This window comes from Polypterus senegalus, chromosome 4, assembly GCF_016835505.1.
Source record: "Polypterus senegalus isolate Bchr_013 chromosome 4, ASM1683550v1, whole genome shotgun sequence".
NCBI lineage: Eukaryota > Metazoa > Chordata > Cladistia > Polypteriformes > Polypteridae > Polypterus > Polypterus senegalus.
Window position 1 is genome coordinate 203676112 of NC_053157.1, and position 288358 is coordinate 203964469.

At 38.7% G+C, this 288358-nt stretch overlaps 2 protein-coding genes and 1 long non-coding RNA gene across 7 annotated transcripts; 1 reads left to right on the top strand and 2 right to left on the bottom strand.

Moving 5' to 3' along the window:
- Nucleotides 1–46851: 46851 nt before the first annotated feature.
- Nucleotides 46852–60311, bottom strand: nat8 (N-acetyltransferase 8). 3 transcript variants are annotated; one of them, XM_039751876.1, is made up of 3 exons: nt 60244–60311; nt 50532–50602; nt 46852–49249 (listed from the first exon to the last, which is right to left on the bottom strand). In XM_039751876.1, exons 1-3 carry the CDS (start codon nt 60257–60259, stop codon nt 48578–48580), a joined length of 759 nt encoding a protein of 252 aa, XP_039607810.1. In that variant the 5' UTR covers nt 60260–60311; the 3' UTR covers nt 46852–48577. The 3 variants fall into 3 exon arrangements, with proteins under 3 accessions (XP_039607810.1, XP_039607811.1, XP_039607812.1); XM_039751877.1 differs by lacking the exon at nt 60244–60311 and adding an exon at nt 56528–56616; XM_039751878.1 differs by lacking the exon at nt 60244–60311 and adding an exon at nt 51863–51955.
- Nucleotides 60312–66015: 5704 nt separating this feature from the next.
- On the bottom strand, nt 66016–193507 carry LOC120527925 (probable carboxypeptidase X1). The gene is made up of 13 exons (XM_039751879.1): nt 193118–193507; nt 136050–136159; nt 135307–135446; nt 134876–134960; nt 129289–129439; nt 119370–119458; nt 111557–111680; nt 88089–88285; nt 84270–84449; nt 81840–82134; nt 71615–71754; nt 68606–68708; nt 66016–68362 (listed from the first exon to the last, which is right to left on the bottom strand). The coding sequence occupies exons 1-13, from the start codon at nt 193449–193451 to the stop codon at nt 68082–68084; spliced, it is 2229 nt and encodes a 742-aa protein (XP_039607813.1). The 5' UTR covers nt 193452–193507; the 3' UTR covers nt 66016–68081.
- On the top strand, nt 170331–220411 carry LOC120527926. Of its 3 annotated transcripts, XR_005633436.1 has the most exons (4): nt 170331–170603; nt 171774–171832; nt 213697–214944; nt 220373–220411. It is a non-coding gene; the product is annotated as an uncharacterized LOC120527926 (long non-coding RNA). The 3 variants fall into 3 exon arrangements; XR_005633438.1 differs by lacking the exons at nt 213697–214944; nt 220373–220411 and adding an exon at nt 176492–177429; XR_005633437.1 differs by lacking the exons at nt 213697–214944; nt 220373–220411 and adding an exon at nt 171954–172419.
- Nucleotides 220412–288358: the final 67947 nt, after the last annotated feature.

The following is a 288358-nucleotide window of genomic DNA, read 5'->3' on the forward strand; positions in this document are numbered from 1 at the left end:
TCCAGATAATTAAAAACTGCATATGTTTGTGAGGGTTGAAAGAGGTGGTTCTTTGCAGGGTGCCACAGAAAGAAGCTTCTCCGTCTTAAAATGCTTTCTACATTGGTTCCAGATTCTAAGTGAGTGGAGCACAATTGGGTTATTAGTGTATTGCCGATAGCGTGTGTTTATTGGAGCACAGAGCAAGGAATACAAAGAAGTACTGCAGGATTTTACTTCTATTGCGGTCCATGCCTGTGTATGTTCTTCTATTTGTGTCCAGGTTCTTATCGACTGTATATTTGCGCCCAGTAATAAAACTGGAAGTTAGGTAGAGCCATGCCACCTTCTGCCTTTTGTCTTTGTAGGGTCGCTCTTTTGATGCGTGGATGTTTAGAATTCCAAATAAATGAGGTTATTGTTGAATCTAATTGCTTAAAGAACGATTTATTAATGTATATTGGTATGTTTTGAAATAAAAAGGAGCTTAGGAAGAATATTCATCTTAACAGTGTTAATTCTTCCAGCTAGTGTGAGATGAAGGGTTGACCATCTATGCAAGTCTTGTTTAATTTTTTCCATGCAGGCACGAAATTTTGTTGATAAAGAGCTTTATGTTTACTTGTGATGTTTACGAGGTATTTAAACTGTTCTGCAATGATAAAAGGAAGGGTGTCTAATCTAATATTATATGCTTGCGAATTCACGGAAAGAGTACACTTTTATTCAGATTAATTCTGAGACCAGAGAGCTTTTGAAATTCTGTGAGTGCTGCTAAGACTGCAGGCACAGAATTTTCTGGATCCGATATATACAGTACCATGTCATCTGCATATAATGAGATTTTCTGTTCCAGTCCTTCTCTGCTAATCCCCTTTATCTGATCAGTATTTCGACAATGTATTGCCAGTGGTTCAATGGCAATTGCAAACAGCAGTGGTGACAAAGGGCATCCTTGTCTTGTGCCACGTTCTAGTTTAAAGTAGTCTGAGCAAATGTTATTGATGCAAACTGAAGCTTCTGGGTTAGTATACAGTAATTTAATCCATGCACAAATGTTCGGGCCAAACCCAAACTTCTCCAAAATAGTAAAAAGGTATTTCCATTCAATCATGTCGAATGCTTTTTCTGCATCCAATGATAATAATATTTCTGGGGTGTTTGATTTAGTTGGTGAGTATATTACATTAAACAGGCGTCGAAGATTTGAAGATAAGTGCCGGCCCCTAATAAATCCAGTTTGGTCTTGTGATATTACTGAGGGGAGCACTTTCTCCATCCTTCTAGCTATGATTTTAGAGAGTATTTTAACGTCGTTATTCAGAAGTGAAATTGGTCTGTATGATGCACATTGTAATAAGTCCTTATTTTGTTTTGGAAAGACAGTGATTAGTGCTTGGCGAAAGGTTTGTGGAAGAGATTGGTTATCTCTGGCTTCTGTAAATGTTGCTAATAAGAGGGGAGCAGTATTTTTTTCAATGACAGCTGCAGCAATCCTTTGACTTGTGTAGTGTGGTAAAAAAAAATTAATATATTTTTTTTGTTATTGCAAGACTTGTAGACCTGTCTACCTTTAAAGTCAGCTAAAGTCCTGTTAAGTTCAAAGTTGCTTTGTTTAGTCATGTTTACACAAGAAAACATGACATTTGCCTTATCAGTTGCATCAAATAACATGAAATGAAACAAAACAAATAGAGACAAGACAGGTTAAGGTAAGGCAGTGTGATAGTGAGTGCATATTTACACAAAATGGTTACAGGATACATATTAAGCCTTAATCATTTTCTCTGATATTCCTTATTAAAAAGTCAGATAGATAGATAGATAGATAGATAGATAGATAGATAGATAGATAGATAGATAGATAGATAGATAGATAGATAGATAGATACTTTATTATTCCCAAGGGGAAATTCACATAATCCAGCATTTTAGACATATGGCACTAGGAAGAAATGAATTTCTTGAGCGACTTGTCTGGGTATTCAAAGCGACTATCTCTTTCCAGATTTACTGAAGTTAAGTTCTACATGTAATGGACATCTGTTATCAGTTGAGATTGTTTCCATTTTCTTTACCATTGTCCTCTGACACCCACTTGTTAGATCATCTACATCAGTCCTAATAACTTTAGCTGAATGCTTAGTAATCAGCTGGAGCTTTTTTAAATTTTGTTTGTCACATTTACTAAACCAGGCAATGAAATGGAATGTGATAACAGACTGAATCATACTGCATTAAAAGGACAGCATGAGGTCCTTGTGTACTTTAAATAGTTTACGAAGGAAAAATAAATGTTGATTGCATTTAGAGAATATTTGTTTTTTGTATATGCATTCCAGTTAAGATTGTTGTCTAAGTTAGTTCCTAAGTATTTATATTCATTCACAGTCTCTACCTCCTCCCCCAAAACAACAATGGGTGAACATACAGATTTCTTTCTCTTAAAATCAAATATCATTTCTTTAGTCTTTTTTACATTCGGACTGAGAAAATTTACCATACAGTCCACTTGATTCATATAGTGGGTTGCATCCTCCCCAGATATGTGTCCTATGAGCATAGTGTCATCTGCATATTTGATAATGGAGCAGTGGTCATTGTTCATGTTACTTGTGTACAGAGTAAATAGTAGTGGTGATAAGACCCACCCCTGTAGGATTCCTGTGCTTTGAAAAAGAGTCCTGTACCTTGGCTGTCTTTGAATGATTTAAAAGAAAGTCCTGAATTTATAATGTGATAAATGGGTTTATCTTCATACTATTTAGTTTTCCATTCAGTATGTGAGGCTGTATGTATTGAAAGCTGAAGAAAAATCCAAAAATTGTCCTCTGACATTTGAACCAGGCTGATCAAGAAAAGTATAGATTTGATGTAAGATAACAAGCAGAGCATCTTCAACACTTATTTTTGCAAAGTAAGCAAATTGTTATCTTGAAAAGACTTTGTCATTAAAATGTTTTTACCAAATGTTCAAAGCATTTCATTGGAATAGAGGTAAGTGCCACTGGTCTGTAGTCATTCAGACAGCTTGAGCTGAAAACTTTACAAACAGGAGTAATGATCGATTGTTTCCACAGCTTAGGTACAATTGCACAGGTCAGAGACCAGTTAAAAAGCACATGGAAAAACTGAAGAGAGCTGCTTAAAGCAGGACTTTAAGAGCCGACATGATATGCCGTCTGGCCCCACTGCTCTGTTTGTTTTTAGAGTACTGCAAGGCTTTCTCTACTTCAGATAAATTGAACTCTATCACAAAATGATTCTTGGTGGTTTTTTAAAGCATTTTCTTTACCTCTGCATTTTGGGTGCTGAAATCACTTGCTTCAAATCGGTAAAAAAAAATAAATTCTTCTGCTAAAAACTTGTGGTCTTTGTCAACTGGAAAGTTCACACTCTTTTTAGAACCCAATCCTGTGATTGTTGTAGGCCTTTCCAAACCTGCTATGGATTGTTATCATTAAACCACCTCTTAATTTTATCCCCCATACATCTTTTTTTTTGTTTAGTTAACCTATTAATCCTTTTAATGTAAAATTTGTTTTTCTTCTATCTTATTTTATTGATGATTATGTTGTTTTTCCACTAGTAATGCTTCACTGTAGTGATCCATGGCTTACTATTGGGATTGTGGTCAGGCGGTGGAAGGACAGACTGGAAACAGTCAAATGTTGGGACACCAAACGTGGTCGTCCCTTTTAATCGTCATGAAACAAAACAAACAAAATAAAGAAAAGTAATGAAAACAGCACCAATGCGCTATCCCGATCAGGGATTTATTTCTTCTAAGGAATCTTTCGAGAGTCACGTGCTCCACCATGTGGCTTGTTCTGGTCTTCCAGTAAAAGACGCCTTTCTCTTTGCCGGCGCTCCTTTATAGTGCAACTTGGGATGGGGTAGGTATCAAAATGGGAAATTTGGTTAAGCCAGTGAAAGTCGTTGCAAAAGTGCTAACTCCCTTCCGGCTTCGGAATTAAGATGATTGGGCTGGACCAGGGACTGTGACTGGCCTCTGTCACGCCCAGCTCCAGCATCCGACCTATTTCTAGCTCTACCTCTGCCCTCTTGGCCTCCGGGAGTCGATAGGAACGCTTTCGCATGACCACTCCTGGCTCCGTGATGCTATCATGGGTTATAAGCGAAGTGCGGCCCAGCCGAGTTTTGAATACAAACCTCCACTGAGCTTATTATCTCGGCTATCTTGCGCCTGTGTTTGGGAGTGAGCTTATCTCCATAGTTCAGCTGTTCAGCGTTCGTAAATAAGGAAAGAGTGGAAGCAGCTGCTGGTAACTCCTGTGAGTTACGTTCTATCCAAAGCTTTAGTAGGTTGGCGTGGTATATCCATTCCTTTGGACACCAATTGGGTTGATAGACTAGATAATCTAATACCAATCCTTTTCGTTCGTGAACTTCAAGTTGGCCCTGCCAGTGGGAAAGGAGCTTGGAATGGCTTGTAGGGATAAGCACCATGAAGCGGTCAACAGGGCAGAACTCTTGGAGGCGGGAGCTCCGGTTGTACAGCCGGGCCTGCGCACGCTGTGTCCCTTCTAAATGCTACCGGACAGCTGGTCTTAGCTGCTCAAAACGGTCCCTAAGCTCGGCAACATGCTCTATCACATTACGGGAAGGCGATTGTGCCTCCTCTTCCCAGCCCTCCCGAATGAGATCTAGCAATTCCTGGGGTTGTCTCCCGTACAGGAGCTCAAAGGGTGAAAACCCCTTTGAAGCCTGAGGGACCTCTTGGAAGATAAAGAGGACTAGAGGGAGGAGCTGGTCCCAGTCTTTCCTGTCCATCCAGACCACCTTTGTCAGCATCTGTTTGAGCGTTTGATTAAAATGCTTGACTAATCCATCTGTTTGGGGGTGGTACACAGATGTTTTGTAGCTTGGTTACTAACTTGAAGGTCTGTGACATGAATGGCATCCCCTGATCCATGAGGATTTGTTTGGGGATGCCTACTCGTGAAAAGACCCCAATAAGCTCCCGGGCTATCATCATGGATGTAGCCACCCTCAGGGGTATGGCCTCTGGAAATTGGGTGGTGTAATAAACCATGACCAAAATATACTTAGATGAGCGCTCAAGGGGTCCCACAATGTCTAGGTCTATTCTCTCGAACTGGACCAATTATGGGCCTTCCTAGGAATGTGCTTGAGCTGACATTTGGGGCAGGACCTGCAAAAACGTCACACCTCCTCGAGCATGCCCAGCCAGTAAAATCGTGCTATTACATGCTCAAGGGTTTTTTCAGGGCCTAAATGTCCCGTTAAAAAAAAGAAAGTGAGCGTTGGGAAGAGCGGGGAACCAGGAGTTGCCTGGATATTCCATCAGGATTTTCGACCCTCCGATATAGCAGATCATTCTCCATGAGAAAATGAAGCATGGGTAACTTGATTTGGTAGGTTAGGCAATTCTTGAGGGCGGTGCTTTGCTGAGACGGTAGAGTCAAGAGACGCAGGGGGCGGGTTTCCCTCGGCCTCCTGCACCTCCTCTGCTGGCTCCAGATCCACAGGATCTTACTGAGTAGCCTTCCCCTTACCTGTTCTCTTGCATGTCTAGGACTCCTCATCGGATGAGCGCCTATCGTTTGTACCCTGGGTCGAGGATATCATGGCATACAGAGGTTTTGGGAGCACCACCACGCATTTTCGAACAAGATGTCCACGAACTAGAAGCCAACAAATCGCGGTGGAATATTCCTTATTCTAACTGTGGATACAGGTGAGGCTGGTCCTTTTGCTATCATATTTTCCCAAACGGACATAACAGGCAGCAACATTGGTTCCCGTAACATAGAGTGCTCAGACTAGGTGCCGATTCAGTCTGGTTGGGCCTGTGAAGGGAGAAGTGAGAGGGTTAAACACGACCATAAAACCTGCCTGCTGCAGTCCAAACACAGTACTACCAGTCATCTCTCTTGGGGCAAGTGTCTTCCATATGCACCGGTATGCCGCAGTGGTAGCAATGTAGTGGAAGGGGAGACGTTTCCCTCTTTCTAGATGGGTTCTCAGGGTCCTGCGCTGGATTCTCGCTGCAGTTATTTTGACTGGAGCGGACACAGTGCCAATCATCTGGGCGTTCAGTTTGACTGGCAGATTGGTGGCATTCAATGATTTCTACGAGGGTTTCCATATCAGCCCAGGGCAGTCTTCACATCGGCCTCATCAGGTTTTCAGCAAGGGCATGTACGAGGAAGTAGGCCGTGACTACCTCTACTATGTGCTCCGGTGTATTCTTCATTCCTCATTTCAGGTAAAGGATGGTCATTGCATATATTTGTCCTCAATGTGTGCAGGAAACACTATGAAAACCCGAAGGAAATATTTCAGAGCTAAACAGACTTTATGAATTGCCTGAAAAACTGCACTTTTAGATAGATTTTCCACATCGCCTACAGTATATAAAAACGTGCCGCTTGCAAAAAACCATACAATGCAATGCATACTGTCTGTGTGGTTGTGAGAGCCCAACTTTGCCTAGTTTGACTTCGAATACACTGTATAAGGTGCTAATAAATCTTTAAAGTACAATACTCCCCCTTGGTTAAAGCGGTATGTTTCGAAAAGAATTTCCTCCGGGAGCAATAAAGGATCTTGCAAAACACTCTCTATATGAAATTCTCTTCTTATAATTTGCGCACCAATATCAATTGGTTGCTCATTCATGAATGGTGAAGCCATGACTGAATGAATTTCATGCACAGAAACTGATTAAGTATGTGAGCTAATCCTTGTTTACACAGAACAAACCTGTTCCGAGCAGGTTTGAGGATTTGGATGTGCTGCTATGGGAACACATCCAGCAAGTGTTTCGAAAAACCGACAGATCCAGGATCATGCCAAATTGTCAACAATTACATCCGGCTAAATGAGTAGACGTACGAAAAATACCCCCCTGGCCTGTAGTATCTTGCAAACATTACAGGTTTTCTCCCAGGATGCTTTTATTTCAGCACCTTCTATATGTCTGTTGCATTTTCTGACAAACCAGCACTTAAGTAGGCTCCATCGACCATTATTGTCTATACCTTCTCAAATTGGCATTTCTGTCTTATCCCAACCAGTAGGAGAATGCAAACATAACTTTCACCTCCTTGAGGGTGTTTGGAGGTACCTTTGCTGCACCACTTCACATTTTTAATTAATCATTTTTCAGATGTTTAAATGGCCAGTCATTATTCAGCTCTATTTTTGGAATAGGTTTAAGTACTGTCAACTCATCGTCTTGTTTGGATTTTATTGTGTAAAACATATTGACAGTGGGTATGTGCCAGTATTTATTTAACTTATTTTGTGAGTTTATTTTTATAAATGGGTTACACAATATTGGTAACAGATTGACAATAATTACTTTGCTCTTCCTACAGCACTTGGTTTAAAGACTTATCTGGCACTCTTAGATAATTCTGAGCAATTTTTTTAAATTTATGACTCGTTTTAGAAAATAAAAAGATCAAACTTTAAACTTGTTTCAATGCCAAATTTTTAAAGGGGATTTTTGATTTGTCTGATTCAAAATTTTTACAGATTTCCAAAAACATATTATATACAGTAACAAATTGGAAAGGAATGAATGCATAGCAATATGATATTGTAAGTACTGAGCTGTTCAATTTGTAAAGCAAAAGGTGGTAGGAGGTTCTCAAGTGAAACATTATGACTCTAAGTCAATCTGACCAGCTAGGTATATACAATTGGAAACATTTGTGATGCATCATGGGATAGATTTTAGATTGAAAAGGTTTTATACAAATTACCATTTTGCAGCAGTATGACTACAGTATATGAATATTGAATGTATATGAATACTGGTGTAATAAAAATTATTTTACTCTAAATGTAAAAAAGACCAAAGAAATGATATTTGATTTTAAGAGACGTAGGGAGGACGTAGAAATAGTGAATGAATATAAATACTTAAGAACTAACTTAGATGACAATCGTAACTGAAATGTAAAAAACTGGAAATAATCTCAACTGATGAAAGACATCCATTACATGTAGAACTTAACTTCATTAAATCAGGGAGGATAATCACATTGAAAATCCACACAAATCGCTTCAGAAATTCCTTTTTTCCTAGTGCAATGTGATTTTTTAATATGGAATATTGGAGAAAATGATTATAGTTTGATATGTGTTCTGCAACGATTTGTGTAAATATCACTATCAAACAGCATTATGTTAATCTGTCTTGTCTCTATTTGTTTTGTTTTATTTCTGTCTGTCTTGTTATTAGATGCAACTGAGAAGGTAAATTTCATGTTTTCTTGTGTAAACATGACTAAAGAAAGAAAAATTGAACCTTAAATGATAAACTGGAATGTAAGACTTGAGAAAAATCAGAGGACTAGTGATTTTCCATCCATGCATCCATCCTCTTCCGATTATCCGAGATTGGGTCGCGGGGGCAGCAGCTTGAGCAGAAATACCCAGACTTCCCTCTCCCCGGTCACTTCTTCTAGCTCTTCTGGGGGAATCCCAAGGCTTTCCCAGGCCAGCCGAGAGACATAGTCCCTCCAGCGTGTCCTGGGTCTTCCCTGAGGCCTCCTCCCAGTTAGACGTGCTGGAATACCTCACCAGGGAGGCGTCCAGGAGGCATTCTGATCAGATGCTCAAGCCACTTCATCTGATCTCGATGCGGAGGAGCAGCGGCTCTACTCTGAGCCCCTCCCGGATGACTGAGCTTCTCACCCTATCTTTAAGGGAAAGACAAGACACCCTGTAGAGGAAACTCATTTCAGTGGCTTGTATTCGTGATCTTGTTCTTTCGGTCACTACCCATAGCTCATGACCATAGGTGAGGGTAGGAACATAGATTGACTGGTAAATTGAGAGCTTTGCCTTGCGGCTCAGCTACTTTGTCACCACGACAGAACGTTGCACTGCGGATGCCGCACCGATCTGCCTGTCAATCTCACGCTCCATTCTTCCGTCACTCGCGAACAAGACCCCAAGATACTTGAACTCCTCCACTTGGGTCAGGATCTCGCTCCCAACCCTGAGAGGGCACTCCACCCTTTTCCGGCTGAGGACCATGGTCTTGGCTTTGGAGATGTTGATTCCCATCCCATCTGCTTCACACTCAGCTTCGAACCAATCCAGAGAGAGCTGAAGATCATGGACTGATGAAGCAAACAGGACAACATCATCTGCAAAAAGCAGTGACACAATCCTGAGTCCACCAAACCAGACCCCTCAGCACCCTGGCTGCGCCAAGAAATTCTGTCCATAAAAGTTATGAACAGAATCGGTGACAAAGGGCAGCCCTGGTCGAGTCCAACTCACATTGGAAACAGGTTCGACTTACTGCCGGCAATGTGGACCAAGCTCTGACACCTGTCGTACAGGGACTGAACAGCCCTTATCAGAGGGTCCGATACCCCATACTCTTGGAGTACCCCCCACAGGATTCCCAAGGGACACAGTCAAATGCCTTTTCCAAGTCCACAAAACACATGTAGACTGGTTAGGCAAACTCCCATGCACCCTCCAGGACCCTGCTAAGGGTGTAGACCTGGTCCACTGTTCTGCGACCAGGACGAAAACAACATTGTTCCTCCTGAATCCGAGGTTTGACTATCCGAGGGACCCTCCTCTCCAGGATCCCCAAATAGACTTTTCCAGGGAGGCTGAGGAGTGTGGTTCCTCTGTAGTTGGAACACACCCTCCGGTCCCCCTTCTTAAAGAGGGGGACCACCACTCCAGTCCGCCAATCCAGAGGCACTGTCCCTGATGTCCATGCGATGTTGCAGAGGCGTGTCAACCAAGACAGTCCTACAACATCCAGAGCCTTGAGGAACTCCGGGTGTATCTCATCCAACCCCGGGGCCCTGCCACCAAGGAGTTTTTTGACCACCTTGGTGACCTCAGTCCCAGAGATGGAAGAGCCCACCTCCGAGTCCCCAGGCTCTGCTTCCTCATTGGAAGGCATGTTAGTTGGATTTAGGAGGTCTTCAAAGTACTCCCCCCACCGACCCACAATGTCCCGAGTCAAGGTCAGCAGTGCACCATCCCTACTATATATAGTGTTGACACTGCACTGCTTCCCCCTCCTGAGATGCCAGATGGTGGACCAGAATCTCCTTGAAGCCGTCTGAAAGTCGTTCTCCATGGCCTCCCCAAACTCCTCCCATGCCCGAGTTTTTGCTTCAGCAACCACCGAAGCCGCATTCTGCTTGGCCTTCTGGTACCTATCAGCTGCCTCCAGATTCCCACAGGACAAAAGGGTCCCATAGGACTCCTTCTTCAGCTTAATGGCATCCCTCACCGCCGGTGTCCACCAACGGGTTCAGGGATTGCCACCACAACAGGCACCGACCACCTTACGGCCACAGGTCCGGTCAGCTGCCTCAACGATAGAGGCGCGGAACATGGCCCATTCGGACTCAATGTCCCCCACCTCCCTCGGGATGTGGTCGAAGTTCTGCTGGAGATGGGAGTTAAAGCTACATCTGACAGGGTACTCTGCCAGACGTTCCCAGCAGACCCTCACAACACGTTTGGGCCTACAAGGCCTGACCGGCATCCTCCCCCACCATCGAAGCCTACTCACCACCAGGTGGTGATCAGTTGACAGCTCTGCCCCTCTCTTCACCCGAGTGTCCAAGACATCTGGCCGCAGGTCCGATGACATGACCACAAAGTCGATCATCGAGCTGAGGCCTAGGGTGTGTCGTGTTTGGACGAGGGAAAATGCCGTCCAAAGTTTTCATTCATCATAGAAGGTGTGCTGAACCGCTCTTTGTCTCATCCCTCACCTAGGACCAGTTTGCCTTGAGTGGCCCTACCAGGGGCATAAAGCCCCGGACAACAGAGCTCCTAGGATCATTGGGACACGCAAACCCCTCCACCACGATAAGTTATGGTGGTAGTTCAAGGAGGGGACTCATGATTGTATGAATATACACTCCCGAGTGTATGGCCATGGATTGGGCAGTCTATTAGCAGAGGCAGAATAAGGTTTGGATTGCACTTATGTTATTGATGTGTTATAGGACAGACAGAAGTCCATGTTATTGGAAAATTATGAAGGTGGATGTGCGGACATTATGGTGGGAGTTTTGGCAGAATAGAAAACTAGGTAAGTTGGCAGAGGATTCGGCAATTTAGAGACAGGTATAGAATAAAATTTGGGGGCAGGTGCATCTGCTCCTTTCCACATCTGTAGGGAAAGTTATGTGAAGAATAAGAGGAATGTGGATGTCACGGTCTTCAGTTTGGAGCACAGTAGAAATGGGAAAGCTGACATTAGATTGGGCAGCATGGTGGAAAGGGTAGAATACATTTTTGGATTTGTCCTATTGGTCTGGTACTGGACAGGCCAAGATATGCATTGACACTATGATGAGGACCACAACAGCATCTGGAATGACCAGATAGATATATAGTGCCTTTCATATCTATCTAATAGATAAGTGCTGCTTTTGTTTGTCCCCCTTGAAAACTGCACCCCTGCACAAATTTATTTCACCAGCTGCCATTGTATTTGGCTGGAGGTTTAAATAGAGACCTAGATGATTCGTCATTGTAGTTTAAGTGGTAATATTATACAGCGAATGAATAAGTAAAGCCTGCTAACACAGTCCAATTCCTACTTGTTTTCTGAAATACTTCCCTTAGTAGTGTATTTTTCGGAGACAGTCTTGTAAACAGGCATTACTGTAAGTAATCGCCTGGAACACCAAAAATTCAAAAGCCAGTTCTGAGTAAAAGGAGTCTATGAGGAAATGTGCCACTGCCTGGAGGAATAGGACAGGTTTGTGAGAGAAACATATAGCAAGTGAGAATTGATTTTGAGCTGGGCAGTTGAATGACCCTCCTGTTGGAAAATCAAAACTTTAAGACCAGCATAGGTCCAGAAAGGCATCAGGGTTTTAATTTCCTTTTAATTTGTGCTCTCTCTTTTGCATATCTCAGTCTTGTATGCACATTCAAATAAACACAACCTTTATATACTATTGGCCACATTGATGTTATTCTGGACGTGCAAGGCCACTTTCACAATAACCATTTTTTATCTCATTCAGTGTTTTGAACTTTTAAAAAGCATTATATAAACACTATCTATCTATCTATCTATCTATCTATCTATCTATCTATCTATCTATCTATCTATCTATCTATCTAGTCCATCCCTCTGTCATGTAATCCACTTGATCCAGCTTAAGGCTAAAGTGACAATCACAAAAAAAACTTGTTGAAACATTAAAAATAAATCTGTATTGAATAAGTTATCTCTAGCATTAAAACAGTAGAAGTTTTCAAAGTAATCGTACAGGTGTCACATGTTCTTGAGAAAGAAAATATCAGGGACTAATATGCACTGTGTGCAAAATTATTAGGCAAGTTGTATTTTTGAGGATTAATTTTAACATGGAACAAACACAGTGCTATCAGTCAATCCAAAATGTTAATAAACCTGAAACCTGAATGTTTCACAACGGAAATGTGAGTGTGAACATCATCAGGGGAATACATATGTGCGCACAATTATTAGGCAACTATTAGTGTGCAGATTTATTATGCAACTAAAGGAAAATGAAAATTTTCCCATCTCACTTGTTTATTTTCATCTGTTATAGTGAGAATAATAAACAAACACCTCAAAATTTACAAATAAACATCTCTGACATTTCAAAAATAATAAATCAATCAATCAATAACCAATATAGCCACCCTTCTTTCCAATAACAGTCATAAGCCTTTCCATTCATGGAGTCTGTCAGTTTCTTGATCTGTTGACGATCCGCTTTTTGTGGAGCAGTGACTACAGCCTCCCAGACACTCTTCAGAGAGGTGTATTGTTTTTCTCCCCCGTAAATCTAGCGTTTAAAAAGTGCCCACAAGTTCTCGATAGGGTTTAGGTCAGATGAGGAAGGGGGGCCATGTCATTATTCCTTCATCTTTAAGGCCTTTACTGGCTGGCCACGCAGTGGAGAACTTCGATGCAAGTGATGGAGCATTGGCCTGCATAAAAATCACGGTCTTTTTCCTGTATCACTATTTGAAGAAAGTGTCTTCGAAAAACTGGCAGTAGGTTTGGGAGTTGATTTTGAGTTCATCTTCAATGCAAAAAGGTCCAACTAGCTCATCTTTAAAAATACCAGCTCATACCAGTACCCCACTTCCACTTTGGAGTAGAGCTCTATGCACATTACTGATCCACAGGTCCATTCATCTGGTCCATCAAGAGTCACTCTCATCTCATCGGTCCATAAAACCTTAGAAAAAAATCTGTCTTCAGATATTTCTTGGCCCAGTTTTGACGTTTCAACTTATGTTTCTTGTTCAGTGGTGGTTGGGTTTCAGCCCTCCTTACCTTGGCCATGTCTTTGAGCACTGAACACCTTGTACTTCTGGGCACTCCAGGTAGGTTGCAGCTCTGAAATATGAAAGTACTGGAGGATAATGGGTTCCTGGTAGCTTCACGTTTGATTCTTCTCAAATCTTTGGCAGCTAATTTGCGTCTTTTGTTCTCAGCACGTTTCTTGCGACCCTGTTGACTATTTGCAACAAAATGTTTGATGGTTCTGTGATCACACACCAATATCTTAGCAATTCCAAAAGTGCTGCATCCCTCTGAAAGACTTTTTACAATTTTTGACTTTTCAGAGTCAGTTAAATCTCTTTTTTGGCCCATTTTGCCTGAGGAAAACTAGCTGCCTAATAATTCTGCACACCTTGATATAGGGTGTTGATCTCCTTAGGCCACACCCTCCCTCATTACACAAATACACATCACCTGACGTGCTTAAATCCAATAAGCATTCAAGTTAATACAGCTTGGAGTTGGAATATACACATTAAAAATGATGATATGGTCAAAATACTCACTTGCCTAATAATTGTGCACACAGTGTGTTTGCTCTGACTCATAAACATCTGCAGTATAAGTAACCTAGAGTTTCCCTAGTTTGGAATCTTGAAGACGGAGTGTTCCGTGTGCTTTGTGGAAGTAACCCCAAGGAAAACAGGAACAGTTCAAGCAATCAGTCTTTATTCAGTCACAGATGAGTATAAGGATTCATGCTTTGCAAAGCAGAGGAGCAAACTTTTCTGGTTTCAGTTGGTTTTTTATATTCCTGTTACTCACTCTTACTTACGAAACAGTATTTAAGCATTTCCCCAAATTGGCCAATCGTTTCTTTTTTGTATATGATTTCAAGAGAGGCCCCAAAGATTGATAGGTCATCTTTCCTATGTCTAACTAATGATTTCCTTTAAAGGAAGTTAAAAAATTTCAGCTGACTTCACCTTATCTTATGACAGATGCCTGTATGAATAACCTGCCATTAAATAAAACAGCTTTTAACCCTTAGTAGCTTGCAAGCAGTTATATTTTCTTTCACAGCTTTTATTGTTACTGCCACACTGACCAAGCCCTGGTACTGTATGTTCTGATTTTTTTTCATTATTTGATTTTTAGAATCCTTCAGCAGTTTTGAGAACTTGTTTTCACTTGCCTGAAGGTGCTTGCGTGTCATAAAGTAATACAAATTTCAAAATACAACAGCTTCCAGAACTGTAACTCAAAATGAAAACAGGAACCATAGCTGCCCTGTCTACATTGATACATAATTATCTTTTAAGGAATATGCAATCCAAAAATAATGTTTCTTTAAATGTTCTCCAATATTTTTTGTTGTGAAGAAAAAAAGTTCATGAAAAATATCTCACTTTACTTATGTCACATAATCAACATCAATTCATCCAAATGTGCAAAATGTGCAAACTGCATGCATCTTTTGCTAAAACATTGTTACATAATTCCTCTGATAAAACAAAGGTAGCCAAAAGTCTTTTCACACAGGGCCGCACTTTTGAACTGAAGGCCTCCCTTGTTATGAACTGATGCTGATATTACTTTAATACTGTTACTCTTCTTTGTGACCTTCTGCATTGCCAAGCTACCTCTGCCCAAAAGAAGTGACATTAGACATTAGAGACTGGGAGCTTTATGGTTCAACAATAAAAGGAGCTAATCTGCTCTTTTATTTTTCAGTTGGTCTAAGCAATCAGAGTTAAGACTTTGTCAAATGTTTTTCACACCTGGATTTGGGGATCCTCTGCCATTCCTCCTTGCAGATCCTCTCCAGTTCTGTCAGGTTGGATGGTAAACGTTGGTGGACAGCCATTTTTAGGTCTCTCCAGAGATGCTCAATTGGGTTTAAGTCAGGGCTCTGGCTGGGCCATTCAAGAACAGTCACAGAGTTGTTGTGAAGCCACTCCTTCATTATTTTAGCTGTGTGCTTAGGGTCATTGTCTTGTTGGAAGGTAAACCTTCGGCCCAGTCTGAGGTCCTTAGCACTCCGGAGAAGGTTTCTGTCCAGTATATCCCTGTACTTGGCCGCATTCATCTTTCCCTCGATTGCAATCAGTCGTCCTGTCGCTGCAGCTGAAAAACACCCCCACAGCATGATGCTGCCACCGCCATGCTTCACTGTGCGGACTGTATTGGCCAAGTGATGAGCAGTGCCTGGTTGTCTCCACACACTGAGGAGAGGCAAGACACATGTCGCCCGCATGGAGTTTGCTAAAAGACACCTGAAGGACTCTGAGATGGTGAGAAATAAGATTCTCTGGTCTGATGAGACCAAGATAGAACTTTTTGGCCTTAATTCTAAGCGGTATGTGTGGAGACAACCAGGCACTGCTCATCACTAATGAGCATTAATGAGGAAAAAAATTAATTTAAATGATTTTAGCAAATGGCTGCAATATAACAAAGAGTGAAAAATTGAAGGGGGTCTGAATACTTTCCGTACCCACTGTATATATATATATATATATATATACTGTATATATATATATATATATATATATATATATCTAAAGTATACCTATATGTATATATCTCTCTCTCTCGCTCTCTCTCTCTCTATATATATATCTATGTATGTATATATGTATATATCTATCTGTCTATCTATCTACAGAGATATAGATAGATAGATAGATAGATAGATAGATAGATAGATAGATAGATAGATAGATAGATAGATAGATTCGGTGTATAATTTACTGTTAACTCATTTGTAATTGTAGTTATGTGCCAAAGCACAGAGCTTGTGTAGTTTAGGAAGCACTGTTTCTATGAAGTCCCACTGGGAGAACTCAATTCCCCTTCTTTGTCTTATGAATGATTAAAACTATGAATTAGTTTAAATCTGTTTTTCTTTCCTGGCATCAGTTGCAGTTCCATTGTTCTTTTCTTGTAATACATAGTAACTACCTGGTTGGGGACCTGAAAACCAAAAAGAATACAAAACAAACAAACAAAAAATACCAGTAAAGTGCTAAATACACAATAAAACCATAATGCTACAAACTCACTGTATAACCAGAGAACCAGTAAAAAATGCCTTAACTGTTCATTTCTGCACTAAGAGTGTGCCTTTCTTTGTAGGACTGTTGCCCATACAAAACTGAAGGAAAATATAATACATAATTTACAGTTCTGTTTTTGGGGTGATATAAATGATTAAGAAAAAAGAAAAATTCTGTTTTATGAATATGTAGCTGCATTCAGAATGTTTCCAGATTTAACTTTAACCATTTATACATGTGTGCAAAGATTTTGTGGAGATATTCCTCTAAGCAAATAAGATATTGTAAAGAATATTATTGTATATCTAAATTATGATCAGAGTTATGTATTTTCAAGATAAACTGATTCTATCTAATAAGACATTGTCTAGCTGTGGTTAAACTGAAGGCACCCTGGGAAACTAGAGGGGCAAATGTGGTAGATTAATCTAAATTGCACTCAGATATAGGAATAGTCTGTGAATGAGTTCTGGGATAGGTGGAAAGTGATTATTAAGTAAATACTGGGTTAAAGGTAGAAGAAAATGAGAAACTTTTTTGTGGATTTTATGTGAATGTATTACTTCCAAAAATGAATCTGTTGATAAATAAACATGTGTATGATTGGCCAAGTGCAAATGAACATTGAAATAAAACATAATTGTTGAAACCTGTTATACTTAAGTGAAGGATAAGAAAATGAAAGCAAAAGAAAAGCTCCTCAACGTATTCAGGTAATGAATTCCACAGGCAAGATGCAGGAGATGCAAAGGCCCTGTCCCCCTTAGTTTTACACTTAGTACGAGGGACAACAAGAGACAACTGACCCGTAGATCTATGCTCTCTGGATGGCTGGTGTAAAAGTCATCATTCACACAAATGGACAGCAGCCTACCCATGTAATGATTTAAAAACTAGCAACAAATTTTTAAAATCAACTCTGAAACTAAAAGGCAGCCAGTGTAAAGAGGCTAAAATTGGAGAAACAGATTAAAATTTTCTTGCCTGAACCAAAAAATGAGCAGCAGCATTCTGAATCAACTGCAACATGCATACCAAGGATTTGCTAAAGCCATACTAAAATGACTTGCAGTAATCAAGCTGATAAAAAATAAAAGCATGAGTAACTTTCTCAATATCCACAGGAGATAAAGAAGGCTTAACCTTGGCTAAAAGAAGGAGCTGGAAAAAACAACTCTTGACCACAGAAATAATCTGTTTCTCAAAAGAGAGGTTACTGTCAAAAGTAACCCCAAGATTTCGAACTTGAGGTTTGCAAAAATCCATGAAAGAGCCAAGAAGTTTAAAACCAATTTGAGCTTTGGCTGCAGGACCAGCTATCGGCACTTATATTTTATTTTGATTAAAATCGATAAAATTGTCAGCCATCCAGAATCTTAGTACTACAAGACAATTGTGCAGCTGATACATTGTAGAGTTATACACAGGAATACAAACCTGTGTGTCCTCAGCATAACAGTGAAAGGTAAAAATAGCTCCTATAGGATGAAGATATATAGGAAATAAAATAGAGGATACCACATTTAACAGGAGACATGGACGAAAAAGAGGAATTGAAAGTCACTGAAAGTTTCTACCAGTAAGATATGACCTGAACCAGTTAAGATCAGCCCCTTTAGGCCCCACCAGATGCTCAAGCCACAAAAGCAGGCTCTCATGGTCAATAATGTCAAAAGCTGCAGAACGTTCTAGGAGTTACCTTCAACTGAACTGTTTAAAACTAGACTGAAGACGCATTTCTATTCCCTTGCTTTCTGTGATTTTTAGAGATACTGATGGTTCCATACTTTTAGTCATTTGTTTCAGTTTCCTTCTGATTATATTGTGCTTTATGGTATTTTATTCTATTTATTTTATTTATGTTTATTGTATGTTTTATTGTAAAGCACTTTGGCTACAGCATTACTGATGTTGTCTTAAATTAACTTTAAAATTAAATTGACATTGACAAGAAAAGCTGCAGCAGGAACAGACACAATTTTTCGGAGGAATCCTAGAAACGTGAGAGGAGAGGTTAGGAGCATACATACCACATGCCGAACCACCTGGATTGGGACCCGAGTGCAACTGGTGACACATCAGCACCACACTGGAACAGTGTGAGGTTTTTTTTATGGTGGCTGGAGTGCCATGTTTATCATTGCCAGTTTGTCTATGTTTAGCACTAAACCATTGCTACTGGCATTTGCATGGAGAACAGCTTAAAGGCTTAGGTGGTGGTAATTCTCTGCCGAGACAGGATATAGCACTCACTGCACTCACTGTGCAGAAAGGAAGATTGACACCATTCCCTCTGCAACACTACTTATTGGGTTCCGTGCATCTGGACAGGCCTCTTCCTCCTAGAGTGTGTGAAATTGAGGAGCTGCCATCTTGGACAGTGTACCAAGTAGGGACGACTCATTTTTGCACTAGAACACGTTTTTTTTTCCATTCCATTGTTAAAATCATACGGGGTTGGCTGCAAGTCACCCCAAAACTTTGACATTGTTTTGTTTATTCTTTACAGTAGCACAGTCAGCAGGATTCTTATGGGCAGAAAGAATGACTGAAATTCAGGACATAGAAGCAATCATCCAGACTATGGCTGCTGTGATCCATGCATTAAATGTCCAGGAGCAAGAGCAACAGACCCAACTCGCCGAAGCAGAAGTACGTGGACAAGCTCATGCTGCTCTCCAGTGGGACATCCAGATGGGACCATCCCAGGTTTTACTGCCACTCCATCCTGATGCCAACATTGAGGTGTACCTGTTGGTATTCGAAAGAACTGCCACACTGCATCACTGGGAGCATTCAGAATGGGTGCACATACTTGTGTCGTTCTTGTGGGGATTGTATAAAATGGGAAGCCTAGTCAGTAAGTGCCACTACAGCAAGAAATAAAAAGCCTGAGAACAAATTTGTTACAGCTGATGACATCTGCAATTCAGAAAGTCCTAGTGTGGTATCTCTAAGACAGTGTTTCCCAAACTTGGTCCTGGAGCCCACTGTGGCTGCAGATTTTTGTTCCAACCAGATTCCTAATCGGTGACAACACCTGATAACACTGAGCTCATTTAATTAGCTGCTATTTTGTTTCCTTTTATTCGACATTCAGAAAAGCACAGCAGCATAATTTTTACATTTATAAGACATTTAGAAATATTTCTGCTTTTGCCATAGATTTAAATTCTTAACTCTCTTTTGTTGGTTTCATTATATTTTGACCTTTCTCTGTGCAGTTTTCCCCCCTTCATTGTATCTTATTAATGACAATTAAAACGAGCATAGCAGACACCCATGCAAACAACACTGAATAATCAAAGGCTGCAACTGCTTTAGCGTCAGACCCACTAATTAGTAAATAATGGATTAATTAAACAATTAGAACACCTGGAAAAGTAGAATGAAAATCAAGATGAAAATACTGTTAAAAAGAAAAAAAATACATTATTCCTATATAACTGCTTGTTACATTTTTTTTTTTTTAGCAAATGTAGTTTTCTACTTTCTATATTGTTCCCTAAACACAGAACTTGGGAAATAACACATCACTTAATTAGCCCAGGAGTCCAATTAAAAACAGAAGCTGGTTGGAACAAAAACCTGCAGCCACAGGGGGTCCCCAGGACCAAGTTTGGGAAACACTGCTCTAAGAGAAGCCACAGCTGGATGGGTAACATGGTCCTTTGAAAGGCTATTTTCCACTCTTGGAATCCCAAAATACTTGAAAGTAGATAACAGAATCCATTTCAAGAAAAAAAAAAAGTTTGTCAGAACTTTGCAGTCATGAAGGACTATTAACTACTGTATGCACCTTAAACAGATGCATCAGAAGAAAGACCAACTGGACTAGTAAAAATATTGGATAGCTAAGACTGCGAAGAACAAACATTGTACAGTCAAACTCACTGAGTTAGTGGCTACTGTTAATGATTGACTGAGAAAAATGGGGCATAGCCCAGCAGAAATATGTAATAAACCCTGCATGTCTTTGGAGGATGGAAGAATATTTGATGAACCACAACAATGCCCTCTTAATGGAGGCGAAATTGTCCAGCTGACCAATAACACCAAAGATGGAGACAAGGTGATGTAACCTAAATATGACGTAAATAGATTAAGGAGATAAAATAATAGAGTGCAAATGAAAGAAAATGGCATCCAGGGGGTATCAAGACTTAAGAACTTTAGACAATAATGAAACATACCGCAAATTGCACTTAATGGCAGATGAACTAGGAGATAGCCATACAGCACATCATAAGATTAGGAGCTCTTGATTTAAACAGGGATGTAGGAAACCCATATATAAACATTTTGTGCTACGAAATCATTCCCTTTGTAAAGCAACTAGATATGGCAGAAGTACTAAAATGTATGTATGAATAGAATAGTCAAAAGCAGGAACATAAAAACCGTTATCCATACATTATTCAACCTGCTATATCCTTAGGGTCACGGGGGTCTGCTGGAGCCAATCCCAGCCAACACAGGGTGCAAGGCAGGAAACAAACCCCTGGCAGGGTGCCAGCCCACCGCAGGGCACACCCAAACACCAAGCACCCACTAGGGACAATTTAGGATTGCCAATCCACCTAACCTGCATGTTTTTGGATTGTGGATTAGTACACTATATAAAGTATTATGTATTATTGAAGTTCATATTGTATTATGTGCGGATCTACTACTTTTAGCCCCTGTAAAGCAGTTACAAAATAAACTATTTGGAAGTGGCATTGGGAAAAATATCATGTGCTTGGCTTAATTCCAAGTAAGGATGAAACATCCCCCAGACCCTGTTCATTAAGTAAACAATGGTGTAAATGCAAGGGTGATGAGAAAGATTAATGGATCTTTGTTGGTCACAGAATACAGCCATAGTTAGTAGAAGGAAAAGTGTGTTACTTGTTATTAAGTAAAAACTATCCTAAAGAATGCCCAACCTATTTGATGCACAGATATTTTAATAAATCAGGAGTATAGCACACAAGGTACGCAATTCTTAAAAGGCTCATAAGGCACGGTTTAAAACCAAGTGCCCTCTACACCTTACACATGGCAAGGCTGATCACTAACTGAGAATAATGTTTAGTCAGAGCAGATAGAAATAGCTAGAATGTACCAATTCAATTGTATTTATGGGGGTTATAGCAACCACTATCACTAGCACTATCATTTAGTAAAACATTTATGAATATTGTGTAACTAGGAAATGACTCTTATAAGGAGAAAAAGAAAATAGTTCACATTCATGAGAGAAATACCTATGATCAGATCAAACAAATTAAATGGGTACCAAATATAATCAGACTTCCGCAGCTTTCTCTTTATGGGTCTTTTCAAAGCACTTATGCTGTATTTACCAGGAACCCAGCCACAGGGGATGCACAAACCAGTGTGTTTCTTCATGCCGGTCACAAGCCCGGATAAATGGGGAGGGTTACGTCAGGAAGGGCATCTGGTGTAAAATTTTGCCAAATCAATATGCGGACAACAATACAAATTTCCATACCGGATCGGTCGAGCCCCGGGTTAACAACGACCGCCAACAGCACAGTTAGCCAATAGGGTGCTGGCGGAAATTGGGCTACTGTTGGCCGAAGGAGAAGAAGAAGGGGGAGACGTGTCTGGAGGCAGGAGGAAAGGAGGAAAGTAAAGAAAGTGGAACTAAGGGTAGGAACTTTGAATGTTGGCAATATGACTGGTAAGGGGAGAGAGTTTGCAAATATGATGGAGAGAAGGAAGGTTGATATATTGCGCATGCAAGAGACTAAATGGAAGGGGAGTAAGGCCAGGTGTATTGGAGGTGGATACAAATTGTTCTATCATGGTGTGGATGGGAGGAAAAATGGGGCTGGAGTTATTCTGAAGGAACAGAATGTCAAAAGTGTTTCGAAGGTGAAAAGAGTGTCAGGCAGAGTAATGATTATGATGCTGGAAATTGGGAGGTGTGATGATGAATGTTGTTAGTGCATATGCACCGCAAGTTGGGTGTGCAATGGGTGAGAAAGAAGATTTTTGGAGTTAGTTGGATGAAATGATGAACAGTGTACCCAATGGACAGAAAGTGGTGATTGGAGCGGATTTCAATGGGCATGTTGGTGAAGGGAACAGTGGAGACAAGGAGGTGATGGGTAGGTATGGTGTCAAGAAATGGAATGAAGAAGGTCAGAGGATAGTGGATTTTGTAAAAAGGATGGACATGGCTGTGGTGAATACATATTTTAAGAAGACGGAGGAACATAGGGTTACGTACAAGAGAGGAGGAAGATACACACAGGTAGATTACATCCTATGCCGAAGAGTTGATCTGAAGGAGAGTGGCAGTGGAGTTTTTATCCAGATTGTTTAATGGAATCTTGGAAAGTAAGAGAATGCCTGAGGAGTGGAGAAGAAGTGTACTGGTGCCGATATTTAAGAATAAGGGGGATGTGCAGGACTGCAGTAAGTACAGGGGAATAAAATTGATGAGCCACAGCATGAAGTTATGGGAAAGAGTAGTGGAAGCTAGGTTAAGAAGTGAGGTGATGATTAGTGAGCAACAGTATGGTTTCATGCCAAGAAAGAGCACCACAGATGCAATTTTGTTGTTGATGGAGAAGTTTAGGGAAGGCCAGAAGGAGTTGCATTGCGTCTTTGTGGACCTGGAGAAAGCATATGAGAGGGTGCCTCGAGAGGAGTTGTGTTATTGTATGAGGAAGTCAGGAATGGCAGACAAGTACGTAACAGTTGTACAGGATATGTATGAGGGAAGTGTGACAGTGGTGAGGTCTGTGGTAGGAGCGACGGATGCATTCAACGTGGAAGTGCGATTACATCAGGGATAGCTTTGATCTCTTTCTTGTTTGCAATGGTGATGGACAGGTTGACAGACGAAATTAGACAGGAGTCCCCATTGACTATGATGTTTGCTGATTACATTGTGATCTGTTGTGATAGTAGGGAGCAGGTTGAGGAGACCCTGGAGAGGTGGAGATATGCTCTAGAGAGGAGAGGAATGAAGGTCAGTAGGAACAAGACTGAATACATGTGTAAATGAGAGGGAGGTCAGTGGAATGGTGAGGATGCAGGCAGTAGAATTGGTGAAGGTGGATGAGTTTAAATACTTGGGATCAACAGTACAGAGTAATGAGGATTGTGGAAGAGAGGTGAAGAAGAGAGTGCTGGCAGGGTGGAATGGGTGGAGAAGAGTGTCAGGAGTAATTTGTGACAGACGGGTATCAGCAAGAGTGAAAGGGAAGGTCTACAGGACGGTAGTGAGACCAGCTATGTTATATGGGTTGAAGACGGTGGCACTGACTAGAAAACAGGGGACAGAGCTGGAGGTGCCAGAGATGCTAAGATTTGCATTGGGTGTGACGAGGATGGATAGGATTAGAAGGGAGTAAATTAGAGGGTTAGCTCAAGTTGGACGGTTGGGAGACAAAGTCAGAGAGGCGAGATTGCATTGGTTTGGACATGTGCAGAGGAGAGATGCTGAGTATATTGGGAGAAGGATGCTAAAGACAGAGCTGCCAGCGAAGAGGAAAAGAGGAAGGCCTAAGGACATGCAGGTGATGGGTGTAACAGAATAAGATGCAGAGGACAGAAAGATATGGAAGAAGATGATCCACTGTGGCAACCCCTAATGGGAGCAGCCAAAAGAAGAAGAAGATTGCTGTATTTACCAGGAGTTAGGAGTAGTTACTAAATAGATAGTCTTTTTTTAAATGTGTCTTAAATTGAAAGAATATAGGAGGCAAAAAGAAAGGCAACACATTTTGTGAGTAAATCAGTATTATGGTGGAATGGCTTAAACCAACAGGAACATGGTTCAGAGTGGTTTTAATATTAAAAACAATTACTACAATAATATATTTTTAAAGTTGCTCTCAGACCTCGCTGTTTAAAGATTTGTCAATCAGCTCACCCGCAAACAGGATTCTTTTAGCAATACTAACCATACTAATGGAAACCAAGAGCCAAAATTGGAAAGGAGAAGTTAAGAAAGAAAGAGAATAAAAGACCTGGGGCCTCATTTATAATGGTGTGTTACAATTCACACTAAAACACAATGTATGAACAAAACTGGAAATGTACATACGCACAAAACAATTCAGATGCATAAAACTGCGTGTAAGCAAGGTTACATGCACTTCCCTTTTATAAATCCCAATCAAAGTGAATTTCAATGCACATACAGCCCCACCCTGACTCCTCAATGAATTTCACATATTTGAATATGCAAATCAATATAAACAGCCCCTTCTGTTCAGTGTTTTGTTAAAAGACAGTGGCAAAAGCATGTGGAATAAAGAAGAATTTCTGTGAATGCAAAGTGAAAGCAAGGAAAAACATTGTTGGCTTAAGCAGTGGTATATGGTATAAGCAACAAATTAAAATTGATGGAGTGATACAACATGGCAGAGACAAGTCACACAGTGCCCGAAATAAAATAAAGAAGTGGTAAGATATCAAAGTCGACATGAAAAGGCGAGTCACAGCCTACCGTCTGTTTATTTTGTTTCAGACAATATTACAAATGCTGACCTCCATGTCGAGGACGCAACATCTTTGGGTGCTGGCTGCACACACACCTTTTCCTTGGACGCTGTTCCGGAATCACAAAAGCAATAATGGATGGTTTAAGAGATGTGGCTAATGAACTAAGGAATAAGGGCTGTACTATGTGATATTGACCACAAATTAAATGAATTGGTATAAAAATAAATACTGCATTCGTGGTGTTTTTATATTCAAGCGTTCCCCAACGTTTTACATTTTAAAGATCTCACATACTTTTCCTATTTTTTTTTGCACCATCACAACATCATCAGAATATATGGCAGCGTATTTGAGCCACGAAGACAGCTCTTGGAAATCGAAATCAACTTAGAAGCCAGTCATCATCTATATATATATATAATTCACTAAGGCAAGATAACCATGGAAAGCACGCCGGAAGGGTCGTGGAATCACTAAGCCGCCGACAAGTGAGACGCCCATGGCGCACGCAGGAAGGAGTCACGCCCACCAACTCTAAGACCATTGGATACGACGGCAACTTGCAGAACCACGGCCACCAACTCGGACGCGACAACACAGGAAAAACGGCGTCATTTATGTTCGTCTGTTGTAGAGTCCACATGCAGCTCTGAGCCACGTTGACTGTTCATAGAGGCATGTTTCTCGCGGAAGTGAATCGCTATATGCAGCGTGTAAAACAGTTTGTGAGGGGTATCCCATGGGACAATCTTTTAAAATTGAGGTTAAAACACAATGAAGGAAGCAGTCTTTAAAAACCAATAAGCCCTGTGCCTCTGTTTCATTACCGTCTCACCTGATTCACCAATGCAGGCCCTGCAACAGTCGAGACGCTCTCTCAGCAGCTGACCTTCTCTGTGCCTGATCGGTTCACACAGAGGCACCACACAACGCGGCAGGACTATCTAAGAGGGGTCATGTTTGTCTCGGATGTAAATCGCTGTATGCGGCGTGTAAAAAAGTTTGTTGCGGATGTGAATCGTTGTATGCAGCGTGTAAAACAGTTTCCGAAGGGTTTCCCATGGTCTTAGACTCGGTGGCCGGGTCTCTGTCAGTTGCTCTTGCGACCGGGCACATGACCAGGCAGTGTGTATGCTTCGAGTGCGAGGGTGGACGCGACAGGACCATCTAAGAAAAATCATGTCACGGCTGTGAATCACTGTATGCAGTGTGTAAAACAGTTTGTTTGTCGCAGATGTGAATCGCTGTATGCGGCGTGTAGAGCAGTTTGCGAGGGGTATCCCATAGTCTTACAGTTGGTGGGCGGGTCTCTGTTAGTTACTCTTGCGAGCGGACACATGACCAGGCAGTGTGTGTGTTTTGAGAGCGTGGGTGGACGCGACAGCACCATCTAAGAAGATTCATATTTGTCGCGGATGTAAATCGCTGTAAGCAGCGTGTAAAACGCTGTATTGTATGTTGCCCTCTCCAGAGTTACATCTTTTCATTCACCTACAGTTGTATACACAATGAAGTAACCAGTCTTTAAAAAAGTTTCGGTTACGACGCACGACCGTGTGCACCATAGCAAACTGTTTTACATGCTACATACAGCAATTCATATCCATGACAAACATGCGTCTTCTTAGATGCTCCTGCTCTTTGTACACACCGCCCTCCCACCTCGCTACCACCGTGGTCGGGTGTCTTGGTTGATTATATATAGAAAGGCAGCCAAAACCACACAGAGCAATGAAAAGTCTATGTGAGTCACAGCTGCATCTGGACTGTGCACAGACGACAACGACTCGAGTGACGAGTTGGAGGTGGGCACATGAGCAGGCAGTGCATACTGGACGAGAAATCAGCAGACTAGCATGACGGAGGCAGCGGAGTGGACGTCCTTCTCCTCTCCTCCCGTTCCACTCTCCGCGCCTGAGCACCGCACAGACGATTGTGTTTTGGTTCGTTCCGTGCATTGTTACAATGTTGCTTTTCTTGCTGATTTATTGCATTTTCGATTTTTCAAATGTTAATTTTCTCCCTGTGCTTAAAAATCATTAAAAAAACGGCCTGATTATGCGGCATATGGTACGCCGCGGGTTGGCTAGTTATCTATAAATACACACTCTCTTTTAATACTTCCATTTCCGATGTCTTCTAACAATGCTAAAGCAACTATGGTAGCTGGAATAGTTTGGCCAATCTGTGCACCTTTATATTGTTACAAATTAATTACAATCAAGTGAATTAAATTTATGAACAATATGCAACTAATTTTGGTATATTTGATAAATCCAGTATCATGGATTAAAATCTTAAAAAGAAAGGAACACCGCACAGAAACAGTAGTACTGCTTAGATGCTGGGTGCCGACTGTTTGCAAAACCAAGCAGAAACTTACGTATGCACAGTGAAGCTGCTGTGAAAATGTACGTGGCTTCAGGCCAAGTTTAGTTTTTATACATCTCAAAGTGGGTGTGGAAACAGGCGTACACAACATTTCTTTGCGTACACACCATTTATAAACGAGGCCCCTGGAGCTTAATAGCGCAAGCATTATAAAGGTTAAAAGTCTTAAAAGTACACAAGAGCAGTTAGAATAAAGATTAATTGGCCTGAGACCTTCTGACTGAACAAGGTAAACAGACATTTATGAAATTATTTAAGATATCAACTGAGAGTAAAGAAACCCATGACAAGAATTGCTTTCTTCAGGGCAAGTACAGTAGTTGAAGTAGGGCGTTGAGTAGGTTTAAGGATTTTCTTTTCATTGGTTTGGTTAGTTAAAGTTTTACATTTGGTGGTAAAAAAATAAAAATGAAAAGCAAAACAATTATGTGTTAGGAATTGTAATCTGTGTTGTATAAAATCTACACCTTATCGTTTTATAATGAAGCAAGGGAAAAGTTGTGTTTAACAAAGGATAAAAAAAAATCACACTAAAAGCTATAAAACATTGACACCATATAGAAGTGGGAAAAGATTGAGAGGAAGAAGAAGAAGAAACCTGGGTGAGAATAAAGGTCTAAAATAGGACAAAATATACTTCGAAAGGATTTGTCTCTAACAATGTAAGTGGAAAGTTTAACATACAAATGACCCATTGGAGCATTTGGGGCTGTAGAAAACTTTGGAATTTTGGTGGAAAATGATATTAAAATTACACTTACCATGAAACAGAAGAATTTACCAAAGGAGAAGAATACTGTTTAGTGCAGATTATAGAATATGCCAAATGGTATCCCGAGTGTTCCAGCCCATGGAGAACACAGCAAGAAAAGACACAATTTTAGCCCACCAAAAAAAGCTCAGGCTAAGAACCAGATTGGGTCAGAAATGTGCTGGAGGAACCCAGATATCAAAACACTGAAACTGCAAGACATAACTGTTCACCTGGAAAATTTGAAAAATAAGTAATGTGCGGAACACGAGCATAAGGCTATTAGTTAAAACCAGCTCCTCTGTCAAGTATTGTGTAATAAATTAAACTTTTGAACCATGCAGTTACCAATTGAAACAGTTTAGTTAATCATAATAGGTTGGCACGGTGGCCCAGTGGTAGCACTGCTGCATTGCAGCAAGGAGACCAGGGTCCACAGTGTTATGGAGTTTGCATTCCTCCAGTTTCCTCTCACAATCTAAAGGCACAAAGGCTGGTGTTGTTGAATTGGCCCCAGTAAGTGTAATTAGGGCTGATGCCCTCTCCAGGGGCCTCATGTATAATGTCGTACGTAGAACTCACAGTATAACATGGCGTAAGCACAAAAGTGGGAATGTATGTACACACAGGAAAATCCAGATGCAGGAATCTGTGCGTACGCAAACTTCCACGTTCTTCCTCTACATAAATCCTGATCAGTGTGAAAAGTAACGCTCGTGCACGCGCCTTCTGTCTCGCCCCAACTCCTCCCAGAATTACACCTCTTTGAGTATGCAAATCAATATAAATAGCCCTTAAGCGCAGCCTTCTGTGAAAAGGCAAAGGGAAAAGCACGGGGAAAATATAAGAATTACAGCGAATACCAAGTGGAGGCAAGGAAAAACATACTATTTGTTGATTTAAACAGTGACATAAACAAGAAAAGGAAGTTGATTGAGTGACGTTGTCGGAGAAACTTGAAAGCTCAAGTTCACAAAGTGGCACAGTGCCCGAAATAAAAAAGAAGCTGTCAGATATCAAATTTGTCGTGAACAGCCGAGTCGTAGCCCATCATCTGAGTTTCATATGAAAGCTTATTAGGGTACAGGGAAAAAAAAATAGGCACACAGTGGGGAAAAAGCAAAAAATGTCAACTTTAATCTCGAAATTTCCACTTTGATCATGTAGTTTATTTTGTCATTAAAGTAGAACATCATAAACTTCATCTTAAAATCGTTTAATTTACTAGTTTCTCAAATCCCATCGTAACTAAAGTAGCACATTAAATGCTTTGTTTTGTATTTGATCTTCTATGTGCTTTATGCGTGTGAATCACTACGTGCATAGCAACTTTATCTTCCTCCAACAAGACACAGAATCCATTACATTCGTAATATGACAGCTCTCTGAATAATTAAAATACTGAGATGTGTACTTGATATCATTTTCATGATGATAGGAGTTAAAGCATGTTATTAAACATGGGGACATGGTGGTGTAATGATTGTTTTTGTTTTATTTAAGTGCACATCACATGTAAAGTACGTATTGTGACAGAATAGGGGGTGCCAGCATGCCCTAAAACCTGGACACAGCTAACACGAATACAATCACAGATTAAAAATAGAAATTTCTATTATCATAATACCTCACAAAGGTTGTACACACACAATAGCAAGCAAGTTCTTCTTTCCTTCTCCTTCCACGTCCCTCTAGTGAGTATTGTCTTCACTCCTCCCAAATGGAGGAGGATGGATGGTTTCCTTTTATGTCAGACTCAGTACTGTACTTTCCAGTGCCAGGGCATAGCTCGATGGAAGCACTTTGGTGTCGAATGGATGCCCTAAGAAACAGGGATCATGAATCCCCGAAGCATCCCCTGATAGCACCCATGGTACCGTGCAGGGCTGACTCACAGCACTACAAATCTCATCATATCCTGTGGGTATCCACATGGCTACTGAGGTCCTGGAATGCTGCCATCTAGCGGATTGGGGATAAACATATCCCAAAATAGGAGCCTTCTCCCAATGCTCTTCTGTTTTATCCTCCTGTCTGGGTAAAGGTCCCATACCCATCCCGGATGGGATGACAGTCCATCACGGTCTTTCCATTCTGGCTTCTCTTGGGGACACAGTGAATAGCGCTGTTACCTTACAATAAGAAAGTTTAAGTTTGAATATTTCTGTGTACAGTTTGCATATTCTCCCCGTGTCTGCGTGGGTTTTCCAGGTGCTGGATTGGCTCTGGGGTGTGTTTGTGTACTCATTTTGTGATGCAATGGCCTCCAGTCTAGGTATTGTTCCATACTGAGAAATGCTGTGCCAAAAGGGATATTGTATCAAAAAATGTAAGAGAAAATTATAAACCAACAAAAAAGTAGACTCTTCTTTTTCTACAGAACACTCTGAAACAAATGCAAGGAAAATTTTCAGATATTAATGAAAAAGCTTGCATGAACAACTAGCCGTAACAAGAAGTTATGGGTAAAGAAATCAATGTTGTTAAGCATACATAAATTTTATATATTGCATTAGAATATTTTCTTAGTTTAAAGAACTGTAATGGTTAACTGAAAAAGTCGCAGAACCTCCATTCTAAATATGCAATAGTGTGATGCACTAACCATTCTGAATACAAATAGATTTTCAATTATAAAGCATTTAATGCATGCATTGATATATTGATTTCTTTATCCATCCACTCATTTTATTATAATTAATTTGCACATTTTAACTATGAAATAGAATAGAATGTTAACATTTGCATGACTGCACATATGATGGAAAGTTTTAGTTTTATGATAATTTGATGTTCTAATGAAACATTCTGAGCAATTAGTTAAAAGGCTAAAGCCCAAGATAGAAATGTATGTGTTAATTAATTAGTAAAAAAATAATAGCTTAAAGAAACTGTTTCAACTTTCAGATGATATGTTAAAAGATGTTAATAGATATATTTCAAAATAATTTATTCTGATCTAAATAACCTTTGAAATAATTTAAGGGACTTTATGTAGTAAAAGATAATACAATATTTTGTATGAACTACCTTTTCCATTTAGGCACAGTGAAATATCTGTCACTTTTGTAAAAGATTTAAAAGCTGAGACTGAAATGCAAATAAAAAGGTGTACATACCTGAACAATACTATGCAATTAGAAAAATGGATAAAAGGGAATGCGGAGCCTAACTGTTCTAAAACTGATTAGACAGCAGATTAGTTCCATGAACTTTACCTGTTCTGCTCACTGAAATATATTTTCTGGAGGTGCTACATTGCCTTCCATTAACTCCTAGCTCCCTGGCCAGCATTCACTGTCCATTTCTCATCTTCAAAGGGTGCACTGAACATAAAGACAAACATATTTGTAATTTAGAATAATGGACTAGAATTTTCTTCATTTCCACAGCAGCCACCATAGAACACGACTCTTTAACTAACAACCTCCACATGTCTGCCTTCTCTTTTCTTCTGATCTTTACTTTCAACCTTGGATATATTTGTTATCTCTAGGCGAGCTATAACATTTGGCTCTTATCAACTGTTACATTAATGGGGCTGGTCTCAGGGTTTTCCCTGCCCAATACACTCTGGCTCCCCATTCAGTCTAATAAGATACAGCAACTGCGGTGGGTTGGCACCCTGCCCAGGATTGGTTCCTGCCTTGTGCCCTGTGATGGCTGGGATTGGCTCCAGCAGACCCCCGTGGCCCTGTGTTCGGATTCAGCGGGCTGGAAAATGGATGGATGGAAGATACAGCAAAATTGACACAGGTGTGAAAAAGGGGGGTGGTTGATTTAATTGTGCCTTTGTGTTCTAGCAAGTGAATTTTAGGTTGCAAGATTACTTTTACTGCAGCAAAGGTTATGTGCCAATTGTCTGAATATTTTGAGACCAACTGAATGCCTCTTCCCTTGGTATATATTCAGAATGACTTTATTTTACATTTTGCTTATTTACTTGTTGTGATGGATATTGTACTAAAGTCTGAGCGCACGGTCACAGGTTATGCCTGTTGGATGTAAGTTATGCTTTGCTGTTTATTTTACTAGAAATAATTTTCTGCAAGTAATGATAAAGCTCGTAACGTTGTTTTACTAACAAGTTCAGACAACCCTTTATGTCAAAGTGTGTTCAGTTTAACGTTCAAAACTGTATAAGTACATTCAGAAATGTTGCTTCTTTATTAATATATAAGAGCTTCAAGAAAATAGACTTGGTAATAGTTGCTTAAGTAGTGATTTGTCTGAGTCTATACAGTGCTAACGTATTTGGTAAGTTTTATTTAGTGCCTTTTGTCAACGACAGCACGTCATAGCGTTCTGTTTATTTCTGCTGCCATCTACTGACCTTTTTGGGCATTACCTGTTTAGCATTCTCTGAGCCTTTATTTTGTGAGTTATTTTATGTTATTGTATTTGTTCTGTTTCAGAAACCACGCATAAATATTTGTCTGCAAGTAAACATTTAGTTCTACAAAGCCATTGCAACTATTCCTTTCTTTGCAACGTTCAGCAGTTAATTGAGATCTTTCTACCTTAATTCAGGTCTGCCTCATCCTTCTTATCGGGGATTAGGATTTGGTGCCACAGACACACACCAGTTTGACACATGCACTGTTTAACAGATATGCTTTTCAATTGAGTGGAGTCCACAATAACAGCTAAATTGATACAACTATAGAGGATAAGTTTTTATATAAGGATCTGTTTTGAACACAAGAAATAAAATACAAAATTAAAGTAAACTTGTACATTACTCTTACCACCTGCACAATTCACTTTGACTATTAAAAACCAATTGGCCAAGATACTTTCCAAAACTGGATTAAAACGGCCATCTGCTTTACTGCTGGTGTCATTGTTAATAACGGGATATCCCCAGTGAAACAGGCCTAATACCTCCTGAAATATTAAGGGCAGAACCAGTACATTGGTTGGCGTCTTCTCCTCCTTTATTGGATCCCTAAGAAACTTACAGATGGAGGTATTGCAGCATTGACTAAATATTGAGCAAAACTCTTAAGTCTTTATACCTGCAGGTTAAAGCTGCTCCTCCTAACCCATCAGAGATAACAGCACTTCAGTTTAAACCGGGAGATTGAACCGTAATAAAAGTATGCAAACAAAGAAAGGTTTAGACTCCATGGAGAAATAAGTCATACCAGAAGGGGGGGGATCAAGCCATGGATCAGACCATCGACTGATTGACTACCGAACCTCCATTTGTTGCAATGTATTCAAGTTCCAGTTAAAGGGATCATGGGTTTCTAATGCATACAAGTCAACTAAAAGTTTAGAGTGTTTTGTGCTAGTAACAAAGTACAGTAGAATCTCTGGTTATGAATGTTTCCGAACACGTACAAATCGGGTTACGATCAAAAAGTTTGCCAAACGTTTGCATCTGTTCATGACCACACACTCTGGTGGTGAACGAAAACACTGGCGGCCAGTTTCCCTACGCACGTTCATAAGAGCCAATGATTTCCTATTCTCCGTTTTCCATTTTCTTTTGTTTACATATACAGGGCCTAACAAAGCAGCTGATGCTGCAAAAGGAGTTGCAATGTTAACCAAGCAGAGGCCTCAAGTGCTGGAAGTGGTGGAAAAACTGTTGCTTGTGTGGTTGAAAGAGAAGCACCTTGCAAGGGATAGCGTAAGTAAGGCGATCATATGTGAGAAAGCCAGGAAGATTCATGGCGATTTACTGAAAAAAAAAGTGGCGAAGGTGAGGAATTTAAAGTCAGTAGAGGATGGTTTGAAAAGTTTCGCAAGAGAAGTGGCATTTAATTTTTTTTCCCAAGTGCTTAAAACTCATAAAAAAAGTGTTTACAGCGAGTGGTTCATAAGGGTCTAGCGTGAACTCTTACAATGTTAGTTTTCTCAGTGTTATTCAATGTTTCTACATTTAGTTTACTATTACACTGTGCATTCTATGGTATAATTAACTATTTTTGTGCTTAAAAAAATATACGAGTTGGTCTCGTCCGATGCGAGAGATGGACGTTTGAAGTGGAGCTCCGCTAGCAGTGGTATTATTTTTCATATTATTTGCTTATTATCCTGAGATATCCTGTATTTACTCAACCCGAGAGGGACTGCTACAGTATATGTAAGCACGTATAAACATGGCCAACAAGAAGGGGGGTTCGAAAGAATCGAAAACTAAAGCTGCATCCAAGCTGCGATCAGCAAGCCCCAGTTCTAGATACGGCCTTTCACAGACAGACATGGATCAGATGGGCGAATGCACAGACTCCTCGGGACCACGGTCCACTACTTCATCGCCGTCTGAGAGCTAAAAGGGGAGCGAAGGTGCGATCGTGAGTGCAGATCTGGATAGCTCGCCGATTGGAGAAGATCACATGAAACTGGAAAGGGCCTTGAAGTCCGCGGCTTCAATTACACAATTACACGAGTCTGGAGCAGTGGGGACACCGGCTACAGCAAAGTCTGCTGCTTCATCTACGGTACAAGAAAGCACAATTGAACTATCTGAACTGAAGGTGTTGCTCGCTGAGTTCACGCAAGATATAAAGAAAAGCCAGAAGGCTAATGAGAAAGCAAGGGCAAAGGCACATGAGAGACTGAAACAGGAATTGAAACAGGAGATGAAACAGGCCAATGAAGGGCTGCAACAGGAATTCCAACAGGCAAATGAGGCTGCAAATTCCAACAGGCAAATGAAAGGCTGCGTCAAGAGGTGCAACTTGAGCTTTGACAGGTGCTGGGTAAAATTGAAGAGCGCATTCAGGAAAACTCAGTTAAACTGAGCACGCTTACTGATCAATGGGAGCACTTAAAGGAGACATTCACGAATCGGATTGAAATGGCCGAACATTTAGCTGCCAGTGCCGAGGAAAGAGCAGTAAATGCCAGTTCCGAATGCAAAAAACTCGGAGAAAAACTTGGAGACAGACTGGCTGCTTTAGAAGATGGGAGTAGAAGGTATAATGTCAGAATTGAAGGTCTACCGGAGAATCGAGAAAGTTTAAACCCTGTGAAATTCGCAGCTGAACTTTTTTCTAAAAATAATCGGGGACGACTTTAAAGCAGAATCTGAGATAGCAGCGGCTTACCGCGTACGCGGATCAAACACCGTCAGACCCCAACCAAGATCTTTTATAGTTCATTTTGAAAGATTATCATTTAAGCTAGAGGTGATGGTACTCCTCAGAAACGAGGAAGATATTATATATGAAAATAACCACATTCTTATCTTCCCTGACTTCTCTCCAGCAACAGCTACTAAACGCGCAGCCTTCTATAATATTAAACAGCGGCTATGGTAAGCCAGTGTCAAATACAGCCTCTTGTATCTGGCAAAACTGAAAGTGGAATGGCAGGGTCAATTCTATGTCTTCGCTAGCAAGGAAGCAGCAGAAAAGGAATTAAGAAAGCTGATCCCGGGACTATTCTGATACATAATAGTGAGTCATGGTGGTTAATGATAAAGCAAAGATTAATAAACTTTTGTCTGATCTATTCGTTTTAAAATACGGGTTTTTATCAGCATATATTCTAATATATTCTCATTATTACTTAGTATTACTAGGGCACTATCTGTTTAGGTTTTATTGTGCTCAATTATTCTTTTTTTTCCTCTTATTCTTTTCTAATTATTTCATCTCTACCCTAAACGAGACTGTTCAATATCATACCCTTGGTTTACTGTTATTGCTATTACTGCATTAAGACTTGTTATGCTTCTTCTGGACACATTTTTAACACCATCCCCGGGTTTATTATCTGGGTGTATCATCTTAATGCACTAAAATTGCTGAAGACTATATATATATTTTAAGTGCAAAACTTTTTTGCAAAACTTTTTTTTTTTTTTTTAGAGATACTGTATCTCTATCTTTTAACCCTAAAGTGCCGCTGCATTGGAGCTTGTTTTGCTTTGGACGTACTCTGTCTCTGGGTATGTCAGAGGACTGGGACTGTGTGAAGTGGGTTTTAGCCTCACTTGGGGAGGCAAAAAGGGAGGGTGGGGGGTTAAGTGGGCGGGGAGAGAAAGAGAGCAGGCCTGATCTATACCTAATCTATCCTCTCAGTCTTTATAATTATAATAAGACTATAAAATGACATCAAAAACTCTAAATGCTAAAATAGTATTTTTACAGGAAACCCACTTAATAAGCAATTAAGTTCCGGCTGCAAAAAGACTGCACGGGCCAAATGTTCCATTCTAGCTTTACGAAGAAAACTAGAGGTGTGGGAATTCTCATACATAGAACAGTACCATTTGTAGCATCAGATGTAGTATTGGATCCTGAAGGGAGATATGTAATGGTCATGGGAGACTTATCTAACTGTAAAATGATTTTGATAAATGTTTATGCACCTAATGTTGATGATAAGGAATTTATACAAAATTTATTTGCATCCATTCCCAATCTGAACACTCATAAAGTTATAATGGCTGGGGACTTTAATTGTGTTCTAAATCCACTTTTAGATAGGACTTCCTCCACAGGAGGAACGGCATCTAACACTGCAAAATAATTACAAAGTTTATAACTGATCACAACTTATCAGATCCCTGGAGGTTTTTAAACCCAAATTCAAGAACATATTCTTTCTACTCACCAGTACATCATTGCTACTCAAGGATTGATTACTTCTTTATAGACAATAACTTCTTGCCTAAGATTAAATCTTGCAAATACGATGCTATTGTTATTTCTGACCATGCACCTATGATCTTGGAGCTAAATTACTAAGCCCCATACACTCACCCGCAGATGGCGCTCAACCCGCTTCTATTAGCTGACGAGAATTGTACTGAATTTATATCCAAACAAATCAAATTCTTTCTAGAGACAAATACATCCTGCGAGATCTCTGCAGGAATACTCTGGGAAACTCTTAAGGCCTTCTTAGGAGGACAGATTATCTCATATCTTTCCCACAGAAATAAATCCGAGCCAAGAAAGTAGCAGAGATAAAAAGCGAAATTACTAAAATAGATGAAGAACATGCCAGACTACCAAGCGAGACTCTACATAGGAGGAGGCAGGCTCTACATTCAGAATTAAACCTCTTGACAACTAAAGAAACTGAACAACTAATTTACAAATCCAGACATCATTATTATGAACATGGAGAAAGCTAATAAGCTTTTAGCTCAACAAATTCACAAGCAAGAAGTGCATGCGCAATCTCGGTAATCACTAACACTAACGGAGATAAAATCATGAACACAAAAATATAATGCACACTTTCAGAGACTACTATAAATCCCTATATACTACTGAGTTTAAAGAAGACAATACACAATCTAATGCATTTCTGGATACATTACAGATACCACAAATAGACGCTTTTAGTGTGGAGGAACTTGATAAACCTCTGGCATTATGAGAATTACTAGATGCTATAAAGTCACTCCAAGGTGGAAAGCAGCAGGCTCTGATGGCTACCCTGCAGAATTTTATAAGAAATTCTCCGCTCAGCTAGCTCCCCTCCTATTAGCAACATTTACAGAAGCCAGAGATAACCAATCTCTTCCACAAACCTTTCGCCAAGCACTAATCACTGTCTTTCCAAAACAAAATAAGGACTTATTACAATGTGCATCATACAGACCAATTTCACTTCTGAATAACACGTTAAAATACTCTCTAAAATCATAGCTAGAAGGATGGAGAAAGTGCTCCCTCGTAATATCACAAGACCAAACTGGATTTATTAGGGGCCGCACTTATCTTCAAATCTTCGACCTGTTTAATGTAATATACTCACCAACTAAATCAAACACCCCAGAAATATTATTATCATTGGATGCAGAAAAAGCATTCACATGATTGAATGGAAATACCTTTTTACTTTTAGAGTTTGGGTTTGGCCCAACATTTGTGCATGGATTAAATTACTGTATACTAACCCAGAAGCTTCAGTTTGCATCAATAACATTTGCTCAGACTACTTTAAACTAGAACGTGGCACTAGACAAGGATGCCCTTGTCACCGCTGCTGTTTGCATTGCCATTGAACCACTGGCAATACATTGTCGAAATACTGATCAGATAAAGGGGATTAGCAGAGAAGGACTGGAACAGAAAATCTCATTATATGCAGATGACATGGTACTGTATATATCGGACCCAGAAAATTCTGTGCCTGCAGTCTTAGCAGCACTCACAGAATTTCAAAAGCTCTCTGGTCTCAGAATTAATCTGAATAAAAGTGTACTCTTTCCAGTGAATTCTCAAGCATATAATATTAGATTAGATACCCTACCTTTTATCATTGCAGAACAGTTTAAATACCTAGGGTAAACATCACAAGTAAACATAAAGCTCTTTATCAACAAAATTTCGCGTCTGCATGGAAAAAATTAAACAAGACTTGCATAGATGGTCAACCCTTCATCTCACACTAGCTGGAAGAATTAACACTGTTAAGATGAATATTCTTCCTAAGCTCCTTTTTTTTATTTCAAAATATCCCAATATACATTAATAAATCATTTTTAGGCAATTAGATTCAACAATAACCTCATTTATTTGGAATTCAAAACATCCACGCATCAAAAGAGCGACCCTACAAAGACAAAAGGCGGCATGGCTCTACCTAACTTCCAGTTTTATTACTGGGCAGCAAATATACAGGCGATAAGAACCTGGACACAAATAGAAGAACATACACAGGCTTGGACGCAATAGAAGTAAAATCCTGCAGTACTTCTTTGTATTCCTTGCTCTGTGCTCCAATAAACACACGTTATCGGCAATACACTAATAACCCAATTGTGCTCCACTCACTTAGAATCTGGAACCAATGTAGAAAGCATTTTAAGACGGAGAAGCTTCTATCTGTGGCACTCCTGCAAGAGAACCACCTCTTTCAACCTTCACAAACATATGCAGTTTTAATATCTGGAAAAATTTGGAATTAACTTGCTTAGAGATCTTTATATAGACAACGTCTTTGCATCCTATGAACAATGAACAATTACATTCCAAATTTAACATTCCAGCTACACATTTCTTTCACTATCTTCAAATCAGGAACTTTGTTAAACAGAACCTTCCAGATTTTCCTCATCTTGCACCCTCATCCATGCTGGAAAAATATTGCTCAATCTCAAGGACTTAGACTCCATCTCTACAATATATAAAATCATTTTACAATCCCTCCCTTTCAAAGATCCAAGAGGACACTGGGAAAAGATCTCTCAATTAATATATCAGAAAAGGAGTGGAAAGTAGCAATGCAGAGAATTCACTCGAGCTCCATATGCGCAAAGCATACAATTATACAACTCAAAATTATATATCGAGCACATCTGTCTCGACTAAAACTCTCAAAATGTTTCCAGGGCATGATCCAACCTGCAAACGTTGCAACCAAGTCCCAGCCTCACTAGGTCACATGTTCTGGGCCTGCACCAAATTAACATTATTCTGGACAAAATTTTTAATTACCTTCAGACAGCCTTGGACTCACAATCCCTCCTAACCCATTAACAGCTGTGTTTGGGGTTCTTCCAGAGGGGCTTAAAGTGGAGAAAGACAAACAAATTGTGATTGCATTCACTACACCTTTGGCAAGCAGACTTATTCTGATAAACTGGAAGAACCCAAACTCTCCTCTTTTAAGTCAGTGGGAAACTGATGTGTTATATTATTTGAAATTGGAAAAATCAAATACTCAGTTAGAGGATCTGTACAGACTTTTTTCAAAACATGGCAGGATCTAATCAGTAATATTTTAAAATAAGTTCATAAAGCACAGAGAATTTATTAATTTAGGTATGTTTACAAGCCTTAAATTTAACGCGTTTGGCTTGCTCTCTCTCTCAGGGTGGGGATCGATCTGTTCTTAACTTAATTTTTTTTTTTGTAAAACTTGATTGCTTTGTATGGATTGTAATAAAATGAATAAAAAATAAAAAAAATATATATATATTTACATACAGTTCGTACTGCCTGGAACGGATTAATTGTATTTGCATACAATCTTATGGGGAAATTACGTTCAGGTCGTGACCAAATCAGGTCGCGTCCAAAGTTTTGGAACAAATTACGATTGTGACCAGAGGTACCACTGTAAATAATCTCTGTGGGTTCCAAATTGTAGAAGGCATCCATCTACATCAGGTCTCAAATTTTACATATTAATATCCTTGGAGTAACGAGGGTAGACAGGATTAAGAATGAGTATATTAGAGGGACAACATGGGTATGACAGTTTGGTGACAAAGTGAGAGAGGCAAGATTGGGGATGTGCAGAGGAGAGATGAGAGGTACATCTGGAGAAGAATGTTGAGAATGAAACTGCCAGCTAAGAGGAAAAGAGAAAGGCTAAAGAGGAGGTTTATGGATGTGGAGAGGGAGGACGTGAAGGCAGTTGGTGACCGAAAATAATGCAAAATACAGGGATGGATGGAGAGAGATGATCCACTGTGATGACCCCTAAATGGGGGCAGCCAAAAGAAGAAGCTTTGAGTTTTTGGACTCCAAGACCGGACTATCCATCCATCCATCCATCCTCTTCCGCTTATCCGAGGTCGGGTCGTGGGGGTAGCAGCTTAAACAGAAAAGCCCAGACTTCCCTCTCCCCGGCAACTTCTTCCAGCTCTTCCGGGAGAATCCCAAGGCGTTCCCAGGCCAGCCGGGAGACATAGTCCCTCCAGCGTGTTCTGGGTCTTCCTCGGGGCCTCCTCCCGGTTGGACGTGCCCGGAACACCTCACCAGGGAGGCGTCCAGGAGGCATCCTGATCAGATGCCCGAGCCACCTCATCTGACTCCTCTCGATGCGGAGGAGCAGCGGCTCTACTCTGAGCCCCTACCGGATGACAGAGCTCCTCACCCTATCTTTAAGGGAAAGCCCAGACACCCTGCGAAGGAAACTCATTTCAGCCGCTTGTATTCGCGATCTCATTCTTTCGGTCACGACCCATAGCTCATGACCATAGGTGAGGGTAGGAACGTAGATCGACTGGTAAATGGAGAGCTTTGCCTTACGGCTCAGCTGTTTTTTCACCACGACAGACCGATGCAGAGCCCGCATCACTGCGGATGCCGCACCGATCCGCCTGTCAATCTCACGATCCATTCTATCCTCACTCGTGAACAAGACCCCGAGATACTTAAACTCCTCCACTTGGGGCAGGATCTCGCCCCCAACCCTGAGAGGGCACTCCACCCTTTTCCGGCTGAGGACCATGGTCTCGATTTGGAGGTGCTGATTCTCATCCCAGCCGCTTCACACTCAGCTGCGAACCGCTCCAGAGAGAGCTGAAGATCACGGCCTGATGAAGCAAACAGGACAACATCATCTGCAAAAAGTAGTTACCCAATCCTGAGTCCACCAAACCGGACCCCTTCAACACCCTGGCTGCACCTAGAAATTCTGTCCATAAAAGTTATGAACAGAATCGGTGACAAAGGGCAGCCCTGGCGGAGTCCAACTCTCACTGGAAACGGGCCACGCAGAACCTGTCTTTATAGTGCAAATGCAAACTTCTTGTTTCTCCTAACGAACAAAAAACCACAAGTGACCAACTGATGAACTTAAAGGATGTGGTAAATGCTGATCCAAGCAAACTGTTGTAAGATGTAATGGTTTGAAATTCTTGTGCAACCAAAGTCATATGACAAAGGCCCTATAAAAGATTTGGGATACCGACCCCTCGAGGCAGATGAAGCTTCTCTGTGCTTCTCTGTCATCTTACCCTTGCCTGGTGTGTATTAATAAAAGATTTTTTACTAACTTTAATTAATATCCCTCTGTCTTCAGTCACAAAAAACGATAACATAGAAAACGTGCCCACACTGGCAATGCGGACCAAGCTCTGACACCGGTTGTACAGGGACCGAACAGCTCTTATCAGGGGTCCGGTAACCCATACTCCCGGAGCACCCCCCACAGGATTCCCCGAGGGACACGGTCGAACGCCTTTTTCAAGTCCATAAAGCACATGTAGACGGGTTGGGCAAACTCCCATGCACCCTCCAGGATCCTGCTAAGGGTGTAGAGCTGGTCCACTGTTCCGCGACCAGGACGAAAACCACACTGTTCCTCCTGAATCCGAGGTTCGACTATCCGACGGACCCTCCTCTCCAGAACCCCCGAATAGACTTTTCCAGGGAGGCTGAGGAGTGTGATCCCTCTATAGTTGAAACACACCCTCCGGTCCCCCTTTTTAAAGGGGGATCACCACCCGGTCTGCCAATCCAGAGGCACTGTTCCCGATGTCCATGCGATGTTGCAGAGACGTGTCAACCAAGACAGTCCTACAACATTCAGAGCCTTAAGGAACTCTGGGTGTATCTCATCCACCACCGGGGCCCTGCCACCCAAGGAGTTTTTGACCACCTCGGTGACTTCAGTCCTAGAGATGGGAGAGCCCACCTCAGAGTCCCCAGGCTCTGCTTCCTCATTGGAAGGCATGTTAGTGGGATTGAGGAGGTCTTCGAAGTACTCCCCCCACCGACCCACAACGTCCCGAGTCGAGGTCAGCAGCGCACCATCCCCACCATATACGGTGTTGACACTGCACTGCTTCCCCTTCCTGAGACGCCGGACGGTGGACCAGAATCTCCTCGAAGCCGTCCGAAAGTCGTTCTCCATGGCCTCTTCAAACTCCTCCCATGCCCGAAGTTTTGCCTCAGCAACAACCGAAGCCGCATTCCGCTTGGCCTGCCGGTACCTATCAGCTGCCTCCAGAGACCCACAGGACAAAAAGGTCCTATAGGACTCCTTCAGCTTGATGGCATCCCTCACCGCCGGTGTCCACCAACCGTACTATTATATCATATTAAAATCCCCCACTAATATCTATTTTTTTGTAGTATTGTGTTTCAAAGGGAATTTGAACTGTAGGGTGATGGGTGATATAGGAGGAAAAAATAATTAATTGCAAGCACAACAGGAAATTGAACTCATGCGCAACATGTATTTATTGAATATTTTTAACAGTTGTTTTTATTAATAGAAATAATGCATGATTATTCTCAGTGTAAATTTTTTATTCAAATTGTACAAAAATGGGAATCATTAATAGTAAATAGTTTAGAAAATGTGATTAGCATATAGTTTAGCACCTAATGTAAACACAACATGTAAGAATAAAGATTTTTAAAATGATTAATTCTGAGGCCTATTGACACTTGATGTGAAAGAACAATAGTTAGGTTTTCTGGTTGTAAGTAATCTGGTCTGTACCCACTACCCACCTCCTACACACTTAATCAGAATCTAACACATGACAGCTACTATTGTATATTTAATACTACATTAGCTCTTACAACATTACCCGATAAAATCTGTCCAATTAAAGCATTATTGGTTATTGATTTTTTTTAAATAATAGAATATACTGTATAGTATAGGGTTTAACATTAGGGGAAATTTGTTAAATGAGAGGAATGATAGTACTGTACACTTAAGGGATGGAATACAACAAGTGTTTAAAGAATAGGGAAGCTCAGGACAAAATGTTTAAATATATTAGTATAGATCCCTGCTAGTGGCTGAAGATTTTTAACATCAGCAAGAAGATTTGGTATAGCTCTCACAATTCAAATGTATCCCTGAAAAGGGCCAGTAACTTGCACTAATGAGAGCAGTGATGACATCTTTCGAAGGAAGAACTGACACCTACTGCCAGCACGTATACTGCCTGTCTTCTATAGAAAGCAAGGTAGGAACCTAGTATAGAGCACAGGAGGATACAAATCAGGGCAACTTTTTGTATATGCGCATGACGATGTGATTTTTTAATTGTTTAATGAATGACTCTATCTCTAGTCATTGGACATGTCATTGGCAACATAAACTGGTAACTTCTGGAGTTTTCCAAGTAAATATTTGTGCTGTCTGTGCCACTATCAACAGTTCTATTAAATTATTAGATTGCAGACAAAATACAAGGCCATGTACATTTTTGTAAACTAATTTAGCTAATAATTATTGTATAAGAAAAAATTACATTGATCAAGTAGTTCCTGACAATGTTTAATCATCATATTCAGATGTTAAGTTATGGGACACATTTCTGATATTTTTAGAAGGGAAAAACATAATTTATACTACTATCAGACACATGATTTATACAATTAGAAACAGACCTGTTTAAAGTATAAAAACTAGTGGTCACTAGGTGACTCTGCTTAGATTTAGAGCCTATATCCATCATCTGCAGGAAGGCCATTAACTGACCACACAAATCAACTGGGGGCTGAATTGTATATGAATTCTGTTGGTCTAAAGGATGGCTGTTTATGATTGGTTTTGAATTGGAGGCCATTCTGTATTACGATGCCCCATTGGTTTATGTTTTGTTGTAAGAATGGCCTAAGGTTGGTTACCCCTTCTTAAACTCTTTCTGCCTCTCTTTCTCACCAACTGGCCATGAAGAGAACACCACGATTAAACCAACTTTATGTTGGCAGCTACTGTATACTGAGACAGACATGTGGCCTGTTTCAATATTCCATTCAAAGACCATGTGGTAGCAAAGCAAGCTAGACTGAAAATAGGCCGAGAGCCGCCTATGAACACAAAATGCACTGCTACTTAGGCTGTAAGGGAATCGTGTCAATATCCACATAGAATTCTGCTTATTTCATATTTTTAGGCATTTTTATCAATAATAAATAATTAAATATGTAACTTAACTCCTGCCTGGTTCTTTACTCTTTCTAACTGATGTAGATGTAGAAGGAATGGAAGTGCTAATGCACCTGATCACACAGTGGTAGGTGTATGGGATTTTAGTCATTTTATTAAGGTCTACACAATAAAGTAGTAGCTTTTTTATTGTCATTTCAACCATATACAGTTAGTACAGTACACAGTGAAATGAAACAATGTACCTCTGGGACCACATTGCTACATGGAACAAAGGACTACAGAAAAAACTACGCATTTTAACCTAAAGTGCATGTGTGCAAGCATGTGCAAACATTGTAGGACCGACAGACAGCGGTACAAACAAAGACAGTGCAGCACTGACTAGTACACAATTATGATACGTACTAGTATAGAAGTTAGCAGGTTGTGCCAAAATGTGACAATTTCTTAATAGAAAAAACAGATGTAAACATGACACTGGACGTAGAAGGAAAGTAACAGTATGACAATAAATATAAAGACATGATCTAGTGGGAATGTGTGTATGTGTTATCAGTTTAGTGCCCGAGTGTTTAGGATTCTTATGGCTTGAAGGAAGAAACTATTACACATTGTGCTAGTGATGTCCTAAATGCTTCGGTACCTTTTTCCAGACAGGAGGAGAGTGAATAGTTTATATGAGGGGTGTGTCACAGCTTCCACAATGCTGGTGGCTTTGCAGATGCAGCCTGTAGTTTAAATGTCCATGATGGAGGGAAGAGAGATTCTGATGATCTTCTCAGCTGTCCTTACAATACTCTGCAGGGTTTTGTTATCCATGACTGTGCAATTCCCAAACCAGACAGTAATGCAGCTGCACAGGATGTTTTCAATAGTCCCTTTGTAGAAAGTGGTGAACATGGGTGATGGGAGATGGGCTTTCCTCAGGCAACACAGGACGTTAAGATGCAGCTGGGCTTTTTTGGCTATTGAATTGGTGTTGAGGGACCAGGTGAGGTTCTCGGCCAGATGAACATCAACAAATTTGATGTTCTTGATGATCTCCACACTTGACTATCGATATATAGAGGAGAGTGGTCGCTTGTAGATCTTCCAAGGTGAACAACCATCTCCTTTGTTTTGTCTATGATCAGAGACAGTTTGTTTGCTTTGCACCAGTCTGTTAACCTCTGCACCTCATCTCGGTATGCTGATTCATCATTCTTGCTGATGAGGCCCACCACAGTCATGTTGCCAGCAAACTTGATGATGTGGTTCAAACTCTGCATTGCTGCACAGTCATGAATCAGTAAAATGAATAGCAGTGGACTAAGTCTAGGATCCAATTACATTAGAAGGTGTGCTGGCCCAGCAGGCTTAGCTTTCCAATCAGGTGCTGAGGAATGAATGTGTTGAATGCTAAACTAAAGTCTATAAACAACATAAAGAGTATAAAAGGGGAAAATACGGTCACAATAGGACCTTACATGATAAAACATAGCTGCACGGTCTATGTGGAATTTGCATGTTCTCAACATGCCCATGTGTGTTCCGGGTTCTTCAGTTTAGGTTGTCTGGAAGCTTTAAAATGTGAGTGACCATGAATATGTGATTGTCCCCTGCAACTGACTAAGGCCCTGTCTACTGTTGGCTTCCAAATGTAGCCAAGACAAGTTACAAGCTCTCTATCTACCTGATCCAGATTAAGCTAGTTCAGAAAATGTACGGAAAAAAGAATGATTCTTTGCATGTCATTGGAGTTCTTAAAAATAAATATTGAATTTCATGCCAATATTCTATATTGGGTGTTCACTTTTTCATTTCAACAAACTTCTGCTCTTAAAGTATTTAATTAGAATTACAGTATCTAGAATTAGAAAACATGTCAGCTAGAATCATACTAGAACAACAAGCTACTAACATGCAAGTATGATAATTAAAGACCCATCTTTGTTTTGACAGATTAACGCTGTAAAAGGTGTAGTTTCTCCCTCACTTTAAGGAACCAGAGCCTAGGTTCATCTGCCTCCCATTACTTTCAGAATTTAAATTAAGTCTATTACTGTATTTTTAAAAAGTTTCAATTTGATACAGCTACTGCTGAGGCTGATCATGCTGCTCTTTATTAACTGCATTAATCAATTTGATTGACTGTGACTAAAAGTTTTTCCCATTTTCTTTTTTTAGTCTCCCAACATGTCACTCATTATTACTTTCATTTTCCTCAAATCATCCTAAACCAAGAGCAGATGTGCCTTTGTGTGAGCTGTGATGTTTTCAATATCTTTTCTTTATATATCAATACCATATCTTTTCTGTGTTCTGCCGTAACTGTTGATATCTACCTGTACCTTGATGACTGAAAATTGTAAACTAGAATTTACTTATTGCTTTACCATTGCCATTTATTAGCTTTTGTTTGCATGCATTAAGAGCATAGGCTGAATACATTGGAAAAGGGAAGAAAACAAAGAAACTGCAGAAGTTTTGTGTATATTTCAATTTGCTATCATATTCTTGTTACAATTAATTTTAGCATTTTTGCAATGGCCCATATTAGACTAGGAAATGAATACCTCTGATGTTGAGTATAATATAAATGATATGTTAACCTGTAGTTTACGAAACTAATAAACTCTGTACAAGTTTTAATGGATGCAATCATACAAAAATATAAACACAGAGGAAACACATTCTCTGCATATTGTTTGAGCGTACAGATAGCAAACACTCTAGGGATTTGTTTTTTTTTTTTTTGAGAGCTACATCAACTGAATCAAATCCTCACTGCTTTCATCAGACTTATTTATGAGAATATTGTAAATTGGAAGTTAACATAAAGCAGCTCATAGAACCAAAAGATATCTTAGGAATTTACTAGTACATTGCTGGGTGGACAGTATTGATGCACAAATTAAGTGTCAAGTATTCTAGGAAACCAGACCTTCCCATTTCCCAATTCAATAATTTACATAACTCCCATCAATTTCTTGGTTTTGCTTAAAATGAAATAAAGCCATAAAGATACAAGTAAGTTTACAGTAGCTGTAAAGTTTTCAAATGCAACCTCAGAATTAAGGCTGATTTGTCTGGAAAGTTTAGCTGTCTAAAAATTGAATAGATTATGAGCTACTCTCAAAGTCAAGCCAAAGAGCAAAATGTTAGTTTTCAGTTATTATCATTTATCTGACATCAGATACCTTTTTTGTAACTTTAACTGGGGCTAATTCCTGAATATTACTGACCCTGGAAACCAAGGGCTATTATGGTAAGACTCTGTAACATGAAGGTGAGGCCAAATCTGGAAGACTACATGCATTTCTAGTAACCATGGTAAGGTATTAGAAGCTGTACTATAGATTACTATTATGTATTCCAGGACTATTCTTCAAAATGGTCTAAGGCATCAAGAAAGATGATCCAGCTATTTTTTTTTTCGAATAGTAAATCAGGTACTCAAGGATGCTGGTGAAAAGTAAGGGGAAGTGCGTGCAAGACGATAGTCAGGAAGCACATTAACACAACACTTCTTCACAAAAAAGTTTGTGGGAATCTATAAAAAAATGTAAATTCACACAACTAAAGTGGAAACCTTTAACATCTTAAAAATATCTTTAAAAATAGTAGTAAATATGTGTAAATCCTAGTAAATTCTGAAGACAGGTGGCCCAGGAATGTCCTGCATTCTACAAAATAGGTCTTTCCTTTCCACATTGAGACTGATATGCATAATTTTATTGCTCACAACAAAAAGGTCAAAACATGATCTGTGCACATCACAAGCAGTAACTGGTTGTCAGATGCATAGACAGAGCAAGAACTATGGTTTTCTAATACATCATTAAAATGTAAGCATTACTTTTCTGAGGAAAAGATTTAAAAATTTCAATTCACAATAAAAAAATCATTATGGGAACACATTTTGAATTTAGTCTGTTCTATAATATGTCACATTACATTAGCATTGTTATCATGCTTGAAGCAGGAATTAAAAATGTAAATCACCTTATGCAAAGAACAATTCTGACAATTCCAAAGTAGCTATGGATAATTCAGGAAGAGTTTAACAAACAATCATTAAATTATGAAAAAATATGGAAATGTAAAGTCTTAATCATGTGCAAGAACGTCATACCTGTAAACAATTACAGTAAAATTGCACAATTTTGCAATACGCTCAGGAACAACAAATTCTCTACTTTTTTTAAAACCAAAGTACTCATAAAGTTTCTGTGCATCATACTGGACAACTGATGTCTTCAGTATGACAGTAGGGTATCCATTTTCACGAGCAAACTGTAACACCGTCCTACAGAGGGCTTTTGCAATTCCACAACCTCTATAATTCTTTTTCACAGACATGCGCTTTAACTCCAAAGTACCTGGCTCCTCTTTAGAGGGAATCGTTGACACAGTGGCAACCACATTCCCATCACATTCTGCTATCCAGAAACTTGAATCTTTACCTTGCATATAGGATTTGTTAATGTCAAGTAAATCTTCATTTAGACTTCTTTCAATATATGATCTGAACATGATGTTCAGCACTTGACGTGCTGCAGCCAGTAGAAAGGTTACAGCCATGACAGGAAGAAGAAAGGACTTGGAGCTCAGAAGAAATGCACAAAATATACACATTAGTGACAGCTGTATGACAGGCTGTTTCAAACAATGTGTAAAGCAGGCAGGAATATGTTCACTCATTCCAATTGCAAATATATCTCGCACTGCATCATAGTCTTTATCTTCATATTTTCGTATATGGTAGTTGGCCATGATGGGCTAAGGAAAAAAAAAAGAGAAAAATAATAATATGTCCTCGTATATATGTATCAGAATTTTGATGACTGGGTGATGGAGCATTAATTTTCACAAGAAGCGAATTTTCCAATTCTAAATCCATTCACTATCTAACCCTTTTCTTTTCAAATACAAATCTACATTATGACTATACCTAATTTATTTACTGGGGTGACAGGTCAGTCACACGTCAAAAAATTGCATCCTGCATTCACAAACCTTTTAGCCATACCACCCCAGTCTCACAGGATAATAATGAAACACTTTAGCACATAAAAGTCTGGTTTAGTGAGTGGTTATATCTCTTCTGTTGACTGCAGTAAAAGTTTTTCATGTTTAGCTCAGATGGGTAAATCAGTTATGTTTTTGGTCTGTGACATAAGTACTTGCATTGCAGAAACTTTCCCCAAGATTTCAGTTTTAACCCAAATCTGAAACAACATTTGAAACTGTTGGTCTCTGGTTTGACCACTGATGTTGGTGGGCAAGAAGAAAACTAGCATGAATACCTGCTTTGAATAAACAACTTTACACATTTTCCAATATGTTTTACCAACTCAATTTAACTCAGCAGTAGTGGGACTATATCATATTGTATTAGACTTGGAGAAGAAAGAAAACTCAGAAGAACAGGCACTGGCTCAACTAATCCAAAAAATACTTCAATTCAGTATCTTTAGCCAGTCAAGCAAGACACATTTATTTAAACATAACAAAAATATTATATAACTCTTAGAAATCAGTTATGAATACCTAAAAAGTTGTTAATATATAATCTTTAAATTAGTATAATAAGTCTGAAAGCAAACTGCATAAAAATATAAAAAGGTGAGGTTCTAAAATGACACATCCTACTAATTACATTTGGAATTACAAATAAACATTTCAGATGAATATACTTTAACATAAAAATAAGTATTGAAATAGGTGAATTAAGGATTGTGCATAAAAATATAATCAAGCATATAAAAATGACTGCATGATCCCTGCACTTTAAATAGTTAAATTATGAACATACCAAATAATTAATCAACACAAATTGCTTTCAAGTAAATGTAGCAACAATGTTACACATAGCTATGAAATCAAAAAATACATTCAATATGATTAAATGCCAATGGTATTTCACAGGTTTAAAGACACACAGTTAAAAAATCACAGGTTAAAAGGCATACTGGTCAGTTATTAATTCTATAACCTGGTATATTTGAAGGAATGTGCACAAAGATATCATTGTATATTACAGGGAGGGCACTTTGCTTACCTGTGAATGTGGACTTCCTCTCCAAGCAGGAATGTGAAAAAGTCTTTTGTATACTTTTAGGTAAATTTCTCCTGTCATGATAATAGAAAGAAATTAAGAAATTGGGTTAATAAACAAAGTTAAATTAGTTATTATTACACTGCGAATAGTAGCAGTAATAGTAATTTCAGGGGACATTTTTCTAATCTTAGTTACAGGAGCCTACCTCTGTGGTTTGAACCACAATGTTTTACATTTGCTTAAGACAACATGCAAAAGTTATTAATGCTTAAGCTGTGGACTAAGACAAGACACCTCGGCAGTGACAAGATGGTTGCCCATCTCCTTTTCCTGGCAGGTTTCTTGAAGAAGGGAAAACTTTACCCACATCACAACTGTAGTGATGCAGCCTCACTGAAGTATTTATAGTGCTGATGACATGACACAATCAGGTTGAATGTACACAGTTAGGCATAATCCCTTTTAAAACTTCCTGGAATGCTTTCAGACAGTATGATGAATTGTCTGTAACCACCGCTAAAGTGTCATTAAGATTCAGCTGGTTGTTTTGAACAGACTGAAGTGCTGCCTGTGAAAAGGTGGAAAAGTTGCAGCTCTCCATAAAGATAACATCTGCCAAAAAGTACTTGTAATTGTAATTATGTAAATTATTTGTAATGATTCTTAAATCTTAAACGTTTACAGACTGAAAACATGCATCACTGCATCTGTAGCTTCATCTATTGCATATCTGAAAATAATTAATTACAAAGCAAAAGCGAACTAATCTGGAAGAAGCTAAATCCGGGAATTAAACAGAAAAAAAGACATGCTTATAAAGGCTTGTTGCATCTGAGGTTTTAGATTTGACGTGGTCATTGCAAGTATCTTTTCATCTTCAGTCTATGGTATGCTGTCAAAACTTGCAGAAAAGTTGAAATCCAGATTCGTAAAAGCCACCGAGATATTGTTGTGCCCTCAATTTTCCAGTTAGGCTCGCATTTCTTAGTTTTTTCGACGTAGTTAGGGTACCTGATACTGCTCGCTTCGACACTTCTGTCTCATGCAGCTACCTAATTCGCATGCCTTTAACACTAGAATTCCTGAAGCCTACGAAAAAATTCGTAATCCCAGCCCACCTTAAATCCGTTCACACCTCTCCATCAGCGTCTTTTGTTTTGTATATGTGTCAATTAGCTCAAGCAGCAAGCAGCCTGCTATCCCATCCCCACCACCACCAGAGCTCATCTCGGGCAAAAAGCTCTCCCAGCTCAAGCCAAGGCTCCTTATCTGCGTGTGTGGTGCCTGGAGTTGTATAGGGTAAATAATATATCGTTATTTGGAATACATACATTTCATGTGTGTTCCCTGTCAACAATGATCTGTGAAAATTGTAGGATGAAGTGCGAGTCAGGAATTGTTGAACACATAACTAAAAAAGAAACATTTTTCATATTTTAGTAATAATGGACAAAATGCAGACATGAAGTGTATAATGTGTGAAGACTGAAGTCCAAATATTAAATAAACACTTTCACAAAAGGAACAAGTATAGCAAAACAAGTGCGCTTTTATTCAAGAACTAGACATTAAGCCTGTTACAATAATGGGCGCTAGAACAGTAGTACATAAACATTAGTAGGAACAGTCTATATTAAATGGCAAGGGACCTTGACCTCATTCTGTTTCTTGTCAAAAATATTTTTGCAAGAAGCTTAAAGTAAAATAATAATAAAAATAAAATAGAAACACATATGATAATACAGTAAGTATAATTAATATTGCCTTAGTGTAAAACTTTGCAACAATCTGTAATACACAATATCTGAAGAAGATATTTAGGAAAATCTTCTATTGTTTTTACCTCATGAAATTTTTCTATAAAATTTAATTATAGACAACCTTTCTTGTAAATATTCTGTCTGAGTTTGGCAAGATTTTGCCTTGTTCAGGACCATCTACAACCTTGACAACAACATCTGAAAAACTTCTAACTCTTGATAATGCAACATATAAATGACCGTGGCTGAATACTGGTTCTGGCAAGTAAATGCCAACTTTTTCTAAGGTTTGCCCCTAAGCTTTATTAATTGTCATGGCAAAGGCTAATGTAACTGGAAATGGTCGCCTTCCTAATTTTCTCCTGCAGCAATACTAGTTTGTATTTTCGTAAAATGCCTGTAATTTTCTCTGACAGTAATACTGGCTTTGATGTCCGGAATATGCCTTTAATTTTCTGTCACAACAGTGGGCAATCAGAAGAGTCTCACCAGCAACTGATGTAATGTGTGGCGTGCAGCTGATAATTGTGCCTGTGGCGTCTACTCAGCAAGTAATTTAATGTGTGGCATGCAGCAGCTGATGTAGCCTGTGGCGTCTCCCCAGCAAGTAGTGTTCACCTCCACAGCAAGTATATGAATCTGTACTGGCGTGCAGCTGATTACTCTATGTCTTGTCTTCCCAGCAACGGATTATATGTGCGCGGCCGCAACCACCCAATCAGCACTCTCCCCAGCAATGATGTCCTTTATTTGCTTATCATGCGCGGCCGCGGCTAGGCCATTCACTGTAAACATCCACAGTGCCGTGCGCATGCGCAGTGCATGGTGTGGCCCCGCACATGCGCACTTCACCAGAAGACACACACAAACGGACACCCCTGACCCCTGGACGCACACAGGGGTTTTATTAAAGAGGATATAACCATAGAAAAAGAAATTGGTTTAATGTACAATGCTGACACGACAGCTTTGGTGGTGCTGCGGTAAGATACGACAGCTTTGGTGGTGCAGCAGTAAGAGCTGTTGACTGATAATCAAAAGGTCGCCGGTTCAATTCCAAATGTACCTGTTTTGAGTAGTGCGCTGCTCTTATTCTTACTATTATACAATAAAAGCATACATTTGATTTGAGTCTGTAACAGCCGGTGTAAATTTATGGTACTTGTAAAAGTTTTTTTTTTTTTCCATTCAGTTTTATTCTTTCCCCAATCTGACACTGCTGTTTTCAAATAAATATGTGCTATAACAGAGGTGAACTCAGATGATGAGGGAGAACAGAAGCCCTCCCAACAAGAAAAATCTATTCGCACATAAGAACAACGCAGCTGTACCAGGCGTAAAGGTGAAAGATGGCATTGTTTGGATACAGCAAGAGGCTGGGTGTCATCCTGCCAGTCAGTCTGCCCCACACATGTCCTTCAAAGAAAAAAAAGCAGAGCTCGCCAAGGCATTGTGCGAAGTCCTGTTTGTGATTATGTTTTGTGATGGCCTTTATATGAAAAGCATTTATATGTTACTTACAGTACATAAAAGCCAGATCAAATGTTACTTACCTTGATTTATTTACTTATCTTCCTACAGTGTAAAGTCATAAGTAGACTGCAGAGCTTCCTGGGTCATTGATCCAAAATTCTTTTTTGCTTCATTTTGTAATTGAATGTACAGTAATTATGTGTTTTAAACGATTAACTTGAAAACACCTGTGTTACTGGAATTCAAAAGTTTGGAATTACCCAGACTTTTTTGTGTTTTTGATAGAATTTGATACTTTCATATCATGGTACCATTTGATTTAATTAAATTTAAATATTCTGTGTGATTCCAAACTTTTAAAATTTAGTAAATTTATGAAAAAAGTTTTAAAAGAAACGTTTTTCTGAAAAAGTTATTATTACCTAATAATCCATGCACGGTAATATACACAGCAGAAGTAAATGCTTTTGTTCACATTTCTTCACAAACATATGAAGAGCGTAAGAGTATTTTAGAGACAGGAAATGAGACACATTATAATAAAAGTTTAATATCAGATAATAAATGAAGACTAGTGTCTAACAGCCCTCTTTCTATTCAATTGCACTTGCACACTCTGTCAACCTCTCTCCCCATCACAAAAGATCTGAACATTTGAAAATGTGATGTTGAACAAAGCTACTCAATAGAAAACTCTGAAACCAAATTTCCAGACGGTCTGTCTGTGCTGTCTATGCAATGTAAAAATTCTGATATCTCACAGTCCCTAAGTATAGGCTTTCAGAAAATGTAATAACTATTCAGTATTCTGGCATTCATGGTTTTCTGTCTCTTTATGCTCAGATCTGGTTTGCAAGTTATTTCTAAAATGATCATTTACATTGGCAGAGACTTGAATGTCTTGCTTAAAAAGGGAAAATCATTCTCTTCTTTGTAACATATTTTCAAAGCAACTTAATATGTTCAAACTTTTCTAGCTTTCCTTCTAAGTTTTTATAACAGTACAGTCTATAATTACTGCACTTATTTCTATGAATTAATCTTCACTAGGTAAAAAATATGAATAATGCACTATACAAGAATAAACCTCCAGTTGTTAAAAAAAACATGGAATGTTTTAGTATCTAGACTGGCATTACCCAGTGCAGTAGCACAGTGTTTAGTGCTGCTGCTTTACAGATCCAGCATCCGGGGTTTAAATCCACGACCAGGGTGCTGCCCTTGTTAAATCTGAATATTCTTCATGTGTCTGCATGAGGTTTTTCTCCCAGATCTCTAAAGACACATGGGTTAGGTTAACTGGGGATTCTAAATTGACCCAGTGTGGTTGTGTTCGTCCGTGGAAACTGTGTTGGACTCATGTTCTGCCTAGGGCTATTTCCTGCCTTACACACAAAGCTGCCAGAACAGGCTTAAACCAAGGTGAGCCTGAATTTAATTAAACAAGTTTGCAACTGTTCTATTTTGTAGACAGGTCTGTCTTTGGCAAGGATGTCTACAAAGGAAGAAAAGCATCTTGAAAGCATAACTGAGACATCTCGTTCAAATACTAAAAAAAAAAAAAAAAATCATGGGACTATAAAAACGGCAAAATGAAAAATATAGAATTTTGGTGTTTCCCAAAACGGCTGCTTTCCTGATTATTCAAGGTATATTGTCTATAAAATAATTGAAAGGGTCTTCACTATATCAGTATATTCTGTAAAAGTTATTAAAATAAAATAAAAGCAAAAACTTGTACTTCATGAAAAAGAAAAAAAGATATAATTTAATACATTTCATTTGTTTTTCCAACTGGCGCAAAGTCAGGTGAAGTAACTCCTGCCAGTAGCAGGATTTGAAAACAACAACCTGAGGGTACGAAGTCTAAAGCCTTAACCGCTAGCTACACGCCACTGTGTTTTACCTTTAAATCACATCGACTGCTGGTGGTGGTTAGCCGTGGCCCTCCATACATTGTGCAAAAAAAAAAATATACATATATAAATAAAATAAAAAAAAAATAAAGGGAGTGCTTACAAAAAGGAATTACTCCAAGGCACTATCACTAATTAGTGCGCTAAATCATTTCGAACAAGGCAAAGTTTTGGAACACACATTCATGTTTAAAGCATAGACAACCAATATCATTTAGGAATGCTTTTTAAAGAATTGTCCATTTAACAATCAGATAAAACAACAAGATTATTACTTAAAAATCATGTAAAACTTCAAATCTGACTCGGAGATGTATTCCTTTGTCCGCAAGGTCAAACCTGTCTCTACTATTAATTCGAATCTTGACAGATGAGCTGTCAATTAACTTTTAACCATTGAACTATGATTATATATTACTGTATTTATATGGTGCAGTAGCTGCGTACATCAAAGCGTTCTCGATGCTTGCTTTAAACTGTATAAGGCGACAGCTGGTACGAAAGTCTGTAACCCATAAATACTGTCAATCTATTATAAAACCTTTATAAGCAAATTTCAATGTACTGTATTGCACAAATAGCAGGTCAGAATAACGCGAATCTCACAATTCGTGCTCTACAGCCGAGTAAAAGAAAAGCGGTGATTTATATATTGGCTAAACGTTGCGCTTTTTTTGCTGTTATTTATAACCCGCTAAACACTAGAAATACCTAACATTTGCAATTTTATTCTTATTTAAAATTATAGTAAGAAAAAAACAACCTTATTTGGTAGTCCCTCGAAAGCCTTTTTTAAAAAACTATTCATAAAAACACAGTTTCGGAATATATAAAATGAACAACTTACTTGTCCCCTAACATCCAGCACTAACATCATGTCAGCGAACCAGAAAAAAAACATTTGCCCTGTGATTGTTTTAATATCGCGAGAAATCGCTTCGCAAATTCAAAAAATCTTTATTGGTACGGCACAGCAGTAGAGAAATACAGTGTACAATGCGCCGGGAAATGAAGATGTAGTACTTTACTGCTTTCATATTTAAAATATGGATACGTGTGTAATACACTTGTTAGCGGCAGCGTATATCAGCGATGACTATGTTCTTTTGTTTCTGAAAGTCGAATCCTATGGGAATTATTACAGTTGTCGATGACGTTAGTTAGCCGTTCAAGATCATCGCAAAATCCGTAAATATTACCGCGTTCCATATTTTAATAAATAGCTATATTCATTGCGTTCTGGGTCTGCTTATTTTAAAAAAATACTATATGTAAATACACGTGTCTGGCACATTTCTAATTTAAAAGCGAAGTTATACTGTTTTGATTCGCCTTCTGAAATCCTTTATTATAACAATACCGCAGTAAATAAAACAGTGAGACTCTACACACCTCCTTGATAAGGCAAGTGCCGTAGGGGAGACTGTCAGAAACCCAAAACTGTATCGAGGAGGATCTTGATTATGATAAATCATTCCGATAAAATAGCATTTACAAGAAAAACTGTCTGTTGTGTTACGGCCACAAATAGGATAGTTTCACATTAAATGAACGAATGGATCCGGATAGCAAGGTAGGGTCAGTGTATCAAACATCATTCCAGTAGCTTTAGTCTCACCAGAGGTGTTGTCACACAAATCCAAGATAAAGGATTTGAATTTAAACTCTTAATATTTATTGTGAGCAACCTGGAAGGCACGTGGGAGTGTTATGCTAGCTAAAAAAACATCTTCATGAGGTTCATCTACAAGCCATCAATGGATTTCTGACTTTGATTGAGGTGTACATGCCAAGTAACCCCACAAAACTTAGCACCAAAGTATAGGCAGCTCCTGATGCTCAGTCTCACTGTACATCATTATGCATGAAGAAAAACTGGAAGATGGAGTGCTTCTGAAAAAAAAAGTCAGACAATGTGATTGTCACCCCTAAAATGTTCTTCACAATCTATTGGTAAGGAACTACTAAAAAGAAAAATATAAATATGGTGGGGACAGTAACAAAGCAAAAGACAGAACTTCTCAGTCACATTTTGAAAGTAAATAAAAAAATAATACCCTTTGACATATTTAACACTGTTGTGTCCTACTGCAAAAAAAATTTACTCAGAAAATGTTCAGAACTCTTACCTCTATGCACACTTTGTGGCGTAGGTTTACTTTTAAATGGATAAATGGCATTTTTCACCATCAATCTGATTTTTAAATAACAAAGTGAAAATATGTTTGCAGGAAAGTCTGCAAATTTATTAAAAAGCAAAAACTGAAATCTAATTTACGTATGTATTCAAATTGTGGTGAGATGCATCTGGTTTGCGTCAATCAACCCTGAGATTCTTGTATGACTTGATGGGAATCCACGTGTGGCAAAATAAATTAATTTCACGCAGTTCAGAAAGGCACACATGTTCCCATGTATATACAGTAAGGTCCCACAAATCACACTACATATCAGAAGAAAAAACAAACAGTAAGTCCAAGGAATACTGTAGACCTCCATGATCAAATTATTATGAGGCATTAATCAGTGCAAGACTGTAAAACTATTTCTAAAGCTTCAAGTAGTCTCAGGAGCACAGTAGCCTCAATAACTGACTTTTCCTAGACTTGGCCCACTGGCCAAACTGAGTAACTGAGGAAGAAGGGCATCCATCAGGGAGGTGACCAGGAGCCCAATGTCACTCTAACAGAGCTTCAGGTGCTGACCTTTTGATGGGCAGTGGCTCAAAAGGGGAGAAGGGACACCTTATATAACAGAATGTGTTGCTTTTTAATTTTGGACAAAATAGCCACTTATTGCTGTTTTTTTATTTCACGGGAAGTTTGTGTGGAATGTAAGGAGCATTGTAATAATACAAAACGTGGTAAAAATGTTTGTATATGATAATCTGACAAGCATTATACCGCTTTTAAGTTATAAGCATGTTTTTGCTTTAAAATTGCAAAGGTTTTGGAAATGTTGTTTTAGTTTATTAATTTCAGGCAATGGCAAAGAGCTATATAAAACAGGTGGTTCACATCACACAAGTTTAGAATGTAAATAATGTAAAAAACCAAACATGTTACCAAAAGCTTTGACCATTGCAGCCAGCCCAAAGTTATGTCAAATGAGGAGTTATAGCCTCTTAAAGTAATAAGATTAAACTCTTCACAGCATCATGCTGTTAACAAGATATTTATCTTAAAGATCCTTCTCAGTAAAGGGTGCTTCTGTTAAAATAATAAAAAAAAAAATGTATCTATTGTATTGTGTCTCTTCAGTAGAGCCTACTCTGTAAAATCCCATCCTGGACTGCATGGCAGTTTATTGAATATTTAGAGATTGCCACACACCTCAAGAGGAGTTTGAAAGCCAGCCTTTTTAAAATGGGCACCATGAAGATTATACAGTAGACTGCATTTGTCACAATGGCCTCTAGTTCTGCCATCACACTTTTTAAATACTTTTAGCAAGTCTATGCCAATTTTTGTAATTAAGCTTGCCCTCTTGCCAGATTTAGTTTGACATTTAACTTTCTGGCAGACCACAGCACCAAAGAGTACACTAGTAACTAGGAATGGTTTGTATGACCAAGAATCTAGATCACAGTATGACTAAAAAAAATTATAATACAATAAACACACACTTTTATTAAATAACAGTGTAAGGTATTCATATGTAAATGTAATCCTAAAACTTGCAGGATTGGTTAGACGTAGACTAACACACTCTTTACAGACACTACAAGCCCTTACATGCTGTTTAGGAATTACCTTTAATACACCAATACTGTCAAAAAGTGCTCACAAGTCTTCAAAATCCATAGCAGAATTCCATCCTGTTTACAGAATTAACTGCATATTCTCCACTACCACATTTCATGATTGAACACGATCTACAATCTGTCACACATAAAAGGAGGCTGAAACTGCTAGCCTTCAGGTAGTCCATGACCCAGAATACTGTGGTGTCATCTCATTTCCCTTATTCACAAATAGGGAGAGAGTGGACTGTGTTTAAGGCCCTGAGTGTTATTTTTTAGCTCACTCTCTGAATATTGGGCTAAGATAGTGGTCTGTGTGGTACAGCCATAAACCTTCCACGTGCTTCACTGTTTGAATCACACATTTCATCGAGAAAATGTGGGAAATGCAACGCAAGTGTAATTTGTCTTTTACTTCTGTTTGAGTCATTGGAACAGATTTGTATTTAAAATTAAAGCCACTCACCGAATAAATTGTTCTCTTTACCTGGCCTGCTACAGTCATTTAAATGTATTAACTGTTTAGTTCTACAGAGCAGAGGTATTTCGTTTTAGCCATTTAGTAATTCCCTATTTTGTGAGCCCTTGAGTATGTTTCTTTCCCTTTTGATTGCACAGAATTATTCAAAAGTATGCAAGTAATTTGTACATTTTGTATTAAAAAAAAAACACCACATAGATTAGTTAGAGTATTGGATTAAAAATGCTTGATCCTTAGACTTCAATAACCACATTCAGATCTACAGGAAAGGTTTATTAAACAGCTCTCACCCCACCCACCTGTGCTTTGGTCAAGCACATGTGTAGGATTCAATGATTACCTTCAAGCTCCACCATTGAGGTTTGCCCAGGGCATACTGTACAGTCAAGACAACAGGACCACTGTGGCACTACACATTCTTGCTGGGTTCATCCATCTTGAAGACCTAGGCTCTGCTGGTCAGTTGGCATGGTTGTATAATGCAACTACATTATACTACACCAACGATAGTCTTAACAAATAATATATTTTAAAATAAAATAATTAAAGATATTATCCGAAATTGGGGTTTAATTGAGTTTAGTTGGATTTTGCTACATTTCGGACTGTTTCCGGAATGCAGCAGCTAGCGAGCTGATTGGAGACCGTAAGAGCCAATCAGAATTTTTGAAACCAAGTCTGTGATTGGTTGGTTTTGTGGCACACTTATAACGTGTACAGAGAGTTGAGCTTGCAGCAGAGAATGTTGTGAGCTAGCAACAACACATTGAGCAAGCGCAAATGAAAAACTGAGCAGAGAGGGGTGCTATTGTGTGTGTGTATATGGATAAGTGCAAACACTGAAATACATTTTTTGCACGCAGCAATGAATTTTGTTCACTCAAATTCAGCTTTGTACGCCAAAATAAATTTCTCCTCAAATGCAACACTTGCACTTGCAATATCTTTTTACGTGCGCTCAGAATAGTGGCACTGAAATAACGCCATACTGCTGGACCCTAATACAAAAGGAACAGGTTTAGTTGCACTCAGTTCCCATTCCAGGTGGTTCATTGTGTGGTGGGTGCAGCAACGTGTGGTATCAGCGCATGCTCCTAACCTCTTAGTTCAGATTTAACCACTTCAAATCCTATATGCCAAAGTGGACACCCTAAGGAACATTTTTTTTTAGTTTAAGACCAAAGGATCCTTCTAAATTTGTCTAAAATGGCATCTGGTCCAGATTTGAACTTTAGAGAACAGGCCATCCAATCCAATATGCAGGTCAGCCATTATTATACAGTACATCATAAAGAAATCCACATTTGCCTTTGGTTCAGCAATCCCCAAACCAGACTACTCACTTCTCCAAATACGTGGGTCTGTTGCAGAAGGATAGCAGGCAGCAACACTGAAAGAAGATATAGATCTGGAAAAAACTAGTGAAAGCCACATCTGGAATGAAAAAATGATGGTAAGGAAGCTTGGCAAGCTGGAAGCCTCAAATAAAAGCAGAGAGAGAGAGAGTGGGGGATTATTTATAGGGATTAAGGAAGAGTATTGTTGCATGCCTTTGATTTGAAAGAGTAGTTGCTAGGACAGAGCTCCTACTTGCCAAGTAAACCAACCTTCTCCGCCAAGGCCTGCTGAGCAATGGGATCAACAACAGCAAGCATCCTAAACACAAATCTCTTGTAGTGGCTTGGATAGGCCAGGCCAGTCCAGGCCAAATGTGCTGTTCAGAAGCCAAGCCAGTCAAGTTGTTGTCCTCCATGTATACCACTTAAGCAAAGCAGACACCTCATTAGCTAATTACAACCTATTTCACATAACCACAGACGCAGACACCTTCCCAGTCTCCAGAAGATTCCACTGGGGTTTGCTAGAAGCAGAAGGACCAGGTGTGGCCCAACAGTCACCCAGAAGGACAACAAGGTTTGGGGAAGTCCTGTTCACAATGTGCACTGTCACAGGATCCTTCAGAGCTTTTATCACTGTGTAGTCAGCCTCAAGATAGTAGAAGCCATAAAGAGAATCTGCTAAAATCTCAATAATTCTAGCCTCCTGTCATTACATTAAAAGTGGGGCTACAGTATACACCTCGGCCTCCACTTGCACTTCCTGGCGTCTTGAACAGGTGGACATCCTAAGGTATTGGGGTGGAAGGAGTAATGTTTTATATAGAGCACAAAAGGGACCAGATTGGTGGGCATGGTTTAAGGGGTCTTACTTGTATGTGCTACCTCATGTAATAGAGCCACCAGGGCCATTCCTCACAGCCCCAGCTGCAGTCATCAAGTTCTCATAAGACACTTTTGGCATCTTGTCAGTCATAGAAGCGTGTAAAGGTTGTTTTTTTTTTCTTTTTTTTTGCATAAACTGAAATGAACAATGATAGGAACAGTGGCAAAAAGAACCGAAGGAGGATTTCCATGGTACAAATAGGTACTAACTATAGGGGAAACAAATAGAAAGTGCTTTCAAGTTTGAATTCAGCACACTTTTTCACAATAAGACTAATCTACAGTAGAACAAACTATCAAGTCGCATTGTTAAAGAGAGATCCCGGCCACCTCTTAAAAAGTGTCAAGAAGAGATAATGAGACAGCTTAGTCATTGGCTAGCAAAATGAGTTTGATAAGCCAAATTGTCTTTACATTTCATACTGAAAAGGCCTCCAGTTCCATTGCCATACTGATTTCAGAAACAATATTAAATGAGCAAGGGACAAACACTCACTATGTGTACATTATGTGTTCAGTAATTCATGGATGTTCTAATGCTATCTTATTTGTGCTTGTTTTAAATATTGAGAGAACATCAAATAAAAAAGATTTAATTTCTTTCATTATTTTATCTTTTACTCTTGAATTATTGTGAAATGTAACTCAATTCAACACGTAAAATGTTTTTTGAACACTGAGACATAAAAAATTTTAAAATTTGACCAGTTTAGGCCAGGGTCAATTGTCAATAAATTTTATAAATGTTTTGAGCCTTATTAGATAAGCAACTATTACTAAATGCAACATCCATCCATCCATCCAACCCACTATATCCTAACACAGGGTCACGGGGGTCTGCTGGAGCCAGTCCAGCCAACACAGGCCACAAGGCAGGAACAAATTTCTGGGCAGGTTGCCAGCCCACCGCAGGGCACACGCACACACCCACACACCAAGCACACACTAGGGGCAATTTTGGATCGCCAAAGCACCTAACCTGCATGTCTTTGGACTGTGGGACGAAAACGGAGTGCCCCGAGGAAACCCACGCAGACACAGGGAGAACATGCAAACTCCACGCAGGTAGGACCCCGGAAGCAAATCCAGGCCTCCTTACTGCGAGGCAGCAGCGCTACCACTGCGCCACTGTGCCGTTAACATATAACTTTTTAAAAATCTTCTTTAAAAGACACCTTTTATACATGTTAAGCAAAATTATAAATCTACCGTATGATTAATTATAGTAAATCGTGTACATAGATAGTGAATCATATGAAAAAATTAGAGATGTACAGTTAGTTGCAATAGTTTAATGAATGCAACATTAAATAGGTAAGATATAAAGTGGAATAGCTTTTAATATTCACAATAATACTTTATTGTGTTTAATTAGAAGAATCAACATAATTGCCTGTAAAGACTAATGAACTAGGAAGATCAACTGGATCAGGACAATTCTTGTAAAGAAAATTTGGGAGTGCAAAATAACCATTTTTCTATTATTCTTCAAGACTCTCTAACAGGTGGTGGAACAAATATAACCTTATTAGACATATGGACTTTTAGAAATGCATTTCTGCCTCCAGCTTGCTGGCCTCTCTCTCTTGCATTTGAAACCTATAGCCACTTTACAGCTTTCCTTTTTTTCTTTCTGGAAGCACCTTGCCAGCCAGGTAGTCTGTTTCAACTGTGAAATGTGTTTTAATGTTTAGAATGCAGGATACTTATTTAAAACTAGTTGTGCTACCCCAAGTGACCGGCATTAACATTTGCAGTGCACCATACAATGTATATATCTCTGTTATATGCCATTTGGTAAGGGATCCATCAGAGCAGCGTTAATGTTTGTGATGCACCATCTATTGAAACAACAACTTCCTTTTATTACTAAAATTGTTTGTGATGCGCCATCTTTTGGAATGACAGCAACATAGCAACCTGACAGAGACACAGACAGATGCACAGACACTTATCCTTTATTAAGATGAAAAAAAAGATTTTCAGCTTCTTCATGTAATTAGTATATTTAATTTGTATGATTATGTGATGTAATTAAAAAGGTTGCTGAAGTATGAGAGTGTGATTCAAAAACAAGTTATTTCTAACATCAATTACTGTAATACGACAACTCTTTCAATATTCAAAGAAAGGAGAATGAGTCTGTATCTGTTTATAAGCTCACCTTTGGTGGCAGGAGTAAATATTATCCCAGTTACCTGGGGAACCCCTGTTTCCCATTTGTTTATTTATTTTCTGACCTTGTACACATATTTTCCTGCACATGGTGGTACAAATTCTCCTGTCAACACTGGGTCCAAGGTAGAGGTAAACTGGGGATGGGACACCAGTTTATTGTGAGACTATACCTTCCATTCATCTTTTTTCAGCCATCCCCTTACATTAGAATAAGGAATTAGAATTTATCACAGGGTGCATTTACTCACACATCCACAAACAGCCATAACAGACTGGATTAAGATCAGGTCAGGTCAGGCTGGGGAACATGCACTGCTACAGTGCGTTGCTGTACCCACCACGTGACAAGACAGCTCAGGATCCCAGTTAGCAAGCCCTCCAGGCAGATATGTGGTCCAGTTCCACCCTCCAAAAATGTCCATTATTTTCTGCCACAGCCAGGTGTTATGTGGAAGTCCCCTTGTCCTGGTCCAGCCACTTGGGTCCTCAACAAGGAGGATCCTGCAAGCCTTATCACCCTCAGAGAATCATGACACATGATCGTAGTGCGATAACTGACACTCCCTCACAATGCAGGTAATGTGCCTCATTCGGGACTCTGTGAACAACCGCTCATTTGACACAAAGTCAAACTAGTGGTACCCAAGGATTCTGAGAGATACGAGGAAACCAGAGATCCCATAAAATGCAAACAGAAGGACCTGGACCACAGTACCGAGTACCATACCGTAATCCCTTCTCCTGTTTAAAATCTGTTTGCCACTTACTAGTTGAGCAACAGAAAGTTTAGACCTGTAAAAACTGACTTTTACAAAACTAATAATTCACAGTTGCACTCAATTACAGTTTGTTGACTGACTGGAAAATTGTAGTATAAACCTGCAAGCGGAAAAACAACTTCCACAAAATAGACACAATTCTTTCTAAACGTCTTTCTGAAACAGTAATATAAATAATAAACCAAAACAAAGTCAAGTGCATAAATAAGTAATACATACTCTAATTAAGATTATCCTTATAAAATGGCATAAAAATCTTAGACTATTCAGGGGATATGTTGTGACGTCCAATGGTAAAGATGACTTCTATGCACTGTAGTGGCATAATCCGGGTGGTGAAGAAGGTGTTCTACAGGTTTAAGAGGGTTTTGTGCAGAGAGTGTGAGGCTTTGTTCATGATAGCCAGCAGCTTATCCAAACTCCATCTCTCTGCTTCTGCCTCCACAGGACAGTTCCTTGAGGAGACCCTGTAGTGCTGACCATCTATAACCCCATAAATTGTGGTCTGCCTGTAAAGCACTTAGAAATCCAATAAATTTGCCTTCATTAACCTTAGCTTATCTCTAAGGGGTAGAAAATGTGTAGTGTTAAAAGGCGCTATATGAGTCCAAACACATTACCATCACATTAGATGCCTGCCTGTATAACAGTGTTTCTCCTGATTGTCAGTCTGCTAGGACTCCAGTGCTGTTTTCATATGGCATCTGAGGTAGCTGAGTACTGGCCTTCCCAGGGTTGTCATATTTTAATAATATTAATATTTTCATGTTTACAGAATACAGTGAAATAATTACCTGCATGTCCAAAACACATGCAGCATGTCTCCACTCTGAGATATAATAATACTATAAATAATTAGATTAGATAAACTTTATTAATCCTATGCGGAAATTCAAAGTGAAAGTTCTGTATGCACAGAAGGAAACACTGAAGTACAATAAAATGATTTTATTAGTATTTCCATTTAACATTTAAAACCCTTGACTTGCAAGAGTCTATGAATGCCAGCATTTTTATATCACTTGAAACATTGTGAATGCTTACATAGTTAATATATTGTATAACCAACCAACAATAAAAAAAAAACATTTATTCAATTTGAAACTAGTGACTGCAAAGGTCTACATATCAAAGCCTTGTTATAGAGGTGTGCATGTTTCACTTACTACATAATGTAACACATATGCTTTGTGTAATGGCAACATTCATATTTTCTTTCATAAAACTGATTTCATTTTTGCAGTTCAAATATATAAATACAAAAATGACTATTCTACTGCCCTTTAAAAGACCATCAATAAAGGGAACATTAAATAGTCATTTTAAGACCAGAAAATGTATTGTGTTGTCTGATTCTTCCTTAGCCTGGAAGCCAGTGATCGGGATGAAGTTCTCTAATATCATTGTCTTCACATTGCCAGTATGGCATTTAAAAGGGTCCACGGCATGAAGGGAAAAAATCTAGTGAATTGGAGGGAGACGTTGCAGTTTGCTTTTACAACACATATAATGAGACTTCAAAACATTCTGAATTACCGGGGGATTTTCCTTGAGCTCTTTATCTTTTTTGTGTCCTTTTAAAATGTGTATCAATATATCTCATATATATATAGGCATATTTTAAAGAAACTAACCTCAAGCACATTAGTGTTCAGTGAAAGTCAAATTATATATGTGTATTATATATTTAAACTTTGCTTTAGATTATGCCAAAGTTAAATTAGGTATATAAAATAAATTTAGTCTGCTTCTGAATTAAGTCTGTGGCTGGGCTGCCTGAATAAAATTCCAGACATCCGGATCAGGAAACAGGATTGCACAGAAAATTGATGGATCAATAGTATAGACAGAATATTACATTTTGTATGAATTTAACAGATTAAGCTTTTTCCATGCTGACAAATTAAAAAACTACTTATCTGTTTCCTACCTTTGTCTTAATTTAAGGCAGAAGTCAACCAAAATGACACCTTTCATTGTCTAACTAAAAAGATTACAATATGCAAGCTTTCGAGGCACCTCAGGCCCCTTCCTCAGGCAAGATGTATATATTACATCTTCCTTACAGAATTCACATTATTTCCACATCACTTTCACTTTAACAGACAAAGGAATTAAATGTTATAGTTTTTTAAAAGGCATGGTAGAATTTTTCTGTATTTGTTAATTGAAAGTAAAGTAAACTTTATCTACTGCTATGAGCTGGTGAGAAAGTCAAAGAGTCTAATGATTGGTGTATTCTCTGTTTTAATACACTGTATGTTAAGCATTTCTGTAAATTGTTCTACAGTACTACTTTAGAGTGACATTCACATTTTAAAAGTCCTGCATTAAGACTATCATATACACTGGTGTTCTTTACAGCCCAACTCATCACCTGGCACCCTTGTCCTGTAATGCTTGTTTCTCAAACACTCCCCAGACTGATAATTACTTGATTATGTTGACCTCCATTGTAAGTCACGTTGGACAAAAGTGTCCGCTAAACAAATAAATCTCATCTTTACTCTTGGCTCAGCTTTCAGTTTACCATTTTTTGTTGTTATAGCTTCATGCTGGGATGAAGACTTTTAAAAACATTGTGTCAGTGCTCATTATTAAAAAGCCACCTATTCATTTTTTAATGAACCCGCTTAGACCAGGTCTTTCCTATCACAGCAGCACTGGGTGCAAAGCAGAAAGAAATTCTGATTAGAGATCTAGCCTTTGAAAGATGCTACATAAACCAAAAACTAATTAAGAGTGAAACAGTTGAGGAATTTTAGCTTAATTTGAGTGGAAAGTGTACTTCATTTTTAAGTCTGTTCATAAAATGATTTGATCAGAATTTTACATATCTCAACTTGACATTTAACTTTGGAACTTATTTTGGTTTTTGGGATATCAGTCTACAATGAAGTAGGTAGATTTTAATTATCAGATTATAAACCCCTCTCTCATAACCACTTTACCTAGGCTGTATTATAGTGTTACACATCTACTGTCTCATCTTGGTTGGTCTATTGCCTGCGGCTGCGGTTGTAGGCTTTGGTGCTGGCACGTAATTTGCGCATGCGGAGCTGACGCAACCTCAGCATCAAATCCCTGGGAATTTTGCCTCCCTTTGCCAAAATCTCACGCAGCCTCTGCTTGGGTCTCTTAGTGAGAATGAAGTTGCAAATGGAGGCATGAGGGTCATAGTCAACTCGGCACATCTTAGATGATGGAAAGTATCCTTCTGCTTTAACAGTGATCTCATATTCTCCAGGATTCAAGAGTCGCCAGTAATCTCCATCAACAGCTGAGGACAGAGAAAAATTAGAGATGAAACTAATTAGCTCCACATGTCAGCATTCCAAATAAAGAAATCCGGAATGAGAGATGTGTATATGATAATTGGGATTTGTTTTCAAGCTATTTTATGAAGGTAACTCTGTACATGATACAGGTATTGCAGCAACTATTTTGTTGTAATGGCACAAGTCATTACTATTTAAAAGACAACACAAAAGAATCCCACCTAAAAGTCAGAGCCCTTGCTTACCTGTTCTAATATCATGATTAATGCCATCAACAGCTATAATGGCATCGGGAATTCCTTCATCTGTATCCTTGTCTTGTACCACTCCTTTTATACCTCTATGGATCTGAGAAACAGAATAAGACAAAAAGAAAAAAAATTCAAATCAACCGTATAGCGAAACATGGTTATTCTTCAGGCAAACAAAGGCACTCAATGCATATGTACAGCATATACTCAGTAAGTATATGTGAAGCGGTCGTGCTGTGAAAGTAACACAATAAATTCATCCATCTATTCATTATCATTGCTCGTGTCTAATTCATGAACAAAAAGGGCTAAAGCTGTCTTTAGATTGGATGCTAGCGCTGATGCCAGATACTGCACGTGCAAACACAGCCACACAAACGTATGTTTGGGGCAATACAAAGTAAATTATCAGTACAAATACTTTATACATAATCTGTTTAATCCAGTTCAGGGTCATGCAGAAGTCATCTAATTTCCCAGGCTGCACACCAGTGCATAATGAAGGAACCAGCTCTGCCTTGAGCACAAGTAAAAGACAAATATCTGCCTATGAATTTGTTTCATTGTACCATCAATGTACAAATAAAAACAAAAATCACAAAACTAGAATTAGAACCTTTAGTGAGCGTTGGGGACAAAACTAGGAATTCAAAATTAGAGCACAAATTACAAAAGCTGAAATCAAAAACAAACCGTTGCCAAAGCTGTTGATTCCTGTTTAGCTTCAGCTAAAGTGCTGCTGGGCCAGTATCCTAGATACCTAATGAAGTGGCCCCCACCTCCTTAGGTTTCAAATACAAGAGGCAAGGCAGATAAAATAAAAACAATATATATTTAACATTAAACAAAATAGAAAAACTAACAAATAATATCATATTAATAAATTTCAAATCACACAAATACAAAGCAAAAAAACAAAAACCGAATTAACATAAAATAAAAAGAATATTTAAATAATAAAAAATTATTAAATAACCAAAATGTGACTATGAGCCAGAGTAACAACTTTGGGTGTCTCCTAATACAGTCATATTGAACATTAATAATAATCCTCCTATTAAGTGATTTGCCTTTTTTAATGTTTTATTTATAGTGGCAAGACAAATGATGTGATCCCTTTGGATTTAACTGGTTTCCTGAATTAATTGGTCATAAACTTTGATTTGATCTTCATCTAAGTCATAACTATAGACAAAAACAATATGCTTAAGCTACTAACACACAATTATAATTCTTCTTGTCTTTATTGAACATACCCATCAAACATTCACAGTGTGCTGTAGAAAAAGTATGCAAACCTTTGTATTTAATAACTGGTCACAAATGCTTCCTGTAGCTGCGGTTCAGACCTGCACAATGTTCAGGAGGAATTTTAAACCTCCCTTCAATAGAGCACTGCTTCTGCTCTGCCATATTGATAGGATGTCTGGTATGAACGACTCACTGGAGGAGTCTGTGCTCTGACTTGGTCACTCTAAAATACAGATTTTTATTTGAGGCCATCCTTTAGTAGATTTGCTTTTGATGTTTATGGTCACTGTCCTGCTGTATCACCTAACTTCTAATATCTTCAGCTAGCAGACCCACCCTGATGTTATCCTGTAGGATGTCCTCGATAAACTGGGGAGTTCTTTTACCCTCGATGATGCTCCAGAATCAGCAAAGCAGACCCAAATCATGATGCTCTCCTCATCATAGCTCACCATTGGTATGATGTTTTTATGCTGGTATACAGTGCCCTTTCAACACTTTATGAACTGCTGCATATTCTTCTTGAACAATTCAATCTTAGTCCCATCAGTCCACAAAACATTTTCCTAATGCCGATATAGAGTGTCAAAATTGCCAAATATCAGGGATGCAGTGATGGTTTTTTGGAGAGCAGTGGCTTCCTCTTTGGCATCCTGCTTTGGACATCACACCTGTTTAATGTTTTGTGTATGGTTGACTCATGAATAAAGATAATAACTTGTTCCAACAATTCCTTCAAGCTTTTAGGTGTTACTCTAGGGTTCTTTTTTAACCTCACTGAGCATTCTCCATTGTGCCTTTTGAGCCATCGCGGCTGCACACCCACTTCCATACACAGTATATCTAAATGTCAACTGATGAATCTATTCTTTTTTTTTAGCCCATTCCAGCAATTCTTGAATCACAGATCTTTTGAAATCTGCTTTTTGCAAGGCAGATGCTTCTCTTGAATAGCAAATTCTAAATATTTAAGTCTTTAAAGACGTATCTTTAAACCTCACCTCCAATCTTGTTTCATTTTGTGGACTCCCAACTCTAATTATCTTTTGTTAAAGTCATCAGCCTAGAAGTCCAAAATTTTTTTTTGTTTGAATGATATATTCAATATGTACAGGACTAATACAATAATTTGTGTGTTTGTTCATTATTGTAACTTAGATAAAGATCAGACCATATTTTAAGACATATTTTTACATAAATGTACTGGTAGTTACTTCCAAATATTTCACATTCTCACATACTTTTTTCTTGCCACTTTTATATGTAGCACCTTTCACTTGCACAATGTTCTTTACAACTAAAAATTGTACACTGTTATAAATATATTTTTTACAGTTGGAGCGCAATCAAGTTAAGTGATTATTTCAGTGAGTCAAAGGTGAAGATTGAGCCAGCAACTTTCTAAAGCTCTAGCCACTAGGCTACATTACCCATAAAATGAATTGCTTCAATGAGATTAAACAATAAATGGGTGAAAATGGCTTATTCATAAACTCAGAAATACCAATTTGTTTTAATTGCTGAAGATATGACAGACAGGAATGTTTTTCTATCAGGTGCAAATCTGAAATACTTTGCATAAAAAAAGTATTTTAACTGTTTTGTGTATCAAAATAAAACACGATTCATGCATTTAAAATGACTAAACATGATATTTTTGTGCCTTGTTTCATTTATTGACAAACCCCAAAGTGATTGTCGAAGATAAAACCTGAAATTTTATCACAGAAATACTGTTTATCAGATACTAACCTGCTCCATGTAAACAAGTAAGGATTCCTTATTATTCTCCCACTCAACTGGTAACTCAATCTCATGCGGATACTTGTCACATGACAGCTCAACCGTCACCTCGAAGCAGTTGGTGTGCAGATAACTGAAATCATTCATACCTGACGAATTAAATTGATTTATAGTAATTAATAATTTTAGAATAAATTTATTTAGTTAAAGAGCATACACTGTTATTTGTTTTGTCTCTTCATATAACACAGTTAAAACTGTTTGAAAACCCTTCCAAGTGAATTAAAATGTGAGAGTGATTTGAACTTACATGCTGGATTTTTCACACACTACCAGACTCTCTTTGATTTCTGAACTTACTTATCAGCAATATCTCATAAAATGGAGAAAAAACAGACTTTACTGCATTTTTTGGCTTCAGCAGATTCCAAATGATGCATTGTGTCACACACGTGTGCATGGGAAGCAGCTGAAGGGCTTAGACAATACTGTTTATACATCTGCCCAGGGGGGGGCGGGGTACGCTGACGCTCTTTCTGAGTTCTCTGCAGGTCTTACCGGAAATCCCACCAGGGGCCGCCATTTCCAGGAAGGACACACCACCTCCGGTTCCGGCCCCAAGAATAAGGTCACTTCCGGTTCCGGCCCCAAGGGTGATGTCACAACCAGCTCCGGCCCAGAGGACGACATCATTTCCGCCCTCTGAGCTATAAAGCTCACTGCCTTTGCTCAGGCAGGCAGTTCTGTCTTGGACTCTGTTGTGTAAACAACTGTTTTGAAATGTCTCGAATTCTATTGCAGCCAGGAAACCGCATTAAACGGGTGGCTGCCCCAAACCTTTCACGCCTCTGGTCTCCGGTTATTACAGTGGCATAGTCGGCAGGATGGTGTCCCCGAAGAACCCGGGACACGGACCTTCAAGGAACCAGGTGGGTGAGTACCGGGGCCGAGTTTCGGGGCAGGGAGTGCGCGGAGGGTCAGGAAGGGCGCGTGCAGGCTCTGCTCCACGAGCATAACCGGGGCTACCAACCCATCTCGTGGAGAAGGTAGAGGGGACCCACAGGCGTGGGCTGGCTTCGGGGGAAAACACACGAGTGGCTCAGTATTCTCTTCTGGGTAGGAAAGCCGAGCCACCCATCGGGACCAAGGTCCCTGTTAGCGATGGGCTGTCCCCAGGCCGGCAGGTAAAGAATATAATAGACTGGGAGTTTAACCCAACGAAAGGCCTGTCAGAGCAGGCTATGGATCTCTGGCAACAGGTGGGTGAGTGGCTACGCCCATTTGATTTGACCCCTTGCAAATAGTGCAGCAAGTGGCCTGTTTTTGCTGCTACAGCAATACCCCAGGAATTTGCCCAGCCGGCCTGGGGAGAATTCCATTCCTGGACGAGCTGCTACAGCTCCTGCAACCCCAGAGGCGGCTGTGAAACCGGGAGGGCAGACCAGCCGCTCTGTGGACTACCGGGAGTTATGTCCTACAAAACAGTCCCTTCCACGCAATCCAGAGCCTGTTCCGAAGTCGCCGGGCCGTCTGGCTTGCGACCTGTCGGGAACAAGGCGGACCGTAGGGGACAATGGCGGGTTGTTTGTGTGCCCTTAGCAATCCCTGGCGGATAAACATACGGGAGAGCTTATTATTAATGGACATATGGTAACAGCGCTGTTTGATTCCGGCAGTAACGTGTCTGTCGTTGCTCGCCGTTTTGTTCTACCGCAACAATGGATTAAAAAAAAGACCAGTCTAAAATGTATACACGGAGATATCCGCTCATACAATACCGCCCGGTGTTACGTATGTCTCGGAGGAACCCTTCGCGCTTACGTGGCGGTACACCGGATCCTCCGTTTCCCGTAATCCTCGGGCGGGACTGGTCTGACAGTAACCGCGGTAGTTTAGAAAGCATTCCCCGAAAAGCTTTTGGCCTCGTTATAGATGATAAAGACTCATCTCAAGCTGCTTCCACACCGTGTAATCAGCCGACAGGGAGTGGGGCGGTAGGCCAAGAGAGTGACGAAGATACTCCCGGACCGTCGCGGGCTACTACGTCATCCACTAGCGCCCCGGCAGCGAGGGAGGATTCTCCGCCCCTTGAGGTCAGACCGGACCCGCTCTCTGAGTTGCACTTTCAGTTTAGAGCGACTCCGGCTTCTTTCAAGAGAGAACAGTGGAATGACGACTCTCTGAAGCACATAAAGAATGCAGTGGTTCTCGTTAGCGCCAACGCGCATTTGCCCATGCCACAGGGACCTCACTTTGTCATGGATAATGAATTATTGTATCGGGTTGCTGAACATGAGGGAAGGTCCGGAAGTTGTTGCTAGTCCCGCGGACCTACCGGCGGCAGGTTTGCGAGTTAGCCCACTCTCACCTTCTTGGAGGCCATCTCGGCTCCGATAAAACATTAGAGCGCATTAAGCTCCGTTTTTTTTGGCCGGGGATTAATGAGGAGGTTCGCGCTTTTGCATTTCCTGCCGGAGTGTCAACTGCGGCAAATTCCTAGGAAGGACCGTGCTCCTCTGATTCCCCTTCCCCTTATTGACGTTCTCTTTGACAGGATTGGGGTGGATATAGTAGGACCCTGGAGCCCTCAGCCGAGGATATAAATATATACTCGTCCTCGTGGATTATGCAACCCGATTCCCTGAAGCCGTTCCATTGCGCGGCTACCACTAAAAATATTGCACGGGAACTAGTAGGAGTCTTTTCACGCGTGGGCATTCCTAGAGAAGTCCTGACGGACCAAGGAACGCCTTTCACCTCGGAAGCGTTCAAGGAGACTGCCAAGTTACTGAAAATAAAGCATTTAAAAACCTCGGTGTATCATCCTCAAACCGATGGGCTAGTGGAGAGATTCAATCAAACTCTCAAGCAAATGCTACGTAAGGTAGTCAGCAAGGATGGGAGGAATTGGGACCAACTCCTCCCCTTGTCCTCTTTGCCTACGGAAGTCCTCAAGCCTCTACGGGTTCTCTCCCTTTGAATTACTATACGGAAGACAGCCCCGGGGCTTATTAGATATTTTAAAAGAGGGCTGGGAAGGGGAGGCACAGCCCTCCACTAACATTTTGGAGTATATCGCCCAGTTCGCGATAGATTTGATGTAATAAGACCTATACTAAAAGTCATATCGAGGAGGCACAATCAGCACAGGCCGCCTGTATGACCGTGGCACGACTCTCCGGGAGTTCCAACCGGGGGATCGCGTCATGGTATTGGTTCCTACTTCACACTCTAAACTGCTCGCACATTGGCTAGGCCCCTACGAAATTAAGGAGAGGAAGGGATTGGTCGACTATTTGGTGAAACAGCCCAATCGCCGACCAGCTGAGCGAATATATCATGTAAACCTGCTGAAACCGTGGAAGGAGAGGGATCCCGATCCCTCCTCCGGACAGCCCTGCTCTCTCTTTCGAAGTAAGTGCCCTTAATTTCGTGAACAGCTATCTCCCAGACAGAGACAGGAGCTCAAGCAGCTATCCGCCGGTCCCAGAGGTGGTAAGTGAACAACCAGGTCGGACCTCTCTGATTGCGCGACATAGTGACTGACCGGGGTGATCGTCCGTGGCGACCCTACAGACTCCCGGAGGCAAAGAAAGTAGAAGTGGAACTGGAAATCAAGCGAATGCTGGCACTAGGAGTGATCGAGGAAAGTAGTAGTCCCTGGTCCAGCCCCATCGTCTTGATTGCTAAGCCTGACGGCAGTTGGAGGTTTTGCAATGACTTCCGTCGGCTCAACCAAGTTTCCGATTTGATGCTTATCCCATGCCTCGCGTGGGCGACCTCCTCGAGACTGGGACCAGCCAAATTCTTGACTACACTTGACATGACAAAGGGGTACTGGCAGGTTCCTTTAACGGAGTCCGAAGGAAAAACGCGTTTAGCACTCCTAGCGGACACTGGCAGTATCGTGTCCTTCCATTGGGTTACACGGGCCTGCGACTTTTCAGCGTCTGGTGGACAAAGTGCTCCGGCCCCATAACTCGTTCTGTGCTGCCTATCTGGATGGCGTTGTCATCTATTCCAGCACCTGGAAGGAGCACATACAGCAGGTCACAGCAGTATTACGGACATTGGGAGAGGCGGGCTCGCATCAACCCCAAGAAATGTTACTTGGGTTGAGAGAAGCCAAATATTTGGGCTACCTAGTGGGCCGGGGTACTGTGAGGCCACAGTGTTCCAAGTTGCAAGCCATAATGGCCTGGCCCGTCCAAAACCAAGCGGCAAGTCCAATCCTTTCTCGGTTTGGCGGGTACTACCGCCGGTTTGTGCCTCGTTCTCCGAGAGCGGCGCCTTGACCGACTTGACAAAGAAAAGAGCTCCTAATACGGTGGTATGGTCTGATAAAGCGGGGCTGCATTCAGTGACTTAAAAGGGCTCTGACTTCAGCACCTATCTTAATCTCCCCTAACTTCTCTCTCCTTTTGTCCTCCAGACGGACGCCGGACACAGGCTTGGGAGCCGTGTTGAGCCAAAGCGTCGGCGGTGTTGAACACCCGTTATGTACCTGAGCGGAAACTGTTGGACCGGGAGACCAGGTACGCGGCGGTGGAGAAGGAGGCTTTGGCGATCAAATGGGCGGTGACGCAGCTGCGGTACTACCTCTTGGGTCGCGTGTTCACTCTGGTGACGGATCATGCGCCTTTAAAGTGGATGGCCCTTCACAGGGAGTCGAATCCGCGGGTCACGAGGTGGTTTCTTGACCTGCAGCAGTACAAATATACGCTCGTTCATCGACAGGGGTCCCTTCATGCCAACGCCGATGCCCTCTCCCAGGCCCACGACCTCTCGGTGCAGGTCGCCCGACCCGACGGGTCTGGGCTGAGGGGAGTCTTGTCACACACGCGTGTGCATGGGAAGCAGCTGAAGGGCTTAGACAATACTGTTTATACATCTGCCCAGGGGCGGGTGCGCTGACGCTCTTTCTGAGTTCTCTGCAGGTCTTACCCGGGAAATCCCACCAGGAGCCGCCATTTCCAGGAAGGACACACCACCTCCGGTTCCGGCCCCAAGAATAAGGTCACTTCCGGTTCCGGCCCCAAGGGTGATGTCACTTCCAGCTCCGGCCCAGAGGACGACATCATTTCCGCCCTCTGAGCTATAAAGCTCACTGCCTTTGCTCAGGCAGGCAGTTCTGTCTTGGACTCTGTTGTGTAAACAACTGTTTTGAAATGTCTCGAATTCTATTGCAGCCAGGAAACCGCATTAAACGGGTGGCTGCCCCAAACCTTTTCACGCCTCTGGTCTCCGGTTATTACAATTGACATCCAGCTTGATACAGAATATAGAGTCATTCATAGAGAGGTCATTTTGTGGTAAGCAGGGTGCTGTGATAGCTTTCTTAGTGATTATTGGGACCTAATGAAAAAAATTAGTTTTTTTAGTCTTTTTTAGTTTGTGTCTAGCTTCCAAACTATCTGACAATTGTGACTAATTCACAAATACCATGTGGTATTGAAAAGGCCTGACCATTTACCCAAGCAGTATTGTGGTGAAATCTACCAATGGCAATAGACTCCAAAGAGGGACTCTTTTTTGCCATCTGCATACCTACTTTGACCTTGAACAAGTATGTGTTTTTGGGTCTTTAAAAGAAATACGTGATAATTAAGGTAAAAAATGTTAGATTTAACATTTTAATCATTCCTGCTTTCTTTTTTGTCTTTTGTTTTTTTGTTTGTTTTTTTTTTCAAAATATAAAATTAGATTATATTTATTGTAAGATAATAATCTGTATGGAATAACTGAGCGGCACGTAGGCGCAGTGGGAAGCACTGCTGCCTAGCAGTTAGGAGACCCGGGTACGCTTCCCAGGTCCTCCCTGTGTGGAGTTTGCATGTTCTCCCCGTGTCTGCGTGGGTTTCCTCCAGGTTCTCCAGTTTCCTCCCACAGTCCAAAGATATGCAAGTTAGGTGCATTGGCGATCTTAAATTGTCCCTAGAGTGTGCTTGGTGTGTGTGTGTGTGTGTGCGCCCTGTGGTGGGCTGGCGCCATGCCCAGGGTTTGTTTCCTGCCTTGCGCCCTGTGTTGGCTGGGATCGGCTCCAGCAGACCCCTGTGACCCTGTAGTTAGGATATAGCGGGTTGGATGATGGATGGATGGAATAACTGTATTTTTCAACAGTTCTTTACTCCTATTATTAATATTAAAACATATCCACTCTTTTCTTAGAGTATGTTGGAAGATGTTTATTTTAATAGTGTATTCTGTCTTTGAGAGGAGTCAGATGAGGTGGCTCGGGCATCTGATCAGGATGCCTCCTGGACGCCTCCCTGGTGAGGTGTTCCGGGCACGTCCAACCAGGAGGAGGCCCCGGGGAAGACCCAGGACACGCTGGAGGGACTATGTCTCGGCTGGCCTGGGAATGCCTTGGTATTCTCCCGGTAGAGCTGGAAGAAGTGGCCGGGGAGAGGGAAGTCTGGGCCTCTCTGCTTAAGCTGCTGCCCCCGCGACCCGACCTCGGTTAAGCGGAAAAGGATGGATGGATGGATGGATTCTGTCTTTGAGTTTTGCCTTTACACTGTATTATAATATCGTTAGCTTTGTAAATCACCTTTTGATTTTTCCTGCTGTTCATGCTGTTATCTCTCTATTATGTTACAAAATGTTTTCCATCGTTTCCGCATTATTCAGCCTTGACCACTCCCCTCTTCACCACTCGCCCAATCATCACTCTTACTGAGCACATCTTCTCCCCATACCACCCCATGGCACACTCAGTGCTGCTAACTCACCCTTCAATGCAGTCGGTTATAACGGCAAGGCAGAAAAACAAATGATCTATTCAAGAACGTCAACTTTTAGATCACAAATGAAAAACAGATGCAAGAGCTGATAATGAACATCGAAAAAAAGAAAATAAACAAAAAAGAGCTGCATATAATTAAAATCAAGAACAAAGAAAATTATCTAAAAAACGAAAATGAGAAAAATACCCCAAACAATATGTGTACAGAAATGCAAAAAGGCAATGTTTATAGAATGTAAGTTAGAGGATAAAATAATTCATAATGTTGTTTTTGATGAGGTGTTAATGTAATTTAATTTTAATTTACATTTTATTATGTTTTATTACATTTTACTTTTTCACTTTTACTTTTTACTATGTTTTATTGCTCATTGGTATTTAAAATAGACAGTTTGTAGTGACTGATTTTCTATCTATAATAACTAATGATCAAACCATAACTGGGTACGCACATGGGTGATACTTCACAAAAAAAACATTTCTGCCTGGCTTTTCCAAGTATTTATAATATTTACAATCAGGATGAGTATAAAATATGCTCAGAACTGGTATGGTTAAAATTAAATGACTTACGTTGGCTGTAGTTTGAACGTTTTCACCCAGGTAGCCTTTTCTCACTATTACACATCTTCCTAGTACAGCTACAAATATTAATGGAGGGCCACAGTTGTAGAGATGTAAAGATGTCTGTACTGTTCTTTTGGAATAAGGCCAGAATATTTATTATGGAATTTAGAGTGACACTTTTAAGTATACTTATTTTAAGAGAAAAATCAGATTTCAATAGTCCATCGGGAAGTCATTTAATGGGGTGCAGTGTAAATGTGGTCTATGTAAAGGGTGTACCCCACATGATAGATGGGGTAGATTCTGCTTCCGTCAGACAATGTCCAGATACAGGATGTTTTTTCCTGTTTATTCCCTTAATTGTTCGTGTTTTCCCTTTTTTATCCCTAAATTATTGTTTTGATTTAATAAATCTTTATAGTTTTCACAGCACTGCGCTCTTTTTGTAAAGAACTTAGAAATAAAAGGTGCTCTATAAAATAATATTAATAAACCATCAATTATAATATTACAATCAGCATTAAAGGGTCTCAGTTAGAAAATGATATGGTTGGAAGTGCCATGTAGTATTATTCTGTTTTAACCTGGTTCCAAGTTTGCACATGTTGCCTTTGGAATAGGCTAGACAGCCCAACAACTCATCCCCTGGAAAAGCAGAAGATAATGATTTTTTTTCAGCTCATCAGTCAGTATTTTAAAGGGTAAGGTAATATTCCAGTCCTTCTACAATATAATGAGCAGAGTTACTGTGGTGCCATCTACTGGACTTAGCAAAAAAGGATGTACAACACAAAAGTCCCGTATTTTACTTTCCTTTACTTAGCTCCCCAAAGGGGTTTAGTTCTATATTCTCTCCTTTTGGTATGGACTGCATTGGGACCTTCCCTTGTTTCATAAACCTGTCATATCTATATGTTTTCTAAGTCTGCTTTTACAGTTACAGAGTTGAAGGTTTCTTCAGTCTAACCAGGGCAGGATGCCAGTGTATCAAAGAGCTCATCCATCCCCATCCCTACACTCAATCATACTGCAATAACTATGTAATAAATGTAGTTGATGCAGGAAACTTAACAAATTAAAAAAAAATTCTGTTGTCAATCAAAAGAGCTTGGTTTAAATGATCTATTCACTCTTTGTTAAACTTCATATGTTCTTATGTTTGGTCGTCACCACTGACTTAAGCACTTGACTTTACATGAAGGTACTAAAGATTTGACAAATATTATACTATGCACTTGAATTGGAACCTTAATTTGGATAAATTTGAAAACACCATGGGAGGTCTGAAAATCAAACATACACCTTATGAGAAGGATTTAAGAGTCGTAGTGGACTCATCACTCTTAACTGTCAGACAGTGATCAGAAGCCATTAAGAAGGCAACCAGAATGTTAGGTTATATAGTACCATGATGTGTGGAGTACAAGTCCAAGGAGATTCTGCTCAAGCTTTATAATGCACTGGTGAGGCCTCATCTGGAGTACTGTGTGAAGTTTTGGTCTCCAGGCTACAAAAATGACATAGCAGCGCTAGAAAAGGTCCATTGATGAGTGACTAGGCTCATTCCAGGGCTACAGGGGATGAATTAAGATGAATGATTAAAAGAGCTAGGCCTTTTCAGTTTAAGCAAAAGAAGATTAAGAGGATACATGAATGATGTGTTTAAAATGTGAAGGGAATTAGTACAGTGGATCAAGACTGTTATTTTAAAATGAGTTCATCAAGAACACAGGGACACAGTTGGAAACAGCAGCCTTTACAGGGTAAATTCCGCACAAATATTAGGAAGATTTTCTTAACACAGAGAACAACAGACACATAAGCTACCAAGTAGTGTGGTAGACAGTAGGACTGTAGAGAATTTCAAAACTAGATGTGATGTTATTTTGAAAGAATTAAGTGGATAAGACTGGCAAGCTTTGTTGGGCTAAATGGCCTGTTATCATCTAGATTGTTCTAATGTTGTAAAAATGTGTCAAATAAATAAACACGTATTTGTAACGTGATAAATTGTGAGACAACACTGTAATGAGCAACTATTAATTTAAATAAATCACAATATGTATGTCGATAAAGAAGAGCAAACATAAAAAAAAAACAAGCTAGAGTGTTAAACTCTAGCAGTGGTAATTTTTCACTGTTTCTCCCACTCTTTTTATTAATTTGATAATCAAGTTGTGTTCAATCTCTAGGTTCAACATTCATTTCATAGGAATATATTAAATGTCTTCGAAGGATGGTTTAGCACAATATTTGCAGAAATGCCTAGCTGCATCAAAAGAAAATGTTACAAAATTGTGAGTGTATGAACAGAAATGAAAAAAATGAATAGCTGCCGGTTGGGGTACATCAGTACTTTTCCTGCACCTGCTTTTTCCATTATTTGGACATATCTCTTATGCACTGGGGTGTAGTGATGAATTTGGTTGTTAAAAAAAGGGTCTGCAAATCATTGACTCTCTGGATCGGGACAAAGGCCCATCTGTGAAGATCCTCTTGTGGTAGTGCAGATGGTGTGTAATATCAGCAAATGTGGAAGGTCAAGTGCATTTTGATGCAATGCAGTTGTCATTATAAATTTTCTAGACATCAGATTCAATATGAGGCTTTTGGCTGTTCCTGGCTGCTCAGAAGACAAGGAGGGTACTAGCTGCTTAAACTGTAGACCTTTCACATTTTGAATTCCATACTGTTGAGTTTTTAAATACATCCTTTTGAATTGTAAATGGACTGGGGGAATTAGCAGTTCTTTGGTGCATAAAAGCCACAACAGTTGGGTTGCCTTGATTCCATATAAATGTTCTTCACCTTTTATTCATTACTGTTGTCCTGAATAGTGTAAAATTCTTTTTGTGTATATTAAACAATATCAATTAGCACAGCTAATATTTTGGAAAAAAAGGTTAAAAAGGTAATACTTACTTCCTGGTACAGTGTGCCAGTTGGCTCCATTGATTATGTTGTTCTCTCTCATGAAGTCTTCATTGTGGCAGGGCCTACGATCGGGGTCTAACATGACTCGATTTGTTGTTGCGTACACTGTTGCCAGCCAACGGAAGAAGCTGTCATCTGGTGTGGGTGTCAGCTCTTTTGGAGCCCAGTCCCTAGTCATATCGTATGGGTAGGTGACCACTAACTCCCCACCATGCAAGTTGGCACTAAGGACAAATGGGATTTCTTGCATCCAGTTTATCACTGCTCGTGTCTCTAATGCAACCTGATGAATAGGAAAAGAACATTTAGCTTGAAGTTACAGGAGGTGATCCCTCTGGAATTTGGAGTGTTCCTTAACACTCTTGCTACAGAAACAAATAACAGGCTTGCAGTAAGATGTTTTCTTTGTCTTACTTACTTGACCTCACTTGCAGTATTGTGAGATCAACCACCAGAAGGGAGGATCTGGACATGGACACAACGGGATCCTAGTCCAGCACAATTTCAGTTAAATTACTAGGATTAATACATGGAACGAGCTGAAAATTCACCACAAGTACTGTATATAATACAAATAATAATACCTGTTGGAAAGAGACTTTTGCCTTTGCCTACATGGTTAGTTTGGTGCTTAAGCTAAGTAATATTTTTTAAGGATTTATTCTTTGTCTTGCCTTTATAAGGAGCTGTTATTATACTGTAGATACTCTAGTTTGTTATTCCTGTATTAAAATCAAAGCACAGTATACAGTAAGGAAAGTTTAAAGAATTCACACTTAATGAATGCAGTCATTGTCCAACCCACTATATCCTAACACAGGGTCACGGGGGTCTGCTGGAGCCAATCCCAGCTAGCACTGGGCGCAAGGCAATCCAGAAAAATTCCTAATTAATCAATAAACATGCAAATCTTCTTATCTGATTATTTTACTTTCACTAAAGAAGCTCATGTTATCTTTGATGCTGAAGGAGCTGTTTGTAAATGGCTTCATTATTATCTTCAGTGACTGCCACCAGTGCTGTCCAAAGGGTTTCCATTCAATATCAGGAAAAACCTACTCATGATATCATTGTGACACTGATTTCCTTACCTCGTACCTTTCTTGTTTAACCTTGCTGAAATGCATCATGAATACTGAAATGCATGGGCATATGAGGATCCCCCACCGAACTTTGTTGAAGTGTGCACTACCAGTATTAGGTAAGAGGAGGTGCCCATGCTAACTGCATTACCTCTTTCTTCCTCTGCAGCGCTGACAAAACCACCCAAAAAGAGCATCTGAGCCCCACCCAGTAGCTCCACTCCTGCCCTGCACTATAAATATCAACATCAATGGAAGGAATGGTGTCATACTAGGAGCAGTGTCCCCACATGTTGGATATCCCCAAACCTGATCTGCTCAACAGGGCAATATCATTAGAGAATCCAAATAGGTTAGTGATGCAGTGTTGATGCCTCTTTTCTGTTTTTACCATACAAGTACTATTTTCAGTTCCCTTTTCTCGACTCTAACATTAAACAATGTGGCCCAGTAGGTCCCCCAACTTTTTCTGAGAACTCCTCCGCTCTTTTGTACCTTCACAGTTCATAATTATTTTCTTTATTATTTAGGAAAAAGTCACATAAAATCAACAAAAACAAAATGTGGATAACCTGTCATAGACTGTACCTATTTACTTTTAGAGAGATAATTTAAAAAAATGCGGTTCACGCATTCACAACCATATATTGACCGTTTAAGGCCATATCACATTACGTGAGTTTGTAGACATAATTTACATAATATTAGCAAGATGGGTGCTCATCATATTCAGCAACTTAGTATCCAACATGTCCCAGACAAAATCAAACCCTTAGTTGTAAGGGTTAAGAGGTTACAATAAATGGGCGCTTAGCAAGAAGTACAATACATACTGTATAATGTAGTGATGAGGAATAAAGAATGTGGATGTTTTGCATCTCACAAACAGAAGAGAGGCTCAGCTTTCTGATGTCCTGTATTCTATGTATCACTAATGAATGGAAAAAAGAAAAAAATAAATACATAAAGGGAAGATATTGCAGCTGAAATTCCCGTACCTGCAAACACTTCACGTGGGTACCAGAAAAAGAGTTGAGCTCATGATACTCTAGAATTGTAAAACTCTGAACGAAAGTTTCCCGACAGTCAGGTAATCTGACATTTCCTGTGACGGGATCAACAACGGCATTTGTCAAGTATGACATCTCCTCTGACTAGAAGTCGTGTAATGTGGCATTGGCTTTAAGCACATCAGAAATATTCCTTCACACTTTTCTGTCCAGGGCTCAACTTTTCAGAGGTTTTAGGGTGCTAAAATATTGAATAACATTTCCAAATCCTTGTCCTTAACTTTCTTTAATTTTTCCATTAAAACTTAAGGGCAGTAGCACCTTACCAGAGCATCCTCAGAGGTATAATATTCAGGAATGGGGATGTAGTGGTTAGGAACCTTTTTTTCATCCCCCTCTCTCTCCTGTGCATCCCACATAACAGAATTCAGATCAGCAAAATTGTGGTTCATGTCAATTCCTTCATAACTGTAGCGCCCAAGCGCCCAACCAGAGAGTTCAGATCCCTATGTAGAAAATAACAACAGACAGAGCTGTGGGTGAACATACAAATAGGAAGACAGATAAAAACATATACTTATCTGGATGAGACAACAAGGTGATTTTATATGAAAATATAATGTGAAGTCCTCAATGTCTCAACGTGAAATAAAGTTCTGCAGACTCTGACAACAATAACTTAAACTCAATACATTTAGCTGCTGTTGTCTAGTAAAACTAAGTCCAAGAAAGAACTCCACTGTCAGACACAATAATCAGCAGTGTAATCATTTTTGTTGTCATTTCCTGGTCAATGCTGATGATGGTAAAAACTTCACATTAGCAATTTGTGCACATATTAAGGCTTTCATTAAATCTTAAAAGCATCTTTGCCAAGTGTCCATATTAAAGATTTCTGAATCACTGTGGTTTAATTTTAAAGCCAGTTTTACTGAAATAAGCAGATTTAGAAAATTGAATGCATGTATGTTTCCATTTAACATTTTTTAGTATTTTGCAAATATTCTTGTTTTATATTGCTCACACATGCCTTATTTCAAAACAACGCTGTTTAATGATTAAATATTTTACTTTATATAATACAATTCTTAATGTTTTCCAAGTAAATGTATTTGCAATCAAAACCTTTAAAGTTCTCATATGGTAAAAGTACATTAAGTATTTCATAAAATGTATGCTTATAATGATGATAATCACAGAAATCTCTTGCCAAGAATAACTGCATTCTCACTCAGGGCACGCAGGGTGAGGCGACAAGGCATGCCTTAGGAGTATTTTAGTAAGGGTGACATTTTCACATAACTTTTTCTTTTTTTTAACATTACAAAATAATAATACAAAACTTTAAGAATTAAATACAAATCCAGTGACTTTCAGATATATACTATATGAAAAATTTAAAGAAATATTTTCATTTTTAAAGTTTCAAATTTTACATAATGCAGTTTGCTATATATACCTCAACACGCTGTGAGCGTTCAAGAATCAAAATGGCAAATGCACATTTTGAAGCCACATGTTGGTCCATTGCCATTCATTTTCCTGATTTTTTTACATATCACCAGAAACTCTATTGATCAATTCTGGAGCAATAATAGAGTAAAGTCATGATGGTAAAAATGATTTGAGAAGCTCATACCGCCTGTGTTTGACTCTGTATGTTGCTACAGCATACTTAAGCTACAATCAGACTGCACTTGAATGTGTTCCAATTCCATTTCTTGGATCACATGTAATTTTTTCTTTGACTATTCAAATATGTTTTGCAAGTGATTCAAATGTGATATGAATCTACAAAATGAATAAAAATGTATTAATCAGATAGGTAAAACCTAATAAACAAATATGAGCTACATGCTTACTTCTAATTGCTTACAGTACAGGATGTGTTTGAGCATTTGAAGCAAGACATTGCAGAAAACATGTGGCAACTGCAAGTGTTCCTTCTTACTTTTTCTTTTTCATTTCACATTTCTTTAAAAAGATCAAATCTGTGTCACATGAGTGAAAAATATATTGTCTTTGAACAATAGCATAAAAAATCTCTCTCAGAGTGGCTGTCAATTTAACCCACCAACCTACAAAGTAGCTTACAATGATGGTGACAGTACAGTTATAATTCTAGCATGCAGCCCCTTAAACAATAATTATAAAGATTACAATTAGACCCTTGTACTAAACTGGCCAGCATATCATAAACACAATATTCAATGAAATAGACATATAATGATTATTTTTAAACATTTAGTCCTCTCTGAAGTTCTCTCTGTGCCACATGCCAAACTAGGTAATACTGAGGATATTAGGATATGAGGATATTAGAAGGCCTAACACATGGCTCAAATCTTGTGTAGGACAGAACATTAAATAGGTTTATGGAGCATTGGGACAAATGGAACTTATTCTACTGTGACGAGTTACATTTGAACCAGGAGGGCACCAATGTGTTTGGAAGGCATATGAGTAGGTTAGTTGAGGATTGTTTAAACTTCAGGGAGTTTAAGACAGGCCAGGTATACTCATCACTATCAACTTCCAGACAGTGTCCAGAAGTCATTAAGAAGGCTAACAGAATGTCAGGTTATATAGCTCAATGTGCAGAGTACAAGTCAAAGGAGGTTGTGCTTAAGCTTTAAAACACACTGGTGAGGCCTCATTTGGAGTACTGTGTATAGTTTTCATCTCTAGGCTATAAAAAGGAAAAATGACAAAGAAGAGAGACTAGGCTTATTCCAGGACTGCAGGGGATGAGTTATGAGGAAAGACTAAAAGAGCCGAGCCTCTTCAGTTCAAGGAAAAGGAGACTGAGAGGTGACATGATTGAAGTGTTTAAAATTATGAAGGGAATTAGTACAGTAGATCGAGACTATTACATTAAAATGAGTTCAACAATAACATGAGGACACAGAATCTTGTTAAGGGTGAATTTCTCACAAACATTATGAAAAGTTTTTCTTCACACAGAGAACCATAGACACATGGAATAAGTCACCAAATAGTGTAAAAGACACTAGGTCTTTAGGAACTATCAAAACTAGGCTTGATGTTATTTTGGAGAAGTGGGCAGTACTGGAAAGTGTTGTTGGGCTGAATGGCCTGTCCTCAAGGAAATTTTTCTAATGTTATAATGTTTACCCATGATTCCTGTTTACTATATCGCCATTAATGGATGCAAAGAATTTATTATCACTATCCAATTAATGCACAGCATCAGTTTTCCAGTGAAACTATGAAGAACCTTTTTCACGTGCCAAGAGCAAGTCATTGATGGTGGTGAGCAACAGAGTAGGACAGTTGTGGAGTTTTATCAGACGTTTTAATGTAAACTCATCTGAGCTATATCTGTGCTCATAGTTTGATCTAAATCTGTCTCTAACTATGGATTCAAAGTCTACAGTTGCAGTCCTTTGGCCATGTTTATCAATGATTTTTTCTTCGCCACATCTGCATCTTCTATGCTATGCCAGTTTAAGAATTATTATTATTGGATTATTATCTATGTTGTAGCCTAGAGTTTTCTGCACCTCCCGCAGTGTTTAAGATGCGCCCATATATATCGCATTGTATATATACTAAAATTGTATATTATACAATATATACTAAGATTGCATTATTTTGTAAAATTTTGTTAATTTCTAGAATCTGTTTAAGGCGTTAGTCACACTGTCTTATAAATGTACAGTATCTCATATTTACGCCATGCATTAAAAATCGCAGCGCCTTTTAGCTTGCAAGACAAAATTTCAAACATAAGAGTTAATTTAGAGATGTGTGCAGGAGGAGAGATACAGTTGGGTATCATTTCACATTCACTTTCCATTTATACATTTGCATTGTTTAAAACGCATATTGTGTGTTTTATTGTTTTAAAGTTTTTTTTTTTACTAAAGTAATATGTATATATTGTCTGGTATTCTGAGAATGTACTATATTGTTAAGGCTCTATAGCAACATGTATTGTATGTAAATGAAATATATCATCTCATGCCTAATAAGGATACGTGCTGGGTGGGTTTATGATACGGCCACTTAAAATGCTTCTTGCCTCAGACTGCATTATTTAACATGATGGCATCTCTAAATAACACAAATATCTAACTAGATAAACAGTTAGAACATAATCCCCAAAATAAGGCTCACTTTACTTTTTTGTATGCCTGTTCATATCCATCAGGGTTCATGGATGGCAAGAGGTGAATTCGTGTTTCTTCCACCAGCCTGACGATACGGGGGTTTCCATTTTTGTATTCCCGGCACATGTACTGCATTAGGTTCAACAGGAGCTCCCGGCCAACTACCTCATTACCATGCATTCCAGCTACATACCGAAACTCCGGCTCTCCTGGATTAAAAACAGGACATGAAAAGCAAGAAGATTAATAAAGAAGGATGAATAATTTGTTAAAACAAGAAAACTGCAGTGTAGATCCAGTTTCTGCTGTAAATATTTAAGTCCAAATTTCTAAAATTTGTACAAATTTGTAGAACTGACCCTTCAGCTATTTCTGAATTTTCAATGGTGGTTCAACTAACTCTTTAGATTTTTTTTTTTATTTTATTAATTTTATTACAATCCATACATAGCAATCAAGTTTTTACAAAAAAAAAGAATTATGTTAAGAACAGATCGATCCCCACCTCTGAGAGAGAGAGCAAGCCAAACGGTGTAAAATTTAAGGCTTGTAAAAATACCTAAATTAATAAATTCTCTGTGCTTTATAAACTTATTTTAAAATATTACTGATTAGATCCTGCCATGTTTTGAAAAAAGTCTGTACCGATCCTCTAACTGAGTATTTGATTTTTTCCAATTTCAAATAATATAACACATCGGTTTCCCACTGACTTAAAAGAGGAGAGTTTGGGTTCTTCCAGTTTATCAGAATAAGTCTGCGTGCCAAGAGTGTAGTGAATGCAATCACAATTTGTTTGTCTCTTTGACTCTTTAGATTTTAACAGAAAAGGAGAGAATGTGATAGGAAAGCTGGATTATTCAACAAAAACTACACATTTCACCAGTTTGTAGGCAATGTTCTTCATTCCCTAAATCATTAAACACTGTACTGTGTAATTTTCTAAAACAGATGTGGAAATGCATGGGTAATATAATTTTAAAAAGCATTGTGGGCAACTACCTGAAAACCAAAGTAGTACGCAATATACAGTGTTTGCTGCCTGAAACTAACAAACCACTTTACCTTCAAATCTAATCTTTTAAGTGAAAAAAATCAGTTAGCTGCTCATCACATTGCATGTTCCTTTTACATATTCGTTAGGCATGCAAACTGTTTTGAATTTTGTGTTTCAGTAACATTACAGCTTGTTTCTTTGGATGTTAAGTGTTTGTGGATTAAGAAGGATAATCACTGACATTTAAAGTTACACACTGTATAATGTTCACAGCATAAGAGCCCAAATGTCTGCATGTTTACTCCAACTGAATCCACACAAACCTGAATTACTATTCACTAGAACTCTCGACCACTTATGAAACTTTCCCATCTTCCTCTGTGACGCATGCTTTGAATCTCACGTTTATGCTGTAATTAAAACTTTATTCATCTATAGAACATCAAGAGTTTGAGACTTGGACTCTAGAAGTAATGTCTTGAAAGAGTTTTGCATGCTTTAATCATTTATTTATGTGGTCTACTGAGTTTCCCTATTTCACGATTTTCCTACATAAAGATTCAACAGGTCACAACAGGTTCAGAATGCTGCTGCAATGGTCTTCACTCATAATAAACCGATGTGACCACATTAACCCTCAGCTAGATTTGCCATACTGCCTTAATGACCATTACTATATGATCTTTAGTACTCTATTACTGACTTAAAAATGTGGTACTTGATTAACCCCAGAAAACATGCCAGTTATGCACCAATTAGACAATTGAGATCAGGTCATGCTGGCCTTCTTACTGTCCTAAAACTCTGTTTCCTAAGTCAGTCAAGTCTATTTCAGGGTCACTGTTTGTTTTGACATACAAATCCAGACTGAAGGCACGACTGTCCCCACTGACTTTTAAATTGTTAATTTAAACTAAATTTACGGACTTATTTGTTTTGATTTCCTTGTATGTTTAGTTTACTTGGGTTATTACCGACATCTGGTGTAGGTTTCATGTCAATAGCCCCATTAGAAATATATTTACTGAGAAAAATGTTGATGCATTCAGTGTTAATTTTCCCTGCTTTTATTGGTGCACCACAAAGTATCCACAATTTAATGCTCTCAAAACCAAAATAGAGGTCAACCCATCTATGGATAACAAATACATTTCAAATCACTGATATGACATGTTCTTGATCCTCCACCAGCTTTAATAAACACTTTCAAGAGATAATCTATTTTTTTGCCCATAAAAATATTTTATAAAGTAAAAAAGTTGCAAAATGACAGAAGTCATTCATTTAAGTCTATCCAACCAATTTCCGAACCTGCTTGTTTCATTTTTGTGTTGTTCAGCCAGGAATCTAACCTGGTAGCCGTTGGGTAAAGACATGAATCAATTTACTGTGGGGCACATTTACTGTACACATCACTCATGGTGGGACAAATTGAAGGTCTGTGTTTAGGAAATGGGAGAAAACTATGTACCCCCCCAAAAAAAGTACACAGACTGAAGAGAATGAGTAAATTCTGCTCTGATGATAATTAGTTCAGAGTCCAAATTCATGAAATTGGAAATGTGAAGAAGGTGAACTAACCATATTGCTACCATGTTTCTCTTATTTAAGTTATTCATTTACTGTATATAGAGGTTAATTGGCAGAGAATGACTTTTTTAGTCTGCACAAGCAATATTTATTTACCTTGTTCTCTCCAAATACTGGTGTGCCTCTTCCCTGTTTAATATTTGCCTACTTCCATATTACTCCGTACTGTATGTTCTCTGTCTAATCAGAATTTAATTTTGCTTTTATAAACTTCTCAAATAACTTGTGTGTTTTCCTTTAGCACTTCCCTGTTGCTCTGTATACATTTAATGTTGCTGTCAATCTTTTTCAATGCCAAGTGGGCTGGTAGTAATTATTTTAGGAAAAACTAAAGTGATACTGTATGTCACTGTTCACTCTGCATGGAGACAGCACACTAGTGTTCAAATATGTTTTTGTTTCTTTGAAAGCCTTCAACTATGTAAACCCATTGCCAAGATCAAGTTTGACATTGGCGGCCACAGTTTATCAAGCAGCAAAGCAATGCTACCCAAAACAAAGTGTTGCCAGCTCTTATGCTGTTCATCAAGGGGGCAAAGTCACAGCCTACACTGGATAATATTAAGCATTTTATCTCAAGGATCACAGCAGATAGCAATATGACTATCTGGTATCATAGAGAGAACAGAATGAAGAATAAACAAGCAGAAAACAAATAAAATGATAAAATGAGGGGTGTCAAAACTATGGCGTTATTTCAGTGCCACTATTCTGAGCACACGTAAAAAATATTGGCGCGTAAAAAGATTGCAAGTGCAAGTGTTGCATTTTGAAGAGAAATTTATTTTGAGCGTACAAAAGCTGAATTTGAGTGAACAAAATTCATTGCTGCGTGCAAAAATGTATTTCAGTGTTTGCGCTTATCCATATACACACACACAATAGCACCCCCTCTCGCTCAGTTTTTTTCATTTGCGCTTGCTCGCAATGTGTTGCTTGCGCTCACAACATTCTCTGCTGCGAGCGCTCAACTCTCTGTACACCGTTATAAGTGTGCCACAAAACCAACCAATCACAGACTTGGTTTCAAAAATTCTGATTGGCTCTTACGGTCTCCAATCAGCTCGCTAGCTGCTGCATTCCGGACACCGGAAACACTGTCCACTCAGCCTCGCTTCTTGCAGATAGAGGGAGTTTTGATTTACTCAGCAGCCAAAGAAGAGATGGCAGAATCAAATAATGGCTCCAATAATACTACACCACAGTATGCAACTACATTATACTACACCAACGATAGTCTTAACAAATAATATATTTTAAAATAAAATAATTAAAGATATTATCCGCAAATTGGGGTTTAATTGAGTTTAGCTGGATTTAGCTACATTTGGACTGTTTCCGGAATGCAGCAGCTAGCAAGCTGATTGGAGACCGTAAGAGCCAATCAGAATTTTTGAAACCAAGTCTGTGATTGGTTGGTTTTGTGGCACACTTATAACGGTGTACAGAGAGTTGAGCGCTTGCAGCAGAGAATGTTGTGAGCGCAGCAACACATTAGCGAGCAAGCGCAAATGAAAAACTGAGCGAGAGGGGTGCTATTGTGTGTGTATATGGATAAGTGCAAACACTGAAATACATTTTTTGCACGCAGCAATGAATTTTGTTCACTCAAATTCAGCTTTTGTACGCTCAAAATAAATTTCTCCTCAAAATGCAACACTTGCACTTGCAATATTTTTTTATGTTGCTGTTAACTTTTTTTTTTAATTTAACCACTAAAATCACCTGCTTGACATGCAAAGAGTATTCACAGAATTGGTGTGTTGGCTGGTAGAGCATCCCCTATATCTTCTTATATAATACGCTACCGTGGCTGTTCGTTTGTCTGTCCAGGATTTTAAATCATCTGTAGCTTGCAAACTGTCTGACCTACTGACCTGACATTTGGTACACATATATTAGGTGACGTCTACTATCCGGAGTGAGGATTGACCTCCAAAGTTATTCCTCTTTTTATTTTTAGATTATTTCATTGTAGAATGAACTCTCAGCAGTGTACAGCAGGGTGGCCGTGTGGCGCATGCATATGGGTGTTGTTCTCATCCCTACCACCTTCGCCATCACTTCCCCTACCTCTTCATAATCTTAAATCATTCTTGAGGCAGATTGAAGACTTAATGCCAACTTAAGTGAAAAATTAAGGAAAACGTCCTAAGTAGTTGAAGCACAAACACTGACTTAATCAGTTTTAGTGTGAAAAGATGTCAACAAAAGAAGAGAAGATGTGGCCCTCTAGGGTGGAGAAAAGAAGAGCTGCTCAGGAAGCAGCAAGCGCATCAACCTCTGAGCAAACAAATGCTAAACACACAGAGAAAGAGTAGGAAAACTAGGAATGCTCAAATAAGGAGTATTCGTGCAGTGCGCCGATACTGGTATTTAATATATACTGTGTATACACACACACACACTATGTACAGTGCTCTCACTAATGTTTTGGACAAAGACATATTTTTCTTTGATTTGCCCCTCTACTCCACAGTTTAAAAATACAAATCAACCAATTGACATGTGAATAAAGTGCACGTTGTAGGATTTCATTTAAGGGTATTTGCATAAACTCTGGTCACACCATGCAAAAACTGCAACACCTTTTCTACATGGTCCTCCTATTTCAGGCTACCATAATGTTTGGGACTCAGCAATGGTTGCTATATTAAGGCATTCATATTTAATACTTTTTTTGCACCTCCATTTCATGCAATGACTGATTTAAGTCTGTGATTCATAGATATCACCACGTATTGAGTATCAACTCTGGTGAGGCTCCGCCAAGCTTCAAATGCAGCCATCTCTTCAGCTCCTGCTTGTTTTGGGTATTTGTCTCCTTAGGTTTTCTCTTCAGAATGTGAAAGGCTTGCTCAATTGAGATTTAAACCGGGTGACTGAATTGACCATTCCAGAATTTTCCATTTGAAAAACTCCAAGGTTCCCTTATCAGTATGTCTGAGATCATTATATTGTTATAGGATGAAACACCATCCAGTGATTTTGGAGGCATTTACTGGAACCTGAGCAGATAAGATGTTTCTATACACCTCAGAATTTTTTTATGTCAATGTCTTCCCACAGTTACATCCACAATGGAATGTGCCTGTACCTGTGGCAGCCATACAAGCTGAGGCCATAACACCCCTACCTTCATGTTTAACAGATGAGATGGCAGGCTTTGAATTTTGGATAGTTCCTTTTAGTCTTCACACTTGTTCTTTCCATCGCTTTGATACAAGTTCATCTTTGTCTCATCTGTCCACAAGACCTTTTCCAGAATTCTGCAGGCACTTTAAAGTACTTTTTTACAAAATGTAACCTGGCCATCCTGTGGCTAACTAGCAGTTTGCATCATGCAGTGTGGCCTCTGTATTTCTGTTCATGAAGTCTCTGACACATACACATCTGCTTCCTGTGAATAAGATGAGATGAAACAGGCGTTTGGGGATTTTTCTTTTCCATAGTGAGGATTCTTCTGTCATCAGCAGTGGAGGTATTTCTTGGCCTACCAGTCCCTTTTCTATTACTGAAACATTTGCATTCAAGCATTCCTTCTTCTTAATGATATTCCAGGCAGTTGATTTAGGTAATCCTAAGGTTTTACCAATGTCTCTAATGGTTTTATTCTTGTTTTTTAACCTTATAATGACTTATTTGACTTTCATTGGCACTCTTCTTGTCTTCATGTTGAACAATGACAAGTACAGACTACAATGGATAGAAGCAAACCTAGGTATCTTATTTCCTTGAAATGGTGGGACATGTATGACAAATATAGTCATCTCTATATATATATTGTGAGCATGGAGGCTGAATGCACCCCTAGAGGATACAGACACTTCTCTAAAAACCCCTCTTAAAAACACTGATAGACTATCTTCACATTGCTCACTTACTTGCTGGTCTTACTTGCGACTTCTCTATCACGTGATATCCTTCTCATGCGACTACCTACACGGGAAGTTGGAGAATTAGTGACGTTGGAAAGTTCAATATGGCTGTTGACAGTGGCGTCATACCACCGAAATAAGTATGTACATTGGTTTCGGTTAGCGCAAGGAAGCCGCCTACCAAATTTCGTGAAGATGAGGCCATGAATAAGAAGGTTCAATATGGCGGACGTTGTTGACCGGTATGACCGTTACGCATAGAATTTCGTATTGAAACCTGCTTAACTTTTGTAAGTAAGCTGTAAGGAATGGGCCTGCCAAATTTCAGCCTTCTACCTACACGGGAAGTTGGAGAATTAGTGATGTTTGGAAAATTCAATATGACGGCTGACAGTGGCGTCATACTACCGAAATAAGTAAGTACATCGGTTTTGGTTAGCACAGGGAAGCCACCTACAAAATTTCGTGATGATGGGGTCAACCTTCTACCTACACGGGAAGTTTGAAAATTGGTGACGTTGGAAAGTTCAATATGGTGGCCGACAGTGGCGTCATACCATCGAAATAAGTAAGTACATCGGTTTCGGTTAGCACAGGGAAGCCACCTACCAAATTTCGTGAAGATGGGGCCATAAATAATAAAGTTCAACATGGCGGATGTTGTCAACCGTTATCGACCGTTATGACCGTTACGTGTAGAATTTCAAAATGAAACCTGCTTAACTTTTGTAAGTAAGCTGTAAGGAATAAGCCTGCCAAATTTCAGCTTTCTACCTACATGGGAAGTTGGAGAATTAGTGATGAGTCAGTGAGTCAGTCAGTCAGTCAGTGAGGGCTTTGCCTTTTATTATTATAGACTAGCAGAATACCCGCGCTTCGCAGCGGAGAAGTAGTGTGTTAAAGAAGTTATGAAAAAGAAAAGCAAACATTTTAAAAATAACGTAAGATGATTGTTAATGTAATTGTTTTGTCATTGATATGAGTGTTGTTGTCATATCTATCTATTTATATATATATCTGTATATAGTATATATATATATATATTGTCACACACGTGCGCATGGGAGGTAGCTAAAGGGCTTGAGTGAAGGCAGTTCGGAGGCATGCCGGGGTGTGGCAGAGTGCACTGACTCTTTTCTTCCTTGCCTGTAGACCATCCCCGGGGGATTTCACCTGGATCTCCTGACATCACTTCCGGGACTGAGCCAATGGAAGTCGGCCACACCAGCTCCAGTCCCTCTGATGTCACCTCTGGCTACGAACCAATGGTGGAAGACCACGTGCCAGATCCATACGACCTCACTTCCTTTCTCCCCCTTTAAAACCTGCCCCTTTTCCTTTGTTTCCTCAGTCTTGTACTGGACTCAGTTGAATGCACTTCAGTGCTTATTATTTTGTGAAAACGACCTTTTGCAGCCAGGATACTATATTATACGGGTGGCTGCCCCAACTCTTTATCTGTCCATGTCTCGTTCTTGTGACAATATATAGCAAAATACCTGCGATTGGCAGCGGAGAAGTAAAAAGAAAAGGAAACATTTTAATAATAACGTAACATGATTGACAATGTAATTGTTTTGTCATTGTCATGAGTGTTGCTGGCATATATATATATATATATATATATACACACAGACACATAAATAAACATATATATACATATAAACATATATATATAAATATATATATATATATATACACATCTATACACATATATATATACAGTTATATATATATACATATACACACATACATATATATACATATACATATATATACACATACTGTATATATACACACACACATATATACATACTGTATATACAACATATACATATCTACATATATACTGTATATACACATATATATACAAATCTACATATATATATCTATATATATATATTAGGTGGGACTCGATTAAAAAATTAATCCAATTAATTAGAGGCTGTGTAAGAATTAATCTTGATTAATCGTATGTAATCGACATGTAAATTTGCCCCAAATCGCAAATGTTTTTTTTTAATTTAAAACGGTTTTAGTAGGCTTACAGAATGACATGGACATGAATATTGTAAACTGAAGCTGTTTTAATTTCTGAAAAAAAGCTTTTAAACTGCATTTGAATTCAAAACAGAAACAAAAATATCATCCCTGGTTAAAATTGGGCAGACTTAAAAATAAAGTGGTAGTTTAAGTACTTTAAGTACATTTTCAGAATAGTATTGTCTTTAAATAATAATAACCAAAATTTCAACATAAAGTGCAGTTTTCTTCTTAAAAAATAAGTCAGAAACATAAAAGGTAATTTGACCAGCTTACTCTTTAAACTCTGAGTAACATTAGCCAAAATTATTTTGTACATTAGGCTAAAACAGTGTGATCATTGAACATTTTGTAATTAGATGTATTTAGAATTACTAATGGTCACGGAAGTCCAATGATCCCCAGTAAGAGCCACAAAGTCCGCTTTCTGTAATGCATCTAATTTTGCTTGCTTTTCAGTGTGCACAAAACCATGCTTTTATCAAGGCTTCGCTCGAAATGATCAGTCGTAGGAACGCGCTTTATTCCGACTCTAACATTTTTGTAGCTGTGATGTGTGCATCAGTGTAATGGATGTACCAGGAAATCATGCATTGACAAAAGTTCCGCTTGCTTGGAATTGAAAGTGTGATTAAATGCGTTATTTTTAACGCGCTATGGAGTACATGCATCAAGCTTCTCAGCTGTGCTTGTGCTAAGAAAGGGAAAATTTTAAAAATCACGTAACATGATTCTGCGTTAACCTAATATTTTTTCATACGTCCCAAACCAAGGAGATGCTAAGGTAAAATGAATCGGTAGCGCTGCATACATAGTCAGTACACCCCTCTCGAATCGAACCTCGGCGTTAGAGGCTTAAGACTCTACAATTAGCCACAGCGTGTGGCTTGTCTATGCTAAAGTATGTATTGTAGATCGGGTATATATATACATTTATATATATACCCGTGTACGCATGGAGAAGTAGAAGTTATGAAAAGAAAAGGGAACATTTTAAAAATAACGTAACATGATTGTCAATATACAGTAATTGTTTTGTGAGTGTTATTGAATGTTGCTGTCATCAAGGATTTGATTATCATTATTTCTTTCAATCAGGCTCGTATTTGTAGGATGTGTTCAAGTTACATTCCGTGTTTGTCAATCGCTTGTAAAGATAAGAGGTTTCATTCATCGATTAGTTCCTTACTGCATCAATAAACAGCTCGTCTTCCTTTTTATCTGTGATGTGACAAACTGCATGCACGGGTTTTTTTTACACTGTCTTCCTTTAGCAGGACATTCACTTTTTCCACCGTGTGCTTTGTTTCCGCAGTAGCTGCACTTATGAATATGATTGTATGTATAAGACGCTTCATATTTTTTTGCTGCCTTCTCAATTGTGTAATTCGGTTTTTGTTCAGCACTCTTTGGAACTGTTGCTTTTTGTCTGTGCACTGCGTCAGTTCACGTGAGCCGCTTGGTGTTCTTGCATCGAAGGTTCCCAGCTGTACTGGTGCCATCTCGTGTAATGTCAGCAAAGACCCGGCACTTAAAAGTTTCTCTCGCAGTTTCAATGAGTTTGTGCCAAACACCACCCTGACCATCTCATCTTCCTCTGCATAAGCACAGTCCTTCACCCGTGAACATTTACCGGCAGTGTTTGTATTGGATTGCGCTGATGTACGGCCTTATATGGGCAGGCACTAAATTACAAACGCTAGTGGCAGCCTGTCTATGAACTTAATTTAATATAAACTTACGGTTCACGCTGTGCTTTGTTTCCACAGTAGCTGTACTTATGAATATGCTTGTATGCATCATTTGCTTCATAATGTTTTTCTGCCTTCTCAATTGTGAAATGGCGTTTTGTGCTCATCGCTGTTTGGAGTTCTTCCTTGTTCTCTACGTACTTATGTAGGAGGCGTGATGATGTCACACGAAACTCCGCCCCCCACGGCCATCTCCAACTCAAGACTCCATTACATTATATGGGGAAAAATAGCTTCCAGTTATGACCCTTATGCATAGAATTTCGAAATGAAACCTGCCCAACTTTTGTAAGTAAGCTGTAAGGAATAAGCCTGCCAAATTTCAGCCTTCTACCTACACGGGAAGTTGGAGAATTAGTGATGAGTCAGTGAGTCAGTCAGTCAGTGAGTGAGTGAGTGAGTGAGGGCTTTGCCTTTTATTAGTATAGATTAGGGGTGGGACTCGATTAAAAAAATTAATCTAATTAATTAGAGGCTGTGTAATTAATTAATCTTGATTAATTGTATGTAATCGCACAAGAAAATATGCCCCAAATCGCAAATGTTTTTTTTTAATTTAAAAGGGTTTTAATGGGCGACAGAATCAAATAATAGACATGGACATGAATATTGTAAACTCAAGCTCTTTTAATTTCTGAAAAAAAAAATGCATTTAAACTGCATTTCAATTCAAAACAGAAACAAAACTATCATCCCTGGATAAAATTGGGTAGACTTAAAAATAAAGTGGTATTTTAAGTACTTTAAGTACATGTTCAGAATGGTATTGTCTTTAAATAATAACAAAAATTTCAACATAAAGTGCAGTTTTTCTTCCTAAAAAAATAAGGCAGAAACATAAAAGGTAATTCGACCAGCTTCACCTTTAAACTCTGAGTAACCTTAGCCAAAATTATTTTGTACATTAGGCTAAAACAGTGTGATCATTGAACATTTTGTAATTAGATGTAATTAGAATTACTAATGGTCACGAAGTCCAATGATCCCAGTAAGAGCCACAAAGTCTGCTCTCTGTAATGCATCTAATTTTGCTTGCTTTTCAGTGTCATAAAGCTGTTGAATTTTACTTGAAATAGTCTTTCGGCATGGCAGTTGTAAAGTTGGATCTCCTGACGCTAACTGTAGCACATTTTCTAACCCCCTATCTTCCACCATGGTCTACAGTCCAAAGCAATCCATTTTGCGAGAGAATTTGTAAGTTTGACCGATGTTAACTTACTAATTTTGGTCCTGAAGCCAGTCATCTCATCAGGTTTGAGCTGCCGACACCTTTTGCTGGTACTTCGAACTCGTACTGGTAGTGCTAACAGCATACACAGTTTCTGTGCTCGCTGTAACATGTTTTGCATTTTGATGGTACCGTAAGGTTGAAGTGCCTCGGTGGTATGCAAACTCATTTTGCACAGTTTGCACAAAACCACACTTTTATCAAGGTTTCCTTTGGGCAGTCTTTTGAAATGAAATTTGCCTCCGATCAGTCCTAGCAACGCGCTTTCTTCCGACTCTTACATTTTTGTAGCTCTGATGTGTGCATCAATGTAATCGATGTACCAGGAAATCATGCATTGACAAAAGTTCCCCTTTGCTTGGAATGCAAAGTGTGATTAAATGCGTTATTTGTTTAACGCGTTATGGAGTACATGCATCGAAGCCTCTCAGCTGTGCTTGTGCTATGAAAAGGAAACATTTTAAAAATAACATAACATGATTGTCAATGTAATAGTTTTGTGACCGTTATGAGTGTTGCTGTCATCAAGGATATGATTATCATATTTCTTTCCATCAGGTTCGTATTTGTACAGTTTGCACAAAACCACACTTTTATCAAGGCTTCTGTCGGGTAGTCTTTTGAAATGAAATTTGCCTCCGATCAGTCCTAGCAACGCGCTTTCTTCCGACTTACATTTTTGTAGCTCTGATGTGTGCATCAATGTAATTGATGTACCAGGAAATCATGCATTGACAAATGTTCCCCTTTGCTTGGAATGCAAAGTGTGATTAAATGCGTTATTTTTTAACGCGGAGTACATGCATCGAAACTTCTCAGCTGTGCTTGTGCTAAGAAAAGGAAACATTTTAAAAATAACGTAACATGATTATCAATGTAATAGTTTTGTGACCGTTATGAGTGTTGCTGTCATCAAGGATTTGATTATCATTATTTCTTTCAATCAGGTTCGTATTTGGAGGATGTGTTGTGTTCAAGTTATATTCCGTGTTTGTCAACCGTTGTAAAGATAACAGGTTTCAGTCATCGAAGTGTTCACTACCCAAATTGGTACTCGTGAATGTAAGATGTTCAACAGGCATTCCTGTTATTAAGCGGTAGCATGTGTATGAACTTAATTTAATCTTTTTCAGTCCTGCAAAGTCAGTTGACGTGAGCCGCTCGGAGTACATGCATCGAAGCTTCTCAGCTGTGCTTGTGCGATCTTGCGATGTCAACGGCTTTATTTAATGTTCTTTCTTGCTACAGCACTTAGTCATATCTATCTATTTATATATATATCTGTATATAGTATATATATATATATATTGTCACACACGTGCGCATGGGAGGTAGCTAAAGGGCTTGAGTGAAGGCAGTTCGGAGGCATGCCGGGGTGTGGCAGAGTGCACTGACTCTTTTTCTTCCTTGCCTGTAGACCATCCCGGGATTTCACCTGGATCTCCTGACATCACTTCCGGGACTGAGCCAATGGAAGTCGGCCACACCAGCTCCAGTCCCTCTGATGTCACCTCTGGCTACGAACCAATGGTGGAAGACCACGTGCCAGATCCATACGACCTCACTTCCTTTCTCCCCCTTTAAAACCTGCCCCTTTTCCTTTGTTTCCTCAGTCTTGTACTGGACTCAGTTGAATGCACTTCAGTGCTTATTATTTTGTGAAAACGACCTTTTGCAGCCAGGATACTATATTATACGGGTGGCTGCCCCAACTCTTTATCTGTCCATGTCTCGTTCTTGTGCCAATATATAGCAAAATACCTGCGATTGGCAGCGGAGAAGTAAAAAGAAAAGGAAACATTTTAATAATAACGTAACATGATTGACAATGTAATTGTTTTGTCATTGTCATGAGTGTTGCTGGCATATATATATATATATATATATATATACACACAGACACATAAATAAACATATATATACATATAAACATATATATATAAATATATATATATATATATACACATCTATACACATATATATATACAGTTATATATATATACATATACACACATACATATATATATATACACATATATATACAAATCTACATATATATATCTATATATATATATTAGGGGTGGGACTCGATTAAAAAATTAATCCAATTAATTAGAGGCTGTGTAAGAATTAATCTTGATTAATCGTATGTAATCGCACATGTAAATTTGCCCCAAATCGCAAATGTTTTTTTTTTTAATTTAAAACGGTTTTAGTAGGCGACAGAATGTCATGGACATGAATATTGTAAACTGAAGCTGTTTTAATTTCTGAAAAAAAGCTTTTAAACTGCATTTGAATTCAAAACAGAAACAAAAATATCATCCCTGGTTAAAATTGGGCAGACTTAAAAATAAAGTGGTAGTTTAAGTACTTTAAGTACATTTTCAGAATAGTATTGTCTTTAAATAATAATAACCAAAATTTCAACATAAAGTGCAGTTTTTCTTCTTAAAAAATAAGTCAGAAACATAAAAGGTAATTTGACCAGCTTACTCTTTAAACTCTGAGTAACATTAGCCAAAATTATTTTGTACATTAGGCTAAAACAGTGTGATCATTGAACATTTTGTAATTAGATGTATTTAGAATTACTAATGGTCACGGAAGTCCAATGATCCCCAGTAAGAGCCACAAAGTCCGCTTTCTGTAATGCATCTAATTTTGCTTGCTTTTCAGTGTGCACAAAACCATGCTTTTATCAAGGCTTCTGGGTAGTCGAAATGATCAGTCGTAGGAACGCGCTTTATTCCGACTCTAACATTTTTGTAGCTGTGATGTGTGCATCAGTGTAATGGATGTACCAGGAAATCATGCATTGACAAAAGTTCCGTTTGCTTGGAATTGAAAGTGTGATTAAATGCGTTATTTTTTAACGCGTTATGGAGTACATGCATCGAAGCTTCTCAGCTGTGCTTGTGCTAAGAAAGGGAAAATTTTAAAAATAACGTAACATGATTCTCGTTAACCTAATATTTTTCATACGTCCCAAACCAAGGAGATGCTAAGGTAAAATGAATCGGTAGCGCGTACATAGTCAGTACACCCTCTCGGGAATCGAACCTCGGCGTTAGAGGCTTAAGACTCTACAATTAGCCACAGCGTGTGGCTTGTCTATGCTAAAGTATGTATTGTAGATCGGGTATATATATACATTTATATATATACCCGTGTACGCAGTGGAGAAGTAGAAGTTATGAAAAGAAAAGGGAACATTTTAAAAATAACGTAACATGATTGTCAATATACAGTAATTGTTTTGTGAGTGTTATTGAATGTTGCTGTCATCAAGGATTTGATTATCATTATTTCTTTCAATCAGGCTCGTATTTGTAGGATGTGTTCAAGTTACATTCCGTGTTTGTCAATCGTTGTAAAGATAAGAGGTTTCATTCATCGATTAGTTCCTTACTGCATCAATAAACAGCTCGTCTTCCTTTTTATCTGTGATGTGACAAACTGCATGCACGGGTTTTTTTTACACTGTCTTCCTTTAGCAGGACATTCACTTTTTCCACCGTGTGCTTTGTTTCCGCAGTAGCTGCACTTATGAATATGATTGTATGTATAAGACGCTTCATATTTTTTTGCTGCCTTCTCAATTGTGTAATTCGGTTTTTGTTCAGTACTCTTTGGAACTGTTGCTTTTGTCTGTGCACTGCGCCAGTTCACGGAGCCGCTTGGTGTTCTTGCATCGAAGGTTCCCAGCTGTACTGGTGCCATCTCGTAATGTCAGCTAAGACCCGCACTTAAAAGTTTCTCTCGCAGTTTCAATGAGTTTGTGCCAAACACCACCCTGACCATCTCATCTTCCTCTGCATAAGCACAGTCCTTCACCCGTGAACATTTACCGGCAGTGTTTGTATTGGATTGCCGCTGATGGACGGCCTTATATGGGCAGGCACTAAATTACAAACGCTAGTGGCAGCCTGTCTATGAACTTAATTTAATATAAACTTACGGTTCACGCTGTGCTTTGTTTCCACAGTAGCTGTACTTATGAATATGCTTGTATGCATCATTTGCTTCATAATGTTTTTCTGCCTTCTCAATTGTGAAATGGCGTTTTGTGCTCATCGCTGTTTGGAGCTCTTCCTTGTTCTCTACGTACTTATGTAGGAGGCGTGATGATGTCACACGAACTCCCCCCACGCCATCTCCAACTCAAGACTCCATTACATTATATGGGGAAAAATAGCTTCCAGTTATGACCCTTATGCATAGAATTTCGAAATGAAACCTGCCCAACTTTTGTAAGTAAGCTGTAAGGAATAAGCCTGCCAAATTTCAGCCTTCTACCTACACGGGAAGTTGGAGAATTAGTGATGAGTCAGTGAGTCAGTCAGTCAGTGAGTGAGTGAGTGAGTGAGGGCTTTGCCTTTTATTAGTATAGATTAGGGGTGGGACTCGATTAAAAAAATTAATCTAATTAATTAGAGGCTGTGTAATTAATTAATCTTGATTAATTGTATGTAATCGCACAAGAAAATATGCCCCAAATCGCAAATGTTTTTTTTTAATTTAAAAGGGTTTTAATGGGCGACAGAATCAAATAATAGACATGGACATGAATATTGTAAACTCAAGCTCTTTTAATTTCTGAAAAAAAAAATGCATTTAAACTGCATTTCAATTCAAAACAGAAACAAAACTATCATCCCTGGATAAAATTGGGTAGACTTAAAAATAAAGTGGTATTTTAAGTACTTTAAGTACATGTTCAGAATGGTATTGTCTTTAAATAATAACAAAAATTTCAACATAAAGTGCAGTTTTTCTTCCTAAAAAAATAAGGCAGAAACATAAAAGGTAATTCGACCAGCTTCACCTTTAAACTCTGAGTAACCTTAGCCAAAATTATTTTGTACATTAGGCTAAAACAGTGTGATCATTGAACATTTTGTAATTAGATGTAATTAGAATTACTAATGGTCACGGAAGTCCAATGATCCCCAGTAAGAGCCACAAAGTCTGCTCTCTGTAATGCATCTAATTTTGCTTGCTTTTCAGTGTCATAAAGCTGTTGAATTTTACTTGAAATAGTCTTTCGGCATGGCAGTTGTAAAGTTGGATCTCCTGACGCTAACTGTAGCACATTTTCTAACCCCCTATCTTCCACCATGGTCTACAGTCCAAAGCAATCCATTTTGCGAGAGAATTTGTAAGTTTGACCGATGTTAACTTACTAATTTTGGTCCTGAAGCCAGTCATCTCATCAGGTTTGAGCTGCCGACACCTTTTGCTGGTACTCGAACTCGTACTGGTAGTGCTAACAGCATACACAGTTTCTGTGCTCGCTGTAACATGTTTTGCATTTTGATGGTACCGTAAGGTTGAAGTGCCTCGGTGGTATGCAAACTCATTTTTGCACAGTTTGCACAAAACCACACTTTTATCAAGGTTTCCTTTGGGCAGTCTTTTGAAATGAAATTTGCCTCCGATCAGTCCTAGCAACGCGCTTTCTTCCGACTCTTACATTTTTGTAGCTCTGATGTGTGCATCAATGTAATCGATGTACCAGGAAATCATGCATTGACAAAAGTTCCCCTTTGCTTGGAATGCAAAGTGTGATTAAATGCGTTATTTGTTTAACGCGTTATGGAGTACATGCATCGAAGCCTCTCAGCTGTGCTTGTGCTATGAAAAGGAAACATTTTAAAAATAACATAACATGATTGTCAATGTAATAGTTTTGTGACCGTTATGAGTGTTGCTGTCATCAAGGATATGATTATCATATTTCTTTCCATCAGGTTCGTATTTGTACAGTTTGCACAAAACCACACTTTTATCAAGGCTTCTGTCGGGTAGTCTTTTGAAATGAAATTTGCCTCCGATCAGTCCTAGCAACGCGCTTTCTTCCGACTTACATTTTTGTAGCTCTGATGTGTGCATCAATGTAATTGATGTACCAGGAAATCATGCATTGACAAATGTTCCCCTTTGCTTGGAATGCAAAGTGTGATTAAATGCGTTATTTTTTTTAACGCGGAGTACATGCATCGAAACTTCTCAGCTGTGCTTGTGCTAAGAAAAGGAAACATTTTAAAAATAACGTAACATGATTATCAATGTAATAGTTTTGTGACCGTTATGAGTGTTGCTGTCATCAAGGATTTGATTATCATTATTTCTTTCAATCAGGTTCGTATTTGGAGGATGTGTTGTGTTCAAGTTATATTCCGTGTTTGTCAACCGTTGTAAAGATAACAGGTTTCAGTCATCGAAGTGTTCACTACCCAAATTGGTACTCGTGAATGTAAGATGTTCAACAGGCATTCCTGTTATTAAGCGGTAGCATGTGTATGAACTTAATTTAATCTTTTTCAGTCCTGCAAAGTCAGTTGACGTGAGCCGCTCGGAGTACATGCATCGAAGCTTCTCAGCTGTGCTTGTGCGATCTTGCGATGTCAACGGCTTTATTTAATGTTCTTTCTTGCTACAGCACTTTTAACTCCATTACAAAGTGATACAAAGTCTCGTTTATACCTCGTGTCTTCTCATTAAACTTGTATCTCGCGAATACCATATTCGTCGTAGGCATGACAAACGGCAGCGGAAGTGTGTCTATAAACTTAATTTAAACTTACGGTTCACACCATGCTTTGCTTCCGCAGTAGCTGCACTTATGAATATGCTTGTATGCATCACTCGCTTCATAATCTTTTGCTAGCCTTCTCAATTGTGAAATGGTGTTTTTTGTTCAGCGCTCTTTGGAGCTCTTCCTTGTTTTCTACGCATCATGCTCACAGTCATTTCACGTGATTACCTGGGAGGCGTGATGATGTCACACGCAACTCCGCCCCCCCCATGGCCATCGAGCTTAAGTTCATTACACTATATGGGGAAAAATAGGTTCCAGTTATGACCATTATGCGTAGAAATTCGAAATGGAACCTGCCCAACTTTTGTAAGTAAGCTGTAAGGAATGAGCCTGCCAAATTTCAGCCTTCTACCTACACGAGAAGTTGGAGAATTAGTGATGAGTGAGTGAGTGAGTGAGTCAGTGAGGGCTTTGCCTTTTATTAGTATAAATATTGTGACAGATAGGAGGTGCTGTTGTCCCTTTGAACCCTCAAACCAGACGCCAGATATCAGATAAAAGTCCAATAATTATTTTTATTCGGACAATAATGTGCACAAATGGGCTCCCTCTGGCGGCCTGGGGGTATTGGCTGGAACGAATGCCCGGCCATAGTCCCCAGTATATATAAATATATATATATATATATATATATATATATATATATATATATATATATATATATATTTATAGATAGATAGATAGATATTCTTGTAACCTTCTAACTGCAGTCAGTGGCTGGCATATGATAGCTTTTTGTTCATTATTTAAATATTGTTTGGCTGTTATTTTGGTTCTACTTATTAATTCAAGTAAATGGGTAACCCCTGTGGCATCCTGACACTTCATCTGGACACTTGCATTCATCACAGTCAACTATATATAGTATATGTAAATTAATATTTTCTTTCAATTTAACTGATTGAACCTAGGGTGGTGCAGTGGTAGCACTGCTGCCTTGCAGTTAGGAGACCCCGTTCACTTCCTGGGTCCTCCCTGCATGGCGTTTGCATGTTCTCCCTGTGCCTGCGTGGGTTTCCTCCGGGCGTTTCGGTTTCCTCCCACAGTCCAAATACATGCAGGTTAGGTGGATTGCCGTTTCTAAATTGGCCCTAGTGGGTGTGTTTGTGTATGTCCTGCAGTGGGTTGGTACCCAGCCTGGGATTGTGCCCTGTGTTGGCTGGGATTGGCTCCAGCAGATCTCCGTGTTTGAATTCAGCGGGTTGGAAAATGGATGGATGATTGAACCTAAACAGGAAAATTCATTTATTGAATATAGTTACATTTTAGCCTGAGAGAAACTGATTATTGCATTTGGTACTGTACGTCCACACACACACTTCTTATCAGTTCTCTCTGATCCAGACCATGAACAAAAATTAAAAGCTTAACTTTTATGTTTCTTTGTACTGGAGCAAAGCACATTCAGAAAGGAATGGATTGATAGCATGGAAGTAATGGTGAATTTTATATGTGGTCAGTTATGGTTTACCTAAGGATAAAACTACTGCTTTCCTGGGGTGAAGGATGTACAACATATTGTACTTCAGGGATTTGTTTGATTTTGATTGCCCACTGTGACTTTAAAAGGTTACTTAAGCATGTCTTGCAAATTTGCATGCAATTCCTAGCTATGCAAAGAGCTTCTGAACATCTGCCAGAATTTCCAAGTATTCCAGCCAAACTCAAGCACTGACTCTGCCAATAAAAATATATCATTATTAAAGGGGCTAGTGGACAGAAATACTGATTTAACCTGTTCTGTGAAGGCAAAGAAAAAAGTAATTGATGAGATTCAGTAAAGTCACATTACACCAGCAGAATACTTCAATTTAAAGCATCTTACTGAAAAAACAAATACAAAGCAGGACATGTGCAAACCATGCCAAATATAAATTATTTGTGGTCATTGTTAAAATGTAGAAGTTAGCAATTTTTATAAGAAGAGAGATAGAATAACCGATGTTTTCTGAAAAACATTGTTTTACTATGGTTTGGAAATCCAATAGCGTTTATTTGGAAATATCAGGTCCCAAACAAAAGGTAAAGTGTACTTTCAGATTATTTAAATTAAAACAGATTAGTTGGATAAAAAATGGTCAGTAGGGCAGGGGAACTGTTGGCAGCAATTGGCACTGTAATAAACCCATTTCAGCCATTACACATACTTTGACAGATATACATTGTAACAAAAGGCGCTATATCGGCACCTGACCCGACACAGATGGACATGGAGGCACGTATAAAATGAAAACCTTTTTTATTTTCTCTTCAGCCATGGGGCACGTCTTCCCCATGCCCCACTGCCCAACACAGTCCCAAAGCACAACAAAGACCCACAACATAGTTCTCTCTTCTTCTACCACCACTCCTCCTCCCGACTCTGGCCCCTAAGTGGTGGTGGCTGGACTCTTTTATAGTCCACCTTGGAAGTGCTCCAGGTGCTTGTCCACCTGGTCCCAATTGCACTTCCGGGTGGGGCTGAAGATTTGTCCAGCTGGGCTGTGGAATCCAGGCAGCTAAACCTAGCGGCTGCCCCAGCTCCCAACCAGGTTGTGGAGGACTCCATCTCCCATGGAGCCCTGCAGGAGGTTTGGAAATCACCGTCGGCCAGGGAGGCTGCCAACAAGCTTCCTGGGGGGACGTATTAAGCTGTCCATGTCCCCCGAACATATGCAGGAGGGGCATCCCGGCCGGGAATGGGCCCCGGCCGTCCGTCACAACATGCATACATTTCTGATGTCCCAGTAGTGCTAGTCCATTGTATTTTGTCACATGCATGTGCCAGTACTTAGGATTATTTTTCTAGTTATTATTTAATAATTTTGGTGTGTTTTAATATACAAATATTAATTTCATTTTTAAAATTTCACTTTGCCATTTTCATTTCTTGTTTTTCTTACAGGCAATATTCTAATGTTTTATTTTATGATTGTCTCAATCCAAGTTTTTCCTCAAAAATAGGACCCAATGCTGCTAATGAGGCCTAGAAACCAAAATCAGTTTGTGTTTGAAGTTGAGAAGACGGCTTTTGCCTACAAGAAAATTAAAAGGGCCAAAGCTTCTAAATTCAAAAAACTAAGAAACAGGAGAGGGAACCATTAAAAGCCTCTGGCTCACAAGGACAAAAACAAATATCCTTTATATTTAAAGACTAATTTGCAGATATTGTAAAAAAAACATGAACACAATAAATGGAAGCAAAAAGGTATGTCAAAAGGCAAATGAATAAAACAAATGAACACTGAGTCTGAAAATCAGTGAGATAGTTCAAGACTAGAACAAAGGAGTCAGAAATCAGATAAAATCAAAAAAGCATTTGTAATAGTGAAATAAGTGACAATGCAAACATAAAGGCAAACAATAATGCTGCAGTGGCATGCAAATCTCATGAGTATGACTTTGGACAGTCACACAACTGTGATATCAGAGGGCCCTGGCCCCTTTGGTTCTACTTTAAGTGCACAAGATATAAAACATAAAGAATGTATTAAATACAATATAATCAATAAACAAACAATATTCACTAATAAATAAAATACCAGTAGAAAGAAAGAATTAATTATAAAATTACACATACTTTGACAGATATGCATGCAAAGACACGGTCTATTTCATAACATATGTCATGAATGCGTGTTGTGGCTGGAAATGTGGATTAACATACTCGCAGGATGTATCACACTGTGGCGATACATACTGCAGGGCTTCCAAATCTTTGGGTTCAAAAACTTAAATTTAAATACTTTTTTTCTTTACAATTTTGACTTTGGACCACTTGGAAGATCTTGTTATTTCTGTTGTTAAACATTAAAGTGGGTCGGCCTAAAGACCCCTTTTCTTCTGATCACTGCTAAAACTTTTCATTGAGCCATTGTCGCTTGCCTTTTTCCATCCAGAAAAACACATCCATCGTAGATTAACTTTGAGGGACATAGGAAAAGACATTACTATGAATTTCTATTTTTACATGTGTGGAAACACATGTTGACAATATGACTAGTAAGGAGAGAGAGTTAGCAGATATAATGGAGAGAAGGAAGGTTGATATATTGTGCGTGCAAGAGACTAAATGGAAGGGGAGTAAGGCCAGTTGGATCGGAGGTGGATTCAAATTGTTCTATCATGGTGTGGATAGGAGGAGAAATGGAGTAGGAGTTATTCCGAAGGAACAGTACGTTAAGAGTGTTTTGGAAGGGAAAAGAGTGTCAGACAGAGTGATGATTATGAAGTTGGAAATTGGAGGTGTGATGATGAATGTTGTTAGTACATATGCCACAAGTTGGGTGTGCGATGGATGAGAAAGAAGATTTTTGGAATGAATTGGATAAAGTGATGAGCAATGTACCCAAGGGACAGAAAGTGGTGATTGGAGTGAATTTCAATGGACATGTTGGTGAGGGGAACAGTGGAGACGAGGAGGTGATGGGTAGGTATGGTGTCAAGGAGAGGAAGGAAGAAGGTCAGAAGATAGTGGATTTTGCCAAAAGGATCCATGGCTGTGGTGAATACCTATTTTAAGAAGAGGGAGGAACATAGGGTGACGTAGAAGAGTGGAGGAAGATGCACACAGGTAGATTACATCCTATGCAGAAGAGTCAATCTGAAGGAGATTGAAGACTGAAAAGTGGTGGCAGGGGAAAGTGTAGTTAAGCAGCATTTGATGGTGGCCTGTAGGATGACGTTGGAGATCAAGAAGAGGAAGAGTGAGGGCAGAGCTAAGGATTAAATGGTGGAAGTTGAAAAGTAAAAAGTGGCAAACACCCAGGCATCTATAGATAAATAGATTGAAGTTTATTTGTTCATGGGGGAAATTTGGCTTTTTACAGAAGCTCATTAAATAAACACATAGTGTGGCATAGGTGCTATATAGGCGTCGATCCGACACAGACTGACAAGTGACAGGATTGATGTTGACCCTGTCTACTTATGCATTATCCAAGATTTAGTTAAAACTTTGCGCAATTGTGAATAAGTTTGAATGTGTTATTCCAGGTGCATTTGACTTCTCTTTCTGGCTTGACAAGTTTAAATTCTGATTAGTGTTTTGGGCATGACGAAATATGTGGGATAGTCTTTAGGTTACAAATTTGGCATGTTATTTTGACTATGTGTAATTCTTCTAGTCCTTGCCATTTCTCTGAGTTGGTGAGGGACAACACAGTCTTACGAGTGTTGTTTATAAGATGGTTTTTAGCAACGGTTTGCACCTCAGCTTACTTCATAGATTTTTCAAAACAAAAAAAGTTTATTAAAAGCAAAGGAAACAAACAAACAAAAAATAAACAAACATACTAGAGAGCCTACCTTAAGTCCAAAAGATAGTTTTACTTTTTTCAGAAAAAGTGAAGTGGCTAACCTTCTTTCTTTATACAAGTGAGTCATGAAAATCTAAATAATTAAAACTTACCTAATTCATGTTTTCCAGGATTGTCAGAAATCTCCATGACATACATTTTAAGTCCCAAATAGCTTTTGCCAATGCTGTAAATGCGAGTAATATTGGGACATTCTTCATGTACAGCCTTCATCAGCTAGAGGGCAAATGAAATCACAATAAATTAGTGCAGAGTCATAATGCTCAAACTACAGTCCACCTCTGGTACAAGGTGATGCCTACTGAAGCAAATTGCTTCTTTGTGGTTGTGTCCAAACATTTTAACTTAATTTAAAAACAGATTAACAGTGTATTTTTTGGAATGAATATGCATTTTTGTTATTCAGGATTATGCTTGTTTATTCTTAAATTCTCAACATAATCAATCATGTGGCTCTTAGAGGTCATACTCAGTTCACTAAGGCATGAAGCTTTAAGATAATATGTATTAATGTTACTAAAACACTCTTGTCTCCAACTAAAGTTCATACTATAAAGCAGTTCTCAAAAATTCTCAAAGGCATTGATAAATTAGATCCAGTTAAATGGCAAATTGCATACTCGAGGACACTAGTGGAAATTAAGGGGAAGGGGAAGAACTTGTTTATGCAAAGAATTGTGGGAGCATGCAACTTCTGAGACATGTAGTTTTAGCAAAAAAACCTGAAACTTTTAAGAAGTGTCAGGATGCGATAATGAGACATCTTAGCTATTAATTAACAAAAAAGTGTGATATGAACTGAATGGTCTCCTCTCATTTGTTAAATTTCATATGTTCTTATGTTCTATATTCTGTTGTTAAGAGCCACAACAGAAACAGAGCCGCATATTTCCCACTAATTTCTTTAACAGATTCAGCAACTATGTTCTTTCTTTTTTTTCCTTTTTGGGTAATTATGGGAAAAATTTTTTGTCAGGTGAATTTCATACTTACATACAGAAACTGTTGTTTATTGGTTTATATTGTGGTTTCAGTGAGTTTATTTTTAAGTATATAAGAGTTAGGATCCTTTGTCTTATTTTCTCATTAATAAGTTTGATTTTGAAAGAAATTACTGCTTCTTCTAACAGAGAGTAATCAACATCATTTTATGTCAACTGATCTCATGTTCCAGTTTATTCTAAGAATTGTAATAAACATAGCATTTCCATTTTCTAGAAACAGTCCCTATAAAATCTTGGGGAAGCTGAATAATACCTCACAGCATGCATTTGGTTTCCATCAGACAGTATATCTTCGATAGGAACTGTTTGTAAGTCATCATAATTAGCCACCCAAACCACCTCAAAAGTGTTCCTTTCAGTCCAGAGCAGCAAACACTGTAATTCCAGATTTATCAGAATAACAAAACTTCTCATCCTCATTCCTCATCGGCTCTAAAATACTGTCATGGACACTTCTTTTAACTAATTGTTTGCAAAATCTCATTATTTAGGTTACTTCTTTAATATATACACCATAAGTAAAAATAAAATGAAAACTGACTAGTAAATCAAAAGCTTTGATGAGGGTGTAGCTCCCAATACACCATTAATGTTATGGCCAATACAGCAGTCATAGTCCTCAAGGAAGCTGCAGTTTCACCACTGCAAAAGACATAATGTAGAGAAAACCACAGTTTTGTCTGTTTAAAAGATTTTAAATCTTTCTTGTAATTAAAGAAAGATTTTTTTTTGTTATGACATGAATAAGTTATAGTATTAATATCATATCCAAGTCCCTGTACAATAAAGAACAGGATGGGGCAGTAAACAATGTCTTTACCAAGAGTTTAAAGTTTCTGATGTGGCAAATTCTGTTTTTACATTCTTAAGTCTTCTTTCAAATTTAAATTAGTATTTTTGTTTAAACAAAATACAGGAAATTCCAGAAGGACCGCAGCTGGAGGCTGCCCTTGCTATTCTTCTCTGCCAAAAATGCAATCCTATGCTGATGGAAAACATAAAACTGTGCCCTAATTGTAATTGTAATAATTGTATCTATCTATATCTACTGGTATCAGTCTGTTATTTATTATATTACTTTGCATAGGATGTCATATTTTCATAATAATATCTTTATATTTTACCAGTATATATATATATATATATATATATATATATATATAGGCACAAACTCGACACAGAGTCATACAAAGGTTTGGGGCAGCCACCCGTATAATTGGTTTCCTGGCAGCAAAGTTGCTTAAATGGATACAACACTGATGTGCACAAAACCGAGTCCAAAACAGAACTGAGTGAACAGAGAAAAGGTGGAGGCTTTTAAAGGGGAAGACAGGAAATGAAGTCAAAGGGGTTGGGCTCATGAAGGTCTTCAGCCATTGGTTCAAGCCCAGACGTGACATCACAGGGGCTCGGTCCCGGAAGTGACTTCAAGATGACCAGGTGGAATCTCTCGTGAATGGTCTGCAGGAAAGGGAGAAAAAGAGTCAGTGCACTCTGCCACATCCTAGTATGTCTTGGAACTGCCCTTACTCAAGCCCTTTAGCTGCCTCTCTCTCCTATATATATATATATATATATATATATATATATATATATATATATATATATATATATATATATATATATATATATATATATATATATATATATATATATTTAAAGCAGGCACAACTTTAAAGAAATAGCTAAATAACTTGTTGGGTTAAATAAGCTGAAATATTAAGAAGTTCCTATGTGACTGATATAATCAGGACATAAAAGGTTCTCATTTAATGTTTTTAAAATTATAAAATATATATTATTATTATTATTATATTTAAAAACATAAATTAATTTTGATTCTCTATAAAGCTAATGCAAAAAATCTTCATAACATATTTTTAAATGTGAGGAATACAAAATACTCGATAAGCATTCTGTTCAATGCAGCCTAACATATTTGTTACTGACCATTTATCTAATATAGTCCTAATCCCCCATTTTCCCTCATGTAGCCTCCTTAATGTAATGTTTATTCAGAAAATTTTGTCAAAAATGTTACATTTTTTTCAACAAGAAAAAATGTTATTACGTGTAACATAAATGTAAATATAAAAACATCAACATAAATACAGTAGAAAAGATACAGTATGTCTATTGGTGCCACGGCCCACCTACCAAGTTGTTTGCCTGCCTATGGTAAAGTCATCCCTGATGGAGGATCACAGGAATCATGGGAAAGAGGGGTCCTTTCATCGGAGCAACGTTTCAGCCGTGGCATGGCCAAATGGGGAGGCAGATTGATGGATGAGGTCTCCAGGACTCTAAAAATATTCAAACCTAATTTATGTCATATCATCTACTGTTAAATTCTGCTCCGTACTTCTATAATTTTTATTTTTATGCTGTATTAAGGATTTGTTCTGTTCTGTGTATTGTATTGACCCCCTTCTTTTGCCACTCACTTCACGCCCATCCTACCTGGAAAGGGGTCTCTCTTTGAACTGCCTTTCCAGAGGTTTCTTCCATTTTTCCCTACAAGGTTTTTTTGGGAGTTTTTCCTTGTCTTCTCAGAGAGTCAAGGCTGGGAGGCTGTCAAAAGGCAGGGCCTGTTAAAGCCCATTGCGGCACTTCCTGTGTGATTTTGGGCTATACAAAAATAAACTGTATTGTATTGTATAGTGTCCACTGCTGTACTGTTGCAGATTTAGTACACATTCTTTGTGTGACATGTTTTCACACAGTCATCAATGCATAGCCTAATGTTGCAATTGGGACAGTAGAGATGTTTCTTTTTGCACTTTTCTGGTATTTTTTTTTTTTTGTTGCTTGTGCAAGAGAGGGTTGACAATGCCTGATCTTCACAATCGGAGGAGGCTAAGGTCTTTCTTGTCTTTCACTTAGTCGCAATCATTTTGCCATTTGGCCATGCGCCTCCTTGCAAAATGGTGAACCTTCAGGTGAGTGAATTTACTGGGCATACAGTGCTATATGCATCAGTTTCTCTATCTTTGTCAATGTCTGATGACCAATCCACTTTGTTGTCACTGTCTCTTGATTCAACTATTAGTTCATTTTCAGTTAGTTCTAAAACTGGCTTTACAGTTTCTCATTTACACACTCCATTGTGTTTTGGATGAAGGTTACACCCCACTTATGAATACTGATGGCAAAATGCATAGAAATATTCATAATTTGTTGCATTTTTGTGTTATTTTATCCCAGGGCCGCAGAGAAAAAATCTGGGCCCTGGTGCAAAGAAGGTGTGTGGGCCCTCGTGTCTCAGAACGTGGCGACTACATGACATACTTGTTTGCCAGCTGATGACTTTTTTCTCACTCCGCCTGGAACCCCCTCCTCTTTGTCACTTCGCACCAAGCAGGGAATACCCTTGTAGATGACGTGACTTCTCTCCCAGGGCGGCCTTCATGATTTTCTCTTACGTCGTAAACTGCTGACCGCTGCTAAGTATCCTGTGACCTACGTGCCTTTTTAATTTTGAAACTAAACAGACTTGCAAAATTTTAAAAAATACAATAAAAATGAAATAAATTAAATAAATAAATGTTCAAAATATAATAAAAATTATGGGACGCCTTGGGTTTCATGGGCCCCCTTGAGCTTCATAGGCCCCGGAGCGACGTTCTGGCTGCACCCCCCCTCTCCTCAGGCCTGTTTTATCAACTAGATGACAGCAGAATATCGTCCCAAGTGTTGCTCAGGCTTAACATTGTATAAAGGATTATTTCTTATCATCCCAGTCTGACTTGGGCTAACTGCAATTACATAGAATTCCAAGCCTAAGTCAGGCTTTGGGTTAACAACAAGGATATTACATTTGTTGGCACATAGATTCGACATGGTGCTGAAAGTGTGACACAGGAGACACAATCATCACTCAGATGTGTCACAACAATTGTAGCCAATGGCTGGCAGTGGTTTCTCTCTATGAGTAGCTTGCTCCACATAAACCCAACATACTTGATTGAGATCAGGTGTCTATAAAGGTCACTGCATTAAGTTAAACTTACTTTTATATGCCTCAAACAAATATATAACATTCCTGCCTTGCTAAAAATAGAATAGTACTTACAGGTCATTATACTACTTCAAAGAAGGGAAGCATCTGAGTAGCAACAATGTTAATATGTTGGTATACTTAAAAAAAAACATTGTTTTGTCATTGCCATTGAAACTAACCATACACCACTACACTGGTGTGCAGGAATTTATGGATATTTTAGAAATTTCCTGCTAGTCTAATCAATGTCAGTAAGTAAGAACTGGAGCTTATCTCATATTTTCCAGCACTTCACTATCCTGTTCTTGTTTTTCATTGAACTAAAAGGCTGGCATATTTCCACTTATTCAGTATTACTGTTTTACTTAGTTGTTGTTCTTTATTTTGCCTTATACAATTTCTTGTATTAGGAATTAGTTAGTTTTCGCATACCCCATGGGGTCAGAGCACAGGGTCAGCCATTGTACAGCACCCCTGGAGCAAATACAGGTTAAGGGTCTTGCTCAAGGGCACAGCAGAGTAGGATCTCTTTTGACAGTGACAAGGATTTGAACCAGCAACCTTCGGGATACCAGCACAGATCCTTAGCCTCAGAGCCACCACTCCACCCAAGTTGTCTGACCTCAAATGGGGCTTAAGGCCTAAACACTCAAAAAGCCCATAAATACCAGCAGAGCCCATAAAGAGGTAAGAAACTATCAAAACCCTGACCTAGAGAACAGAAGTAGTTATTAATATACCATTTTCAAAGCCTGCTTAACCCAGAGCAGGGTCGTGGGGGACTGGACCGTAATCCAGCAAGCATAAGGTTTAAGGCAAGAACAATCACTGGACAGGGGGCCAGTCCATTGCAGACTAAACACACTCAGACATACACACACACACACTAGGGACAATTTAGCATTGCCAATCCACCGAACCTGCATGTTTTTGAACTGTGGGAGGAAACTGGAGTATCTGGAGGAAACCCAACCAGACAAGGGGAGAACATGTAAACTCTCTGCGGGAATGACCCATGACATGAACTCTTGTCTCCTTACTGCAATGCAGCGGAGTTACCACTGTACCACCATGAAGCAAAGAAGTAGTTATTTAATTACATTTATTAATTACATAAAAATAAAAAACAAACCAAAAATATCCAAATTTAAAAAAAATCAAAATGAAAGAAAAATTTCAAAAACAACATTGCTAAATAATACTCCAAATACTAAGTAAACAAGAAGTAAAAAATAACCCAAGAGAAACTCATTGTAAAAAAGCAAATTCAAAAAATAGCCAAAAGTCAAACACTAGGAAATCCAAATAAAAATGGTTGAAAGACCAAAGCCAATTTATAAAGGGAGCTGAACAATATAACCAAGGAGTTATCTAAAGCTGTAGTAAAAAACTGAGGCAAATGGTGGTTTAAAACAAAGCATCTCAGGTAACACCTGAAAGGCCTATGAGTAACAGAAAATTTTTGACAATAGATCCACTGTTGATTGAATGTTTTTTTTTTTTTTGTTTTATGGAACAGTTTTGATTCTCTCATGATATTTTATGTCAAAAAACCCCAGCAAGCATATTTTACCTGACATGCTCATGCTGGCGTGCTGCCTTCAAACAGGGGTGTAGCACAGAACTCTGAGCCCAATACATCAGCAGTTTCTGTGGGCCCCTTCCTCTAGATCCATGTCTATCATACATTCTTTTCATTGCAGGCTTTGAGGGCCCTTCCACCCAGTGGGCCCTTGGTAATTATTAGCCTTTATCCTCCCACTGCGATGCCCATGCCTTCAACCTATGGGAACCTTTTAATCTGCTATTAGTATCATTATGTGCACCTGATACTACTGAGCAACCAATTATGTACAAAAGACAGGTTTAGCTAATAAAACGGCTCATTCTTAAACTTCTGCCGGCACATATTTTAGTGTAGATTTTCTTCAGCAGCATCTAGTGTTTATACTGTATCTGTTTTGATATTACTGGTCTTTATCTATTTAGTTACTTTACTATCTGTCTGATACAGTGGATCTCAGGTTAAGTTAAGTAAGGCAGCTGAAGCCATTTAGCTAGGGCTAGTTAGATTGCAACCCTGTATGTTGTTTTAATTGACGGAGGTGTGAATGCTAATAAGTCCTAAGGTTTAAACGTCAGGCTAAGTACTGGAAGAACGGGAAACAAGAGGAGCAGTGAGTGTTAGGAGAGTACAGATGGAGGAGGTTGGAGTATGATTATGAGTAGGAGTAGGAGTAGGAGTACAAGGAACGAAGCTGGTGTCCTGGAGTGGATAAGCCAAGGTTACAATGAAGATCCAAATCTGTTGATTTGTTTCTGAGGAGCTGTGAAGATTAGATGGCAGGAGAGAAAGGGTTTGACTGGGAAGGGAAGTGATATGGAGGCAATGCAGTGAAGGAGCTGTGTGTAGAAGTTGCCCAAACTCCCATGAAGGACAAGGCTGACTGAAGCACAGTAATAGTGCTAGGTGTGAGAATGTTGTAGAGTGTGCTTGTCTGGTAAGGTGCTTTTGGATGCACTGTTATTTAAATGAAAGACCTCCTGGGACTGACTCCCCATAATACTGTTCTTGTGCTTTTACCTAACAGAAATGTATTTATTTATGATTTTAAAATGTCTTTATTAGTTATTGCACTGCATTCTTACACATTAATAAAAGGTCCACTGTTTGGACACTATAAGCAGCTAGTCCTTGTCTCTTCACTTGACCCTGGTTCATCTTGGTTCATGAACAACAAGATGCTCCAAAAGTGGATGGTGCTCACTGCCTGTGAGCATGACAGTAATTGTTCCTGCACTTTAAATTAAATGAGCTCTAAAGCAATGATAATTTGGCCACAAGCAATTAGCTTAATGAAAAATAATTGATTGTCTTGTTAAACTAAACAAACAACTCACCTTTCTCATTTCACTATAGTTGTGGTGTCTGAAGTCCAGGTTATCTATGCTTCCCTGGTCTGTTTCCCACATGTAGATGTTGTTTGGATCTAGTGATAGAGAAATAATCACAAATTAAAGGTCACACAGAAACAAGCAGCAGATGTAAACCTTATAATGGCTAGATAGGTTGGGAGCATGCGCTGATTATACCCACCACAAGGCAAACCACCCGGATTGAGACCTGAGTGTAACCCTGCACCGAGTGACACCTTAGCACCACACTCAACAGACATACTTTAAAAACACAGCAATATGCACAATGAGCACTTGATGTCACCTACAAGAAATGATTCAGTTATCAGTTTGTTGAGTATCATTTTGTATCTAGTAACGAAAGACACTGTAAACATCATATATAGTAGAAACCTCAAATTGAATTATGTGGTCCAGTCCATCGCCATTTGGTATAGGAGAAGTTATACACTAGTTGTGGCTGCTTAGGTGTCTTACCTTAGACCTGTTCCTAAATATTACTACAGCAAAAAAGGTAGCACCCATAAAAAAAAAAAATAATTTTGCAAAACTTTATTCAAAGTGAAACTCGACTGCTTTGCTCCTTATTCACTGATTAGGACAATGAAGGTTGTACGAGTAGGAGCTACAAGACAGCACTCTAGCATGGTGCTTACATTGCAAACATGGTATATGGCAAACCCAACAATGAAGTAATTCCATGGCATGTATATGAATGACCCTATGCTGGGGCATAAAGCAATCCCTAATTCACAGATTTGATGAAGTCAGTAGGTGAGTCAAAGGGAAGCACGTACATGGATTATAGAAGAAAATCCTGAGAGTTTGAGAGATAGGAGGTGTCTCTAAGGATCATTTCATTAGTTATCAAGTGGCACAACCACCTGTACTGAAGTGAGTAAAGGGTCTGTGATGGTGAGCATTATTTTTCAAAATAAAAACAATGAGACAGTGCAGATCCTATGAGTATAGGTGTGTAAGAGAAAAGCCACATGGCAGTGAAGAATTTTGAGGGAATTTTCTAATTGCATTTAACATGCTCAAAAGTGGTTAATGCACCTACAGTATCCTGCATCAGGGCTCCATGGGTCACATGACGCAGCTTACTCACAGAGGATATAAGGGGTCTGAGTGAGAGGTCAGAGGAGGAAAAGGATGAAATAAAGAAAATTAACTGATGAGGTAAGAGCATAGAGAGAAAGAGAGTGAGAGAGAGCTTGTGATTTGAGATGGCAGTGAAGCGGTCAGTAAAATGCCCCTTCGATGTGTATTCAGAGGGAGCAGCCCTGGATGGTGCAGTACCTCTCCCAGACGTTGGATAGCCACCCCCCTGGGTTGGAGTAGTGCCTCAGTCTCTCACAGGGCTTCATGTTCTCCACAGCCCTGTTGGGGTCTGGGGTAACTTCCAGGGGGGACGGCAAAGGTCCCTGAGCCCAGCTGGACTAATCTTCAGCCCTTGGGTGGGCCATAAAAGGAGCCAGCAACCACCACTCAACAGGTGGAAGGAGGACAAAGCTTGGGAAGGAGTGGTGGTTAAAGAGAGGAGTGTTTTGCTTGTATTTTGTGCTTGGGACTGTGTTGTGTATGTGAGTATGGAGAAGGCATAGCCCACAGACAAAGAAAAATAAAGTCTTTTATTTTATATGTGCCTCCCGTGTCCAGTTTGTGCCGGGTCGGGTGCAATATAGCGCCTTTTCTTACTGTGAATTATTATTTTGTGCAACCCGCTTGTACTTATTCTAGTGAATAATAACTATTTTGTTTATTTTATCTTAGTTGGTGTTATTCTGAGTTCATAGATTCTATGAGAGATCTCACTACTATTCCCACTGATTATTTAACAGAATGCGCGTCTTTATGTGAAAACAGCAGTGTCAGATTTGTAGGGTAAGATCGTGAACATGACTGAGAGAATGAAACTGCCCTAAAAAGAAGTCTGACTGCATTCTTGTACCAATGCTTGTGAACTAAAGTGTCTGCGTGCACTTTTCGTGGCATTACATGTGTATTTTTTGAGCATGCCCATGTCGCTCAAACACAGGAAGCTCTGCAATGTACTTGTGACTTTCTTTTTTCTTCGGTTATAGTCTTGAATAAACGTGCACTTGTTTTGTTATACTTGTACATCAACATTTATATGTTACTCAGATAAAAGCCAGATTGAATGTTATTTATTTGGATTTATTTACTTACTTTCTACAGAGTGCAGAGCTATAGCATGTCTTTATGTTAAAACAGCAGTGTCAGATGGGGGATGGGGCTGTAAGGTAGGATCGTGAACATGACTGAGAGAATGAAACTGAATAAAAAAAAAAAAAAACAAAGCTAACCTTTACAAGTACCATACATTTACACCGGCTGTTACAAACTGAAATCAAATGTATGTTTTTATTCTAAAACAGTAAGAATAAAAGCACCTCACTTCTCAAAATTGACTCATTCGGGATCAAACCCATGAAGTTTTGATTACCAGTGAACAGTTGATACTGTTGTGCCACCGAAGTAGTTGTAGTAAATGCATGTCAATGTTGCACCTTAACGTGTGTTGTTTTTCTGCAGTTTTATTTTTGAATAAAAGTACACTTGTTCTGTTATATTTGTACCTTTTGTGAAAGTGTTTCTTTGATATTTGGACTTCAGGCTTCACACATTATAAACTTCATGTCTACATTTTGTCAATTATTACTAAAACATTAAAAACTTTTCTTTTTTAACGATGTGTTTACTGTACATAGATCGTTGTATGCACGGAACACACATGAAATGCATGTGTTCCAAATAACGATATACTATTTATAAAATGTGTGATTTTGCTTGACTTCTCACTCTATACAATTCCAAGCAACTGACACGCAGGTAAGCAGACTTGAGCTGAGATGATGTGATAGCAGACTGCTTGCTGCTTATCAATACATTTAAAGGACAAAAGACGCTGATGGAGAGTTGTGAAGCGATTTAAGGTGGGACGGATCTATGAGTTTTTTCTTAGGCTCTGGTAATTCTAGTGTTAAAGCATGTTTGTTTGTTGTTTAGGCGCAGCTTTCTTTATTAAATTAGGCACCCAGGCACTTCTCACCATAAATTATAATTTCAGCTTTTCCCCACCTGGAGGGCACTGAAGGTGAATCAGGATCAGAACAAGGAATATGTAAGTACTACAGTGTGACCTATCAACAAAGAAACATCACCATGAAAGATGTGAAGATAGTGGAATGATCAGCACATTTGCCTTGCAAGGAGATCTTGTTTGATATCATCCATTACATTACACATATTCTTTAAATGAAACTTATTTTTTAAATATGAAACATATTTTAAACAAGTATTACTTGATTTTGAATTTGTTTGTCATTTTCATTCAGTTTTGGGCCAAATATCGGCCTAACATACATGTCTTTTGGATGTGTGAGGAAAACTAGTATACTCATAGCAAACTTACACAGACATCAGGTGCTTTACAAACTTTTTTTCAGAAACCAGGAACTTTTATAGAAATTCCCACCACAGGAACTTGGGTGGGGCTCGGTAGATGAATTGTTCTGCTTGGTTGATCACTGGTGCCATCTTACAAATTTGCTATTGGATTGGACTTTGAAGAGTTATCGCTTAAGATGGAGCAGCGCACTTCGCACTACATCACTGTTCATAGCTGCCTGCCTGGTGCACCATACCACATTACCACATTGAAGCAGCATTTTCCCTGTGAAGTAGAAATTGCTTCAAAACTATAAGGTTGGGGGCGGTCCCCCTTGAACTCGAGAGTGCGTCAATGCAGTTACAGGGGAGGGAGGTAGTCCCCTGTGAACTCCCAACTGTGCACTACGCACAGAATCACTCTTCTTTCAAGTCACATATTTTGCATACAGTTCCTGTTGTGTAGTAGGAATACAAAACACAAAAGTGGCCAGGGACCCCAAGTGACTCATGGCCTACATCTTAAAGGAACTCAGTGGTTTCTGAAAGCGAACTTCCTGTGGTGGGAAAACGCCCACAGACAGAATATCCAAATAGCACACAGACAACATCTAGATGCAGGATTCATACCCAGGATGCTATAGCCATAAGGCAGCAGCACTAACCACATAATATTGTCCATTTTGAGCATGCTTCTTCCTTTGATAAAACTCCATCTTACCTTAGGCAAAACGGTATCTGTCCTCTGAATCCCTCTCTTCCCTCTTCCCACCTCCAATAAAATACCATCATTTTTCAGCCATTCAACAAAATGCCAGTTTCCCTCCTGCATGCACTATCTGTCCAAACATGTCTCCTCTCCCCTACCTCAGACACAAAATGTGAAAACTGCAAGCACCTGGGGCCTCATGTATAAATGGTGTGTACGCACAGAAATGTTGCGTAAGAACTTTTCCACGTTCAAATCGCGATGTATAAAACCTACATTTGGCGTAAAGCCACGCACTTTTCCGCAGTACCTCATGCCTTGTCGTACGCAAGTTCTCCGCTCGGTTTTGCAGACTGGCGGCACCCAGCGTCAAAGCAATGCTACTGTTCCTGTGTGGTTACTCTTTATTTTCCTGACGTGGCTTTATAAATTCACTGAAACTAACCGCATATTGTTTATTATTGTAACGCATCTGATTGTAATTAACTTGTAACAATATAATGGTCCAGGGAATAGCCATAGTATTCCAAATACCATAACTGCTTTAGCGTTGTTACTCTCACTGCACCTTCTTCTTTCTGCTGCTCCCGTTAGGAGTTGCCATAGCGGATCATCTTTTTCCATATTACTCTCACTGCAGCACTCGGAGTATTTATATCACTGTTTCTGAGTGTGAATCACAGCAGCAGCTGTTCGGAAAGAGAATTATCGGTATACAGCATCAGGCACACGCTACCTCAGCCACGGCAAAATGTTTTAAAGCCTTTCCTGTACGGACCTCGCGGTTCAGAAACAGTTTCATCCCAAGAACTATAAACGCACTCAATTATTGCTCCTTGTTGAACTGTTTGTACTTGTAAGTACAATTACCTCACTGTAAACTTGTACTACAGTTATAATATTGCACAACCTGAGCCACTTTATAAAGTGCGTATTTACATATGATGACAATATCATTTTTAAGATGAAATGCAGCAAAATATGTTTATTATATTATACAGGTAAAACTTTAACTTCATTTAAATAATCTATATTCTTCACTGGGACTGGCGTGAAGGATAGAATAATTAAACATGTACTACGAAGATATTTCAATGTTCCTTAAACTTTTTAAAGAATCAGCGCTCTAAGTTTACAGATGGCTTAACATCTATTACAGAGCTGATTGTGTGGCAATCGGTTACTTGGAGAAAGAAAAGCAAGAAATGTAAGGGCGGCCACGCCAATACATTTTGAATGTAAAACAGAAAGAGAAAATAACGACACAGCTAAAAATGCAGCGGCAAATTTCGACAAAAGTTAAACGCTTGTGTCATGAGCACGAGACGGCTAGTGTCTGTAACAGACGTGGCCATCCGCCGTGCATAAGCTACCTCACTGACATTGGTGGCGAAGGAGCCACCGATTCTTTTTCTGCCCAGTGCCACCACAAACCTAGAGCCGCCCCTGAGTACTGCTGCAATAAATAATTTCATCGATGGTCGTGCACAATCGCTGCGCTGTAAAACCCATGTTTAATAACGTGCTTTAACTCTTAATGATATCACGTATACATCTCAGTATTTTAGTTATTCAGAGAGCTGTAATATCACTAATGTAATGGACTCTGTGTCCAGTCGGAGGAAGAGAGCCAGTTTAAGAAGCAAGTAGTGATTCACACACATAGATCACATAGAAGATCAAATACAAAACAAAGCATTTAACGTGCTACTTTAATTACGATGTGATTTGAGAAACTGGTTACGTAAATGATTTTAAGATGACGTTTATGATGTTCTACTTTAATGACAAAATAAACTACATGATTAAAGTGGAAATTTCGAGATTGAAGTTGACATTTCGTGCCTTTTTTCCTCACTGTGCCTTTTTTTTCTCTGTACCCTAAAAAGCTTTCATATGACACTCAGACGGTAGGCTATGACTCGCCTTTTCACAGCGACTGATATCTGAGCTTTCAAGTTTCTCCAACACGCTATGTCACTCGATCAACTTCCTTTTGTTTATTATACCACGGTTTATTTGAACAAATAGTATGTTTATCCTTTGCCTCCACTTGGTATTCGCTGAAATCGTTATATTTTCCCCCGTGCTTTTCCCATTGTCTTTTCACAGAAGGCTGAGCTTAAGGGTGATTTATATTGATTTGCATATTCAAAGAGGCGTAATTCGGGGAGGAGTTGGGGCGTTACATAAAGCGCTTGCACAAGCGTTAGTTTTCATGCTGATCGGGATTTATATAGCGGAAGAACGTGGAAGTTGGAGTACGCACAGATTCCTGCATCTGGATTTTTCTGTGCGTAAGCACATTTCGGCTTTTGTGCTTACGCCATGTTATAGTGTGAGTTCTACGCACGGCATTATACATGAGGCCCCAGATCTTTTTCACTACCATCCAATGTTTAGGATGTAGATCTGCCAGTCTTTATTACATCCTTTTACATTTATATGGGCAGGGATATTTGTGACAGTCAGTTTTGTTCATTCCCTGTATTCTTTTTGTTTGAAAGACCTGTATGCTGTATCATATAATGTATGTATAATATCATGTTTACAGTATATTAAGATATCTGCATTCAGTGTGTATTTACTTAGTGATGTATTAAAAGTTGTACAGAATACATTTTCTTTATTGAAATATATATATTGGCTCCCAAATAACTCTTTGCACTCCACTAAAAGCATACAAATCAAAATGTGAAGGGTGCCGGAAAATGAACTTAAAAAATACATTTTTGTTGTTATATATCACCCAATGCCCTTTACTAGGTTTGAGAGAAAGTATTTTAGCAGCTGGAAGAGCAGCTTTTAACAGGCTATGTGGGAAAGCAGCTGTCTCAAAGTGCTTTTTAGGTTGAGTGGGGTTAGACATTTGTCACAGACCTTACAAGGATCTGAGAAACATGACAAAGATTTTTAGAAAGAAAACGTAAAGATAGGTGCACCATGCAGCTGCTAGTACTTGTCTTGGCCTCAGTGATGCTAAAGCCTTTGACAGTGAGCTACAGAAAATGCAGGAGATTGCTCATATTTTTTGTTGCAGGAAAACATGGGTTCATCATTGAATGATATGATTCTGCCTTCTGTGCTCATATCTAACTAGATCTCTAGCTAGGATCTGTGACAAAGCCAAGGACTGAAGTGGACCACCGCACCACTACCCTTTGATATCATACACATCCATCCATCCATTATCCAACCTGCTATATCCTAACTACAGGGTCACAGTGGTCTGCTGGATCCAATCCCAGCCAACACTGGGTGCAAGGCACACACACACACACACACACACACTAGGGACAATTTAGGATCGCCAATTCACCTAACCTGCATGTCTTTGGACTATGGGAGGAAACCGGAGCACCTGGAGGAAACCCATGCAGCCACGGGGAGAACATGCAAACTCCTTGCAGGGAGGACCCGGGAAGCGAACCCAGGTTTCCTAACTGCGAGGCAGCAGCACTACCACTGCGCCACCATGCCATCATATCATACACAAATAAGAGTGCACTCAAAACTGTAAAGGGATAGTATATACCTTATATAAGCATGCTCAGAACACCAAGGGATCCCCAAGGGATTGTGTATGCATGTGTGATAACATTCATACATTTAAAATATGCTTATTCAAACTGGTAGTACTCTCTATATCTAATTTAACTGCATGTTCCAGAGTACCAGAGTAAGGTTCCAATGTTCAGACAAAATTGGAAAACTATTGGGACCCTCTGAACATGGAATACTGTAGGTGGGGCGCTCTAACCCAAAACACGGAGCAGTCAATCCAGATGTAGTAAACATTAAAGTGAGAGTTCATAACCAGAATCTGTACTCTCACTCATTAGTGACAAATCAAAAATCAAAGTTAATAATTCAAAGTAAATTTCTTAAACTGGAAGTGGCAATACAGAAAACAAAGCACATGATACACAAAGTGTTTTGATTCAATTTCAGGTAACCCAAGAATGCATGAAACTGAGCTTTAAAAGAGTCACATCAGTGACCTCATGCACTGCACTCTTGTGGTCGGTAACAATAGCAACTGTAAGATGCTCACTTCACAAAATGGTGATGTCCTTAATGAAAACAACATGCCTAAAAAATGTATTATTATATAAATGTCTACATTTGAAATACAATTTTAATGTGTAAAAATGGCTTCTGTATCTGTAAAAGTCTCATAACTAAGGGAAAAGTAAAAATAAAAAAGCATAACAATGTCAAAAAAACAATTAAATGATGTACCTTGAAGTTGTCAGCCTTTTAAAAAACAGGGCTCAGTAAGAGAAAGCAAAGGAGAAAGTGCTTTTTGATGGTATTAAGAGGTTGGAAAAACATATGAATGTGAGGCAACACAGTCAATTTAGGAGGGCACAGTAGAGCCGAATGGTTTATTTTATGTTAATTATTTTGATACTTGATGTTGTCCCTCTCCTTACACTTAGGTTGGTTTTGAAGAAAACAGAATCCTGCAGTTTGTCTTTGTGTTAAGACAGCATTGTTCTGGGCTGAGGGGATGGAAGTACATCTACTACTGTGCTCTCTCTCTCTCTCTCCGCAATATTAATAAACCTTCAAATGCAAACATTTTTGATGCATCTGATTGGATGGTCCTAATCCATATTGTTTAACCTTTACAGAAAGTATGTGGGTCATTAGCAGAGTTTGGAAATCGAGGTGCTAAGGCGATCTACCTATGCCTGCAGCACTCTTTGTCTCTTTTCCTGAGTTCTGCAGAAATGTATTGCTAGTTCCATTAAATTGTCCTTTCCCAGTTAACCTCATACTAGATCAAATTTGACTACATTTTTTAAAAACTAAAATTAACACATAGAATTTATTTGCATTCTTCTAGACTAACCTTAAATCTTGTCAAATATGTGACATCTAATTTGCAGTTGCAATCATTGTTTCTTACCCAGAAAACACTGAAAAGACATCTGCCAAGACATTTGCAGGATTGTCACAAAATGTGTGGCTGGTATTCCACATATTAGTAGCCTTAGAAAGAACCTGTCTCATTAGTACAAAAATAGGTGTCATTTGACCTCTCTGACAGCTGTATAATGTAACATTGAATTAGGAAACAAGTTTTTCACCAACTGAGCCTATTAGAGCCTTGATGTATGAAATTTGGGCTGTGTCACCCAACACAAGCAGAAAAGCCTGTAGATTACTTAGTATGGGCTTAGTTTAGAATGGGAATTTAATTTAAAACCTATACAGTAGATTGGTTGCACCTTTTTAAATGATCTCGTACCTTAACTGGAATTTAATGGGGTATTACTCTTTCCCAAATATCTGTTAATAACTGTATCTTGACTTCAAGAAAATAAAACACCATAAAGGAAAAACATAAATCAAAGATACGAATAAAAAGCTATGGTCTGATATAAGCAACAGCTTCTTATTAATTGCATAACCAGAAACCATCATCTTCTAACCAGGCTCAACATGAAGTAACAGCTGCAAATGTGTTTTCAAAAATCCTGAACTAAATTAGAAAACCAGAGGTCACATGCTAACTGAGGGTAACCAGGCAACATAACACAATGGGGGATCAGACTATAACATCTTAAATGTATAATCATCTTGTAAACACGTAGAAGAACCTAATGGCTTGGAATATCAATTTGTCACATTATCTGTCACAAGAGCACTACACTAACTGAAATTTGAATTAAAATTGTAAGAGGACAAGATTATCAGTGCGCCTCTATCAAGGTCACTTAATTTAACTTTAGCCTCAAATGTACCAAGAACAAGAATGAACTCCTACAGTACCTGGCACCGGGCATCCCAGGATTTCAGCACGCAGGCAGACTGTCCCATTCTCATACCAGCTCTGAGGATTGATGCGGATGTAGCGAGCCACCATTGGTTCCGGAATTATACCAAGGACAGGAGTTTCTGTATCTTCATTACCTTGAAAGATCTACAAATAGAAAATGAAAATTTGCAAAATTTTTGGAGTCATTCTATAGATTCCAGCATAGTGCATATTAAAATGGATGTATCATATTTTCTCATTGCCTATGACAACCTTGGCCTTGAACTGAATTAAATATTTGATTTTTTGTAATTTTTGGAGCTTAAAGATCATGTTATAATAGGTAAAATACAACCCATTTAAAAACACAATCATCATTTCCTAAAGAGTGTTAAAATACATTATACTGTATACAGTTGTGCTTTAAAGTTTCTGAACCCTTTAGAATTTTCTGTAATTCTGCATAAATATGACCTAAAACATCATCAAATTTTCACTCAAGTCCTAAAAGTAAATAAAGAGAAACCAGTTAAACAAATGAGACAAAAATATTATACTTGGTCATGTATTTATTAAGGAAAATAATCAATATTACATATTTGTGAGTGGCAAAAGTATGTGAACCTTTGCTTTCAGTATCGGGTGTGACCCTCCTTTGCAGCAATAACTGCAACTAAACGTTTCCGGTAACTTTTGATCATTCCTGCACACCGGCTTGGAGGAATTTTAGCCCATTCCTCCATAAAGAATAGCTTCAACTCTGGGATGTTGGTGGGTTTCCTCACATTATGTCCTTTATGTAGCCTGGAGACCAAAACTGCATACAGTAATCCAGACGAGGCCTCACCAGTGCATTATAAAGCTTGATGGCATCACTCAGAGTTGCTGGCAGTTTTGGATAACTGCTCACTTCAGGTCCTTCCACAACATTTCGATTGGATTAAGGTCAGGACTTTGACTTGGCCATTCTAAAACATTAACTTTATTCTTCTTTAACCATTCTTTGGTAGAACGACTTGTGTACTTTGGGTCATTGTCTTGCTGCATGACCCATCTTCTCTTGAGATTCAGTTCATGGACAGATGTCCTGACATTTTCCTTTAGAATTCTCTGATATAATTCAGAATTCATTGTTCCATCAATGAAGGCAAGTCGTCCTGGCCCAGATGCAGCAAAACAGGCCCAAACCATGATACTACCACCACCATGTTTCACAGATGGAATAAGGTTCTTATGCTGGAATGCAGTGTTTTCCTTTCTCCAAACATAACGCTTTTCATTTAAACCACAAATTTCTATTTTGGTCTCATCCGCCCACAAAACATTCTTCCAATAGCCTTCTGGTTTGTCCACGTGATCTTTAGCAAACTGCAGACGAGCAGCAATGTTTTTTTTTTGGAAAGCCTTGCAACCCTGCCATGCACACCATTGTTGTTCCGTGTTCTCCTGATGGTGGACTCATGAACATGAACATTAGCCAATGTGAGAGAGGCCTTCAGTTGCTTAGAAGTTACCCTGGGGTCCTTTGTGACCTCGCCGACTATTACACACCTTGCTCTAGAAGTGATCTTCGTTGGTCGACCACTCCTGGGGAGGGTAACAATGGTCTTGAATTTCCTCCATTTGTACGCAATCTGTCTGACTGTGGATTGGTGGAGTCTAAACTCTTTACAGATGGTTTTGTAACCTTTTTCAGCCTGATGAGCATCAACAACTCTTTTTCTGAGGTCCTCAGAAATCTCCTTTGTTCGTGCCATGATACACTTCCACAAACATGTGTTGTGAAGAGCAGACTTTGATAGATCCTGTTCTTTAAATAACACAGGGTGTCCACTCACACCTGATTGTCATCCCACTGATTGAAAACACCTGACTCTAGTTTCACCTTCAAACTAACTGCTAATCCTAGAGGTTCACATACTTTTGCCACTCACACATGTAATTTTCGATCATTTTTCTCAATAAATAAATGACCAAGTGTAATATTTTTGTCTCATTTGTTTAACTGGTTTTTCTTTATCTACTTTTAGGACTTGAGTGAAAATCTGATGATGTTTTAGGTCATATTTAGGCAGAAATATAGAAAATTCTAAAGGGTTCACAAACTTTCAAGCACAACTGTATAATCAACACTTAAAGATCCATAAAGCCTCAACCAACCAACCAACCCTGCAGAGCTTTGTCAATAAAAGGCCCAATCTAAAATAGTCCTTCACATGTAGTAAAACATCAAAAGGAAAACAGAAGGGAGACAGAGTCCCAGTAGGTTTATTTTAGAACATTAATACATCCTTGCTTCTTATGAAAGTATTGCGCTGTTCCTCACCAAGAAAAATAGATTTGTTTTTCATTTTGTTAAGTACAATACATCACTATTTTTTTATTTTATTTTGTTAAGTACAATACATCACTATCACTATTAAGTTGTGGAAGGTGGGTTAAAATTCTTCTCATTAAGTAAGTAAAGTCAGCTTGTTTGTAATGAAGTGTAAGAAATAACAGTAAATTTGTTGTTACATAATCTTGCCCTATCTGCTGTTACTCCAATCACTGCAGTTAGACAATTAGGAATAACTAGGTTTAGCACTGCACGACAGATGGGTAAATAGCCCCCACCCCCCCAAATGGTGTTAATTTAGGACAATCCCATAAGATGCGACATAGTGAGATTAGTACTTTAGAACATTAGAACAGTCTAGACAAGAACAGGCCTCCTAGCCACTTAACTCTTCTAAAAAAACATCAAGTTGACTTTTGTAAGTCTCTGAAATCTTACTGTCTACCATGCTAATTGGTTCCTTATTGCAAGTGTCTATGGTTCACTGTGTAAATAAAAACTTCTTAATGTTAGTGCAAAATTTACCCTTAACAAGTTTCCAACTGTGTCCCCGTGTTCTTGATGAACTCATATTAAATTAACAGTTTCAATTCACTGCACTAATTCCCTTCATTTTTTTAAACACTTCAATCATGTAAATTATTATTAAACTGTAAAGGCTAAGCTCTTTTAATCTTTCCTCATAACTCATCCCCTGTAGCCCTAGAAACAGCCTAGTCGCTCTTCTCTGGACCTTTTCTAGCACTACTATGTCCTTTATGTAGCCTAGAGACCAAAACTGCATACAGTAATCCAGACGAGGCCTCACCAGTGCATTATAAAGCTTGATGGCATCACTCAGAGTTGCTGGCAGTTTTGGATAACTGTAATCTTGGAACTTGTGAACGATGCACAGTCTTAAACTAAATGACACCATGTATATTATGAATCACTGAGTTTCATTTCTTGTCTGAGGCATTGATTGAGAGGTCCCTTTCCCATCATTGCCTAAGATAATCTAGAAGTGCACTGCAGAAAACATGTTGATATACTCATGGGTGTCAATGTGTCATAAACATTGAGTAGGCATAAAATCATAGGCTACAACACAAATAGCAATCCAACAATGACAATAACTATAGTAATATTATTATTAATAATAATAATCCTTAAAATTGAGTAGCAAGAGACACAGATAATAAAATAAAGTTAAGCAATCGACTTGGCAACTCTAGGCTTTGAATGCAGTGCTAAAGGGTGCTAAAGGGTGATTTAATTATGTTTAGTATAAACATTTTGCAAATGGGAAACATTAAAATTTGCATTAAAACTCAATGCAAATGACCTAATTGATTACATCCATCACTCTCTGAAAAAACAATATACATTAACTGGATTTTGATATTGTGTTCTTTGCATATGTGGGTACAAAATAAACAGGAATTATTGCTAATTGTTCACAGATAATTATTACACTTCAGTTTCGCAGAATTTTATAATTATGTTAAGCTAGTCAGTTTATTTATATGGTTATTGTTTACAGTGCTGCCTATGATTGTGCCATCACCATCACCAAAAATTACCTATTAGGCTAGAGAGTTAAATGTAGAGTTACCTTTGCACATATTTGTTTACACTGTACCTGAAGCTGTATTTTTTCCCCCACATTTCACATAGTTTTGATGTTTTTAGAGAAATGTGAAATACATAAAAAAAATTCAAAAACATAGACTTATCGGTTAAAGTGTTTGAGATACTCTGTAAGCGTCACCTGATAATACAGCCCAAGTACTACGTTTTTTCTGAAATGCGGAGCCACAAGCATCAAACAGCTATTGCTATAAGTAATTGAAAGTCCCCCTTCACAATCTGAACTTGTCAAGTCACTGTTTGGCATCAAACTGCTTCATATTACATACATGATGTAGTTGATCAAAGAGTGCATACATTTTGTCAATATAGGAATCTTTGAAGGCCCACACAGTTAATGACTTAAATAAAGTAAATGTTAAAAAGAACAAGAATATATAATTATCGTGCAGATGAGCCACAGAGAATACCTAAATAAATAAACAAAATAAACATTACAAGTTGTGTTTTTACTAGGAATTAATAATATCATGGATAATATTCACCTTTTAAAACTAAATAAATATAATAACTAGAGATGTATAGAAAATGAATCAAGAGTAAATCAACTAAATCCAAAAATAACAAAAAATGCTCCCCAATTTCTGTTTTAATGTTATTACACAATGTGTTGCCTACTGTTTTTCAAAGTGTTTTGCTTTTCTGAGGTTGCTGAAATATAAGAGTATGGCATAAAGGGTATGAAGACCTACTGCTGACAATAAATGGTAACTTGACACAGCATGTACTCAAGTAAAACAAGCTGAATGATATATTGACTGCAGAGACATATTTCTTTTTTATACAAGTAATGTTATGTTGCCTTGTTCACACATTTTTAAATGCAGCCTGAGTTGCGGTAGGTCTTGTTTTTTACCTTCCTAGTTTTCAGCCCCCACTTTTCAAATATCAAATTTCCTTTAAATTTGTATAATTCTTTAAAGTTTATTTATAACCTAAGTGTTTGCTGAAGATTCGTTAAAGGACATTCTGCCATATTATAAAATGCTTTAGTGTAACAAATTAGTGGTGGCATCCCTGAAACCCAGACATTAAGAATAGCAGAAGGAAATACAAAAGTTTAAGGTTGTAAGATTAACAAAAGGATTTCTTAAGAAATGCAGAATGTAAAGCCTTTCATTCTGATGTTTACCAGAAAATTTTATTATATAAGCATTTTCTATTACATTATATTACCTCTTCGCCTTTCATCTCATTTTCTTAACTGCTTTTCCTGGTGAAGGTTATGGTGATATTCTATTCTATTCTTTTCTATTCTATTTTATTATATTAGTGACAGAGTTTAGCTGTGCTGTCTCGTGAATTCAGTGTTCTGTGCTCAATTTACACTAACTGTCTCTGTGTTGTTTGCACATTCACCCCATCTCTGCGTGCCTTTTTCTTCACATACTGCCATTTCTTTCTCATATTACTAAAGACATAGAAATTAGATTCATTGCATATTCAAAATTGGTCCTGTGTGTGTGACAGGGCCCTGCAATGGACTGGCGACCCATCAAGAGCTGTTTTGTGTCATGTGCCTAGTGATGCTGGGATGATGCGCTTTTCAAATTAAATAAAACACTTTTAAGAATATTGCATTATTATGTTATATTACTTTAGATTTAATAATAATTTAGAAATTAAATACTTACTGCTTCTTCTGTGCCATTCATGCTAGTAATCCATTTGTAGGTATCATTGCTGAACTGAATTTTGTAGGATGTTACCCAGTCCCAGCTACAGAAAATAAGACACAGATCATTCAGTTATTGTATATATGCAGCAGTAGTCCTTTTAAAATCATGATGGATTGTTATTTCATAAATCTGTTACCATTTTCATGATAATTTTCTTTATGGAGCCTGTTACAGATCTAAATAAACAGTCTTTCTGGAAAATTCACGTGGATGGGTCATTTGGGAGCCAAAAATGGTTCCCTCATGGCATTGCTCTGAAGAACCACTCTAACACCTTTATTTTTAAGACTGTACAGTACTTCCGCCCAGTTTTCATGAACAGCAGCAATCATTCTCTCCACATCCCAACCTCCTACTAGGTGTGATCACTTGTCAACCCCTCTAACCTCCAGATGGAGCTTCTTCCTTGTAGAATGACTCCTGTGAACCTGGTGGGTCTTCTGGCATCCACCTGTAGCCACTGATATTGATCTTTGTGCATGGCACACCAAGCACCATCATAAATGTCTCCATCTTCAATTCCTGACTGTATAAAAACAGGAAAAGTTATCAGAATTCTGATGCCTTTAATCCTGGAATGGTGGCTAAGTTAAGATAAACGGTTTGAAACATCAGCCTTCACCATTTAACAGTACATTTTTACATAACTAATTTAAAATTTTGTTAGTCTAATATAATAGCTAAACTTACTGCATATACTGCAGAGATTTAGCCTGATGACAAAAATCACACTAACTTCTAATCTTAATGTGCATTATACATTGTTCATCTTGAACCTGCTACACCCTTAGATTTAAGAGTCGATTCAAACTGTGAACACCAACTATTGTCCAAATCGTGAATATTCAATGGGACAAATTATATGTAGAATTAAAATGCTTTTGTGATTCTTTAGCTGAGCAGACAATGGTGTGTGTTTTTCCTCTCTTCCCAAAGTCTGCAAAACAAGAAGTTGTTGGTTTAACTAAAACTAGCACAAAACTGACAGTTAATCCTTATTTCACAATGACCATTTCATAAAACATCTTTTATTCCCATTGAGTGTTTATTCAGATTTTCATGTGTAGATCTGGTTCTGCTTTTATACATCATTTTGTAAAATAATTCTAGTTTTAATGTATATTTTTACCTGTATGTTAAGTCTCCCTCGGTGGGCTCCAAGTCCAAAACGCTCACTAGAGGAGGCTTGCATCTGGTTGTCTTTTACTCTCAAGGACTCCAGACCAAGAGGTGGACATTCTGAAATACAGAATGTGTGGTGATACAGATGTGTCATATGGAAATGGATTGATGAATTACACTCTCTGTTCTATATAAAAAACTGTCTCCTACATAAGCAAATGCTTGCTTTCTCAAGATATACAGTACTAGCAAAATACCCGCGCTTTGCAGCGGCGAAGTACTGCCTTAAAATTTTTATTAAGAAGAAAATTAAACCTTTTTAAACTGAGAGAAAATATACCAATAATTATTTGTTAAGGATCTCTTTGTATACCACATTGTGAGTTCGGCCCTCCGGTTGTAATATGACCAAGCTGTGTGCGCTGAGCTTACTCTTAAGCGTGCAACTTACAGTTGGCCATGTGAACAGTAATCTTGTTTCAAATCTCACAGCTTGGATTGCTGCTGTCATAATTGGTTTGAGTTTCATGGTTTGTTTCAATTACGACAGTATTTGTAGGACTTGTGTTGAAGAGACATTCGGCATCTGTCAAGCGTTGTAAGTATACAACCCGTTTCATTGATAACTTCACATCCAGCTTTTGAGAGTTTAAAGATTCATAAACATCAAAGTGTCCACTACTGAAATTGTCACCTGTCAATCTAAGATGTTTAAGAGGCATTGGCGGTTGTCGAAAGGTGTAAAATATTTGGCCATTTCGGTACACTTGAAAGCGACAACCGAACAATTCAGCGGCAGCCATCAACTCACATGCAGAACCATAGGTGAAGGGCTTAAGCATTTCACTCTTATAGTGCTCCTGTGTAGTATAATTATCTTCTGTACCATCATCAGTCCACACCTTGAACCTGTCCCAGTCATCAATACATAAGACACAATGTTCCTCCGGATATCAAGAGTGAGCCTAATATGGCCTGTGCAATATATAACAAAGAGAATGGAAAAGGCAGGTGCCATCTCCGGGCATGGAAGCCACTCGGTAAGTGACAGTTCTTTGATCGATGGTGATCACCTCGATAGACATGTTAATGCGGGTACGGCTGAAATGATAAAGGAAATGGGTACCTGAACAATGTAAAGTAAGTCTAAAATACCTACACAATAACTATAATTGTAATAAATGAACAATAAAACAGCAGAGAAGCCGTGGATTAAATAAAAAGGATGCAGTTATCAGCAGGGAGACGTGAATCCCGTGGCGAAGCAAAGAAGGGAATGTAGAGACTGGAGCGACGGACGGCCTCATATAGGCAGGCAGCCAACAATGTGGGAGGCGTTGGGATGGGGGACCCAACGCCGCCTCACATGGTGACCGAGCTGCAGGCTATGGACATATATATGTACGTAAGTAGGATTCAGTTACCGTTGGGAACCCGCGTACCAAATTTCTTGAAGATGGGCCCATAAGTAACAAAGACCGTTGAAAAGTTCAATATGGCGGCCAACAGTGGCATCATACCACCGAAATAAGTACCAAATTTCAGCCTTCTACTTACACGGGAAGTTGGAGAATTAGTGACGTTGAAAAGTTCAATATGGCGGCTGACAGTGGCGTCATACCAACGAAATAAGTACGTACATTGGTTTCGGTTAGCGCAGGGAAGCCACCTACCAAATTTCGTGAAGATGGGGCCATGAATAAGAAAGTTCAACATGGCGGACGTTGTTGACCGTTATGACCGTTACGCGTAGAATTTCGAAATGAACCCTGCTTAACTTTTGTAGGTAAGCTGTAAGGAATGAGCCTGCCAAATTTCAGCCTTCTACCTACACTGGAAGTTGGAGAATTAGTGACGTTTGGAAAATTCAATATGGCGGGCGACAGTGGCGTCATACCATCGAAATAAGTACGTACATTGGTTTTGGTTAGCGCAGGGAAGCCACCTACCAAATTTCGTGAAGATGGGGTCAGCCTTCTACCTACACGGGAAGTTGGAAAATTAGTGACGTTGGAAAGTTTAATATGGCGGGTGACAGTGGCGTCATACCATCGAAATAAGTACGTACATCGGTTTTGGCTAGCGCAGGGAAGCCGCCTACCATATTTCGTGAAGATGGGGCCATAAGTAAGAAAGTTCAACATGGCGGACGTTGTCGACCATTATTGACCGTTATGACCAACTTTTGTAAGTAAGCTGTAAGGAATGAGCCTGCCAAATTGCAGCTTTCTACGTACGCGGGAAGTTGGAGAATTAGTGATGAGTCAGTCAGTCAGTGAGGGCTTTGCTTTTTATTAGTATAGTTCAAGCTTAAAGTAAACACAATAAGGTAACAATAAAGAATATATTTGTCTGCATTTTATTTAGACAGAAAATTTGCTCATTTTTAAACCATGCAGGTTTTATGCTGCTAGGATAGGCTTCTGTTTCCCACAAAACTAACACCTAAATTAATCCAGTGTAGGAAATACATGGATAGCTGGGCAGCTTTTGATACCCCTTTAACACTTAACAGTGTACCAATTGCTCATTGTGGTGACAGTTGTTATTAATATTGGAATTGGGAGACTAAAGTCATAACCAGGAGAACAGAAATCTAATAAAGTAAGCCAAGTATGTAAGACAAAACAATCATAGTGAAAGACAGAAGCAAGAAGAACAAATGCCAGAGTGGCATATGTGACTAGACAAAAATGATTGCAAATCATAGCCAGGAACAGAAAACTTTTAGAAAGAAAACTATGAAAAAGGGTTTTGTATCAGCAACGTAGATAAGAAAGTAATTTCTAAGACGATCATTTATCCCATGACTTCCAGGGAGGTGTCCTAGCAATATGTGAAACGGTCATATTTATGCAGTACTAGCTCCATTCCATAAGACTAGGAAAGAAATCTTGGTGTTCATCCCCATATATTGACATATTGCTGTTAAGTGTCCCAAGTAAGCTGCCCAGCAGAATTTTAGAAAATAAACTCCAACAAAACTTGGAAGAAGCTCAGATGGGTTTCAGACCAGACTAAAGTATCTAATTTGAAATGAAATATTTTTTATTATACAAATATATGGAAGGGCGAAGGGCAAATGAATTTGATAAAGATGTACATGAATGTTTCATAGACATAAAGAAAGCATTCGACTAAGTTCTGAGAGAGTAAATTTGAAACATGCTGAAGAAGACAGAAGTCTAAATAGTATCTATGAAAAAATAAAAAGCTTCTATAAAAACTACCAAAGTTGAGCTAGGACTTCTAATTTGACTTGTTCAAAATTTATAAAAACAATAGATTTAAGATAGGGAGATATTTTGTTACTCATCATAATAATGGATGCCTAAATGACTGATCCAAAAAGAAATGAAAAAAACAGGCAGATGTGGATGGTCAATATAAATGTTTTACTATGGACCAATGACCTGGTCTTCATAGAAATAGCTAGTGAAAAGTCGGACCTAAATTTAAAGTTGTGAGAGCTTACTAAAAGAAAGATGGAATTACATTTAGAGACCGTAAACATGGTCATATCAAGAACACAGATCATTCACTAGACTATTGCTGAAGGGGAGATCTTATAATAAATGTGGAACTAGAAATACCTTGGGTAAATATTAGGGGAGATGACAAGTTGAGTCATGAAATAAAACTCAAGCATGGCAGCTCCAGGTAAAATTTTCTATGCAATTATTTTAAAGTTTCCCAAGAGAACAAAATCTCAGAAAACACAAAGCCAAGAGCAGACTGCAAGCAGAAGAAATGAGTTACCTTCAGAGAGTGGCTGGGAAAATCAAACCTCAACTTGGTCACCTTGAGCAGCAGTGGATAGAAGCAGAATGTTATCCTAGGCAAGTCCTGGAAGCAAGACTTGAAGGCTTAAGCCATAGGCAAAGATGATGGACTACTTGGAAAGTGGGAAGATCCTGCTAGACTGTGAAGTTATGTGAACCCAAACAATAACCAGGGTTAGTGACAAAATCACTGGGGAAATGCATTTGCAAACCCTCCATACCATCTGGTAGATGAATTCTGGAATAAGTAAATAAGCATGTCAGTCTTTCCCTAATAAATGAAATTCAGAGATCTTTTTTAAGTGCACAGCCATTTTTAATACCAGCAACATGATGTCATTCACCTTGTCATGTCATATATTCAAATTAGTGTTTTTGCCATAAACTAATGAGGTTGACCGGAAGACAGACAATAGATTGGAGCCATAGTGGCATTACACAAATAATGTGAAAATATTATATATTGACAACAGAAATAAAAAAAAATTTGCAAAAAAATATAGTAAAATTATCTGAACCATCATCACCACCAAACATTTCTAGTGTTCACTATTAGTGCATTGGTTGCTATTCTGAAATACAGTGTTACTTAATGCATACATTTCAGATTACTTATTTGAAAATATATACTGTATGGCTAACAATAAGCAAAACAGCATAGTTTCATTTTAAATAGTTTCACAAATTTTCCACAAAATTTCATTTATGAAATATGAAACCCACTAAAATGTGTTTTGTAGGGATTTTAAAGTGGGTTTGGGTGTAAAGCAAGAAACATTGCTCCCTAAGTGTTATTCTGCAGCCCAGCGCCCCATCATCCTCTGTTTCTATGTGGCTCCGTGTGCTACTGCTGCTTACTCCTCACACTGCTCATTTTGCATCAGAGGTAACATCATCTCTGCTCACTTTCCCCAATGCTGTAAGCTGATCCAAATCTGGTTCCTTTCGAAGACTTTCCAGCAGCCATACACCACAGCCAATAGATGTTAACACAGATGAAGCATTCCAAATTGCATGCTGGTCAGTCTCTATCTGCACCCTCCTTTCCACACTTTGCAACAGATTATTTCATGGTATATTTCACCATGCTTTTGCACATGGAGAAGAAGGCTGCAGATCAGATGAAAAATATGCGAGGTAATGATGAGAAACTGTAATGGCATGGTGTGAGCGACAGTGCGAATGCAATTCTACAGACATCATGCCATTAAGGAGATGAAATACCTCACTGTGAAAAAAAAATACAGTCTGTAATGGCTAAAATAAAATCCCCAAGATTCATTATACTCTGATTTGTCTGGAATCACTTGTATTTGTGTATTTCTGTTAATGTAAAAGAAAGTATGGTTTATAGCTGAAACCACATAAAACAATTAGGAAAGCTGAAAATAAATGGAATATGCAATATTTCTTAAAAAAATGATTTGGTTGCTATTTACAAATTATTTCTGAAATCAATTATCAACTTAAATAAAATTGTAAGCTGTTTGTCTGTTTGTTCCTCTGTCAATCACACAAAACAATTTTGCATGTGTGTTGCAGTTGGTCCAGCTTAAAATATACGCTATATGGCATATCGGGAAGAGGAGGCAACCCAAAAACGAAACTCCACCCAAACGTGGCAAATACAGTTAATACCAAGCAACAAGAGTGTGCTGGAGCTGATGGGGGAACAGCATCATCTATGCACACCAGCATTTCTCCTGGCCAAAGTGGATTCAAAGAAATGGGGTATAGCATTTTCTTCCCAACTAATTTAGATAACAGGTATTTTGCTTTGCGGGACTACAATTTTCATCTAAGAGTACAGTATGTCTTTTAGTCTTATTATGGGTTGTATTTAGCCATGTTAAGTTACCCAAAGACAGTTTCTCTCCATTTATTTATATCTGGGAAATGATGGGCTATTTTTTTAATAATTCACATTTCAAAATACAGTAGTAGTAATCCTTGCATACAAAAATTGAATAACGTTTGTTTTGTATAAATGAGGTATTCTTATGTATGTTTGATTATTCAAAATATTTGATTAACCGATTAACTTGAACCAAATTAGTTTGGATAATGAAGGTTCTGCTATAATGAAAATTGGTTCAATCATGTTCCTAGTCCAAAACCTGTTTAAGAAGATTCCTTTTACTCATTAGTACTCAGTCACTGAGTTGCTTTTGAGTAATTTTGTATCCTTCCTGAGTGTGATATTTCAGCCTTGTTTATATACCTTAATAAAATCATAACAAGAAAAATGTAAAATGTACACAATATTCTGCACTTGGACCTTCCTGGTAAATAGATTCAAGAAGCACATCCTAACCATCATCTGTTAGCCTACAGGTTTACATTAATACATATGTCCGGTACTTGAAAGGGGCTAAAATGTCTCAGCACTGAATTCATTTCACAATCATTTAGGTTGATCTTGAAAAAAAGCAGAACACAAACATAGCGATTAAACAATGCATGTGGTCCAGACTCAAGAACAAGCTGAGCAAGATGCATATTGCGCAGATTTGTTTTTATTGCCAGCTGTTACCTAAGAGGTTTTGTGACTCGACATCCTCTCCTCTTTTCTAGTAAAGAGGTGCAGGCACTGACGGCATCTGCTAATCGTCCTTCCTTCATACACCCTGAGATGATCTCTTACCTGAAGAAAATAATTCTCTCTGTCTCAGTCTTTCATTGTTGCCTTTATAAGGTCCACTTCAAGGGAACCTGAATTGAAATATTTTTATTAGTATAGCAACAGTACATTTTCTATAATCTCTTCCAAGGCAAGCAAGGGCAGCAGCCTCAGAGGTGCACAAAACAGGGTGGTCCAGATCTAATTATGCAGATCCAGATTGTCTGGATGACTTTGATTGAAGCGGGAACGATTCTAGTTTGGCGCGAAGATGATTCTTCATGTCGTCAGTTTGCACACTTTTCAATGGTCCAGGATTTTTCGGGTGATTTTCTATGTAATAAAAATAATAAGTTATAGCATAATGAAAATTGCATAATTAGATCTAGACCATGCTATAGATATGGGGGGGCTTTTAGCAAGTCAGTGCAGCTATCATAAATGACAATGTGGTCGATGCAAAATGTAAAAATCTTGTTTACTGTGTAAAACACTCAAAGGATGGGCAAAGGGAAAACACATAAAATACAATGTGAACATTGCAGAAAACAAAAACAAACAGGAAAACCTAATGCTAAGTCATCTTAGAAGCCATTAGCCTCTGTCTAATCAAAAAATAAAAAGGATAAATGAAGCCCAAAGGCAGGACTAAGAAACAATGTGATCTGAATTGACCCAGGTGGAAAAAAATCTTGTTAGAAAAGGACAAATACAATGAATAGACCAGGACACAAGAGAGTAAAAGGACAGGGCCAGAAGGAGAGTCAAATAGCTAGAAGGTGTTCATATCAACGTAATAAAAAATTCAAAGCCAAAATAAAGGATACAATATGATGTCGCAAAACAAAAATGGTGCCAGAACATCAAAATCCATACTAGACAGAGGATATGTAATTTAAACAAAAATGTGAGTAGTTGTTTGTTTTTTTATTTATATTCAAAACTTGGACTTTTGAAATAGCAGTGCACAATATTAAATAAAATAAAATTGCAAGCCGATATTATATGCCGCAGGACTGGCAATCACAAGACCAGCAAAGAAGCCCCACATAGCCACAGGCAAGTGAAACCACAGCCAGATAATGTCATAATAATAAAAATACATAATAATTAAAACTAGCATTAATATCATAACAATATGACAAAATTCATTTTGCACACTAATAAACTTAGGGCTGTGCTCATCTCCAAAGTACCCCACAAGGCTTTCTCTTCCTTTCCTCCCTTAATCTTGCCCTCTCATTGGTCCACCATTGAGGTTTTGCCTCCACTTACTTCTCCACCCTAAACTCAAAGCACTTCCAGCTTGAGACAAGTTTGAACTCCAATTTGGGGTCACTTTCAGGATTATCAACTGGTCTGTAATGTTTTAGGCCCACAAAGTTCTAGTGCGCTTTGATTTCTCCTGAGCCTTCTGTAGCCAATCATCTAGGCAATTTCTTATTTCAAAGGAGTATGTTGTCCCACTACTTCTATTTTGGGATGCTGCGCTGCAATCTAATGAACTTACAGGGTAATGATTGGACTTCAACCAGTCTTTCCAAACCTTAGAAAGGCAACATGGTTCTTTAGGCCTTCCTAAATAGCAACCCCTTGCCCTTTGGGAAACACCACAGAGTTTGTTTCTATTGGCCAGGAGAGAATCTGACCATCTACTACCTACATGGATTGTACAGAATTCCCAACAGTCAGGGAACTCTGACAGGTTCCAGTATTAGGCAGACAGACATGTAGTCCTGAGGTAAATGGTAATGATAAATGGCAGTTCAGCATAGCTCTTGCAGGCCATTACCATATGCTTGTCAAGAATTGTAAATTCCAACATAAAAATTAACGAAAGACCGGAGGCAGTCTGGTCAAAACACCCAGGGATAAGCACTGGTGATCACAGCATACTGTTGAGATTCATTTTATCTGAGCTCAATAATCTGAATCATGGGTTCTCTATTCCAGATGCAAGACTGATTTGGAAGAGCAGCAGCATCACTCTGGGTAAGACCTACACATTCTCGTAGCCTGCGGATTATAGCAGAAGGGTTCATAGGACAACTGTGAACTTTTTATCTTATTTTAGCTTATTTGTAGTAAATATATATTTACTAGCTGAAATACCCAGCATTGCCCGGGAGGAAAATAAAGTATTTTTTTTAATTGTTTGAGAAAAATATAAAAAAAACCCACAACTTTAAAAATAAAAATAAATTAACAAACAATGAAGACTCACTAATGTGCTTGTCTTGTGGTCTTGTATGTATGTTATCATCCAGTTCACACTCGGAACTGGCCAACTCTATTTAATTTCAAAAGCAGCAGGGGCACGGTGGTGCTCAAACATAAAGAATGCTGTCAGTCACCTCCAGGTCATTCCAAGTGTCAACTGGATGATAACATGAATACAAGAGCGCAAGATCACCCCCCGCCCTACCCAGAAGGGGGTGGGTTAGGGTTGATTTCACCCTGCAATATTTTGAGTCGACCAATAAGAAACGTGTACCAAGTTTGATGAAAATCACTTCAGCCATTCAGAAGTGTTGCTGGAACATACATCCACACACACATACTGTACATTGACTTTTATATATATAGATAGCTGTACCCTGTGGCTGCGCCCACATAGTAATGAAACAGGACAAACTTTAAAAATCAATAGACATTGGCACTATATCTGATTGTGTTCAGCTCTGACAGGAGAGCGTTCCCAGCGTGGCGAGAAAAGCACATGGCCGTGATATCTCCCCGCAGCTACCCTCTAAAACACATGGAGCTCTGATCTCTCTCTCTCAAAAACATCAAACGTTACTCCTTAACAATCTGTAGATGATATTGTCTGTTGAACAAATAGATGTAGTTAGCTAAGTGGAGGTAAGGTGCACTCCAAAACGTGGCGAGATGTAGACCAACTCGAACAGAGGCTGGCGAGTGAATGAGGAAGGCCCTGCCCTCGGGCTCTTGGCCCACAGCCACTCTCTTGGATTTCCATAAATATATCAGTACTGCAAGTGAACTATGGTACTTAGCACGATGAGAGAAGTCACAAAATCAACAAGAAAGTTCAAGCAAACTATAGAAAACAACCAGATCTAAATCCGTTAAGTAATTCTCTTGTGAAAAGCAGACAGACATACAGACTGAATGTGTTTGGACCACAACATTTTTTAAACCGTTTCTTAGTGAGCACCTATTGGCCAAGAGTAACCTACTGCACATTCCATATTTCAAGTCCCAAGTCCTCATGGTTTGGGAGATTTTGTGATGAGTGAGTCAGTGGTATTTGGCTTTTATATATATAGATTATAATAATAAATGCAAAAAAGTCACGACTAGATGTAAAATGTGATGAAAATAGAAAGCAGTGATTTGCAAAAGCTTTGTTACCCATATTGAATTGGAAACAGAACAAAGACAAGATAGTTAAAATTTAAACTAATCAACTATATTTGTTTCGCTAAATATACACTCATTCTAAATGTGATGTCTGCAACTCATTGTAAAAAAGATGGGACAGGTGGGTGTTTACCACTGTTTCACATCACCTTTCCTTTTAATAACATTCAATAATAATTTGAGAAGTGAAAACTCTTAATTATTGTAATAATAATTGACAGGGGGAATTTTTTTGCCATTATGCTTGATATAGGACTTAAACTGCTCAACAGTCTGTGGCCTCCATGGTGTATTTTGCACTTAATAATGGGAGACATGTCTGGAATGCAGGTATGCCAGTCTATCCCCTGCACTCTCCGACTGCAAAGCCACACTGTTGTAGCACTTGTGTTGTCTTGCTGAAACAAACAAGAATGTCCCTGAAAATTACGTTGTCTAGATGGCAGCGTATATGACGCTCTATAATGTTTATGCAGCCTTTAGCATTAGTTGTGCAAATTTTCCATGCCATGGCCACTAACATACTCTCATTTCATTACAGAAGCTGGTTTTTGAACTGTACATTGGTAATAATCAGGATGGTCCTTTTCCTCTTTGTCCTGGAGAACAACACAGTGTCAATTTTCTCCAAACACAAGTTGATAGGTGGACTCATCAGACTACAGCACACATTTTCACTTTGTCTCAGATGAGCTTTAGTTAAACAAATCACCGCCATTTGTGAATGTTGTTGATGTATGGATTCCGTCATGTCTGGTATAATTTTAGCTTGCATTTGTAGGTGTTTCAATGAACTGTGTTTATTGAAAATGGTTTTCTAAAGTACCATGTGATTATACTTACTACAGAAGAATGTCCTCTTTTTACGGATATCACAGCATTCAATGCCCTTTTATGCACACCAATATCCCCAGATACTCTGAATTTTGTAGTGATGTTATGGAATGTAAATGGTGAGATCCCTAACTTCTTTGCAATCATATGTTGAGAACTGTTGTTTCTCAACTATTGACCTATTTGCTCAAAAAGCTTAGTACAAAGTGTCGAGCATCGACCCACTCTTGCTTTGTAATTAACAAAACCTTTTGTGGATGGTCCATTTATACTCAGTCATGACAGTGTCACCTGTTTATTCATGGAAAGTTGCAAACAAGTTTTTTGACACATTTCAAAAGCAAATAGGCATTGGTCCCAGCTTTTGTGGAATGTATTATACACATCGAAATCAGAATTAGCTCATACTTGCAAATTTATTTGATGTTTATGAGGATAAACACTAAATATCTTGTCTTTGAACTGTTTTCAATTAAATTCTGTAAAACGGCTTTCACAAATCACTGCTTTCTCTTTTATTTCCATTTTATATACTTTTCCGACTTCTTTGGAATTTTTTTTTATAATTTGTTCCTTGTGATTTTGTTGAGAATTCTCATTATGAAAGATGTTATAGAACAGGCTGGATGCATTTAAAATATACATTTTTAACAATTATTCTTTCTTTGTTTTTGGGTTTGGACCTTGCACAATGGGTGAGCAGCACAGGTGAACTTGTCACTTTGCACAAACATACACAGATACTCAGATTAACCATTTATTGGACTAAAGTGCACTGCAAATTAAAAACACTTCTACTAAAGTGTTTTGATGTATATGTCTGATGCATGGCATACAAGTAAAAAGGGACCAAAGCAAGGCCAGTGTGTGACATCTGTGAAAAGAAACTTATGTAAAAATGTGCTTGGCTTGTGCAATGCTTGGCAAATAAACAGCATTAAGTACCAACCTTCCCTTTTGCCTTTGAAGCCTGCAGGCTCACAGAATGAAAGCCTTTCGCGAAACACAATCTTTCTGAATTTGTGCAACACAAGGTCACTTTTTTTTCTTCCTTTTGGCATATCCTTAAAGTTTTTGGAAATAAAACTAAGATGTGAGCCTCCTGTTATTCAAAGTAATTCTACTCAGACTTTTATGGCAATTGAAGTTTCATTCTACAGTGTTTTGTCTCCTTTTAAATTGCGGGTCATGGTGTGGCTTCGATAGTGGAGAGCACTGAGGGTGTGAAGGCATATTTCCAATCTGAGCAGATGGAGCATTTTAGTCAGCTTCTCCAAGTGTGGTAATAATATTGTAATTAATTTCAGAGCAGCCTTTCATAAAGTGTGAGATGGAGTATGCTCGCAATATGCATGTGTGAAAGTTCTGTGCATGTGTGATTGCACAATGCAAATTTGGCAGGTAGTGCAGATCTTCTAGTGACATCTCCATGTAATATATCTGCTACAGCTCTTAAATAATATGCAGCAAATTTTCAGGGAACATTTTGCCTAAAAGATCACAAATGAACCCAGGAAATTCACTATGAAAAACACTTTGACAAATTATGCCAATCGACATTAGTCTTTAAAGTTGTGGTGGGAAAACTAGAGTGCCTGGAGAAAACCATGCATACATGGACAAAACATGCAAACTCCTCACAAATAACAACATAGTGCTGAATTCATACCCAGGAAGACAACCATTGCATCATTTTAGCACCCTGATTTAAAAAATCGGGTTTTATACATACATTTTTTATTAATTTATTAACAAAGCATTGTATTAGGCATCCCTGCAGTGGGCTGGCACCCTGCCCAGGGTTTGTTTCGTGCCTTGTGCCCTGTGTTGGCTGGGATTGGCTCCAGCAGACCCTCATGACCCTGTAATTAGTATATAGTTTGTTGGATAATGGATGGATGGATGTATTAGGCATGTATTAACATTAAAAATTAACAGGGCATTATAAATGAGGCCAATCAGTAGGATGTGTTAGTTGTAAAAGAAATGGCAAAAGTTGTAGGAACACTGAAGAAGGAGTCATCAATGAGAGAGCAGGTCACCAGTCAGTGTTATTTTAAAATGAACTCTTCAACAAGAACACAGGTTCACAGTGGAAAATCTGTTGAAGGTAAATTGTGCATGAACATTACAAAGTTTTTCTACACATGGAATAAAAGACCAAGACGTGTGGAAGAAAGTAAGTCTTTACTTACATTTATAAATGAACTCATTACTATTCATTGCTAGTTGAACAATGAGCTCTGTTGGGCTAAATCTCCTGTTCTTCTGTTCAAATTCTTCAAATGTTCTTGCTGCCAAGTTAAGCCCTTGTCTAACTAACCTCATAAAGTGTAAGCTCACAAGGGAAATGAAACTGAGATAGCATTATAACCTCCTGTGTGTAACTTCTGCAGCAATCCTCAGAGTCACTTCTTGAGTCAAGAAGGCCCTCAGAAAGCCACAAGACAATCTCACCAGAGTTTCCTCTAGTGTCCCTAGGTTACCCACACCCATAACCTCAATGCCTTCATAAAGTTATAATTGATGGCACGAATGCTGCGCATTCCCTATAATATGAAGCAGGACCCCATCTGTACCATAAATAAGTCCCCTGCTGCCACTCAGCGGTTTTCCAGACTGTCCAGTTCATCTGATCATACTGCAGCCATACCACAAGCTAAGCATACTTAGGCCCAGCCAGTACTTGGATGGGAGACCAACCAGGACTAGCTTGGGTTGCTGCTGGAAGAGGTGTTGGTGAGCCCAGCAGAGGGCACTTACCCTATGGTCTGAATGTGGGTCCAGTATCCCAGTGCAGTGATGGGGACACCGTCCTTCAGATGACATGTAAAATCAAGGTCCTGACTCTCTGTGGTCATAAAAGATCCCTGGGCATCCTTCATAAACACTAGGGTGTATCCCAATGTCCTAACTAAATTGCCCACCACAGCCTAAACATTCTGGCACCGTAATCATCCCGTCTCTAACTGGCTAACTATTTTTCACCACTTCACCATCTAATAGTTAATGTGTGGTTAGCGTATTGGTGCAAAATGGCTGCTGTTATATTATCCAGGTGAATGTTGCACATAAGTGGTGGTTGAAGTGGCTTCCAACTCATTATGCAAAGCACTTTGAGTAGTGAGAAAAGCACTGTATAAATGTAAAGAATTATTATTATTATTATTTCTAATTAATTTAGTGCCTAATCCACCGTTGTCTCCAGGGTAGTCCGTATATCTATGTGGCATGCACCATTAGGTATCTGTCTGATTATATGTCTACAAACTTACAAGGTACCCAACTCTCTAGTGGGTCATTACCCACATAACTTCAACAGGTATTGTGGACTCTTATGATAAAGTATAAACCATTTCAACTTAGTTTCTTATGGTCTTTGCACTTCCTGCTCTATTTGTTCCTGATATTCCCTTATTAGCCAGACAGTTTGTCAGAACAGACCAGAGTAAAAAATGCAAAACTATGTAGATAAATTACTACAAAGGAATATGTAAACTGCAAAGTCTAAGAACAATGATAAGTGTGTGCTTAATTAAGTTATTGACGTTATGTGACATTTGTCTCCATTTGCAGTTTTTTTTTGCTAATTAAAAGCAAGTGCATATTCAGGAGTTAAATATGGTGTCCCGCAGGGTTCACTACTGAGACATTTACTGTTTTCACTTTAAACCCTTCTGTTGGGAACTATAATTAGAAAACATAACATTTATTTCAATTCATATGCAGATGATACTCAACTATAATTTTCTGGTAGGCCAAATGACATTTCGTAATACGGAAACCTTAATTGTGTCATTGAATTAATCTCCTTAGCATTAAACCCAAGCATGACTCGGATGGTAAAAAAAGTTCTAAAAGCACTAGTCCCAAGTGTCACTTGGGCAACGGTATAGATGAATCTTGTGTAAGACCCAAGGTTTACTCGTGCTGTAAAAGTGCCAACAGCGTTAGTGCCAAGCATTAATCAGGCAATGGTATAAGCATGTCTTGTGTAAGCGTCAGGCCCAAGCATTACCCAGGCAACTGTGTAGACGCGTCTTCTCTTAGCCTTACAATGGTGTCTCATAAGAAATGCTTAATATCAGCAGTAATGATGAGTTGAGTCTGTCTTCTGGCAGTGAAATTGAAATGGTGGTGAAACCGAAAGTGATGCTCACATTACTTGCACATGTGCAGTGTGTTGTTCATATTATTAATCATTATTATTATTATTATTTGTATTATTATTATACTTTCTACACTAATGACTTGGTACTTTTAGTGTTTTGCACGTTTTAAACTAGAAAGATGAGATTTAATAAAAATGAAAATTTTTAAGGCAAAAAAATGCAATGCATTTAATGTTTTTTTTGAGAAAAAATGTAACGCTAAGAAGGTTAAAAGAGTAGATAGATGAGATCTACTTTTCTCTGAATACAAAAAAACCAGAAATGTTATTTATTTGGGGGAGAATAATATAGAAGACAAAACATCTTGAATGTTCCATTGTCCAGTAGGGCATTAGGCCAAAACCTGATATTGACAGCACTTGTATGCAGTATAGTTTATATGCGTCACCAGAAAACTGTAAAACTGTCTGTCTTTCATCAGCAGTTTAGAAACACAAAAATGTAAAGGGAACCGACACCCAATGTAATAAATGTACAAGTAAGGCAGCCTAAAGACAGAGACATGCTGTAAAATGCTGGAACAAGGAGCAGCAGCTGTTTCAAATCACCTCGAGGAGATCTGGACAGCATTATACAAGGGATTATTTTCGACAGGAAACTCAATATCTCTTTGTTTAGTTTTTTTTTCTTTGACTTCCCTCTTATAAATGAAGAAAGATTTGCTGCTTGTATTTTCAATTTATAGTCCTACACTGTACAACATATACAGCATTATAAAGATTAGATGTATAGTTGTTACTTATTATTTCAGAGTTTTTGTGTTTCCTATATATTCAGAAGAATTTCTTTTTGTAGTTTTGCTTCATAGTTCTAGTAAGTAAGTTAACAATCCGTTCATTATCTAATCAATTATCCTGGGAGAAAGGACTGATATTAGTACATTTCATCTGAAATTCTCTCTAAATCACTCCGTAGTAGGTGTGTGTAACTGTGCCTATGTATTGCCTGATTTTTATCCACTAAGAGGATGGACTGCAGATTGTCAGAGTTCTGCACTAGAAAAGCAGGTGAAGATAATGTCTATGTTAAGCCCTGAACCCTGGTATTAATTTTAAGGGCAAACAGCTGTTCCTGAGGTATCCGCTCTCAGCCATAATGGTTAGGGTCAAATGTCAACCTACTGGTATACCCTGATACTATTTTTTGGAATCAAGAAAAGAGACTTTCATCATAGCAATCATATTTTGTACTTTTCTTTACCAGATGCATTAAATTTGCATACTTCTGTTCTTACAACTGGGACCTTCAAATATATCTGGACAGCAACATACATTATGTCTATCCAGGGTACAATAAACTATCCAGGCAGCTTTGGGCACAAGGCAGGTTCCAGCTCTGAATGGGACACTAGTTCATCATAGGTTGCACTTATAAGTAAAGCAATAGTAACTGACAAAATCCACAAGAAAAGGAGTATGTGCTAATTCCATATGGATCGTGACATGTCCAAAAGCTGAGACTGAGCTGTTGCAGCCCTAACCACTGTCATCATACTGCCTCTTTCTTTATAAATTGATCCATCATTCATCCATTTAGTGAATCAGGGGATCAGAGGTCTGGAGCTTCCAAGGTAGCATCAGCCATAAGGCAGGAAGAAACTGTAAATGGAGTGCCAGACCATCATTCATAAAGTGCCAATTTAGAGTTACTGTATAACTAGACACATGGACCTTTGAGATGTTAGGGAAATGTGGGACATCTGGAGAAAATGAACAAAGACTTGGGAAGAACGTGGACACTCCACGGTGACCTGCCTGTACCAGGCCAGGCTCTTGGGGTTACACGGCAGCAACATTTAGTTCGTATTAGTCACTATTTGTGTTTAATAAAAAATAAGCAGTGCACATATCAACATTTATACACAATTCAGTTCAATGAGTTACACTAACACCTACGACAATATGACATGGACAGTCCTTGCCCTGGAGCCAGCTGCACACATACTTTAGATATGTTAATAATCTTGTAGTATTTACTCGATGAATGTCAACATAAGAAAATACAAAATTTGACAAATGAGAAGACAGCATACAGTGCATCAGGCTCATTTGTTTATAAAGCTAATAACTAAGCTGTCCCAGTAACTCATCCAGATACTTCTTGAAGGCTACCAATGTTTCTGCTTTAGCTACTTGTCTCAGTAGTTTGTTCAAGAATCCCACAACTCTTTGCATAAAGAAGTGCTTTCTTGCTTCAGCCTTAAATGCACTTCCCATTAATTTCCACTGATGTTCTTGCGTATGCAATTCACTGTTAAGTTGAAAGAATTCTGCTGGATCTACTTTTTCAATGCCTTTTAAAGTTCTGAAGATCTAGATCAGATCTCCACACAGTCTCCTCTGCTCAAGGCTGAACAGGTTTAATTCTCTGAGTCTGTAAGAGTGGAACATCTCCTTAAGTCCTAGGATACACTAGCGCACTATATAGTCTAAGCATAATGTCACTGGATTTGCATTTAACTGTTAACATTTTTGTATTGGCTTTTTAAGCATTTACATGCATTATTTAGATGATGAAAATGTGGTGTCAACAAAAACCCATATATGCTTTTAGAGGATACTTCCTTCAGGATAGTGTATCTTGTATTTATATTTTGTATTTATCTTGTATCTTGTATTTTGCATTGACGTTCCGTTTCCCTGTGTGTAGCATTTTGCACTTTTCTACTTTAAACTGCATTTTCCTCGTTAGCACAGTTCTGAAGGTTGTCCAAGTCGAACTGTTTTTGCTGCCTCCTCAGTGTCAAAAGTTTACTAATTATACCAAAATCAACATCATTGATAATAATCAGAAAAAAGCCCCCTGAGGGCTTCCATTGCTGACCTTACTCCATGTGAAACATCCTTCTCTTATCAGTTAACTCACTTGAGATCTTGATTTCTGATAGTATGAGGACTATATTAAGATGGGACAGCCTAGCAAAGAAATGCTACTGTTGAAGGATCGGACATGAGAGACAGAGAAAGAGACAGACATGCTGTGCAATATGTGGAGAGGGTGACAAAGAGAGTGCTCAGCTGAGACACTCTCTTTCACAAAAGACCTTGTTATGTGGTTCCCACGCAGTCTCCATTCTGGCATGGATTGGCTTAAAAAGCTAGGCAGTGAGAGAGAGCTGTTAGCTCAGAACCAAAGTAAGCAGCAGAAAACTTTGATTTTTGATGATGGACACAGAAAAGGAGAACAATTGTGGGAAAGACAGGCGCAGATCTCGCTGTAGGATGTACTATGAGATGGTATGGTGGAATTGGAGTACAGCTCAATGGGTTTTTTGCTGTGTAACATATGGTCCTTTTAAGTCACACCTTCTATTCTTTTTGTTTTTTGTTTCCTTGTGTACCACCAGACAGCTGTTTGTGTACCACACAGGTTAAGGAATGCTGATCTCATGTATAAATGCATTGATATATGACAACTTTTAAATAACAATCGAAGAACATTTTCAGTTACCTATATGTTAATTTAGGAAATAGGCAATTTAAAAGCAATCTTTAAAATTGGAATTGATTTTTTTAATATTGTCAATACAGCAGCCCCCAGTTTGAAAACCATTGGATTAGATAACAAGGGGTGTGCAATAACACATGTAGTGAATGTACATCCAGAGGGATCAAGGAAATGTCCTTTCATTTTTGAGTCTTTTCTTTATTTGACTATGATTGACTGTATCTTGTGTTATGCACCATTTGTTTTGTGGGTGGTTTCTGAAGAGGTGAAACAACATGCCAATTACCATGAGGGACTGTGGGTTGCCCCTGCCTGTAAACATTCTGAATGTGCTCATTGTGTGGTTCTCTTGTGCTTTTTTGATTTTTCTGGATATTTGAACCTGTGCTCTGTTTCTTGACCATTCCTTGGATTTGCGATTTGGACTTGTTTGCCTTGGGATACCTTTGCATTTTCAGGCAAATCCTTTTGCCTTTTGTGCTCCACGGAGCTTATTTTTGTTCAGGACATTTTTTAAAAGATTAAATCTTTTTATTTATAAGGATTCTACATCGCCCTTTATATTATAATGGTTTTCCCCCTTTAGTGGGCATTTTGAGTATTTTTGAGACATTGTGTGCTTTGGATATCTCAAATTCATAACATTCATGATGCCTATTCCCCATTTTAAAATAACAGAACAGAACAGTTTCAAGCTCACTTAATGGAATTTAGGGTTTTATAGGAACAAAACTTTATGCCTAAGGATAAAGAAGTAACCAAACCTGGGCAAGGGGGATACATTAACTGTTTAGGGGACGCTGGCACATGCATGTTGCTGCCACTCTTCCCTGTTATCAACTCTTTTCGTTAAAACTCGCGTTAAACTTAAATTTTTTGCAATTGTTCAATTTTTTTTTTTTATTGTATGTATAGTTCATGGATGCAATTGACTCAAACTGTGTTGATTTGAATTTACAGGTGCCGGTCATAAAATTAGAATATCATGACAAAGTTTATTTATTTCAGTAATTCCATTTAAAAAGTGAAACTTGTATATTACATTCATTCATTACACACAGACTGATGTATTTCAAATGTTTATTTTTTTAATTTTGATGATTATAACTAACAACTAATGAAAGTCCCAAATTCAGTATCTCAGAAAATTAGAATATTGTGAAAAGGTTCAATATTGAAGACACCTGGTGCCACACTCTAATCAGCTAATTAACTCAAAACACCTGCAAAAGTCTTTAAATGGTCTCTCAGTCTAGTTCTGTAGGCAACACAATCATGGGGAAGACTGCTGACTTGACAGTTGTCCAAAAGACGACCATTGACACCTTGCACAAGGAGGGCAAGACACAAAAGGTCATTGCTAAAGAGGCTGGCTGTTCACAGAGCTCTGTGTCCAAGCACATTAATAGAGAGGCAAAGGGAAGGACAAGATGTGGTAGAAAAAAGTGTACAAGCAATAGGGATAACCACACCCTAGAGAGGATTGTGAAACAAAACCCATTCAAAACTGTGGGGGAGATTCACAAAGAGTGGACTGCAGCTAGAGTCAGTGCTTCAAGAACCACCACACACAGATGTATGCAAGTCATGGGTTTCAGCTGTCGCATTCCTGGTGTCAAGCCACTCTTGAACAAGAGACAGCGTCAGAAGCGTCTCGACTGGACTGCTGCTGTGTGGTCCAAAGTTATGTTCTCTGATGAATGTAAGTTTTGCATTTCCTTTGGAAATCAAGGTCCCAGAGTCTGGAGGAAGAGAGGAGAGGCACAGAATCCACGTTGCTTGAGGTCCAGTGTAAAGTTTCCACAGTCAGTAATGGTTTGGGGTGCCATGTCATCTGCTGGTGTTGGTCCATTGTGTTTTCTGAGGTCCAAGGTCAACGCAGCCGTCTACCAGGAAGTTTTAGAGCACTTCATGCTTCCTGCTGCTGACGAACTTTATGGAGATGCTGATTTCATTTTCCAACAGGACCTGGCACCTGCACAAAGTGTCAAAACTACTAGTACCTGGTTTAAGGACCATGGCATCCCTGTTCTTGATTGGCCTGCAAACTCGCCTGACCTTAACCCCATAGAAAATCTATGGGGTATTGTGAAGAGGAAGATGCAATTCGCCAGACCCAACAATTCAGAACAGCTGAAGGCCACTATCAGAGCAACATGGGCTCTCATGAGCAGTGCCACAGACTGATCGACTCCATGCCATACCGCATTGCTGCAGTAATACAGGCCAAAGGAGCCTCAACTAAATATTGAGTGCTGTACATGCTCATACTTTTCATGTTCATACCTTTCAGTTGGCCAACATTTCTAAAAATCCTCTTTTTGCATTGGTCTTAATTGATATTCTAATTTTCCGAGATACTGAATTTGAGACTTTCATTAGTTGTCAGTTATAATCATCAAAATTAAAAGAAATAAACATTTGAAATACATCAGTATGCTTGTAATGAACGAATCTAATATACAAGTTTCACTTTTTGAATGGAATTACTGAAATAAATCAACTTTGTCATAATATTCTAATTTTATCATCAGCACCTGTACTTTTATGGACTTTGCCTTGACTGGGTTTGCAGCCTCGGGGACAACCAAATCTTTCTGTGGCACACTGGACAAGTCTATGGACATTTCTTTGCACTGTGACGATCTACGAGCCAGGGATGGTCTGTCTTCTTGATTATAATTTATACACTGGATTGCTCTCGATTCCTTCTATACAAGCTTAATAACTGAAAAATGATCTGAGGTTTACACCCAACTGGATGTGGCTCTGGGTGATCCCGCCTGTAATACCCAGCATTATATGTATGTGGCTATATGTTGGAACCTCTGAATTTTGATATCTTCATGTGCATTATGTAATATCTCCTAGTATTCTTTTTCTGATGCTTGCCGTTCATCTGCTCCCTCCCATCCTCCCGTCTCACCTTCTCCGCTGTGCTGTGCCGTTTCTCTGCTACTATCAGATAAGTATTGCTCTCTAATATGCTAAAATACTCTTGTGACAAACTCCTTCATATTAAACAGTTTGTGCAGCGCAAATGGTCAGACTGGAATGTCCTAAAAGACAATGGTATTGCGGCGCCCGGTATATTTACATCGCGGGTCAGGTTGCAAATGAAAAGTTCACCGGCAGCATTTGCTCAGGAATATGCCGTCCTACTCATGGCTTTGGAAATAGGAGTGTCAATGTGCCAAATAGGCAATATGTTAAAATAAACTCTAGTCATGGATCTGTGCACAACGAACCCACATCGGCTAATATTGCATTGTTTAACTCAAGATCTCTTAATGGCAAAGCACTGGTGCTATCATAATTCATTACAGATTCAAACCTTGACTTGCTATGCTTAAAAGAAACTTTGCAAAAGCCAAATGACTTTACATCTGTCACGGAGGTAACTCCACCCAGATACATTCACTTCAAGGAGCCTTGCAGCTCAAGACAAGGTGGAGGAGTCGCAGTACTTGGTAGATCTAAGTTAAACATCAAAAGAATCCCCATTGATGGTCCATTGTCTTTTGAGTATCTTGCTCTTAAGCTAAAAACAAAATCCGGTCCTGTCTTACTTATTGTTGTCCCCCGAAATATAAGGCTTCTTTTTTATCTGATCTGACTGAATTATTAACTTGAGTTTACTTTCCAGGAGAGTCATTCTTCTTGGCGATTTCAACATCCATAGTGACATTACTACATGTAAACTGAGAAATGAATTCCTATCCTTACTGGACTGTTTTGACTTGGTGCAACATGTTGATTTTCCCACCCACTCTGGTGGTCATATGCTGGATCTGATCTGCACATCTGGATTATCTGTCGGCAACACTTACAGCAGTGATTTGGGACTCTGACCATAAAGCAGTGCTTTTCACTGTCTCATTACCTCTCCATCCTCTTATCTGTAAACATCAAATTTCATTTCGAAACCTTAAAAATATCTGTCCCTCTGTTCTTGCTGGATCCATTTCTGATCTTTTTCTGTCTTAACCAATTCCATCAACACTAGATAGTCTTGTTGACCACTATAACTCAGTCCTTCATTCAGCAATCGATAAAACATCTCCTTTGAAACATAAGGAGGTTTCCTTTAAGCGTTCAGCTCCATGGTATAATTCAGAGCTACGATCTATGAAAGCAACTGGCTGACACCTTGAGAGAATGTCACTTATGACTGGCTTCACTGTACACATCCAGGCTTTCTCTGACCATCAAAGGACTTACAGGGATGCACTTACTGCAGCCAAGAACACACATTATGGCAGAATAATAGAAAGTGGCCATGATAACCCAAGGGTTTTTTTCTCTGTAGTTAATAAACTACTTCAACCTGCATCTGGCCCAATTACCTCCTCTACTGAAGTCTGTGAAAAAAATCCTTCACTTTTTCCGCAATAAAATAAAGATCTAAATAATTCAACTAACATAAATCCATCATCCATTTATATCCTTCCCTGTCTTCCCACTCCATCCAGCTCCTTTTCTAAATTTTCACCAGTCACATTGGCATTTATTAATGACCTGCTTTGTAAGATGAGGCCAACTACTTGTGTACTGGACCCCATCCCCAGCACAATTCTTAAATCCTGCCTTCATGCCATAATCCCGACTGTTATGACAATAATCAATACATCCTTTGACACTGGGTTGGTGCCAGCCACTTTTAAAATCACTTCTGTAACCCCCATGTTAAAAAAGTCTGGTCTTGATGGTGAAGACCTTAATTTTCGGCCTATTCCCCACTTACCTTTTCTGTCAAAAGTTCTTGAGCGTGTTGTAGCCTCCAAGCTCACCAATTACTTAACCTCTAATAATTTGATGGAACCCTTTCAGTCTGGTTTCAGGGCGTGGCACAGCTGTGAAACTGCTCTTCTTCGGGTAACCAATGATTTGCTTATGGCAGCAGACTCTGGACAAACCAGCATATTAATTCTGTTAGACCTCAGTGCAGCATTTGACACTGTCAGACATGACATTCTCCTGTCCAGAATGGAGAACATGCTGGGTATCTCTGGCACTGCCCTCCAGTGGTTCAAGCTCTATCTGACTGATAGGCAACAGTTTGTTAGTCTTGGCAACAGCAGATCCAGCTCGGCGCCAGTCACACAAGGAGTTCCTCAGGGCTCTGTCCTCGGCTCTCTTCTCTTCTGTATTTATATGCTTCACCTTGGCCATATTATTTGTAGCTATGGACTGGGTTATCATTTTTATGCAGATGACACTCAACTCTATTTCAATGTCAAAAGTGCAACTTCATCAGAGTTTTCTCAGCTCACAACTTGCCTCAGTGAAATTAAAACCTGGATGGAGTAGAACTCTTTAAAATTAAATTGCAACAAAACTGAGCTCCTGCAAATTGGCACTAAAGCGCTACTTAAGAAAATTAGCTCCTTTTCAGTCACTCTTGACGGTGATCTCATCAGACCTTCTTCTGATGCAAGGAACCTTGGTGTCAGTTTTGATTCCTACATTTCTTATTCCATAAACCACATTAAGAAAATTTCTTACCTTCACCTCCTTAACATATCCCGTGTTCGCTAATTCCTCTCCTTTTCTAATACTGAGAAACTTGTCCATACTTTTATCACATTCCGCATCGATTATTGTAACTCACTGCTGGCAGGTGCCCCTTCTAATCTTATATCACAGCTCTAGTTGATTCAAAACTCAACCAGCAACAGTGAGCACATAACATCCATCCTGCTTAGCCTTCACTGGCTCCCTGTGTCTTACAGGATTGAATATAAAATTCTATTAATAACCTACAAAGCTTTAAATGGCCTTGCACATAACTACATCAGTGACCTTCTAAATCACTCTGCTCCTGTTCGCCTACTAAGGTCCTCTGATTCTGGTAATCTTGTTGTGCCTCACACTAACGTGCACTCTATAGGTGACAGAGCCTTCAGCTCCATAGAACCCAGATTTTGGAATGACATCCCAAAATCAATTAGATCAGCTGACTCCATTCATTCTTTTAAAAAACAACTTAAAACTCATCTATTTAGGAAGGCTTTTAACTTAACTTAACATTCTGCCCTGTCTCTCAGTTTATCTATCTGTCCAGGTATTCAGGATAATTTGTGTGTCTGTTATAGCACATTAGGTTATTTGTTAGGTTTTTCTTTTAGTATTGAATTTAGTATTTTACTCTGGTTTATTGTTATTTATTCTATTTAATGCTTTGTTATCTGTTTCATTGTTCTATTCAGAAAAACATTTTTTATCCAATGTTACATATACCCTGCTGTTTTTTATAAGACTCTGTGAAGCGCCTTGAGCATGGGAAAGGCACTATATAAATAAAATGTATTATTTTTTTTGAAGTTTTATTAATTTTATTGCATTTATTCGATACAAATCAATCAATCAATTTTTACAAAAAGTAAAATTGAGTTAAGAACAAGTCAAGCCCCATCCTTGAGAGAGAGAACAAGGCAAAAGGCGTAAAATTTAAGGCTTGTAAACATACCTAAATTAATAAGTTTGATAAGCCAATAGAGATGAATGCAGAAGACAAAGAAATACAGAAATAATTGCTTCCTCTGTGCTTTAAGAGCTTATTTTAAAATAGTACTGATTAGATCCTGCCATGTTTTGAAAAAAGTCTGTACAGATCCTCTAACTGAGTATTTGATTTTTTCCAATTTCAAATAGTATAACACATCAGTTTCCCACTGACTTAAAAGAGGAGAGTTTGGGTTCTTCCAGTTTATCAGAATGAGTCTGCGTGCCAACAGTGTAGTGAATGCAATCACAATTTGTTTGTCTTTCTCCGTTTTAAACCCATCTGGAAGAACACCAAACACAACTGTTAATGCGTTAGGAGGGATTGTGAGTCCAAGGCCGTCTGAAAGGTAATTAAAAAGTTTTGCCCAGAATAATGTTAATTAGGTTAGCCCTGAACATAAATATATATATATATACATATATATATAATTTTGAGTTGTATAATTGTATGCTTTCCACATATGGAGCTTGAGTGAATTCTCTGCATTGCTACTTTCCACTCCTTTTCTGATATATTAATTGAGAGATCTTTTTCCCAGTGTCCTTTTGGATCTTTGAAAGGAAGGGACTGTAAAATGAATTTATATATTGCAGAGATGGTGTCTGAGTCTTCGAGATTGAGCAATATTTTTTCCAGCATGGATGAGGGTGTGAGATGAGGAAAATCGGGCAGGTTCTGTTTAACAAAATTCCTAATTTGAAGATAGTGAAAGAAATGTGTAGCTGGAATGTTAAATCTGGAATGTAATTGTTCAAAGGATGCAAAGATGTTGTCTATATAAAGATCTCTAAGCAAGTTAATCCCAAATTTTTTCCAAATATTGAAAACTACATATGTTTGTGAAGGTTGAAAGAGGTGGTTCTCTTGCAGAGGTGCCACAGATAAAAGCTTCTCCGTCTTAAAATGCTTTCTACATTGGCTCCATATTCTGAGTGAGTGAAGCACAATTAGGTTATTAGTATATTGCCGATAACTTGCGTTTATTGGGGCACAGAGCAGGGAATATAAAGAAGTACTACAAGATTTTACTTCTATTGTGGACCAAGCCTGTGTATGTTCTTCTATTTGTGTCCAGGTTTTTATCTCTTGTATATTTTCTGCCCAGTAATAAAACTGGAAGTTAGGTAGAGCCATGTCGCCTTCTGTCTTTTGTCTTTGTAGGGTCGCTCTTTGGATATGTGGATGTTTTGAGTTCTAAATAAATGAGGTTATTGTTGAACCTAATTGCTTAAAAAATGATTTATTGATGTATATTGGGATGTTTTGAAATAAAAAAGGAGCTTAGGAAGAATATTCATCTTAACAGTGTTAATTCTTCCAGCTAGTGTGAGATGAAGGGTTGATAATGTATGCAAGTCTTGTTTAATTTTTTCCATGCAGACGGCGAAATTTTGTTGATAAAGAGCTTTATGTTTACTTGTGATGTTTACCCCTAGGTATTTAAACTGTTCTGCAATGATAAAAGGTAGGGTATCTAATCTAATATTATATGCTTGAGAATTCATTGGAAAGAGTACACTTTTATTCAAATTAATTCTGAGACCAGAGATCTTTTGAAATTCTGTGAGTGCTGCTAAGACTGCAGGCACAGAATTTTGTGGGTCTGATATATACAGTACCATGTCATCTGCATATTAGGAGATTTTCTGTTCCAGTCCTTCTCTGCTAATCCCCTTTATCTGATCAATATTTCGAGAGTGTATTGCCAGTGGTTCAATGGCGAATGAAAACAGTAGCGGTGACAAGGGGCATCCTTGTCTAGTACCACGTATGTATGTATGTATTATTATTATTATTATTATAGATGTCCATGGAAACATTCAGACTAGGCCAACTATGAATAATTAGGCATCATATTGGACAAGTAGTATTCAATGAAAAAAAGCATGCATTTGAACCAAGGATGTTGTACTCATGAAAAACCACTGTGCAAAACTGCCACCCTAGTTTAAAAATATTTTTATTCTACATTTTTATTAACTGTAGGTGGGTGGCACGGTGGTGCAGTGGTAGCGCTGCTGCTTCGCAGTTAGGAGACCTGGTTTCGCTTACTGGGTACTCCCTGCGTGGAGTTTGCATGTTCTCCCCGTGTCTGCGTGGATTTCCTCCGGGTACTCCAGTTTCCTCCCACAGTCCAAAGACATGCAGGTTAGGTGGACTGGCGATTATAGATTGTCCCTAATGTGTGCTTAGTGTGTGGGTGTGGGTGTATGTGTCATGTGGTGGGTTGGCGCCCTGCCTGGGATTGGTTCCTGCCTTGCGCCCTGTGTTGGCTGGGATTGGCTCCAGCAGACCCCCGTGACCCTGTGTTCGGATTCAACGGGTTGAAAAATGGATGGATTTTTATTAAGGTATCATGAGACATACAATGCAAATCTTCATATATATATCTGACTGCATTAGTTATTTTCAAACTTTTGTTCGTGCTCTTTTAATATAAAATGACAAACAAAAGCAGTTACTGGCAATGCACCAAAACATCATTTACCTCTCATGATAACATACAAAAATGGATGACTTAAATAACACGAAACTGTTATTAGCTAAGTTCTGTCAGACCTGCTAATAACTCATTTGCAGTGCAAATGATCCTTTTTGTTGAAAGTGTTTCTTTTTTATAAGCTCCATGCTACAAGAGATCAACACTCATAAACCCCATGTTTAGCAATGGAGATTAAGTCCTCAGTCGGTGGTATAAACACATCTGGTTTCTGTTAACCCCCTCCATCACCCAGCCCCCTCCTGCACTGTGCTGTCTGCACTTTTACTGACATCAGCAAAAAAATTTACTTCCTCTGTTCTGCTTGCAGAATAACATTAACAGCATGGGCTTGTGATAGGAATCAGACTGTTGGCTTTCATCTGGAAAATACAGAAAGACGTAGAGCGCTCACCATAGCTTCTAATGCAGGAGTGGAGTATTTGGGGGTAGAACTGCTGGCTGTGACTTGTGATCGTCTGACCTTATTAAAGAACAGACAATGAGCATTAGATCTAGAAAGTGGCAGATGCCACATTTTGTTTCATTTTTAGTTGTCCCTATAACAGTGTGTGCTCCTAACCTCTCTCTCTCTATTTTCAGATTTGTTGACTACTGCTGCAACAAAAAGTCTGAAACTTCGTAGGTTGTTTACAAATAAAGCACCTTAAAGAAGATATTTTTCCAGTCTGTACTAATTGTATATAGTGTCTTTTCTGTTACATAGATGCTAGTATTGCTGCCTCAATCTGTAGAGCCACAGATTCAGTTCCGATCCCAGCTATTCTCTCTGTACATTCTGTCCCTATTTGTTTTTCCCTGTTATTCCATTTTACTTCCAAATCTTAAAGACATAGACAGGCATTGGGTTAACTGGGAATTCTAATCTGGCCCCGTGTGTCGGTGTTTGTGTGAGTGTGTCCATTTTGTAAAGAGTCACTTTCTGCTTTACTCTGTATACTACTTGTATAGATTCCATTTCATGTGGCTGCTTAATGGACTATATGAGATTAGAAAATGGATGGACTGGTGGCTTTTTACAATTATAAGAGGAATTAAATATTCTGTACATAAGTTACTTAGTGCTGTCATCATAAGACTCAAATGTATGTAACCTACAAAAAACTAAGGGCTTTAATGAAACTGAATGTTGTGAAGCATTACTAGAAAAAAGACAGCAGATGGCATGAACATTTGAGATTAACATACTTCAATTATATTTAGCGCAACCCAACTACAGATGTCTCATGACCCATTTTGGAAACACCGGCCTCTACCATGGAAAGCAATAGACTGATGTGTACACAACTGCTAATCTCTTACAAACAATCCTCATGGGATCGTGAGAACAGTCTGTTAGAACTCTGGTCCTGATGATATATTAGTTTTCTTTTATTCCTTGTGGTGTAAAATTATGTACGGCTTAAACACACAGAGGATGGTGAACACAAGGGAGAAAACTAATACTGATAGGATTAATAGGGACCTATGAATATTTCCCCTAAATACAGCAGTAAGGAAAATAACTAAGTCTGGCACCTGTTCCGCTAGTAGAATACTGAGCAGGTTTAGAATTATAAACGGGCCAGGAGATGAATCAAAAGTCTAAAAAAAGAATCAAATCCAGGAAATCATGATAAAAGTTGCCAAAACCCAAACATTAACCAAATTTAAAGTGTAAGAGGAATTAAACTAATGTACCAAACTCTATTTACTATCTACAGACTTGGGTGAGGATTCTCTCTTTGATGATGGCTTGAATATTGTGTTAATAACACAATCAATGAGCACTTGCTGAAGACACAACTCCTAACAATGGATCATCGTGTCCTAACGACAGCACCACAAAATGGCGGCGTCCACCAGAAAACAAAATGGTGACACAGTAAATCTTTAATGAAATGAAAATAGAAAATCACTTTTATAAATATACATTCAGACATCAAAACCACCTTTAAAAACATAGTAATACATTTTGAAATATCATAAATCATAAAAGCAACAAATGATATCTTTCATATCACATGAGTTACTTGTGCACCCTTCTTAAATTTATATCAGCATTATGAAATCCTATAAGAAGATACCAGGAATGAAAAAATCCAGGAATGGAAAGGTATTGTGCTGTGTTGGAATAATGGAAGAAATTTATTTATGCTCAAGCAGGCAGGATAAGAGAAGACATGATAAAAGTATTAAGAATTAAGTTACCAATAATTAAAGTGGATGTGGGAGTTGTTTTAAATTGATTTCTCAAAAGAAACATAGGGTAGAAGCTGGATAAGAGTGAATTCCACAAAAATCTTACAAAAGTGTTTCTCCAGATATATAGAATAAACCACTTAGTGGGGTGTGGACTGAATGGCATCCATTTTCCTACCTCCTTTTAAAATATCTTAGTACTTATTTAGTACTTTCCTCAGATCTTGCAATGATAATATTTGCTTCTGTAGCAGTATAGCTCCACACTGCACTGGGCCCTGTTCTGTTCTCTGTTCTCCTAGTGCCCCTTTTACACGTTAGTAATGGTTTGCAAAGCTCAGTAATACTGAGATTTTCATTTAAAGTCCAGTTGACAGCCAGAAGCGATAGCTCCGGAAATGCTGAATTGTGTTTACCAAAACTGTCTTGGAAAGAGTTCAGCCAAAGGGTCTAATGCTAATGGTACAGATATTTTCCAGTCATTATGGTACCTCTTAAGATCTTTAATTATTCTCTTGGTTTATAGCCTCTTATTAAAGACAACTCCTGTGATTCATAACAATGTCATCACATTAAGCACAACATCTGGCCCAATATACTGTGCTTACTCTGAACTCCACATACAGCTCTGGTTTTCAAATTCCTTTTCATATTCTCAGCAATAGAATGTCTTGGTGAGAAGGTTTCCATTCAGAAAGACCCTTACTCACCCTCAATGTCTTTTCATTTGCAGTAGTTTAATTTAAACACTTTTAATCCATTTTTAATTTGACAAGGAATGGTCTTTGAGTGGTGAAGGAGGAGGAGGAGGACTAGAAAGAGTAGGAGGAAGACATCCATGTATAGGGGAGAGGGAGAAAATTGATATTAAGGTTACATTGCTACTAGATGTTGGTATTTACCTCAAAATACAGTAAATGAATTGGCTGGAGCAACAAGTGTGGGCGGTTAAGCTCAACAGAATTATTCTGCCCTCACGATTGTATGTCCATGCAAATCTAGACAGACAGCAAACAATAACTTCAGTAAACTAATTTCTTGTTAAGAGTGTGGCATTTAACTGGCAAATCTTTCGTTCTTTGTTGTAAAACTGCAAAACACAATACAGACAGTGCTTTCAGTGTTATGCTCACAGCAAACAATCAATCAACAGAGAAATACATTTATGTACAGGTGCTGGTCATAAAATTATAATATCATGACAAAATTGACTTATTTCAGTAATTCCATTCAAAAAATGAAACTTGTATATTAGATTAATTCATTACACACAGACTGATGTATTTCAAATGTTTATTTCTTTTAATTTTGATGATTATAACTGACAACTAATGAAAGTCCCAAATTCAGTCTCGGAAAATTAGAATATTGTGAAAAGGTTCAATACTGAAGACACCTGGTGCCACACTCTAATCAGCTAATTAACTGAAAACAACTGCAAAAGCCTTTAAATGGTCTTTGAGTCTAGTTCTGTAGGCTACACAATCATGGGGAAGACTGCTGACTTGACAGTTGTCCAAAAGACGACCATTGACACCTTGCACAAAGAGGGCAAGATACAAAAGGTCATTGCTAAAGAGGCTGGCTGTTCACAGAGCTCTGTGTCCAAGCACAGTAATAGAGAGGCAAAAAGAAGGACAAGATGTGGTAGAAAAAAGTGTACAAGCAATAGGGATAACTGCACTCTGGAGAGGATTGTGACATGGGTTTTAGCTGTCGCATTCCTTGTGTCAAGCCACTCTTGAACAAGAGACAGTGTCAGAAGCGTCTCGACGGGACTGCTGCTGTGTGGTCCAAAGTTATGTTTTCTGATGAAAGTAAATTTTGCATTTGTTTTGGAAATCAAGGTCCCAGAGTGTGGAGGAAAAGAGGACAGGCACAGAATCCACGTTGCTTGAGGTCCTGTGTAAAGTTTCCACAGTCAGTGATGGTTTGGGCTGCCATGTCATTTGCTGGTGTTGGTCCATTGTGTTTTCTGAGGTCCAAGGTCAACGCAGCCATCTACCAGGAAGTTTTAGAGCACTTCATGCTTCCTGCTGCTGACGAACTTTATGGAGATGCAGATTTCATTTTCCAACAGGACCTGGCACCTGCACACAGTGCCAAAGCTACCAGTACCCGGTTTATTCCAAATAGAGGTAATTGGTCCCATCTAATCATAAATAATGATTACTTTATTAATTTGTGATTATATAAGTCTAAAATGTTTGGTGGCACTGCAAAAATGCCTCTAATATTAATTTACTCTTAAGTAACAAGACCAAAAGCTTCTTCTTGTTGTTACAAAGCTTCAATAAGTGATTATTCATCTATGTATTGTGACCTACTAAAATAACTTGACTTTGGAAAGGTCAGAGGTGGCTTAAGTGAGACATAGTTCTCTTCATATTGCATAGTTAATTATAAAACCTGTAAATCCTTCATATTATCAAGTAATGTTAACAGCCTACCAGCTGTTGCAAGATATTTAGTCCCTGTACAACAGGAGTCAAAGTTTGGTCCTCATTGCCAGTATTGCTAGTCAAACTCATTCTCATTTGGTGTGAAACTTCACTAGGGTTGCCCATTGTCACTGATTCAGTTCATATTTTTTACGGACAGAACTTCAAGGTGCAGTCAAGGAACAGATCTCTGATTTTTGTGGATTTTATGATCCTGTTAGCTTCACTGGGCTGTGATGTTAAACACACACTAGTGTGTGAAGCGGCTTGGATCAGCACCACCAAAAGTTCTCGGCCAGAAAAGGGTTGAGTGACCTCCCTGGGCTGGGCAGGAGGTGCTGCCCAAAACGGAGGAGTTTAAGTATGTCAGAATCCTAATTACAAATGGGGGATGAAGGGAACGGGAGGTTGAATGGTGGATAGAAGCAGCATCTGCAGTTATGTGAATGTTGTACTGGTCAGTCATGGTGAAGAGGCAGCTGAGCTGAAAGGTGAAGTTCTAACTTTACTGGTCGATCTATGTTCTTATCCTCACCTATGATTACAAGCAGTAGTGACCGAAGAAAGTAGATTGTGAGTGTCCTTCTCAGGGTGTCTGGGAGATTTAAATAACTTTAAAGAAAAAGAAATAAATTGTAATTTTCTTTTTTGGGCTAATTTTCTTCCTTCACTCTAGCAGATACAGCTGCACTATTTCTGGGTTGAGGTTTTTCTTTAAATTTTCAGATGGAATTTGTCTGACTTGCAGATTATGTACTTAAGATGAGAGGCAAAGCAAACAGGAAATGAATGTCACTCAGGGAATTCGCTTGAATTGGTTTCATCCAATTGTTCTCAGGAAGGGCAAAGGAGTCAAGATGGGTGGGAAATCAACCCTCAGACATATAAGTACTACACTGTCCACTAAACTTCAGCTATCTGTCATCACTGCTATTAAATGAAACTGAATGGTATAAAATTGCTAAGGGACACTTCACCACAGCACAGCACAGTCTGGGTAATTTCCTAATGACTTTTAAAAGGTTTCCTGTAATTATTTACAAAGGAGATGTTATCAGACACATACATTTTATTTCAAGTAGGTTCACCTCAAAAACCATTGTTCATGTGATTATGAAAAATCTAAATTAATTTAATGCGCAAGGAGGTGACAAAACTTATCCTAGGTCACACAGATGCTACTTTTGTTACATTTTATGCACATATTTCAAATGTTTCTTTGCAGATCATTGGTGACAAAGCTACATAATAGCTTGGATTGAGAGCATCATTTACAAGTCAACCTTTCTCTGGCAGAGATTGTGAGTATTTGAAAAATTTGTTTTAAACACCGCACTACTGCAACCGGCAATCAATCCCATGAGCTGCCAAACTCCTGAGGCTACACTACATGCCAGTTCTGCTTTTTCTTTTGCTCCAAAAAAATCTCAAACTTAAACCTAAAGGTAACCTAATGTGAATCTGGGTCTACAGAGCAAAAAGTACCCCTTCATGTGGGAGCTTTGAACAAATGTGCAGCCATTTTCATGTAAATCGCCCAATAAAGCCAATCTGTTATGTCTCAGAATTAGTAATGATCTGGGAGAAGAAAGTCAAAAATCCAAGACTCAATACAGCAGCGTGGACTAAGCTGTGCCTAACCAGCATGCCCCTTAACTGTTGTGTTCATTCTTGGATATTTGAGTTATTCCCCCAGCAGAAGAGTAGACACGTGATGTTACTGGTCTGCTCATTTCTGAAGACTTGTATGAAAACAGCTGTGTGGTTTCACACTACTCTTTTTTCAAACCTTCTTTATAATAAAGTACTTTTCAATATTAAAACACAGAAAATTGGTGGAGCCTGCTCTTTCATTTTGAGGGGCTTGAAAGAGAACATTAAATAAACCTTTTAAGAATGGCTGACTATGAAAGGACAGCATTAAGAAAGGCAACTCTCTGTAAGTGCGTAAGGGGCTACTGAGGAAATCTGAAAGCACATGGTTGCAGGATCAATCATTACTGCTAAATCTACATCTTCTTACTTTTACCTTATAATGTCTGTCTGTGAAAAAGCTTAATATTTAAGGTTACCAGAATTATTATACTAGAAGAATTAATAAACACCTTGTCACGCATTGGGGTGGGCGGATCCATCCACATATCAATAGTATCGATACCAATGTTGGCATTAGTATCGGATTGATACTAGCATGATGGAATCGAGACTTGAGTTTCAGTTTCTCTCTTCTACATTCAGTATTTTGCTCCCTTTTCATCAAAAAGTAGACATGTCTGTTACAAACAGAGCTCCTTTCACATCTCGCATGCACACTTTGCTCCTCCTTCTCCTCCTCTGCTTCGCTGTGTTTTGTTGTCGTGCCATCACATGACTAAGGGGTGCTGAGCAGTGCTCTGCAGAGTGCAGACGCTAAATTTTAGACTGCAGTGAGTGACAGCATGATAGCATGGCAGAGAGGAGCGTTGTGTAGAGGTATTTTATGGTTGCAAATGAAAACATTGCAAACTTTGATGTGTGTATGAAGGCTATTCGCTACTGTGGGAACACCACCAATTTATACAAATGCATGAAGAACCACAAAAAGAGAACTGTGAGTTGCAAAAGAAATGAACAGAGCAGGAGAGAAATCCCTCCGACAGACCCAGACCCCAGGCACAGAGACAAATCTCACTGGCACAGTCTTTTCAGAGAGGTAAAGTATACCCATGTAGATTATAAAGTTGAAAAAGTAATATTTTAGTCATGTCCAGAGGAGAAAGTAGTTTTAAATTCTACTAGCACAACTTTCATTGCGAACCTCTTCTTGGCTTCATTCATTCTTGAATAAATCGTTTCAGTATTTTAAAACTTGTATAAAGTAGAAAGAAATTAGAAACACTTGACATTGTGTCTGTATAAAATATTTCCTGTGACACAAGAGGGCTTTGTGAGTAAAAAGCCAAAAGTTGAGAATAAAAGCCAATAATAGTTTGTGCTTTTCTTTAGTTAATCAGTCAGTCAGTCAGTCAGTCATTATCCAACCCACTATATCCTAACACAGGGTCACGGGGGTCTGCTGGAGCCAATCCCAGCCAGCACAGGGTGCAAGGCAGGAACAAATTCCGGGAAGGGCGCCTTTTGTTTAGTTATTTGCATTTTATTTATTTTTCACAAATATTTGTGTAATTTATAAAAGAAATGAAAAGGAGATTTTTTTATGTTGTTATTACATTATTGTTTCAGAACAAAAACCCTAACTGAAAAAGAAAATTTTGTTTTTAAAACATTTGTTCTCCAGTAATTATTTTGAGCACTTTATTTATTTTAAAAAGCCAGAGAAGTGAAATGAAGGAGAAATTATGTTTTGTTATTTTATTTGTTTCTGAATAAAAACCTCAGACTGAAGGAAATAAGAATGTAAGTTTTAAAACATTAATTGTTCTCCAGTAATAATTTTGTGCAGATTTTATATTTGCAAATTCAGTTCATTACAGTAATACATTTTTTTTTTTCCTAAAAACTTTGCTTAAAATCCATCCTGGGTTTTAACATGCACATAATAATCTAACTGTGGAAATCAAAAATCATAAAATCATTTAATGGTCATGAAAATGCATTCAGATTTGGCATATTGATGATGCATTCACTTCATAAATCATGACACACTGCTCTCCCCTACATGAAAGTACATGAGCTGCTTTCATAAGTAAAAAGTATCGGTAATGCTGGTCCTGTATTTACCAAATTTTGAAGTATCGCACACACCACTATCACGCATGTGCATCTGATTATCACATTTAGGGTTTACCAGAGGTATACAGTACCACTCCAGGACAAGATGGGGAGCTGTCGCTAACGTTTTTGTCCCCTTCTTCTTCCTCAGCTTCAAGAAGACACCCCATGAGGGCAACTGACTCCACACCTTCCAGTCCCAGTCCTTAAGTAAGTTTCACTTACATTTATTTATTTGGGTGATGCCTTTATCCAAGGCCATTAACAAAAATTAATGATATACTTTAATTGGTTACATTTCTTTTTTTGGTTTTCCAATTGGAAAACACAGGCAGGTCGAGTGATTTGTTCATAGTCACACAGTGTCAACAGCAGGGTTTGAACTCACATTCGTAATGTTGGAAGACCAAAGCCTTAAGCAATACACCACACAGCCTGCCATTTTTGGCCAGACTGGAAGACGGAGTTCCTCAAAAACGGACCCACTCAAAAGTTACGAGTTAAAAGGAGGCTATAGCCTGTGTTTTGTTATTGGACACCATTGTGCAGCATTTTTGTTTTCAGTCTTTTTTTTTTAATTAAATGGGAGATCCAGTTGGCATCCTGACATTTTTTTGAATCTTTATTTCCACCTGACCAAAACCACTATTTATGAAAAAACTTACATTTTAAAATATTGCAATACCTAAACAACCGTGATTATTGCTATTGCTACGTTTTGCTCATTAGCCTCATTTAACAACCACCTTAAAATAAATTATGATATATTACTTTGACATTCTCTTGCACATATGTCTGATGATTGACACTAAACTGCTTTGTGTTCATCATTTATTGCCAATAACAGGATGGATCATTGACATGGGTACTTCAAAATCCAATAAAATCCTTTTGTAACTCACTGGGATAAAGGGTGTATTATTTCCACCAAAATATAGAAGATTAGATTAGATTAGATAAACTTTTTTAACCCCATGAGGAAATTGAAAAAGTTGAAAAAAGTATTTCCTCTAAAAAGGATGGTCCAAAGCTTGACCTTAATTTGGTTTAAATAGTGTTCTAAAAATACCAAACTGGACCCCATTAACCTTCTTATATCTTAAAGCCTATGAGCAACAACTTGAGATTAGGTTCTCCGATAAAATGCCGCTCTGAACTGGGGAGGAGAAGGGTTTCATGACCATGGCTGAATTTTGGGATCTTGTAGTCTTTTCCTAGTGGAACCCATTTTATGTGCCATTGTTAGGGCCATGTCCTGTGTTTCTAGGGGTGTAGTCTCTGGGGTCATGATCTTAAGTTCATCAGCAAACAGAACAAAATGTTAACAGTTACACAGAGCTGTTTTTTTAGATCTGTGGATAAATCCTTCAAAACCTTTATAGTCTCTTCTTTTGACTGATTTTCGTGTCTTGCCTGATTTTCGACTTCTTTCCTGAATTTTGACTGTGATTTTTACCTCTCGTCTCGGTTTCTGTCGCTTCATTTTATTTTAGTTTTGTTTGTTTTGCCTTTTGCATGCCTCTCCCAGTTAATTTAAAAAAATTAGTTATGTTTTCCTGCCGAGTCAGGAACAAAAGCGAGGTTGAGACTAATATGTCATAAAAATGTTTGGGCTGTGGTTCTTTTTTTCTGCTGTAATATAATTAAAAAATTATATAAAACACCAAACCATGGAAACCTATATCACCTAGTGAACTATGCATAGATTCGTATCCATGTGCTGACTGAAATATGCAACAGAGTCTACCTGCAGAACTCAAATTGCACACATCCTATGACTATTTAGCTTCTTTTGCATTGTACGTCAGTGTGATGTTACGCAATTCACCTTGTCATTTATGTCTTTGCACTTTGTTCTCATAAAACATTCTTACTCTGTGGTTAGGATGAGTGCTCTGGGAGGGTTATCTGACTCATGAATATCGATAAACGTTGAGTAGGTATGGCTCTGTAAACCTAATGACATAAACTTGAAGTCCAATTGGCTGTTCAGCAGAGCTTTGGGGTTCTGCATTTAGATCCTTGTTGAAATATGACCACTAGCTTGTACTTCCAGTTCTCCAAGAAGAGAAAAATATGGTTTAATCCTGCAGTTGGAGATTCTGTCTGTTTTGTTTGTGAGGTTTTGAAATGTGTAGAATACACTTTGTGAGTATTTTTATTTTCATTTTACTTTTCTTGACACCGCTTAGCTGAAATCAGTGCTCCCAATTTTGCATTTGTATTTTGACTACAAGGTAGTCATTTTGCTTTTTCAAGTGGCTGAGGCCATATTATAGTTAATGATGGCACTCCATTAGCACCATATGCTCGTAGAATGTAAACTACATGTCATTGCCAAGTTCATATTTAAGATAGCTAGTCTAAGTTTTTGTGTTTAACTTGTAAAAAAAAAAAAAAATTTCATGGAGTCAGGACTTTACTGGTTATCTTTGGCTTTTTTATCATTGAGTTGTATTGTAACAACACAAAGGTGCAGGAGATGAAGAAATGGATTTAGAATTTTACACAGAACTGGTGGTGGTCAGCCCTGAAAAAGATCATTGCTTTCTTCTGTGCCTGGACCTGCTACTGCCTCTCTCAGCCACTCCTTAACACCACACAGGTCTTCTGTAGCTCCTTGCTCTGCCAGTTGCTTGGTCCTATTTGTCTGCGCATACACGTTACTCACTGGCCTCACCTAACTCTGCTCAACCAGAGTTAGAGGTCACCAGTCTGCCACACTTAAACCTCAACTCCATGAACCAATCCAAGAACAGAGTTCACATCTGAGGCTCGCTGACAACCACGCAGCTGGGTCAATGGACTTTAACAGCAGGAAGACACATCTGAAGTGCTTTCTAAAGTGCTGTACCTGCAACCGACCTCCCACAGTCCATACTCTCAGAAGCTGCTTTTATGGCTGGTATCTACAGGTATCCACACCCCCTCTGACAGTCTGTAACCACCTGAGGAGCATGCCCTTCTCAGGTCGGGACCCTGGATGCTGTAATATATTGAGTTTTGGCAACCTGGGATAGTGTGTTCCTGGCTAAAGACCCTTGCCTGTTTGACTCTGTCACTCCATCTCCCTTCATTTCCTGGTCCTTATTATTAACCCTTTCTGCCTTGATGGAATACTGGCTAAATGGTTTAAGAACATAGCCTATGTAGGAGTCTAAGTATGATATGTCTAAAATAAATGATGGTACAGGCAGGGTGGAATGGGTGGAGAAGAGCGTCAGGAGTAATTTGTGACAGACGGGTATCAGCAAGAGTGAAAGGGAAGGTCTACAGGACGGTAATGAGACCAGCTGTGTTATAAGAGTTAGAGATGGTGGCACTGACCAGAAAGCACGAGACAGAGCTGGAAGTGGCAGAGTTAAAGATGCTCAGATTTGCCTTGGGTGTGATGAGGATGGATAGGCTTATAAATGAGTATATTAGAGGGTCAGCTCAAGTTGGCCGGTTGGGAGACAAAGTCAGAGTGGCGAGATTGCATTGGTTTGGACATGTGCAGAGGAGAGATGCTGGTTATATTGGGAGAAGGATGTTAAGGATAGAGCTGCCAGGGAAGAGGAAAAGAAGAAGGCCTAAGAGAAGGTTTATGGATGTGGTGAGCGAGGACATGAAGGTGATGGGTGTAACAGAACAAGATACAGAGGACAGAAAGTTATGGAAGAAGATGATCTGCTGTGGCGACCCCTAACGGGAGAAGCCAAAAGAAGAAGAAGAAGATCTCCTACCTTGCAGACACTTGTCTTACGTACAGAAGTAGAATATGATTTGGCACAATTAGCCATCACGCTGTGCTATAACCAAAGCAGTCCCTCTCATGGGGATTTACACAGTGCATCACAGCAGGTATTAAAGATTGTAAATGGGCATCTAGTAATGTTTTTTCAAGGCCTACAAGAAAGTCAGCCAGACCAGCTATGTGGGGCTCGTTTCTTGTCTTCCTTGATCTCAAAGTACTGTTTCGCCATTTATTGAATTAATAAAAATGAATTATTTTCTTTGGAAGAAAGAGAAATTCTGGAATGTTTCCAAGTTTAAAATGTGTTCCTTGGAAGACTCCACTAACTGTGTGTGCTCATGTTCCAGAGTCTGTGTTTACAAAAATCACTTTTGGCTATGTGTGCAAGGAAGCCTGCTTTTGGTATTATCAAGTATGACTACCAATAAGAGGTGATGTACTGTATATCGAAAACCAAAGTATTTATGAAAGGAATCACAATTCATAGAGGATCTTTGAGCCTGTAGACTAATGAGAGTAAACAACATGTCATTGGAAGCATAATGGAGAAATTGAAGTGTTATAGCAAGTTTAAAGAGTACAATTACTATGTTATTTTAGAAGCATCAGAAAGTTCATTGATTTTGTTTTGTTTAACAGAGTAAAATACAAAATCAACATGAAATAGCTGATATTAGAGGGAAACAAGATGGGGTCTCTCAGTGCTGCAAAGAAGCAGGCATATTGAAAAGACTTCCGTGCATAGAAATTTGGGTGAACTTAGCTTAAATAATTTATTCAACTAAAAATAAAAATTATCATTATATACATGATATTGCACACCACAGGTGTCAACATCATCAAAAAATTCACATGTAATGAAAGTGTTTCTTTTGCTCATTTCCAACTTTTTTCCTTAGGAATAGGGAGTCATTTTCTAAATTTTCACACAAGAAGCATCCATTACAATACATTTAAATATATTTAAAAAACAGTAAGTTATTTTAATTGTGAAGAACCTAAACAGTGAGGTTGCTTATGCTGTATTTAGAAGGCTTTAAATTTGTTTTCTTTGTATTATACATCACATGACCACAGAGGATTCTCGGACACAGCTGGGCTATTAAATTTACTTTTCTATTTTTTTTCATCAGCTCATTTCGATTGGTCAGGTTCCTTGGCTCCACAGGTCAAACCGGGGGTCAGTCCATTTACCTCCAGAAAAAATATGGCCACGTTGCTGATATTCAGTATCCCTCTGAAGATAATTCCAAGCTTAGAAACATCTCTTCATGTTATAGTTAGTGATGAAAATCAAGGAGTTTGGTTACACTTCAGGTTTTTGATTTTTGTGCAGTCATCACATTAGCATCTTGTAGTGTTTTAGTGCCTACAATAATTCTTGGGACTTTGCCCTCATCAGCTTCCTGTGCTTCAATTGAAAAAAAAAGAATGAAGTGCCATGGAGGACAGATGTGCATTCTGGCTGGACAAAAAAAATGTCTTCTTGCTCAGCTGGAAGAATATAAGGGCTGAACCAGCACAAGTCAGACGTCAGGAGCAGTTCCCTCCCCCATATGACAGGTGGCCATGGTCCTCTCTAGGCATCCCAGTTTAGGCACCCACAGGAGAGCATGGGAGTTGGAGTCCAAAAGTAAACCCCCTCTTGGGGTCCCTGGGTACCTTTAGAAGGAGCTGACACGGCAAGACCTCCCTGGTTCCCACTTGACCTAGAAGCGCTTCCAATGGGATACACAAAGGTACTGAAAGCATTCCAGTCTGGCTTATAAAGGGCTCACCCCCTCACCTCGAGGAGTCAGAGTTGGAAGACAGTGGACAACACTCACCAGGAGGGCTGAAGGACAGAAATAAAGATCCAGGTTGTCTTGGGATTGTGTATTTACTGGGTGTGAGATACACAGTCTAATTAAATTCCTTTATTTCAATCTGGGATTGTGTTCTATGTCTGGGGTTTTAGGGCTCAGTGGTGGCCCCTACTGGTTCCACAGTGTACCATGCATAAAATTAAAAATGTTAATGTATGTAAAATAGATGCATACATATATACAAATATATACATAGTACTAATGGTCGCGGGATTCTATAATTAGAAGATATGTTGGCTGTTTTCTCAGTAAAGTATTAGTTGATATCTTACACTTGAGAAAACCGTTTTCATATCTACTCTCTCTTTCTCTGAAAACATAGTGTTGGTTCTGCAAGGCTAGTTCATCATAAAAACGTCTGTCCTGCTTACACACATGATTTTATGAAAGTCATATGATATCAAATTTGACAAAAAAGGAAGGAGGAGGAAGCTAGGAAATCCTGGGATCCGTAAGTTCTGGAAGTGTTCTCCCAGATAGGAAAAGGCAGAAGGAAAAAATAAATTTCTCTAAATACCACACAAAACCCCTAGCCATACAGCTGGTTTGCTGTGTAGGTAAGACAACTTGCTTTTTTAAAATCCAAACTTCCCTTTCTACCTTAGTACAAAAAAATAGCAAAAAAAGGACAGAAAGATGTACAAAGTCAAAAAGAAACACACAATAGTTGAAACTGGGACAGCAAAACACAGGTGTCAAATACAGAAACAAAACCCTACATCAAAGTCAAAAATCGTAGGAAAAACCTTTTACCAAGAGATACTGAACCAAAAAAAAAAACTGTAGTTTTAACAAGTAATTTACAATTTCGGTTGACCAAGAAAATACCTGATATACTGATCTTTTATGCAATCACAGTGGTGATGTCACATGTCACACACTTCTGGGTCATTTCCCCTAGTGATATTATTATAACTGTAGAAAAGAAATGGCAGCACCCATTAAAAAACAAAATTGTGTTAAAAAAGATGCATAAATATTTTAACAAATGTAATAAATGTTAAATCAGACATTCCTTATCATCATTGGTTTCAGAATACTTAAAAACCTATAACAGGAATTAAAATCACATGTTAATATTACAAAAAGCATCCCAATCAACTCACTCATAATAGGAAGGAACAGCCACCCAAAATTCTACTGTAACTACCGGGGACTTCATGTATAAAACTTTGCTTAGACTCCATACAAAAACTCTCCTTACATTAGAAAGGTAAAAATGGTGAACGTGTATAAATAAGGTCACATGCTAAATTCCATAATAAATCTCAAATCAACTTAAAGGTATACACTCGTGCACCCACTTTTAGCCACTTGCTATCACCTCCCGCCAGTAGCCTAGTATGGCTTAAAAAATGCCCTTTTTGGCTGCACTCTTGAGTGATGTCTTTACTTTCAAACTACGGGAGAACACAGGAAACTCAGTGAATGTGAATTTAAGGTATTATTGACATTTAGAGGAGTTTAAGGACTAGCACTATGTTTCTAAAATAAATTTCAAACTAAAGGAACTTTCCCTTAATTTTTAAGCCCAGTAAATGTAAATATTTCAATCAATGAATTAGGCGCATGCTGCATTGTGGTTGCATTGCTATCTCGTGGTAAGGAGTGTGGAGGTCGCACCCCAGAGTCCTCCCTGCATAGAATTTGCATGTGGGTATCTTCCCATATTCCAAAGGATGCTTTCCATAACTTTAAGCCAATTTTTAAGACAAAGCTTCAACAATCGCCTTCAGAGCCATAAGACAGAAATGTTACCCACTATGTCCCCTTGCTGTCCCACTGATGACTAATGACATTAAAATGTCATTGACATAAATTAGAAGTGATCCTGACAGTCATTTACAATTATGAAGTCTTGTCACTATAAGAAGTACCATCCACATTCTAATTTTTCACATATTTGTGCTACAATTCAAAAATTCAAAGTATCTAAGTGACCTTTTTCACACATAAGCTCTTCAATAGCCACATAAATATTTATTGTGAAAAAACAATTGCTGAAGAGCAAAACAAAACTGAAATATCCTACGTTCAATAGCATTTTCTGCAGGGTTAGTACTTTGTTTAGACATTTTTGGCAGGAATTACAAAATTCAGTCTTTTGGCATGAATATCTGCCAGTTTTGCACATCTGGTACTGCGCAATATTCACTGTTTCTTCTTGGTCAAATACATTCAAGTTGTATTATGTAAGATGAGGATTGTTAGTGGGCAGAAAGGTTTAAATCTTATCCAATATTCTTGATTGACTGAAGCATGCAGTGCTCAAGACTTTCCCAGTTTTTAGCTCTTATCTATTTTTCCCTAAACATCACAGCAAGTCATGCAGCTTTGCTAAATTTTCTCATTCCACACAGCAAAAGTATTAAGGAAAGATTCAGGCCACGATAGCAGAAGATATTTGCAACAAGAGGAAAAAACTGTTAACTAAGCATATGCACTGGAATGTTTAAAATAAACAATGAGAGCCGTGCAGAGCTTGACTTGTGGCTATACACACAGAGGGATGTTGAGAAGTTTTTCAGAGGCATTAGCAATGTGGAAATCATAGGGAATATTCATAATTAAATGCTTATGGTAAATACTAGGAAAAATAAAAAAATATCTGGACACCATCCCAGTTTGAAAGAAATTACAATTTTTACTGAGTAAATGTCTCACTGCAGAATTATTCAAGGAAAATTCTCAGGAAAAAGATGATAATGATATCTAGGAAAAATGTGGCAGAAAAAAGAAGCTAAAGTTAGCAGGAGATTGAACACTTTTATATCTGATATTAACATACAGTGCCAGTTACAGCAATGTGCTGAAGTCATTTAAATTCATTTTTCCCCACATCAAGAAACACTCAGTAACCCAGAATGACAAAGTGAAAGCAGGGCTTTACAAATTTTTGCTAATATATTAAAACTAGAAAACTGAAATACAGTATGTCATTGACATAAATATTCAGACCTTTTACTCAGTACTTAGTTAAAGCACCTTTGGCTGGGAGTACAGCTTTGAGTCTTCTTGGAGCTGATGCAACAAGTTTCACACATCTGGATTTGGGGATTCCGCCATTGTTCTTTGCAGATCCTCTTAAGCTCTGTCAGGTTGGATGGAGATCATCAGTGGACAGCTATTTTCAGGTTTCTCCAGTGATGTTCGATTAGGTTCAAGTCTTGACATTGGTTGGGCAACTCAAGGACATTCAAATAGTTGTTCCTAAGCTGCTCCTATGTTGTCTTTACTTTGTGCTTGGGGGCGTTGTCCTGTTAGAAGGTAAACCTTTGGCCTAGTCTGAGATCATTTTTATTAAGGATATCTCTGTACTTTGCACTGTTCGGCTTTCCCTCAGTTCTATTAGAGTCCCTGTTTCTGCCACTAAAAACAAACCCAGAGCATGATGCTGCCACCACCATGCTTCATGATCAGAATGGCATTGCACAGATGAAGAGTGGTGCCTGATTTTCTCCAGGGAATCTTATTTTTCACAGATTGACAGTCCTTTGGGTGCCTTTTTGCAAACATCAAGTAGGGAATACATGAGTCGTTTACTGAAGCGAGGCTTTTATATTACCATTCTGTCATAAAGCCCAGTGATGGTTGTCCTTTTGGAAGTTTCTCTTATCTTCACCCAGGTTGTCTAGAGCTCAGCCACAGTGACCATTAGGCTCTTGATCACCTCTCCCACCATGGCCTTTCTTCAGAGATTGCTCAGTTTGCCTGCACATCCAACTCTATGAAGAGTTGTGATTTTTCCAAACTTTTTCTATTTAGGAAATATGAAAGCAAGTGTTCTTTTGGAAACCTTCAGTGCTGCAGGAATTTTTGTAGCCTTCCCCAGATCTGTGCCTGAACACAATTCTGTCTCTAAGCTCTGTAGGCAGTTCCTTAGATTTCATGGCCTGTTTTTTGCTCTGATTTACATTATCATCTGTGGGATCTTCTATAGACTGATGTGATCACAGGTGGGCTCTAATGAATCTGTAGAAACATTTCTACGATGATCAATAGAATGGGATGCACCTGAGTCAAATTCGAAGTGTCATAGCAAAAGGTCTGAACAGTTGTGTCAATGGGATATTGGAGTTATTTGTTTTTAAATACATTTGCAAAAATTTGTAAAATACTGTTTTTCCTTTGTCATTCTGAGGTATTAAGTGTTGTTGAAGCTAAATTGAGGAAAAATGTTAGCATAATTTTAGTATAATTTAGTGTAATTTCATTTTAGTATAAGGTTGCAACATAACAGAATATGACAAAAGTGAAGGGGTGTGACTACTTTCTGAATTCACTTGATATTTTGTATTCAGATTGTTCTTAGATACTGTATAGCTTAACTGGATTATATATGCACCTAATTTTAAAATGTACCTCCAATTTTTACATCATGTCCAGGCAGAGATCCAATGTAATTTTCTTCATTCAAAATTCAAAAGAGCTTCTGCTTACATGGTTGATGTATGCAAGCAATTGTGTTAAATGCACTGGACATCTATTTCTGACCACCAACAAATGCGCTCTGAGTGATCTGATCACAATCTGAATCTAAGTGCACTGACTTTTAATATGGTCATGTGGTCAAGAGTGATCCAATTTTGATTTAATCTCACAAATGTGTGTTATTACCAAGTGTAAAGAGGACCACTGGCTCTGCCAGAATTCAGATGGAATTACTTTGATTCACCATGAATCTATGTCACACAAATTGTCTTTAGAGCTAGAATGATATCATTGTGTCACATATTTACAATATAAATAATATATAGTTTTAAAATATACTGTTGACAGTTTACAATCAACATGATTTGTGCAGCATCTGAGGCATTGTTGACTTTTGGTAATGCACACACCACTCCCAGTTGAAGCAGGACCCTTGGTTACTTCTGTCAAAAACATCATTTTAGTCATCTGCTTAGTTCTACAGTAGTAGAACATTAAAATCAAGGCAGATTCACGTTAGTGTCACACATAGTAAAATAAACAACATAAAAAGTTTAACAAGGCAGAGTGGACCATTCAGTCTTTCAAGCTTCCTTGGTTAGCGTATGTATAAACTGACCTAATATCTTACCCAGAAACTTTTTACAAAGCTGTCAAGATATCCACTTCAACTAGATTCCAGATGCCCGTGATTCTGAGGTTTCACAGCTAGAGGTTATACAAGGGCCATTCAAAAAGATTCTGCTCTTTTATATTTTCGTTGGAAATGGTTGGTACAACACTGGGGAAATTGCTTTGCAAATAAAGGTGACTATGTACAAAAGTGATCTCATTTGTTTTTGATTCTTAATTCTTAATAAACAGAGTTAAAAAAAAAAAGTGTGGAAACTTTTTGAACATCCCTCGTACTTTTAGTTTTCTACAGTAAACTGATATTGCTATCACTCTCAATATCACTGGACAATGACAATTTTGCTTCCTGAACACTTTTGGGTGTATCATATGGATTTTGGCCTCCTGATCATGATCATAATTCTATCATGGTGTGGATGGGAGGAGAAATGGGGAAGGGATTTTTCTAAAGGAACAGTATGTCAAGAGTGTTTTGGAGGTGAATACAGTGTCAGACAGAGTAATGATTATACAGCTGGAAATGGGAGGTGTGATGATGAACGTTGTTAGTGCATATGCCCCGCAAGTTGGGTGTTCGATGTATGAGAAAGAGGATTTCTGGAGTGAGTTGGATGAGGTGATGGACAGTGTACCCAAGGGACAGAGAGTGGTGATTGGAGCGGATTTCAATGGACATGTTGGTGAAGAAAACAGAGGAGACGAGGAGGTGATGGGTAGGTATGGTGCCAAGGAAAGGAATGAAGAAGGTCAGAGGATAGTGGATTTTGCAAAAAGGATGGGCATGACTGTGGTGAATATGAATTTTAAGAAGAGAGAGGAATATAGGGTGACATACAAGAGTGGAGGAAGATGCACAGAGGTGGATTACATCCTATGCAGAAGAGTCAATCTGAAGGAGATTAAAGACTGCAAAGTAGTGGCAGGGGAAAGTGTAGTTATGCAGCATAGGATGGTGGTCTGTAAGATGACATTGGAGATCAAGAAGAAGAGGAGGAGAGTGAGGGCAGAGCAAAGGATCAAATGGTGGAAGTTGAAAAAGGCTGCAAGGTTGAGTTTAGGGAGGAGGTAAGACAAGCACTGGGTGGCAGTGAACAGTTGCCTGACAGCTGGGCAGCTACAGCAAAAGTAGTAAGAGTGACAACAAGAAGGGTGCTTGGCATGACATCTGGACAGAGGAAGGAGGAAAAGGAAACCTGGTGGTGGAATGGGGAAGTACAGGAGAGTATACAGAGGAAGAGGATGGCAAAGAAGAAGTGGGATAGTCAGAGAGATGAAGAAAGTAGACAGGAGTACAAGGAGATAAGGTGCAAGGTAAAGAGAGAGGTGGCGAAGGCTAAAGAAAAGGAGTATGATGAGTTGTATGAGAGGCTGGACACTAAGAAGGGAGAAAGGGACCTGAACTGATTGGCTAGACAGAGGGACCGAGCTGGGAAAAATGTGCAGCAGGTTAGGGTGATAAAGGATAAAGATGGAAACATACTCACAAGTAAGGAGGGTGTGTTGAGCAGATGGAAAGAGTACTTTGAGAGGCTGATGAATGAAGAGAATGAGCTAGAGAGAAGGTTAGATGATGTGGAGATAGTGAATCAGGAAGTGCAAAGGATTAGCAAAGAAGAAATAAGGAGAGCTATGAAAAGGATAAATAATGGAAAAGCAGTTGGTCAAGATGACATACCTGTGGAAGCATGGAGGTGTTTAAGAGAGATGGCAATGGAGTTTTTAACCAGATTGTTTAATGGAATCTTGGAAAGTGAGAGGATGCCTGAGGAGTGGAGAAAAAGTGTACTGGTACTGATTTTTAAGAATAATTGGGATGTGTAGAGCTGTAATAACTACAGGGGGATAAAATTGATGAGCCACATCATGAAGTTATGGGAAAGAATAGTGGAAGTTATGTTAAGAAAGGAGATAATGATCAGTGAGCAGCAGTATGGTTTCATGCCAGGAAAGAGCACCACAGATGCGATGTTTGCTCTTAGGGTGTTGATGGAGAAGTTTAGAGAAGGCCAGAAGGAGTTGCATTGTGTCTTTGTGGACTGGAGAAAGCATATGACAGGGTGCCTCGAGAGGAGCTGTGGTATTGTATGAGGAAGTCGGGAGTGGCAGAGAAGTATGTAATTGTGGTGGTGAACTGCAGTAGGAGTGACAGATATATTCAACATGGAGGTGGGATTACATCAGGCCTTTCTTATTTGCAGTGGTGATGGACATGTTGACAGACGAGATTAGACATGAGTCCCTGTGGACTATGATGTTTGCTGATGACATTGTGATCTGTAGCGAGACTATGGAGGAGGTCGAGGAGACCCAGGAGAGTTGGAGATATGCTCTAGAGAGGAAAGGAATGAAGGTCAGTAGGAACAAGACAGAATACATGTGTGTAAATGAGAGGGAGGTCGGTAAATTGGTGAGGATGCAAGGAGTAGAGTTGGTGAAGGTGGATGAGTTTAAATACTTGGGATCAACAGTACAGAGTAATGGGGATTGTGGAAGAGAGGTGAAAAAGATTGTGCAGGCAGGATAGAATGAGTGGGGAAGAGTGTCAGGAGTGATTTGTGACAGACAGGTATCAGCAAGACTGAAAGGGAAGGTCTACAGGACAGTAGTGAGACGAACAGCTTTATTATATGGGTTGGAGACGGTGGCACTGACTAGAAAGCAGGAGACAGAGCTGGAGGTGGCAGAGTTAAAGATGCTAAGATTTGCATTGGGTGTGACGAGGATGGATAGGATTAGAAAGGAGTATATTAGAGGGTTGGCTCAGGTTGGAGGGTTGGGAAACAAAGTCAGAGAGGCGAGATTGCATTGGTTTGGATGTGTGCAGAGAAGACATGCTGGGTATATTGGGAAAAGGATGTTAACGATAAAGCTGCCAGGCAAGAGGAAAAGAGGAAGGCCTAAGAGAAGATTTAAGGATGTGGTGAGAGAGGACATGCAGGTGTTGGGTGTAACAGAGCAAGATGCAAGCAACAGGACGATATGGAAAAAGATGATCTGCTGTGGCAAGCCCTAACAAGAGGAGCCAAACGAAGAAGAAGATCATAAAAAATCAACTTTGGATTTTTCTATCACCTACTTCTTTGTTCCAATTACCTATTTCTGTGCTTGTTTTTAGATATTTTATTTATTTTAACTTTACTAAGTATGTTGCCCACAATATGAACTGTTTTATTTATTAAAGTTTAAAGGAGAAATTTTAAACTGTTCAAGTAAGAAGCTCTTTTCTCGAGTCTGTGATCTACACAAACTGATGAGAAATACAATGCATGCTGTGGACACTGGTACACAAAGCAGAACTTCAGAGTTTTTTTTTTTTATTTGCATATTTCTTTTTACTTAACAATGTCTGAAGCATTAACTGTGCTGTCAGAAACTTCAAAAGATAATGCCAACATGTTATGTTACCAGTGTGTGTGTTTTTTCTCTTGTTTGAGTGAGAAGGTGCAAGCTGATGCTGGAGATACACCACACCAGCCAATATCCCTCAGCTGCATCTTTCCGGAGGAACTGGGAGATGAATATGGTCTTCAGACTGCTAGACCACAAGACCAAGTTTGGTCTGAGGGTTGTAGTGACTATTTTTGATTGAAATATTAGCTTATTATCAAGGTCAACAGTCATATTCCATTCAGAAGCTGGTTCCAGTATGCTTGAAACCAATCGTGTCACTGTAGGAGGCAATGACTGTCGATGCTGGACAAAGTGGATCATAGTTGTTCCAGTCATAGGGAGGCATTGAGTTATTCTTCAGCCTTTGCTTTATCACATTGGATGCCAACTATTTAATGACCTGCTTATGTCTCCATGTGTATCTCCTTTAAGTGAAGCTTACATTACAAGATGCGCTGCAGATTTGTTGTTCTGCAAAGTGAACAATTTGGGTCTTCACCAAGCCACTGATTCAGATTTTTGGGAGTTGGAAGAACATCGTAAACAGCCCTTATAAGGAAGCTAATCTTTTTTCATTTCTTTTCCCATAAATCTTTCCAGTTGATTTTTTTTTCTCAATATTTTACACTTGTCCACTGTCTCTGTTTAGCCTGAGACACCTGCCTCATTTGCTGTACTACCTAAACTATCTCAACTCATCTTTGACTTTTTGATGCTTTTTGCCACCTGGGCCTATCTGAACCTGGGCCAAGATTCTCTGTTCCAAACTGAGCCTGTCATACAATATCTGCATATCTGAGTGCTGCTTTTGCGTACTTAATAGACTCTGCAGAACACCACCTCCTTCCTGTTAAGGTCCTGGAGGCAATATCCTTGATAAGAGGATTCTGAAAGTCACCTCCAGCCTCGCACTGCTACACTTGAACACTTCTGTGAAACTCATGACAGGCAGCTCCACAGCATCTTTGCCATAAAGATGCATATTACTTAGATATTGAATCTTTCTTTTCATCATGAGTGATGCCAGTGACAGTCAGTGACCACAATGCCAGTGGCAACAAACCAAACTGAAGGCACCACAGCAGGAGGCTTGCTGGCATCAAGGTCAATATATAACTGTGCTTGTCTTGATACATTATGTTTTGTATTATTTTAATATCAATTAAATTTTGTACTAGACAGATATGAATTAATTTTATTAAACACAGAGATAGATGGGTATATATTAAAACACCACATAACAGGTATGAATGGCACTCTACAAGTGACTGATAGATATAAAAGACACAAATTAACAGATAGATAGATAGATAGATAGATAGATAGATAGATAGATAGATAGATAGATAGATAGATAGAGTGGTGTGAAAAACTATTTGCCCCCTTCCTGATTTCTTATGCTTTTGCATGTTTGTCACACAAAATGTTTCTGATCATCAAACACATTTAACCATTAGTCAAATATAACACAAGTAAACACAAAATGCAGTTTTTAAATGATGTTTTTTATTATTTAGGGAGAAAAAAAAAATCCAAACGTACATGGCCCTGTGTGAAAAAGTAATTGCCCCCTGAACCCAATAACTGGTTGGGCCACCCTTAGCAGCAATAACTGCAGTCAAGCGTTTGCGATAACTTGCAATGAGTCTTTTACAGCGCTCTGGAGGAATTTTGGCCCACTCATCTTTGCAGAATTGTTGTAATTCAGCTTTATTTGAGGGTTTTCTAGCATGAACCGTCTTTTTAAGGTCATGCCATAGCATCTCAATTAGAGTCAGGTCAGGACTTTGACTAGGCCACTCCAAAGTCTTCATTTTGTTTTTCTTCAGTCATTCAGAGGTGGATTTGCTGGTGTGTTTTGGGTCATTGTCCTGTTGCAGCACCCAAGATCGCTTCAGCTTGAGTTGACGAACAGATGGCGGACATTCTCCTTCAGGATTTTTGGTAGACAGTAGAATTCATGGTTCCATCTATCACAGCAAGCCTTCCAGGTCCTGAAGCAGCAAAACAACCCCAGACCATCACACTACCACCACCATATTTTACTGTTGGTATGATGTTCTTTTCTGAAATGCTGTGTTCCTTTTACGCCAGATGTAATGGGACATTTGCCTTCCAAAAAGTTCAACTTTTGTCTCATCAGTCCACAAGGTATTTTCCCAAAAGTCTTGGCAATCATTGAGATGTTTCTTAGCAAAATTGAGACGAGCCCTAATGTTCTTTTGCTTAACAGTGGTTTGCGCCTTGGAAATCTGCCATGCAGGCCATTTTTGCCCAGTCTCTTTCTTATGGTGGAGTCGTGAACACTGACCTTAATTGAGGCAAGTGAGGCCTGCAGTTCTTTAGACGTTGTCCTGGGGTCTTTGTGACCTCTCGGATGAGTCGCCTCTGCGCCTTGGGGTAATTTTGGTCGGCCGCCACTCCTGGGAAGGTTCACCACTGTTCCATGTTTTTGCCATTTGTGGATAATGGCTCTCACTGTGGTTCGCTGGAGTCCCAAAGCTTTAGAAATGGCTTTATAACCTTTACCAGACTGATAGATCTCAATTACTTCTGTTCTCATTTGTTCCTGAATTTCTTTGGATCTTGGCATGATGTCTAGCTTTTGAGGTGCTTTTGGTCTACTTCTCTGTGTCAGGCAGCTCCTATTTAAGTGATTTCTTGATTGAAACAGGTGTGGCAGTAATCAGGCCTGGGGGTGGCTACGGAAATTGAACTCAGGTGTGATACACCACAGTTAGGTTATTTTTTAACAAGGGGGCAATTACTTTTTCACACAGGGCCATGTAGGTTTGATTTTTTTTCTCCCTAAATAATAAAACCATCATTTAAAAACTGCATTTTGTGTTTACTTGTGGTATATTTGACTAATGGTTAAATGTGTTTGATGATCAGAAACATTTTGTGTGACAAACATGCAAAAGAATAAGAAATCAGGAAGGGGGCAAATAGTTTTTCACACCACTGTAGATAGATAGATAGATAGATAGATAGATAGATAGATAGATAGATAGATAGATAGATAGATAGATAGATAGCTAGATCATCCATCCTTTAAACTCCTCATATTACTTTGCAGAAAATTAAGAAGTGCAATGACATCCTTAATTAAGAGTAATCATATCTTTATAAACTTGTTCTATAAAGATATATCAGGAATAGTGTACAGTATATTCATATATAAACACACAAACTCATATACAGTATGATTAGCACGCTCTCATTCTGTATATGCATGATGATTTACATACGGTAAGTCCATTTTTTCTGCAGCACTTTTATATAAATCTTGGTCTTTGATTTCTTCCTCATTTTTATTTTCCTCTTTGTTATTTTTATACTTCTGGTCTTTCTTCGAGATACATTGGCTAGAAAATGTAAACCATATGTAGTTTACTGTGTGTTTAACTTTACATATCACCATTACTCATAATTCTACAGATCATCACCATTAAGAAGAGTCTGGTAAATTCTTAGTTCAGCTAATGAAATGTCAGGTAGTTCCAACCTGATTGTAATGTTTAGCAGTCATTTCTAGCAAGTCAACACAGCATGCTGGACATCCACTTTTCCTTCCAGGTTTAATTAAGCCAGATCTTATCTATGTCAATTTATCCATTAGAAATTGTCTTTGGACAAGCCTTTGGGCCATCCATTCATATTTAAACCCACATTTTCCACTTCAGGGTTGTGGAGAGCCTTTGAGCCACATCTGTCAGAGGCCTGCTTTTATAAAACCACATGGACAGGCATTGGTTGTACGTGAGCCAGGCAGACATTCACTAGCAGTGTTCTCACAATGTTTAAAACCAAAGTGTTTCAGAAGCCATTTATGTCAAGTGTTTACCACATGGAGGGAGAAACTCCTGTAGTTAATACAATTTCCATACATTCGTCTCTTTTGGACCTATTTATCCAAATCAGAGTCATGTAGCCAGAGTTTGAGTTGGCAGTAAGACAGGTGCCAAGCCTAGATGAAATAATAACCCGTGGCTGGACACACTCACCAGTCAGAATGCCAATCAACCGAAAAGAGAGTGCCTTTTGGGCTGTGGGAGGAAACTGATATCCAAGAGCTGTGGGCAAGCAAAGCTATAAAGTATGCCAAAATGCCACATTTACTGATTTCCTTTTCAGTTAACTCTGCAAACTGAGAAAGCTCTGAGGCTGAAAGGTAAAAACACTGCTGCTTAGAATATTCAATGTTAAAGGAAAGTAAGCAACACTTTACATCAGTACTACATTAGTGATTCTTACATAGAATATGAAACATGTGGATAAATGTGTGGCCTAATTTCATAGCATGTTCAAGCACAATGGAAGCCAGAGGCGAGGATTACATGTGGTGTACACGTGTTGAATGTTTAACAGCACAAACAGATGCATCAAGCTGTTCTGTTGAGCTTCCCGTTCTTGCCTACTCTGTGCCTTGCCAAAAACTAACAATGGATCAATCATGATCGGCTATTCAAGTATTGCCTGTCTGTCTGTATTCCAGTTTCACTTTGGGAGAGGTGGAAATGCATGCATTGAAATAAAGGCATTCAGTTTGACTGACTTAATTGCCCTTAGCTTTAAGTGTGACCTTGCAGTTGAGGTGCTGTAAATAAAACAGAAGGTCATGCATCTCAACTCCAAATTTGACACCCTTTATGACATATCGACTGCTTGACTTCCAGTTGCATGCACTCCGTATGATCTGTAGTGAATGTCTCTTTACCTTGGAAAGACACTATATAGAGCCTACTGGGCCAGTTTTACCATTTAGGCGTACTAGGCCATTGCCTTGGATGGCATTTTTTAAAATAATACAGACTTGCAAATATTCAGAGTCATACCATTTTCTAAGCCAACTTAACCCTGAGCAGGGTCATGGGGAGCTGGAACCTATCTAATTAAGCATAGGGCAAAGGGCAGGAACAATCGTAGAAAGAACACACACATGTGCACACAATTTACTGTATATTATGATGTTTAGTCATCATAGACCACTATTACGGTGGTCTTCCAAATCCAGGGCAGGGGGCAAAAATCATAAGCTACAACATTGATAATAATAATAATAATAATATATATATATATATATATATATATATATATATATATATATATATATATATATAGTGACGTGTCTCGCCACTGCATGGCCTGTAGGGAATTGAAGAAGTGTTGGGATGGAGTCTTGTTGGATCACAAGGGCTCAGGGCACCTCCCTAGAGAGCGATCTCAGTGACAGGCATCAGGGATAATTAAGAGTGCGCTGAGAAAAAGGGGGTGTTCGGAAAAATTACTTTTTGTTGGAGTGAGAGGAACACACCAGCAGTTTGACAAGAGACCGAACAGTTAAAGTTCAGGCAAGAGTTAGACAGAACAAAGGCGATTTGTCTTTATTATTTTAGACAACGGGCGGCGGTACGGCACCGTTAATATAGCGGCATATCAAATAAAAAGCCTGTCGGCATTTGGAAGACTTTCCCACTCAAGCGATTTCTGAGTTCTTATTCGACGGGACGTCACAATATGAAATCTTTTATTCGTATAAAATATTTAAAATTATTTAGATACCCAAAGTCTGATAAACAATAAAGCAATAACAAAAACAGTAAATATACACTATTTAAATAAAAACTTAAGATAGTAATGTCAAAAATCGGTATAATGAGCGACGCATTGTTCTATGATATTTGCTGAAACGAGAAAAGAAGAATGCAGACTATTTTAATAAACTGTTACAAGTAAGTGATAGGGGAAACGGGACGAAGTGTTCTGTCATTGAATAACCTGCTATCCACGACCATCTCTGTCAGATTACTGAAAAGCAGCACAGTCCGCCTGGAATTTGTAGCAAATTTCATACAAGTGCAATATGACTGCGGGACACTTCAACTGAAGCGAAACAGAAACACATCCTTAACCTTCAACCTCAGCATCTCGGTCGAGATATTTTGTTGCAGACATGGGATTTCTGAACTGTGTGTTGTAAAGTGCAAATCTGAGTATTATGGTAACTACATATTTCATTCTCAGTCGACCGAGTTCCTTTATACAGGGCAAAAATGTATACACACTTTGATTTCAGATTATAAGTGCAATAGTTATTAAGACAATAGTGCAACTGGTGCCGTTTACTTCAACTTGCTGCAAGAACCCGTCATGCCACTCATTCGAGTGGAGTTTGCGGATGAGGACCAGTTTGATTTCCAGCAAGATGGAGCACCTCCCCACTACCATCATGATGTGAGGGCATATTGACGTAAATCTGCCAGACAAATGGATTGGGCGAACAGGCAGCACTCTCGTTCAACATACCTCATGGCAATTTTTTTTATAGAGTCACGTCAAAGATTAGGTTTATCACACAAAAAGCAACAATCGATAAATTGAAAACAGTCAATGAAAGGGCGCCCAAGTACCACATGAAAAGATTTTGTGATGTTTTCAAATCCAAGGTCCTTGTTGTGAGCAGCGCCTGGACCAGAGCAGTCAGTAGTTGGAACACTTGTGACAAGTCTTTAATTTGAATTATAAATCTTAGATGTATCTTAATAAACCTTTTATTTATAATCATTCAAAGTGTGTATACGTTTTTAGCACTACCGGGTTTATTTAACGTAATGAACAAGCATTGTTCTGGTCGCAAAGCGTTTAAATCCCGGGTTGCTTCTTTTAACAAATTTGCAAGTTCTCTCTCGGTTTGCTCCAGAAATTCCAGCTTGATTAGGGCGTCCAGCGCTTCTTCGTGCTTTAACCAATGCGTTTAAACTCCGGCTCCAAACCAATTGATTAAAATGGAATAAGCACTCATAAGGTTTACATACGTTTCAACCGATCGAGACCAGAATAAGCGAGTTGCCCTTTTTGTATTACCAGATCAACGCATTCCCGTAAAAGTCAAAGAATGACCCGGTAAGTAAACGACACGACCCACCCAATAAGAGAACAATCGAACTTAAACAGCTGAGGTTTTATCCCACGCGTGACTTCAGGGTGCTTTCATTGTTCCTTTTGCATCTCTTCCGTTAAAGAAACCCGAATGTACATTTTAATCTGCGGAGATAGAAATGCATCACGAACGAGGAAAAGAGCCTCAAAAATGTTATTGTTAAGGGGATATGTAAAATATTGCCTCATTAAAATTATTGTGCCACTGTATGCATACAGTTTTTACCATTATTATCCTGAAGAAAACTTTCGCTATCTTCTTTAAAGCAAACATGAAAAACGTGTTTTCTGTTCCATATACTATACAGGATGACACATATTCTTAAATTCTGAAAGTCCTTTACTTGGAGACCTCGGTATTATAAATATCTTAACATTCTTCCTGCACATTTATGTAGTTACATTATTACCGCTACGATCCACTTTTCAATTGATGCCAAACATCAGCATTGTCAATAAAACGAAACACGTTCATTCATTTGCGTGCACTGCACTCACCTGGCTGCTCTGGCTCCTCCCCGTCAGGTTTGTACCACACTCTTCTCACCACGTCCTTGGTGATGGGCTCCTCTAAATTTTCATTGTTGTACTTCACACTTTTGGTGTCGTTCTTGGTATCCGTTGGAGGGGGCGCCAGCGTGCTATTGCCCAAACTGCTATTGTTCAAACTGGTGGTCACATTTACTGAGCTATTGACTTGCACCAATTCAGTGTCATTGCTGGACAATTCGTCGTTTATTGTGACGTTCCAGCTGATAGGAAAGCCATGGGACGTGCATATCAGAGATATGGCCAAAACGAGAGAAACGACAGACATCTCCTCTCCGAACATGACAGAAAGCGTGCACTGCTGACTGCTGGGATCCTTAACTTGCTATGAACTTCGCACACTTGGGATCATTAATAACATGAGCCGTATTGCTTGGTGATTTTGCATGGGAACACGATTTTACCGTAATAACGGAAATAGACGGTCCTCTACACTATCCATGCATTTACTATTGTGAGAAGGAAAAGATCAGAGGAGAAAAAGAAAGGTTTACATGGAAGTGTTATCCTCGGAATAATATATTTGCGTAAACCACATGGGGGGCATTTGTTCAAGAGTGAGACGGTAGTTTTATTTACTGTATTTATTAACGAAAGAGTTTTTTTTTTTTTTTGTTAATTCAGTCAAAGCAGGTTTCTACTTTTCCGAAGTTGCGTGGGATTTCCACGTTCAGTTTAAACTGTACTCGTCCCGTCCAGAGCTGATTTCTGCTTCACACCAAGTGCTGCCGGGAAAAAAACAAGAATCTGCTCTGGCTGGGAAGCGCATTTTACCATTACGCAAATCAGACGGCTCTGTAATACTGATAATAGGAATTGTTTATGGAAATTTATCAGCCCGTTTGCGGATCAAAAGTGGATCGCAGAGAGGGACATGTAGGAATTGTAAGAACGTCTCTTCGCATTTTCATCATTGCAGTTTTTGCTCTTTTCTCAATACAGAAACTGCTGTATATCGTGCATTGCTGTAATGTCCACACATTTCCACATACACGCATTGCTATGGGAATTTGAAGTCTGCTCTGGCATGTTTTAGGAATGGTCTTTAATGGCAGGTTTAAATAAAAAATAAATAAACTCATAAGATCAGACAAATATTAAAATTAAATTACAGTAATCAAATGCAAATGACCACCCCAGATCACACTATCTCCAGTGCCAGCCCTTGCTCCAGATCTGCCTACCAATTTAATTCCAGTAACTTACACATTAGTAGCTGAATCGAAACAAAGGAAACGAAAACGTGTATAATTTAATGATGCGAGTAAATAGTTTATCACTACGTGATTCCTCCAAATGCGTGCGGTGTGGTTCAGTGATTAATACTTTGGACGTAACATCCTGAAACTGTAAGTTCAAATCCGACAACTGACAGTGCTTGAAATTCTAGTAGTACACATTTAAGGCGATAGAGAGATATTCGGTCAAATAAATTCTTCCACCAACCAAGGAAGATTTCTTTAAGAGTTGTTGGTACTGACCTGGTACTCTAAGAAAAAGTGCCGGTACGGTGAAACATAAATCCGATACGCTTGGAGAGGGGGTTGTGGCTTGGGGTCTTTCATGAAAATTAACGAAGTGGTAGCAATATTTAACAGCAATACTTAACCGGTACGCTAATAAAAGATGCTGGGGCTCTATGTTGAAATTTCTGTGTGGTCATTAGCAAGTAATTTCACCAGCTCCAATTGGAAAAACAAAAGAAATAGAACCAATTGTCTTGGACAAAACCGTTAGTCAAATAAGTTAAAAAAAACTCCTAGAATGGCTAAATCGTTAGTTACAATGTAATTTTAGCCTGGACCATTTTATCCAACCGGCACTTTGGCACTAGAAAATGCCTAACTTTTTCAAAAATATATTGTATCAATTAGGCAAAGTTCAATGATTCAATCACTTCCATTTTAAAAATGATATGCATTTAATAGGTTTGTTGTGGTTTATAGTGTTTTGCTGACACCTGCTGTAAATATGCTGCTACTGCATGAAATTGAATCAGGCAATGGGCAGTAGCGTTTGAACACTGCGCTTCTTAACCTTTTTTTTTATTACCACGCTTATTTTTGTTTGTTGTCTGGTGATATATAACCCACTTACTATTGTCCAAATGACTTGGATTTTGTACACTTACTCACCTCCAATGGCAATACATGAATCAATAATCTGTTTCACTAATTGATCAATTAATCCATGTTAATTAAGAAATATATTTTTCATATGAAGAATAGTTCAAGATTTCACCAATAGATGGCGCTAGTAACAGATAGAAATATTAAAGGAAGTATTAAGATATTGATTACAAAATATACTAAAACAAACCCAAGACTAAAAAGTTGAAAATAATATATGTAAAAAAAATACCTTTTAAAAAACTTACTTATATTAAGTTAAAAAGTGTACTAAAAAGTATAAAATAAGTCTCTTATACATCACTCGTAAAATAAAAGCGTGGGCGCTTTTCATCAATCAACATTCAAAAACAACTTCTTAAAATCTTAGCAAAAGCACCCACCTTTTATTTTATGAATGATGTACAAGATAATTATTTTTTACTTTTTAGTACGGTGAAAGATAACACAAAGCTTTGAGCAGCATTTGGGAGCAGAGCTGAAAATGGGTCAATGGGTCAAATGGGTCAGCTATATCGGATGGGCCATGTGGGTTACCCGTAGCAGTTTGAAATTTTAGTATCATGCCAAAAATACTTTTTCATCCCATGTCACTGTAATGTAATACAACGAAAATAGCTACACAATTATTAGGTTCTGCTTACTTACTTATCTCTTGGATGATTGACCGATCAATTAACTTTATTTCTGCGTTTACCTAATATGACGTGCATATGATTACTGAGACATCACATTGTTGATCATTGTACTAATACGAATTTTTACATTAGCTGCATAAAAGTAGTGAAATATCAGTCAAGATGACTACAATCGTGTACATCAGATAGTTTGTGTAATGCAATTTGAAATGGTTCTGTTGTTCTGAAAGAAAATGCCGACAGAAAACCTGAATGGAAAATGTTCAGATTGATTGAAACTGCAAACGGTGAGCAGATTTTTGGCCTGGGTGGTTTGAATTGTTTGAGCTGTATACTGTTTAAGTCAAGGTCAGACGATGGATTGATTAAACAGTATGGTACAAGAAATATGACAGATCATATGAACTCATGTGCTGCCACCAGAGGAAGGCAAACACCAATTGATTGGTTCGTGAGAAGGGTTCCTGGTGCAAATATCTCACAATGGCATAGAGCTGCTGTGCAGAGTGTTGAAGTGCATCTAGTTGTTAAGACAGGATTAATGTTCTTTGTTAGTGAGAGTTCAGGTTTGAAATTGTTTGCCCAGCAAATGGAAGCATATGCGTCAATGATGTATTGTATGGACACCAAACAGTAAGGAATGCAGTCTTTAAAAAATGAAGTAGTGCAGAGAAGAGATAAAGAAAGAAGTTATGACTACTTCTGTCCATAAAGCCGTGTCGTTCTGCACAGATATGATGACTGATAATGTCAACAAGAATTCTTACATCAATTTAACTGTGTTCTTGGGTGAATAACTGGATGCTGCATCATGTAATGTATAAATGTGAGTATTTTCCGGAGAAACACACAGCAAAAACATAGAGAAATTCATTGACACTGCACTCACAGAACTTGAGCTGAGTCTGACACGAGAACAAAGGATCAAATGATCAAAAGGCTGCAACTGCTGCAAAAACTCACTTAGATTGCTCATGTCACTGGCTAAATTACTTCCATTGATACTGTCTGGAAAGGAAGTCATGTCCGTGAATGACAACTTATACCAGCTGGACAGCTATTTCCATGAACTGATCAAATACACAAACCAGGCTTCAGGCATATGGTCCAACCATCAAAAAGTCTTTAAAAAGGGGTGAAATAAGGCCATGGCGTAGCTCGAGCAATATGTTTTCATCAATTTTGGAAAGTTGTGATGCACTGATTTCTCTGCTGAGGGACAGAAAAAAACGAAGACTTGACTTCCCGAATTGATATCGACCTTTTAAAGAACGTGATGTCCATCAAGAGCATTTTTCCACCATTATTTGATTTTCTTGAATATGCGGATATTCCCACTCCCAAAATTCATTGCCAGGTTGTTACACTCTTCACGAAGCTTGGCAACCTCAGCTTTCCGACAGTGACATGATTAATCTGATGAAAAAAGGATTTCTAGTAGCATTAACTGACAAATACTGGAGCAGTTTGACCATGCTATGCAACATATCTTGATCCAAATTTAGCTTTGTGAAAAACCTAAAGAATCACCAGGGGTTCTTCAAACAAGTGAAGGCCTCTCTTCACATGTGAGCCATGGAAGCAACTGCCTCAACTGCCAATGATGTGACTGAGGCAGCCTCAGCTTCTGCAGTTGTTTCAGATGTCAACTTGAATGCACCACTGGAATTGTTATGCAAGAAGCTGAAGGCTGATCCATTTGTATGGTGCAGAAGTTCAGAGACAAGTGCCAGTAGTGCGAGTCAAGTATCCAGGTGCACAGTGGAACAGAGAGTTGATGATGAAATGAAAGATTACAAAAGAGAAGCAAACCCACCTCAACCTGCAGCTTCTGTGTCTGATCACTTTGACCCACTACAGTGGCAGGGTCTTTATTGCAAGACGTTTCTGTTCTTATCAGACATTGTTAGATGATAAAAATAGAGGACAACTTGCACCATTGCTGTCACAATGAGAACTAGTTTGGTAGTTAACAATGCAGTGCCAGTTAGCAAGAGGCCTATATTTGTCATAACCTCATCTGCTGATGCTACATCTGGAGCTGGGGCAATGCACTGTGGGTCATGGGTCATGTGGGTCATAGGCCAAAGGCATGATGGGTCTCATGGATCATGGGTCACAAAAGATGACACACTGTCAGCTCTGTGTGGAAGGATGTGGTAGTTGCAACAGCAAAAGTTCCTCCTGAACCAGTCAGGAAGGTGACAGACTCTATGGGTGGAAGGCTCATAGCAGTTATTTAACAGAAGGGTGGCTATATTGGTCACTGAATATTTTTGAAGCAGCAAAAATATTATTTGCTAATTGTCATATGTCATTTTATGTTACTGCTTTTTTGCTTAATAACTGTGTACACTTATATTTTCCCCTGAGAAAGACAAAATTCATTTTTCCTTTGTTTAATATTCAAGTTTGATGTAAAATAAAATTTTGCATTGACTGAAAGCATTGTATTTGTTCAAAAATAAAATTAATCATGTGCATACAGTGTATAATCCTCTTAATGGGAATGTCATAATAAGGAAAAAATGTCCAGCAATGACACTAAATTATAAATTTCAGTTTTCTAGATTATACAAAACCCCACCCAGGGTTGATTCCCAGCTTGTGCCTTTTGTTTCCAGGAAAGGCTCTGTCGTCCTCCAGGTTTGAACTGGATAAGCAGTTCTAAACTGGATGGATGAATGGATAGATGGATAGATTATTGAGGGTTGTATTGTGCCACAGCACCTAGTCCTGATGCATCCAGAGACGTTTAGTCTTTTTAGATTCTGCAATGCTTCCAATAGCAGCCTCGGACTACTTGTACAGTGGTCATATACACAAGGCAGAAATGTACACAGGAGGTGGAACCAGTCCTGGTCACTCAGACTAACACTGGATCATTTTGGAATCAGAAGTCATCAGGACCACTTCCAGTTGCGCAATATTTCTCAAGTATCATATCTCCTTGTTTCTCATTATAACTAATTGATAATATCGATACACAATCATTTATCTCTATTTATAATCAAACTTTATTTTAAAATGATATTTTTGCACTTAGGGAGGTCGAAAACGGTGATGGAATTTTTTCATGATTACATATTCATGACCTAGATTACATGCAAAGTAAAAAGAGTTATAGTCACCTAAAAACATAGATAAAGTTTGTATTATATAGTACTTTGTTGAAATAAATTGCTGTAGGTAAAACTGCATTTAACTACATTTAATTATGATAATGATGGCAGAAATAAAAAAAAAATATCCATCCAGCCATCCATCCATTATCCAACCCACTATGTCCTAACTACGTGATCACGGGGTCTGTTGGAGCCAATCGCAGCCAACACAGGGCGCAAGGCAGGAAACAAACCCCGGGCAGGGCGCCAGCTCACCGCAGAAAAAAAAAATCATAAAATTCAATGTATTACCAGGAACAGAAAGGGGACATAGCAGTTTATTGTTCCCATTACATCTTTATATTTACATGTTCAATGTTTACACGTTATTGTTAAACGGATGATGTATAAATTAAAATGAAATTGATAATAGTTATTTAAAGAATATGTGTTAGATTGAATACAGTTTTTAATATCATGTACACATTTATATTTCCATGATATAAAAAATTGGGATGGTTGTTTAAATATCATATGCCGCATTATTATTTATTGATGGGTGAACACTTCCTGAAAGACACAGTTGTTGAAATGGGGTGGGTTTGAGGATACGACTATGAGTAAATGAAAAGATGGAACTCTGAGGAAAGCAACATACAATTGTCTGTGACTGAAAACTGGTTTTGGCAGATACAGGCATATCTTTTTGAAAGTTTGTCCCTGTGCCTTATTAATTGTCATTGCAAAGGCCAATCTAACAGGAAATTGTCTGCATGTGAAAGTAAAAGGCAAATTTGAATCTGAGTGGGAAGGTGACGTCACATCAGTGTGGCGATCACGTGGGTGTGTACTTTGTGTGCACATACAGACATTGTCAATAGATGGCAGCAGAAGGTCATCACATGTGTATTTGAGAGGCAAGAGAACTTTGTAATGTCCATGATCCAAAGGACCGCTAAAGAGCAGGGATATGGAGAGACGTTGGGCCGGATTGTAAACTCAAGGAGAGGCATGAGGACGTTCTCGGATGTGAATGGTGATAATAGCTGGAAGCATTTTGGATATCGCCACAATTTCTGCCTCGGCACCATAAACTCTGGAAGTATTCATGTAGTCAGCCTATTGTTGAGTAGACTGTATGACTATGCTTCCTTGACTAAGAACAATGGACAGCACGTCGCCGAAGTTATCGCAATGTTGGCAAACCAAGGGTACAGCCATGTTGCGAAGTTTGAGAGCAACAGTTTCGTCGATGACATTTTTCTAGAAATACCCGACTGATAGAAGCAAACAGTTGCCTGATGCATGAATTTTTATAACATTGAAAGAAGTGTTGTTTCCATGAAATACATTTGAAGCGGTGGCCACGATAGGCAAATTAACAGTCAATGTGGCTCACAGCTGCATATGGACTGTAGCACAGACCATAGCGAGTGAGGATGTGTTTGGTGAGGTGTTGTGTGTGGACACATGAGCAGGCAGTGCGCATGCCTCAAGAACGAGGGTGGACGTGGGAGGTGGGTTAGAGTTGGCGGGCGGGACTGTCATGCATATCCCATGGTCTTAGAGTTGGCAGATAGAGGCATATCTTTTTGAAAGTTTGCCCCTGTTCCTTATTAATTGTCATTGCAAAGGCTAATCTAACAGGAAATTGTCTACGTGTTAAAGTAAAAGGCAAATATGAATCTGATGGGGTCAGGGAAATCCGGGGAATAAGGACAGTTTGTGATGTAGCAGCTGTGGTAGTTTTACACTCCAGTACATTGCGGTGAATGCTGGTAACAATCAAGCGGGCGGGCAAGCCAACAAAAACACTATGCTCTTAGTATGGTATGAATCAGGTTTTTGTAGACAAAGGTTTTCCCTGTTCCTGCAGGACCATCTAAGAAGAAGCATGTTTGTCACGGATGGGAATCGCTGTATGCAGCATGTAAAACAGTTTGCAAGGGTGGACGCGGGAGGAGGGTTAGACTTGGCGGGTGGGGCTCTGTCGTGCGTATCCCTATCCCATGGTCTCTGTCTTGCGTGCCATGGTCAACTTACTATATAGAAAAGCAGCCGGAACCGAATAGAACAATGAAAAGTCAACGTGGCTCAGAGGTGCATGTGGACTGTAGCAGAGACAAAAGCGAATGAGGCTGTGTTTGGTGAGGTGTTGCATGCGGGCACATGAGCAGGCAGTGCGGATGCCTCGAGAGCGAGGGTGGACGCGGGAGGAGGGTTAGACTTGGCGGGCGGGGCTCTGTCGTGCGTATCCCATGGTCTCTGTCTTGCATGCCATGGTCAGCTGCTTAGTGAATTATATATATAGATAATACTTCTGTTTGAGTAATTTTACTGAAATTTCATACCTGCTTGCTTTTTATTATTATAAATATCTATACAAAATTTGAATCATCTATCTGTAATTATAATCATAGTTTACTTGAAAATTCACAAAAGTATTCAGTTAAAATACCACCTCCGGTTGCTGTAAGTAGCCCAAAAGTTGATAGGTTTCCATATTTTTGATATAAAGCAGGTGTACAAAATCTCATTGACCTTGGTCAAAGTGTTTTCAAGTTATCGTGTTTACACACAGACAGACATAATTTCAAAAATGGTATTTTCGGGCCTCATGAAGGTCTAAAACGTCAATATTCATGAAAATCTCAAGGTAGAATTATTTTTCACGATTGCTATACTTTTTCTATAATATGCATAAGAGAAAGTAAAAACCAAAAGTGTAAAACATGAAATTCAAAATAAAATGGTCAAAGATCTCTTAGCTAACAAATATTATGGTTCTTGTTTATGAATTTACTTTTGCATATATTTCAGACAATTTGTTATATATATTGTATATGTACTGTATATATTTATACAGTACATATATATATATATATATATATATATATATATATATATATATCGTTGTAAAGTTCTTGTCAACTCTCACTATTCCACACTTGTTTTCTGACTGCAGACAAATTGTTCATGATGACTATGCCTGTTGCAAGTCGTCTCTGGGTGCATTGGGTCATAATGAAAATTTTATTGAAGCGGATATTATGCTAATGAGTTTCAAATGATTAGAAACTATTTTTAGGTATCACATGGCAATACAAGATTTTGCCTTAGACATAATGCTTATGAAAATTACACTGTGCAATTACACTGCCACCAATCTCCTAACATTGGTATATTCAACTTAAAAGCCAAACTTTCATTAGAATTATGACATACTTGGGACTATTAAAAAAATAATCTGACTTCATTTATCATCATTATTATTTTTGTTTGTTGTAAACTACTCTGTTATTTTGATTATTTAATGATTCTGGCTAAGGCGATCACTTCTCCCTGGCTTTCTCTATATTATGAACCCTGCTCATCTTTTGACTCTGTTACTGGCCTTAACTTTTTATTTCTGTTATCTACCAGCCAATCTCTCTTTCCTTTTCCCTTTCCGGGTACCTTCCCCTGACGGTATTCAAAACAACAAAAGCATGAAGCACAAAACACAAAAGGAAGTAGAAGAAACTCTGCTGAGGCAATGGTAGGAAGGGTATGACGGACTTGTTGGCCCACATATCAAGCCAAGGATGCATGTTCATGTGGCAGTGCAAAGTTTATTGTTTTACACTTTTTCTGGTTTGTTTCATTGTGGAAGGCATGGCAGTGCAGTGGGTAAAGCTACTGTTTCTCAGAAACAATTTCCCAAATCCTACAACCAGATTTTGTCCACGTGGAGTTCTCCCCATGTCTTTATGAGCCTTTGTGGTGTTATGGGTCCACAGCTCGCTGAGCAAAGGCTGTTTCTTTTTAAATAAATAGTCACCACACTCAAGGCAGCTTCATGAGGGGGCGTAGTGGCCATAGCAAGCCATGGGGCGATCTGCGGTGCTGCCGGTTCTCACTGAGTGCACAGGTGAGGAACTGCCCACATCCGTGATTGTTCCCGTGGCTAATGTGCTGCAGCTGCTATGGCCCCTTGCTGTATTAAAGAAGCGTGAGTCAATTGGAAGAGAGGAAGGAAGAAAGAACGAGAGAGAAAAAGAGAAGGCGACGGAGGTTATAGGGAAGCATGTTGGTAAAAGAGAGAGAGCCACGAAGAGCATGTGTGTGAGCGAACAAACGAGCGCTTGCGGGCAGCTGTGAGAGCCTGGGTGTTGGGCCTAAACCCAGGGGTTGGAGTTGTTGTTGCTCCCACTGAGCGACCAGGTAGTGGGAGTGACTAGGGAAAGGCGACTGGCCATGGAAGGCCGGAAAGGCAGCGGGAGTCGGGAGGCTTGGTCGGGGAATGTCCAATGTGAGCGTCCTGGCCATTGGATTGAACCAAATCTCGAGGCTGGGATGAGTGTCAGACCGAAGCCAGGGATCGGGAGGTCTCCAGTCTTGTGCGTGTGAATGGAAAAAGGCAGCTGCAGAGAGAGTGGCTCCCCTGTTGCGAAGCCTGGACAGGGAGAAGCAGGGGAGTCACCAGTTAAAAGAAGCACTGAGCTTGTTGTAAAGATTGCTTCCTACATGAACGTTTTAACCTCTGATTTTAAAGGATTTTTTTTTGTTGTATTTTTAACCTCCACGTGTTTTATTGGATTATTTATTTAATGATTGAACTTTGGAACTGCACAGTACTATTTATTTGAACAATTTGTTTTTGTTGGATATTTTTAATAAAAGCACTTTGCACCTTTTTAAACCATCCCCTTGCTCAATTGTTGTCTCACTGTCTAGCTCAACTCGTTGACATTATCGACGATGTTGGGTTCAAGGGCTTCTGAACAGTGATGGGAGCGTGGAGCCAAACCCACATCGTCATAGTCTTCCTGTGTAGGCTGTAGTCCAGTTATGAGCAAAACAGACAAAATTGACACTAAAATGAATTTAAATGCAAATTTGCAATCATATTGCTCTTTAAAGCCCCCTTCTTACTTTTGTATTTACCTTCACAGCTACACAATGATGGTGATCTGTAGCACACCACTAAAATCAATTTACATTCTATGGCTCCCGTAATCATCACAGCAGAGGAGCACACCATCATGATTATTACTGCATTTTCTCCATAGGTAAACATACTCCATGAGAATTTACTTCTTGACAGTACTTAGCAGATGCCTTTTCTTGTTTTTTTTATTATTGCAGATATGCACTCTTTAAGCACTGTTGAGAAATATACAAAGTGTCATTAATATCTATGATATGCCTTTAAGTGTCAGGATTGTCATCAGAATTGGCAAAACAGGCATTGTACATCTATAACAAGTATAATACACATCTCACTAGTCAAAAGCAGGTTTACACGTGACAGGAAATGAGTCTGGTGATTTTTTTTTGCACAGGAGAACTTTATTGAAATACTAAATATCACACATGTATATGCAAAATTAGAATAGGAAAGCTAAACACCTTTTTCCTTGAGTAAATGATGTAAAATCTATTGGTCTTTCACAAACTTTTTTGCAAAGTAAAACTGTAGTAAATTACATTTTTTGTGAATCACTGCCTCATCATAATTTATATACTTAAGTACTTATGAAATTAATAAAACAAATGCTTCTTGCAATACAAAAGCTGGTAAAGAAAAGTAATTTAGATTATCTGTGTTGGTATTTAGCATGTGTAGAATGAATAGAATGTGCAGAATAAATAGAAAACAAATACATAATCAAAAAGATGTATTATAAAGATAATTTAATGACAAATAAAATAAACTGCAATTAGGATACTGGAAATACTTATTTTTATATAAAATAGTCATTCATATTTAAACATAGGGTTTCCTCCCACAATCCAAAGACATGCAGGTTAGGTGGATTGGTGACTCTAAATTGGCCCTAGTGTGTGCTTGGTGTGTTTGTGTGTGTCCTGCGGTGGGTTGGCACCCTGCCCAGGATTGGTTCCTGCCTTGTGCCCTGTGTTGGCTGGGATTGGCTCCAGCGGACCCCCGTGACCCTGTATTCGGATTCAGCGGGTTAGAAAATGGATGGATGGATGGATTTAAACATAGAAAGCATAACCTGCAGTAACCTGCAATAAAATCTCACCAAAGTGAAATGGCGATAAAATATATCAGAGGAACAACATATAGATAATATATTATAAAATGAGGTCATATATAGTAAAAAGAATGTAAATGACAGAATGTTAAAACACATACACGTAAACACACATATATACAATATACATTTACAGTGTATACAGTGTGGTATATATATACAGTACAGGCCAAAAGTTTGGACACACCTTCTCATTCAATGTGTTTTCGTTATTTTCATGACCATTTACAGCACTCCATCACTCTCCTTCTTGGTTAAACAGCCCTTACACACCCTGTCGGTGTGTTTGGGGTCATTGTCCTGTTGAAAAATAAATGATCGTCCAACTAACCTGACTTCTGCACAACACAACTGCTGGTCCCAACCCCATTGATAAAGCAAGAAATTCCACTAAATAACCCTGATAAGGCACACCTGTGAAGTGAAAACCATTTCAGGTGACTACCTGTTGAAGCTCATCGAGAGAATGCCAAGAGTGTGCAAAGCAGTAATCAGAGCAAAGGGTGGCTATTTTGAAGAAACTAGAATATAAAACATGTTTTCAGTTATTTCACCTTTTTTTGTTAAGTACATAACTCCACATGTGTTCATTCATAGTTTTGATGCCTTCAGTGAGAATCTACCAATGTAAATGGTCATGAAAATAAAGAAAACACATTGAATGAGGAGGTGTGTCCAAACTTTTGGCCTGTACTATATATATATATATATATATATATATATATATATATATATATATATATATATATATATATATATATATATATACACTGTTGGGGTACAAACAAGGGTCATCCCTTTTAATAACTAATAAGCCAAAATAATAAACAGACAACTAATGGTGCAAATAAAAGAAAACAAGACAGTATCAACTAGTAGAGGTCTGCTTATCCTGGAATGAGATGATCCCTGTCAGGAGCGTCTCAGTTTTTTAATCAATAGACCAGAAGGGATGGAGTCAATGGCCCTCACCGGGTGGTTTCTCTAGGCTGTAGGAGGGAAAATGACACTACCCATCTTTCAGTTTTATTACTGGATGGCAAATATACAAGTTATAAAGACATGGACATTGACACCAAGTGATGAATATCCACAAACCTGGTCTACTATAGAAAGAAAATCTTGCAATACTTCTTTATATTCCCTGCTCTGTACACAAGCTAATATAAACTACCATCATTACACTAAAAATCCAATTACCCTTCATTCTCTCAGAATATGGAACAAATGTAAGAGGCACTTTAAGTTGGAAAAACTTTCATCTTTTGCAGCCCTCTAATACAACCACCTTTTCCACTCTCTCAAACATATATACTATTCATTGTTTGGAAATTGTCTGTTATTAAAACACTTATAGACTTGTACATAGATAATGTCTTTGCATCCTACGAACAATTAAGCTTCAAATACAACTTCTCATCAACACTCCTCCATTCCACCACTACTGTCAAGCTGGAAATTTTGCTAAGCAGAACCTGCTAAAATTTCCTTACCTTCCACCTTGTTCTATTCCAGAAAAAATATCGATCAGTTTTGAAGACTCAGATAGCATCGCTACAATTTATAAACATATTTTAAAGTCTCTTCCTTTCAAAGACTCCAGAGAAGATTGTGGAAAGGATCTGTTACGTAATATTTCAGAAAAAGAGTGGAAGGCAGCCATGCACAGAATACACTCAAGCTCCATATCTGCAAAGCATTCAGTCATTCAACTTAAAATCTTTAATCGAGTGCATTTACAGTGGGACCTCATTTCACGAACGTCTCGGTACACGTACAACTCGGTTTACGACCAAAAAGTTCGCTAAACTTTTGCCTCGGTTCACAACCACACACTCGGTATATGAACAACCCAGTTTCCCTTTAGGTTTGTACATGTTCAGTCTCTCCCTGTGCATTTCCTGTGCAGCGAGCGAAGCGAGCAAGAGAGAGAGAGCGACACACACACACAGGCGCGCGCGAGACACACACACACACAGAGGCACACACACAGAGACGCGGGAGACAGAGGCACACACACAGAGACGTGGGAAACAGAGGCACACACACACACAGGCACCCGCGACAAAGGCACACACACACAGGTGCACAAGACAGAGGCACACACACACAGGCGCGTGAGACAGAAGCACACACATACAGGCGCACGACAGAGGTGCACACACACACACAGGCATGCGAGACTGAAGCACACACACAGGCGCTCCAGGCTCGCGAAAGAGACACACGCACACACGAAAGAGAGAGAGAGCGAGCGAGTGAGCAAGTGAGAGAGGGAAGGCTGGATGCATACGGTAGAAAAGGCTTGTTTTTGTTTTCAGTTCTGTTTACAGCGATCGGTCCATATTGTGCATTGTGGCAATGTTACTTTTCTTGGTGGTTTATTAAATTACGGATTTTTCAAATGTTAATTTTTTTCCCTGTGCTTAAAACTCATTTTGCAGTGTTAGTTTTCTCTGTTGTTCAAGGTTTTCTCAGTGTTATTCAATGTTTTTACATTTAGTTTACTATTACGCTGTGCATTCTATGGTATAATTAACTATATTTGTGCTTAAAAACTAAACAAATATATATTTATATGCAGTTCGTACGGTCTGGAACGTATTAATTGTATTTACATACAATCCTATAGTGGAAATTGCTTTGGTTCACGACCAAATCGGTTTACGACCAGAGTTTTGGAACGAATTATGATCGTGAACCGAGGTTCCACTGTATCTTGTTTAAAATTGTCCAAAATGTCTCCTGGGCAAGATTCAACTTGTGAACATTGCAATCTAGCTCCAGCCTCATTGGGCTACATGATCTGGGCGTCCACCAAACTTTTGCATGCCTATCGTACAGTCTTGGTGTCACGGTCACTTCTAACCCATTAACATCTGTGTTTGGTGTCCTCCCAGGAGGTCTTAACACTAGAATTACCAAAGCTTATGAGAAAACTTGTAAATCCGGCCCACCTTAAATCCACTTGCATGTCTCCATTCGTATTTTGTCTTGTAAATGTGTTGATAATCCCAAGCAGCCTGCTATACCATCCCCCCCACCAGTGGAGAAACTGCAAAAACCTCTCCCAACTGAAGCCTTGTTGATCAGTAAGTCAGGTACCTAGGCTAAAAAAATGTGTTGTTATTCGGAACACATGCATTTCACGTGTGTTCCGTGTCAACAAAGATCCGTTTAAGTGTAGGATGACAGGAAATGTTGAACACATGCCTAAAAGACAAACTTTTTCCATGTTTTATTACTAACAATAAAATGTATTCATGAAGTGTTGAATGTGTGAAGACTGAAATTCGAATATCAAATAAGCAAAAGATACAATTATTACAGAGCAAATGTTCTTCCCTCCCCAAGTCTATAACTGAAGAAAAAGAAATCAGGTTAGTGTTGTTTGTCATCCAGACTTCTTTGGTAGTACAGCAGTTAGAGCTGCCGACTGCTGTTCAGTTGTATGTTTTATTGTATAATATTAACAATAAGTGCAGCTCTCTACTCAAAACAGTAAACTTGAGAAGCTGCCAGCATCAAACCCAGAAGCTCTTGATTGGGAGGCAGCAGTTCTTAGCATTGCAATATGCAAGCTGTCGTATCAATCGCCTACCGTAACCTGCTTTCTTTTTTCTTTGGTTATATTTTTGAATAAAAGCGCACTTGTTTTGTTATACTTATACTTTTTGTGAAAGTGTTTATTTCATATTTGGACTTCAGGCTTCACACCTTATACACATGTCATAAAGATGGTCCTTGGGTGTGTGTGGGAACTGTTAACATTTGAATCTGATGATTGCATATAGCGCGGAACTGACCTCTCTGTACTATCCTGTCCTCTGCATCTCCTGGAGTTCAAAAGAAATACCAATATGCAGCACATGTGCACACTGGCCAAGATCGGGAAAAAAAACAAAAAACAAACGCTGTCACTAACTACAACGCATGAAGGTATGCAAATGAATATAATGTTGCATTAGTGCAACAACGTTTTCCAATAATGTACAAAACAGGTCATAAAATGAATTATTCCAAATGTCATATATACCTAAGTCTCTCTTTTTTGTCAGTGCTGCTTTGACATCATGGGTCAGAAGGTGCATACTAATTCAGCGTGAGCAGGGGCACTTAAGAATAAAACTGAATAAAAAAAATTGACATCTACAGTCATTCTCAATCACGCACACCACTCACATCCAAGTCCACAGTTTTCCCAGTCTCGTTTTCATTGTTTTCAAATAAAGAGGGGGTGTAACAAAACAAGTTTCTTTGTTATACCACGTCTTTATATGAAAAGGGGTCCAATCTGGGTTTGGTTGTTTGTGTGTGGGAGCTTGAATGTAGGAGAATAAAACTGAAAAAAAACTCTGCTAACTTTAACTATAAATTACATTTACAGATGCAAATCAAATGTATGCTTTTATTGTATGATATAAACAATAACAGCAGCTCACTGCTCAAAATGGTAAATTTGGGAAGCAGCTGATATCGAAACATGACCTCTTGATTGGAAGGCAGCAGTTCTTAGCATTGCACTACGCAAGCTGTTGTATCAACCGCCAACCGTAACCTGCTTTCTTTTTTATTCGGTTATATTCTTGAATAAAAGCACACTTGTTTTGTTATACTTGTACCTTTTGTGAAAGTGTTTATTTCATATTTGTATTCAGGCTTCACACATTATACATTTCATGTCTACATTTTGTCAATTATTACTAAAACAAGAGAAACGTTTCTGTGTTAACTACGTTTTTACATAGATTGTGGATGACACTAAACACACATGAAATGTATGTACTCCAAATGACGATGTACTTATTTACCCTATAAAGCTACAGCATTTCACTTGAAGATAAACACTGAGCACTGAGAAACTTCTTTGTGAATTGAACTGCGGCTGTGGGTGGGAGGATGGGATAGCAGTCTGCTTGCTGTTATCGACACATTTACAGGACAAAAGACGCTGACGAAGGGGTGAGAATGGATTTAAAGTGGGCCAGATTTCCAAGTTTTCTCGCAGGCTCTGGTAATTCTATTGTTAAAGTGGAGAAGGACAAACTGTAATTTCCTTTACTACATTACTAGCATGTAGATTTGTCGTGTTCAACTGGAAGAATCCCAGTCCACCACTCTTAAATCAGTGGGTAACCAATGTTCTATACTACTTGAAATTGGAAAAAATCAAATTCTCACCTAGAGGATCTGTTCAAAACCTTTGAAAAATATGTCAGGATCTAATCAATAAAATTTTAGAATAAACTTCAATTTCAGGGAAAAGAATACCTTACTTCTTTTGTTCCATTTTTAGAGTAGCTTTAGTTGTTGTCTCCTCCCTCTTTCGCTTGGGTGGGGGTTGAATTTTGCTTTGATTTGTTAAATTTCATTTGACTGTATGGAATGTTATCTGTTTCTAATTAAAATCAATTTAAAAAAAACTTTACTTTTAAGAGGGCTAAATGGTCCATTGTTTTAAGAAATGCAGCCATTGAGGCTTTTGCCATGAGAGAAAACAAGATGGGCCGTTTGCTTCTACTTGCAGTGGCTGGGCCTCTGCCTCCCTGTCTGCCATCCTGGGCAGGTGATGACAAATCAAGGAAAATGCAGCTTATGAGAAACAGCGTTATTGTTTTAGGGGCGCAGCTGCCCTAACCTTTAGCCCAGTATCTTATGTGTGGGTCCTCCTGATTCTAAATTACTGGTGGGAAAGGGAATCTATTGATAAATAAGTTTCAGACAACTGCACAGGGTATAAAGTAATTATACTAGTTTCTGTCAAGTGATGGATATTAGGTAATGATGGGAAGAGCCAGAAGGAGAAAAGTATTTTGCATAAGTGATAGGAATTATAATATATGTAAGCTCACCTAATTTGTTAATTGCTTACTTCATTTGATTTGTGTCTGTGTATGCATCACGCAATAAAACTTGATTCTGCCTATCTGAAACTCCTTGTACCTTCTTTGAGTAGTGTGTTTCTGCCACAACATGGTCAAGTAAAGAAAGGACAAAAAATCCAAGGCCGAAACATTGCTCTATGCTTCAAAAAGTGGTTTCCTAAATGCTGTGATTGAAACTGGTGACCGCTTCCTGGGTAACATTGGAAAGAATGAGTCTTAGGTGGCCAGCCATTGATGTCAGGGCTCTTCCTCCCAGGTTTTTTAAGCCCGTGGAAGGTCTTGGAGAGTATACCTGTACCAATTCACAAATCTTCCTCTGATGAGACTTGCCATCATCATGACACGGACAAAAATTGAATAAAAATAAAGATGATATTTGTAACTTGTTTTGAGTGAAACAATTGAATCTGGACAAATTGAATGTGCAGCGGAATTCAGTTTTCTGTGTTGGAACTGTGTTGTTGTTGTTGGTTCATTTCACAAAATATCTGCTGGTGGATTTACTGTTTTTATTCCTGTTCCATTTTTCTTTTATTTTGCTAACCATCTTGTTTGCCACCAACTACCTTTTTTGCACTTTTGAGCATTTTAGCTCTGCTTTTTATGTTTGTTAATAAATTAATAAATAATGTATAAAGATTCTAGTTTGGGATTGCATTTCAAGCCAGAGTATTCACAGTACTATCTCCATTTGTAAGGTCTTTTTGTATATTCTGGGTGTTTTACAGTCTTTTTCAGTTTTCAAAGGCAGCTTCTGGAAGTCAACAGGTAGTTTTTACGGGCAAGCTGCTTTAAAGTGAGCCTTTTCTGGGATGGCCTGTGAAGGTTTTGACCTGTCTTTTGTGGAAGCTTTTTGACGGCCTCTCATCTACCTACCATGTTTGGAACTCCAAATCACAAGAGCACTGTGTTTTGCTGTGGAAATAAACACAATAAACACAGTCCTGTACACAATAGTGTGTCATATGAGATTTCTCTGTGTGGAAAATGTGACCATTGTGGTGTGGACCAGTGGAAACTAAGTTTTCCGGAAATGATACTCTAATCATGGTCTGATTGGTTTGTACTTATTTCATGGCCCCTCCCTGATTGGATTCTGCTCATCACAATATCACATTTACTGTTTGGATCCCCTTCATGGAAGAAAATATATTGTCCTATATAAGAGTTGCTTTCCATGGAACTAGTTATGATGCTTACATGAATACATCTAAATTGCATTATGTTGTGCAATAGCATACATGGAAAATTGTTTATCTGTTGCTAAAGCTTTGCAATAAATCCTGAGATTGTAGTGAAAAATTCAAAGCCCTGTGAAAATCAGATTGTGAATAACTCAAATTGACATCTTCTAATTAACATTTATTACTTAAACTTTATATGTTCAGCAGGGAGGAGCACATTCCGCAGCAAAATTAATAGATAGATAGATAGATAGATAGATAGATAGATAGATAGATAGATAGATAGATAGATAGATACTTTATTAATCCCCAGGGGAAATTCACATAATCTAGCAGCAGTATACTGATACAAAAACAATATTAAATTAAAGAGTAATAAAAATGCATGTAAAAACAGACAATAACTTTGAATAATGTTAGCGTTTAAAGGGTGGAATTGAAGAGTCGCATAGTGTGGGGGAGGAACGATCTCCTCAGTCTGTCAGTGAAGCAGGACGGTGACAGCAGTCTGTCACTGAAGCTACTCCTCTGCCTGGAGATGACACTGTTCAGTGGAGGCAGTGAATTCTCCATGATTGACAGGAGTTTGCTTAGCACCCGTCGTTCTGCCACAGATGTTAAACTGTCCATCTTTATTCCTACAACAGAGCCTGCCTTCCTAACAAGTTTGTCCACGCGTGAGACATCCTTCTTCTTTATGCTGCCTCCCCAGCACACCACCGCGTAGAAGAAGGCACTCGCCACAACCGTCTGGTAGAACATCTGCAACATCTTATTGCAGATGTTGAAGGACGGCAACCTTCTAAGGAAGTATAGTCGGCTTATGCATTTATTTTTTATTAATATTATATTATTTATTAATATTTTAACAAAATGTCTACATAATGCCTCACTGGGACTGGGACAGCAAAGTCAGAACTTTTGTCTTGTTTTAACTTTCTTGCTTTATAGTAATTCAGGTGTGTGTATGTTTATTTATTTACTTACGTATCTACCTTTTTATGTATTTATGTATTTATTCAATTAATGAGCTTATGTAAAAAGCCACATTTCCCTCTGGGGACAAAATAAAGTTATCTATCTATCTATCTATCTATCTATCTATCTATCTATCTATCTATCTATCTATCTATCTATCTATCTATCTATCTATTATCACGCACAAACGCATCGGGAACAGCTGAACGACTGCAATAAACCCGGCCGGGGGACAAAGACAGCGTACTAACCTCTCTCTCCTTTCTCCCTTAGAAAAGACGAAGCGACGTCGCCATAAAACCCCGAGCACGCAACGGTCTCCACTTCCGGGTTCCTTTCTTTCCTCTGGTCCCCCAAACATGACATCAACCTCCCACAATCCACCACACCTTCCCAGCAACCATCACGTCTGATTTCCGGTCCATCCCGTTATATTGTCCCCCCAAACCCGCCATCTTTGTCTTATGATTTTGAGATTGTTTATGTCAAAGGAAAGACCTATTTTTGTTACAGTACAAGGGGTAAAAATTCCCAAACCTTTATGCTTGTGTCCTCTGCTTCTTTTACAGTGGCGTAGTCGGCAGGATATGAAGTCCGAAGAAAAATGACCGAAGGACAGGACCTGAACTTGGTGCTGAATACCCTGGCCACGGAGCTGCAGGCACTCAAGGTGGAACACGCTGCCACAAGGGCAGAGCTGGCAGATGCAAAGAGATGACTGACCGCGGCAGAACTGGTAAAACCGGAGTCCTCGCGGTCGCCGCCTCCTCCAATTTTGGCACTAACCGAGGCGGACAACATTGAGTCGTACCTCACCATATTTGAGTTGACTGCCACCCGTAATCAGTGGCTGCATGCGGAGTGGGCCGATATATTGGCCCCGTACCTAAAGGGCCCGGTACAGCAGGCTTATCATGACCTCCTTGAGGAGGAAGCCGCCCAGTACACTCTCCTAAAGGCCGAGATCTTTAAATGCTACAGCGTGATCTCTGACCAGCAGGCGAGGGAGTGGCGGCATTGGCGTTTTGACCCCAATGGTCCCCCTAGGGCCCAGGCCTTTGAGTTCTGGGGTAAGATCGGGTGCTAGCTACGGCCAGACGTCAACCAGGCTCGGCAAGTGGTGGAGTTGGTTGTGTGTGAGGCATTCTTATATGCAATGCCGGAGTATCTCGCCCAGCAGGTCCGGAGATATCCTTTCAAGACCATGGACGGCCTTTTGGAGGTACTCGAACGCCAGCTGGCGGTGAACCGACTTGGGAAGGCGGAGAGGTCAGCTCGCGGGGCTCGACAGGGACGTGTGGCCATTCCTGAGGCCACCCGCCGCGGTCTGGAGGCTCCGGCTAAACCACGTGATCGACCCCCCTCCTTGCCGCGCTGTTTCAAGTGCGGTGAGCAGGGGCACATCGTCAGCTCTTGCCTGCTGAACCACAAGCCGATGGACTGCAGCTGGATTTGGGGAGAGAGGTACTGTGCACTGTCGAATCCCCTGGCAGTAAAAAACACTGGAAAGAATTAAACTCTGGTTTTATTGGCCTGGGATCAACGAGGAGGTCAGGCGCTTCTGTCAGTCCTGCCCGGTCTACCAGCTGCGCCAGATTCTCAGAAGGGACCGAGCCCCTCTCATCCCTATACCCCTCATCGATGTGCCATTTGAACAGATCGGGATCAATCTGGTAGGACCCCTGAAACCTTCGAAACGAGGCCATAAATACATTTTAGTTATGGTCGATGATGCCACCCGATACCCGGAAGCGGTTCCCTTGCAAGCTGCCAATTCGAAAAGCATCACGCAGGAACTAGTAGCCCTCTTTGCCCAGGTGGGTATACCCAAAGAAGTCCTCACTGATCAGGGTACCCCCTTTACTTCGGATACGTTCAGGGAGGTCGCCAAGTTGCTCCATATTAAGCATCTTAAGACGTTTGTATATCACCCCCAGACAGATGGGTTGGTGGAACATTTCAATCAAACCTTGAAGCAGATGCTCCGCAAGGTAGTCAGCGCGGACGGTCGGGACTGGGACCAACTTTTACCCTTGGTGTTTTTCGCGTATCGGGAGGTGCCTCAGGCTTCTACCGGGTTTTCCCCTTTTGAACTTTTATATGGACGTCAGCCCCGAGGTATTTTGGATATATTAAAAGAGGGATGGGAAGGAGAGGTGCTTCCCTCCGTTAGTATTCTAGAACATATCGCGCAGTTATGCGATAGGCTAGAAAAAATTAGACCCATCCTAAAGGAACACATGTCCAAGGCTCAAGCAGCGCAGGCCCACAACTATAACAAGAACACGTCCCTACGTGAATTCCAGCCGGGGGACCGTGTAATGGTGCTCGTGCCCACTTCCCACTCCAAATTGTTGGCGCATTGGCAAGGCCCGTACGAGGTGAAAGAGAACAAAGGGCTTGTGGACTATTTGGTGCTCCAGCCGAATCGTCGTCCGAGTGAGAGAGTTTATCATGTGAACTTGCTGAAACCCTGGAGGGACAGGGAGGAACCACTCCCAGGAGCAGCCCTCTCCCTTTTCTCGGAAAAAGATCACCTTAACCTCGGTCCCAATTTGAGTCCCCAACAATGACAGGAGCTTTTGGGAGCAATCTGGTCGGTCCCGGAAGTGGTAAGCGAGACGCCACAGCGGACTGCGCTGATTAAGCACAACATAGTGACGGACCCGGGGGTGGTAGTCAGGGAAAGACCTTATCGCCTCCCAGAAGCGAAATGCACAGAGGTGGAGCTAGAGGTACAACAGATGTTGGATTTGGATATTATTGAGGAAAGCCATAGCTCCTGGTCCAGCCCGATCGTCCTCGTTTCTAAGCCGGACGGCTCCTGGAGATTCTGTAACGACTTCAGACGTCTCAATCAGGTCTCCAAGTTTGATGCCTACCCCATGCCCCAGATAGACGAGCTTCTTGAAAGGCTGGGGACGGCCCGTTATCTGACTACCCTGGATATGACAAAAGGATACTGGCAAATTCCCTTAATGGCATCCACAAAAGAGAAGACAGCCTTTAGTACCCCTAGTGGACACTGGCAATACAAGGTCCTCCCATTTGGGCTGCACGGGGCACCGGTGACCTTTCAACGTCTGGTAGACAGAGTGCTACGGCCCCATCAGTCCTATTGTGCCGCCTACCTGGATGACGTGGTCATCTTTTCCGGCACCTGGGAGGAATATGTATTACAGGTATATACGATTCTCCTGACACTAGTGAAAGCCTCGTAAGTGTTATTTTGGTTTGAGTGAGGCCAAGTATTTGGGCTACCTGGTGGGGGGAGAACTCGTGAAGCCCCAGTGTAATAAAGTTAAAACCATTTTAGAATGGCCCCGCCCGATGGTCAAGAAACAGGTGCAAGCCTTCCTGGGACTCGCTGGGTATTATCGTCGGTTTGTGCCTCGCTTTTCCGAGAGGGCAGCACCCTTGACAGAATTAACAAAGAAGCAGGCCCCTTTCCAAGTGGTGTAGAATCGTGATGTGGAATGAGCATTCAGTGACTTGAAAAAGGCTCTTAGCTCGGCACCTGTTTTGAGGACACCTGACTTTTCCCGTCCTTTCCTCCTCCAGACCGATGCTTTGGACACAGGTCTTGGCGCCGTGTTGAGCCAAAGCATTGCCAATGTCGAACACCCCGTCATGTACCTGAGCTGGAAACTGCTGGACTGGGAGACCAGATACGCAGCGGTCGAGCAGGAAGCCTTGGCCATAAAGTGGACGGTAACGTATCTGAGGTATTACCTCCTGGGTCGGGAGTTCACCTTGATAACGGACCATGCCACTCTCCAGTGGATGGCTCTGCATCGGGAGTCGAATCCCCGGGTCACGAGGTGGTTTTTGGACCTGCAGCCCTACAAGTTTAATGTCACATCGCCGAGGTAGCCTGCAGGCCAATGCTGATGCTCTCTCCAGGGTACACGACCTCTCGGTTCGGTCCGCCTGACCCGATGGGTCTGGGCTGGGGGTCATGTCACGCACAAGCGCATTGGGAACAGCTGAACGACTCAATGCGCACTGCAGTAAACCCGGCCGGGGGACAAAGACAGCGAACTTTACTCTCTCTCCTTTCTCCCGTACAAAAGATGAAGTGACGTCGCCATAAAACCCAGAGCACGCAACAGTCTCCACTTCCGGGTTCCTTTCTTCCCTCTGGTTCCCCAAAGATGACATCAACCTACCACAATCCATCACGCCTTCCCAGCAACCATCACGTCTGATTTCCGGTCTATCCCATTATATTGTCCCCCCAAACTCGCCATCTTTGTCTTATGATTTTGAGATTGTTTATGTCAAAGGAAAGACCTATTTTTGTTTGTGTCATCTGCTTATTTTAATCTGTCTATCTATCTATCTATCTATTCGCTGTGGGTCCTTAAATAATTCTTTTTCTATGCTGTGAACACGCTATCAGAGTTCTGAGTATACTGATAGTTTTGAAAGCGCATAACACACACAGGAATCTGATTTTCCACTTCACAATCCCTTCACAAAATTTGCAGCCGATGAGCGCGTGCCTAGTGAAGGAGGTCTACGTCATGCATGTTTTCGGGTACTTCACTATGAACAGGGATACTGCTGTAAACAATGTAAAAACTCCAGTGTGGACTGAGACTCTTTTCATTTAATAACTTGATTTTTAAATTAAAAAGTAGAAGTGCAGACATAGCCTTTGTGTTTGTAAAATTACAGTATACGCAAAATGAAACCTACCTGCTTTGCTTGTCATTAATTGTAGCTATAATAATAATTCAAAAAACAGTATATTGTCTAACGATAAGTCAAAAATAGGACATGTCACTTGTCATATACTTGATCAAGATGCATCTCTTATGGGGTCACTTTTAGTCTTACACAGGGGTGGGAACTGAACGTAGTACTGTCCCTAACATCATTTCGATTTCTACACTTAGTGACTCTGAGCCTTTTCCTTAGGGGGAGTCATAATGTCAAACATGCCTTCAAGAAAATACTAAATCCTTCCAATTATTGAAAGATAAAAGGGATACCGGATAGGAAGTCAGTGTCAATCATCTGACCCTCACATAAGTTGTAGACACCGTGTCTAACTCCTTGTACTTTTTTCCATTTTTTGACAACGTATTTACCAATGGCATTCAGAACAGAACCCCAACACTTTGATAGCTTTGAAATCATCCACAAATATACATATATATTTAAATAGTATGTATTTTTATCTAAATACGTTAAACAGAATGAGCATTATTAGAAAATGAAATAAATCAACCATCTACATAAATTTACATATTTATCCAAGGACTAATGAAAAATCAGGTACAATAACCGTGTTTGTATTTTTAAATAATTTATTAGTTAAAAATTGTTTAGTTTTTTTTATATTTTAACAGAATATAAATTCATTGTAACTTAAGCCAACCAATTACCCAAGCCTTTAAAGTGGGCTTCCACCATTTTTGAAGAACATATTTTCTGTGACACTGGAAGAATTTAACTGCTATATTAACTATCAGACAAGATGGATAAGCTCCTGTCCAAACACTTACACTGTTTACTTCTGAGATTACAGAGCAAGTATAATTTTGATATAATGGCATAAAGCCAAATGTGCAAAAAGTTACTGCTGTATTCTGTCACCTTTCAGAATTATTTTTTTTTTTTTGGCAGTGCTTTTCTGCAGCCAATCACAAGGGATTCAGTCTGGGGAAAAGTAAAATATAATAAGCTTGAATAAAGTCTACAAAAGACAAAATATAGTATAGAGCAGAGAAGAGTATGGAGGAAAGCGCTAGAGCATAAAGGAAAGCAGTTCTGTAATGAACATAATAAGTATATGCTGTACATTTGTTTGAATAGTTTGTTTTTTTGTCGTCATCTTCTTTTATTTGTGAATGATATTATAAAAATGTCTTTAGACTGATATCTGGGGTCAGCTTTTTATGCTCTGATGATTAAGTTAAAGAAAGCAAAACTGCTTTACTCTTTTTGATAAACAAGTGGTCAGTTTAAAACAGATGTAATAGTTCTGCCTCTGCAAAGGGCAGATGTCATAGCAGTCATCTAGCCCTACAGTAGAAAAACAAAAGCATTTATTAGTTGCAGGCATATGCAAATATACAAGAACAGTATTCTGTGAATAGTTTAGTGAGTTTAAATAAATACTTATGGGTATCGATACCATGCAATAGCAAGAGGGAGAAGAGATAAAAGAGTATTCACCTGCTTAGAGGGTAAAATAAGGTGAGCGTCTTGTCATCTTCTATGATTGTCTTATCCAGGGAGCCTACTGCCTGCTAATATAAAAGATGCCCCTTCAATCTCAGTTTTTAAATCCTGGCTGAGGACTCACTACTTTAGTCTAGCATACCCTGACTAGAACTGCTGATTAGCTGTGTCATACTGCATCTGTTTATTAGTCATTTGTATAAAAATATAAGTATCAAAATATTTTAAACCATTACTTAGCCCCCTCTTTTCTGTTTCCTTTTTATTTTCATTGATTTTAATTTGAAACAGATAAAATTCCATATAGTCAAGTCAAATTTAACAAATCAAAGCAAAATTTAATCCCGGCCCAAGAGAAAGAAAAAGGAGCCAGCAACTGAAGTTAATCTATAAAAGGGCAAGAAAAGAAGGGTATCCTTTTCCCCAAAAAGGAAGCTTATTCTGAAATGTTATTAATTAGATCCTGCAATATTTTTAAAAAGTAAGTATAGAATATCAGCTTGGTGGGGTTGGATTCTTCCAGTTGTGCAAGATAAGTCTAAGCGCTAGAATTGTAGTAAAGGAAATTACAGTTTGTTTGTACTTCTCCACTTGAAGGCCATTTTTCTTCATCATGTAAAGCACTTTGAGCTACATTGTTTGCATGGAAATGTGCTATATAAATAAATGGTGTTGTTGTTGTCTGGGAGTAAACCAAACACAGCTGTTAATGGGTGAGAAATGTTTATGACACCAAGGCGGGCTGATAGGGAAGCAAAGATTTTTGTCCCAAATGTTGTTAATTTGGTGCCACTTGGTGCCAACTCTCTCCTGCCATGCTGCTCTCCTGCATATGAAAAAGTCATCTCAGATCGGATGGCCAACACAGGCTCTGCTACAGAAAACCCAGGAGCAGAAAGGCAGCCTGTCGGCCAAAGTCTTCAAGGCCTTGACTTTATTTCTGACTTTCTCTTTTACAGTTTTAATCTCCATTGTCAACTGGCCATAGTTCATCAGTTCATCAGAGATCTTATTTAATTTTTCTAACTAAGACTTTCTCTCTTTCTTTCCTAGGTGACGAAGCGGAAGCGGAAGTAGAAGCAGACAATGGCCGACAGTGAGATGAATCGTGTTGCCGTCGAAGAACTCCAGGCACTCGACAAACAGATTCAGAAACTCCTGTCCAGACGAAGGTACCTCAGAGACCTGAAGGCTCGGCTGCTTGACAAACCACACCCAACAACTGAAGTCGGTGTAACATCAACCCCACCTCGTGCCGCTCAAGTCCAAGGGCAAGTAAGCTTCACCCCTGCGCCTCGTAGGAACAGCGACAACGCTGATGAAGACCTCGACGGGTTTCAGCTTTGCAGGCGAGGGTTCAAGGCTAGAACACCTCCATCGGCACAGGCGAGCATTCAAATCCAGAACCGATTTGAACCTCTCTGCGTCCCCAGTCTGTCTTCAACCCCGGGTGATGTAATCATGGTAGGTGATTCGATTGTACGAAACCTGAATATCACGTGCCCTAATCGAAAATCCTTTGTTTCTTGTTTTCTCGGTGCTCGAGTTCGAAATGTGATGAGGCGGGCGCCGACCTTCTACCAGAAGCACAAGAGGGCAATTGGATCCATCATTCTACACGCCGGCGTAAACGACATAAGGCACCGAGAGTCGGAGGTTCTCAAGGCTGACTTCGCAGCACTAGTTGAAGACACGAAGGAGAGGACCCCATCCGCAAAAATCTTCATCTCGGGTCCACTACCTCTCGTCAGATGATCGAATGAATACTACAGTCGTCTGCTGGGTTTAAACAACTGGCTGAGAGGCTTCTGCGAGAATCAAGACATCGGGTTTATAGACAACTGGGATCTTTTTTGGGAAAGGCCGCGCTTCTTCAAGCGGGATGGACTGCATCCGAATAGATTTGGCGCCCTGGTCCTCTCCGAAAACATCGCTAAGGTAATTTGTCCATCTTGACTGTCTACTTCTACTTTTAACCCCTTACGTAATGCTACTGCTTTGATAGGACATAATGGCTTAACAGAGTCTTCCGTTAAAGTGCACAACATTAATAATCTAATAACAAATCTTAATGCACGTAAAAAATCTAGGCAGTGCGGCATAAACACCAATAATTTAATTGAAATTACTACTTCAGATCAACACTGCATTAAGACTATAAAACGGATTGTAGATTACATAAAAAGTACACACAGAGCGTTAACAAAAATAACTTAATTTTTGTTCCGATTATAATAGCATAAAATTCAGCTCTGCCCTTCAGAAACATTAAATATGGCACTATTAAATGTTAGAGCTTTAACTAACAAGACATTTTTTATAAACGATCTTGTTAGTGATAGAAAGATTGATTTTATTGCGCTAAATGAAACATGGCTCAACTCAAATGGGGCGGCAGTTTTAATCGAATCTACGCCTCCGGATTGCAGTTTTACTTGTGCAGACCGCCAGGGGAAAAAGGGGGGCGGGAACATTACCGCCGCCAGGATTTAATTCAGGGGGGTGCATAAAGAGATTTTTTTCTTTCTACGCTCCCCCCCGCAACAAAAACTTTTTTTGTATATGTATGTGCCCATTAAATCCCTGCCAATACAGTCGCTATCTCTGAACAGTACAGAGCAGTCAGTTTTTGCATAGATAGATTAACCACTTAAGGCATGACCTAATTTTTAATTTTCTGACAAAAAATCATCGACTTTTTTTTGTTATCATATGATCACTGAAATATAGTTAAAATTGTTATTGATGTATTCAGTGGCATAGGTAGTGCTTTTTTCCTTAAGTTTTTAATGTAATTTTGTAAGCACTTACATACAGCTAGACCTCTTTTTACGCCGGTTAATAGTTCCGATTTCTGGGAGAACAGTACACTTTAGAGAAAAATATTGATAAGTTCTACAACTTTTATGATAAATATTTTTCTCTAAAGCGTACTGTTCTCCCATAAATCGGAACTATACAGCGTAAAAAGAGATCTAACTGTACACTATATACTTGTATGTTGGTAAAATAGATATAATTATTTTTGGGTTTTAAAGTATTAGTGGTAGAAAGAAGGGGTTGGGGGAATTATAAATTTTAAAAAAAGTTTACATTTTTTTTCGCATTTGCATAATTATTTTGAAAATACATTTTGTAGCTATACACCTATACATATAATAACAATACACAAATAATAGCACGCTCTGAATGCAAAATATTATTATTTACGTAATAATTACAAAATAATGAATGCAAATGACAAAAATATACCACTATCGAAGCTTCAAATTATAATTAGATACTACCTTTTGCTTAAGACACGCCCAGTTGTCTTAAGCAAATGCAGTTGATTGGTTACATAATATGTATGCTCTTATATTATAAGAGCAACCACCGTGTCATACGACCACGTGAAAATCGGACAGTATAAGCGCGCGTCGTCTCACACACGACGGCATGCCTTAAGTGGTTAATGTGAGTGTTAAACAAGAGTGTCAAAATAAACAAACGAACGAAAGTATATTCTAAACCGTATGGTTTTTCTCATGGTATAAATATAAAGGTATGTTCATAAGGGAACTAAAATATTATATGACGTTACTGTGAACAAACTTCTATTTTTCAGAAAGTTTAAGAAAATTTATTTTAAGAGAAAAAAGTACGCCGTTCTATATTATTATGAGTGACATAAGACGTTTTTTAATTTCAACCAAGAAGCGCAAGATCGATGATTTAGATGATGGTTTACGTACAACTGCAGATCCTATCCCGAGTACCAGCACAAGCCACGATCAAACTAGCATTGGATCAGAAAGTACCACTGATGAAACTTCGTTGGATGTCAATCCCAATCGCGTCGATATCGGGTTGTACACAAACACCAACTGTCATATTGATGACGAACTTCGTCTGAAGCTGCTGCAGGAATGTTGGACTCCTAGTCAAACGTATGATTTCAAGAAAGATGCAAACCCTGAAGCTAAACGTCTCTTCAGATTGGAATGGCTCAAGACATATCCGTGGTTAGCATATTCAGCCAGTGCAAGAGGACCTTTTTGTCGAGTTTGCGTCTTATTTCGACCTCCAGTTCAACGTGGTCTGCAACAATTTATCCTTTCCCGTGTCTTAAATTTCACAAATTTCATGAAGTTGCACAATCTCACGCCAATTCCCAATGGCACATCAATGCAATAGCTTCTTCCATCCAGTTTCAGAAAATAATGAAAAAACAACAACTCAGTATTCGTGAAATTCTGGATTCAACATACCACAGAAAAATTGAAGAAAATAGAGACAAGCTTCGGTCAATTACTTCAACAGTTTTATTTATTGCTCAGCATGAGCTTCCTCTTCGGGGAAAAAGTGATCAAGGTTCTGTCTTTACAGATATGTTGCATTTCCGAATTCAATCAGGTGATCAAGTTTTAAAAAATCATTTGGAATCTGGACCAAAAAATGCGTTATACATATCCCATCAGATTCAAAATGAGCTGATCCAAACCTGTGCAGATATTCTCAAAGAACAGATAATCTGCGAGGTTAAAAAGCATCCGTTTTTCTGTGTTGGCTGATGAGACTGCAGATATTAGTGGAACAAAACAACTATCCATTGGTGTGCGATTTTTGCGTTGCGATGAAGGCACGGGCAGTTGACAGTGTGCGAAGAATTTCTGGGTTATACTCTGTTGACCAAATTGGATGCAGTATCAATCTCAGAAGCAATCCTTCAGTTTCTGAATGATTGTAATTTAGATTTGTCGCGACTTGTCGGTCAAGGTTATGACGGTTGTTCTACGATGGCAGGTAAAGAAGGTGGTGTTCAGAAGCTTATCAGAGACAAGCACCCTAAGGCTTTGTATTTTCATTGTGCCAGTCATATATTGAATCTCGTCATTAATGACTTGAACAATGTCAAAGAAGTTCAAAATGCCAGTGGCACAACTAAAGAAGTAATCAACTTTTTAGAGAGCACTTTACGACGATCTTTGATTCCTAATATTCCTCTGTTTTGTGAAACACGTTGGTCGGCAAAGTATAAAAGTATCAGAATATTTTCTGAGAACTTTTTGGTAATTGTCCAAGCGCTAGAAAAGCTTACAGAGGACAGTGCGAACAAAAACACAAAGGTTAAGGCTCATTTGCTGTTCACTGCTATTACAACTCCAACTTACATTTTGGCGCTTTTAGTAATTGCTACTTATTCGGCTAAACTCGAACCTGTGTGCAATCAGTTGCAGCAAGTAAATATGAACATTAAAGATGTAACTGCTCATATTATTCAATTAATAGATGTGCTGCAATCCCATCGAGACAATGTTTCTGAAGAGTTTTCATTGATTTTCAAAAAAGCACAATCGATTTGTGAAGAATTAGACATTGAATTAAAACAGCCACGGTTAAATAAAAGGCAAGTTCACAGATCAATTTACTTTCTGAAAACGCAGAAGAATATTTTAGGAGGTCCATTTTCATCCCTTATTTGGATTCTATAATATCTTCTCTACAAATTCGGTATTCTTTTACACAAGAGAAAGCATTTTCACTTTTACAACTTCACCCAAAAGAAATGAGTAAATTGGATAAATCATCGTTTTTAATAGTTCTGGAAGACATTAACAGTCTGTATGGTGATATTCTTCCAAACTTTATATCTGATGCTACCACATGGTATGAGATGTGGAAAAATAAAAACATTGCAAACAAAATTACCGATTGCATGAGTTTAATTGAAGAGGCTACGAAGTTTTATCCGGCTGTTTCCGAGGCACTCAAGATTGGCATGACACTTCCTGCAACAACCTGCAGTATTGAAAGATCTTTTAGCACATCAAAACTTGGAACCGATCTACAATGAGTGACGATAGATTAAGTGGATTATGTATGCTTAGTGTACACAAAAAAAGAATAAATAATTGTCCAAAATTTATCGACAAAGTTGTAGACAAGTTTGGACAACAAAAAAGAAGGCTTGAGATGCTCTTTTAGAAACAAAGTGAATGATTGTTTATGTATAGTTGTAAAATGTAAACGTCTAATTGTAATTTAAAATAAAAACTATTTTTTCGCGTTTTTTCTTATTATTGAAAGATTTATTTTTTTTCTCCATTTCCTTTTTTTTCAAAAGCTAGGGGGGTGCACGTGCACCTACTTGCACCCCCCTGCCGGCGCCCATGGGCGGGAATGGCAAACATTTACTCGAGCCGATTAAAATGTAAAGATGTTAGTTTTGGTAAATTTAAGTCCTTTGAGTATCTCGCCGTTGTTATTCATGGAGATTCTCACGTTCTACACGTTTTATCCGTGTATAGACCTCATAAATATAACGTGTCTTTCCTTGAGGAATTCTCTGACTTAATGTCAATTTTAGTTACAAACTATGACGCACTCTTAATAGTCGGCGACTTTAACTTTCATATCGACAATCAGTGTGACCAAAAGGTAAAGGAATTCATGAACCTCCTGGACTCTTTTGATTTGAGGCAGCTCGTTAATCAGCCTACACATAAAGCAGGTCATACGTTAGACTTAGTGATTGCTAAAGGACTTAAAGTTGATTTAAAGCAGGTCATTGATATGGTCTATCAGACCATTTCCTTCTACTATTTAATATAGAAATAAAGATAGAAAACGCTCATGAGAAGCATTTTGTTAAAAAACGCTTCTTTGACTCATCAGCAGCTTTAAAGCTTACAACTATTCTAAGCAATCAGTCCGTTTATAATGCCAACTATAATAGCGAGGATAATGTAAATAGTAAAGTGGAAAACTTTAATTCTAAAGTAAGAACTGCTGTTGACATAGTTGCACCTGAAAAGACAGTTAAAAAATCCTCTAGTATTGTTATTCCATGGAAGACCCAAAGAGTGTCTGATTTAAAAAGAACATGTCGTAGAGCTGAGCGTAAATGGAGGAAAACTAAACTAACTATCCACTATGAGATATTGAAGGCTTAAAATAACAGAATACAATAACACTGTCCGTCTTGAGAGCGCTGCTATTTCTCTAATATTATAAATAACAATGCTAGTAATCCCAGAGTCTTATTTTCTACAATTGATCGTCTGTTAAACCCAGGTAACACAAAGGAATGCCCCCAGAATACTTCCAGTGAAACCTGTGAGAACATTGCTGTATTTTTCAATCAAAAAATTAATGATATTAGAGATAACATAGTATATCTCCTCAACACTGCAGAACCTCCAAAGCCCGGTACTCCATTATAAACAAATTAAATGCTTTCACCAGGATAGATTTACCTGAATTACATAGTATAATCTCTCAACTGAAACCCTCCACCTGCGTCCTTGACCCAATACCAACCAGGTTTTTCAAAGAAATATCAGGCGTGCTAATTGACAATATTCTGGACATAGTTAATTCGTCATTAGATACGGGGGTCTTTCCAGACTGTCTTAAGACTGCTGTAGTTAAACCCCTGCTCAAGAAAATAATCTTGCCCCCTCTGCCTTTGAAAATTTTAGACCCATCTCTAACCTGCCCTTCTTAAGTAAAATTCTAGAGAAGGCAGTCATTATGCAGTTAAATGACCACCTCAATAAACATGCTATTCTTGATACATTTCAGTCAGGTTTCAGAACAAATCACAGCACAGAAACTGCACTTGTTAAAGTAGTAAATGACTTGCGGGTAAATGCAGACAGAGGCCATTTATCTGTTCTCATCCTCTTAGATCTGAGTGCTGCATTTGACACCATTGATCACAATATTCTTAGAAATCGCCTTAGTCAATGGGTGGGCCTCTCTGGCAGTGTCTTAAATTGGTTTGAATCCTACCTGGCAGGAGAAAATTCTTTGTGAGTTGTGGTAATCAAATCTCAAAGACACATGATATCCGATATGGTGTTCCACAAGGCTCTATCCTGGGTCCTGCTGTTCTCAATCTACATGCTTCCGTTAGGTCAGATTATCTCAGGTTACAACGTGAGTTACCACAGCTATGCTGATGACACACAGCTGTACTTATCAATAGCACTAACACAATGTCTTACTGGTATTTCTGAATGGATGAATAGTAATTTTCTCAAACTAAATAAAGAGAAAACTGAAATTTTAGTAATTGGCAATAATGGATTCAATGAGGTTATCAGAAATAAACTTGATGCACTAGGATTAAAAGTTAAGACGGAAGTAAAAAATTTAGGGGTAACTGTTGACTGTAATCTGAATTTTAAATCACATATTCATCAGACCACTAGGACAGCATTTTTCACTTAAGAAACATAGCTAAAGTTAGACCTCTTATATCATTGAAAGATGCTGAGAAATTAATTCACGCTTTTGTTTTCAGTAGACTAGATTACTGTAACGCACTCCTCTCAGGACTACCCAAAAAAGACATAAATCATTTGCAACGAGTGCAGAATGCAGCTGCTAGAATCCTAACTGGGAAAAGAAAATCCGAACACATTTCTCCAGTTTTGATGTCACTACACTGGTTGCCTGTGTCATTCAGGATTGACTTTAAAATACTGCTTATGGTTTATAAAGCCTTAAATAATCTCGCTCCATCTTATATATCGGAATGCCTGACACGTTATATTCCAAATCGTAACCTTAGATCTTCAAATGAGTGTCTCCTTATAATTCCAAAAGCTAAACTTAAAAGAAGTGGTGAGGCGGCCTTCTGCTGTTATGCACCTAAAATCTGGAATAGCCTGCCAATAGGAATTCGCCAGGCAAATACAGTAGAGCACTTTAAAACACTGCTGAAAACACATTACTTTAACATGGCCTTTTATAACTTCACTTTAACTTAATACTGATACTCTGTATGTTCAATTCTTCATAATAACTATTCACAGTGGCTCTAAAATCCATACTGACCCCTACTCTCTTCTGTTTCTTTTCCGGTTTCTTTGTGGTGGCGGCCTGTGCCACCACCACCTACTCAAAGCATCATGATGCACCAACATTGATGGACTGAAAGCCAGAAGTCTACGTGACCATCATCATCAGGTCCTTCCATGAAAACCCTAAATACAAAGAGGACTGTTTGACTTATGTTAGGTAGATTGCCCAGAGGGGACTGGGCGGTCTCGTGGTCTGGAACCCCTACAGATTTTATTTTTTTCTCCAGCCTTTGGAGTTTTTTTGTTTTTCTGTCCACCCTGGCAATTGGACCTTACTTATTCTATGTTAATTAATGTTGACTTATGTTTATTTTTTATTTTTCTATTCATTTTGTAAAGCACTTTGAGCTACTTTTTTTATATGAATATGTGCTATATAAATAAATGTTGATTGATTGATTGATTGAGTTAACAGTGTGACAAGAAGAGACATGAGACATGGCAAAGGTTTGGGGCAGCCATCCGTATAATCTGTTTCCTGGCTGCAAAAAGTAAAAGTTTGAATGTAAGTCAAGTTTACAAGACAAGAGTCCAAAGCAGAACTGAATTCCAGTGGAAAGGAGTGAGGCTTTATAGGAAGTCTGGGGGAAGTGATGTTGTCCTCAGGGCTGGGACTGGAAGTGATGTCATTTCCTGGGAAAGGTCTGCAGGGAACTCAGAAAGAGCGTTAGTGCACCTCGTCCCTCAGGCAGATGTATTACCATATTTCACCAAGCCCTTCAGCTGCCTCCTACTCTCATGTGTGTGACAAGACTCCCCCCTCAGCCCAGACCTGACGAGTTGGGCGGCCTGTACAGTGAGGCTGTGAGCCCAGGAGAGGGCATCAGCGTTGGCATGAAGAGACCCCTGTTGATGAATGAGCGAAAACTTATATTGCTGCAGGTCAAGAAACTACCTGGTGACCCGCAGATTTGAGTCCTTGTGAAGGGCCATTCACTTTAGGGGTGCATGGTCTATCACCAGAGTGAACACCCGACCCAAGAGGTGTGTTCAACACCTTTGACGCTTTGGCTCAACACGACTCCCAAGCCTGTGTCCGAAGCGCATGTCTGGAGGAAAAATGGAAGAGAAAAGTTAGGGGCTATTAATATAGGTGCTGAAGTTAGAGCCTTTTTCAAGTCACTGAATGCAGTTTCAGGCTTGCCAGATCATACCACTAGGTTGGGAGCTCTTTTCTTCGTCAAGTTGGTCAAGGGCGCTGCTCTCTCGGAGTAGCGAGGCACAAACCAGCGGTAGTACCCAGCCAAACAGAGAAATGATCGGACCTGCCACTTGGTTTGCGGACTGGGCCATGTGAGTATGGCATTTAATTTGGAACACTGTGGCCTCACAGTACCTCGGCCCACCAGGTAGCCCAAGTACTTAGCTTTTCTCAACCCGAAGAAACTTTTCTTGGGATTGATCCGAAGTCCAGCCTCTCCTAGTGTCCGTAATACTGCTGTGACCTGCTGTATGTGAGTCTTCCACGTGCTGGAATAGATGACGATGTCATCCAGGTAGGGAGCACAATACGAGTTATGGGGTCGGAGCACTTTGTCCACCAGACGCTGGAAAGTTGATGGCGCCCCGTGTAATCTGAATAGAAGGACATGACACTGCCAGTGCCTGTTAGGGGTACTAAACGCAGTTTTTGCATTTGCGGACTCCGTTAAAGGAACCTGCCAATACCCTTTCGTCATGTCAAATGTGGTCAGGAACCTAGCGGGTCCCAGCCTCTCAAGGAGGTCATCCACGCAAGGCATGGGATAAGCATCAAACTGGGTAACCTGATTAAGCTGACGGAAGTCATTGCAAAACCTACAACTGCCATCGGGCTTAGCAATCAAGACAATGGGACTGGACCAGGGACTCTTTTCAATCACTCCTAGATCCAGCATTCACTTGATTTCCAGCTCCACCTCAGCTTTCTTTGCCTCCGGAGGTCTATAGGGCTGTTCTCGGACGATCACCCCCAGGTCAGTCAATATGTCATGCGTAACCAGAGAGGTCCGGCCTGGTTGTTCATTCACCACCTCTGAGAAGGAGCGGATAGCTGCTTCCAGCCTCTGCCTCTGTCTGGAAGATAATTGCTCGCCGAAATTAAGGGAATCTGTTTGAGCAAAGAGTGAGTGGGGCTGACCGGAGGAGGGATCAGGATCCCTCTCCTTCCACGGTTTCAGCAGGTTCACATGCTCACTTGGCTGATGATTGGGTTGTTTCACCACATAGTCCACCAATCCCTTCCTTTCCTTAATTTCATAAGGGCCCAGCCAATGGGCAAGCAATTTGGAGTGAGAGGTGGGAACCAATACCATGACCCAATCTTCTGGATGGAACTCCCGGAGAGTCGTGCCATGGTCATACAGGTGGGCCTGTGCTGCTTGCACCTACTTCATATGACTCTTTAGAATGGCCCTAATTTTATCAAATCTATCATGCAACTGGGCGATATATTCTAGAATATTTGTCGAGGGAAGAGCCTCTCCTTCCCAGTCCTCCTTTAAGGTATCCAATATACTCCAGGGCAGTCGTCCGTATAACAACTCAAAAGGTGAGAAGCCCGTAGAGGCTTGGGGGACTTCCCAGTAGGCAAAGAGAATGAGGGGGAGGAATTGATCCCAATTCCTCCCATCCTTGCTGACCACCTTATGAAGCATCTGCTTGAGAGTCTGATTGAATCTCTCCACTAACCCATCAGTTTGAGGATGATACAATGCGGTTTTTAAGTGCTTTATCTTAAACAACTTGGCAGTCTCCTTGAATATTTCCGAGGTAAAAGGCGTCCCTTGGTCCGTTAGGACTTCTCTAGGGATGCCAACTCACGCAAAGACCTCTACTAGTTCCTGTGTGATTACTTTAGAAGTAGCCGAGTGCAAGGGAACGGCTTCTGGGTACCGGGTACGCATAATCCACGAAGACTGGTATATATTTATGTCCTCTGGCTGAGGGTTCCAGGGGTCCTACTATATCGACCCCAATCTGGTCAAAAGGGACATCAATCAGGGGAAGGGGGAGAAGAGGAGCACAACCCCTCCTGGGAATTTGCTGCAGTTGACATTCCGGACAGGAAATGCAAAAACGGTGAACCTCCTCATTAATCCCCGGCCAGAAAAACCGGAGCTTGATTCACTCTAGTGTTTTGTCGGTGCGAGTGTTTTCGACGGTCACGTTACTTCCAGAGTCAAATAAGGCTGTCACTTTATATCCAGTAATGAGTACCTCCCCCGTATGGGTATCCACCAGAGGGTCGCTAAGGGTACACAAACAACATCCCCCTGCCGTCCACCTCGTTCCCAGACAGGTCACACGCCAGGCGGTCCGGCAACTTCAGAACAGGCTCCGGAGGGACTTCTTAAGTGGAACGTAGCTCCCATGGATTCTACAAAAGGGCCGTTCTGCCACCCCAGGTTTTGAGTCCGGCCTTGGGGTCTTTATGAGCTGCATAAGCTCCTGCATGGAGTGGAAGTCACTCCAGGCCGGCTGGGTAAAGTCCTGGGGTAGATGTTGCAGCAGCAAAAAGCAGGCAACCTGCTGCACAATCTGTAATGGGGTCAACTGAAATGGCCGTAGCCACAGACCCACCTGTTCCCAGAGAGACACAGCCTGCTCAGGGAGTGACCTATTTGGATTAAACTCCCAGTTTTGTAGTTCCTTCACCTGCTGGCCCAGGGAAAGCCCATCCTTATCAGGGACCTTGGTCCCGATGGGCGGCTCAGCTCTCCCTCCTCGGAGAGCATAATGAGCCCCTTTTGCGTCCTTCCCAGAAACCAGCCCACACCTGTGGGTCCCTTTTACACTCTCCACCAGATAGGGCTTCAGCCCGGGTTTGTCCTTGTGGAACGGATCCTGCACCGGTTCTTTCCTGACCCCCTGACGCACTTCCTGCCTAGATACTCGGCCTCTGTACTTTCCTACCAGGGTTGTTTTAGGGTCCTGTCCCGGTTTCTTCAGGGACATCATCCTGCCGGCTACGCAACTGTGACAAGAAGAGACATGAGACGTTGGCAAAGGTTTGGGGCAGCCACCCATATAATCTGTTTCCTGGCTGCAAAAAATAAAAGTTTGAATGTAAGTCAAGTTTACAAGACAGAGTCCAAAGCAGAACTGAATTCCAGGGGAAAGGAGTGAGGCTTTACAGGAAGTCTGGGAGAAGTGATGTTGTCCTCGGGGCTGGTAGTAATATTGTCCTTGGTTGGACGGGACTGGAAGTGGTGTGTCTCGAGTCGAGGCAGTGGCTCCTGGTGGGATTTCCCGGGAAAGGTCTGAAGGGACCTCAGAAAGAGCATTAGTGCACTCCGCCCCCCGCCCCGGGCAGATGTATTACCATATTTCTCCAAGCCCTTCAGCTGCCTCCTGCTCACACATGTGTGACAATAGATATTGTTAATTTCAATTTATGTTTAATCAGTTTTTACCTTCTTCTCTATGTGTCTTTTTTAAACACATCTACAATTATGTGTACCAGTTCTGTATTTGGTAATTAGTATAATCTATACTTGTATTATGACTGAGAATTGTTCACAGCATTCTGCTGCTGCACTCAGTGAAGAGTACTATACAAAAAATATTTGTATGGTATTTTATTGTATATATTGTATAGATACACTAGGATTGTCTGAGTAAATCCAGAATGAGATATATAATGGTCATCACAAGAAGTCACAGTTTGCATGTCTTCTGAGTTCTTGGCTTGCCAAACTGCTGAACCTAAGAGCAGTGAATAGCCTATTGCTTGTTTTTGTAAATATATATATGTATTAATGCTCGATCGGTACTAAAAGTTTTAATCTGGTATTCATACCAACTTTTTGGACATCAGTACAGCTACCAGAAAGGTTCTGAATCAAATAATACCAACATTGCCCCATCTTAGTCAAGCCTTCCCAGTAGTGCCACACAATTGCCTGCCTCCCTTCTGCACTGCTTCCCTCTTGGAGTATACAGTAAGTTAAAAAACAATAAGGTGAGTCCCGATGAAGTGTCTTGATCATACAGAAGTAATGGGGTGGGGGTTCCTTCATGAAGCTTTGATCGTGTCAAAGCAATCTCATGAAGTCTCACTCGCATGTTGAAGCAAGGGTTACTATCCTGAAGTCTTGATTGCATTGAAGCAAGGTGGAGTAGGGGTGGTCCCCCTGTAAAATCTCCAGCACGTCAAAGTACATTTTTCCAAGACTACTCTACAGTGCATCAAAACAAGGGGGTGGAGGGGAACTTCCTGTACTAAAAACATCAAATGCTGGTACCATAACATTTTAAAAATGGTCTTTTTCAGTACTGGTATATGCACAACCCTAATTTATATACATATTCATATAGATTCACTTCAGATTGTTAGCAATTTCATGGTGGTATGCATTATTTTTGTGTCTGTTATTCACTTTTTGATTTGTCTCTTCTTTGCATTTCCTGATGAAAGAACCTTCCTGGACTGTATTTAGTGAAGGAAGTAGAAGAGCCTTTATTTTTCTGCTTCTTCGCAGTTTGTTTTGGAGCCATTGTAAATACTGTTCCTTAGATATGTGAGTTAAAGATGTTAGGGATAACCCTTAGGCTGGTTGACAAAAGAATCCACCCAACCTGAAGTTTGATTTGCACAGCTACATCAGATATCCTCCAGCAGTTTCATTCAGTTGAAGTTTGGTTGCAAAACAGAAGCATTAAAATTGCTTTGCCAGACCATGGGTTTACCAGATATCCTGTATGTTTCATGTCATGGGAATGCATGTGGGATATATAGGTTTTTATCAGTGAATCGGGGCACTGAAATAGGATTTGCCAGCACAGGTTTTCAATGAGGGACACTGAAGAGGAAAAGGAAATTTCTTGTCACGTACTTAAAAGAATAATTATAATGCAAATCATTAAAGTTGTAAAACAGTTAAGTTCACTGGAGCAGCATATTGTGCTTAGCATGAAAGCAACATTTAGAAATGTAGTGTGTTATTGGAGTAGGGAGCAGCTGTAAGTAGCCTAACAGAATAAATACACAGCACCAATAGAAGGAGCTCCATTATAGTGGTGGTGTGTCAATTTTGGACTGAGAATGGAAATCAGACCAAAAATAATCATCAGACAGAATTGACTGAGATGAAAAAGATGTGTCTAGGTTTACAGAATTAAAACACTGAGGATAGTAAAATCCTCAAAATAGGGGAGTTAAGGTTCAAGGGTTTATGAACAGGGTCAACTCATGTAAGCTGGAGAGTGGCAAATGATATAGGGATTGAGAGGAGGTGTAGCAAAAAGAGAAGCCAAAGCACATGACGAGAATTCAGAGAGTAGAGGTATAGGTCTAGAATAAATGGCATCAAGGAAGCAGCCAAGAAGGCGGACGCAAAATATTTTATTGGTCCTGTAAAATGAGATATGAGGCAGAATACAATTATTCACAAGATATTAAAGGATCTGCTTAGTAATCTGTTAATGAATGATGCATATATGGTATGTTTTATTTGGAGTCTGCAATATTACAACATAAAACCAACAGTATTACTCTCACTTTCTTCTTTTACTATAGTTCCCACAACTGAGAACTGGAATTGGTGGGAAAGAGAATATTTGTCTGGTACATCCACTCTTAAGATGCAGTCTTCATATGGCAAAGCTGGAAGTAGTAATACCCAAGTGAGAAAGGAAACATGAATGCCCCCATGAACGCTGGTGTTTCAGCAGCAAACGCTAACTAATAATCTATGCTATAATCTGGATTGAAGAAGAAACTAATGAGTAAGAAACCCTCTTTTCATGTCTAAAAAAGATTTTATGCCCTTTGCCACAACAAATAATACTATTTCTGCTTCAAAGCTGCAATTAAAAAATTGCACAAAGCAACAATTGAGCATAATGTAAGATCAGTAGCATGTGTTAAGCTAACATTGGTTAACTGCTACAGTTCGATCTAGTAATGTTAACATTTAAATTCTCAATATTCAGTATTAGTTTAAAGTAAAAGATTCTAATAAACAAATAAAACCCATAAAGTGTTACTGTACTTCCTCATTATAGTGTATGTTGTAAGTTTGGATTGACGTCATAATCTGAACCATACTTAAGAGACCAGGCCTGAGTTTGCGAATAGGAATTCCGTGGTCGGAACACATTTTCTTTCTGTTTTCCATAAATTTTGAGTTTGGTGTTTTAGTCGAATGCAGCACTTGTCATGGAGCCCAAAAGTAGGTGATGTCATGTAAAGTTAACTGTTGCCATCTATGTGGACTGGGTGAAAATCCTATATACTTGAACAGATGATTCAGTTATTTTTAGTACAGATAGGAAAGGTGCTACATGATAGATAGATAGATAGATAGATAGATAGATAGATAGATAGATAGATAGATATGCACATTTATATAATAATAAGCCTGCACATCTTATTCACTTAAATACCAAATACTACGCATTCATAATATGGGCAATGACCATTTCCTCCTGTCTGCCCTAGTGTTTTCAGTGCTATGCTAATACATAGACACTAGATGGCAGAAGCATTCCATAGTTAGTGTAGATTTCCACTTTCTCTGTGTCTGTGAAGCTGACTGCACAAATCCTGTAAACAGAAGTGTCTTTCCTTTTGGCTTCTGAGGATTAATCCAGAACTCAAAGCTTTCTAACCTTTCTGCACAAGAGTTTGGGTAGCGCTGAGGTTTACTGTATGATTTCATTAGTTTGTGTGAAAGTTATACAGATGACTCATGTCAGCTAACAAGATAAATTCAGTTTAGGAGGAAAGGTAAGCGTGTTAAGTGAATGAGTATAGTTTACATTTGAGATCAGGGAGTTGCACTAGTTTATATAATTTATTGGAAATCACGCTTTTAGTTGCCGTATCTTTAAAAGAAAAACATCTGTCACTGGCTTTACTCAAATGGAAAGTTTATTTATAACAAGAATAACACATTTCTGCTATATACTCAGACCTGAACTGAATAGTCCTATGTCCCACTAATCCTTCGTTTTACATTCAATATTTTTTTACCTAAAAGCCATCCTAATTTATATCTTTTTAGTTTGTTCCGATTTTGCAGTAATCTTTTACATTTGAAAGCTCTTGTAGTTACTATTTATTTTGAAATCTTTCCTTTTTGCTTTGTAAAGCACCTAGTGATGGGATGGTTACAGGAGCTATAAGAAATAAAGATTAGTTTCTTGATTGATTACAATTGTTGTTCAGACTTCTCTGTGTGTGAACATTAAGGCAGCTGTGTTTCTGGCCTTAATTTTACAGACCATTAGGAGTTTAAGAAAAGCCTGTTCTGCATACAATGGCTTGTAAAAGTAGCAGTGCTATTTTTGAATAGACATGACACCTTAATAAAGTATATGACACATATGCCTAGCCAGTATGCTTGATGTATCTCTGGGAATTTTTGTTACCGCTCCTAACTCTGCCTTCTTTTTGCCACAAAAACAATAATTAGAAGGACACCTTTACCTTGTTCTTACTTTCTCCATATAGTTCACCCCCTTCTTTCTCTAATTAGCCTTGTGTCTCACATTGATGTCTTTCTCTTCACTATCTATCTTTAACTCACCTCTCCATTCTTTAAAAGACCAGCAGCTGTGTGCCAAACCCCTTTATTCAGTTGGTGACATTGTCTATAGATGTCAAGCATCTAGAAAGGCTTTGGAAACAGTGCATCCTGGGGCAGTCCCCTTGTGCGCCTGGTTACCTGACAGTTGATAATATAGGTAAAAATAAAGCCTAATTAATTTTACCTTTAACAACATAGTTTGTGCAACATCCTTCTGTCAATGTGACTTCTTTAATCTATATTACTCAAAAATACAGTTCCTTTTGCTCCAAATCCTTCAGGCTGATCTACAAACATATGGAATTTTCAAAAAATCTTCTTGCCATGATCACAGACTGGTTGAGAAACTCAAAGCCAATCCTAACAACTGTCCTTCCTTAAGGCTGTAAGTTTTGATGGGTGACAACTGATGACCTGTCTGCTAACACTTAATTTAACCCTTCACAAGTCTCCATCATTTAGTAATAGGAAACTCAAACTTACACACAAAAGCAATAGGTGAAGAAATAGGAACCACTAGATGGAAGCACACTCATATTCACTCATCCTGTGCCAGTTCAGAGTCATCAATCAACTTAACATCCCAACAAGCTCACCCATCTTACTCGCTTAATTTCTCCAAAATAACATTGAGTGAAGTTCTGAAGTTCTCTAAAGTACCACTATCTACCATTCTCTCTGCTAACTTCATGTATCTGTATTTCACTAAGTTGAAGAAAAACTTTCTATTATTTGTATGAGTTTTCATCAGTGTCTTTGAATTCTTGCTGAAGATTTAATTTGCAAGTAACACTTGGGATCCACTATACTAATTCCTTTTATAATATGAGTCTTCCGTTTACTAAACATTAAAAATGATCAGTCCAGGCTCTGTTCTCTGGATATCTTTTTTCATAATATGGATTTGGAAACTACACACTAACATTTAAGCTCCATTCATTGGACAATCCATGTGGGAATTGCAGGAAGAATTATACTGTAGGTTAGCTACTCTGTGCTGACAATATATGTCCATCCATCAAATATTTTGTTAAAAAAGCTGACAATACGATGAATGAAGCATCTTCCATCATTTAAACTTATTTATTCTTTCTAAAGCTTTATTAATAATGGAAGAGACACAAAATCCACAGCTAACAAATGTTAGCATGGAAGAAAAAACAATCCTTCACTTCACTTTCACTCCTCATTTCTTTGTAATAGCATGGCAAGCTGAACAAACTGCTCCATCCTATCCTCAATAATTTCTTCCAAGCCCCTCTGATGTTCCCAGGTCAGCTAAGATGTATAAATCCTTGAGTATGTCCTGGGTCTGCTTCATGGACTTTTCCCATAGGGCTGTGCCTGTTTTACCCAGTAAGAGAGGCACACTGGGGCATCCTAACGTCATGCTCAAACCACCCTGATATGTTGAAACATCAGTTTTATTCCAAACACACCCCATATTGATAGACCTATCAATCCATACAAATAATATACTTGGGGCTCAGGAATCACAGTTTGTCCATCATTGCATAAAATACATTTTAAAAAGATAATCTAAAGAATGGAAGGGGTGCAGAAAGGTCAAGAGATGCAAATATATTGCTTACAGTCTACTGCCAGATGAAGTCATACACTACAAGTATTTCTTCAACACGGACATTCCTGTATTAAACAAAATCAGTTTATTGGTACAGTAAATGGAGGGATGAATCTGTGTCTATTATGCCATATCTTTGTGCCCTTAATTATTTTATTTTATTAGTAGCTATGGCAGTTATTATTTTGTTCTTGCTGTTAATTTTTTTAATAAATCTTTGTTGAAAATGTTCTTTAATTTCATCTGTAAGACTGATTCGTCTATCCAGATTGAATATGTGCATATCCATGTAAGGTAAAGCGTACATAATACACGATTTATATCATGTCCACACATATCCAAGACATTCGGACTCAATGCTACTGGAATAAGCTGCAGTTTCTCACAATCCTGAACAGGATAGATGGATAGAAAATGGATGGATTTAAGGTGATGTCATGGATATGAGACTTCTAATACTATGGAGAGAATGATTATATGTGAATTAGATATAAATAATACGAGATTCTTATGGATGCCATGGTTTGGCATTGCAAATCCTATTAATAATGTTTTCACATTTGCCTTAAACAGTGAGTTTAATTTAGGCAACCCTGAGTTGGATTAAGTAAGTTTATGCTATGTTATGTGCTTATGTGGTGACTTTAATGTAAAGAACCTGAACTGCTAGAGAGGAAGGATTCTACATAGTTAATGTATATTTGAATCCTAAAAATACAGTCTACACTCAATAACCCATAATGAAAATTTGAAAATATGTTTTTAGAAAGGTTTTCAGATTTATTAAAAATCAAAAACTGAAATCTCTCTCTTTAATTTGGTACTTTGTAGAAGTTCCTTAGGCAGAAATGCCAGCTTGGGGTCTTATTGGCTAAATCTCTAAAAGCTTTGCACACCTGCATTTGAGGGGTTTATCTCATTATTCCTGGCAGATTCTGTTAAGTTCCTTTAGAATGGATGGAAAGTGTTTGTAAACTACCATTTTCAGGTCTCACCTCAGACCTGGTGTACTACCTCCACAGATGTACTATGGAGTTTAAGTCCGGACTATGGCTGGGCCACTCCAAGACAGTCAGAGTATTGTTATGAAGCCACTACATCATTGTCTTGTCAATAAGTTTCAAAACATTGTCATGATGAAATGTGAACAGTCGCCTCATCTTAAGTTATGTGGACTCTGGAGCAGGTTTATTTAGGGGCTCCTTTGGCAGCAGTCATCCTTCCCTTCATTCTGGCCACTGGGAAGCACCCCCATAGCATGATGCTCCCACCACCACCACCACAATCCAACATAGGCATGGTATTAGGCAGTTCATGAGCAGTGCCTGGTCACTCGCCAGACATAGTGAGTAGAATTCTGCCCTAAGAGTTTACCTTGCGTTTTTGGAATTCTTTAAATGCCATTTGGTAATCTTTGAGGGAGAGTTAACTACTCAACCATAATTACTTGATTGATGGAGTGATTACCATCCTTCTGACAGGATCTCCTATCTTGGGAGATAACTTCTGAAGCTCTGTTAGAGTGACAAGTAGGTTACTGTTCACCTCTCTGACCAAGACTCTTCTTACTTGGGTCTTAGTTAGGAAAAGTCCTGGTGAGTCCAAACTTCTTCCATTTCAAAATTACTGAGGCCACTGTGCTCAGCACTTTAAAAATAGTTTTCCATTATTGTCCTGATCCATACCTCAACACATTTTCATCACAGAAAGTTCCTCGGACTTCATGTCTTCATCTTTTTCCTGAGATGCAGTGTGAGTTGTGAGAACTTAAATACACAGGTATATGCCTTTCAAAACAATGTCCAAACAATTCAAAATGTAAAAAGTGGACTCCAAAAAAGTTTTAGACACATCGGTTAAAGGAAACAGGATGCACCTGACCACAATTTGGGGTGTCACTGTACAAGGTCTGAATTTCAGGTTTTGATTTTTAATAAATTCACAATCCTTTCTGAAAACATGTTTTCACTTTATCATTATGGGTTTTTGAGTGCAGACTGATTTGCAAAAATGTCAAATTTATCAATTTAAATGAACTCTCCAACACTATAAAGTGTGCAGAAATTGAAGGGTTCTAAATACTATCTGAACCCACTCTACATTTAAAATGAATTTAGATGTATTTCTGTGTGTTGTAGTAGCATACAGAGGAGATCATGGAAAAATTATACACAACAGTTTGATGTCTCTTTTCTCTCTTTGGTGTGTATGGTAGTGAAATATGTTACTTTCACATTTGAAAAACTTAATTACTTCAATGTAGACATAGTATTAAAATGGTCCATGTGAATACATGGTTAATGCTAACAGTTTGGATTGATTTAGATCAACAAATATAAATCTAACCAGCTCTGACACATACCATCATAATGAAGTTGTCAGCCCTAAGGTTCTAGAGGTACATTAGGCTAAATAAAAAAGTATCATTAAAAATATGTGGAAATCATTTACTGATGTCTAAGAACATGAGAGGTTTACAGTATAAAGTAATTTCCAAATTTAAGCAGCTACACTAACCTTAGTCAGAATCATAATGTGTGAATTGCAAAAGTATAAGAAAGTAGTAAATCTTCTCAAGAGCTAGCATTCTGCCAAAATCTATCCAACAGGCAAAGCAGTTAATTTTCCATGAAGTCACAAATGGCCCTGGTAAGATTCGCCCTGCAAGCTAGTTGTTTTAAGAGAAAAAGGAGAATATTGTAGTGAAGCACCTATGAAAAAAGGGAAAGAAAATGACCAGGAGGCAAGACAGTCTAATAATGGGAAGACCACTTTAATAAAAAGACAGAAGACCAGCATCACAACAAGAAAACCTAAAAAAAGCGTATTCAAAAAATGATGACAAGAGAAAAATGCTAACTAGAAAAGAAATTGTTCTAACCAAAATAGTCATTTTAGAAGCATGAGGGGCGTTTGACAAATATCGCAAAGAAAAGAGGCAGATACTGCCACAGTATTATTGCAATACATTATGTGGCCTCTGTGCTACTTGATCGCCAACAGCAAGAACAGTCACAAAACTGCAGCGACAATACAAAAAACAAAGTACCAAATCATACAGCCAGAAAAATGAAAATTACTACTTTAAATCCGAAATTAACGTGCATAAAAATATCTAAAAAGTTATCATAAAAACCAATATCTTAAAATCTGCAGGTTTTCTCCACCTTTATAATGAATAGTGTGTACAGTATATCTTTCCCCATCAGACACAAGGAATTAATGTGAACCATGACAGGGCAGAAGCCATTGCTTGTCAGTAAGATTATGAGCACTTGTGTTTTCAGTAATTTCTCGTATTTTTGAACATGCTGTGCCAATCTCTAGTTATATCCTATGATACTATAGGGCTACAGCCTTGTGAGGTCATGGGGTAGCCTGACGTTGGAGAGTGACAATGTGGCGGTCAACTTCCACTTGTTATGACATGCTAATTTCAATAAGTTATTATTATAACAGATTATAACCAGCAAAAATCATAGTCAGCCACTAAAAACAGGCCAGGGCCAAAAAGACTAATGATAAGTAACCAAAACATGAGGGCAAAACAAGTTAAGAAATTTTAGCCACTGGGGTTTAATGTACATTGTGATTGCCGCCATATTTATATTGTAACAAATGGTGGCTTAATTGATCTGATGATTGATGGTCCCATGATGCATCCTACCACACCACATAAACAAAGAACTGTAATTGGATAACCTCAAATCAGATTCTAAGTGTTATAAAACTATAAAATAATACACATTTTTTGCATACAAAATGTATTAATTGCTGCATATCAATATCCAGTACGTAGAGAAAAGGTTGGCCTGGGAAAACAATTAGCAGATCCCATCATTTTTATATTCTTCTTTGTTAAAACTATATTTTTGCACATTTCTTTTTTTTTCAGTAAACACATTTTGTTTTGTACTTTTTTTAGTGCAATGGTGTTTTGTGATCATTATGTGCTAGTTGGAGTAAGTAGGTATTCTTCCCCTTTCACATAACAGTGAGTGCAAAAATTAAGCCCTTGCCGGTTTAATAACTTGAGATTCTGTTTAGCTCGTTTTTTCTACAGTTTTGCACTAGCAACATCTAGGGATTTTTCAAGAGAAGAAAAATTTTTGTTGGTCTACCTGTAACTCATGCATCTCAACGGAATATTATGTAACCCCAAAATATTTAATGCATTTATTTATTTTTTGGCCTGTTGAGTAGCAAAAAGAAAATGCCCCTCACTGACCCTCCCGAGATATAAAATAATTTTTGAGGGTCAAATGATTCAAAATTGGAAACTTGTGGCTGACTTGTTCCCTGTTGTTCCTAGAGAAATCCTTATACAGTAATCCCCCGCCTATCATGGAAGTTACATTCCGGAAAAAGTACAGCTGCTGTACATGCTTTTAAGTAATTTAAGCAAAGCGCGACAAACACAACACACAGCTGGCCAGCATCAACAGCAAGACACCAGCTGAACCGATCGCATCTCTTTAGCGTGCGTTCAGACCCTCCCTTCATAACGCGAGCAGCGTTATAAGTGCCGCGAGAAAGATATTTAACCACACCCGGGGCAGGAAATAAAGGACAAATATTGTTTTTACAAAAGTTTTAAAGTAAGAGTAAAAATAATGCATATGTAACAATTCCCATGAAAATAACAATCTCTTTAGATTGTTTATCCGGTAAACCAAACAATTGGGTGGGTGAGCGAAGTGAGCAGAGGGCGGAGCCCCCTAGTAATAATAATAGTAGTAATAAATCCGCGATGTAGCGGGGGCGTGATAGCTGAATTGCAATAGAGCGGGGGATTACTGTACTGCATTTCATGGTAAAAGCCTCATACCAGCCTAGATGACTTGCCATCATTAAATGACTTTTGTGTATCTGTGGATTCTTCAGGAGAATGCCATGCCATCTCTCACTATAAGCTGAAGCATAATTGGTATGCTTTTACATTTTTTCATGTTTTATTATGTAACTTTTTGGAAATTCTTTTGATCTGTGCAGAGTCTGATTATGCTCATTAAAACTGAAATGAAACTGACACATCTTTAGTCATTTTATTTCATGTGAGCATTGCCATTTTGGACTTAGCTTGTATATAATTGCTATCTTCATTGCTAAGCAGGACAACAGGAGGTCCTGAGCTGTGGTGTCACTACTGGGTCATGCACTTACTCATTACCTGAGACTGGATAAAAATATTTTATGTGTGGTGTTTTTTGCTTTATGCTCATTTTGATTTTCTAAAATATAGACTTCTTGAATTAGTTTTCTCCACTACACTTTTTTGTTTCTGATTAAACTTGGTTAAAGGACTGTCACTTGTTTAAATACTTTCACTCAGTTTAATTTCAGCTTCCAAACCCTCAACAAAAATATTTCTGCTTTTACTACACACGTAGTAAACCTGTATTTACACAGGTTCCACATTAAGCATGGCAACACAGATGTTCCTGTAGCAGTTCAATTCTACAGCCATGGACACTGTGAGAGGGACTTTAAAGTTACAGTGCTTATGGGCAACTTCAGAACACAGCAATAAAGAAGAGAATGGCAAGTTAAATTCATGCTAAAATTCAACACATTACAACATGGTTTAAGCAGAGACAAGAGTTTTATGGTGAGATATGAGGATTGTTTGCATCTCTTGGACTGACACAGACCCACATTGTATTGAAAAATTCATCAGAAACTTCAAAAGACTTTGTTGGACAGTTATCTTATCCAAAGATCTTGACTATACATTGTTCTCATCTATTGCTTAATCAATCTTAGCCTGAAGAGGTCTATTCATTTTTTACATTTAAGATGTCTAACTTAAAGGTTTTCCAATATTGTATCTGTCCTGGTGTCCATATAAAGACAGGGATCTCCAGTTTCTGCGTTACATTTTGCATGAAGAAGGGCTGAGTTGCCTTGAAAGCTTGCATATTTTTAGTTAGCCATAAAAGGTGTAATTTTGCTTGACTTCCCACTACATTCATATTAACATGGTACAACACCCTAGTGCTTTTACTAGTAAAGGCACAACAGTAACAGGATGATCCACTATGAATACAGAAGCAAGTTTAAAGAAAAGAAATGCAGAGATTTACAAAGACTTGATCCCCATAAAGAGTCTGATCTTGCTACTGGACTCTCTGAAACCTTAAAATTGGATTTACTGAGATGAAGGAAAGTTTGGAATGTGGTCTAATCAATGTCCAAATTTAAACTTACTTAAAATGTTGTGGTGCAACCTGATACGAGCACTCTGTGCCTACAAGTGTCACTGTGCTGAAGCAGATCAGCACGAACAAAAATTCCTCCACATCACTGTGAGAGCCTGACCAGGAATGGCAGGAAATGCCTGGTTGCAGTTATTAGTTATGCCACCTCTAGCAGCAATTATTAAATCCAAGGGAGCAATTTTTTTTACACATACTAAGCATTACATAGCTTTCCGTAATAAATAAATTATATGACTATCAAAATTTTAATGTTATTTGTTCATTTGGGGTCTTTTATTTTATTATTAGTTTTTGGTTGAGGTTTGGATAACATTTACTGTCTAAAATATGCAATAATGGAAAAATTACCCAATTCAAATAGTTTTTCATTGCTTTCATTATGCACATGTACTGTATTTAATGTATTTTTTAAATTTTATTGTAATCATTCCATACAAATAGATCAATTTTTACAAAAAATAGGATTGAAAACAAATCAATGTATTTTGTTTTAAATGCTATTTGGTGTGGAATTAATATTTTTTAAAATAACTGTAATGTTCACAGAGATCTGAAAGAATTTAATGGCAGTGAGAGCGAGTCCAGGTGGCTGAACCTAAGGAGTAACCTTAGGTGTAACTGATTGAGGCCTTGGAGTTCATGGGAAAGGTGTCATTCCACATAAATCCTCTGATTTGAATCCTCTGTTTTGATTGCCTCAATTAGGATTTACATTCCCATAGTGCATATCAGGCCTTTTGTTCATAGCTAGTTAAAGAACATCAGTGAGCAAGACAAGAAATGACTCCTTACTGAATACATGAAACTTTGTCTTTTCAAAAATGTATCTTACCAATTATTTTATCTTACTGAGATTAACCCCAGTACAGCACTCATCCATCCATTTTGAAATTCACTTAAGTCAGTTACAGGGTAGCAAGAGCCTCACATGGTATCAGGGTGGCTTCATGCCCGCTCCTACTGTAACGTAATTAACATGCAAGTCTTGGAATACTTGGAGGAAAGTCAATCTGAGAACTCCATAAAGAATGTGACTTTGAAGCAGCAGTGTTAACCACGACATCATAATGTACACCATATAAAAAATGCACACCACATAAAAATGAAGAACTTAAAAGATCAAAGGAAATAATTCAGAATATGAGGGTTTTTGGTTAAATAATATCATGGATGATGTGGCATCCTGGCTGGGACCAAGGGTATACCACAGAACTTTGGACCCTATATAAAAGCCATCTTTGTGGGCCCCTTCCTCTTAATCCAAGTCTGTCACATGTCCTTTTCATTCCAGGCTTTCACCCCCAACCCACCAATGGGCCCTGGGTAATTATTACCCTTCTCCCCCCTAATATGACGCACAATGCAGGGACAACACATGTTTGTCTTACCTGGTCAGGAAGCAATGAAAAGTCATGAGTATAAGGAATGGTAGTACCCCCCGAGGCACGGGTTCAATGTTTTTATTTCCATCCAGGGGGGTTGTATGGAATGACAATATAATGGAAGGTCAGGCATTCAATTTGAGTTGCATGATGCCTCCTTTCCTGGCCAGGTGGCCATATTGGAAAAGATTTAACCCCAGAGATGGATGGGCATCCTGACCTGGATGAGTGCTGCTCCCTGCCTCAATGGGAAAGCAGGAGCAGTGAACAGACAGATGGAAGCTGCTTCTAAAAGGCAGCTGTTTCCTCCATATGCTAGGTGGCATTACTCCTCCTATTGTGGCTTTGCTTTGGATACCCACAGGGCTGCATGGGACCTGTAGTCTTGGAAGGCAGCCCTGTTTAATTCCCCAGATGCTGCCAGAGTTTCCCTGTCGGGAGAGGACTCTCTTACCTCATGGCAGTTCCACCTAACCTAGCAGTTCTTCCTGATGTACTAGAAGGACACCTCAGTCCAGTCACACAAGTTGAAATTGAGAGAGGAGAAGGACAATACTCTTCTAGGAGCAAGTGGAGCTTAGGAGTTAGGAGAAGAAAAGGAAAAAAAGGAGAGAATTTGTGCTTGTGTGAGACTGAGACCTGTAAGATGTATTTTGTTAAATAAACAAGCTTTTAGAACCCATAATTACCTTTGGTCCTGTTGAGTCTAGGGTTTGGGACACTGCTACGTACCTTACAGGCCACAATATGTTTCAATTTAAAATATGCTATCAAAGTTCTATGATGGAAATGAAAACCAATTAACATTTTTACTTTGGTACCTACTATATATTAGTTAGATACTGCTATGTAACAGAGCAATAGTAAAAACATTGTTCAGTCTTATGACACTTAAAAGGCACCAAACATTATATGGTGGGGGATACCTATAGCACATCTATTAGTCACTCAATGCTATTTAATGAAATCTTAATAAAAGCTGTTTTTGTGCTCACATGCTTAATCAGGTTCTCTCAACACAGGCAGCAATCTTGTCACAAGCTGCCCTCTCTGGGCACCTGGGATGTGAACTCAGGTCCTTGCTTCTTATGGTGTGCAGAAAGCATATGTCTTATTCAGTGCAGACCAAGAAGAAGTCTGTTAACTCAAGTAACTAATTGAGCTTCTGACTGCCATAGTGTCTTTTAATTCACAGCAAGCTTGCTCCACTTGGGCTCTGTGAGAAATAGCAATAAGTGACTAATAGATGCACTATAACAAGTTTGTAAAAATAGTTCATGGTTGTGTTAACCCAAAGTCTATCCCAGTGGCACTAGGGACAAGTCAGCCCTGGATGGGCTCAGATACCATTATACATACCAGGGCCCACTATAGAACTGTACTAACGCTGCCCCTCCGCAGCCTCAGCCTCATAATGTATTATCTGTTTAACAACACCATTACTAATAGAATTTTATCTTATGTACTTTATAACATTTTTACCCAAACATTACCAGTGTGTATTTTTCCTTTGTATTTCATGTCAACTACGAAAGATTATCAGTTTGTAATTTGTAACACTGCATACCAAATGTAGCAAAATGTTTTTTTTAATATGATGTAAAACAAATACATTGAAAAAACAAGTTCTATCTTCCAGTGCAAATTTTTACCAAAGCTATATCTATGTTTTGTAGTTGCAAAGTTGTTAATGACATATCTCAGTTGACACGGAAATCTCATTTGAAGCATTATTTGGCCTTTCATGGCACATCATTGCACATATCTCATGGATTTCAGGACTTCATCATCTTTCTCTGACGTTAACATCACTGGAAATGCTCTCAGATGGTTTGAGTCCTATATCTTGGGCAGATCTTGTAGCGTATCCTTGCAAGGAGAGTTGTCAAAGGCACACCAGACATGCACATCTATACCCCAATATCAGTGCTGGATCCTCTACTTTTCTCTCTGTATACAAACAACCTTTCTGGGCTCCATTATTCAATCCCATGGGTTCTCTTATCAGTGCTATGCCAACGATACACAACTGCTTTAATTCCGTGACAGGTAGTGTGGCACTAGAAGCAAGGAACAGCTCATCAAACCAGCCTGCTCAGTTTAGATCTTTATGTAGTTCCACATTCTGTAGACCCACACTGTTGTTTCTGCCACTCTTAAGGATATTATTACTGGCATCACCATTACAAAATCAATGAATTTCTGCACAGACTGTCCAAGACTCTCCACAAGCCCAATGTCCTGGACTAGTGTTCCCATTTCCTCCCATGTTGGCACACCTACCTGAATTTATTATGGGGCATGGGATCAAAGCCCATACAGTCATGAGGAGAATATGCAAAAAAAGACAACAACTGCACATTGCGTTCAAACATAAATGGCTTGATCCTTATGGCTGCATCAGCACGAACCACTGCACCACAAAACCCATTTAGTTATTTTATTTCCCCATGAAATGTTAACTAACTTCCCCTGTTGTTAAATAACCTTTTATTATAACCTGCACAGAAACGCACATAATATATTTCTTTTACTGTACATAAAATTGACTAAAAACAGAAATTTGCTAAAAAATACTGTACTTCAAGTGTCTTAAATCTCCATCCCAGAAATGATACTATAGTATGGCTTGTTCAAACCATCCACAAGCTTATTTGATTTGAATTCTCATTTAGTTACAGTCGTTGTGGAGTTTCCATGTTCACCCTGTATCTGCATGGGATTTTCCTCCTACATCCTTGACAGGCAACAGTTACCTTAATTGCATATTAGTCATTAGCTCAAGGTGAGTGACTTTGGGGCCATGACTGAATGTCACCTGCCGTCAACTGGCAGCCCATCTCGGTTGATGACTTTCCACCTGATACTGTGTGGATATGGTCTGGCACCCCATGACCTTGTAAGTGGACTGGAAAATGGATTGACGGATATTACATATAAATTAATTTACCAATTCTCTGTTTGTGGATTTCAATCTTTATATAATTGATTGAATGTGTGCCACTTGTTTCTTTAAGAAGTATTGTTTTAGGTCGGAAACATTAAAAAAAAATATTAAAATAAAGGATAATCATAATTACAGCTTCTTATAACACTTCCCAGAATAAGAAAGTTTAGATAGCTGGTGACGTAACTTGATAGAAGTGTAATGGGTGGATGCACATGGAGTGCTGTCAGAAAAACTAGCAGTTCCTGTTCCACAAACCAAGGGTAATGTTTATTGTTTACTACCTAAAGAAGGTATTTTCTCAGCTTCCATTTGTAACAGGTTGCTTTAGGTGCTATTTCACATTTTTTCAGTTGATAATAATACATATGCAAACAAATGCAATGTGATAATTTTAAAATATCCATCCTCACCTTTAAATTATAGATAAAGGAGAAGATGAAAACTGTGAATACAATGCAAGACACTTCCATTTTAGGAGTTGTACATAATTCATATTTTAACGTGTGTAATCAGTGTGTACATATAGAGTCACCAACAGGGACTCCTCAAGTCTGGATTCATTTACTTCTCGAATACATGAAATACACAAATTAATGTTGCAGTAAAACTGAAAACAAGATCATCTGGAAATTGACTGATGACTTTGTGACTTTGAGGCTACTTAATGTGAATGAAATAAGTCATGGTCTGGGGTCTTTGTTAACTAGTGTGATGTGTCTTTTCTACAGCTTAGGCTAGCATTATGCTACGTGAATTTGAGTCAGAACTCACGTCAACTAACAACTGCAATTGCTGATCCATTTGCTTTTAGGATGTCAGATTGCATGGCTAGGAATCACAGGGGGATGATGAATTACTTGACTACTATAGGACTTCTCACGGCAGTTTCAAAGTGCAACAAGAGTATTGTAAAGTCAACACATTCTGGCAGCCAATCAATTAGGAGCACATCAGAATAAAGACAAGAGGTTTACAGGACATATATGCTGGCTTCAAAACGTCAGGTGCATCTGTTCTGTTTTTGCAGTCCAGAACACCCTATTTCTTTATTACTTGAGGTTGCATTCAATTGGGCTCTTCTCTGTTTGTGGGCAACGTACTTCCAGATGAGTACTCAAGGCTATTGACTCTCTCACACACGGCTGAAAGGCTGAAATGATAAGGGCACATGGTGTAAGAATCGGAGGTAGCAATAAGTAGTCAAGGCAAATTAAAAGGATGGTATCCCAACAGAACTCATGGAGGTGCTTGAAGGTTCCCTTTGATGTACTAGCTATCCATTTAGGGTTGATTGCTGCCTTGTACCTGGAACTGCCAGAATATGCTCTGGCCCCATGTGCCATTCAGTGGGTTCAAAGATAAGTTAACACATTTTCATAATGTTGTTGCTTTCTGTTTTTTGAGATTTGGAATTCAATTTTCTTAGCTTGAAATAGGTGTCTTTTTCCATGGTTTGTTCATATTAATTTTCTTAACTAACTGTACAGAGTAGCTGCAAACTCTGACTGCCACATTAAGAACAGCCATGGAAAGTATAATTTTTAAGTTCTTCTCCTGTAAAATAAATTTAATCACAGTCATTTTTGTTCCATTTTTCCTGGTAAGGGTAAAAATTAATTTACAAAACATATTTCTAGTACTGCATAATATTTTTAGTATTGAATGCCACTAATTTTAGTAGGGTTGTTATTTTTTACAATTAATTAATTTCAAAGTTTCATTACAGTGGATTCATCCATGGCTGGCTACTGCATTTTTCCTGCCCTAGGTGAAGCTGTAAATGGTTCCCCTTCACCCAGTTGTATGACCCTTTCAAAGACATGGGAGTTCTTTAAATGTAGGATCATGACAATTTTACCCTTTAATATAGTATTTCCTATATAACATTTTGTTTGTACTCTGGTAGTTTAAGTGGATTATGAACTGATTTATAGATTGCAGTCGAATGAAGCATTGCTGGTCCCCAAGCAGAAGTGTAGGAGGAACCAACCTGGTTATCCCTTTTTAATTCCACAAAAAATAATAAACAAAACGTGTTTAAGTGTGCTAGAAAAGAACAAAAATCAATAAAATCTCATGCTTCATTTCTTTTTTGAGACTAACAAACTGAATTTATTTAGGTTTACTGGTTTGATGTGCTAATGGATTGTTCTTCTCCTCCTGTTGTGGTGTGTTAATATAATCCTCTTACTTGATTTAATAGTGATGTTTAAAAGACTTGCTTACACCGCTGGGCCCCAAGCTTTACTACTGTGGCAGGAGTGTGAAATACTAAAAATAATAAAAACACAATTAAACAAAATATATTAATCAGAGTAAAAAGATTAAAAGGTGTCAAACGCTTGGGGGTGCTATTGCCCCGCTAAACCCAACAGATAGACATTGACACAGGGTAAAAACAATAAGATCTTTAATTCTTCTTTTATGCAGGGCTTCCAAACAACCCCAACCCTGACCCTGAAGTGCTTCGGCTCTTCCATCCACGTGACTTTCCCACACTTCCAGTCATTTGGAGAAGTTGAGTTTTCTGTCAGCCCGGAAGTACTTTGGAACTTCTGTCCCCGTGACTCGATAGTACTATATAAAAAGTACACGTCCCCAGGTCCCCCTGCAGCGTCTCCTGGCATCACCCCAGCAGGGCTGAGAAGTTGAACTCCAGATCCCATGGTGTCCTGAGGGAATCCAGGGCACCACTATGCTGCAGGGAAATCGCCATCTGTTGTCCTGGGGGAGGCAGTGTCCCACAGTAGCCGCCTTCCCCTATCTTTCTCCTCTTTGGGCGTCCCGGCCAGATTGAGCAGCCGGCCATCTGCCACAAAGGGAAAAAGCAAAGACATACAGACAATGCGTAGCACCATTGCAAGGTAAATTTAGTCAGTTGTATGGATTGAATTAGCAACTGTGGGAAATATAAACACTTAAGTGTGGTTAGCATTAAGTATTACAGTGAACACCAAAAGACTTCATAATGTGGTAACTACTATTTATAAGCTTTTTTCAGAAATACTTAAAAATAAATTTGTAGACACCAGTTATCATAATATTAATTCTGCAGCCACATGCGCTTATTTACTTAAATAAACTGTTCCTCCAAACAACTACTCATGGGGCTTCAATTTAATAAATATAGAGTGTGGATGCTCTCAAGGGGTTTAGTTGTGGTTTGATCAATAACTGGTATGGGCAAGACACAAGATCTAAGCAACTTCCACCTTAACTGTTGAGACCAGACATGGTGCTTGTGGTATTTTTCACTCACTATAATCTCTAGAGTTTACAGTAAAAGGATATGATTAACAAAAAAACATGATGTGTGTAGTGGTTCTGGTGAAAGCAACTTGTTATTGAGAGAGGTTGTTTACTTTTAAGTGCTTCACATCACCATTTTTTAGCTTCGGCATGTTGTATGTGTATTGCAAGGCGCACTTTTTCTAACTTCAAAATGAAAGCCAACAACAAAACCAGGACCAGCAACCGAAAATCAACGTCAAACTTCAGAGCAGAAGTTTTATCCCAAATTTCCACACCAGAAAGTACTTACTTCACAAATAAGAGCTGCAGGAGGTATTCTTTATATTGTCACACTAATGATAATGACAAGATCACACCGCTTCAATGCATTTTGGGATTTGTTACCATGGTAACGAACATTGCAAAACCTACAAAATGGTGGTGACTATTGGGGAAAAAACATGGCGTCAAAAATAATATTTAAAAATTATAAACTTTTAAATAAGGTCTCCAAATGAATAACAGAAATAAAGTCTCAGAAAAACCCAGAAAAGCTTCAGGAACGTACAAGAAAAATTTTATGTAATTGTGAATTACAACAGCACTGCACTGTTATTAAGAGGTGTCTCTCAGCAGGCATTATGTACCACATCACAGATTCTTTGCTATATAGTCACATTCTGAATTAAGTGCAGAGTTCCTGAAATTTCAGCTTCAACATTCAAACAATGTCAACATTAGCCCAAATTTTCCAAATCCAACAATTAAACAACTTTAACATTAGCCCCCAGGTGCAAACACCTTTTGATTTTTGATTCATATTAATTCATCTTTCAGGTTCTGTAACAGCCTTATGCCTAGAGTTTGATGGTTTGCACCTTCTGATTTAATTTAACCTTTCAAATCTAGGTTTTGGTAGCAGCTCAACTTCTAAATCTTCCATGGTTTCATGTCCAGATTTTTGTGGCAGTTGACCTTGAGATTATTGAATGGTTTCCTGTCTAAATTTTGGTAACAGCATGACTTCCGAGTCTTATACGGTTTAGAGTCTGAACCGGTGGTAGTACGCCTTCTAGTTCTCGACTTCTGACAGTTCTTGTTTTGAGCATTAAACACAGTTTTACACTTCAGTTTTGGTTACAGCGATTCAAACTTCAAATAAAATTGGTATGTGCACTTATCGTAATGAAGGCCACTTGGTTTTAAACTCGTAGCGATTACACTCTTGATTTTTTTTACCAATTCTGCTTCTAGTTTTGGTGACAACACATCTTTTGATTTTTTTCCTTTTATTTGACTCATAGTAGTTAACCTTTTGACTTCATTGTCAGTTTCACTTTTGTAATGGTATACCTTTTGTAACTGACTACTGGCTGTTAACCTTTTGGCTACATCCACAGTTTTGCACTTCAATTTTGACAATAGTTTGTCTGACTTTCAATATCAATTTTGCTACCGTTTCCCAAATAAACATACATTTCCCAGTCTGGTTACACCAACTCTATGGCTGGCAACTTTCTCTCTTACCAGCAGGCAAATTGGGGGGATTGTTGCAGCAAGAACTAAAAATAATAATGTGACTGCCATAACACTGGAATAATATTTAGGTAGCTGATGTTTCACTATGCTAGTAATAAATTCAGCTCATACAATATGATCCTAGCTAAAATATTCACTTTCTTTAGCAGATTTAATGTACTACAACAACCTGAGCTGTGATGTATTAAAGGCTGCCACACACACATAAGCAATGATAAAGGCTCTTTGAAAGACTGTTTATTACTTCTTTTCCAGCCTAACTCCTGTTGCTGGTCTTGGGAGATGCCAGGTGAAGTACTGATACCTCCTAAGATGAACTGCCGTCTTTGTGAGCTCATTTCACCATGCTGTCTGCTGTCTCCTTCTTCTCTAGCCTTCTTTAGTATCTCTGTCTCCACCTCATTGTACAGTAGATTCTGATCTGCCTGGTTCCTCACAGGTCAGAGTTGATACAATTTTTATAAATGTTTATGCAAGGTAAACATGCCATATATAGAATATCCAGAACTGCCATGAAATGAAGATGAATTCACCTACTAAATCAACAAGACAGACTCAAATCACTAAATACACAAATGTTGAGTAATGAAATAATTGAGAAAGCTGCTGTTTTTCTTTTTCTTCATCCTGCACTGAAATGTAAAACAGAGTCAGCATGAATTAGATGCATGAGAACTGATGTTGTGTTGAATTCACTTTGTGCAAGTTAAATAAATGAAAACACTGAGGGTGCAACACTTCTGTTGGTGTGATGATGCCCCTTCTTCCACCAGCTGATGGACCAGTTCATACATAATTCCTGTGTGATATGCTTGGGTCCTTTAAGATTTAAAATGTTTTATTTACTCAAGTTAACTCATGTAAATATTAAATTTGTCTTCTCAGTTGCAGCCACATTGACAAGAACTTAATGCACATACTGATAAAACGTTAAAATGTCACAAACATCAAACATATTTACATCATTTAAAACCATCATTTGATAATCACTGCTTAACAATGCCAAAGTTTCTGCCTAGACATACTTATCATACTTATGAGATCAGCCTATATATCTCTAACACTTTGCCACCTATGATGTCTTTTACTATTAAGGAATATGGCACTAGTGAGAAATGAATTTCTGGAGCAGTTGTGTTAAACTTTAACATTAGAACCATCACACATTTTAGGCACTATAGCTGTCAATGCTATGCCAAGTGATGCCCTTTTTGTTCTCCTAATGGCCCATCAGCTCAACATCCTAATATTGCACACCTACTGCCCTGCCCCTAAAACCCATAGATAGCCAAACACAAGATATCAACAGTTTGATTGTAAATAAAAAAATATATAACTTCTTGGCAGGCAGCATTTTTATTTTCATATATCTTCAATTAAAACATCAGCATCTATTTTTGGTAAAAAAAAGAATTCCACAGTCATACTGTTGCTAGACATGAAACATAAAACACACCAGTTTTTAATTATGATAAGCAAAACAACACTTTCCCTTTTCTGGACACGTATTAACAATAAGAGTAGAAACTAATATTTTTCTGTGTGAAAGGTTAAAAATGTACAGCTATACTCTCATACTTGGTTCTTTAGTGACATTTTATTGGGGTATATGTTTCCTTGGTGTACCATTGCTTCACAAAGAACTGTTAAATTTTGACAAGGGCTGATGAAATTGATTCTTTGGGCTTTGAACAGGTTCCTGTTATGTTAGGCAGGAGTACTGGTTAAGGATTTGGAGGCTGTGTGTTCAAATCCAGCTACTGATACTGATGCTACACCTACCTTCGCTCCAACTGAGAAAAACGAAACAAATGTAATCAATTAATTTTCTCAAATGTTGTAAGTCACTTTGGATAAAGGCATCACCAGATAATAAGTAATAAAATAATATAAAATCTTTAATGTATGGTGCAGGGTACTAACAAATTGAGAAAACCCGAACTTACCCTGTATTATTCTCATTTTAAAATTATGAGCCCATTTGCGTTTTACAAATCTATTATCATCGATTCGTGATTATGTAAGGATCCATAGGTTCTTTTTGGAACTTTCATGTGGATGGTTCTTTTGGGAAACAAACATGGTTCCCCTATGGTATCGCTCTGAAGAACCTCACTGGCAGCTTTATTTTTAAGAAAGTAGTTCACAAAACAGCAAGCGGTATGTCAGTTGATCACAAAACACCCAGCATTGTGTCTACGCTTTTTCAGAGGTATCTACCTTCATCAAATTTTGACATAAAGCATTTTATCAAAGTGGTTTCCATCTTCTCTTCTCTTATTTTGTTTGCTGTACTGACAGTTTGTCTTTTTGGCAAGTAGCTTCTGTGTTACAGGAAAGAGATATGAAAATATTATCAATGGTGACATTTCTATTTCCCACTTGGCCAGTGGCAGAGGCTCATGACTTGCAGCAGCACACTCTCAGTTACAGTAGCTTTATGTAGTGCTCAAGCAAGATCTTCATCCAAAAAGGGAATAGTGTTTAGCATATATTTGCTATTTATAAGAGGGACTATCCAAAACTTAATGCCAGACTTGCAGGGTTTGCATGACGTGTACTGAGTGAAAGGGCAGTTATGTTCTGCCCTAGATTATGAAACATGATGCAGTGCCTGATACATAAGAAAGTCTGTCAGTATATTATGAGAGACCACTCAGAAAATAAAAAAATCAAATGATTTGAGTATGCATCTGCTGTCAAACCATTGCATTTGTAAGTGATTAAGTATATGTGATTGTTTTTGTTCCTAATAATCAAGCTCCACATTGTATCCTCGCAGCTTCATCTATAGAATAACCTTGGGTGTGGTTACTTTCACACTTTCATAAATTGTCAGTTCTGTCAAGTCTTTCCAGTATTGTGCTTTTCACCTATCGTTTACTCATTACACTCTGTGATATTTTTTCCTCCTGGAAATTAAAGCAGTCGTATGTATTGAATGACAAACAGGCACAATGTTTTGATGTACTCATAGAATATGAATTTTTCATACTACAAGGTGCCCCAATTGCAATCAGCTTCAGTGTTGCATTATTCTTTCCAGCATCAGCCACAGTACAGTCATAGATATGTGTCAGCATATTCATATTGCACAAGTAAAGAAAAATAACAGTTTACTCTCACACTTTTGTACATTGTGAGGTCTGCTATGTCTGTGAAGTGGGGCACTGTCTGCCATTGCATTCTTCATCTGCATGTTGCTCCAACCACACTGTGCAGTCTTCTGCATCCTCCAAAGAAATGAATACTGGATGTACCCACTTGCATGATACACATCATGATTCCATTTCAAGTGAGTGTATATACTTTTTTTACCTAACAGAAATAACCGGAGTGACCACAGTTTTTCAGATTTATTTATGAACTTTTTCATCATTGTGAATCGCTAACACTCAGTAATTACTGTCTAGTTGTCTACAGAAGTGAAAAAGCTATTCAATTCTTTTGCAACAATGTTCAGTAATGTCAATGGCAGTATATGTAAGGATTTTTTGAGGTAAAAAAGGACATGCACATGCCATCTAGTGTGAGTTAGAGGAGATAAGCAGTGATTCACATCTTTGTACCAGTATTCAATACCATTGCTTGAGATGGTAATGGGAGTTGTGGGGAAAAAAATACAAAGAAAAATATCATCAGTCTCTTTATTGATTGGAATTTTATGCATGGTAGACACACTATATGTGTAGTTATAACAACATGATCATTTGAATCAGAGATATTTAGGAAAGTCAAGGATGGACAGGTGCATAATACATATTCTGATGAAATAATTCAAATTTAAAAACACAATCCCTTGTATGGTAGTAAATGGCACTTTGAGTGTTAAGGTGACTATCTCCTTCAAGATGATTTCCAGTTTCTTCATCATTACCGCCTGAAAAACACATATCAAGTCCACCTCACCATCAATAAATGATGCTGCCTGTCTGGTAACTTCTTAGGCCCTTAAACTGGTCAATGGCACTGAAAGTGAAAACAGACAGAATCAGGCTGCATGAAAATTCAGTATGAGGTCCACGTCCACTTCAAATAGTCTGAGTTTACATAGGAGAATTACATTCTAATTTGTTTAGGTTTGCCTTAATATTCCCTAGCATTTATAGCATTCAAAATTTATACCTCCTTTCCTAGACCTGTCATGGATGAACTCATGGATTTCTGTCTCCAAAATTTAAATGTGATTTATTTACTTTTTCTTAAATTCAGAGAAAGATGTACATATATATAGGAATCAACCTAACTGCCCATTTGATAACAAGTAACTAAGTAAAGAAATCAGAACATGTTTAAAAGAGATGGAGATTCCAGAGTTTAGCACCTAAAGCTCACTTATTCACCCGTTTTTCAGTAAATTTGCAGATGGCAAAGGTACTCAATGTGGGAAAAATAATTTTCATATCAAGGGACATTATTTTTGTTATCAGCTGTATATCAAACATTCATTTTAACTTCACTTTTTGGCACTCTTTTAGTTTTTATGTAGTTAACAAGCAAATCCCCTTTCTCCCCATTTTTAATTAGATAGATACTAATTTAAATGTGAAGAACGTGTATCTTTTATTGATGAAATGCTCCTCTTCTTACATTTACATTGGGTTTTAATTTTAATATATTCTTTTTGTAGTTGAAAATATTCACCAAGTAATTAAGGCATGAGCCCAGCTGGATTGATTCACAAGTCGTAATAATGAAAAGTGCACCCTTTATTGTTTTAATTGTTTTTCTTTTGTTAAAAATGCACATTGTTTAATAAAAAATGCATACTGTACTTTTTTCTTTTATATCTGCATAAGTAATTGTTTGGCTTTTGAAAAAAAAAAATTCAATACTACAATTTGAGTTAGGATCTTAATTTTCAGAACATTTCACGTGTACATTAAATGCAGTGATGCACACAAGTCTTTTCGGAGTTCCACTTACTGTAAGTGTTGTTGCACCTTACGAGCTCCTCTTATCATTATCTCACAAGTGAAAATATTAAAAGACATAGAAACACCTTTTGAGCACCACAAAAGACATGCAGCTCTTTTCAATATTATGTTATCAGAAAATATGTTCAATAAATGACAAATACAACTCTTATCTAACTTCTACTTAGGTAATACTGTACATTCACTAATGATTTCTTGTAATATTGCTGTAAATGCTAAAACTTTTCAAGTTACAGTTCAACCTCAACATTTAAGTTTTTAGCTTTCGTGACTTGCAGCAGTGTGTTCTCTGCAGGCCACATTATATATGATAAAAATAAATAAATATATAAATAAATACAAATCAAGTCAAAATTTTAAATTCATGCATCTCACAGCTTGTGGATATGGACTGTTATGGAATCTAGTAGCTATGGTCTTGAAAGAGCTAAGCCATTTACCAGATGGAAGGACAGTAAACTGAGGATGGGTGAGGTATGACAGCCTGGATAAAATACGAATGGCTTTAAGTTTCAGTCTGGCAAAGTAAAGTGAATAACCAGTTGGGGGTGGCAACCAATGAGATTTTTTATATTCAAATCCATATCGATCACACAATTCATATTTCAGACTAGAAAAGGCCAGAAAGAAAGTTTGCTTTATGCTTCTGTTGAATCTTTACTTTGGCAAGAGTTTGATTCTCTAATTTGAGAACAAGGAGCCCATGCAACTAACATTTTCTCAATTGAGAAAAGCTCATTTTAGAGTGGGCATAGAAGGAGATGGCAGGTTGCCTACATCAGAGTTCACAAGCACGTCTTTACAGTACTTGTACTTGTTCTGTTTTTTTCTGATTAACGCTGCTTGAAATAATTATTTTGTAAATTTTTCTGGCTCTCAGGTCAAAGTATGGCTGTTCATTATTAGCTGCATGTGTTACATTAGATTTATAATGAATGAGACAATTCTTCCTTTTTATTACAAAGTTGTGCAAATACTGGCCTCTCTTAAATGCTTTGTTTGCCTCCCATCATTAACAGTTTCTTGTTTCTGGCACTCTTGATTTGTCCATTGCAAATTAATATGTTGTAAGGATTTACGAAAAGCCCAACTTTTTTATACTTTATTAGCCACTTGTGTCATGCTGCAAAACGTATTATGCCATTCCACAACATTCAGTATACAGAAAATATTCAGACCTCTTCACTTTCTGCATAATTTATTGTGTTGTAAATTGATTTACAAATAGATAAATTTGCCATTTTTGTCTATCAATCTACACTCAGTAACTCATAGTGTGAAATGAAGTGAAAATATGTTTTCAGAAAGGATTTTAAATTTATTAAAAATTGAAACTTGAAATATCTCATTCATCTCATGCTAAGTATATATCTCATGCTAAGTATTCAGATACTTGGCACTCCAGATTTTGGTCAGGTGCGTCCTGTTTTCTTTAATTATTCTTGAGATATGTCTAGTACTTGATAGGTACTTGATGTGGTTAAACTGCATAGATTGGACATTGTTGAGAAAGGCACACACCTGTGTATATAAGGTCCACCAGTTCACACAAGTCATAGCAAAAACCAAGCAATGGAGTCCAGGGAACTCTCTGTAGATCTCTATGATAAAAGTGAGGTGAGGAGTAGATCAGGGCAAGGGTGTAAAACCATTTCTGAAGCTTTGAGTGTTCCCAGTGGGCATAGCTGCCTCAATAATTGTGAAATTGTGATGGGAGAATATGTCAGAATGACGACCAATTCAGCAGTGCTCTATCAATCAAGCATTTATGGTAAAGTGGCTAACTCCCACTTGAAGATTACCAAATGACATTTAAAGTACTCTGTGTGGATGAGGAAAAAGATTCTTTGGTCTCATGAAATAAAAATTTAACTCTTTTAGCAGAACTACAAGAACTACATGTTGTGAAGAACAGGCGGTGCTCATGACCTGTCTAATACCATTCCTGGTGACAACAGCATCACAATATGGGGGTGTTTCTCAGTGGCAGGGACAAGGAGACTGGTCAGAACTGATGGAAGGATCAAAGGTGCCACATACAGACAGAACCTTGAAGAAAACTTACTCCAGAGTACATGCAGACTCAAACTTTGTCAGCAGTTCACCTTTCAGCATGACAATGACCTGAAATATACAACCAAGACAACACTGGAGTGGCTTTAGGACAAGTCTCCAACTGTCCTTGAGTGGTCCAGAAAAGGCCCAGATGTAAACCCTATAAAACATCTGAGCAGAGACCTTAAGATGGAATTTTACAGATGCTGCTCTTCCAATGGAGGCTGAGAGAATATTCTAAGAAGAATTAAATAAACTGTCCAAATGTAGGTGTGCAAAGCTTGTACAAAATTACCCAAAAAGGCAAAAACCTGGAATTACTGTCAAATAGGCATCTACACGGTACTGAATTAAAGGTCTAAATAATTACATAATTGAAAGCTTTCAATTTTTTAATAAATTCGCCAAACTTTTTGAAAAAATGTTTTCATCTCGTCTTTATAGGTTAGTATGTGTAGACTGATGGGCAAAAATGGCAAATTTATCCTTTTAAAATTAAATACTGTATGTGACACAACGAAGTGTGCAGGAAGTCAAGGGGTCTGAATACTTTCTGAATCCATATTTGGGGTATGGATATTGAAAAGGAATATAAAGCTAGCATATGAAATTTATTTGTTCTCAATTGCCAAATGCTAAGTGAACCTTGTTCAGCTCTGGTAATTTTTGCTCTATTACTCCATATTTGGATTATTATGGGTCACCCAGTCTTTCCCCTCTGGACTTCAAGAGCACAGAGAAGGCAATTGTGAACAGATTAAGACACTCCAAAAGGTCCAAGAGATGTCAGTAGAGCTCACCATGTCAGAAAATGTCAAGTGGACAGAAAACAGAAATTGCTACAGTCTTCCAGTCATGCACACAATTAGATATCAGAAATGCAGTCTGTGTGTGTAATTCAAAGAAAACAGACTTCATCTCAGCAGGTTGATCTTAGCACTCCAGAAAGACAATTGACTTAAATATGTATAGTAGCCAGAGAAAAGGCCTTTACAACAAACCACATTTAAATGTTGTATTATATTTAGCTTTTGCTGAATAAAGTAATCCGGCATGGCTGGATGGTAAGTCAACAATTGATTCCTTTAAAGGTCAAATGTCCCCTATGTTATGACCTACATATTTTTGGCAGAACCAGAGTATTTAGATTCCATCATTTGTTTTAAACCATTTATGGAGTTTTTTGCTTAGTTTTTAACGTGCTTGTTCTTTTCTGTTATTATGATGGTGACATCTTCATGCTAAAATTTTGTGGTCTTGCTTGCTTGAGTGTGGGAAAGGTGCTATAGAAATAAAATGTATTATTATTGTTTAATTATTATTACTATTATCTCCACCATTTTGTGTAGATCCTTGTATACTCATGGTCATGATGTCTGCTGTTGCTACATTTGATACCAGAAAGAAAACTGATACATTATACAAGGGGCATTCAAATATAAACAGGAATTTATGAGCTATGCTTTATTTATTGAATACAATTAAACAACTTACACACTATATTTCTATGTAGTCTCTTGCCACTGCAATACACTTATTCCAGTGTTTAGGAAGCTTCTTAATCCCCAAAGAGTAGAAGTCTTTTGACTGTATGTTGACCCATTCTTCCACAGCGTCAATAACCTTTTCATTCGTCTTGAATTTCTTCCCTCCTAAAAATTCCTTAAGTGGACTGAAGAGATTATGGTTCCTCTCTGAATGACTTGCACCAATCATATACTCTAGACTGAAAGAGAGAGACATTCATCCCTAAAACGTTTTTTTAAGTCTCAAATAAATCTGAGATGGAATGACTACTTAATTTGTCCACTCCAGGCCAGGGGTGGGGTGGGGTGCATTAAACTTTTTCCTGCTATCTCTACAGACCAGCTGTGGGAAAACCTATCTGAATTAAGAACATCACTTCCGGTTCCGGCGCCCAGAAGAACGTCACTTCCAGTTCCGGCGCCCAGAAGAACATCACTTCCGGTCCCAGCTCCCAGGCTGATGACAGAGAAACATCACTTCCGGTCAACCTACATCACTTCCTGTCTGACCACTTAAAACCGCCATCTTTTCCAACCTTCATCAGTTCTGTCTTGGACTCTCTACAATCAGCTACTCTGTTGAATGAAAAACAAACCTTTGTAGCTAGGAATATTATACGGGTGGCTGCCCCAAACCTTTTTATGTGTGTCGGGTCTCTTCGTTTTTACAGTACATACATATATATGTCTGTGTTTTCATATATTTATATATAAATTGAATTGTATTATAGATAAAAAAGTCAAACCATTTCAAATATGTGTTTTTAATATTTTTATTAACATAACTGTCATCACAGAGGGTAACATAATTACATATTTGTTTTTTTCTCGTGAGTTCCTCTAAATAATTTATACAACTTATATCCATTCCACCAGGGTAAATATCCATTTCAGTGATATATGACTTTTTACTTTTAAAAGAAGACACCTGAACATTTTTATTTTTACAATTATTGCCTTTCTCTTTTTTAACATTGACATTTTAAGATATAAAATCTAATTATAATATAAGTACATTTTTATACACTATAAAATATCTCTCCAAATAAGTGTAATAGTTTATGTATTTAGTCTTCCCAAAAGTAAAATCCTTCTGGCAACTCTCTATATGAAAATTGTCCCATGTCTAAAGAGAACAGTAGTAATCAAAACTTTTTGGCTGGGCAACTGCGCCCTCTGAATGCCAGCTCTCCTTGCACCCTAGGTTATTTCCATGTCAGACAGTAGCATTTAAAATGATGCATACAGCAAACAAGCAGATTCTCCCTGTAACCTCATTATTTTTGTACCCTGACAGTGGCAAGTTTTGGAAACCACTGGCATCCTCACTCCCTTTGCATTCCATGCTTTATTCCTAGTTTAGCATACACCATCTGTTCTCACACACACTGCAATATGGGATGACTGGCAGCAGCTCCATTTCCAGTCTGCCAGTGGTGTGTGTGTGTGTTAAACTGTATATATATAAGAGTATGCAGCGGAGTCTGTGTGCCTTTGAATGTGTTCATCTTTTCTTAGTAGGAGTTTCTATGTATAAACAGACATTTGCATGTACTTGGGCGCATTTAAGCTTTGTGTAAACCTTAATGAAGTTCGAAGGAGAAACCTTCACAACCTTTAAGAAATATATTAGGAACAGCTTACCTATTAGCAAAACAAATGAACATGATGAACTGAATAGTCTCCTGTCGTCTGTCAAATTACTTCTATTCTTATGTTTACAAGTGTTAGTGTACATGCTTATTGCATGTAGAAGTAAACTTGTTTTGATCTGGTCGTATCCATGTATGTTTCCAACCATTAATGCATTTCTGTCTTCACTTTATTGTATGTATCAGGAAACTCTATGACATTTGTGCAAATGTATGAGTTGCTATGTATAGATTTGTTTGAACTCATGAGGGTGTGTGTAGCATCTTAGGTAACAGTTAGGAGCCAGGTATTGAACTATTGTAACTATTCATGATGTTATCTGGACCAGATGAGAAAATAAAAAATGAGTACTTTGATCTAAGCAGTAAAAAGAAAGACAATCTGTGGAACCCATTTGGAGAACTACAAAGCTCTTAGCAAAGACTGGGCAACCAGAACCAGCTAGGAAGTCTCTACACTAAAGAATATTTTAAAGAGTGTGGCTCAATTTACAAACAATTTATAACATTAGAACAATATTGACCAGAGCAGGACAGTCTGCCCAACAAGCTTGTCCATAATTTGCACCCAGTTTCTCTAAAACATTGTTAAGTTGAGTTTTGTATTTCCCCAAAGTCCTACTGTGTTATCACACTACTTGGTAATCTATTCAATGCGTGTACAGTTCTTTGTGTGAAGAACACCATTCTAATATTTGTGTGAAATTTATAGAGAAGGTGGCCAAAGCAATCCACATATGAAATGCAAAATTAGAAGTAACATCATTAACAATGTCTTGAAAGTGAAGGGAGAAAGCTTTTATATAAGTGCTGAAAACAAGACAAACCATGTCAGAACTACTTTAATAAACTCTTGTGATAAGCAATATTTAAGTGAAAAATAAACTGATCATTTTTATGAAAAACTATCAACTCAAATTTGGTCAGTTTGCTTTTCACAATCAGAGGTACAACAAACATGAGAGAGACATCTATGAAAGTACAGAAAAGCAGGCTGAAGTGGTATGGACATGTGATGAGAACAGGCAATGAACATGTGGGCAAAAGAGTGATGGGAATAGTTGTACAGGGGAAGCGAAAGCCACAGAGTCCAAAGTGGAGGTGGTTGGATGAAGTAAAAGAAGATCTGAAGGAAAAGGGGCTTGACTAGCAAGTAGAAACTGGACTGAGCTGTTTGGAGAAGGTTATTCAAGCACATTAACCCCACATTAAAATGGGAAAAGAAGAATAACTAATAATAAATATACTGAATGCCTTGGTGGCCTAAATTTGCACAACCTTTATAAATAGGGGTTGTAAGTTTGTTTAGACCACATTTCAAATCACCTGATTTCATCTAACATGATTCTGATTGTTCCTAATAAAAATATTAGCTCCAGTAGGTTTTCCTTAAGGTTTCTTGGATGCATAGCTAAAAGATAACCATGATTCACAAGGAGTTCAAAAATGATGGGATTCTTAAAAGATTCAGATCAGGGGTCTCGTGTATAAATAGTGCGTATGCACAAAAATGTTGCGTACGTCAATTTCCATGCACACTTTAAAATGTAAAAAAACTAAACTTAGTGTAAAACCACACATGTTTTCACAGCAGCCTCACCCCGTGCATGCACAAGTTTCTGTTCGGTATTGTTATTTGCCGGCACCCAGCATCAAATCAGTGCTACTGTTTCTGTGCGGTCTCCCTTTTTCAGACTTGCATCAATGACACGGGATTCATCAAATACACCAAAATTAATCCCATATTGTTTACAAATTCAATTCAGTCAGTTATTTTCCAACCAGCTGTATCCTAACACAGGGTCACGGGGGTCTGCTGGAGCCAATCCCAGCCAGCACATGGTGCAAGACAGGAACAAACCCTGGGCAGAGTGGCAGCCCACCACAGGGCACACACACACACACACACACACACACACACGGGACAATTTAGGATCGCCAATGCACCTAACCTGCATGTCTTTGGAATGTGGAAAGAAATCGGAGCACCTGGAGGAAACCCATGCAGACACAGGGAGAACATACAAACTCCACGCAGGGAGGACCCGGGAAGAGAACCAAGGTCTACTTACTGTGAGGGAGCACCGCTACCACTGCGCCACCATGCTTCCCTAAATTTAATTCATTTGATTGTAATTATTCTGTAACAATATAACGGTGCATGGAAAAGCCACATTATTCCAACTACCATAGCTGCTTTAGCATTGTTACAAGACATCACAAACGAAAGAATTAGAAGAGACCACATATTTATAGATGATGATGACTGGCTTCTAAGTCGATTTTGATTTCCAAGAACTATCCTCTTGGCTCTGTGTGCTGAACCGGTTCTGGTTTTACAAAGGCAGACTTTGAGGAATTGTGCTCTACCTGCTCCTTTGCAAGTTGCGTCCACTCAAGGGTTTTTAGCCACAGGAGCTTTTCAACATGAACTTGCTGACCAATCAGGTATTTTACAAACATCACTGAGTCACGCCATGCCAGCTGTATGAGATGGTATTATCAGCTTGTCATCCAGATAAATAAGATTTCCTTACACTGTGGTTGAACTGACAAATACGAAAGTGCAATTCACAGCAATGTCCGGTTCTTCAAATGTAATTGGAGAGGTCAACTGCACACACATTGCTATTGCAACAATGCTGGACAAGTTACATCAGGCAGGGATGAATCACAAAAAAAATTAGCTGGCATTACATCATCTATATCAGGAGTGACTTTAAACTCCATATAACTAGTGTGGCAAAAGGCAAGCAGTCCTTTTAAGGATAGCAAGTCACTTCAAAGAGCTATGTAAAGAGCAGGGGATTTATCCCTTGTGGCACTCAGCCCCAACTCTACACTATGAGAGTGAATTTGCTTATGTAGTAGAAAGCATTTCCACTCTACTGAAGTGCTGCCCTATAGTCCACAGTAAGTGTGTTGCATTGTGCAAGTATGTAGTGTGCTGCATAATGTGGCACACAATCGTGGCTTGCCTATACATGAAGAGATGTGCTATGATGAACCTGACCCACCAAATGATCTGTCAAATTGGATAGTGTTACAGCTTTGTTTGAATGTAATTAGAAGAATGTGAAAACAGGTAATCAGATGCAGCATTGTGATCATTATGTGTGTTTATTTAAACAATTCATTTAATTTGTGGTCATTATCACATAGCACAGCCCTTATATTAATTAGTTCGTTGGCCACATCTCTTACAGCATCCATTATTGCATTTTGTAACTCCAGAACAGCATCCGTTAGCACACAGCCAGATGGTTGCCCAGTGGTTTCTGAAGCAGAGGTATGTAAGACTGAGCAGCACATGACAAAAACAGGAATGACAGTGAACAGTCAGCATGGGTTCAAACAAGGGAGGTTGTTTTTTATTAAGTGCTAGAATTCTATATATATATACAAAATGATACGATCAAAGCGGTCCATATGATATTATTTATTTTGACTTTCAGAAAGAATTTGATATGGTCCACATAAGGGGTTGGCTATCCAAGAGGGAGTTCAGTGTGTTGTGTGTAGATGGGTGCAGAACTGGCTAAAACACAGGAAGCAGAAGGTTATGATATGAGGAACCATATTATAATTGTTAAGAGTGGTGTCCCGCAGTGGAAAGTTCCTGGGCTACTACTATTTTTAAAATATATATAAATGATTTGGATAGGAACATTTTGTAAATGAACTGATTTATGCTTATTTATTAACTGTTATTTCAAATTACTTTATGTTCCCTGTGTTTTGTGGGTGGTTCTCCAAAGGCAGGCCCACCTGTATATTACACCATAAAGGCAAATGGGTAATGTTGTCCCTCAATATTCATTGAACATGCTTTGGTGTAGTGTGGTGCATCTATAAAACTGAAGATTTATTCACAAAAACATGAACTTTAACAAAATGTTCAAAAGAGTGAAAAAGAGACAAAAGAAGTTGCCAGCAAGGTATTTTGAAAGCAAGCAATTCCCAATAACAGCAAATAGAGTACGTTTCAGTTTTACCCCTGGAGCGACATACCTGGAGCTTTTTTCGATTCTGCTATTATTTGTACATAAAAAATCCCTTTTCTATTTTGGGATATAGTCTGGCCTTAAGCCTCCCAGTCGCTTAGAGTCAGGCTTGCTTGGATGAGGCACACATTGGGGCTGGCCAGTTAGGTTTCTGACCTGTTTTGTGCATGTCTTTTTGAAGACCATACCTGTTTTTGTTATTCTGGGTTGCCAGAATTATGCATTTGGTCATTTTCTATTTTTTATTGTTTATTTCTTGTTGCGCGTCTTTTTGTCCCCCAGCTTTGTTTATAACTTATTTTTCTTAGTCATAGTGTGATTGAGTGATTTTTGGTTTATTTAGTTTTTTTCCAAAGTGTATCTACATTTTCTTTCTCTTATTTTTATAATTATCTTCTGAGCACCATGTAGACAGCAGAGTTTTACAGAACCCCTGTGTTCTCTCTATTTTTTGTCTTTGTGCCTTTGAATTTATTTTAGTTCTTACCAGTGTTGAGTCATTTTAGGATATGTGATCTGGCAACTGGCTTGCCACTGAAATTGCTACTAGAAATCAGATAAATGGATTTTATATTTATGGATAACTTATTGTTGTCATTGCAATGCTGAGTATTGGTTCATGTCAGCTGCCTTTTAGATAAATTGGGAACTTGGTAAAAGTCACAGGGAGGACAATAAGGATCTGAAGAATACCTTATATTTGCAACACTTGAAAACATAAAATACATTGAGAAATTAAAAGTGAGGGTACATTTAGTCCACAAAGCTCTGTTTCAGTCTACTGCTTGAGCTTTATGCCTGAAGATGTAGAGAGTGTGGACTGTGACGATGTGGGTTCTGGCTCCACACTCCCTTTGCTATTGGAAGCACTTGAACCCAACACCGTCGATAATGTTGCCGAGTGAGCTAGTCAGTGAAGGCAATAATTGAGCATCTTAGCAAGGGGATGGTTAAAAGTGAAAACAGTGCTTTTATTAAAAACCAACAAAAACAGTGTTCCATAAATAGTGCAGTTTCAAACATTCATTAAATAAATAATCCATAAAAAGAACACGTGGAGGTTAAAACTCAATAGAAAAAACAATCCTTAAAATCGGAGGTTAAAATCTTCTCTTGGAAGCAGTCTTAAAACCAACAAACAAATCTGGTGCTCTTCGGTTAGCGTCTCACCTGCTAATCCCGTTTGGGCCAAGCAGCAGGCAAGACGCTCTCTGCAGCTGCCCTCCTACAACACACGCATGAGACTGGAGACCTCCCGATCCCTGGCTCCGGTATGGCACTCATCCCAGTCCCCGAGACTTGATTACCCCAATAGCCAGGTCGCTCATATTGGGGACTCCACCACCAAGCCTCCCGACTTCCGCTGCCTTTCCACGGCCTTCTGCGGCTCGTCGCTTTCCTCTAGGAACTCCCGCTACCTGCTCACTCAGCGGGAGCAACCTCAACACAAACACCTGGGTGTCGGCCTAACACCCAGCTTCTACGCAGCTGCCCACGAGCGCTCATTCGCTCGCCCGTCCGCTCGCTCTTCGTCTCTCTCTCACCGACCTGCTTCCTCTACTGCTCCCGATAACCTCCGTCCTCTCCTTTCCTTTTTCTCTCCGATCGTTTCCTCCTTTTCTCTGAACGTTTCTTTCTTTCTTTTTTTCCTTTAAAACCGACTCGCGCTTCTTTTTAAAAACGTGAGGGGCCATCACAGCTGCAGCATTAGCCACGGGAGCAATCACGAATGTGGGCAGTTCCTCACCTGTGCACACGGTGAGAACCGCCCACATCGACGACTGCCCCGCGGCTCGCTACAACAACGCCCCTCACGAAGCCGCCTCGGGTGCGGTGATTATTTATTTAAAATCAATGGCCTTTTCTCCACGAGCTGTGGACCCATAACACCACATGGACCAGCTGCAAAAATAAGAGCAAGGAGGAAACAACTACTGTAATAGAGAATGTTTGATTGCTTTCAAATAAGATTAAAGAATTGTCATCTCTCACAGGAAGTAATGGTGCATTCAGGTACTGTGACATTTTGTGCATTATGGAGAGCTAGCTAAAACTTGATATACTTGACTCTATTTTATGCTGAATGGGTTTCATCTGATTAGAGCAGAAAGAGACATGCTACAGTGTGGGTAAAAGGCAGGAGGGGCACTGGCCATAGACAGAGTAAAAGAACTTTACTTGTCCCCAGCGGGAAATTTGTTTTTTTGCAAAACCTTCTTTACAGATGCCTAGCACACAACAGGGTAGAAAATTAAATTGACCATTACAGAGATTTGTCAATGAGGAGTGATATAAAAAGGAAGATATTACAATTATAAAAGCGGTTGTAACAGAGATATTATTGTCCATATTATCTGCCTAGGGAGATAAGTTACAACATCCAGATTGATGTTTATATTCATCTCTCTGCAAATGGGGGCTAAGCAATACAGATACACTCTAATGATCAATCATTCTGACCCAGCAGTTATAATATGAGGTAAATTTAACCATGTGACTTTGGAAGGAACAATGACAAGCTTCCATCAGTTTGTGTCATGTTCCATTCATGGACACAACAAGCTAAACCAGATGAATGTAAACAAAGAGAACACCCTGAACCAGCATTCAATGGACAGCCTCCCACACCATGACTACTGCATCAACAACTTCCTGTACATATTTTACTCTTACCACTTACCTGGTATTGCCCGTAATGAGTCCTCCTCTAACCATCAGTTGTGGTTGTCTATAACCGATGACTAAGTGAGGAGACCGCTGATGATGCTACACACAAGAAAAGCAACAAGACAGAATGGAGTCAGTCCTCGAGTAAGACCTCTGCTGATCAACTTTTTGCTACCTTTCAGTCTGTCGATAAGGATCCAGAAATTTCCACTACTGTGGAAAACATCCTGTATTCTTCCAGTTCCAAAGAAGGTACTTGCCTCCTCACCTAATAACTACAGGCCAGTAACCCTTTTGACCTAAATCATGAAGACATCCACTAGACCTACTCCCATTTTGATAAAGCTGGCAGTAAAGTGAGGATTATGTTTTTGATTTCTCCAGTGTCATCGATAACACATTAGGGATATTCAAGTGAATGAGCACATGAGATCCTGTATAATACATTATCTCTCAGGCAGACCACAGTTTTTGAGGCTCAAAGAATATGAGCAATACTGGAACAGTCAACTTGACAATCTGAAATGTGCTATGCCCACAGTTATTATAAAGGATATATTTTAATGAAATGAAGAATATAAGTGGCAACAATGTACAAAATAAAAAAAATTCACAGCAAAACTTTGCTTCCTCTCTGGTCACCCTCATGGGTCATGACCCCAATGTCTGTGTGGTGAGTTGTTCTGCAACTTACATTCGTGTAAGTGCCACAAACTAGAAATACTCTTTCTCGCCTTCTTTACATCCTTCTCTCTCCCTTTCCAGACACTTGCCTTCTTCCTGAAACTTTTGTTGCACTGTCACTCTGACAGGAGTGTCCTTTATGCTCACAGTTGCTTTCTGAGCTAAATCCCAGAAGCACTTCCAAAGATTTAGTGTCCCCATACAGTCTAGAATCTAGTGGACCCTGGTGTTCCTCAGCAGCATCTAATGGCTTGATTTTTTTTTTCTTATAAAAGCAAAGTTTGTTCATTTAACTGTTTTACAGAAGGAAGATGCAAACACGAACAGATGATGATGGGGCTGGGAAGTTGTGGTTTATTGTGAAGACATGATTGACATATTATTTTTCCACCTACAGAATGCTTCTTTATGCAAGTTAAGTTACTCTGTGAAACATTCTTATGCATTCTTATGCAAAGAATTTCTGAAAAAGGAAAATATAACTTGATGAAAATTATTTGTTACCATGATAATAAATGGCTCTGTTTGTGATTTCAGATGAGATTTGTTTCGGCTTCATAAACCACATCATGCAGCTCTTACTTTGGACAGTGTTTTAAAGAAACATTCATATGACCTATGAAAATAACTTCTTCACAATATGCACAGAAGAAAAACACAGGAAATATGAAATTTCACCTTCTGAAATACTGCATCTAATCCTAATACATAGCACTAGTGACTTGAATATTAAAATCTATGCTGTATTTTATTGTTATTTATTGAGTGGGAAGATATTTATTTAACACTGATAGTTTCTCCAGATGTTCCCTGGCAGAAACTCCCCTTTTGCACAGATGGAAATGATTTTTACTGAGGGTGGAGCAATGCTTTCCTTTCTAATGCAAATTTCAGCTCGGTTCTGACAGGAAGTATTTTGTTGGATGTGCACCATGGAGGTCAAGCCCAATGAATGTGAGGCCTTTGGTGGGTTTGCAGTACATTTCCACATTGCTAAAGAGCTTTTATTTGTGTAATAGGCTGGGCAGGCAGAAGGTTCCGCCAAAATTAATCCCCAGAGAAATGTATAGAGTTAGCAATGAAGCATTTTAAAATTGTATCAAGAGTCAGAGAAGTGGCTATACAATAGTAACATAAACATGAAAAATGGAGCATGTGTGTTTTCTGTATAAGGTGTCATATGTAAATTAACAAGTAGTAACGGTAAGCATTAATAATTCATCTTTCTCTGTGCAGACTATCGTTTCTCTTTAATGATAAGGGGGCAGGCTTTTGGAATGGTAAGATAATATGGCTTTTGTGATGTGAACTTTCAAAAGCTAAAATATTTGAACATATCTAACTCTGACCTTGCTTTACATTATTGGATACGTGTTCCTTTATCATTATGGCCTCTCTGAAAAAAAATCTTTATCTATCTATCTATCTATCTATCTATCTATCTATCTATCTATCTATCTATCTATCTATCTATCTATCTATCTATCTATCTATCTATCTATCTATCTATCTATCTATCTATCTATCTATCTGTTTTTGATAAAAAAAATATCAAAACAGAGAAAGTAAAGCACTGCAGAAAAAGTGTATTTAGCTTATTTTTGTAATACTCTTTTGCAATTTTAAACACAATTAACTGAAAAAGCCCATGGAAATGTGATGGGTGGGATGAAGAACACACAGGAATAGAGAAGTGGATGGACCAATAAATGTAGTTATTTTTATGGAGAAAGAAAAGACTGATCAAGAGTCAGGCCAAAGTTAAAATGACAAAAATTGAACCGTTCAATGCTTACCTTGGTTGAATGTTCTTTTTCTACTAATAAAAAAAAATGCTCTGAAGATTCTTTGATCCAAAATGAGGATGCCTGGACATGGGCACTACCATCTTTTTCAGGTAGGACAGGATGACGTGATATATCACCTGACTTCCATATGATTGGCATGGCAACAGTAAACAATATGAAAAAACACAACTGTTAGTGATTGTGAAAGATTTTCAATGGAATGGAATCACAAACGTTAGACATATAGAAATAGTGTTGAAAATGCAACATTTTAATATTCAATGTCACAAAATGGTTCTACTATTCTTTACTAAGAGCTTGACTGTAGTAGGTCTCAATATGCTCTTTCTCCATGTTTTACAGGGAAAACGCCAGTGCCTGCAACACTTAAGAACATAAGAAATTTCACCAACAAGAGGAGACCATTCAGTCTATTAAGCATGTTTGTTAGCTAATAATTAGGTTGTTCCAATATCTAATCCAGATACTTCTTAAAGGTTCTGAATGTTTCTACTTCAAATACATGTCTTGGTAGTTTGTTTCAGATTCCCATTAATCTTTGTGTAAAGAAGTGTTTCCTGGCTTCACTCCTTAATTTCCACTGTTGTCCTCAAGTACGTAATTCACTATTTGGATCAGGTGGATCACTTTTCCAACTGCATGTATAAGTTGCGGACCACCAGCTTATATGAAATACTGCAATGCCGTAAACCCTTAACTATTTTTATTCAGTAGATCAGAGGTTTTTAAAATTGTTAATCCAAGGATCCAAATAAGAAAATCAGTACCATACTGGGACTGAAAAAGAAGATTACTACCATAATGATGGTAGAGATATACATAAACAAAAAACTGTGACCCGACATTTGCGCAATAGACATATGCGCGCTGACAAAAAGGCACGGATTAAAACGTACCGTCAAAATTGCCCCGACAAAATCGCGAAAGTTTCATTAAATATGAATTACTAGTTTAAAGCATATATAATAATGTTTATTTTAGAAGTCAATATTATGAGACACGGCATGCCATCAGCACGGCACGCAGATAGTCCTTAACATCACACCCTGCATATGTTGTTGGACTTAAGTGCACCATTTGACACCATTGACCATTCTATTTTACTGCACAGGCTAGAAAACGATGTTGGGCTTACAGGCCCCGTGCTCGCTTGGTTCAATTCTTATTTATCAAATCGATTCCAGTATGTACAGAAATGTGCAGACAGTACTCCATCATTATACACAGAAGTTCAATATGGTGTCCCGCAGGGCTCAGTACTGGGACCTTTACTGTTTTCACTTTACATGCTTCCACTGGGATCTCTCATTAGGAAACATAATGTTAATTTTCACTTTCGTATGCAGATGACACCCAGTTATACCTTTCATTTAAATCAAATGAAGTTTCTCCGATGTTGTCTTTAATTAGTTGTGTTAGTGAATTAAAGGAATGGATGAATGAGAACTACTTGTCTTTAAATACAGATAAAACAGAGATGTTAATTGTTGGAGGGAATGACGCTGATCACAGCAATATTTTGTCGTCATTTAACTCAGTTGGAATCCCAATTAATTTTACTGAATCAGCCCGCAATCTAGGTGTTATCTTTGACTCTAGCATGTCATTTAAAGCGCATATTACAAAGTCGTCCAAAACATGTTTTTCCATCTTAAAAATGTTAGGAAATTAAGGCGCTTTCTAAATAAACAGGATTGTGAGAAATTAATTCATGCATTTATCTCTAGTAGGATTGACTACTGCAATGCGGTGTTCACTGGCTGTTCAAACTGTTCTCTATACAGCCTCCAGTTAATCCAAAATGCTGCTGCAAGAATTATTACAAGAACAAGAAAATATGAACACATAACCCCAGTTCTTAAATCTTTACACTGGCTCCCAGTTAAGTTCAGGGCAGATTTCAAAATCCTCCTTTTAACATATAAAGCATTAAATGGCCAAGGTCCGCTTACTTTTCTGAACTTATCATGACTTACAAACCTGAGCGCACATTAAGATCTCAAGATGCCGGTCTGCTTAGGATTCCAAGGATTAATAAAATAACAGTGGGAGGTCGAGCTTTTAGTTACAGGGCCCCTAAACTGTGGAATGGTCTTCCTGCTTCCATAAGAGATGCCCCTTCAGTCTCAGCCTTTAAATCCCGGCTGAAGACTCACTACTTCAGTTTAGCATATCCTGACTAGAGCTGCTGATTAACTGTACATACTGCATCTCTGTTGTTAGTCATTAGCACTATAACATAAGTAACATGATAATTATATTTGAATACTAACTCTCACCTATTCTGTTTCTTTTCTCGGTACCCAAATGTGGCCATTGGTGCCACGGCCCACCTGCCAAGTTGTTTGCCTGCCTATGGTAAAGTCATCCCTGATGGAGGATCACAGGAATCATGGGAAAGAGGGGTCCTTTCATCGAGCAACGTTTCAGCCGTGGCATGGCCAAATGGGGAGGCAGCTTGATGGATGAGGTCTCCAGGACTCTAAAAATATCCAAACCTAATTATGTCATATCATCTACTGTTAAACCGTACTTCTAAAATTTGTATTATTATGCTGTATTAAGGAATTGTTCTGTTGTGTATATTGTATTGTATTGACCCCCTACTTTTGACACCCTACCTGGAAAGGGGTCTCTCTTTGAACTGCCTTTCCAGAGGTTTCTTCCATTTTTCCCTACAAGGTTTTATTGGGAGTTTTTCCTTGTCTTCTCAGAGAGTCAAGGCTGGGGGGCTGTCAAAAGGCAGGGCCTGTTAAAGCCCATTGCGGCACTTCCTGTGTGATTTTGGGCTATACAAAAATAAACTGTATTGTATTGTATTGTATTGCATATGTAGGAAGAATTGCAGCAAGGGCGTCACACTCTCTTGGCCTCTCTCACGATTTTGTTGTGGCGATTTTGTCGACGCGCATTTGTCGAAAACCAGTTAGCGGGTTTGTCAGCACTCATTTGTTGGTCGCGGGTTTGTCGGGGCACATATGTCTATTGTGCTTTTGTCGGTGAACCCAAAAAACAATGGCTATATAATAAAAAAACAGTGAATGTTTTTCTTCCACTCAAGCATAGAGTATTTCTTACATGATTATTATTTAAAGAGAAAAGTGGAAAACACACATATTGCTACTAAAAGAATTATCATTAATCAAAATAGTTAATTGATTTCTGAGGTACTGTATATCATTCCCAGTGGAAGTGCTTAATGTAAGCTTTAGTAAAGCTGAGAGAAAGAAATTCTTCCTAACATATGTGGCTCAAGGATGTGTTGATTTTTGAGAGGACAGCATGAAAGGCCACTTTGTCACTTGACACATGGAGCTAGATAAGGAATAAAGTGGCAAAAATAATTCATTCAATGACATTTGTCTACTTTGTCTTAAATAGGAGCTGTGCTGTTAACAATAATAAAGTTTTAATTTAACAATTAAGTAAACTGCATAAACAGTTGAGTCATGCTGGTAAATGTTTACTAACAAGTTTATGTCATGCAGTTCATAGGTTGGGAGTCATTGACTTAAGTAATGAAAATTTTGTATCAACATAAACTTCAAAATCCTTTCCTGAGGTTAGTTTCTGTAGGACGATTCCTTTTCTCATGTGTAGCACTTTGTACTGTTGTACAGTAAACTACATTTTTAAAGTATTTGCTTAATTGTGAAGATTGTCTTTTTGAATTGGTTTTGCTCCATCCTCAGTGTCTGTCATTCCTCCAGTTTTAATACCATCTGTAAAGTTCACTAACTATACCAGAAACTATGTCATTAGTACACTGTAAATCAGAAAACCTAGCAGACAATGGACAGACATCTGAGTGACTCCACTGATGACCTAATTCCATGTGGAATATTCTCTTCTTATCAGTACTCTTTTTCTTCTGTTGGTTAACCAAATTGAGACCCAGTTTTGTAGGTTACCTTTGATTCCAACAGCTTCTTGTTTCAATATTAATATTTGGTGTGATACTCTATTAAATGTTTTTTGAAAGTCTAAGTAGATGACATTATATGTTTTTACTTTTTCAACTACTGCTCTGCCTGCCACTTTATGCTTAATTTCTGCTTCTCGCTTTCATAATCTGTTCAAATTAGCTCATCTGGGACAGAAGCACAACCATGAGCACCTGAAAAGAAAACACATCCGATTATTAGGGATTCACTTGGGGATAATCTGCCCTCTCAGTCTCATTTCTGTTTCTTTTGCCACCTCAAAATCCTTATCTGAACAATATGTAAAACCTTCTTTGTAAATATTTCCTTTGACAATCGCAACAGTGACTCTGTTTGTCCTGTGATCTTTGCTGCCATCTAGCTGACAAAATCAAACAATACACTCTATGCAGCTTCTCTTTATGCTTAATTATGGTTTTAGCTTTTTACCTCATTGAAGTTGACAATAGCCTTGAAAGTGTTAAGCAGGAATTTACCCTTAGAAACAAAATTTGTTGCTAAACACAATTTGACAAATGTAATTTTAATAGGATACTTGAAAACTATTATTAAGTAATTCATAATGCACAGAATGAAGCTTTTTCGTCTTTCTATAAAAATGAATAAATAAACTGTCAATTAATTGAAATAATAATCAGCCAACTAATCAGCTAGCAAAACTGTTATTAGTAAGCAGCCCTAATAACAATTGGGGATTGCACAGTTTTGGAGATCATCCATAGAATTTTATATGCACAGATATAACGAAATTGGTTGTGGTCATGAAGAAGGAATAATAATCTAAAAGTTATGGATTCTGAAGGCAGCTTTGGCAGGGAGGTGACTCTACTCCTGCCAGCCAGAAGACGTTATGGTGTTAAAGGGATGAACTATCAATTGGGTTAGTAGCCGCGGGCCATTTGTAGTGTCGCCAAAGGCCCACATCTTGGGAAACACTGTATTAATCTATAATTCAGAGATTGTGCTAATACCATTTTTACATAGAGAGACTGTGAATTTTCAGGCTTGCAGTTGCTTACCATAACCACAGAGGTGACATTTCTAGCTATTCAACGGGGAGGAGCAAGCTGAAGGAGTGATACATAACACAATACTCTTTAAAGCACAGTTGACCATGTACAATTAAATAAAACTTTAGATCTAGCCATCCACAGATAAAGCAAAATATTGATAAATAATATTTATTTACATATGGCTGTAGTCTAAAATGCTGAATTGAAGTGAAGTGAAATCAAATAACCATGTCCAATTCAAGTTGAATCAAACACCAAATACTTGTGACCCTGAAACAGAAAAGCAGACAAATGGATGGATGAATCTAGGTATTATCTAGCATTTAATATGAGGAAAAACAGTGGTCAATGAATGTTCATTTTGCTAATTTTGTTTCCACTTTGGTAACTTTTCCATTATTTTTTCAAAGTGCATGAGCTCTAAAGAGATTTTAGATTATATTCAGGTAGAATCATAATTTTCTGCATACCCAATATACATCTTAAAGTTGAAAAGTTTGGAATGCTTTCATATTTCCCAAAGGTGATTAGGGAGGTATTAATGAAATAATGCTTTTCCCATTAAGCTTCATATTCTTTTTCTGCACTGGGTAATGTGCTAAGTGTTTTAAGTCATCAGTCTTAAGTGTGGTTATTAGTTGTTCTATAGTTTTACATATATCTACCTTCCATTTAAAAACTTTCATTCACTCCTAATATAGTATTCATTGAAATTTTGGATGATTAGTCTTACATGATTTCATAAATCTTTTCACTGTAAAATGATTGCAATCATCTTTATAGCTGGAAGAAAACCAAGTATATTTAAATGTCACCCTAAACCTACAGCTAACTATTCAATAAACAAATAAGTAAAGAGCCAATAGTTACTAACATATGCATATTTTTTCATGGTGTAGATGCCCATCCTAGTAAATTAATTTTAATGCTAATGCTAAATTCAAAAAAATGTTTGATTAATTATAATTAAATGCATTCTTTTGCTGCATAGACAATGGGAGATTCTGTTTTATCCCCTATAACCTAGTATGTTAATGGAACATTCTTAATATCCTGCTCTATTTCCAATCTAACATTACAGATTGATAGACTAGAATGAGTCTGCACAGGTACAGAGGCAAAAAGTTTTGTTTGTGAGTGTTACCGTATTTGTGAAAGTAAGTATATAGAAACTTGAAATTTGAGCCTTAAACAGAAAAATCATAAGTGAGAAGTTTTATATTTTATGTGTAGTATCAACTTTTCTTTTCCTTTTTGTGTGAAATATTGTTACTTTAAATGTCACTAAACGTTTTAAATGAAGACACTTGCACTATGGAATCTTTGTTTACAAATCGTACTTAATGCCAGGACCTTTCCAGTTAATGTTTATCACAATGTATTTTAACATTTGTTACATTTTATTTGTTTGTGCTTTTCTCTATGTCTACTTAATCATCCTGTACCGAACCTTTTATTTAACAAACACAGGTAATATTATTTTCAGTCTAATCAAAATATAAAATTTTCATGACAGTCATATTTTTTCATGCTTTTTTAATTAATTTTACACGTGTAAATCTGCTTGAACATCTGTAATACTTACTGTACCTGCCCACTCAGTGATTACTGTATGTGAACATTTGAGTTAAGTGTTACCCAACAGTACCGGTGTTGTCAGGTTCATAAAAAAAATAAGATTTGACTGTTGAATCTGCTAATTAAGAGTTTTGGGTCTAAAGGGAGGACATTTCCGTTTCTATGTAAAAATTAAGTGCTATCTAATCTCAATAAAGTTGTATTTATTTTATACAAAAAACATATAGTTGGATAAATTTGTTTTTTATTTTAACAATTCATGTTTCTTTACAAAGTTCTAATTTTTAAATTAGATCTTAGTTCTTAATTATAATCTTTCTGAAATACATTTAACCTAACCTGAATAAAATAAAAGAGGCCATCAATAACTGAAGGAACCATCCATTCATCCATCCACCTGTGAGCATGTCATTGTCATATGCAGCAACACTGAGGAGTGTACCACTCCATGCTTATTTACAATAACTCACTTACTCATTTAGCTAATTAGCCTAACTCACCTGACTTTGGGATGTGAGAGAAAAATGGAATACCTGGAGAAAAGACAGGGAGAAGGTGCTAACTACACACAGACTGTGACAAGGCCAGGATCCCGACCTAAAGTATTAGAGTTGTGCAGCAGAGGTGCTACGTCCATTCATCCATCCATTTTCACTTATCCAGGGCAGGGTCATTGGGAAGCTGAAGCCTATCCTAGCAAATATACTGTAGGGTACAAAGCAGGAACAATCCCTGAACAGGGCACCAAGCTATCACCGGGTTGCCACCAAGTCATCCATTTTATTTAGATAAAAACGTGACGTGAAGTGAACTCTCTTTTCATTTCTTTTTTGGCGGACTTTAGCTTATCTGAACCTATACATTCCATGCCAGCTCATTCCTTAACACACTTTAAAATTGTATTTTTAGCAATGTACTGTAGTAGCAGCTTTAAAAACAAGCTAAATTATACAGCATATCACTTATAAAACCCACTTTCGTTGAGCTCAAGGTTTATGTTCCCTCTATTGACAGCTTTCCAATCAAAACACAGTACTCCGTAGAGTCCACCCACTCAACCTTGACAGGTGAAAATGGTACTTTCCATTTTATAGCATATTTCATGTTGCAATCAAAATGAATAAATAAATGTGGGACAGGTGTCTGGTCACACTTACAGGTAATTTAACTTAAACGCCGTTAACATATACGACTACGCCACCCATTTTTATTAAGAGACTGGGAACTCTTGAGATTTACAGAAAATAGCACACAGGTTTCTTTAAATTGGGCGCTGAGTAAACACACAATGAAAGACACAACAGTAATTTCAGGAAAAGCAACAGTAACTTCTATTACACAAGACAATAATAAATACATTACAAAGATAAATGAACATAAACAAAATCTAACAATATCAGGAACCAAATTTCCTTAAATAGAAAATACACAGTCCACACTCTAAAAGTCCATTAAAAACAAGGATTGGAGGATACAACCTTTAGTGGTGCAGAGTCCAGTTTCTGCACTGTTACCCCAACAACTAATCTTCCAACTGTCCACGGATGCACTCTGTTCACCAGACACTCGTTTCCCAACAGAAGTTTTAATCAAAATCTTGGAATCCCTGTCAGCATCTCTTCATCGTTCCTTTTATTCCACTCTGGGCTCCTTGTGTTGCTGTGATCTAGGCACGCCTCATTTCTCGTCTGCCAGCTTTGCTCGGTCCTTTCATGCGGCTTCCCTCTCTCGCTTCTCATCCTCCCTGGAATTAGTTGTTGCTGTCCTTTTGCCTCACGTCGTGCCAGCCACGTACCCTCATCTGCCTGCAAGCCCCTGTGCTCTGTCCGAGTGTCTTGGCAGCGTTCTCAGTGGACTGTCCCTCTCTTTGCCTTCTCCTGCCCAGAAGTTTAAATCTCCTTCAGTCCCTGCCATTATCAGTTCTGGACAATTGGATTAAACAATGGCACATCTAAATTTCCTGGGTTTTAACTAATAATGAAAACACAAGTTAACAAAATGTATTGTTACCAACTATCAATGAGTACACAGCTGATTAGAAAGCAATATTCTCAGACATGTTAATTTCCAAGTCAGGTAAATACAAATATTTTCCAAGGAAGGAGCAGTTCTTTTGTCACAATGTTATGTTGTTTTTATGTTTAAGCAGTTAAAACTCCAAAGCGGTGACTCTTTTGCAAGACAGCAAATACCAATATCCTGTAGACAGCCATCACAATAATCAGTAACAGGATAACACAGGAAATTTGCCTTTTAACTTCTCGCCTCGGTCCAAACAATGGGTGCCTATTGCCTGTTCATCTGCTGGGTTTTAAATGTAATATTTACATGTTTCTTTTCCTAAGAGAGAAATGGAATGACCCAGTGTACAAAAATGTCCCCCTCTGACATCTGCATAAAGAAATAAGCACCAAAAAACATATTTATGCCCACATATGATTTTTCTATTTATTGTCACAGTTCCTGTTTATTTATTAAAATACTGTATTTAATATTTTCTAAAATATTGCTGTGTATATTTTATCCTGTGCCAAACCTATAATTGGAATTTTTTTTAATAAGAATTAATTACTATTACTTAACTCTTTGAGGGCTGAGTATTTTTTCCAAAAAACTCAGTTTTCTGAAAAGCACACAAAGCAATGGTTTTACACAGAAATCAATACAAAACGTCTGTTGCTGTGTACCGTGGCCACCAGTTCGCAGTCTTCAGCGGCTCAAGCCTTTCACGGGCAGCACGATAGCTGGCAGGAAAGCATGGCAGGCTGTCTTCGTGGGGTCGAGGGTGGCAGCGACAGTTGCAGTTACAGCGCATCACAATCTGGTTTGTACCTCTTGTCATTGCAAGTGGAGATCTTCCCAGGCGAATGTTTCCCCGTCAGCTGCACGACAGGGTTCAACACCAAGATCAGCTGGGGACTGATCAGCTCATGTGGTACCTCATGTTCGTTTTCGATTACTTGCATAAAAATCAGAGTCCGACAAGTCAGAGTCCAATTCAGTGATAATACACAAAACATTATGCATTTGCTTCAATCTCTCGCCAGATGTTGATGCCATGTTTGCAGTTGTTTGCCCTTCACTACTCATGCGAGTGCAGGAGCACTTGGTGAAACCAATAAAGTTAACTTTCTTTCTAGCAAAGAGAGTCTAGCTATAACATAATGATGGGTTTGGTCACCGTTTACAGTTGAGTACCGGTATCAACCCCTCCTTTTGACAAAAGTTAATATCTGCCCTGAAAGAGTTAAAAAGTGCAGCTCTTTGAGGAGCTTTTGGGCAACTATAAAATAGTGTCTCTTCAGAACTATCTTGTGTTGCTTTGTATTGTGTTCTTGTTTGCTGTAGTAATGAGCGACCCCTGCTGAATTTGCTTTGCCTCAAGTTTGGCGAAATCTCAGACAGGTTCAAGGGTAAACCTTAAAAACTTGGTAAGGAAGGAACAGAGGTGGCACATCTAAAACTTGCTGCAGACTTTGGCAACATGGTCACCAGAGATAACAGCAAATCTTTTGTGAAAAAAGCTTTGGCAAATTTCCCCGATCAGATATTAAAAACATTTTGTAAAGACTTGACTGTGAAAAGCACTATTAAAATCAAAGACTGGTTGATATCTTTTTAAATTGCATTTTAAATTGGATGATTACTACATAAATATCTTTTTGAATGACTGGCTAATTTTATGATGCTATGCTAATTATTAATTCTTTTACTTTGATGCATACGGTATACTTCATAAAGAAAAAAGAATGTGTTGCTTTGTTGCATTTAAAAAAGAAGAACTGAATTAATGAGTAACGATGAAGAAGTTAAAGCAGAAATGGATAGAAGAGATAGAGCTTCAGTGAACTGGTGTCAGACTATACACTCACCTAAAGGATTATTAGGAACACCTGTTCAATTTCTCATTAATGCAATTATCTAATCAACCAATCACATGGCAGTTGCTTCAATGCATTTAGGGGTGTGGTCCTGGTCAAGACAATCTCCTGAACTCCAAACTGAATGTCGGAATGGGAAAGAAAGGTGATTTAAGCAATTTTGAGCGTGGCATGGTTGTTGGTGCCAGACGGGCCGGTCTGAGTATTTCACAATCTGCTCAGTTACTGGGATTTTCACACACAACCATTTCTAGGGTTTACAAAGAATGGTGTGAAAAGGGAAAAACATCCAGTATGCAGCAGTCCTGTGGGCGAAAATACCTTGTTGATGCTAGAGGTCAGAGGAAAATGGGCCGACTGATTCAAGCTGATAGAAGAGCAACTTTGACTGAAATAACCACTCGTTACAACCGAGGTATGCAGCAAAGCATTTGTGAAGCCACAACACACACAACCTTGAGGCGGATGGGCTACAACAGCAGAAGACCCCACCGGGTACCACTCATCTCCACTACAAATAGGAAAAAGATAGATAGATAGATAGATACTTTATTAATCCCAAGGGGAAATTCACATAATCCAGCAGCAGTATACTGATACAAAGAAACAATATTAAATTAAATAGTAATAAAAATGAAAAAATGAAAATAAAATTAATGTTAGCATTTACTCCCCCGGGTGGAATTGAAGAGTCGCATAGTGTGGGGGAGGAACGATCTCCTCAGTCTATCAGTGGAGCAGGACAGTGACAAAAGTCTGTCACTGAAGCTACTCCTCTGTCTGGAGATGACACTGTTAAGTGGATGCAGTGGATTATTCATGATTGACAGGAGTTTGCTTAGTGCTCGTTGCTCTGCCACAGATGTTAAAGAGGCTACAATTTGCACAAGCTCACCAAAATTGGACAGTTGAAGACTGGAAAAATGTTGCCTGGTCTGATGAGTCTCGATTTCTGTTGAGACATTCAAATGGTAGAGTCAAAATTTGGCATAAACAGAATGAGAACATGGATCCATCATGCCTTGTTACCACTGTGCAGGCTGGTGGTGGTGGTGTAATGGTGTGGGGGATGTTTTCTTGGCACACTTTAGGCCCCTTAGTGCCAATTGGGCATCGTTTAAATGCCACGGGCTACCTGAGCATTGTTTCTGACCATGTCCATCCCTTCATGACCACCATGTACCCATCCACTGATGTCTACTTCCAGCAGGATAATGCACCATGTCACAAAGCTCAAATCATTTCAAACTGGTTTCTTGAACATGACAATGAGTTCACTGTACTAAAATGGCCCCCACAGTCACCAGATCTCAACCCAATAGAGCATCTTTGGGATGTGGTGGAACGGGAGCTTCGTGATGTGCATCCCACAAATCTCCAACTGCAAGATGCTATCCTATCAATATGGGCCAACATTTCTAAAGAATGCTTTCAGCACCTTGTTGAATCAATGCCACGTAGAATTAAGGCAGTTCTGAAGGCGAAAGGGGGTCAAACACCGTATTAGTATGGTGTTCCTAATAATCTTTTAGGTGAGTGTATGTAGACACTAGGGATAATAAACTTTCAACAGTGTTCTTATGTGTTTGTTTAACTTTAATTCTGAAATGGTCATTTTGAGATTAGTAAAGTGTGGTGTTTTGTGAGGACGTTAAGGGCTCAACTAGTAAAATCAGAAATAGTAGTAATTGTATCATTCCACATAATGAGTACAATTCTTACTTGCATATCAAGCCAAAATGCATCATGTTGCCACCCTGAAAAACAAGAATGTACTAAAATGCTGAACTTCATTTTATTTAACAGAAAACACAAATGAGCTTACCTGACGTACCCTTTACCCCTGATTCCAGGTCCTTAAATTTTGCAGAAAAAAACAGCAGTAACTAATGAATTGATACCTGGCAACAGTGTGCTGCTAAAAATAGTAAATGCAGCAATATACAAGTACAATTGATTATTTAAGTGCTTGATTCTGCCTAAAAGATAACCTAAATCATAGTTTGCTTTGCTTCAAAAGGAAATCCAATTCTGCCAATGCATACAAGAGTGGAGGTAGGAATTAAGGTGAACTATATAGAGGGCTCTTGTAGCTTCATAACTCGGAGTCATAAGAAAATAATTCAGAGCATTCTGGCTATTTGGTGATGAAGCTCCACAGCTTCATACCTACACCTCATCTAGATGTCTGAGGAGAGCTAAATCCATCATCTCTACTGACAGACGTCGATCACATCCCATTTTCATTTGTGTCTTCTATAAAGCACTACCAGAGCCGCACCTCTCAGTCGACACCCACTTCAGGGACAGCTTCTTCCCCCAAGCCGTAAGGTCAGTGAACTTCCAATAACCTGATCCTACATGCCCTGCACCATGTAATTTATCCACGTGCTGGTTTATATGTCATTTTACTGTGACTTACTTTTTAAATTATTCACTCTTATATACTGAATGTATTTGTTTATCTTCTGCTTCTCTTATTTATTTACTGTATTTATTTATACAACATCATCAAGACAATTGTGGCACATGAATTTCACAATGCTCTCTCAGTATATGTGACAATGAAGATTTCAAATCTCTAATCTTTAATCTAGTGTGGAACTTTAAAGAATTAAGAGTACAGAAGTCAGTCCATAGACATTTGCATTATTTAGGGTAGAGAAGATCAGGCACCTGAATCACATGAGTGACTGTAACCTAAGTTGACGACACACTTCACAGGATTAACCATTCAGAACAGAGGAAACAGACATTTGCATTTGGTTAGAGTGTCTACAACATAGTCTGTTTTATAACTGGTTATATAGTGTTCCTTATTTTAGCAGCTATATAGGCAAGAAAATCAAAATTGTCAATACTTTAAGACATACTGTATATTTTATCGATACCAACTTGCAGTTATTTACTAGAATAATTGCCAGTGGTTCAAAATATCCTTTTCTTCTTAAACATACAGGTACAAGGTTTCAATCATTTAACACCATTTTAACTTTTCCCATTATTAAAAAGAAAATGTTTTGATGAAGCCTCTTCCAGCAATTTATCCAAAAAATTTCATTTAAACAAAGCATCCACTATGAAGTCACTTTTTAAAAACATTTCTTTTAGGCAATTATCCAAACAAGCCTGAAAGTTTTAGAAGTTAAGTATGTTTTGTTTGCTGCCACACTAGGTTTATTATATAAAATATATATAATTTTCTACTCTTGTGTTTCTACAGTGTCTGGTTTTGTGTTATTTAATAATGTTTCTAGATTTATATCATGGAAATTGTGTTCTTTTGAAATTATCAGGCAGAAATAACAGCACATGAATGTTAGGTGCAATATTAAATGACATCCATTTAAGTTCAGTATAACCTACAAGAAGACAGTTAATCACAAAACAGGAGAGGCAAGTCAAGAGGACCCAGCTCAGCCTCTTTAGTGTGCCAGCTCATCATTTTACCCTCTGCTGTGAAAGTGCATTAGGGGTTCCCCAGAGAGGAGACTAATCAACGCTTGTAACCTATTTCTGGGGTGTGATGTCATCATTAGCAAGCAGACACGCTACACACTTCACTATACTGGCAAGTCTACTACAAGATTACTTTTCACATGCTGATGTGTTCTGGCATTCAGCTGTTGAGATCATGGAAAAGACTTGTTAACAGAAGCCCAGAAAACATATGGTCCTGGCCTTTAAATGGTCTTGTGCAGATTTTCTAATGCAATCATTCATTTAGTTTTGATTCGTTTACTTTTCTTTTGGACAATGAGCTTTCATGAAAAATATCTTTCAGTTGAATGGGGTAACAAAGGTGTTATATTGCGCCTGACCCGACACAGACTGAACACGGGAGGCACATATAAAAACCAAGAAAGTTTTACTTTTCTTCAGCTGGAGGGCACGTCTTCCTCGTAATCCCCCCAGCCACAACACAGTCCCAAGCACTAAACACCAAAGTCAAAACAGTCCTCGCTTCTACCACCACTCCTCCAGGTAACCTTGTCCTTCTCCACCCAACTCTGGCTGCTGAGTGGTGGTTGCTGGCTTCTTTTATGGCCCCCCCGGAAGTGCTCCAGGTGCTTGACCACCTGTTTCCGTGTTCACTCCCGGGTGGGGCTGAAGATTTGTTCAGCTGGGCTCAGGGACCCATGTCGCGCCCCCTGGCGGCCACCCCAGATTCCAACAGGGCTGTGGAGAACTCCATCTCCCATGAAGCCCTGTGAGAGACTGAGGCACCGCTCCAACCCAGGGGGGCAGCCATCCAGCATCCAGTGGGAGGTACTGCACCGTCCAGGGCTGCTCCCCCTGAATACCCATTGAAGGGGTGCCCCCCCACAATGGATACTTGGTTAAAAGAATTTCACTGATTCTACTTTTTCATTTTGCATGTAAAGAACAAAAATGCAACTTTTGCTATCAATAGTTGATCAGTAAAGACAGCAAATCCAAATGTCTCCTAAATTCCTCTTTCGACAATCCTGTAGGAGATATTTTGGACTTTGCCTTTCATGATTCAGCGCTTGAAGAAGATTTCTTTAGCACTTCTATAGGAAAAAGAAGTTATGTGAAGACCTATAATGATGTAAATAAAAAAAAAATTGAAGTGGTCAGAAACCCTTCTGAATCAACTGTATATCATGGCATAACAGTCATGAGTGCCAATATCTTTTCATTTTTCTGCAACTTTAACATTGTCATAACTGTATATCAATACAATACAAATATTATTTTGATATTACGTGTGTTTATACATTTAGTTTTTATTTTAGTTGTTTCTGAATTTAATGCATTATAATCATGTACTGTAATTTTAAATGCAGTTATATTCAATGTTCTTTGTGGGTGAAGGCTCAAGAGGAAGGGCCACCCTAATGTCACCACCCCGAGCCATCTCTTAGGCTACTTAGGTCAAAGCCTAAGGAGAATTTATGTATGGTGCATTGAAAGTTTATTGTAGTGTATTGTTCTTTGTTTCTGGAAATGACTGTTTTTCTTAGATATTTTACTGCATAGTCTTTGGTTTGTGATATCT

What these genes read in the sequence shown, in the direction of transcription:
- nat8 (XM_039751876.1), bottom strand. An exon ending in GAGGAAGTCCACATTCACAG is followed by an intron (nt 49,250 to 50,531) that starts GTAAGCAAAGTG and finishes TTTTTTCCTTAG; the next exon opens with CCCATCATGGCCAACTACCA.
- LOC120527925 (XM_039751879.1), bottom strand. Translation starts at nt 193,451, where the DNA reads ATGTTCGGAGAGGAGATGTCTGTCGTTTCTCTCGTTTTGGCCATATCT. An exon ending in TGAATGGCACAGAAGAAGCA is followed by an intron (nt 129,440 to 134,875) that starts GTAAGTATTTAA and finishes TTCTATTTGTAG; the next exon opens with ATCTTTCAAGGTAATGAAGA. An exon ending in TAATCATGATATTAGAACAG is followed by an intron (nt 68,363 to 68,605) that starts GTAAGCAAGGGC and finishes CTCTGTCCTCAG; the next exon opens with CTGTTGATGGAGATTACTGG.